General features: G+C 45.0%; 1 protein-coding gene across 1 annotated transcript; it reads right to left on the bottom strand.

The window, feature by feature from the left end:
- Nucleotides 1–109,596: 109,596 nt before the first annotated feature.
- Nucleotides 109,597–287,490, bottom strand: CD28 (CD28 molecule). Its single transcript, XM_086958562.1, has 4 exons — nt 287,095–287,490; nt 177,628–177,990; nt 113,054–113,163; nt 109,597–110,904 (listed from the first exon to the last, which is right to left on the bottom strand). The coding sequence occupies exons 1-4, from the start codon at nt 287,180–287,182 to the stop codon at nt 110,788–110,790; spliced, it is 678 nt and encodes a 225-aa protein (XP_086814688.1). The 5' UTR covers nt 287,183–287,490; the 3' UTR covers nt 109,597–110,787.
- Between the last annotated feature and the right edge of the window lie 868 nt (nt 287,491–288,358).

The following is a 288,358-nucleotide window of genomic DNA, read 5'->3' as shown; positions in this document are numbered from 1 at the left end:
CCAACGACCCCGCCACCGCCAGAGCCAGCCTCCAGGAAGGAATGAAAGACGTCGCGGAATGGATCGAGCTCAGCCGTCTGAAACTGAACTCAGACAAGACGGAAGTCCTCATCCTGGGACCTTCCCCCTCTGCCTGGGACGACTCCTGGTGGCCCCCTGCCCTGGGCACCGCCCCCAAGCCAACGGACCATGCACGCAACCTGGGCTTCATCCTGGACTCCTCCCTCACAATGACCAAGCAAGTCAACGCCGTCTCATCATCCTGTTTCAACACCCTGCGCATGCCCCGAAAGATCTTCCGGTGGATCCCCACTGAAACCAGGAAGACGGTCACCCAGGCCCTCGTCACCAGCCGACTGGACTACGGGAACACCCTCTACGCTGGAACCACAGCCAAACTCCAGAAAAGACTCCAGCGCACACAGAACGCTTCTGCACGACTCATCCTGGACATCCCCCGTCACAGCCACATCTCTGTCCATCTGAAAGACCTGCACTGGCTCCCCGTCAGCATGAGGATCACGTTCAGACTCCTCACCCACGCACACAGAGCTCTCCACGACATGGGTCCCAAATACCTCAACAGTCGCCTCACATTCTACACACCCACCCGCCAGCTCCGATCCGCCAGCTTCGATCCGCCAGCCTCGCCCTCGTCCCACGAATTCGCAAAGCCATCGCCGGAGGAAGATCCTTCTCCTACCTGGCGGCCAAGACATGGAACTCCCTCCCCACCCACCTACGGCTGACCCAGGACCATCTCTCCTTCAGGAAACAACTCAAGACCTGGCTGTTCGAGCAGTAGCGACTCCCCCTCCTCCTAGCGGGTGAGTAGTGTGCTATACAAATCTGTGTGATTGATTGAACCAGGTTGAGATCCAAGGGTTAAAAAATGGGGAGGAGGGTATGCTCGACAAAATAGTGTTGTTGGAAAATAATACTAGACGCAACAACATTAGAGTACCTATTGATCCAGAGGGCTTTGAAGGGGATAACATTAAAGGCTTTACTATAAGCTTACTTAAGGAATTTATCCCCTCTATTGATATTAAGGAGGTTGAGAGTGACAGTCAGAGGACTCATTGAGATCCATAAAAAAAATCCAAATAGGAAGAACCCATGGAAAATCCTGATTAACTTTAAGTCTTACACTTTAAAAGAACGAATCCTGTCTGAAGACCTAAAATTAGGTAGCTTTACGGAAGGTAAGTGGTTGTTTCCGGTCTGCTCCAATATCTCCAAGATTACCCAGGACAGTCAATGGCAACTGGGGAAAGTTATTCCAGAGTTGAAATCATTAGGAGCTACCACCCATGTACGAATCTCAGCCTTACTGAAAGTTATGTGAGATAACAAGATGTATAATTTTAAGGACCCTTTTAAGGCAGACGTTTTTGTTGAACAGATTAGGGCGCAGCTGAAGAGTTAAGGACAAAACACTGGTGGAAGCTGAGGATTTGATTGGGTAAAGGTGCAACATACCTAGCGTAGTTTTAGAAAGGGTTCCACAGGGGAGGGTGGTTTCACTTTCACTTTTTGAGATAGTAAGTTTAGAATTTCACTGGGTGGGGAGCAGTTGGGAGAGAATGAAAAAAAAGAAAAAAAATCCTCATTTATAGGAATTAAGATTCAGGGGGTGGAGGTTTTAATTGTGGGGAAGGATGCTTTAATAAAAAACGTTATGTCTAGGACACAGGGCCTATTAGATGGTGTCTCTTTTAACATTTTAACCTGGAATGTAAATGAGCTCAGAGAAGCCAGCAGAAGGAGGAACATCTTGCGATACTTGAAACAGGCCAATTATGACATTATAATGTCACAAGAGACATATATGCATATATAATGCAGAATAAATGGAAGGCTAACCTGGCTAAACAGAATTGGATTGCAGAGTAAATCCATACTAACCAGTCGTGTTGTACAAAGGGAGTGGTCCTTCTTATTAAAAAATCTATCAAAACTACTTTGGGGAAGTACTAGGTAGATGTTGATGGTCACTGGATCATTGCTAATATTACAATACAGAATATGTGGTGTGCTCTTCCAAGGAATTATGGGCCAAATACAGATAATATTGCTCCTTTGAGCTCCCTATACATTGAGCTTTTGGAGATGAAAGTCCCAATAATTTTGGGAGGTGAATTTAACATTGTATTAAGTCCAAGTCTTGATAAATCCACTAAAAGGAAATTCACTAGCTCATCAAAAATAAAAAATTTTATTAAGACTATGATGGAAGATAGAGGGCTAATATTTTTCGAGGGCCCAGTCTCAGAGAGTAACTTGTTTTCAAAATTTCACTTTCTGCATTAGAAGGCTTGGACATGCCTCCAGGATCGATTTCTTTTTGGTTGATTCTAGATGGGTTGATAGAGTTAGGAAGGTGGAACATACCCCTGAGTATCTGTCAGACCATTCCGCAGTCCACATAGAGTTACAATTGGGGAAGCACTTAACCCCTAGCAGGTGGTCATTTCACATTACTCTACTGCTTGATCGAGCAGTAATTGTCCAGCTAAAAAGTGACACGCAGGTATATTTTGAAGTAAATATTCCTTCAGCCCGAGTCATTTATTATGCTTACAAGTCCTTTATTAGGGGGTGGTTAATTAGTCTTGCAGCAAAGAACCATAAAGAGAAGAGAAATAAGGTAAAAGAATTGGAAGATGACATTTTGAGGTCCCTGAGTGAGAGTGATCGGTAGCAAGAGGAACAGGGCGGGTCGAAAGTGAGATTAAAATTAATTGTACAAGACAGGCTTTAGCAGATTATCTAGATGGCAAGGTAGCTCACCATGAATATGGGGAGGGAGATGGGAAGCATCTTGTTTGGATGTCACAAACTAAAAGCGTGAGGAACACAATTAAAGAAATACTATCCAAAAAACTGGGATTTGCAGCTCAAAGAGCACCGAAATCGAACGAACATTTACACGCTTTTTTGAAGAGCTGTACACAGACGACCTCTCAGTCTTGGAGACACCGCTAAAAGAATATTAACGGGATAGCTCTCCCTCTGTTTGATAATGATCTTGCACAGTCGCTTAATCGGGACACATCTACCAATTGAATTGTATAAATTCCTCTCTGAAGAACTCTCACCCGTCTTGGTGAAGTTGTTAGGTGATTTACTCTCCAAGAACCTGCCCAGCCTAGCATCGTCGGACAAAGATGAGGTTACTCTAATTTTGAAACTAAACAAGGAACCTAAAAACTGTGACTCCTACAGGCCAATCTCTTTGCTGAATTGCTACTATAAAATTAATGGCTCTCTTACTAAGTCAATCAAGATCGAGCGGGGGACAAAACTGGGGTATCCATTGTCCCCCCTTACTTTTCGATCTATATATTGAACATTTAGCATGCAAAACTTGGGCAAACAAAAACATCCTGCCATTTGAGGCAAAAGGGTGGGTAAAAAAAGTGGCACTACATGCTGATGACCTGATGGGTTTTACACAAGATCTCCCCTGTTCCCTTCCAGTTCTAGAGCAAATTTTACCAGATTTCATGGAAGTTTCAGGATATCAAATTACCCAACAAAAAACTGAGATCATGTCTTGGAATACCCAACTTAATAATCCCCCCCACCTAAAACAAGAGATAAGATATCTTGGAATACAGGTTACACAGGATCTTGCTAAGATGGCCCAGATCAGCTTGGATAATAAAATAAGAGAGACAAGGGCCCTATTAAGGTCTTGGGGGTCTATTCCAATCTCACCAGGTTGGGCGATCCAACCTGGTGAAAATGACAATCTTACCAAAATTCACCTAAATCTATAACAAGATTCCACCATCTTTTGATTTGAAAGCTACAAAAGTTTTACAAAGAGAAATGACAAGCTTTATTTGGTCCAGCAAGGGAGTGAGGATAGCCTGGAACAAAACTTCGAAGCTCAAAACTTGAGGATGGTATTGCAGGTCCAGACTTTTGTTTATACTTCTGGGTTTCCAGTTAAAACATATGAGACCACCTTTGTTTAATTTGCCTTGCTCCCCTCCTTATTTACAAGCTCTTACAAAAAACATTCCTTATGTCCGGGGGAAAGTTGGCCATAAAGGGGTGGAGCTCAAGGGCAGACTCCTTACCTACCTGTTCACAATAGGAGACAGTCCCTTTATAGTGGGGTCTATATATGCACCAAATGAGGATAAAGAAGCCTTTCTCCATGCAGCACTAGGGGACGCCCTCGCAGTAGAGGAGAGAGGGGTATTGATTGGGGGCGACCTAAACATGGTCCTGAACACTGACATGGATGTATCAGCACAAAGTCATGGTCAAACTGGGGCGCTGTCTGAGAGTGGGATAGAATGGATGAGAAACTTAGGTTTGCACGACTTGTGGAGAGAGTCCTATCCGAAAACATGTGACTATATCTTCTACTCACATTCACACAAGACGTATGACAGACATATAGCTCCTTCTTAACAAATTTGAGATCCTCCCAATGTCTCTCTCAGACCACTCACCTGTCACCCTCACACCATCGACCCCGGTAGAGGTCCAAGGATGACGCCACTGGTGACTATGTGACATGCTGCTACACCGCCTGCAGTAATTTCTCAAATTCAAAAGGCTATAACCACTTACTGCGCCCTGAACGTTATGCATTAAGTTTATATTGCAACACTATGGGTAGTTCTAAAAGCAGTTATCATAGGGAAATAAACAGCTACATCCATGGCTGACAACAAGCTGCAGAAGCAAAAGAGAGATGATCTCTCCATGCAGATTACGGAGCTGGAGCACGTCCACCAACGAATCGGCGCTCCAAATATCTGGCACCAACTGACAGCTTTTCGATCACAACTCACCAGTCAAGACTTAGATCGGGCGGAATACCCGGTGCTCCATCTTCTCCTCTCCTACTATGCCGGGGGAGACAAAAGCAGATTTTTAATGCACACCTGCGACAAGGAGCTCGTCACTAAAGACCCAGATATAGTTGATGCCTTTAGGGGTTTTTACTAGCACTTATACAAAGACCAAGCTCTTGTCTCAGTAGCCAGCGATTCCTGACTCCAGTCAGCACAAACACCACGACCTACACTCGACCAAACAGAGGTCTTAGACGAAGATATCTGTCTGGAAGAGGGGATCTCAGACATCTCCCGACTTAAGACGGTAAAAGCACCTGGGTCAGAAGGATACTCCTCAATCTTCTGCAAAACTTTCTGCCATGCTCTCGCCCCCATCCTCCCTAGATTATTCAATTTTTTTGCTTCCCCCGGCGGCATACCATCCACAATGCTCTCTGAAGCCATCATTTTAATACCTAAACCCGGCAAAGATCATCAACAGTGTGGATCATATCGGCCGATCTCACTGCTGAACGTTGACCTAAAACTATACATGGGTATACTAGCAAGTCGACTAAATGCCCACATGCCCTCGTTAATCAACCCAGACCAGGCAGGAGTCATCCCTCAGAGACAGGCTGGCAACAACACCAAGCATATTATGCATATCATAGAGAATGCATACCGAGCCCAAAGTGAGGTTATGCTGTACACAATGCATGCAGAAAAGGACTTTGACAGAATGCACTGGCCATTCTTGGACCGGGTCCTCATTCTCTTTGGCTTAGGTGAGATATTCAGAACGGGTATCCTAAATTGTTATTACACGTCTGCGGAGGCTGTTAAGAGTCAACGGGCACACATCTGCCCCCTTTACAATCAACAAGGGAACACGCCAGGAGTGCCCTTTGTCACCATTGTTGTTTGCTCTATGCATAGAGCCATTGGCTCAGATCATTCGTGACAATCCCCAGATCACCAGGGCAATATTTGGGGGTAAAAGGCACACCATCAGCCTCTTCACAGATAATGTGCTGCTGGCATTAGACCACCCGTCCAGAGCATCCTACCGGCATTCCTGAATGGAATAAATGACTTTGGACAGGCTTTGGCAATCAGGTTCAATGTGGACAAGTCGCAGGCCCTGAATCTTTCTTTATCACTAGAGTTCGAGGGCAACCTCAAATCACAATTCCCCCTCCAGTGGTCGGACACTGCCCTTCCATCCCTGGGTATTAAGCTGGCACCCATGCTCCAGCTGACTTCCTTGACAAACTATGAATCCCTACTACTCCAAGCTAAGAACAAAATGAGCCAATGGAGACACCTGCAAATATCCTGGCTCGGCTGTATCGCAGCATTAAAAATGACTATCCTGATGGTGCTCCCACTCCTGGTATATATGCTGCAGAACTTACCATTTGAGGTACCCCGAGGCTTTTTCAAGAGAGTAGAGTTAGAAATCAGGGCACTAATGTGGAGTGGAGTCTCTCCTCGTAGTGCATTGTGTAAACTTCAGAGAGGGGTCTTTGATGGAGTTCTGGGGGTGCCGAATATTCAAGGCTATTACTGGGCCACGCAGTTGGTAAACGTCAATGGTTGGATGTTTGAGGAACGGTCGGAACCTGCTTATAGGGTAGATAGATTGGCCATGGGACCACACACTCAGCCAATATTGCTCTACAGTAAGCAAGTGTATAGAATCCTGCCAACACACACATGGGCGGTGGTGAAAGTGTGGAAGGCGGCCACAAAATACCTGGGGTGGGATAAGAAACTCTCTGGGATGACTGCTCTATGGGCAGGAATTTTCTTAAGGAGGTGGGCAGCTTAACTAGATTCACCAAATGGCAACTCCTGGGAACAGAGACATGAGGAGATGTCTAAAGAAGAGGAGCGTATGTCACATTCAAAGAGCTGCAGCGAGACTAAACGATGGGGCAGGGGGAATGGCTCCCATACATGAGATTAGGTCATGCACTTAGGAAACATATCAGGGAAGGAGAAACTATAGTAGATGCCAGCCCACGTGAGGATCGAGTAGTTACAGAGCAGATACAAGACAAGTTAATTTCATATTTATAAAAAAAAAAATCAACAATGCTCCAGATCCCATGACCACACTCAGGCAGACATGGGAACAAGATGTTGGCACATTAGATGACAAGCAATGGTTGGAAGTCCTCCAGGGCCCAAGGAAAGTGGCAATCCAGGCTAGATTCAGACTCATCCAACTTAAGATATTACATAGAGTACTCTCTAGAATGGGGAGATGTGAAGATACGAGCTGCCATAGAGGATGTGGGATTGAGGGAACCTTTTATCACCTACTCTGGGAGTGCCAGAGCATCCGTGCATTCTGGATAAAGGTCGCAGGAGAAATGTCAGAGGTGATGGGGGTGGAGGTTCCACTGGACACCAAACTCCTTCTGATAATGGAGGCTAATGACGACTGACCTCAAATTGTGAAGATATGGTTGGGATTGGCAGCAATAGTGGCTAAACAAAACATTGCAAGGAAGTGAGGGGCGACATCCACCCCATGCTGGAGGAATGGGAAAATTACCTTGACTGGTACTGGCAAGCCATATCAATGATTTATAAAAGTAGGGGGTGCACCATGAAAGGAGAGAAAATTTGGGAAGCATGGCAGGTACACCCGGGAATTTAAGAGGGAGGCAGGGAACACTGGTATTCTCTATTGTTGTGGACCTTCATTTGTCAATAATGATAGAAAATTCAAATGTAAAATAAGATTGACGCTACAATATAAATGCTCTTTGTATGTACAATTATGTCATGGTTTAATAAAAAGAATGATATAAAAAACAATGACTATCCTCCCCCCCGGATACTCTACTTGTTGTCCACACCCTCTTGCTGACTCCGCCAAAGGGAATGGTCTCCAAACTACAATATGAGATAATGCATTATATCTGGATGGGGTAGACACCCCACAAGAGAAAGGAGCTCAGTGATCTCCCTTCCAGTCGGGGGTCTGGGCATACCAGACATTTTGTTTCCTACTACTGGGCCGCCCAAATGAGAAAACATTGGCTTTTTCAGGACAGGACAGGACGGTGGCAGGTACATCCCTGTGGAAAGTCCCCTTTCTACCTCAGGCACAGAGACCTCCAAATCTGTACCACTCTCCAATCACACAAGCAACAATGGCAGTTTGGGACCAGACTAACACTAGGTGTGGCCTTACGACTTGCCCCTCTCCTATTACGCTGCTGTTCCATAACCCAGATTTCACCCCTGGGCTCAACCCAAATGTCTTTGCATCAAGGAGACGAATGGAGTGCCGCTCAATGGATCACATGTTTGACGAGAAGGGGATTCTCCTGTTCCACCAACTTTGCCCAGACTTTAACATCCCTGAGTCCGAAAGACTCCCTTACTTGCAACGAGGCCATTGATTGCTACATCACGATAACAAGCCCAACATGCACAGATGCTTCACTTTATGAGAAGTGGCTGTTTGCTAAAACATCTGTGACTAGATTCACGTCAGACCTATCCTCCCTTTTGATACAACATAAGAAGCACATGTATAGGGCAAGGCAACAAAGGTGGGAAATACGACTTGGGAAGACAATTGAGTGATCAAGAATGGACAAATATCCACTATAGGACTAGACACACAGCATGCAACATATCACTTACTGAAACCCTAACCAAAGGTAGCTATATACTGGTATTGCACTCCCTATCGAATCCAAAAAATGAACCACAGCCAACGTGCCAATTGTTGGAGAGTCTGTGGGGTACAAGGCTCCCTGGTGCATATTCTTTGGGATGGCCCCTGCTCCAGGAATACTGGGCACAGATACTTGATGAAATAGATGCACACCTCCACACGGATATCCTGAGATTCCCTGCATGCATCATACCGGTCCTCCACAATCCTCAAAGCTATCTCCTCCAATCTAGACGTGGCAGACAAATAAGCCTAGCCTTAGGAGCTACAACCCAGAACATACTTTTGCACTGGGGCACAAAACAAATGCCCACCCTACAGGATGGTTACATAGCCTATGGCATATAATGGGTATGGAGAGAATCTACCTCACATTCACAGGCCAGGGAGTCTCCTTTGGGAAACGATGGGGTCCTCTCTTGTCGATCCTCACTCAAGAAATTCGGAAATTGGCAAGCCAAAAATATTAACGCATCCTGCGCTTGATGGAGATGGAGGCAGGATCCAGCTCTGACATAATCTTGTAATGTGGATCAATAGCTTTCAACAATACATATCGGAAGCGAAAGGTGGGGGTCTAATGTTGTAAATGTATTATTGTCTTAGATTCTTTTTGTTTTACTTCATTAGGAAATGCGATACTTGCCTACCTTGTTCTACCAATTATCCAGCTGGGCCCGCGGTCAAGGTAAAGACAGTGAAGGAAATGAAGAATGGTAAAATAATCTACAGGTGTCCTTATATCAACTTAAGGACATTTACAGGTGGTACTGGATGCAAGAGAAGGGTGAGGATGCTGCTCTAGCACCACCAGAGGAGACCTGGAGGATAGACTTGCCGATGATCGACTCAACACACCTATGGCAAGTATCAATGCTCATGCTGTGATCGGTTGTCAAAGCTGCTCAACTGAAAAGAAATTGTGGGGCAGATTTACAAGCCCCTTGCGCCTCTTTTACGATGCCGTTGCATCACTTTTGTGATGCAGCGGCGGCACAAAAAAAGCGCCATGGTGGGGGGTATTTACAACGTGACGCATCTCCCAGACTGGATCGAATACTGTGCCGCATCTCGGCCTTCCACAAGGGCTTGGCCGAGTTTGGCCCGTACCTCCAACGGGAACTCTGACAGCAGTTCCGCGACCGTGTCCCACAGAGAGTGGGTGTAGCGGACCAGGAGGCATGCGATGTTGGAAGACCGCAGTCCTAGACTCAGGGAGGAGAATACCTTCCTGCCGTACTGCTCATACCTCTTGGATTCCCTGTCAGGCGGAGCCGATGGGAATGCGTTCTGGGAATTGGAGGCCTGGATGACCAGGCTCTCAGGGGTGGGGTGAGTGTACAGGAAAAATGGGTCGGCCGGGGCCGGGCGGTGGCGTCTGGCCACGTTCCTATCTACAGCCAAACCTGTAGCGGGCCTGGACCTAGTGCCCAAAATAACGTCAGTCAATGCCTCATTAAACGGCAGCAGAGGCTAAGCCGAGCTTGACTGCGGTTTAAGGACCTCAGTGAGGAGGTTGGTCCTCACTGCTGCGACGGAGAGCTCAAGGGCCAAGGCTTTGGCTGCACGCGTCAACACCACACTGTAGGTTGCACCAATCCTCCGAAGCCACGGTAGGAGTTGAGACAAAACCAGTGTTTGGCGAGGTGTCCAGACCACTCGCATCCCCCAGTCCACCTGTCCAGTCCTCTTGGGACTGACACTCACGTGTCAGAGGGTCTTTAGACCCCTCCCAATACTCCTCATCACCCATTCCCTGATAAACAGGGTTGTCAAAAGATGGGCTCGGTTCGTTGAAGTTAAACTCCCCAAGCGGCGTCAGAAGTGGCGCCCAGTGGTGCCGTTCCAACGCTGGAGCCGAATCGAGTGAGATATCGGGGACGGCGCCGCCCAAGGACGGCACCGAGGGTGATATCTGGGGGACCAGTGCCGGTGAGGTCATGAGGTCAACCACCGATGACCAGGATCCAGAAGTGGATACAGTGGGGCCCTGCGGCGCCGGGCCCAAAGGCGCCGGTGGCGTCAGAGCCATAGCACCCTATGGCGTCGGGGCCAAAGCAACTGACCCGCTAGGGCCCCTAGACGGGTCCGCTGGGGCCGAAGGTGCCGCGGAGCCCGTTGGAGGAGCAAGGGACCTCATGACCATGAGGAAGCGCTCTAACTCCTCCGGTGTCGGGTGCTGCACAGGGACCGGAGGGTGTGGGGCAGGCTGCGACGCCCACGACTCCGACGGAGCCGCGTGGGCGGTGTCATCCGAACCCCCGGCCGGGGGGAGTTGGAAGAGCGATGACGTCTCATTGACTTCTTGTGCTTACCTGACGACTTGGACCCGGAGGAGTGATGTCGACTCCCGGAGCTCTGATGGTTCCGACCTCCGTCCGGACCGGGACCTCTTGCGGCGCCAGGCCGTCTGCTGTAGTTCGAGCCGCTTGCGGGACCGTTTCGTCGTGGTCGACGTTGAGACAGTGGAGACACCGACGGTGAGGGTCGGTGACCGACATCAGTCCGTCGCAATCCTCACAAGGCTTGAAACCTGGCATCCCTATTGGCACCGTCCCGAATAGATGACTCAAGAAAAATGATCAAAAGTGATCGCACAAAGTTTAGTTACAAAATGACTAAGGTACCACTTATTCCGGATCAGCGCTGCTGGCGTGGAAAATGAAGAACTGACGTCAGCACGCGGAGGCGGCGTCTAAGTACTCCGACGATGGACGCGGATCCACAGACGGCCCCTACGGACACGCAAGGGTACTGCTAAGCACAAATTTCCGGATCCAGTCTGATGCATGGAGATATTCTAGGGTGAGGAATCTAATGCTAACCTGTTTCTTTCAGATACAAACAGCATGCATAATCTCGCACATGGCACACACATGACGTGGTCACACAGGGTCATGCTGGGCGTCAATTTGACATCTGTGACAGTGGGCATATTGCTGTCATCATGTGACAGTTGCCTGTACTGAATGGTGTGCCATTCCGGTGTTGATGTGCATCATAATATGTTCAAGACGTTACTCAGGTGAGAAGTGTTGAATGTATGTCAAACACATGTGCACCATGATTAATGACATGTCTCAACAGCTCTTCACACATCAACTGTGCCACAAGATCACATTTCCTGTGCTATTTCACTGTCTGCCACACCTAGGGCCTGCTGATGGAAGGATGCCATGCAGATGTATACATCCACATCGTCAACATGAGTTTACACCTTCATCCCTGCCATGTGATTTCCTGGGGTCACTCTCCCAATGGTGCCATGAATGAGCTTATGAACGCAGCCTACACATGCATTCACTTGAGCATGTCTAACGCACTGTACCCCAAGTGAACGTGCGTGTGTACGGCTCGTTTCCCTATTGCATTGTAGCCATACGCGAGCAATGCGTACCCCAAGTGAACGTGCATGTGTACGCCTCGTTTCCCTATTGCATTGTAGCCATACGTGAGCAGAGCGTACCCCAAGTGAACATGCGTGTGTATGCCTCGTTTCCCTATTGCATTTTAGCCATATGTGAGCAATGCGTACCCCAAGTGAATGTGCGTGTGTATGCCTCGTTTCCCTATTGCATTGTAGACAAACGCGAGCATAGCGTACCCCAAGTGAACGTGCGTGTGGCCTCGTTTCCCTATTGCATTATAGCCATACGCGAGCAATGCGTACCCCAAGTGAACGTGCGTGTGTACGCCTCGTTTCCCTATTGCATTGTAGCCATACGCGAGCAGAGCGTACCCCAAGTGAACGTGCGTGTGTACGCCTCGTTTCCCTATTGCTTTGTAGCCATACGCGAGCAATGCATACCCCAAGTGAACGTGCGTGTGTACGCCTTGTTTCCCAATTGCATTGTAGCCATACTGCAGCCCAGCTGTGGAACAACTTGCCTGGAGGGCTACGTGAGGAAGGAAACCTCTTAAAATTTCGAAAGAGCCTGAAAACGCTACTGTTCAGGAGAAGCCTGAGCATGGCTTAATCCAATGCGATCTTTTGTTCTGACCTGTTGTGTTATTGTCCTATTCCATCTTTCCGGGCGCTTAGAGGCCTGCAGGTGATTAGGCGCGGTATAAAATTAAAATAACAATAACAATAACAATAACAATACGCGAGCAATGCGTACCCCAAGTGAACGTGCGTGTGTACGCCTTGTTTCCCTATTGCATTGTAGCCATACGCGAGCAATGCATACCCCAAGTGAACGTGCATGTGTACGCCTCGTTTCACCATTGAATGAGTTGCATTTGCGACGACAACCGCACCGTGCTTGTGTGGGGATTCAAGAAAATACATAGGGAACATCTAGGGGTACAGTGGAATGGTTAGAATGCAGCCAGGTTGTCAAGGAAACAGAGATTTTAGAGTGTTCTACAGGTGTTCTGGAAAATTCAGTTGGGCAAAACTATACAATGTTGCAAAAGTTGCTGTTGAGTTCAGGCTCAGTTTTCAAACCATGCAAATGTGTTTCATGGCCTTATGTGTCATGGGATTGGATGACACATAGGATGCAAACTATTCTAGCCTATCAAACAGTACTCCTTGGACTCACAGACCCTCTGCAGCACAGATATAAGGCAGCATGTGGCTGTGAGAGGGCACTTGCCTGCACAACATTGGAGTGGACAACACAGTTGCTGTCTCTGTATCCTCCGGACCCTGATTAGCTGAGCATGGAGAGGGCACCTGCATTCAGTGAGGGGGAGAACAAGGCCCTGCTGGATGCCCTCCTGCCTAACTACAGCAAGCTGTATGGGAGACCAGAGGAGCAGGTGAGTGATGTGTGCACCACCTGTTGTGTGTGTGACACTACAGCCATTGTGTATGTATTGTTAAGAGATGCTATGTTGTTTGGAGTGAGTGCCGGTGTGTGCAGTGTGGTCTCTCACATGCAGTTAATGATGTGGTGTAATAGTGTTTACTGCTCCTCAGCAATGTGCTAACTGTGACATTATCTGCAATGTGAATCACACTTTCTGCTGTGCCACACCTTGCATGTTCTTTTTGGATGTTTTCCTGAGCCGTTGCAGTGTTCCCCCACGAATGACAAATGAATGTACTCACTGTAGATGGATTTGTTCATGACCTGTGTGCTTGTTGGACAAAAGCATGCTTAGAAGTGATGTACATTGAAGAGTGTGATTGATCTTTGTCACCGGGCAAATTGTGTTGGTGATGTTTTGCAATACTGGTGAATGACGTATGCCGCAGCTATACCCATGTGATGATACAAGTATGCTGCGCCGTGTGCATGACTTGGACAGTTATCTTGAGCCTGTGTCACATCTTTCAAAGGTGGGACATGTGCTAAGTGATGTTGTATACACTGTTGACAATGACAAGAAGATGAGCTGTGCCAGGGTGTGCATGTGTGGTCTGAAGAGGGTTTTGTGGTGTAGTGGGGTGTGTGACAGCATGTCACGTGCTGCACTGCACCCTGATGTAGCATATATTGCTGAGTGTGTGCCATGCTCAAAAAGTGGTTTGCACCCCTTATGGCATCTGTAGCCTTTCAATTGCATGTAGTGCATTTTTGTTTGCTCACAGGCCACATACACATGGACAATGATGCAAGTGTAGTCAGCATCCTATGCCCTGTTGTCATCGACTATTTGTTGCAAGTGTGTGTCTTTGGGACATGGACCAGGTGTACTGATGTTGTCTCACTTTATATTCGTGACAGGTATCTGCCTATGAGAAGGGTGACATCTGGCTGGACATCGCCAGGGCTGTCAGGAGTGAGGGGGGCCTCGCAGGAGGCTCAGTAACATCAGTAAGAGGTGGCAGCACATCCGGTTCTGGACCCGCAGCATCACCAGGGTACAGCTCAAGCTAGAAGCTCCACGCCGGCATGGCGGCACCCGCCACCTCACCCCCCACATGCTCCGGGTCCTGGAAGTGGTGTTCCCAGACCTTCATAGGCAGTTTCAGGAGGGACAGCAGCAAGAAGGGGGTAGGTACATGTCTGTTTCTTGTCATGTGTGTCACATGCTACCTCAGTGCTCCGAGGCATGGTAACACTCCCACAGTTGGAGTGGTGTGGTCAGACAGGCACTTTATGCATTGACATAAGAATGGCTCAGTTTCAGCAGATGCTTGTTTACATGCCTTGCCCTACTCCACATTTGACCAGCGCTTTGGCTATTAATTGTTTTTCACATGTACTCCTAAGGTGCAATGTCTTAGTATGCACATTCATTTGCACATCATCATGTTGGAGGGAGGTCAGTGACACCTGTTGGTACCTTAAATGTAGCACCACATGTGCACTGTGTCTGCCCTTCTTCAAATTTTAAATGCAAAAACCACAGTTGATGGACAGAATGCAGAACAATGTCATACATTTACTCCAGTACAGAGATCTGGGCCTAAATCCATTGTTTTGTTGCACTCCACAGCACCCCCTTTTGTACCGCTTTTGGCAGACATAAGTGCGGCAGGGTATGCTCAGACGTGAGTCCCTTGCACACTCTGCCACTGGATTCAAGCCAGCCGGGCTGAAGATGGCTGGAATGCCAGAAACCAGTCCTCGGAAGCTTGTTTCCGGTCCAGGGAAGACATGGCTGGGCAGTTCGGGTTGGACTGTTCCCATGAGGCACAGGGTCAGACTGATTTGCATATAGCCATATCTGCACTGGGGTGGCAGAGTGGGCTAAAGAATGGTGATGGATTAAACCCAGATCTTTTGGCTGGGTGTGAGTGTTTGATTGATTTAGATGCTCCGTCCATCACCACCCCCTTTTGTACCGCTTTTGGCCGCCATAAGTGTGGCAGGGTATGCTCAGACGTGAGTCCTTTGCTCACTTTGCCACTGGATTCAAGCAAGCCGGGCTGAAGACGGCTGGAATGCCAGAAACCGGTCCTCGAAGTGTGTTTCCGGTCCAGGGAAGACATGGCTTGGCAGTTCGGGCTGGACTGTTCCCATGAGGCACAGGGTCAGACTGATTTGCATATAGCCATGTCTGAACTGGCGTGGCAGAGTGGGCTAAAGAACAGTGATGGATTAAACCCAGATCTTTTGACTGGGTGTGAGTGTTTGATTGATTCAGATGCTCCGTCCATCACAACCCCCTTTTGTACCGCTTTAAGCCGCCATAAGTGTAACAGGGTATGCTCAGACGTGAGTCCCTTGCTCACTTTGCCACTGGAGTCACGCAAGCCGGGCTGAAGACGGCTGGAATGCCAGAAACCGGTCCTCGGAAGCTTGTTTCCGGTCCATGGAAGACATGGCTTAGCAGTTCGGGCTGGACTGTTCCCATGAGACACATGGTCAGACTGTTTTGCATATAGCCATGTCTGAACTGGGGTGGCAAAGTGGGCTAAAGAACGGTGATGGATTAAACCCAGATCTCTTGACTGGGTGTGAGTGTTTGATTGATTCAGATGCTCCGTCCATCACCACCCCCTTTTGTACCGCTTCTTCAAATTTTGGCACTGAACAGGAGTCTCAACATGTGTTTTGAATAGCCACTTCACATCACAAAAATCATTTAGCAATTTTTATAAACTATAAAAGTTCTAGTACTACAATGTGAAGTTTCATGCTTGTACTTCATTTCTACACATTTGTGCACCGAGTTTTCTAAATGGTGCATGTTAGAAGAAAGCATCAAAAGCACCAGACCACTTCACTTAACATCAGTTTCAACAGTACACATTAATAAGCAACATGTGCATAAGACCTTTATTAGTGCAACTACGTTCTAAAGCACACTTTTACAGTGCCCTGGCAATATGTAGATCTATAAGCTGTCTATCAATACTCGGTATCACTTGTAATACCAGATCACATAGAAACACATTCTGCACTATGCTTATGGGTCATACGTTTTACATAGTGAGGTATTTCCTAAAGGTTACCTACATATTAGGGTAGCAACAATCTGTCAACCAATGAATTCAGGAATAGAAGCGTGTTTTCACATGGCCAGAGTCGCCTTATTGGCGACATTTTGGGTATAGAGGTATTTAAGCGAACGTAGGAAGTCTGTCTCTTATTGATATGACAGTAGCCCAGTCAGGTGGTGAATATCCGGAAATCCCTTCAGCATGTCAATGGAATTGTCTGTAGGGCAGGAGCCCACCCTGTCCGCTGCTTGCAGATCAGGAAAGATTCATCTTACTTGCTCTTTCTTTGTTTCTGTCATTTTCTTTTTTTCCATTCCCTGCCCTTCTGTCCCTTCTCTCACTCTCTTTCATTAGCTCTTCTTCTCTCTTGTTCTTTTCATTTTTGTCTTGCTCTTAGTGTAATTTCTCCCATTTGTTCTTCTGTACACACCCACACACATCCTGCCATACTCACATACAACATTTTTACTACTGAGGACTGTTTACCTCCTCCTTTTTAATCTATGTGTGCCATCGCATAAAACCACAAGTAGGGCAAAAACAAAGTTTGTCACCTGTCTTGATGAAGCCTGTTTGATTACGTATAAGCACCCTAGTAAGGCGCACCTTTTGTGGATGAAATATTGCAGACTAGTGCACCTGAAGTAGAAGGGCGGCACACGCAAGAGGCTGGTGTGCAGGCAGAGTGCAGCACATGAGTGTGTATGAGGAGAAGGTGTGGCTGGGGAATCTGGTCCTACAGCACAGTGCAATAGTAATATAACGTCCTAAGTTTATAAAATAGTGTCTCCACTTGGGTATTTAAAGTCCACGAAATTCATGTGAAATGTGGAATTTGGGGGCATATGTAGGTAATTTCCGTTTTGCGATTTTGAAATAGCGATTTTTAAGGAATCGCTATTTGAGAATAGCAAAATGGAATGTAGGTAATAATTCGCATTTTTTTTGCGAATCTCTAACATTCCTTATTTGCGATGAGCAAATTGCGAATCGCAATTAAGGAATGAGTGTCCCATTCATTCCTATTGGCCAAAAGGCCCATAGGAATGAATGGGGATACATTCTCAAATTGCGATTTTCTGTGAGAAAATCGCTATTTGAGATTCGCAATTCCAAGGGTGCCAAGGTGTCCAAAGGACACCTGTTGCACCCCTGGAATGTGCCTGTAAGTACATGTGGCACACATACATGCCCTAAGAGCATGTCTGTGCGCCACATGGCACTTTGAATTTTTTAAAAAAATGCATTTTTAAAGGAAATCGCAAAATAACATCTACTTTAAGTAGGTGGTATTTCGCAATTCCTTATGCCAAAATCGCAATTTTTAAGGCACCCCTACATAGCATTTAAGGAATCGCAAACTTGCGATTGCTTGAATGCTATAAGCAAAATAAAGACTCGCAATTTTTGCGATTCCTTATTTTGCTAAGCGCCACCTACATACCAAAGGGGCGTTTGCGAATTCGCAAACGCCAAAATTCGGTGAATTTCGGCGTTTGCGAATCGCAAACGCCTACCTACATATGCCCTAAAGTCTCTTCTACACAGTTGGCTACCTTCTATATTAAGGTAATTTGTAAAACACTAAACCACTGATGCAGAGCTTGGCAATGTAGGCCTCCTTCAGGGAAAAACAATATTTTTATTAGGGGCCCCAACCAGGCCGTCAGGATAGCTGGGTCAACCAAAGGTTCAACACTTATTTAAGGGTCAAGTACACCTTCAGCCACGGCCCGTGGAGGGAGTTTCGGTGGGGCGGAGAGGCGGGGGAGGGGCAGGGTGGTGGTTGCTAAAAACTGGAGTATGGATATTTGAAGGTAAATAAACAATTTAATTAATAAATCGAATTTTGTAGCGCACCCTGCATCGCATTTTGCGATGCAGGGTGCGCTACGAAATTCGTTTTATTTAATAAATTGTTTACTTATCTTCAATTATCCATACTCCAGTTTTTAGCAACCACCACCCTGCCCCTCCCCCGCCTCTCAGCCCCACCGAAACTCCCTCCACGGGCCGTGGCTGTACACCTTCCTCATTTAAACCTCAGGATAATGATGCTTTCTCTATCAATACTTAAGTTTAAGATCTTTTCACACTTTGTGAAAATGGAGACTGTAACACTCCAGGATGAACCAAGGGTGTTTTATCACATTTCATAAACAGAGACAAAGAGGTCCAGCAAAGATGAGCTCTGTGAGTGACTAATATCAGGTTGGAAGTCCCTGTGTTTATATATATGTAGGTGTGTGCAAATGTCCCACCACTTGTAACATGGAACAGGGTCCATATCCACCATCAGAAGTCTGTGGGTTTTGGTTCTGAATGGATCCACCTCCTCTTTAACTCAGTTTAGAAATGCAAACAGTGTATGGTGATCTGAAAAACCTAGGGAAATCTGCTCGCCATTGATCATTCGCCTTAATCGTAATCCTTTCAGGCTTCGGATCCTAAAGGGGCAAGGAACGTTTCGTGGGAATACTTATTCAAGTATGGGGTCTCCCATAGGAATCATACTGTTGGCCTCCCGTCCCGTGGGGGGCGCAAGGTTGAAATGTGTGTCATCTTAACACCCTTGCATGTCAGCTTTGGTTGGTATGGCTCCTGGCGTGCACTAAGGAGGCAAATAAGTGACTGGATTACTCAGTGCATTTGCACTCGAGATCTTGAAGGCTTCAGGGATACCTAGAATCTTGCTGCTGGTATCACTTTCAATCATACCTGACTGTGCCCATGCCACATTCACAGTCACACAGTGAGGCAATGATGTTCTGTCCTCCTAATGCACACTAGCTGTGGTGCCCCGTGGAGTGGGTGCAGAAGCATCACACTCTCAAAGGCATACTCAAACATGGCCATGGAGTCCGGATTTGCTCTCATACTTTATTTAAGGTAAGAGGATCCTGCAACACTATGAGGTGACCTGGTGAGTACTGCTGATTACTTGCATAAAAATAGATTCCAAAATATCTTTGTTGGAGAGTGTTGTTCTGTGAAGGCAGTGGACATCTTCTGAATTAAACTCAACACAAATAGGAGCATGGCTTAGCACGATAACTCTTCATAATCCGCTAACATGTACTTTCAAGACAGTGAGTTTTAAGATAGTGGTTTTAAACGTTGAATGGTAGATGACCTTAAAAAGGTTAAAACCTCTCTTTGCACACAACAAAAATGTTCACCAGGCTAAACTGGATTTATTGATACCATTTGGGATGTTAATAGGTCCTCGGCATCCAGCTCCCTCTCTGTGATGTCAGGGTCAGAATGTCTTCCCTTTGAGTAGTGGGACAGAAACCTGCATAGGGGAGAGAGATAACCAGGATGGTATCTGGAACACCACCACTACCATGCATGTGGAGAGATGCAAAGCCACTTTGCTGGTTTATCAATGAATATGGTTCAAAAGTAAGGCAACAGCCTTGTTTGAATTCAAAACTACAGGTTCCCTTTGCACCTGGTACGTGCAGTACCTGTCATCTGGAGTTCTCATAGCCAGTCTTTAGCTTCCCTTTATTTAGCAATACACTCTTTTTTGTACCTAATTCTAGTCTATTATAAGGAAACTCCATAGGATTGGCTCTTGTGCTTGGCTAGTTTCTCTTTACGTGTTTTCTAGCTCTGGCCCTATGTCTACTCAGGCAATGGCCTCAGAGCATGGCTAATTTAAACGACAAACTTTCCCAGTTAGTTACCAGAATTATGTCACCCATATCCGCCATTGCTTATTTCAGTATACAGCCTTATTTTAGACACATTGCTGCTGGGAGTTCTTTCTAAGTGACAATAGATAAAGGAAAATAGAAGGATGTGATGTCACAAAATAAATTATGATAGTTTTTTCAGTATTTGCCAGTTGTGTTGTTTCCATATATATTCAACTTTTCTAGGTTGATTTGAATATAGGTAATAATGTTTGCCTATTTCCTCCCTCAATAATGTATCTTGCAAAATGAGGAGAATATTGCCCTCCTACACAATATCTTTATCACTTGCACATGAATTAGCAGATGAGCACCTGACCTCTTATGGGATTTTGTCTATCATCATTACCTGATCCCCTGATCTTACCCTCATGATTAATGTCAAAAGTTTGTGAGAGAAAGGAGTAAGGTTATGAGAGATGAGATACATCTTATTCACTTCCCTGATCGAGTACTTATATAACCGATAAACACATAATTAAACACACAGATGACCACTGGCCAGACAGCATGAACCTAGAACACTGTGAGTCTGCTCAATTAGAAATACCAGATCCATGCCGGCGTATCATTGGAACTTACTTTAGGTGACTCTGCATCAGCACCTAAACAATGGCATATCAATGATGATCTCGTTAAGGATAAAACTACCAAACACACAATATCTGAAGCGATTACCCAGTTTTTAAATAAAAACGCAGCCCTGGGCAGAGGTAAGTAGACATAATATTGAATTTTTTATATCGACAAAATATCTATGGCAATATATATCGAATTATCTAATATTGACTACAAATATATAGTTTTTTGTTTGTGTACTTTTATATCAAAGTTAAAAATATTGAATGTGAAAATATCGCTGTGTAAAAATATCAATAAAGTGTAGTTTTTAGTAATATTTGTTTATTTATGTGATTTTCTTGTTAGTATTGTAATTTTGTAATTTTATTGTGTTTATTTTTGTTTTTATGTTTGTTTAAAATTTATATATAAGTTTAGGAACGGGATGTTGGGTTTATAGGGGATAAGGGTGAGGAGTGTTTTAAAAATGTATAAATTAAAAGAAATGTTAAAATTTTATTTTATTTTTGAATTTTTAAAAAATATTTAATATATTTATAGAAAATATTTTAGGAGCAGGATGTTGGGTTTATAGGGGATAAGGGAGGGGAGTGTTTTAAAAAAGTAGATGTTATAGGTTAATTTTTTTAATTTTTCAATTTAAAAACAAAATTAATTTAAAAAATAATAAAATTGTGAAAAAATAAAAAAAATACGATTGAGTTGTAGTGTTTATAGTGGATAAGGGTGGGGATTGTTTTTAAAAAGTAGATATTATAGGTAATTTTTTAATATTTTAAAATTAAAAAAACATATATTCAAAAAAATTTCAAATTTGGAAATTGATTTTAAAATAATTTGAACTGATTTGTATTGTTTATAGGGGATAAGGTTGGGTATGGTTTTAAAAATTTACATTATTTTTCCAATTTTTAAAAAATTTAATATAATTTTACAAAATTTTAATATTTTAATACATTTATATAAATATTTTAATTTAAAAAAATACACATAATAATTTAGGAGTGAGCTGTAGGTATAGGGGATAATGCTGGGAAGTGTTTTGGAAAAAATATTATTTATTTAAATTTAAAAAAATTAAAAAATGTATAGGTGTTTTTTTAAAATTGTTTATAAAATGTTATTTAACAAATGTTGAATGTATAAAATGTTTGATATATTTTTTAGTATTTTATTACATTTTATTGTACAGATTGGATTGGGAATTATTTTTTATTTTTAATTAGTGTCCAGCACCTACCCCAAATTAATGTAGACTGGAGTGGGAAAAGTAAATTAATTTCAATTAGTGTCCAGCACCTACCTCAAATTAATTTAGACTAGAGTGGGAATAGTAAAATAATTTTAATTAGTGTCCAGCACCTACCCCAAATTAATGTAGACTGGAGTGGGAATAGTAAATTCATTTTAATTAGTGTCCAGCACCTACCCCAAATTAATGTAGACTGGAGTGGGAATAGTAAATTCATTTTAATTAGTGTCCAGCAACTACCCCAAATTAATGTAGACTGGAGTGGGAATAGTAAATTAATTTTAATTAGTGTCCAGCACCTACCCCAAATTAATGTAGACTGGAGTGGGAATAGTAAATTAATTTTAATTAGTGCCCAGCACCTACCCCAAATTAATGTACACTGGAGTGGGATTAGTAAATTATATTTAATTAGTGTCCAGCACCTAATCCAAATTAATGTAGACTGGAGTGGGAATAGTAAATTATATGTAATTAGTGTCCAGCACCTACTCCAAATTAATGTAGACTGGAGTGGGAATAGTAAATTAATTTTAAATAGTGTCCAGCACCTACCTCAAATTAATGTAGACTGGATGGGGAATCGTACATTTTATTTAATTAGTGTCCAGCACCTAACCCAAATTAATGTGGACTGGAGTGGAAATAGTAAATTAATTTCAATTAGTGTCCAGCACCTACCTCAAATTAATGTAGACTGGAGTTGGAATAGTAAATTATATTTAATTAGTGTCCAGCACCTACCCCAAATTAATGTAAACTGGAGAGCAAATAGTAAATTATATTTAATTGGTGTCCAGCAGTTACCCCAAATTAATGTAGACTGGAGTGGGAATAGTAAACTAATTTTAATTAGTGTCCAGCACCTACCCCAAATTAATGTAGACTGGAGTGGGAATAGTAAATTATATTTAATTAGTGTCCAGCACCTACCCTAAATTAATGTACACTGGAGTGGGAGTAGTAATTTAATTTCAATTTGTTTCCAACACCTACCTCAAATTAATGTAGACTGGAGTGGGAATAGTAAATTGTATTTAATTAATGTCCAGCACCTACCCCAAATTAATGTAGAATGGATTGGGAACAGTAAATTATATTTAATTAGTGTCCAGCACCTACCCCAAATTAATGTAGACTGGAGTGAGAATAGTAAATTAATTTCAATTAGTGTCCAGCACCTACCTCAAATTAATGTAGACTGGAGTGGGAATAGTAAATTAATTTTAATTAGTGTACAGCACCTACCCCAAATTAATGTAGATTGGAGTGGGAATAGCAAATTATATTTAATTAGTGTCCAACCTACCCAAAATTAATGTAGACTACAGTGGGAATAGAACATTAATTTCAATTAGTGTCCAGCACCTACCTCAAATTAATGTAGACTGGAGTGGGAATAATACATTAATTTTAATTAGTTTCCAGCACCTACCCCAAATTAATGTAGACTGGAGTGGGAATAGTAAATTATATTTAATTAGTGTCCAGCACCTACCCCAAATTAATGTAGACTGGAGTGGGAATAGTACATTATATTTAATTAGTGTCCAGCACCTACCCCCAAATTAATGTAGACTGGAGTGGGAATAGTAAATTAATTTTAATTAGTGTCCAGCACCTACCCCAAATTAATGTAGATTGGAGTGGGAATAGTAAATTAATTTTAATTAGTATACAGCACCTACCTCAAATTAATGTAGACTGGAGTGGGAATAATACATTAATTTTAATTAGTTTCCAGCACCTACCCCAAATTAATGTAGACTGGAGTGGGAATAGTAAATTATATTTAATTAGTGTCCAGCACCTACCCCAAATTAATGTAGACTGGAGTGGGAATAGTACATTATATTTAATTAGTGTCCAGCACCTACCCCCAAATTAATGTAGACTGGAGTGGGAATAGTAAATTAATTTTAATTAGTGTCCAGCACCTACCCCAAATTAATGTAGATTGGAGTGGGAATAGTAAATTAATTTTAATTAGTATACAGCACCTACCCCAAATTAATGTAGACTGGAGTGGGATAAGTAAATTAATTTCAATTAGTGTCCAGCACCTACCTCAAATTAATGTAGACTGGAGTGGGAATAGTAAATTATATTTAATTAGTGCCCAGCACCTACCCCAAATTAATGTAGACTGGAGTGGGAATAGTAAATTATATTTAATTAGTGTCCAGCACCTACCCCACATTAATGTAGACTGGAGTGGGAATATTAGTTTAATTTGAATTTGTGTCTAACACCTACCTCAAATAATGTAGACTGGAGTGGGAATAGTAAAATGTATTTAATTAATGTCCAGCACCTACCCCAAATTAATGTAGACTGGAGTGGGAATAGTAAATTATATTTCATTAGTGTCCAGGACCTTCCCCAAATTAATGTAGACTGGAGTGGGAATAGTAAATTACCTTCAATTAGTGTCCAGCACCTACCTCAAATAAATGTAAACTGGAGTGGGAAGAGAAAAATATTTTTAATTAGTGTCCAGCACCTACCTCAAATTAATGTAGACTTGAGTGGGAATAGTACATTTTATTTAATTAGTGTCCAGCACCTACCCCAAATTAATGTAGACTGGAGTGGAAATAGTAAATTATATTTAATTAGTGTCCAGCACCTACCCCAAATTAAAGTAAACTGGAGTGTGAATAGTAAATTATATTTAATTAGTGTCCAGCACTTACCGCAAATAATTGTAGACTGGAGTGGGAATAGTAAATTAATTTTAATTAGTGCCCAGCACCTACCCCAAATTAATGTAGACTGGAGTGGGAATAGTAAATTATATTTCAATTAGTGTCCATCACCTACCTCTAATTAATGTAGACTGGAGTGGGAATAGTACATTAATTTTAATTAGTGTCCAGCACCTACCCCAAATTAATGTAGACTGGAGTGGGAATAGTAAATTATATTTAATTAGTGTCCAGCACCTACCCCAAATTATTGTAGACTGGAGTGGGAATAGTAAATTAATTTCAATTAGTGTCCAGCACCTACCTCAAATTAATGTAGTCTAGAGTGGGAATAGTAAATTAATTTCAATTAGTGTCCAGCACCTACCTCAAATAAATGTAGACTGGAGTGGGAATAGAAAAATAATTTTAATTAGTGTACAGCACCTACCCCAAATTAATGTAGTCTGGAGTGGGAATAGTAAATTAATGTCAATTCGTGTCCAGCACCTACCTCAAATAAATGTAGACTGGAGTGGGAATAGAAAAATAATTTTAATTAGTGTACAGCACCTACCCCAAATTAATGTTGACTGGAGTGGGAATAGTAAATTATATTTAAATATTGTCCAGCACCTACCCCAAATTAATGTAGGCTGGAGTGGGAATAGTACATTACTTTCAATTAGTGTCCAGCACCTACCTTAAATTATTGTAGACGGGAGTGGGAATAGTAAATTAATTTTAAATAGTGTCCAGCACCTACCTCAAATTAATGTAGACTGGAGTGGGAATAGTACATTTTATTTAATTGGTGTCCAGCACCTACCCCAAATTAATGTACACTGGAGTGGGAATAGTAAATTAATTTTAATTATAATAATTAATTTTAATTAGTGTCCAGCACTTATGTCAAATTAATGTAGACTGAATTGGGAATAGTAAATTAATTATAATTAGTGTCCAGCACCTACCCCAAATTAATGTAGACTGGAGTGGGAATAGTAATTTAATTTCAATTTGTGTCCAACACCTACCTCAAATTAATGTAGAAGGAAGTGGGATTAGTAAATTAAATACAATTAGTGTCAATCACCTACCCCAAATTAATGTAAACTGGATTGGGAATAGTAAATTAATTTCAATTAGTGTCCAGCACCTACCTCAAATTAATGTAGACCGGAGTGGAAATAATTAATTATATTTAATTAGTGTCCAGCACCTACCCCAAATTAATGTAAACTGGAGTGCGAATAGTAAATTATATTTAATTAGTGTCCAGCACTTACCCCAAATTATTGTAGACTGGAGTGGGAATAGTAAATTAATTTTAATTAGTGTCCAGCACCTACCTCAAATTAATGTAGACTGGAGTGGGCATAGTAAATTATATTTCAATTAGTGTCCATCACCTACCTCAAATTAATGTAGACTGGAGTGGGAATAGTAAATTAATTTTAATTAGTGTCCAGCACCTACCTCATAATAATGTAGACTGGAGGGGGAATCGTAAATTATATTTAATTAGTGTCCAGCACCTACCCCAAATTAATGTAGACTGGAGTGGGAATAGTAAATGAATTTCAATTAGTGTCCAGCACCTACCTCAAATTAATGTAGACTGGAGTGGGAATAGTAAATTATATTTAATGAGTGTACAGCACCTACCCCAAATTAATGTAGATTGGAGTGGGAATAGCAAATTATATTTAATTAGTGTCCAACCTAACCAAAATTAATGTAGACTAAAGTGGGAATAGAAAATTAATTTCAATTAGTGTCCAGCACCTACCTCAAATTAATGTAGACTGGAGTGGGAATAATACATTAATTTTAATTAGTTTCCAGCACCTACCCCAAATTAATGTAGACTGGAGTGGGAATAGTAAATGAATTTCAATTAGTGTCCGGCACCTACCTTAAATTAATGTATACTGAAGTGGGAATAGTAAATTATATTTAATTAGTGTCCAGCACCTACCCCAAATTAATGTATACTGGAGTGGGAATAGTAAATTATATTTAATTAGTGACCAGCACCTACCCCAAATTAATGTAGAGTGGAGTGGGAATAGTAAGTTAATTTTAATTAGTGTCCAACACCTACCCCAAATTAATGTAAATTGGAGTGGGAATAGTAATTTATATTTAATTAGTGTCCAGCCCCTACCTCAAATTAATGTAGACTGGAGTGGGAATAGTAAATTATATTTAATTAGTGCCCAGCACCTACCCCAAATTAATGTAGACTGGAGTGGGAATAGTAAATTATATTTAATTTGTGTCCAGCACCTACCCCAAATTAATGTAGACTGGAGTGGGAATAGAAAATTAATTTCAATTAGTGTCCAGCACCAACCTCAAAGTAATGTAGACTGGAGTGGGAATAGTAAATTATATTTAATGAGTGTACAGCACCTACCCCAAATTAATGTAGATTGGAGTGGGAATAGCAAATTATATTTAATTAGTGTCCAACCTAACCAAAATTAATGTAGACTAAAGTGGGAATAGAAAATTAATTTCAATTAGTGTCCAGCACCTACCTCAAATTAATGTAGACTGGAGTGGGAATAATACATTAATTTTAATTAGTTTCCAGCACCTACCCCAAATTAATGTAGACTGGAGTGGGAATAGTAAATTATATTTAATTAGTGTCCAGCACCTACCCCAAATTAATGTAGACTGGAGTCGGAATAGTACATTATATTTAATTAGTGTCCAGCACCTACCCCCAAATTAATGTAGACTGGAGTGGGAATAGTAAATTAATTTTAATTAGTGTCCAGCACCTACCACAAATTAATGTAGATTGGAGTGGGAATAGTAATTTATATTTAATTAGTGTCCAGCACCTACCCCAAATTAATGTAGACAGGAGTGGGAATAGTAAATTAATTTCAATTAGTGTCCAGCACCTACCTCAAATTAATGTAGACTGGAGTGAGAATAGTAAATTATATTTAATTAGTGCCCAGCACCTACCCCAAATTAATGTAGACTGGAGTGGGAATGGTAAATTATATTTAACTAGTGTCCAGCACCTACCCCAAATTAATGTAGACTGGAGTTGGAATAGTAAATTATTTTTAATTAGTGTCCAGCACCTACCCCAAATTAATGTAGACTGGAGTGAGAATAGGAAATTAATTTCAATTAGTGTCCAGCACCTACCTCAAATTAATGTAGACCGGAGTGGTAATAAATAATTATATTTAATTAGTGTCCAGCACCTACCCCAAATTAATGTAAACTGGAGTGCGAATAGTAAATTATATTTAATTAGTGTCCAGCACTTACCCCAAATTATTGTAGACTGGAGTGGGAATAGTAAATTAATTTTAATTAGTGTCCAGCACCTACCTCAAATTAATGTAGACCGGAGTGCGAATAGTAAATTATATTTCAATTAGTGTCCATCACCTACCTCAAATTAATGTAGACTGGAGTGGGAATAGTAAATAATTTTAATTAGTGTCCAGCACCTACCCCATAATAATGTAGACCGGAGTGGTAATAAATAATTATATTTAAATACTGTCCAGCACCTTCCCCAAATTAATGTAAACTGGAGTGGGAATAGTAAATTATATTTAATTAGTGTCCAGCACCTACCCCAAATTAATGTAGACTGGAGTGGGAATAGTAAATGAATTTCAATTAGTGTCCGGCACCTACCTCAAATTAATGTATACTGAAGTGGGAATAGTAAATTATATTTAATTAGTGTCCAGCACCTACCCCAAATTAATGTATACTGGAGTGGGAATAGTAAATTATATTTAATTAGTGTCCAGCACCTACCCCACATTAATGTAGACTGGAGTGGGAATATTAGTTTAATTTCAATTTGTGTCTAACACCTACCTCAAATAATGTAGACTGGAGTGGGAATAGTAAAATGTATTTAATTAATGTCCAGCACCTACCCCAAATTAATGTAGACTGGAGTGGGAATAGTAAATTATATTTCATTAGTTTCCAGGACCTTCCCCAAATTAATGTAGACTGGAGTGGGAATAGTAAATTAACTTCAATTAGTGTCCAGCACCTACCTCAAATAAATGTAAACTGGAGTGGGAAGAGAAAAATAATTTTAATTAGTGTCCAGCACCTACCTCAAATTAATGTAGACTTGAGTGGGAATAGTACATTTTATTTAATTAGTGTCCAGCACCTACCCCAAATTAATGTAGACTGGAGTGGAAATAGTAAATTATATTTAATTAGTGTCCAGCACCTACCCCAAATTAAAGTAAACTGGAGTGCGAATAGTAAATTATATTTAATTAGTGTCCAGCACTTACCACAAATAATTGTAGACTGGAGTGGGAATAGTAAATTAATTTTAATTAGTGCCCAGCACCTACCCCAAATTAATGTAGACTGGAGTGGGAATAGTAAATTATATTTCAATTAGTGTCCATCACCTACCTCAAATTAATGTAGACTGGAGTGGGAATAGTACATTAATTTTAATTAGTGTCCAGCACCTACCCCAAATTAATGTAGACTGGAGTGGGAATAGTAAATTATATTTAATTAGTGTCCAGCACCTACCCCAAATTAATGTAGACTGGAGTGGGAATAGTAAATTAATTTCAATTAGTTTCCAGCACCTACCTCAAATTAATGTAGTCTAGAGTGGGAATAGTAAATTAATTTCAATTAGTGTCCAGCACCTACCTCAAATAAATGTAGACTGGAGTGGGAATAGAAAAATAATTTTAATTAGTGTACAGCACCTACCCCAAATTAATGTAGTCTGGAGTGGGAATAGTAAATTAATGTCAATTCGTGTCAAGCACCTACCTCAAATAAATGTAGACTGGAGTGGGAATAGAAAAATAATTTTAATTAGTGTACAGCACCTACCCCAAATTATTGTTGACTGGAGTGGGAATAGTAAATTATATTTAAATATTGTCCAGCACCTACCCCAAATTAATGTAGACTGGAGTGGGAATAGTACATTACTTTCAATTAGTGTCCAGCACCTACCTCAAATATTGTAGACGGGAGTGGGAATAGTAAATTAATTTTAAATAGTGTCCAGCACCTACCTCAAATTAATGTAGACTGGAGTGGGAATAGTACATTTTATTTAATTGGTGTCCAGCACCTACCCCAAATTAATGTACACTGGAGTGGGAATAGTAAATTAATTTTAATTATAATAATTAATTTTAATTAGTGTCCAGCACTTATCTCAAATTAATGTAGACTGAATTGGGAATAGTAAATTAATTACAATTAGTGTCCAGCACCTACCCCAAATTAATGTAGACTGGAGTGGGAATAGTAATTTAATTTCAATTTGTGTCCAACACCTACCTCAAATTAATGTAGAAGGGAGTGGGATTAGTAAATTAAATACAATTAGTGTCAATCACCTACCCCAAATTAATGTAAACTGGATTGGGAATAGTAAATTAATTTCAATTAGTGTCCAGCACCTACCTCAAATTAATGTAGACCGGAGTGGTAATAAATAATTATATTTAATTACTGTCCAGCACCTTCCCCAAATTAATGTAAACTGGAGTGCGAATAGTAAATTATATTTAATTAGTGTCCAGCACTTACCCCAAATTATTGTAGACTGGAGTGGGAATAGTAAATTAATTTTAATTAGTGTCCAGCACCTACCTCAAATTAATGTAGACTGGAGAGCGAATAGTAAATTATATTTCAATTAATGTCCATCACCTACCTCAAATTAATGTAGACTGGAGTGGGAATAGTAAATAATTGTAATTAGTGTCCAGCACCTACCCCATAATAATGTAGACTGGAGTGGGAATAGTAAATTATATTTAATTAGTGTCCAGCACCTACCCCAAATTAATGTAGACTGGAGTGGGAATAGTAATAAATTTCAATTAGTGTCCGGCACCTACCTCAAATTAATGTATACTGAAGTGGGAATAGTAAATTATATTTAATTAGTGTCCAGCACCTACCCCAAATTAATGTATACTGGAGTGGGAATAGTAAATTATATTTAATTAGTGTCCAGCACCTACCCCAAATTAATGTAGAGTGGAGTGGGAATAGTAAATTAATTTCAATTTGTGTCCAGCACCTACCTCAAATAAATGTAGACAAGAGTGGGAATCGAAAAATAATTTTAATTTGTGTCCAGCACCTACCCCAAATTAATGTAGACTGGAGTGGGAATAGTAAGGTAATTTTAATTAGTGTCCAACACCTACCCCAAATTAATGTAAATTGGAGTGGGAATAGTAAATTATATTTAATTTGTGTCCAGCACCTACCCCAAATTAATGTAGACTGGAGTGGGAATAGAAAATTAATTTCAATTAGTGTCCAGCACCAACCTCAAAGTAATGTAGACTGGAGTGGGAATAGTAAATTATATTTAAATAGTGTACAGCACCTACCCCAAATTAATGTAGATTGGAGTGGGAATAGCAAATTATATTTAATTAGTGTCCAACCTACCCAAAATTAATGTAGACTACAGTGGGAATAGAAAATTAATTTCAATTAGTGTCCAGCACCTACCCCAAATTAATGTAGACTGGAGTGGGAATAGTAAATTATATTTCATTAGTGTCCAGGACCTTCCCCAAATTAATGTAGACTGGAGTGGGAATAGTAAATTACCTTCAATTAGTGTCCAGCACCTACCTCAAATAAATGTAAACTGGAGTGGGAAGAGAAAAATATTTTTAATTAGTGTCCAGCACCTACCTCAAATTAATGTAGACTTGAGTGGGAATAGTACATTTTATTTAATTAGTGTCCAGCACCTACCCCAAATTAATGTAGACTGGAGTGGAAATAGTAAATTATATTTAATTAGTGTCCAGCACCTACCCCAAATTAAAGTAAACTGGAGTGTGAATAGTAAATTATATTTAATTAGTGTCCAGCACTTACCGCAAATAATTGTAGACTGGAGTGGGAATAGTAAATTAATTTTAATTAGTGCCCAGCACCTACCCCAAATTAATGTAGACTGGAGTGGGAATATTAAATTATATTTCAATTAGTGTCCATCACCTACCTCAAATTAATGTAGACTGGAGTGGGAATAGTACATTAATTTTAATTAGTGTCCAGCACCTACCCCAAATTAATGTAGACTGGAGTGGGAATAGTAAATTATATTTAATTAGTGTCCAGCACCTACCCCAAATTAATGTAGACTGGAGTGGGAATAGTAAATTAATTTCAATTAGTGTCCAGCACCTACCTCAAATTAATGTAGTCTAGAGTGGGAATAGTAAATTAATTTCAATTAGTGTCCAGCACCTACCTCAAATAAATGTAGACTGGAGTGGGAATAGAAAAATAATTTTAATTAGTGTACAGCACCTACCCCAAATTAATGTAGTCTGGAGTGGGAATAGTAAATTAATGTCAATTCGTGTCCAGCACCTACCTCAAATAAATGTAGACTGGAGTGGGAATAGAAAAATAATTTTAATTAGTGTACAGCACCTACCCCAAATTAATGTTGACTGGAGTGGGAATAGTAAATTATATTTAAATATTGTCCAGCACCTACCCCAAATTAATGTAGACTGGAGTGGGAATAGTACATTACTTTCAATTAGTGTCCAGCACCTACCTTAAATTATTGTAGACGGGAGTGGGAATAGTAAATTAATTTTAAATAGTGTCCAGCACCTACCTCAAATTAATGTAGACTGGAGTGGGAATAGTACATTTTATTTAATTGGTGTCCAGCACCTACCCCAAATTAATGTACACTGGAGTGGGAATAGTAAATTAATTTTAATTATAATAATTAATTTTAATTAGTGTCCAGCACTTATGTCAAATTAATGTAGACTGAATCGGGAATAGTAAATTAATTATAATTAGTGTCCAGCACCTACCCCAAATTAATGTAGACTGGAGTGGGAATAGTAATTTAATTTCAATTTGTGTCCAACACCTACCTCAAATTAATGTAGAAGGAAGTGGGATTAGTAAATTAAATACAATTAGTGTCAATCACCTACCCCAAATTAATGTAAACTGGATTGGGAATAGTAAATTAATTTCAATTAGTGTCCAGCACCTACCTCAAATTAATGTAGACCGGAGTGGAAATAATTAATTATATTTAATTAGTGTCCAGCACCTACCCCAAATTAATGTAAACTGGAGTGCGAATAGTAAATTATATTTAATTAGTGTCCAGCACTTACCCCAAATTATTGTAGACTGGAGTGGGAATAGTAAATTAATTTTAATTAGTGTCCAGCACCTACCTCAAATTAATGTAGACTGGAGTGGGCATAGTAAATTATATTTCAATTAGTGTCCATCACCTACCTCAAATTAATGTAGACTGGAGTGGGAATAGTAAATTAATTTTAATTAGTGTCCAGCACCTACCTCATAATAATGTAGACTGGAGGGGGAATCGTAAATTATATTTAATTAGTGTCCAGCACCTACCCCAAATTAATGTAGACTGGAGTGGGAATAGTAAATGAATTTCAATTAGTGTCCAGCACCTACCTCAAATTAATGTAGACTGGAGTGGGAATAGTAAATTATATTTAATGAGTGTACAGCACCTACCCCAAATTAATGTAGATTGGAGTGGGAATAGCAAATTATATTTAATTAGTGTCCAACCTAACCAAAATTAATGTAGACTAAAGTGGGAATAGAAAATTAATTTCAATTAGTGTCCAGCACCTACCTCAAATTAATGTAGACTGGAATGGGAATAATACATTAATTTTAATTCGTTTCCAGCACCTACCCCAAATTAATGTAGACTGGAGTGGGAATAGTAAATGAATTTCAATTAGTGTCCGGCACCTACCTCAAATTAATGTATACTGAAGTGGGAATAGTAAATTATATTTAATTAGTGTCCAGCACCTACCCCAAATTAATGTATACTGGAGTGGGAATAGTAAATTATATTTAATTAGTGACCAGCACCTACCCCAAATTAATGTAGAGTGGAGTGGGAATAGTAAGTTAATTTTAATTAGTGTCCAACACCTACCCCAAATTAATGTAAATTGGAGTGGGAATAGTAATTTATATTTAATTAGTGTCCAGCACCTACCCCAAATTAATGTAGACTGGAGTGGGAATAGTAAATTAATTTCAATTAGTGTCCAGCCCCTACCTCAAATTAATGTAGACTGGAGTGGGAATAGTAAATTATATTTAATTAGTGCCCAGCACCTACCCCAAATTAATGTAGACTGGAGTGGGAATAGTAAATTATATTTAATTTGTGTCCAGCACCTACCCCAAATTAATGTAGACTGGAGTGGGAATAGAAAATTAATTTCAATTAGTGTCCAGCACCAACCTCAAAGTAATGTAGACTGGAGTGGGAATAGTAAATTATATTTAATGAGTGTACAGCACCTACCCCAAATTAATGTAGATTGGAGTGGGAATAGCAAATTATATTTAATTAGTGTCCAACCTAACCAAAATTAATGTAGACTAAAGTGGGAATAGAAAATTAATTTCAATTAGTGTCCAGCACCTACCTCAAATTAATGTAGACTGGAGTGGGAATAATACATTAATTTTAATTAGTTTCCAGCACCTACCCCAAATTAATGTAGACTGGAGTGGGAATAGTAAATTATATTTAATTAGTGTCCAGCACCTACCCCAAATTAATGTAGACTGGAGTCGGAATAGTACATTATATTTAATTAGTGTCCAGCACCTACCCCCAAATTAATGTAGACTGGAGTGGGAATAGTAAATTAATTTTAATTAGTGTCCAGCACCTACCACAAATTAATGTAGATTGGAGTGGGAATAGTAATTTATATTTAATTAGTGTCCAGCACCTACCCCAAATTAATGTAGACAGGAGTGGGAATAGTAAATTAATTTCAATTAGTGTCCAGCACCTACCTCAAATTAATGTAGACTGGAGTGAGAATAGTAAATTATATTTAATTAGTGCCCAGCACCTACCCCAAATTAATGTAGACTGGAGTGGGAATGGTAAATTATATTTAACTAGTGTCCAGCACCTACCCCAAAATAATGTAGACTGGAGTTGGAATAGTAAATTATTTTTAATTAGTGTCCAGCACCTACCCCAAATTAATGTAGACTGGAGTGAGAATAGGAAATTAATTTCAATTAGTGTCCAGCACCTACCTCAAATTAATGTAGACCGGAGTGGTAATAAATAATTATATTTAATTAGTGTCCAGCACCTACCCCAAATTAATGTAAACTGGAGTGCGAATAGTAAATTATATTTAATTAGTGTCCAGCACTTACCCCAAATTATTGTAGACTGGAGTGGGAATAGTAAATTAATTTTAATTAGTGTCCAGCACCTACCTCAAATTAATGTAGACCGGAGTGCGAATAGTAAATTATATTTCAATTAGTGTCCATCACCTACCTCAAATTAATGTAGACTGGAGTGGGAATAGTAAATAATTTTAATTAGTGTCCAGCACCTACCCCATAATAATGTAGACCGGAGAGGTAATAAATAATTATATTTAAATACTGTCCAGCACCTTCCCCAAATTAATGTAAACTGGTTGTGGGAATAGTAAATTATATTTAATTAGTGTCCAGCACCTACCCCAAATTAATGTAGACTGGAGTGGGAATAGTAAATGAATTTCAATTAGTGTCCGGCACCTACCTCAAATTAATGTATACTGAAGTGGGAATAGTAAATTATATTTAATTAGTGTCCAGCACCTACCCCAAATTAATGTATACTGGAGTGGGAATAGTAAATTATATTTAATTAGTGTCCAGCACCTACCCCACATTAATGTAGACTGGAGTGGGAATATTAGTTTAATTTCAATTTGTGTCTAACACCTACCTCAAATAATGTAGACTGGAGTGGGAATAGTAAAATGTATTTAATTAATGTCCAGCACCTACCCCAAATTAATGTAGACTGGAGTGGGAATAGTAAATTATATTTCATTAGTTTCCAGGACCTTCCCCAAATTAATGTAGACTGGAGTGGGAATAGTAAATTAACTTCAATTAGTGTCCAGCACCTACCTCAAATAAATGTAAACTGGAGTGGGAAGAGAAAAATAACTTTAATTAGTGTCCAGCACCTACCTCAAATTAATGTAGACTTGAGTGGGAATAGTACATTTTATTTAATTAGTGTCCAGCACCTACCCCAAATTAATGTAGACTGGAGTGGAAATAGTAAATTATATTTAATTAGTGTCCAGCACCTACCCCAAATTAAAGTAAACTGGAGTGCGAATAGTAAATTATATTTAATTAGTGTCCAGCACTTACCACAAATAATTGTAGACTGGAGTGGGAATAGTAAATTAATTTTAATTAGTGCCCAGCACCTACCCCAAATTAATGTAGACTGGAGTGGGAATAGTAAATTATATTTCAATTAGTGTCCATCACCTACCTCAAATTAATGTAGACTGGAGTGGGAATAGTACATTAATTTTAATTAGTGTCCAGCACCTACCCCAAATTAATGTAGACTGGAGTGGGAATAGTAAATTATATTTAATTAGTGTCCAGCACCTACCCCAAATTAATGTAGACTGGAGTGGGAATAGTAAATTAATTTCAATTAGTTTCCAGCACCTCCCTCAAATTAATGTAGTCTAGAGTGGGAATAGTAAATTAATTTCAATTAGTGTCCAGCACCTACCTCAAATAAATGTAGACTGGAGTGGGAATAGAAAAATAATTTTAATTAGTGTACAGCACCTACCCCAAATTAATGTAGTCTGGAGTGGGAATAGTAAATTAATGTCAATTCGTGTCCAGCACCTACCTCAAATAAATGTAGACTGGAGTGGGAATAGAAAAATAATTTTAATTAGTGTACAGCACCTACCCCAAATTATTGTTGACTGGAGTGGGAATAGTAAATTATGTTTAAATATTGTCCAGCACCTACCCCAAATTAATGTAGACTGGAGTGGGAATAGTACATTACTTTCAATTAGTGTCCAGCACCTACCTCAAATATTGTAGACGGGAGTGGGAATAGTAAATTAATTTTAAATAGTGTCCAGCACCTACCTCAAATTAATGTAGACTGGAGTGGGAATAGTACATTTTATTTAATTGGTGTCCAGCACCTACCCCAAATTAATGTACACTGGAGTGGGAATAGTAAATTAATTTTAATTATAATAATTAATTTTAATTAGTGTCCAGCACTTATCTCAAATTAATGTAGACTGAATTGGGAATAGTAAATTAATTACAATTAGTGTCCAGCACCTACCCCAAATTAATGTAGACTGGAGTGGGAATAGTAATTTAATTTCAATTTGTGTCCAACACCTACCTCAAATTAATGTAGAAGGAAGTGGGATTAGTAAATTAAATACAATTAGTGTCAATCACCTACCCCAAATTAATGTAAACTGGATTGGGAATAGTAAATTAATTTCAATTAGTGTCCAGCACCTACCTCAAATTAATGTAGACCGGAGTGGTAATAAATAATTATATTTAATTACTGTCCAGCACCTTCCCCAAATTAATGTAAACTGGAGTGCGAATAGTAAATTATATTTAATTAGTGTCCAGCACTTACCCCAAATTATTGTAGACTGGAGTGGGAATAGTAAATTAATTTTAATTAGTGTCCAGCACCTACCTCAAATTAATGTAGACTGGAGTGCGAATAGTAAATTATATTTCAATTAATGTCCATCACCTACCTCAAATTAATGTAGACTGGAGTGGGAATAGTAAATAATTGTAATTAGTGTCCAGCACCTACCCCATAATAATGTAGACTGGAGTGGGAATAGTAAATTATATTTAATTAGTGTCCAGCACCTACCCCAAATTAATGTAGACTGGAGTGGGAATAGTAATAAATTTCAATTAGTGTCCGGCACCTACCTCAAATTAATGTATACTGAAGTGGGAATAGTAAATTATATTTAATTAGTGTCCAGCACCTACCCCAAATTAATGTATACTGGAGTGGGAATAGTAAATTATATTTAATTAGTGTCCAGCACCTACCCCAAATTAATGTAGAGTGGAGTGGGAATAGTAAATTAATTTCAATTCGTGTCCAGCACCTACCTCAAATAAATGTAGACAAGAGTGGGAATCGAAAAATAATTTTAATTTGTGTCCAGCACCTACCCCAAATTAATGTAGACTGGAGTGGGAATAGTAAGGTAATTTTAATTAGTGTCCAACACCTACCCCAAATTAATGTAAATTGGAGTGGGAATAGTAAATTATATTTAATTTGTGTCCAGCACCTACCCCAAATTAATGTAGACTGGAGTGGGAATAGAAAATTAATTTCAATTAGTGTCCAGCACCAACCTCAAAGTAATGTAGACTGGAGTGGTAATAGTAAATTATATTTAATTAGTTTCCAGCACCTACCCCAAATTAAGTAGACTGGAGTGGGAATAGTAAATTATATTTAATTAGTGTCCAGCACCTACCCCAAATGAATGTAGACTGGAGTCGGAATAGTACATTATATTTAATTAGTGTCCAGCACCTACCCCCAAATTAATGTAGACTGGAGTGGGGATAGTAAATTAATTTTAATTAGTGTCCAGCACCTACCCCAAATTAATGTAGATTGGAGTGGGAATAGTAAATTATATTTAATTAGTGTCCAGCACCTACCCCAAATTAATGTAGACTGGAGTGGGAATAGTAAATTAATTTCAGTTAGTGTCCAGCACCTACCTCAAATTAATGTAGACTGGAGTGGGAATAGTAAATTATATTTAATTAGTGCCCAGCACCTACCCCAAATTAATGTAGACTGGAGTGGGAATAGTAAATTATATTTAATTAGTGTCCAGCACCTACCCCAAATTAATGTAGACTGGAGTTGGAATAATAAATTATTTTTAATTAGTGTCCAGCACCTACCCCAAATTAATGTAGACTGGAGTGGGAATAGTAAATTAATTTCAATTAGTGTCCAGCACCTACCTCAAATTAATGTAGACTGGAGTGCGAATAGTAAATTATATTTCAATTAGTGTCCATCACCTACCTCAAATTAATGTAGACTGGAGTGGGAATAGTAAATTAATTTTAATTAGTGTCCAGCACCTACCCCATAATAATGTAGACTGGAGTGGGAATAGTAAATTATATTTAATTAGTGTCCAGCACCTACCCCAAATTAATGTAGACTGGAGTGAGAATAGTAAATGAATTTCAATTAGTGTCCGGCACCTACCTCAAATTAATGTATACTGAAGTGGGAATAGTAAATTATATTTAATTAGTGTCCAGCACCTACCCCAAACTTAATGTATACTGGAGTGGGAATAGTAAATTATATTTAATTAGTGTCCAGCACCTACCCCAAATTAATGTAGAGTGGAGTGGGAATAGTAAATTAATTTCAATTTGTGTCCAGCACCTACCTCAAATAAATGTAGACAAGAGTGGGAATAGAAAAATAAGTTTAATTTGTGTCCAGCACCTACCCCATATTAATGTAGACTGGAGTGGGAATAGTAAGTTAATTTTAATTAGTGTCCAACACCTACCCCAAATTAATGTAAATTGGAGTGGGAATAGTAAATTATATTCAATTTGTGTCCAGCACCTACCCCAAATTAATGTAGACTGGAGTGGGAATAGAAAATTAATTTCAATTAGTGTCCAGCACCAACCTCAAATTAATGTAGACTGGAGTGGGAATAGTAAATTATATTTAATTAGTGTACAGCACCTACCCCAAATTAATGTAGATTGGAGTGGGAATAGCAAATTATATTTAATTAGTGTCCAACCTACCCAAAATTAATGTAGACTACAGTGGGAATAGAAAATTAATTTCAATTAGTGTGCAGCACCTACCTCAAATTAATGTAGACTGGAGTGGGAATAATAAATTAATTTTAATTAGTTTCCAGCACCTACCCCAAATTAATGTAGACTAGAGTGGGAATAGTAAATTATATTTAATTAGTGTCCAGCACCTACCCCAAATCAATGTAGACTGGAGTGGGAATAGTACATTATATTTAATTAGTGTCCAGCACCTACCCCAAATTAATGTAGACTGGAGTGGGAATAGTAGATTAATTTTAATTAGTGTCCAGCACCTACCCCAAATTAATGTAGATTGGAGTGGGAATAGTAAATTCTATTTAATTAGTGTCCAGCACCTACCCCAAATTAATGTAGACTGGAGTGGGAATAGTAAATTATTTCAATTAGTGTCCACCACCTACCTCAAATTAATGTAGACTGGAGTGGGAATAGTAAATTATATTTAATTAGTGCCCAGCACCTGCCTCAAATTAATGTAGACTGGAGTGGGAATAGTAAATTATATTTAATTAGTGTCCAGCACCTACCCCAAATTAATGAAGACTGGAGTGGGAATAGTAAATTAATTTCAATTAGTGTCCAGCACCTACTTCAAATTAATTTAGACTAGAGTGGGAATAGTAAAATAATTTTAATTAGTGTACAGCACCTACCCCAAATAATGTAGACTGGAGTGGGAATAGTAAATTATATTTAATTAGTGTCCAGCACCTACCCCAAATTAATGTAGTTTGGAGTTGAAATAGTAAATTATATTTAATTAGTGTCCAGCACCTACCCCAAATTAATGTAGACTGCAGTGGGAATAGTAAATGAATTTCAATTAGTGTCCAGCACCTACCTCAAATTAATGTAGACTGGAGTGGGAATAGTAAATTAATTTTAATTAGTGTCCAGCACATACCCCAAATTAATGTAGATTGGAGTGGGAATAGTACATTATATTTAATTAGTGTCCAGCACCTACCCTAAATTACTGTAGACTGGAGTGGGAATAGTAAATTAATTCTAATTAGTGTCCAGCACCTACCCCAAATTAATGTAGATTGGAGTGGGAATAGTAAATTAATTCTAATTAGTGTCCAGCACCTACCCCAAATTAATGTAGATTGGATTGGGAATAGTAAATTATATTTAATTAGTGTCCAGCACCTACCCCAAATTAATGTAGACTGCAGTGGGAATAGTAAATTAGTTTCAATTAGTGTCCAGCACCTACCTCAAAATAATGGACACTGGAGTGGGAATAGTAAATTCTATTTAATTAGTGTCCAGCACCTACCCCAAATTATTGTAGACTGGAGTGGGAATAGTAAATTATATTTAATTAGTGTCCAGCACCTACCCCAAATTAATGTAGACTGGAGTGGGAATAGTAAATTAATTTCTATTATATTTATTTTTATAATTTTACTAAATATATAGATTTTGTTAAGTATTTTTATACACGTACAAAATAACACATTTGTTTTGACATAGTATTGATTTTTTATTCTGTAAAGGAATACTGTAATAGATTAAATAATATGTTTGTAATGTTAATCTTTTTGTTTAGTTTTGGGTCATTTATTTTGTGGGAATAGTAAATTATATTTAATTAGTGTCCAGCGCCTACCCCAAATTAATGTAGACTGGAGTGGGAATGGTAAATTAATTTTAATTAGTGTCCAGCACATACCCCAAATTATTGTAGACTGGAGTGGGAATAGTAAATTATTTATATTAATAAATACATTTCATACATTTTGTGTAGAGTTGTAATATTTTTTTTTTTTTTTTAACATGACAAAAATGAAACAAAAAACATTAGTACTGCATTTTTATTTCATACAAATATATTGAGTCATATATTTGGCAATATATTTTATGGTCATTTAATTTTTTTTTATTTTCATTGAAATTGTACATTTCATTAAAAAACATATTTAATACAGTTGTAAGTATTGTTTGAAATTGTAAGAAACAAGTACAATTTTTTCACATAATATATACAATTGTTATATTGTTATACATGTTGGTTGTACATAGTATTTTAAAATTAATATTAATATTAAAACTATTAATATTAATTTCTTTAAAAATATATTTAAATGAAGAAAACATTTCAACACAGATTTATTTATATTTCATTTATTTCGTAACCGCTTTAGGTTGTTTTGTGTCATTTGGATGAAGACCAGCTTGCGGTTCGGAGACACTTCACGTCACTGAAGGTAAGGTTTATTTTATATATTTTAAGTGTGTTTTATATTAAATTTGATAGTAGTTTGGTACTATTTAGTGTTGTTAGAAGTAAGTTAGTTGTATTAGGCGTTTTGATATGTTGTATTTACGTGTTGTGGATGTACGTATTTTGAGCGTTGTTTAGGCTTGTTTGTAGAGTTAGAGGGTCATTAGGATGGCGGGTGGACTTTGTCCGCCCGCCATCCTCGTGGTAATAGGGACCGCCCGCCATAAGGGTGGGGTGGTCCCATGGGGGGTATTAGGTTGTGCCCGCCACTGTGGCGGGCACATCCTGTATTTTTTGCATTGTGGCGGGCGGTGCTCTCTGCACCGCCCGCCACAATGCTACTAATGCATTTCATCATTTGCATTTACAAAGCGGTAGGCACCATGCGGTGCCTGCCGCTTAGTAAATGCAAATGAAGGGGGGTACCACAGGTATCCCCCGTGTTCAACCCCCTATTCTCCTTCACTCTGGGGGCCCGCACGGGGCCCCTAGAGTGAAGTCCGCCCGCCTTTCCGTTAGTAGGTGTTTATGTGTTGTTTTATTTGGGTGGGAATGTATGTTTTCTGTACTTTTATTTCAGGAGTTTGTGATATCGGAAGGAGTTGTGTGTTTTTTTAAAGAAGGATTTGTTAGTTTTATTAACTAATGGATTTTTAACACTTCTTTAAATTTTTCGGTTTTCCTGGAGCGTTTGTTCTATATTTTATAATTTTGGGGGTTTTTTATGGCTTATCGAAGGACCTTCTTTGAATGGATTATTCAGTTTTGGGACAGTTGTATTTTTTCATTTTTTTGGGGCAAACTTCTTAAAATGGATTCTACAGCCTTTGGGATATGCTTGGTAAGTTTTTTAAATTGTATTTATTGTCGGTGGGTAATGTTATTATTATTGTTATGTTTTATTTATTTCAAATATTAATGTGTGTGTATATATATTTTATAAAATATTACACATTAATTATTTTTTTTGTCACCTGCAGCTTGGGGGCAAACTCTGTCCAATATCTTTTTGCACCAGCCACCGCCGAACTTTCTTCTGTCTTCCTCCCTCCCGCCACCGCCCACAGCCACCAGCGTCCGCAGTGCGGAGGGGAGGGCAATCACGGACCACAACTCCCAGACGCCCTAGCGGCACCGGAAGCCGCAGCACGTAATTTCCGCGCCAGGAGGCGCACAAAAAGGGTCACAACCTCCGTGGAGTGGGGGACTCACCTGCAGCTTGGGGGCAAACTCTGTCCAATATCTTTTTGAACCAGCCACCGCCGAACTTGCTCCTGTCTTCCTCCCTCCCGTCGCCGCCCACAGCCACCAGCGGCCGCAGTGCGGAGGGGGGGCAATCACAGACCACAACTCCCAGACGCCCTAGCGGCACCGGAAGCCGCAGCACGTAATTTCCGCGCCAGGAGGCGCACAAAAAGGTTCACAACCCCCGCGTCGCGGTACCGTGCGCGGGCTAAACTAGGGAAAGGGCGGGCCCTCTGTGGCCCTCGGAAGCCATAGGAGGACGGGATGGGCCACCCCCCTTGGCCTTCAAAGAGGAGTTAAAGCCACTGATTGACTATTCCATTGACTATCACATCCGCCTAGAAACTGTTACCTAGACCCCTAAGGTAGTGGTAACAAATATACCCTTTCGGCTGGACCCATGCCTTAGGACATAAGACGGGCACGCAATTGACATTTTGTTACTAATGAACGTATAGTACAGTTGATATAATTACTACAGCTCAGCTCATAGACACCCCAACTAGCATGGAACCCCCTCCAAAAACAATCATCACAGCGTCTAATCTCCCTTGGCTAGACGAATTAAATAGTATGTGTAATATCAGGTATGCCATTGTGACATCTCCCCACCAGGCAACAAACACAAGTCCGCTAGCCCGCAGCGCAAGTATACAGGGGCCTCTACCTACACTCATAAAAGCCAATGCCCAAAGTACAATTCCCGTTCAGGTCACATCTGCTAAAAGGAAACACGACGGGGCTGGAGAAAGTGGGTCCCAAACCAAAACATCAAAATTACAGAATGCGTCTCCAAATATAAACTTGCCCGTTATTACTGCTCTGTCAACTCCAGAGGTGGGTTAAAAACTAGACGATCCAGCATCCTCTTCCCAATTGGCTTTACTGGCCATGATCGAACAACTGATCAAAACTATTATGCATCCCCTGATCGATAAAATTAACACCTTGGGGGATAGACTGACGGGGATTGAGGAAACTGTTAAATCCAACCTGGCACAATCTTCCCATACTGTAACATCTAACTGTTCGCTCCATGCTGCTCTTCCCAATACGCCCAAACAAACCATGCAAAACAAAGCTCCCCCAACTCAAGTATCAGTCCCTACTACTGTGCCTCCATATGTCCCTAACGATTCAGAAAAGGGGGTGGTGATGAACAGAGTGTCTGAATTAAGCAGACCACTCTTACCCAGTCCAAAGATCAGGGCTTGATCCATCACCGTTATTTATCTCACTGCACCACCCCAGTTCAGAACCTGGCTATATGCAAATCAATCTGTCCCTGGCCCAGTGCATCATGGGAACAGGGCAGACTAAACTACCAAGCCGATTCTTCAGCATATGTCCCTAAGGCACCACCTATACCTGTCATAGATCGCAATGTTGATCCTAGATTACAATGTATTAAGATTCCTCGTATTAATCTTCCCCCAGAGGCCGCTCCATTTGTGTCCATCCTCTCGGGGGTCCCTCCACTGAAACATGGAAAATCTGAGAGAACCAACGACCTGCTAAACAAAGTCAAGTTTTGGCTATCGAAAAATAGGCCCTTACCTCATGACCTTGATGGCAGGATAATCAGCGCGAGGAGAGTGGGCTGGCTGGGTTCCCTTCGAAAAGATATTAGTGGCGACTTGGTTCTAATTAGATTTAGGAGCAGACAAGTTGTTCCCTATCTCCAGTCTTGACAGCCCCACGAAGGTGATGGCCCCATAACAACCTGGGATCTACACGATTTTCATCCAAGCAACTCATATATCCCCCTCCGGAAACAAATCGTTGAATATAACACTGAGTTGGGTCATAGAATTTGCTTACCAAATGAGCGTAGCATCCCTGCTTTTAATCGATTTGTTTTACCCCAAAGCAGTTTTAAGTATAGCAACCTTTATCAATTTAACCCTTTGACGTAACATATGAACTGTTAATATTAGGCTTGTGAATTCCATGTAATCTATTTAGATAATCATAATCGCAGGGTTAGCAAATCCTATTAACTTGTAGATAATATGTTGCTTTTTAAATGTATGTTGCTTGTTAAATTATGATTGTATTTTTAAATTGTATGCTTTTATGGTTTTAAACAAAACATCGAATAAAGCAATTTGAACTTTGAACTTTAGATAAAATATATTATAGTTATTTACATTGTATTGTTTGTATTTTTTAGTACTGCTTTGTTGTTTAGAGTAATTTAGAGTAGAGTCAAATGCACTTTATTTGATTATTTTAAAATCATAAAAGTATGCTATACATTCACTTTTGATCATAACAAACACAAGTTTTTAAAAAATTGATTTTAAAAGGTTATTAAAAACAGGGATTCAATATATACACATCTTCGGTGGTGATCAAGGTAACTATACAACAAAATTATTTACAATTTACATGATTTTTGGGACCACTGCGAAGTGTGCAAATCTTACAAAATTTTACAAAATGTATACATTGAAATTACTACAGTTCTATTTACAGTTCTATTTACAATCGTTTTACATCTATTTTACAACCAGGGGAAGTGTGCAAACTTTGCGAAATTCATAAAATTGTTTTTGCTAAAGGTCAGGTGTTACAAGACTATTAGCCTAGAAATATTTCGGTCAATCGTCAATTCCCATAATATAAGGCAAAAGATGGCCGAAGTCTATTTTGCCTGCACCGAATTGACATTGTCAGGAAATTGGCTACCCCATACACTACTAGTGGTGATTCCATAAGCTGCAGGAACAATAAAGCCGGTTTAACTTGCATAAACTCTTGATCTTTCAGTATTGGCTTGATAAACTTCTCCCTGCCACTCTTAAAGAAGGGACAAAAGAACACAAAATGCAATAAGTCCTGGTCAGAAAAATCATCACATTTGCAGGAAGCATTCTCGTGAGGCTTACACCACTTATCATATTCACCCAGCAGAAAGTGAACTTGGTTAAAGCGAAATTTAGTAAGGAGCCACCGATTCTATGGTTTATTAACTATCATCAGGTATGGTTGAATAGATAACGATGTAATCATCATATAGTGAGACCTTACAGTTGGCTTCATTATTTTGATTGACTCTCTTTCTGCTTCCCTTTTCTTTATAAAGTGGGTCTTAACCCATCTAATGTCTTCTCTTATCAGACCCTCAGGTTTTCTATATAGATCAGGGCGGCCCAGAAATCCTGCTGTTGTTTTAATATGTGTTAGCCACCTGATCGCAGCCACATTGTCCCGCCCCATACAATCCCTAATGATCTTATGATTTAAAGTTAAATCGGGATTAAGCCATGTTTTAATCCATGACAAAAGTGGGGCCAAGGACAGCGTGTCTTCAATATACCCCATCCCCAATTCCATATGGATTGCGAAAGCTGGAGTAGATTGGGGAAGGTGAAGAATCCAGTCAGGAAAGAAATGAGGTAGGCTGGAACGAGTTGGTTTATGAAGGTTTATTGTGAAAGGTAAGATAGCATCTTTAGGAGCCCACGCCAACCGCCGCACTGGAGTACTCGGAATCTCCTACGCAGAGGGTTCCGAGTTCCAGGAATAAGTAGCAAACACGAGCCCCCCGCGAGGATACCACACATCTGTCTGCCTACTCTAACTACAACCATGGGATCAGAAAAGTGCGACTCACCAGATCTAATGAAACCAGACTTCCTCACGCGTACCCAATCACCAACCTTACATGGGCTACTGACAGCAGCATTGACCAAAGAAGAACCGGGTTTCTTGCATTTGCCACTAACAAGATCCCTCATCCACAGTTGGCTCATGTTACAAACACCCTTTCTCCCCCGCATTTTTTCGAAAGGAGACAAATCCCCATCAAAACTAGGAGTATTTCTGTAACTCCATAAGAGTTTCTTAACGGCATCATAACAATTTTCACCATTACACACAGCCAGTTGTAAACCTTCCTTAAGTACTCTGATCCACCTCTCTACCATGCCATTGCCTTGAGGATAATACACGGAAGAACGTTTGTGAATTATCCCGTGGTTGCAACAAAATGACTTCATCTCAACTGAAGTAAACTACGTACCATTATCAGATAAGATAGAAACCGGGAAACCTTCTTTTTCAAAGATAGAATTTAAAAACTCAATGACGACTCTAGCTGACACATGCGGAACAAATTTCACCTCAGGCCAATGAGAAAATTGATCAACTAAAACAATAGCATAGACAGGACTTTGACCAAAGCTCATTGGACCAGCAATATCAAGTGACACACACTCCCAGGGTCTGGAAGGCCTAGTAACAGAGTCACGTTGATATTTCACAACTTTCTGAGACTTGTCACTTACACAACACTCTACACAAGATCTAACCTTTCTTTCAACAAATCTGTCAACACCAGGCCACCAAAATTCACTTCTTATTCTCCTCTTCATGCTGGACATGCCAGGGTGGCCTTCACGAGCCATGTTCAAAACCGTTTCTCTAAGAGTTTGAGGAACAACCAAAAGTAGACCCCTCAACAAAATATCACACTGAATTGACAACTCTTGTGCAACATGAAAATAAGGCAAAACCCCTTGCGACAAACTCGTTTTGACAGGCCAACCATTCTTAACAAAAGACAGCACATTCATATAATCAAGATCATCATCACAAGCAACCCTCCGTTCGTCCTCTTTAATACATCCATTGGGCAGCTCACAAATTGATACAACCTTATCAGGATCGTCATCAGGAGCAACTTGATTATCATCTTCCACGGGCAATCTCGAGAGAAAGTCAGCTAGAACATTTTTCGCACCAGGAATGTATTCAACTACAAAATGAAAATCTTGCAATTTATATTGCCATCTCGCAATTCTGGAAGTAGCTTTGCTACAACCTTTAGTTGTGAAAAGATCCACAAGAGGACGATGATCAGACCGTACAACAAAATCGGTACCGTACACATATCTGCGAAAATATTCAATACCCCACCAACAGGCCAAGGTTTCTTTTTCTAACGTAGAATATTTTACCTCAGCACCACGTAATGGTCTTGATGCGAAAGCAATAGTAACCAAACCAATTTTCTGCTTTTGCATCAATACCGCACCAATGCCCACATTGCTAGCGTCGGTGACAATGAATGATTTACAGTTGGTGTCAAAGGGAGATAAAGCAGGAGCAGAAATAATACACTTCTTAACAAAATTAAATTGATCTTTACAATTGGCATCCCAAATAAATTATTGTTGATTTCTTAAATGAGAAGTTTTGTCAGCAAAAGAAGGGATGAATTTGGCATAATATTCGGCTAGTCCTAAAAAAGACCTGAGCTGATCTTTGTTACTAGGTTCAGGTGCATTTTCGATAGCTTTGGCCAAACTTGGGAGAAATGCCCTTCTTACTGATGGAATACCCCAAGTAATCTACAGAATCCCTGCCAAACTTACATTTTTCCTTGGTGAGAGTAAAACCATTGTCTTGTAAAATTGATAAAACTTTAAATAGAACTTCAGAATGCTCACAATCATCCTTACCAAAAACCAAAATGTCGTCCTGGAAGTAAAGGACATTGGACACATTTTTGAACAGGTTATGCATGACACGCTGGAATACTGATGAAGCAGACACTAAACCAAAGGGCATTCTTTTATACCTGTATGCTCCTTCAGTAGTTATAAAAGATGTAAGATGCTTGCTATCGTCATGGAGGGCAATCTGATGATATGCGTTAGATAAATCTAACGTAGTAAAAACAGAGGCATTTTTGAGTTTTGAGAACATCTCCCCAATGTTTGGGAGTGGATGCCTATCAACCCAAACATTAGAATTTAGGTCACGCATATCAACACATAACAAATTTTTCCGTTTGGTTTGTGAGCTACTATAACAGGCGAAAGCCATTCAGAAGATTCAATTTCTTCGATTACATCGAGGTCACACAATCTTTGAAGTTCTATTTTAACAGACTCTCTTAAAGACAAGGGAATGTTGCGCACTTTATGTACCTTAGGTATTGCATTATGCTTTAAAATGATCTTGTGTTTAAATCTTTTCAGCAAACCTAAATTAGAAGAAAAAACTTGAGGAAAAAGCGTTTCCCACTTGTTAACAGAAGATACATCAACAGCATTGATAAAATCAGAATAGCCTAAAACTTGTTCTGATGGTTCGGATCAAGCTTAATCATCAAATCTCTTTGTTGCGGCCAACCCAATAAACATGAACCATCTTTAGCCACATAAACTTTAGATAAAATGGATTTGCCTTTAAAAGATAAGGTAGAACAAAAATACCCAAGTACCTCAATCGGTTTTTTACAGTAACCAAGTAACCTTATGTCAGAAGGAAACAAAAATACATCTGGAACTTCTTTCATAACTTTGTCACCTATTAAGGTATGTTTTGCACCAGAATCAGCCATAACTTTTATAAATTTAGAACCAATCTGTAACATACAGAAAGGTGAAATTTTATTTTCCTCTCCAATTTCATACACGGCTAAAAGGTTGTCATAGTCATCATTATCACTGTCCACGACTTGAACATCCGAATATTTAGTGCGTCTGGGATCAGAGGAAAAACTTTTAGGTCTGTTGCGACTTTTGCACATTCTAGCCTCTAGATTTGCAATAATTGCAGAATTGTCCGATTGCAGGAAAGGTTTTCTACCTGTTTCCTTCTGACCACTTGAACCTCAGAAATAGTAGGTCTTTCCACAGAAGATTCTTTTGACTTATCGGATAATTCTTTTATGCCTAATTTCATATCCTCAAAATGATGTGCGATGTCAAGAGCCTTAGATAGAGACAAATCTTTTGCATCAAGCCCAGCAACTCTCTATGAGGTTGCACTTTGTGATGTCGTAGAAGGACGATTGCTAAGTGACGCTTTGTTGTGCTTTGTTCAAGGATCCAGACGATCTGGTATGCGCATGCGTTGATAAATGGATATTCAAGTGTGCGCGCTGTAAAGAATTCTAAGCGCGGGCTTGTGCGCATGTGTCGACTCGCGCTGCTGGAAGCTGAATGCGCTTGTGCGCTTGCGTCGACTCGCGCTGATAAAAGCTGAATGCGCTTTGGCTAAAAAGGCACAAAATAGATAAAAGTCTCACCGCTGGGTTGATCAAAACGGGATTTTCAGGGTTACACACATCAGACGACAGCGGAGCGTCGGAATGATTCGTGGAGAGAATGCAGCAGCCGACCTTCGCAACGGTAATCTTGGTCCGGATGTACCGGGGCTGCAGGCTCCCAAATCGCGTGGATATGCTTCTCCCTCGCCGCCAGTGAAGAATCCAGTCAGGAAAGATATGAGGTAGGCTGGAACGAGTTGGTTTATGAAGGTTTATTGTGAAAGGTAAGATAGCATCTTTAGGAGCCCACGCCAACCGCCGCACTGGAGTACTCGGAATCTCCTACACAGAGGGTTCCGAGTTCCAGGAATAAGCAGCAGACACGAGCCCCCCCCCCCGTGAGGATACCACAGAAGGCCCATAAGGGATCGCTAGAATATATTCTCCTCTCTTTGTAATTTAGAGTAGTGTTTTGGCTATTATGTTGAGGTATTCAATGCCTTTTGTGCTAGGGTACAACTTTACTTGTTGTTCTAGGTATTTGTACATTTGTTTGGTTTGTTTAGATGTTTTAGGAGTTAGTTCAGTAATGGGTTGTTCCATTCGGAACTCTTGATAGCTTTGTTCCTTTTGTAGGCATTTGATAAATGTATTGCGATTTTTCTAAACTTGGTTTAGTTCTGCATGTTGATTGGAGGAAGGCATTGTGCCAGCCTTCGACAGCGTTGTTTGTTTTTGATTTTCCATTGAAGGTGCTTCGGTAAACGTTCCACCAGGGTATTAAGAATTTAGGATTTCTCCTGTGGCTAGATCTATGGAGTCTACCTACCCATGTGTCCTCAAAGTAGTCTAAGAGTGGACTTAATGTAGCTTCATTTTGGTTGTGAAAGATGCTATCAATTAAAATGCTGTAGTGTTCTGCCACATCCTTTTCTGGGAAGTAAGCTAGTGCTGTTAGTTTTTTTATTTGATATGCAAAAGATGAATTTGTCGCATATTCTATGCTTAGGGTTTTCTTTTGTAAATGTCTCCATAGGCACTGGTTAAAGTGATAATAGCAGCCGTGGATACAGATATGGGGATGTATTTTTAAAGTACTTGAAAGCATTGCTTGTTCAAAATCAAGTATTATTTTTTAAGGGGAATAGTCATTAGTTTTTTGTTTGATTGTGTTTAATAATTCCATATATGTGGAATTAGTTTTATTTGGTAGCAGTGCATAATGTAGAGGTATGTTGCAGTTTTGATATAGTCCATGTATTGTGTATAATTGGAAAAAAGGTTTGGGACAGATGTTAAAAGTCCCATCCATCATCGAATATTGGCTTTGCTGGAGTCTTATGAGGTTAATAGCTATGCAAAAAATTATCAGTCTTTTGTAATTGTTTTCGTTGACGTAAATGACAAAAGGTCGTTTGTTTAAAGTTATAATTTGGTCAGGATTTAAAATGATTTCGCTATATGTTCTAGGAGGTGGAGTGGTAGTGGTAGTTGTTCTTTTGGTACGTGATATTGTTCTTTTTAGGGAAACTATGGGGGTCATTAGGATGGCGGATGGAAACGTGCTCCGTCCGCCATGGTTGCAGCCGAAATATGCCAGACCACTCCACGGATAATCCGCAGTAGCGATTAGGAAATTACTGACAGCAAACACCGACCGCGGCGGACGGATCACATGAAAGACCGCCGCAAGCTGACGGTACCACAGAAAGACCCTCTGCCGCGGACGCATTCACCGCGGAAACAGGCCCAACCGCCGCAGGACCTGCGGAGGGTCTGGCCGCTCGATTAGGATAACCCCGCCATCCAACGGAACTCACCACCTCCCACGACCTCCGCGGAATCATCGACAAATGGAGCATGACTGCGGGAGGACCAAACGAACATCACCCCTGCCGTCAAACAGATTAAAAAATGGCGGACGGAAGTAAATAGAAAACACATACACACCCACCTGAAACACCCACCCCCAACAACTACACGCCCCAATGACACCCCCCAGCACAAACATGAGCACCCAAGTCACCACACCCACAGAACACCTGACTGCCAACAAACATTGGGACACAACAACCACACAGAGTATAAAATGAATCCATCCCATTACCACAATCCTTTGCATCACAGCACAGCTGGAAGAAAGAGGCAGAATAGCACAAACAGCAGACACACGCAAACACACATACAACCTGCACACCAACACACCCACCACACAAACCCCCACAACACCATCCCTACATAACACACACCTGCACACCCCACCCCACCCAACCAACACCTTGCACATCACACACCATGGCACCCAAGAAAAACCCCAAGTTCACAGAGACTGAGTTGAAGGTCATGGTGGATGAAATCATCCGTGTCGAAACACATCTGTTCGGTAACCTAGTCCAGCGGACCACCTTGGCAACCAAAACCAACATGTGGAACAGGATAGTGACCAGAGTGAATGCTTCAGGGACTGTGCCACAAACCAAACACGAGATCCAGAGGCGGTGGCACGTTCTCAAGGCAAGGATGAAAGACATCAGGGCCAAGAACCACCAGCGGGCACACCACACTGGCGGCGGCACTCCCCCAGAGCCTATACCATTTGCCGAATGGGAGGAGAAGGTGCTGGGCATACTGCACCCTGGGAGCCTGGAAGGAATAGAAGAGGGACTTGAGGCTGGTAAGTACAAACCAATGACCACTGTCACACTGTCATGGTCTGCCTTGCACAACTGCCAAGACCAATCTCCCAGGCTCCAATCCATGCATGTGGACCACACAGTCACCCAAATGTGAAGGCCTGGGCACAAATGAACCAACCATGACCAAGCACAAATGTTGCCTCCTACGTTCCCAGGCATGCATGTTGTCAAAGCAGCCAACACCACAACTCCCAACAGGCCCCCATGTCTACAGGGAGCGTGGGGGGGGGGGTGGCTGAGAGACCAGCACTACAACTCCCAACAGACCCCTATGTCTACAGGGAGGGGGGTGGGTGAGAGACCAGCACTACAACTCCCAACAGGCCCCCATGTCTATTTATTGGAGGGGTGGGTCCAGCACTCCAACTCCCAACAGGCCCGCATGTCTACAGGGAGGGTGGGGTATCCAGCACTACAACTCCCAACAGGCCCCCATGTCTACAGGGAGGGTGGATGGGTGAGAGACCAGCACTACAACTCCCAACAGGCCCCCATGTCTACAGGGAGGGTGGGGTGGGTGGGGGAGGTGGGTCCAGCACTACAACTCCCAACATGCCCCCATGTCTACAGGGAGGGTGGGGGGGTGAGAGACCAGCACTTCAACTCCCAACAGGCCCCCATGTCTACAGGGAGGGTGGGGGTGGGATGGGTCCAACAGTACAACTCCCAACAGGCCCCCATGTCCACAGAGAGGGAGGAGTGGGGGGTGAGAGACCAGCACTATAACTCCCAACAGGCCCCCATGTCTACAGGGAGGGTGGGGGGTGAGAGACCAGCCCTTCAACTCCCAACAGACCCCCATGTCTACAGGGAGGGTGGGGGTGGGATTGGTCCAACACTACAACTCCCAACAGGCCCCCATGTCCACAGGGAGGGGGGGCGTGGGGGGTGGGAGACCAGCACTACAACTCCCAACATGCCCCCATGTCCTATCCCAGAGCAAGATGGAGTCCGCCCACCATTTGCTGACCAGTGCATCTCCTCCTTCAAACCTACAGGTAGGTAGCCATTTCCACAGGGGCACCATCCAATAGCAGGACCGGACCACACGTTTCCAAGTATTGTCTCCCCACCTCCACACCACCATTATGCCCAGTACTGTCTACCACACCAACATGATGACACCAAAAACCATGTCCTGATTCCATAGTAATGTGTAATGTAACAACAACAAACCTGTCATGTCCACAGCATTGATTGTTAAATTCTTGTCCCTCAGGTGATCACAACTTGACAGGCGAAACCAGTAACCGCCAGCACCAGTCGCCCCCCTCACAGCCAGGACTCTCCGGAGAAGAATCCATGGACACCTCAGGTGCAGGGGACGATGCTGGCCCAAGCACACTCCCAGGGCCCTCAGACTCCCAGGACACCCCTGCCTCCACCACCTCGGCCAGTGTCACAACACCAACACCTGCCATTGTGAGCTGTGCAGCTACCACCACCACTCCTACTGCCTGTGCCACCCTGCCTGACCCATCGTCCCATGATGGGCCATCGGCATCTCAGACTAGCAGGGAGAGTGGACGGGGGAGGACACAGGTGACGCCACAGGTCACAAACAGGAGTGCAGGTGCAAGGCGAGGTCGGGAACAGCACCCAGCCCATCCTGGGACCGAGACCCTGGATGCCATTGCCAGAGTGGAAGCCTCCTACGAGCGGTCGCAGGCACAGGAGGATCGGGCACACCAAGACTCGCTGCAGACCTGCCAGCTTTTGCGGTCCGGGAACACCCGAATGGGACAAATTGTTGACCTCATGGGGCAGCAAACAGGTCTTTAGAGGGTGTCGTTATCCCGTGCCACACCACCTCCCCCTCCCCCAAGTGGCCAGCGGGACAGGGCACCAACACCACCTCCCCCTCCCCCAAGTGGCCAGTGAGACAGGGCACCAACACCACCGCCACCATCACCTGAGGCCACTGACAGGGATGTTGTCACTGAACAACCTGCCCCCACAGCTGGTCCCGCTCCGGCTCCAAGACAGAGGGGCCGTCCAAGGCTGGATCCAGCTGAGAGCAATGGCAATGCACCATCCACCCGCTCAAAGAGGGGCCGCCACTGACTTCACCCTTCCTTGAGCCTGGCATTCACACTGCAAACTATTTTGCCCCACTATGCCAAGCATTGGCACACGTCTGTTGGACTAGGTGTACATCACACAATGTGGTGTCCCCATGGTGTTTTCATCTGACATGACCTTCAACTCTCACTTCCCCCCAACACCTATTTGTAAATATGCACAAACAGTAATCCACACCCTGTAAATAAACACCACGTAAACACTCAATGCTGTGTGACCTCCATGTTTCAATCACAGGTTTGTCTTAGTACTTGTCATTACCAGGTGCAGGGATCAATGTTCTTGAGAATCATGCCTCTGTGGGAGTGACCTAGGGATAATGAGAGAACAACAAGCACAGGTCAGGAAACTGAATCACACCCATCACACCACACCGTACAGCAACATCCCACAAACCACACTCATCACTAATTAAGCGGATCACAGGACACACATCAGGGAGCATTGCATGTACACCATCTTCCACACCCATTTGCGAACAGAACATACCAGAACAGGCAGCATCCACACACCACATCCACACATCACCAGCAAACATACATCACGCTTTGAACACCAGCACAAGAGGTAGTTACTCACATTCAAGGAAAGTAGTGAACAATGAGCTGATGCCTCTGGTCCACACCTTCTTCCTCCCCACTCTCCTCATCACTGGACATGGGTGGTATGGGACGCGGAGCAACCTGTTGGTCTGCAGGGTCCATGATCAGTGCAATATTATTGCGTAAGGCCAGGTTGTTGAGCATGCAGCAGGCAATCACGATTTTGCATACTTTTCCTGGTGAGTATTGTAGGGCCCCTCCGGTTCTATCCAGGCATTGAAACCTAGACTTCAGCAGTCCAAATGTACGTTCCACCACCGGAGGTGTCCTCCCATGATCCTCATTATAGAGCACCAGGGGTAGTCGGATTCCATAGGGGGCTCAGCAGCCACGGTCGGTTTGGGTATGCAGAGTTGCCTAGGTCGGGGGATGACAGACACATACATCATTACCAGGATTTGTGGGAACAGCATGGCACACATACAACACAGTAGTCATCACAGCACACTCACCTACAAACCACGCATGTTCTTAACGCAGATTAGCCATCAGTTGGGGGACAATGCTGCTCTGCAGGATGTGGGAGTCATGTGTGGACACAGGAAATCCTACACACACATGGGAGATGATGTTGTCAGCCAGGCACACCACTTGCACATTGATAGAATGGCAGTGCTTCCGATTGCGATAGACGGCTTCACGTGCCTGGGGTGGTATCAGACCAATATGTGTCCAATCAATGGCACCCACTACGTGTGGGAACTGGCCCAGGGCATAGAAGTCACCTTTCACTGAAGCCAGCTCTGCCGGACGTGAGAAATGGATGTAATCATCCTTGTAACGCATCATGGCATCCAGCACATCCCACAGTACCATGCTGAACATGGATTGGGACATCCCCCCGGCATGACCAACTGTGTACTGGAAAGTGCCTGTTGCGAAGAAGTGATGTGCCGCCATCACCTTTGCTGTGTTTGTAATTGCTCCTGGATATGGCCTGCGTGGCTGCAGATGAGGTGACAATTGGGCTAAAAGGTCTTGCAATCTCCGTTTGTCCAGCTGGAATTTGCGGATTACCTCCTCTTCAACCATGTCCTCCAGCACAGTGTATGGTCGATGCACATTTGGAGCCCTCCTGTGTGGGAGTAGATGGGAGCAGATGTCAATTGACCAACAACGCACAGCTGTGCCACACTATCACATCTTGACCAACACATTACAAATAATACATGTTGCAGCACTGATTCTATGTGTGAAGTGACCGAAATATAAGGCACTACAGCTGACTACACACACAATGTATACCCACAAACAACATCCTGTGTGCAAACATGTCCAATGTTACGTGCACACATGTTGAAAGAACAGCCAACATCACATGACTGAGTGCCCAAGTGTGGACAAGCGTCCCCACAACCACACATGGACGTGCACACACAACACAAACATGGACCATATCCTTCTTGTCATCATGCACCCATGACCCCACCTACAATTCTCTGCATCCTCACATGACAGGCATGGGCATACAACAGGCGACACACATACGCATACACAGTATGCATGTATACCCCCATCAATGTTACTTGCACAAACAAACCACACACTCACGACAGCCTTAGAATGTGGGTACACAGCCTTGATGTACTGTGTAGATGTGTACCAATAGAAACGTGTGACCTCAAAACCAAGACATCAACACATAGCCATGCACATCTGACGCAACTTGGGCTCACATTACTGGCCTTTGTTCACCACTGGCAAGGTCAATAGTATGGCCACACATGTAAGCAATGGACATAAAGGAGACATGTGTACACGGGCCATTGACATTACATAATGATCCTTGATGCATTCTGGACATGTCCTGACACACATGTACAACTATGAACATTACATGTGTGCGGATACATGCAGTGTGTGTACACACGCCATCCGGGTACGCCTTCCCCCAACACATAAGATGATCCTGCAATAGTGCATAACATTTGCTGCCTGGTCAAGGACCATCACGGTCACACCCTGCAAACCGCATGTGCGTACTACAGCGACGGTGCATCTTTTGAAAATCATCACTCACTGGCATTGCAATGGCGGAGCACGCATTCCGCGTGGGCGGGGAAGGCTAACACATGCATTTGAATGTACAAGTTGAAATGCCAGTTGGTATCCCCCCTTTCAGTCACATAGCAGCACCCACCGCAGGCCGCCGGGGGCGGGCGCCCACCCACCGCCGGGTGTGGTGGTGGGTGACTGTCGGGTGCGGGCGGTCGGTGACCGCCCTGTGTATTGATGTTAGCCTGGCATGATTGTCCCTGGCCAGTAACCCATCGCAGGCTGCGGGCAGTGGGTGACCGATGGGTGTGGGTGGTGGGTGACTGCTGGTTGTGGGCAGTGGGTGACCGCTGTGTGCAGGGGGTGGGTGACCGCCCTGTGTATTGATGTTAGCCTGGCATGGTTTGCCCTGGCCGGTCACCCACCGCCAGTTGCATACAGTGGGTGACCGCCGGGTGCGGGCGGTGGGTGACCGCCGGGTGTGGGCGGTGGGTGACCGCTGTGTGCAGGGGGTGGGTGACCGCCTTGTGTATTGATGTTAGCCTGGCATGGTTGGCCCTGGCCAGTCACCCACCGCCAGGCTTGGCCAGTCACCCACCGCCCGCACCCGGTGGTCACCCACCGCCCGCACCCGGTGGTCACCCACCACACGTACCCGGCAGTGGATGACCGGCCAGGCCCGGCGGTGGGTGACCAGCCAGGCCCGGCAGTCTGCGGTGGGTGCTGCAATGTGACTGAAAGGGGGGATACCAACTGCCATTCCCACTTGCACATTCAAATGTATGTGTTAGCCTGCCCTGCCCCGCAGAATGCGTGCTCCGCCATTGCGACGCCAGTGAGTGTTAAATTTCAAATGATGCACCATTGTGGTAGCGCGCACATTCGGTTGCCGGTGTGTGACCGTGACGGTCCTTGCATATGTAGCCAATAGAAACAGGTAACGCGGGGCGCGTAAGCAAATTCTAAAATAGCGGAAGCCGTGCACTGCCACAGCAGGGCCAGTCCTTGGCTCATTTTGAATGAGAAAGCCCGGGAAAACCAATTGCTGCAGACGTGTGCCACTGATATCAGCTCAGGGCCCTACAAATGTGTGAAATTCTGCAGCACACATCCACTGCTTCCAGCCACTGCTGCCTGCACCCATCACCTCTTCCTGCTGCTGCTGAGCAATCTCCCAACTGCTGCCTGCACCCATCACCTCTACCTGCTGCTGCTGAGCAATCCACCAAGTGCTGCCTGCACCCATCACCTCTACCTGCTGCTGCTGAGCAATCCGCCAAGTGCTGCCTGCACCCATCCATCACCTCTACCTGCTGCTGCTGAGCAATCTACCAAGTGCTGCCTGCACCCATCACCTCTACCTGCTGCTGCTGAGCAATCCACCAACTGCAGCTGTTGTGCCACAGTCCTGGACCTTGCCATGCCAAGAGTGCGAGAGATCCGGTCTCGTCCCTTCACCGCTGCGGAGCTGGATGTCCTTGTGGACGGTGTGCTCCGCCACTATGAACGGCTCTACGGTGCCCCCGGACAGGTGCTAAGTGCAGTGGGGGACATGTTGGTGTGTATGAGGTGGTCACTGACTCCTGGCTTCTGCAATCTTGGCGGTGTGCTGTGGGACCTTCACATGTGCTGTACTGTGTATGGCTGCTGAAGGATACGTGTTGCCCCTACCTGTGTGAATGGCCAAATGTCCACTGACTTTCCCCTTTTGTCTCCCATCATGGTAGGTCAAGCTACACCTTCGCAAGGCCGTGTGGAGGACCATAGCACGTGATGTACGGGCAGTGGGGGTGTGCAATAGACGACACACACACTGCCTCAAGCGCTGGGACGACATGTCCAGGCTCAGCAAGAATGTGGCGGAGATGATACTGGGGCAGATTCCACGATCATCCCGGCTTGCACGACGCGCCATGACCCTTCTAATGCTCCGTATCATTGCTGTGACGTATCCTGACCTGTCCGCCCGGTTGAGAGGGGAGCAGCAGCAAATTAGTGGTAAGCCCACTGAATGTGTTTGTGACTTGTGAGTGCATGCATGTATTGCTGCTCAGAAACAATAGTGACATCCGTGGTGTGTATGTTGTGCTGCAATTGCATGTTGGTGCCATTAGTGGAGTGAGCGTTGGCATCCAAGTCAGCCAGGTGGACATACCAGTTGCATTGTAGTGCAGGGTCCCAGGACATGCCGTTGAGGTCTATGTTCCCATTGCACCACATGTGTGGTGGTCTGCATGCACTTGCCCTGTTTGTTTGATGTACATGTTTCACAGGCACCCCCGGTTCTTTGACATGAGGATGTCTGGTAGGGGTGGTTCGTGTGCAGGATGGATGCTACATGTTGGTCAGCAGTCAAGGATGTTTTGATTCTGTAATTTGCAGTACGGGAGTGTGGCACTTAGGTATAGCTGTTTTCTCTCTCTTTCAGCTTTGGCCGAGGGCACTGACCCACAAACGACAGAGCTCAGTGGTGGCAATGCATCCGGAACAGAGATCACACTCACGCAGACTGAGACTGAAGAGAGCAGCCCCGGAGAGGGGGACAGAACTGTCCCTGAGGACTCACATGTGGAGACACCATCGTCCTCATCTTCAGACAGTGTTGGCGAGTCAGCACTGTTGGTAGACACAGGGAGTGGGCAATCTACACCAACAGTCGGTACACAGCACACAGGGCCCACACTGCCACCAACTGCAACAAGTACTGCTTGTGCTCGCCAGAGTAGGGGGAGCAGAGTGGCCTTTGGTGCAGGCAAAGCTGCCCCTGCCCCTGTGACACAAAGTGCCCTTTGTGCTGAGGCGGTTGATCTGCTGCAACAGCTGTGTGTAGGGCAGACCAACATGATCAATGCATTCCTAGACCACAATAGGAAGTTGGGGCAGGTGGTAGCATTCATGGAGGGGATGCATTGCGATGTTTCTGGTCTTCACAGAACAGTTCAGTCATTATCCAACACAGTGTCTGCAGCCATTCAAAAGTCGCATGGACAAGGTTCTACTTCAGTTCCCCCATCCACACCACTTGATGTCTCAGCGGAGAGTGACATTTCTGACCAGACCTCATTTTCGGGGTATTGCACTAGAAGCAGCCACAGGCAGCAAGGCAGGGCACGGAGGGCGCAGACATCATCCCCTAGGACAGGGAATATTTCACAGAACACAACATCAGCTACCCTGGAGTTGACACACAGGATCCTCAAGGGGTGTTGGGGGACAGGTCTTCACATGTAACACAGGCATCCCCCTCAAAAGGTACTCCCAAGGCAAGGGCACCTCCCAAGGCCAGGGACACTCCCAAGGACATGGACACTGCAAAGGAAAGGGCACCTGCCAAGGCCAGGGACACTCCCAAGGACACTACAAAGGAAAGGGCACCTCCCAAGGCCAGGGACACTCCCAAGGACACTACAAAGGAAAGGGTACCTCCCAAGGCCAGGGACACTCCCAAGGACAGGGACACTGCAAATTAAAGGGCACCTCCCAAGGCCAGGGACACTCCCAAGGACAAGGACACTGCAAAGGAAAGGGCACCTCCCAAGGCCAGGGACACTCCCAAGGACAAGGACACTACAAAGGAAAGGCACACTACAATGGACAGGGACACCACAAAGGACAAGCCAACTCCCAGGGACAGGGCACCGCCCACGGATTAGGCACATTCCAGAGACAGGACACTTCCTATGGCCAAGACACCTCCCAGGGCCAAGGGTTCTCCCATGGACACAAGCTCCATCAAGGACAGGGATATATCACCCCGGCATGCCCTGAGGCTGATGTTGGTGAAGGAGCATAAAACACATGTGTCAGCGGTGGAGTCCCCCATACCTCTACTCCCATCCACACCCCGCTGAAGCAGAGGAAGGAGTACACTGTCGTTGCATCCCCCATTGCACATGATGCAGAGGGCAGAAGGCAGGGCCACAGCAAATGTCAAGAAGGGTCCAGCACGTCCCCAGAGAGCAGACCCACACCAGCACACGATCCACCTTTGACTGGTGATGTTTCTGATGAGGCCACACCACTTACCAGTCCAGTCATGTCCAGGGTGCCCTTCCATATCCCAAAGAAACAGAGACACACACCAGGGACACCTGCCCACCCCAATGTCGCTCCAGTACAGCTGTCCCCAGCTCCCAGAGCCACCCTGCTTCCTGTGGCTCATCATTTCAGTGGTCCTAGTGGGTCAGCTGCAGTTCACTCTCATGTGTCAGATAGTGGCACTGTGTCTGTTGTTCGCTGTCATGCCTCATGTAGTAGCACTGTGTCAGTTGTCCCCTCTCCTGTTTCAGGTACTGCCAATGTGTGTGTACGCCACTCTCATGTCTCAGATGCTGGCATGGTATTTGTTGGTCACTGTACACGGACATGTCCTGGCAGTGTGTCTGGGTCTATGGCTCATGTGTCAGTCACTAGAGCTGTGGCTGTGTCTCACACTCCTGTATCTGGTGCTGGCAGTGTGTCTGGGTCTATGGCTCATGTGTCAGTCACTATATCTGTGGCTGTGTCTCACACTCCTGTTTCTGGTGCTGGCAGTGTGTCTGGGTCTGTGGCTCATGTGTCAGTCACTACATCTGTGGCTGTGTCTCACACTCCTGTTTCTGGTGCTGGCAGTGTGTCTGGGTCTATGGCTCATGTGTCAGTCACTAGAGCTGTGGCTGTGTCTCACACTCCTGTTTCAGGTGCTGGCAGTTTGTCTAGGTCTATCGCTCATGTGTCAGTCACTAGAGCTATGGCTGTGTCTCCCAATCCGGTATCAGTTCCTGCCACTGTGTCCGAGGCTACTAGGACAAGCAGTCCACCAGATTCTGTGCTGTGAGGTGTAGTTCCCATCACTCACATGTCATTGTACTTGGTGTGTAGATAGTCCATTGTAACCACCTTTGCATTATTAATGTCCATGGGAAGGGGCGCTTGACAGACGTCCTGTGCTGCCTCAGATGTACCTGTTCTGTTATGAACACTGCCCTGTTGCTGTTAGGATGCTGCATTAAGCCCTCTCATGTGCTGCCTCTGATGTACCTGTTCTGTTATGAACACGGCCCTGTTGCTGTTAGGATGCTGCATTGTGCCCTGTCATGTGCTGCATCTGATGTACCTGTTCTGTTATGAAGACTGCCCTGTTGCTGGTAGGATGCTGCATTGTGCCCTCTCATGTGCTGCCTCAGATGTACCTGCTCTGTTATGAACACTGCCCTGTTGCTGTTAGGATGCTGCATTGTGCCCTCTCATGTGCTGCCTCCGATGTACCTGCTCTGTTATGAACACTGCCCTGTTGCTGTTAGGATGCTGCATTGTGCCCTCTCATGTGCTGCCTCAGATGTACCTGCTCTTTGCCTTGCCATGGACTGTTGATGCACTTAGCCCCTCTCATGTGCTGCCTCAGATTTACCTGCTCTGTGCCTAGCCCTAGACTGTTGATGCACATAGCCCCACTCATGTGCTGCCTCAGATGTACCTGCTCCATTATAAACACTGCCCTGTTGCTGTTAGGATGCTGCATTGTGCCCTCTCATGTGCTGCCTCTGATGTACCTGCTCTGTTATGAACACTGCCCTGTTGCTGTTAGGATGCAGCATTGTGCCCTCTCATGTGCTGCCTCTGATGTACCTGTTCTGTTATGAACACTACACTGTTGCTGTTAGGATGCTGCATTGTGCCCTCTCATCTGCTGCCCATGATGTACCTGCTCTGTGCCTTGCCATGGACTGTTGATGCACTTAGCCCCTCTCATGTGCTGCCTCTGATGTACCTGCTCTGTGCCTTGCCATGGACTGTTGATGCACTTAGCCCCTCTCATGTGCTGCCTCAGATGTACCTGCTCTGTGCCTTGCCATGGACTGTTGATGCTCTGTGCCCCTCTAATGTGCTGCCTCAGATGTACCTGCTCTGTTTTAAACACAGCCCTGTTGCTGTTAGGATGCTGCATTGCGCACTCTCATGTGCTGCCTCTGATGTACCTGCTCTGTGCCTTGCCATGGACTGTTGATGCATGTAGCCCCTCTCATGTGCTGCCTCAGATGTACCTGCTCTGTGCCTTGCCATGGACTGTTGATGCACTAGCCCCTCTCATGTACTGCCTCAGATGTACCTGCTCTGTTATGAACACTGCCCTGTTGCTGTTAGGATGCTGCATTGTGCCCTCTCATGTACTGTCTCTGATGTACCTGCTCTGTTATGAACACTGCCCTGTTGCTGTTAGGATGCTGCATTGTGCCTTCTCATGTGCTGCCTCTGATGTACCTGCTCTGTGCCTTGCCATGGACTGTTGATGCACTTAGCCCCTCTCATGTGCTGCCTCAGATGTACCTGCTCTGTTATGAACACTGCCCTGTTGCTGTTAGGATGCTGCATTGTGCCCTCTCATATGCCCTTTTATGTGCTAACTCAGATGTACCTTTTCTGTTGTATCTAGTGCCCATGCTCCTTCCTACTCCTGGAGTCATTTACTAATATGTGCAATAAAACAAGTTCTTTGTGTGTGGTGGTTTCTCAATGTCATTCCTGGTTGTCTCCTTGCATTGTGGATATGTTGGTGCTATCGTAAATGCTGTTTCCCCAACATGCATCTCCCCCTCCCCACGTCACAGCCCCGGTAGGTACTCCCCTTCCGACAGCGATTGGTGTGTTTGCGTACCTGCGTCGTCGTCTGTGACGGTCCATTACTTGCTGGTGGTGGAGCACGAAGAGGATCGGAAATGCGTTCAGAGCTGGGTCCATGACGGCGATCTGCCTGTGGTGTTTATCTCTCTGCAATGTTTTGCCTCCCTGCTGTGGTGAATCTGCCGTGTTCAGGCTGGTGGTTTTTCCGCTGCGATTTGCTGTGTTTTATCCGCTATCGTGATTACGTGGACGGTCGGAGACGTCATTCCGTACATCGGTGTCTCTGGTTGGTTACGTCCGCCGCTGGGTCGGGTGTATTTACGCGGCGGGGCTTGTTCTTCTGCGGCGTACGGTAATTTGACAGTGCTTCCCATCCTAATATGGCGGACGGACTGGCCGCGGCTGGCGGACTGAAAAAAGGCATTTTCCGCCTACTTCATGCCGGCGGTCGTCCTTCCATCCGCCATCCTAATCGACCCCTATATTTGGCATTTGGGTGGTGGCTGTGTTAGGTATTTGGGGAATCTGTTCTTTTAAAATGACGCTTGTTGGTTTTTGGGAACCTGTACTCGCTTTTTTTGTTTTCTAATGCTGTTCTAACTTCGATTTCTGTTCTGTTTGGTGGGTGGTTGTGTTCCCTAGTATAAAGTACTGTTGCTTCCCTAGTTGTTGCCCTTTCGTAACATTTGTTGGAGTAATATTTACAACATTTCCAATTAACTTTCCTCCCAAATTGTTTTTCTTGGGTATACGTGTAACCCATGTAGCAGAGTAATAGTTTTCCTGTCTGGCTGGTAACAAATTCAGCTCCTTCTGTCATTTTGCTGTTTGTTATTCTATAAGAAATATATTTTATAGTTATTTAAAATATAGCTGTATGTATTTTAAGTTACATTTAAAAACATTTCTATAGTATATACTTACATTGTTGAAAATTCTGTATTTGATTTTGATGTCCTTTACTGTTCAGTTGTGGCCTGTATTTTCTGTGTTTTCTTTATCTGAAAAAAATGCATTTATTTGTGTTAATTGTTCTGATATATTTTTGAGGTTGCAGTTACAGTTTTTGCTATAAGTTTTAGCTTAGACTTATTAAATGTTTTTATAAAATTCTTTGGAGGTACTTTGTTAGTTGTATATTGGTTTTCTGAGTTCTGTTCTGTTGGATCATGTTTGTTATTTTTTACATTTTAGCAGTTAGGTTTATTTAGTTTAGTTTAGTTACTTACTTTTTATCCACACAATTTTAGGTTGCATCTTGATGTTCTTGTAGGTGTAGTTGAAGTTATCCACAGTTTTTCTCCTGTTGTTTTTTTTTCTTGTGGTTTGTGTTTAGTGTTTAATTGTTTATATAGTGGTTTAGAGTTAGTAATTAGTTTGGTAATGGTCAATTTTTATTTGCAGTGTTTTTATTGGTTAGTTTGTATTTTTGAAAATATGTTTGGGTACTTACTTTCCATATAAGGCAAACGCTAATTAATATTTTGGTTAGTTAATTTTATATTATTTATTTAAATAGTTTTAGTTAAAATTCTATTGTTTTTATTGTTTTGCAATTGTGAAATGTAATTCTATTTATTGTATGTTATGAGAGATGTGTTTTTGTGTGGTAATTAGATTTTGAAATGTTTAAAAGTATTATTATACATTTCTGATATTTTTTGATATTCATAAATTAACGATGTTATTGTTGTCGATAATTTTACTCTCAATATTTTTTACTTAGTGTGTATATTTTTGAGTAGTTGATATTTAAACATTTCGATATGTATGTTGTCGATTTTAGTGAGATCGATGTTTATGTAGATCGATATGGTGTATCCGATATTTTTGTATGTTTTTAGATATGTATAGGATGTCCATATTATTGTTGTCAATATTTTTGTAGGACCAGGACCATATTGTGTCCTTCGATATTAGGTCAGTGATTCCTGGGCACATCCACCATGATTAGATGGGATACTCTGAAACCCACAATCAGAGAGTCGTTGAAAAACTTAGGGGGTCATTAGGATGGCGGGCGGACTTTGCCCGACCGCCATCCTGGTGGTAATAGGGACCGCCCTCCATAAGGACAAGGATTGTGGGGGGGTATTAGGATGTGCCCGCCACAGTGGCGGGCACATCCTGTATTTTTAGCATTGTGGCAGGCGGTGCTCTCTGCACCGCCCGCCACAATGCTAAAAATGCATTTCTGCATTTGCATTTACAAAGCGGCAGGCACTGCGTGGTGCCTGCCACTTTGTAAATGCAAATGAAGGGGGGTACCACAGGTGCCCCCCGTGTGCACCCCCCTTCTCTCCTTCACTCTGGGGGCCCGCACGGGGCCCCCAGAGTGAAGTCCGCCTGCCTTTCTGTGGCGGCATTGCCACCACGGAAAGGCATTGCCAAAAGCCCATCATAATATGGCTGGCTGTGTCTGATAGACATCGCCACCATTATTATTATTATTATATTTGAGTTTGTAAAGCGCACAGATACCCAGGGGTTTCCCGGCGCTGACAGAGGAACAAGAAGCAGGGAGACACAAGATGGAAGGAGATCAAGCCGAGAAAAGCCAGGTTTTCAGGCCTTTCCTGAATTTCAGGTAGCAAGTTTCAAAACGCAAAGAAATGGGGAGTGTGTTCCAGAGTGATGGCGCCAGATAGGAGAAAGAGCGACCGCCAACTCTGGTACGTTTGAAACGGGGCACGGAGAAGGTGCCAAGAGAGGAGGATCTAAGCGTGCGCACTGGACAGTACGGTTGAACCAGAATAGAGAGATAGGAGGGGGAGTTGCCTGTTTTAATCCGGTGCATATAACAGAGGGCTTTGAATTTTGCTCTTGATTCAATGCGCAGCCAATGAAGGCTGCGCAGGGAAGCGCTGACAGAGGCAGTTCTAGGCAGATTACAGAGCAGACGAGCTGCCATATTTTGCACCACCTGTAATTTACGTGTTACCTCCTTGCTAGCCCCAAGGAGGAGCACGTTACCGTAGTCCAACCTGGAGGTTATTAAAGCCTGGACCACAGTTTTTTGGGTGTCTGGCGGAAGCATCCATGCTATTTTTCTCAGCCACCGCATGATATTAGTGCAGGTGGCTGAGACTTTCACAACATGTTGTTTCATGGACAGTTGGTTATCAAATGTAACTCCCAGGTTGCGAGCCTTGGTGGATGGAACCGGCAGGGGACCCATTTGCTGAGGCCAGTGCTTAGGGCCCCAGAGAGAGGTGTCAGGACCGAATAGGAGAAGTTCGGTTTTATCGCCGTTTAGTTTTAATTTATTGGTCTGCATCAAACTGGCAATATTAGTGAGCCCAGATTGGAGAGAAGAATTGGGGACGTGTTTATTAGAGGAGAGAGAAAAAATAATTTGGGTGTCGTCCGCGTATGAAAATATAGAAAGACCAGATTGTTCTGCCAGAGAGGCGAGAGGACTGACATAGATATTGAAGAAAAGGGGGCTTAAGATAGAACCTTGGGGTACACCGTGTGGGGACGGGAGGGCAGTGGAAGCAGAAGTGGAGGAAAAGACCTGAAAAGTGCGTGCAGACAGAAAACTAGCGATCCAGGCTAGAGCAGTGCCATGGATACCAGCGGCCTTTAGGGTGGAGAGGAGGATGTCATGGGAGACGGTATCGAATGCAGCGCTTAAGTCCAACAGGATAAGCGCCACAGTCTCCCCTCTGTCCACCTGCTGTCTGATAGCCTCTGTGACACCTAAAAGGGTAGATTCTGTCGAGAATCCAGCCCTGAAGCTAGATTGGGATGAGTGTAGGAATTTCGTGTCCTCAATATGTGAGGAGAGGCAGAGGTTGATGTGTTTTTCTAATACCTTGGACAGGCAAGGGAGAAGAGATATGGGTCGGAAATTGGAAGGGTTGTTGGGATCGGCGTTAGTTTTTTTTAGAAGAGGAACCACCATGGCGTGTTTCCAAGCTGCAGGAACGGTGGCTTCCGACAGAGATGCATTCAGGAGGGCTAGGATAGGTAAAAGAACGGAAGTGTCAAGGGTGCTTAGAATTTGAGGGGGCATGGCATCAAGTGGGGAGCCAGATTTGATTTTAGCCATGAGTTTAAAAAAGAGTTCTAAAGAGATCGGATCCCATTTGTCAATGGAAGTGTGAGGGACAAGGGTGGTAGTAGTATCCTGAGGGAAAGTAGTGTCAGGACCTGTACTGTGGAGGTTGTCCAGTGCTCGAGGGGAGGCATCAAAACCGGCATAAATGCGGTCTATTTTCTCCGTGAAAAATTCAGCAAGTGTATTACATTGGGCAGTGTCCAAACAAGGGGCTTTTGGCGAGTTTGATTGTCCGGAAAGTTCTTGGACTGCTTTAAAAAGAGCTTTTGGGCGGTTTTGGGCTGATAGAATATAGGTGTTTACATAGTTTGCCCTGGCAGATTTGCACAGGGAGTGGTAGTGTCGAAGTTCCGTTTTATAAATTTCTTTATCATTAGGGGAGTACTCAGATCTCCATATGCGTTCAAGTTTCTTGCACTTGGATTTGGCGCATTTGAGTTGGTCATTAAACCAGGGGGCAGGGGGGTGGGTAAAGTTTTGTTTTCCATTTCGGACCGGGAGACAGATGTCAATGGCTGAAGAAAGCCATGTGTTAATTAAACTTTCATCTTTGGTGGTGATATTGTTGGGTAAAGAGGGTAGGGTTGAGACAAGATGACAATTCAGTTGTGGCAGATTGAGTTTTTTCCAATTTCTATTAGGTCTGAGGGTCTGGATGTGAACTGGTGGACCAACAGTAGCACTAGTCGAGATGTTAAATTCGACAATGTAGTGGTCAGACCAAATGATAGGTTTGGAAGGGGGGCAGGTGATGACATCAAGGTTCGAAAAGATGGGGTCGAGTAGATTACCTGCCTTGTGCGTCGGGTCAGAGTTGTGAATATGTAGATAAAGAGCGGCTAAATCTTGAAGAAGGTGTGTACAGATAGGGCAGAGTGTGTTGTTAAAATGGATATTGAAATCACCAAGGAGAAGAAAGTTTGAGGTTTGTATCAATAAAGGCGCTATGTTTTCCGATAAAGAAGAGGCCCATGTGCCGGCAGCGCCCGGGGGACGATAGAGTAGGACGCCCGACAAGGTATAGTTAGGATTCAATAATAGTTTGAAGTAACCAGCTTTGCAGTTAGGTATGGCTAGATCCTCCCACTTACATGAGTAAGTCCGTTTGTATATGATGGCAATGCCACCACCCTCCTTACCCAATCTGTTACGGCTCACATAGGTGTAGTTGTTAGGGAGGGCAGTGGCAATATCAGGTCCTGTGCAGTCGTTCAGCCAGGTTTCTGTCAAGAACAGGGCCGCCGGACTGTCGGAAACCAAAAGATCAAAAACGTCCCTCTTATGCTTAGGCAGGGACCTGCAATTCAGACTCAGAAAAGAAAATACGGTGGGACGATGTGCTGGGAAGGGGAGAACTTGACATGGGGGGGGCTTCCAAAACGTAGAACTGGGAATATGAATCATTGATGGTACAGAGATTAATGTCAGGGAACAAACCTGGCAAGATGTAGGGGCGTCCATAGCCCGTAGACAGGGGCAAATGTTGTTTATAGGGGGACGTAGACATCCAAAGGCATGGCTAGAGTAGTAGAGCCTGGGGTTTGTGGGGTGCGGAGCAGGGGGGGTGGCCCCTGGTCCCATCTGGTCGCGGACGGGCGCAGACGGGCTTAACTTAGGCGCAACTTCGGCGCGAAGTCGCCGCTACCGCTGCGCCCGTCCACTGCGCCTCTGCCACTCCCCCATACTAAATAGTCCACTATCGAGGGTGGCTAGTCCAATCACCTTCCCCGTAGCGCTGAGGGCGGAGATGCCGCTTCCAGGGACTCGGCGCTCATGAACAACACAGGCAAATGTCTTAGTCAGATTTTACACACAGAATGCAGTTTTTAAAATTACAGCTTTAAAATGTCAGTATTCCTTGGAGCGAAGTAGCGTGGCAGCCTGCGCTGCTTCTCAGTCTCTAACTGTGCCCGGTCACGATCACGTGACTTAAGTAACCTATGGAGAAGCCACGGGGCGAGGGCGGCTAGTCCAATCACCTTCCCCGTAGCGCTGAGGGCGGAGGTGCCGCTTCCAGGGACTCGGCGCTCATGAACAACACAGGCAAATGTCTTACTCAGATTTTACACACAGAATGCAGTTTTTAAAATTACAGCTTTAAAATGTCAGTATTCCTTGGAGCGAAGTAGCGTGGCAGCCTGCGCTGCTTCTCAGTCTCTAACTGTGCCCGGTCACGATCACGTGACTTAAGTAACCTATGGAGAAGCCACGGGGCGAGGGCGGCTAGTCCAATCACCTTCCCCGTAGCGCTGAGGGCGGAGGTGCCGCTTCCAGGGACTCGGCGCTCATGAACAACACAGGCAAATGTCTTAGTCAGATTTTACACACAGAATGCAGTTTTTAAAATTACAGCTTTAAAATGTCAGTATTCCTTGGAGCGAAGTAGCGTGGCAGCCTGCGCTGCTTCTCAGTCTCTAACTGTGCCCGGTCACGATCACGTGACTTAAGTAACCTATGGAGAAGCCACGGGGCGAGGGCGGCTAGTCCAATCACCTTCCCCGTAGCGCTGAGGGCGGAGGTGCCGCTTCCAGGGACTCGGCGCTCATGAACAACACAGGCAAATGTCTTACTCAGATATTACACACAGAATGCAGTTTTTAAAATTACAGCTTTAAAATGTCAGTATTCCTTGGAGCGAAGTAGCGTGGCAGCCTGCGCTGCTTCTCAGTCTCTAACTGTGCCCGGTCACGATCACGTGACTTAAGTAACCTATGGAGAAGCCACGGGGCGAGGGCGGCTAGTCCAATCACCTTCCCCGTAGCGCTGAGGGCGGAGGTGCCGCTTCCAGGGACTCGGCGCTCATGAACAACACAGGCAAATGTCTTAGTCAGATTTTACACACAGAATGCAGTTTTTAAAATTACAGCTTTAAAATGTCAGTATTCTTTGGAGCGAAGTAGCGTGGCAGCCTGCGCTGCTTCTCAGTCTCTAACTGTGCCCGGTCACGATCACGTGACTTAAGTAACCTATGGAGAAGCCACGGGGCGAGGGCAGTTTTTAAGACTGAGACTGAGAAGCAGCCGAGCCGAGTCCCTGGAAGCGGCACCTCCGCCCTCAGCGCTACGGGGAAGGTGATTGGACTAGCCGCCCTCGCCCCGTGGCTTCTCCATAGGTTACTTAAGTCACGTGATCGTGACCGGGCACAGTTAGAGACTGAGAAGCAGCGCAGGCTGCCACGCTACTTCGCTCCAAGGAATACTGACATTTTTAAAGCCACCATATTATTCCTTTTCCGCCCTGGCTGCAAGGCGACCGGGCGGAAAAGCAGCGGACGGTCTTTCCGTCCGCCGAGGTCCCCCCACCATACTAATATGGTGGGGGGAAAACGAGAGTGGATGGCGGGCGGATTGCCCCCGCCAGCCTGGCGGTGGCCACTGCCAGCCTGGCGGGGGCAATCCACCCGCCATCATAATGGGCCCCTATTTAAAATAAAACTGTTTCCAAACAACTTGCATTATTGTATACAGAAATGAAAAACTTAGGGGCATATTATCAAGAAACGGCGTTAAAATTATCGCCTCTTTATCGACAGGAAACTGCCGCTAAAGCGGCGATAATGGGCTTGATAATATGCCCTTGTGAATTCCCATAGAAGCCCTTGTTATGGTGTGAACATGGGCTTCTATGGAAATTCTCAACTGCATATTATCAAGCCCATTATCGCCGCTTTAGCGGCAGTTTCCTGCCGCTAAAGCGGAGATAATTTTAACGCCCTTCTTGATAATATACCCCTTAGACATGAAACTTAGACAGACAAAGGGCTCTGCAGAACCAACACAATTACTCAACCTACAATGCGAATTCAAGAAAATACTTAGTAAAACAGCCAAAAAATGGGTGGTTGCAAAGCAGAAAAAATGTGACCCAGAAACAGAGCTGGGTGATACTTAGCGAATTACTTAAGTCTCTTATACCTGCCATCAGGAATGCCTCAGAGCATGTCAGACCTTTGATGCAGGCTATTCTCTAATCCTATCGAGTCTTTTATTCCAACCTCTATAACTCTAATACGCTAGTTCCCCAAAAGAGAGTGCTTAGACTCCATAGCTCTTCCACACAAGATCATGAGGATCAGCTGCACCTTGATGCTTCAAATAAAAATGAGGAAATTCTGAGAGCCATCCACAGTCTTAAGATTGGGATACACCTGGTCCTGAAGGCTACTCTGGTAAATTTTCTAAACTATTTACATACCTCATTGTGAACCCATTGAAAGCAGTTTGCAAAATCCAGGGCTATCTCAGGAACAGACACCAAAGCCACAATAGATACAATTCTGAAAGAAGGGAAAGATCAGCCAGATATTAAGAATTTTAGACCCATATCACCTTTAAACCTTGACTGTAAACTATAAATGAAAATAATGGAATTGAGACTTAAGGCAGTTATACTCAAAAGTACCCTCTCTTCCCAGAGGTTTTTTCTCAAAGGTAGAATGGCCACAGATAACATAGACTATTTTTCCATGTCATTGATCAGGCCAAATATATCCACTCTCCAACAGCAGTATTGGCACTCGATGCGGAACAAGCCTTTGATAAAGTTCTTGGACTTTTCTACATTCCACTTTACATCAAAATTGTTTGGGTGGTTGCTTTATACGTATGGTTAGGGATTTCTATTTGAACCCAGTGGTGAAGGGGAGGGACAATTGGCATTTATCCCTGTCATTACTGTTATCTCAGGTCACACCTCAGGGCTGTGCACTGTTCCCTCTCCTCTATATTAGTCATTGAACCATGGCTCGGTGCATTTAGAAATGCCAGGATATAAAAGGAATCATTTTCCAATCTGGTAGACAATTAGTTGCAGCTTACGCTGATGATATTTTACTGTTCACAGACAAGGCTAAACAAGTCTTCCCGATCAACATGCAAGAAACAGAAAGATATGTCACATTTGCTGTGTGTTCAAAGTCAGGGGTCAAATGTCAGGCTCTGTTTTCCGAGGGAGCTTGGTATTTACCTTTCTTGCTCTTACTTCAAAGTGAGAGGATTTATGTGACAATCTTTTCGGGGACTGGGGAAGAAAAGTTTTTTTGCTAGCACATTACAAAATGTAAATGTCTGTAAATTAACTGTCCAAATATTGTATAGTATATAAGAATTATGAAAGCACAAATGAAGCACATTTTTTGAAATTAGAAGTGTGGTGGAATCAAATATTTAAATACAATAAATAAAATCAGTACACTAGATGCTGCCATTTCCACACATTATTATTTGTGCACTGTATAGATTTATCGGTAAAACTTGTTGTGCAAATGAAATTGTCATTTCAATTGAAAAGGTGTTGTCTGTAATGGCAGTGCGGCACCACACTATGGCACTCCACTCTATAAAACTCCATGCTTCTTCAGCCTATTCTCCACTTATACCCCTCTACTGTACAGCACTGTGCTCCACAGCATGACACTCCACTCCACTCCACTCTGCGGCACTCTGTGCCACTTCACACAAGACCACTGTACTCCACACTATGACACTCTACACCACTATACTCTATGACCCTCTACTTCCTGACACTCAACTCTACCACACTTTGTACAACTTAACTCCACTCTACTCCACTCTACTGCAGTCCACTCCACTCTTCTCCACTCCAATAAACAGAACCCCACTCTCTGCTACTCTACTCTCCCCAACTTTACTCCATTCAATGCCCTTCAACCCTACACTATGCTCCTCCAATCATTGACACTCTACTCAACTCTACTCCACTCTACTACACCCTACGCTACTCCACTTTATGATGCTCTACAATAGTCCACTCTAGGACATTTTTTGCCACTTCACTCTAGGCCACGCCACTCCAAGCCACGCTACGCCACTCCCCTCTACACCACTTCACTCTACACCACTCCACTCTATGGCTCTACTCCACTGTACGCCACTCTACTACACTGTACTGTATGCCACTCTGAGACACTCCAATCTATGACACTCCACTCTACAACACTTTTTTCCACTCTACACCCCTCCCCTCCACTCCAGTAACTCTACTACATGACACTCTACTCCACTCTTTACCACTTCACTCTACGCCACTCCACTCTATGAAATTCTCAACCACACCACTAAGGTTTAGCCAAGCTAAACAGCAACTACGCTGGTGTAGAACATGGCTAAAACTCATAAGCAAAGCTCTGTCGAGACATATAGGTTTTGCCAATGCTTTTTTTAAATTGTAGCACTCAGTCTGCATGCGTTTAAAGGTCATTAACTCTCTCCCACTGCCCCCACCCACATTATAGCATGCACCCATCCATCTAGGATGAACACCCCTCCATAGTTTACGCGTACAGCCGTAATTTAGGTTGAATGGCCATTATCCACAATGTACCTTCTTACAGACAGCTTTCGTCTCCAACTTGAAGGATGGGAAGTGACAGGAAATTATGTGGTCGCATTAGTAATCCAAGCAAATGGCCACCCTGCATTGTGGTCACTGTGTGTCAGCTGACCTGGGGTTTTATATGTAAATAAGCAAATCCTAGCAGTAGTGGCTGCTACTGAACGGGCATAGGGGAGAGGAGAGGGGGTAGGGAATTAAAAATACATTTAAAAAAGACTTACCTGGATGTGGCCCCCACCCCGGCGCCTCTCCTCCATCCTCTTCATGGCTTCTGTGGAAGTAGGAAGCACCCAGGCTCCCCTCACCCAATGACAACTTTGCAATACGGAGTTGTGATTGGTCTGAGTGCCATGTTTTGGCGCTCAGACATGGAGGGGGGGCGTGGCATGTTCTCCACCCAGGCTGTAATGCCGCCTGGGTGGAGAACATGCAAAGTGCGCATGACATTTTGGTCGGTCCGAGACGGCTGGCAAAAATGTAATGTGCACTTCTGAAGTGCCTACCACTCCCCCAACCTCTAAACAGCTCCGCCCCAAACCAACTGAGCCAGTAGTTTAAATAAAATTATAAAAACGTTAAGTTATTATCATTTTATTTTACAGTTTTTAGTTGCTCACTCAGTGAGCAATCAGGCACTGCTCCTCCGCCTTCGGGAAGGAGCCACCACAGGCTACATTTCACAGCCCTGCTTACCCTGCCCTAACCTAAAAAACAAGGTGACTACTAGACCCAGAGAATGCACATCGAATATTCTGCCTGGCCATTGAAACAGCTAGGCAATGACTCAACAAGAGTCTTGATAAAATACCCGTCTCTGCCCCAGTCCCTCCCGCCCTATACAAATACCATTGTCCACAGAAAAGTTAGGTGTAGACCTCTGAGACAGGACTGGACGACCATTCTCCCATGAGAGGTTTTTCCACATTTATAATTGTATTACTTGCAGCTGAAGTTCCTGTATTTAACAATGGTGGTCTCTCTGTCTCTCTGCCTCAGTTCTATTTAGTATCTGTGGGGGATATTCTCAAGAACGTGTGATAATTGCCACAAAATAAGCTTAACGCAACACTTCACATTGTAGTCTATTGTTGGAAAATAACGCTGTGTTAACGTCTTATTCACAATACGGCGGTACTATGCGATAGGCTCACGATAATGTGTCATATGTCCATGATAAACTCAACGCGATGCCACAAAAATATGAAACACAAACACAAAAAAAGTTGCAATGAGCCAATAGCGATACAGAAACCAGCGAAAACCAGTGACAGGCCTGCAATTCGCACTCATCAAGCGGGAAAAGGCACCATAAAAGCAGAACAAAAATGAAGGGAAACAAAATATAAACTGCATAGCACCCTGGATGCACCCGGACTGAGTGCAAAGACCAACAAAACCCCACAAGCCCCACAGACCACCAGCAAGGAACCTCAGGGTCGGGGAAGGCCAATGAGAAGAGGGAGAGGAAAACGGGGTGCAGTCCGCAGGAAAATCAATCAGTGTCACGGGGGTGACAGAATACTACCATCAACTGAACGTCAATTTGACAAACGTGAATGAGTGTCGAATAGGTCAATGGAGGAGGCCAAGAGGCGCTGCCATGATGTTAAAAGCCAAACCAAGCACAAACCGCTGCCAACAGGAAGGCAGCAACCTCGACAGGAGTTGGGAGTCCTTGTGCCACAGGAGTAGCTGGAGGAAATGGAGGCCACAGTCAGTGGGGAGACGGTGTGAGGAGTTGGGAGTATGGACACAGCTCGATAGGACCTGACACAACATCAACAGGGTGAGTAATGACCAGGGACTGGGGGGACAGGGGAGATGGGCACAATGGCACACATGCACAACAGTTTTTAGCACACTGCATACCCACAATGACCCAGGATCATGTCCCTGATCCCTGTGGCACACAGCAGCACACACACATAGCAATAACAGCACATCCGATGAAAATGTGGTACAAAGTGCAACACCGAAATTGCAGAACAGTGGACACAACTGGGTCCACTGATGCGCAGAAACAGGCAAATCGCATCTAGCAGGAAACTGTGAGATGGAAATGTATGTGTACCACCTCACATCCATCATGTAGTCCTAATGTCCAGTGTCCTGCATCATAAATGCAGCACCTCCCAAACAGTCATAATGTACATTGTCATACAGCCTGCATGTAAACAAGAACAATGCACCAACATACATGTCAACACAATGTCAACATGCATCTCCCCTTCTCATTGCAGAGGGACAAACAACACCTCCAGGAGAGCAGACCAGGCAACTCATCAGTGATGCTGGATAGGACCACCACACCTTCGACACCGGCACCCTACAACAGCTCATGGACATCTTAGGCAACCCACCGCTAGGAGCATGGCTGCCCAGCTACATAGAGGAGACCCCAGCCCCTGCACAGACCACACAGCAGGCACGGCTGGCTCCCTACACTTCACCGAGGCACAAATCGCATTCCAATGGCAGGTGTCAGAATGCCAAAAGGAGGTGGCCGAACAGGTGCGGGTGGGGTCAGACCTCATGGACGGCGAACTAGATCACATACGTGGGTGTCTAAGTCCCATCAGGGACCACCTACACCCCGCAAAGGAGACCCACACTGCAACAGAGACACATGCATTTGCACAATTCCTGTACGGTACCACAGCCAGAGCCCCGGAATTATCATCCCCACGCTGGACCTGCATACGATTGCCCAGTCCACTTCTCTTACGTATTGAGTGGGTCATGACAAAGCTACATGTCCAAGGTCTTACCCGCTGCCTGCGGTGACGTGGTTGTGTCAGCTGTACACAGCACAATGTAATGTTGTAGGGCCCAGAGCCCTCATGCATACATTATAACCACACGGACACACACAGATAGTTTGTGGACCTGGCTACGGGCACGTGTGTCCGGCCCCTTTATTGGCAGTGCCACATGTACAGTGATGCCTGTGCTGGATGTCTGTAGGGTGAGTGTAAGCCAGCCCTCACAGAGTGGTTGGTGCTGGCAACAACTTGAACAGTGATCACTATTAAAATGGAAGCAGAAACCACCAGCATTACAGAAACAGCTGCGAAGCATCATGGTGGTAGCCGGAGCAAGTACAGAGGTCACCCAAACAGAAGTGTCCTTGAGTTGCAGTGCACTGAGGTTGGAGCACTAGAGCTGAGCATGCTCATGTGAAGAAATTGTCTAGGATTGTGTCCCTTCTGGATATTCCTGATGCAGCTGCAGTGGGGTGTGCTACACCTGCATCCTTTTCCTCATCATCGTCCCAGGTCTCCCACACTGCCTGATGTAACATTGCTGTGTGAGCTCTCCATAGCACACAACTCAATCAGAAATGGTCCATGAGTTGTGGGCCACTGAGTTAGTGGCACCTGGAGTGCTGAGCAGGGTAGCAGGCAGATGATAGCATTCACGACAGGTGTGAGCAACTCTGTCGGTCGGCCAGTACGACTGTTTCGACTCTGGCAGTTGGCGTTCGGTGGTGATCTTGGCGGTGGAGGCATTTGCCTCCTGCAATGATGCAACATCTGGGCAACGCCCTGGTGGTCCGCAGTTGAGGCTGGAGTCAGCGGACAGCACATGTCCAAAGACACATGGCGTTGATGACCCCAAGGCCATCGGCCAAGAGGCCATCCAATATCCTATCAGACAGGGTCCCTGACTTGAGCTTCATAGAGTTAGTGGCCCAGAATGCACTGCGGCCAGCACAGGCACACTGCCACGGGATGGTGACTTGTGGTTTACTGAGGTAGGGCCACTCAGACTGAGCGGGTCCTTTTTGATGTCGAAGGTTAATGTGGCGGAGAGTTGCGGGTGGAAGTTGTCCCCCAGGGCATGATGCAGAGGGCAGAAGCCATCCAGAAGCGGCAAATGGAGGAGTGGGATGCTACAGCCTTGTTATTACCACCAGACTCAGTTCCAAATGTGTGACTTACATGTCCGCTGTGTATGCCAGTGGAGTACGTCAACAAGAACAGAGAACTGCAGGCCTTGCTCGTGGAGGCCGTGATGGTCTCAGCAGGCTGCCAAGGTTGTGGGCCTCGTATCAGCTTCATGAGGATGAAGACAATCCCCAGTCCATAGACTCAGATTCCACCAAAGTTCAACCAGAGAGTGTCCATGAATGTCGGGAAACATACTTAGTGGCACCGGGGCTGAGAGGGGATGCAGTTTGTGATGAGACCGGTACAATAATATGAACTCTGCCATGAATGAATCAAGACTCAGTCCCAAATCTGTGACCTACTCGATCGCAATGCAGGCCGGAGGCAGCGGTCACCAGTGGCCCACAGCCACGTGCCGTTGGCTCGCGATGCACAGAACTAGTAACACCATGGCAGTTGGTGGTAGTGTTCGATCACCTCCGTAACGATGATCCTTTTTTCCTGCTGACTGAAACACTTCTTCCTCTTACACCTCTCCTTGAGTGCAATGATATGACCTCTGCCATGAAGAAATTAAGAATCAGTTCCAAATGTGAACCTACAGAAGTGCAGTGTGAGCCGAAGGCAGTCGTCCGCGAAAACCCACACTCATGTGTGGTTCGAATGCTATACACAGACTTGGTGGCACCACATCGAAGGGAGAATAGTGATATAAACTCTGGCATTAAAAAATGTACTCTGCCATAGTGTAATCAAGACTCAGTTCCAAATGTGTGACCTACTTGTCCGCTGTGTATGCTAGTGGAGTACGTCAACAAGAACAGAGAACTGCGGGCCTTGCTCGTGGAGGCCGTGATGGTCTCAGCAGGTTGCCAAGGTTGCGGGCCTTGGAGCTTGCACCAGCATGTTGGGCATTCTGGAAGAGAACCACGCCCAGAGATATGTGCTTTTTATTCACAAGCCCCTATGCTGGCCATACGCCAGGTCAGCCCACTCCGCTAACGCTTACAGGTGGGACATAACAAGCTACATCTCTGTGATCTTCCCACTAGCTGGGGTGACATGGTTGCGTCCACTGTCCACTATGCTCCATACACCAGCGGTGTATGTGGACATGGATATGTGTGTGGTCTGCATTCTGACCATCACATCCACACCACATGTGGCATTGTGTACATTCTCATTCATGGGTCACTTGCCTCCTTTGCACATGCCTGCTATTGTGTGGCTATGGTGGCATTCCGTTGATGGCTTATGTACATGGCTGGCCCAGGTTCCCACAGTAAGTTGTGCTGTTGGGTCTGGTGGGTGGGCATGTTGTTTGGCATGTTGTATGTGAGTTTGTAATGTGTGCATTCCTAGTGTTGTGAGTTGCATGATTGTGGACTTTGTGTGTGTGGTGTGTTCATTTGGTACTTGCCAACAAGCAGTGCATTTCCATGGGTGCCATCCCGATAGTGCTGGTTGATGAGGGACTGTCAGTAGATGTAGGAATCATGCACGCTGCCTGGGTATTTGGCGATGATGTTGGTGGAGATTCCCTGATGGTCCACTGTTGCCGCAACATTGATGGAATGCATGTGCAGTCAAATGCCCTGTAACACGTGGGGGTTGCCAGCTATGGCATAGATGCCTTGCTTGGTCTCCCACTGTTCCTGTGCAGTGTGGGGGAAGTATAGGTACTGGGGTACCAAGCTGATGATGGCATCCAAAACAGTTGTGAGGAACCTGGATTGGGCTGGCTGTGAGACTCCTCCAACTCTGGTGGTTGTTGGTTGGAAGGTACCAGAGGCCAACAAGTGCAGCACGGCCAGCAGCTTTGTCTGAGGTGGAATGTTGTTTGTCTGCTGTGTTGGTACCGTCAGCCTGTGGGCAATGATGGTCAGGATGCGGAGGATGGTTGTCCTTACAGCCTGCAGTGGGCAATGACATTCTCTGGAGTTGGGTCTCTGAGATTGGTGCGTTTTCTGGAGGTCTGTCTTTGTCTGCGCTGCCTCTGTGGTGGTCCCAGGGTGAGTGATGGGTGTTGTGGCCCTGTTGGGGCTCCAAGCTGCATTATCATGGGCTACATTGCATCTGTTGTTCTTCAGGTGTGGCTCTGGCCTGGGCTCCCTTTTATGGTGCAGGTTGTCAGTCCAACTATACGCCAGGTCAGAGCAGGTATTAATTTCCTGCTGCTAACTCGCCTTATAGCCTGTTTTGGGTTCTTATCGCCAACCTGGTTAGTCGTTGTGAATGTTGCGAGTGGTGTTTTTGTGGCCTTTTGCACGGGAACGCCTACTCTGCATCTCATTAGCAATAGTTGCCGGTGCCATCTGTAGCAATGTTTTTTGCGGCTGCTTTTGCAGGTAAACTGGTGATATGGGCTGTTAGCACCAGCTTGTGAGTGGGGCGGTAAATTTATCACGACTTTGGCTGCGATGAAATGCCGATAACTCGGCGATAAATCCTTGAGAATATGCCCTACTGTCTTTAATGTGCCTCACTCTCTCTTTGTTATGCCTTTCTCTCTTTATTGCGCTTTTCTCTCTGTAATTGTAGCTTACTATCACCTTAATATGCCTTTCTCTTCTTGCTTTGCGCTTCTCCCTCTTTTTATTGTGCTAATCTCTCTGCAATGTCCCTCTCTGTAGGAACTTTCACGTTTCTTCATTAGGGTTGGAAAATATTGACCTGCTTCTCAGACTTTGAATTGGTCCATATGAAGACACCCACACATGAACAGAAGTGCAGATCAAACAAATGCATCTCATGGATGCAAGGTGCGCCCTGCTTGCTATGGTGAAGCTTCATTAGCTGCAGCCAGGTATACATATGTTTCGCCAGGGGCCCAGTGGTCGCAGTCCTTATTATTATGCCAAATGAGTGTACAAAAAGAAAGGGGTGTTACAAGGAGATACTGCGGAAAAAACTTAAAAGAGGGAGGAAGGGAAGGGTATGTGCTAAAAGCATATTTCTACTTAAATTAACTATTTCATGTTTGGTGTAGCGCACCTTAGGCATTCAGAGCGCTGTACACTGTCAAAACGAACGGAACATAACTCACAAAAAAGAATGCCTTACAGGAAGGAAATAACGTTGTGGGTTAGTAAGCAGCAATCGTTTTCTATATCTGCTTCCTGTCTCTCGCTTGTTTTTATCGTGTTTCTGATTTTTTGGCGTCTGTCCCTCATATCGTGCGCCTCCCTCTTTGTGTTGTGCATGTCTCTTCTGCAGAATCACTTATGAGATGTGACTTCTGTTTGCTTCCTTTAGCTTTTTTTGCTGCTGCTACGATGAAATGTTGTTTAATCAGAAGTGAACTGGCCAAAGTGATTATTGTGGGTTCAAATCATTTAGTGCACAAAAAGAAGGGTGTTATTTGGGGATTATGAAATGCGAAAAAGCTAAGGATGCCCTAAATCATGTGTCTAGATGCAGATTTTCACTAAAACGAACTACTTCCCAGCTGCGCACAGTTAGACCCTTGGCATCAGAGCTGGGCCACCCTGGGAACAAAAGCAGCCCTGCCACATTTTATCAATAGATTGAATATGTAATGCTGTTTACAACATGTTTTTCATGATAGCACCTTCTCCAATCGTTGAGTGGATGTATGAAGGTTAGAGACATGGCTGCCTGACTCAATGAGTGACTAAATAGTTGGATGAGTGAGGAGTGGGTGGATGAATTAATTCAAGAATAGATGATACTAAAGGCTTTTAGCTACTTGGATCAACAGTTCTCAATGCACAGACCAAGGATGAGTGCTCTGCTTTTCATGTAAACTTCTGCATTAAAATATCACCTCCACAAACACTACCTCCACCAGTCCTTATGAAATGTGTTTGGGAAAATGGAAGAGATAAAGAGATAATCATGTAGTGGCTAAATTGCACAACTCAAAACCAGGCAGCCTTGCATCAATCGCTGCTTTCACTTCACCACATTGTGTGATATTGAGCAATATTTATTTCCACCATGCCTCCTTTCCCTTCATGGCACGAGAGCACCTTTAAATAAATCAGTTCAAGGTGTGCAGCGCACAAAAACAAAATAATAATGTTACTCCATCTACTGTAACGCTCTTGGTCAGATATTGGGGGCAAAAGACAACTGACTTCTCTGTTGGTTCACAAACAGTATTGTTGTCAGTGCACTGGTGAAAGGGCATGGATGTTTCTAAATTCATGTCTAGAATCGGTTCCAACAATCGTCATTCAATGCAATGACATCATTTAATATACTAAATGTAAACAAATTGCAATGGTCGCATTATAAGGAAATACACTCCTTTGAATTTGTCTTAATCCTATGGGGGTCATTACGATGTCGGGCTTAATCACATCCGCCCAACACTGCATCGGTCATGGAACTGACTGACACCCAGTCGTCGGTCCCAACACCCCCATTAGGATGCGACCGAACACTATTCGGTTGTATTCCTATATTATACTATGGGAACATGCATTCCGGGTGTAATCCGGCCGTAATGCATGCTCCCATGGTAAAATGGGAGGTGCGGTTCATCCCTGCACCCCATGGCAGGCACCGTAGGCCATGCACCACAGGGGGCCCCCTAACATGCTTTCCGACATGGTTTCCATGTCGGACAGACCGGCATGGAAACCATGTTGGAAAGCGTGCATTGCAATCTCAAGCAGGGCTCTTTCCGCCCTTGAGATTACAGGCCACATTCGAAGCACTTCGGAAGCCAGCTGGAAATACCATCCGGTTTCCTTGAGGCGGTCAGAAATTAAACTGAATGGACCATTATGATGCAGCTGTAAAGTCTCCAGCCATATGTTGGAGCCTTTACGCGCCACATCGTAATTGGCCCCTAAATGTACTGGACTCTCTGAGTCAAGCAACAGTAGACCCACCCCATTCCTTACTCCTGAATGTTAGCACTGCTCTCTGCCGTTCTGCAGAAGACAAGAACCACACAAACGCAGAAATAAATTGCATTGAAACAAGCGTGGTCTGACCTGCAAACTTTAAAAACATTTGTTTTACAGTGTTTGCTTTGTGAAGCGCTAAAGCACTTCAGGCAGGAAAAATGACCAACCGTGCCAGCAGCAACCAAACTGCCCCCTCCCCCCCACTGGCAGAAAAACTGCCCCTACCCTGCCAGCCCACCGCGAAAATGCCTGGTGATTGAGACATTTTAAAGCGTGGGCAAAGTGGGCTCTGGGCAATGCCCCCCTGATAGACCCAACGCTGTTCTGCAGAGAGCCTTGCCCTGGTGACCTTGAATAATTCTTAAAGAGATTGTTTTAAATAGCATTTTCCTTTAATTTATTTTTAATGTGAGTGACCTCATATATGAGAAATGGGAGAGTGTCACAGAGATTATTTGCAGTAAAATTAGTGAGCTGCTGCTGTGTTACAATATTGAAAATATACGTCACTACCCCTGAATATTAAATGTAAACACATTTAGAATTTAAACTAGAGTGTCTCTGCACTGTCAGTGACCTGGCCAAAGGGGGCTTGCAAGAGATGGAATTGGATTATACATTTAAAGCTGTTCCAAAGAGGGCCCCCCAAAATAAGTTTAACCCTTACGATGCTCCTGCCACCTGGCCTGAGTCATAGCTTTGTACTCTATATAAAGGGCAAACCATATCATTTACTTGTACATTGAAATAGGAAGGCATTTCTGGAAGGAAATAATATTGTGGATTTGGCACATTAGTAAACAAAATAAACTTTCCAATGTTCTCTTCTTATGTCTTTCCCCCTTCAGATAAATATCGAACATTCATAGGCAGGCTGTGAAAATCTGCTTGCCCACTACCTATGGAGAGTCAAATTTTATCAGGGCAAGCTATTGTTAGGGTCTACGGAGAGAGCTCAAACTGGCAAAGAACAGGTGTTCTGTTCTTTCAGAAAGTGAATTAGCAATAAAGATGCCTTTAAAATCTTGTTTTACTCTTGTGACATTTGCTGTGTTCAAAGACAGAGGTCAAATGTCAGATTATATCTTCTTACAAATTGCTGCTTATTTTATCGTGGAGACTGGTGTTTACATTGCTTTCTATTACTGCAAAGTTAGAGGATTTTGTAAAGTGAACTGTCTGGCAATCTGCTGGGGTACAGGGAGTGTAAATTAAATGGCTGCAGGATGTCATTTTTTTTCTGACATACAGCATTTACATAGCTTGTAAACACATTTTATACTTATTGAAAAATATATTTCAGTAGTTGGGAAAGCACATGTTTTGTAATTCTGAAGTGTGATGGAAACAAAGATTTTAAAAGGAGCAAAGCAAATTAAAACTCTTCACTTGGGGATGTGGAAATAATAATATTTGCTGAAACCCTGATTTCCACACATTATCATGTGTACACTATATAGTTTTATCGATAGAAACTGCATGGTATTTGTAACGTTTGTGGCTATTTGTTGTAATGTATCTTACCTTTATTGCTATTCTAAGAAATGTTTCAGATAAGACAGTTGTGTTGAGATCGCTATTGAAGAAAGGGGTGAAGTTTGTATGGAATGACTCTCATACCAAATGCTTTAATGATATCAAATAAGAGTTGTGTGATGCAAAAATGTTGGCGCCTTTCGATGTTAAGCGTCTGTCCACTCTTATGGTTGATGCCAGTTCCACAGGATTAGGGGCTGTCCTCTTGCAGAAATTTGATGAGGGTGAGAGAGCTGTTGCATTTGCCTCATGTACTTTGTCTCTTTCTGAGAAAAACTACTCGGTTATCGAGAAAGAGGGATTAGCGGCTGTTTGGGCAGTACAGTATTTCAGGACGTATTTGTGGGGTACTCAATTCAAGCTTGTCACAGACCACAAACCTCTTATCAGTGTTCATTCTCCTGATGGTTCTGGTAAAGGTTCTCCTAGACTTGCTAGGCTGCCCTCTAGACTCCAGGAGTACCAGGATGATATTTCTTTTATTCAGGGTTGGCGTAACATTCAAGCGGATTGTCTATCTAGTCGTCAATGAGTTAATACTGCAAGATGATGTTGCGATAGCATTTGTACAAGATGTTTTGGCTTTGGGTGTTGGTGCTTTTACTCACGTTGATTGGTCTTCTGCAATGTCTCAAGACACTGTTTTGAAGACTGTTGTGGATATGGTGAGGTTAGGCGTATGACGTGAAAGTTGTGTCCCTGCGTCCGTTCGTCCTTACATTAAAATCTTGGATGAGTTGTCTCTTTCTGACGATGTTATTTTGATGCGAGGAGATAAGTTTATCCCTTTGGTTTCGTTAAGATCTATAGGTATTGCTTTAGCTCACGAGGATCATCATGGGCAAACTTTCACTCAGCGTAGAGTTAAAACTGATTTTTGGTGGCCAGCTATGGATGCTCAGGTCTCTTCTTGGGTTCAAAATTGCTCCTGGTGTAAGAATTGCGAAAAGAGACTTAAATTAGCGGGTAGTCACACCTGTGGTGAGATTTTTGTTCCACAGCAACCTTGGCACAGTATATGTCTTGATTTTATTGGTCCTATGTCTGAGTTGCCTGTTGATCAGCGTTTTGCTATTGTTGTTATTGACCTTTTTTCCAAGTGGCTTACTGTAAAGTTTGTTCGTGACATAACTACTGATTCCACAATAAAGATTTTGTCTGTCTTGTTTTGTGAGGAGGGGTGTCCTCATACCTTGATTACAGACTATGTACTCAACTCCTTTCACATGACATGCGTAATTTTTGGGTTAATTGTGGTATTACACATCACAGAACTTTTTATATAATCCCCGAGCCAATGGAGTTTGTGAGAGGGCTGACAGACTTATCAAGGGGATTATCCAGATGTCTTTGGCTTCAGGTGGGTTTTCTCACGATGCAGTGCGTGACATTGTTTGGACTTATCGCTCTACTCCACATGAGCCCAATGGTAAATCTCCTTTTGAATTGATGAGTGGTAGGCGTCCAGGTACTAAATTGAATCCTTCTTGGTTGAAGAATAAAACCCTTGGATTTTATGGCGTGATCCAACCAAGTAATACTGTGAGGAAAATTTCTTGTGGTGATCTAGTTAAGGTTAAGTCAGGGAGGGTAAGTAAAGGCTTAAACAAGTTAGAGGCCCTTACAAAGTGAAGCTTTCTTTTCCTGATTATGTGGTACTGGAAAATGGTGAGAAATGGAACCTTCGGAATGTAGCTTTGTTTCAGAAGTCTGATCTGTTTTCTGACTCCATCCAATTGGAACATGACTCTGTGGTACCTGATTTCAGTGATTCTGAGTCACCTTCAACTTCTGGTTATATGTTATCTACTTTTGAAGAAACGTCTTCTTTCCCTTCTGTTTATTCACCTGTTGAAGTTTCTCCACCTGTTGAAGCTTCTCCTGTTCTTAGGATTGCTAGAACTCGTCGACCTCCTTTTTATTTGAATGATTATTTGTGTTGAGTCGACCTCCTTTTTATTTCAATGAGTATTTGTGTTGATATTTAATGTTATTGTTATTTATTTATTTGTTGTAATATTTAAAGGGATAAGATGTGTTGTAATGTATCTTACCTTTATTGCTATTAGCCCTTCCTTTGTGTCCTTTCCCCATTTAGTGTTCCAGAGTGTTAAGTTCTTCTAAGCTCTTGCCTTATTCCCAATGATTCTATCTTGTGACAGTTGCGTGTTGGGTCAGCTGAGAGGAGGATTACTTCTGTCATCTGCTGTAATACCTATACATTTGCTGGTATTCTGCCTATTTGATATCAAACACAATTTAATGGAAAATGTGCTGTTTGTAAATGACAATGCACTACAACATCATGCTATAGTGATGTATTTATTAAAAGTGAGAGTTTTTAAACAGAGAGACATTCCTTTCCCCACTCTGAAGACAATGCTATTAGTGAACTAAGAAGCAAGTTAGGGGTCATGTGACCCTATATGTGGGCAATATTCTTAAAGCAAAATGTTTAGACTATTAAATCGAACACATGATTTTTTTTAATGCGAACATGGTGAACTCACATATATGAAGGTGTGCTCAAATGTGATGATGAAGAAAAAGACAACTTGGTGAAATACAGGAACACCATTCTCAACAACCACTAACCTGTAGCCATCAACAGCCTCCCAAAACCATCAAGAATTTCAACAAATGGATCACCTTCTGCGCCAACTCACTGGCCCCCCTCAAATGCAACAAAATCTAGACCCGTGGCAGCTGGTGGAAACTTAAAGTGGTGGGGCGTAAGACCTGTTAACGAATTGTGGAGCAAGAGCACGCAAGAATTTTAACAGGGGGTTCTATTCTGAGAAAAGTTTATAACATTCATGACATATTTCATATACATAAATATCTATATTTGACCCTAGGGTATTGGAATGCTATACAGGAGCACTTGTTACATTACCCAAGGTCACATTTCATTTTTTATGCACAGGGAGACTAAATGATAAAAACGTGCCCATACAGCATACAGCATACTGAGCTGGCCAAGAGACTTGAATCTGGTTCCCTCAAGTTCCAAAATCGTAAGCTGTGGCCTTAAGGCCAGTTAGACAAGTACATTGTTATGGAATTTATGAAAGATACATATTTAGATCTAACTTATTTTAGCAGTGGAGCACTTTACTTACAACTGCATAGCAAGAACGGCTGAGAAATCATGCGCTCCTGCCGGACAACCTGTAACAATATGCGGTTGCCCAGCATGCATTATGCCATCATCGGCACTATGCATGATGGGAAAGCATTGCTTCACCCTTACAGAAACATAACCAATTTCTGTGTGTCTTGATTATAATGTTACACTGATAGTGGTTATGTTCTTTAATTATCCAGCCCCCACACTCACTCCAAGCACAGTACCGCGGAAACAGGGTAACCTCACCATAACCAATCCTGAGTTTGCTCTCATGCAGAATCAAGTAGAAAAAGTATGAGAGCATTGGCAGGAATTATGTAACCAGGTGAGCCCAGCACTGCAAGGGAGACTGGGGGCCTGTGCTGTCTTTCTCAGACTCTGTAAAAGAGAGTGGGTTTAAGAGGTCCAAGGTGCACACATTTGATTGAACACAGTCAGAATTCTGTCCAATCCCGCAGGCACAATGAACCTCAGCTTCCATCACCAATCATCAGGATAGGCTCCACCCCTGCCAAACAAACACAACAAACAGGCGGAGCCCAGTCCTTTAAAGGGTCCAGACTGAATCAGTAATTTAAAATTTTTATGCTCGTGGCTGGCTGGCTGTACTCAGTGGGGGCAATGCCCCTAAGCCCCTGATAAGGAACCTCTGCTGTCCAGACTTCAGGCCAGTTATTACATGGAGGAACCCAGACTGATGCAATAACACTGCAAACAACTGGAGCACAAATGGACAATGGCCCAGGACAATGCAGACAAGAGCACATTCAAATCCGCCCTAAGATGCTCCCACAAAATCATCCAGACCACCACTTTGGTGGACGACATTGATCCCAGCACCAACAGAACAAAAATAAATCTTTGCCATTGTGAAAGATTTCACCTCGCCATCGACCGCCTCCAACTCGATCGCCCCCTTACAGGACCTCTGTAACAATCTCTTTCAATTCTTCAGCAACAAAATCACTGGCATTTACAGCAACTTCAGCCTGCAACGAACCTTACAGACCTTGCCAAATGTCTCCCAATCTTTTCTACTGATCCAATGCTAACCACTAGGTCATTATCAACCCAGAAGAAAGTGCAGCAACCATGAAGTCCATCCACTAAGGGTTTCCATAAGACCCCTGACCCCCAACACGTCAACTCCAGAGGACTGCAATCCATCAGTGTCACACTCACACCTATTCTGAATGCATCCACCTCTTACAGAACCTTCTCAGATGCTTGGAAATATGCAATTGTCCTTCCAGTGCTTAAGAATCCTTCTGTGAACCCTTAAACGCACTGCAACTACTGACGGCTCTCCCTTCTACCATTCCCGGCAAAGATCTTAAAGAAAATCATTAACAGACACCTTACTGAATTATTCAATGACTACCAACTACTTGGATTTGCTCAGTTTGGTTTCAGACTCAACCACAGCATGGAAACTAACCTCATCGCTGCCACAATTCATATCCGCATGACTCTGGACAGAGGAGATACAATGGCCCTCTTCCTCCTGGGCCTACCTTCAGCATTTGACATAGTATCCCTTCCCATTCTACTCCAACGTCTACACGACATTGGAATTCAAGGACAAGCACTCCGATGGAACTGCTCCTTTCTAACTGAAAAGGCTCAGTCAGTCAACCTGGCACCATAAACTTCGGATTTCCACAACATCATCTGTGAAGTGACACAAGGATCCTCCCTGAGCCCAACACTCCTCAACGCCTACATGATACCTTGAGCCAGCATCATCCACTCTCACAATATCAATGTCCTCTCGGATCAAGTTAAAAGCCTGAAAGACTTAAATCAACAACTGCATGAAGACCAACTGTCTAAAGCTGTACACCAACAATAATGAAATTGGGGGAGCTCACCATGGAATTCCACCTGGAGGCCAACACAGCTAAGTCCGACCACCTACTCCAAGAACCTCTGGATCATCACCAAAGCAAACTCAACGTGACCGCTCAAGTCAATACCATCATCACCTCATGCTTTCATACCCTGAAGATGCCAAAAAAGATTTTTAAATGGCTCACAATCAACACCCAATAAACTGTCATGCCTGCCTTGACTATGGAAACACCCTCTATCCCGGGATCAACAAAAACCCCACCAGAAGGCTACAGACCATACACAACTTGGTAGCCAGAATCACTCTCAACCATGGTGTGGTATCAGAAGGAGCTCCCACAAATTCAAAGAATTTAAAAAAAAGAACCTGGACTAGAGCAGGTCATCACACATGGAACTGTAAAACTAGACAGTTATGCATATTTTTATGGTGACTAGGGCCTAGTTTTTCACACAAGGTGAGGAGGTTCAAAGTTACTCTTTATGTTCTTCCAATATACCACCGGCTTGTTCTAATTCTGATGCAAGGAGCCTAGCTCGCAGCAGCAACAGAAGGAACCTTGCAAAGGGGCCCAGCGGGCCCTGGACATTGCACCCCGCTCTGTTGGCAATCCTCTTGAGGGGTGAGGCTAAGTCAGGGGGCCTTTGACGGTTGCTGAAGCTTCTGTCCTGTGCTGAGCTGCATCATCTGTTGCAGAAATCAAGCAACCCCAGTGAACCACATACCTTGAACTTACAAAATATTTCCCTGTGTGAGGAGGGGTGGGACCTTTTAGGAGGCAGGGCTGGTGCCGAGAGCTAACTAAGAGGCACTCTGCCCCTCACCAAGCCCCCCAACCCCTCCCAAAATAAAAAAACAACGGGTCATCAGGGCTGCCTCTGGTGTACTGGAGTGTTTTCACACCTTTTATGGACATCTGCTGATTAAAGCTTCTGAAGAGAAGCCGGAAACCCACTGCTTAAAGTGGTTTTCAGGTAATTTTCCCTGCCACAGTATGATTTGAGAATTTGGGGGATGCCCCATGTTGCAAAGATGTCATCAAATTGTTCTATGTCTTTGTCATGAAATGTTGAAGATAGGTTTCCCACCAAAGGAAAATGCAAATATTTGTTGATGACTATCATGATATGGTTTCCATTTCAGAAAGGCCCAAAGAAGTCAACAGAGACCCTTTCCCAAACATGGGCAGGAAGGTCAAACATTGTCACCGGGTGCTGTGTCACCTTTAGGAGATAAACATTTGCAAATGTGACACACCTTCAGCTCTTTCTTTTCTCGCTCATCTAGCTGGGGGAACCACAATAGCACAGAGCCCTTCATGTGCGAGCTGGAGGACCCACTGTTTTAGGCTTTCAGGTATGACTATTCTTGAGCCTCTTAGGATCACGCCTTCTTGGGTGACTAATAGCTAATCCTATACATTTTAGAATTTTTGAAATTCAACATCATCAGCAAGAGGCCGGGTATTTCTTCTCCATGATTGCAAAGCAATCATTTCTTTGATGATGATTTTGTCTTTATCTGTGTTGGTGGCAGCACTGACTTGTTTCACTGACAGCTGCTGGTGTACTGGATCCAAGGATGAAGTTGAGATATGCTTCAGCTTTCTTGGAAGTTGAACTGTGACAATGTAGCAGCACTTGTGAAAAGTAATCTGCTGAGTTTTCATCTTTCCCCAGTTTATGTACAATCTTCTTGGAGTCTTAACCCACACCTCTCAATGCGACAATGCGAGCGAGCATCTTGACCTTTGGGTTTACGAAAATTGTGAGAAACACCTAGTGCTCTGAGGCAACAGTAAACAGTCTTCCTTAGAGGAATGTATGGAAATGTTTGCAGGACCACAGCCAGACTGTCCTTCTCTGGTTGAGAGTAGGTACATTCTATCTCAGACAAACTCTAACTGGCATAGGCCACAATGTGTCTCTGAGCATGTGGATGTCCATTGTGTTGAGCAAGGATTGCCCCTAACCCTACCGGGCTCACATCAACTATTATTTTTGCATGTAACTCGGGGTCAAAGTAAGCCATTTTAGTTGCGTTCTTAATTGCATGCTTAATGTCTCTGAAAATCGTGTCACATTCCGGAGACCATTGGAATGGTACATTCCACTTTTTCAAGTCTCTTAATGGGGCACTCACAGTAGCAAAGTTGGGAATGTATCTTGAGCAATAACTGGCCATGCCTAGAAAGGATTGCAGCATGGTAACATCTTGGGGGCGGGGCAAGTGGATGACAGTGCTATCACCTTGTCCGGGCCTGGAGTCATCCCCCCATCAGAGAATATGTGCCCAAAAAAAATGAGTTTGGTTTTGTGAAACTCACACTTTGCAGCATTTAGAGTGAGACATGCATCAGTAAGTAACTGGCACACTTGGATGAGAATTTGGTCTGTTCTTGTGTTTTCCTGAAAACCAGTACCTCATCACTGTAATTAAAAGCATGGGTAACAGGTTGAATTACTCAGCGAGTAACATTCTTGAGATGTGTCAGCAGCTGAAGATACTCCAAAACTCAGGGGCATTTTTACAAGGAAAGTGGTGAAGCGTGTCATTAAGGCAAGAAGGCTAACAACACACTCCATCACTTTAGAAACGCAGGGCTACATCATATTTACAAGAATATGGTGCAGCCCTGTGTTTGCCCCTGGGCTGGTGCTAAATTTAGCTGCCTAGCGTCAATGCAGGCACCCTTGTACTCTAGTGCAAGGGTGCCTGCGTTGATGTGAGTGATTGATTATGTGCAGGAAGGTGTCCCTTCTTGCACGTAAGCAATCTGAAATGGTGAGTTGAAATTTCTATGTGTACTGCTTAATGCAGCACACAAAGAAGTTACAAAACGTCATTTTTGTGATGATTGCTTATGTGCAGTAAAGGACACCTTCCTGCACATAAACAAACAAAGGCGTTTTGCAGTTTTTGTGTGTGCTGCACAAGGCAGCACACATTGAAACAGCAAAAATTTAGAGAAATTCAACATTTCTCCTGGTTTCGCCAGGATAGGACCAGGTTTTCCATGGTCCTAATTTTGGCGTAGTCACATATTTATGCCACACATGTAAATATGGGGTAGCGTCAAAATCAATGGGTCTTACAGTAGAACGCCCACAGCAACACCCATTGCTCCCCCCTTTCACACTAAGTATAGCGAGAAAGGGTGCCTTATTTACAAGGTGGCGTTAAGCCATGTTAAGTGGCTTAACATTACCTTGTAAATAAGGGGGAGTCCGAATCCCCACCACAGCATCTTTAAAAGTGACGTTGTGGTGGTGATAGGGGCTTGTAAATATGTCCCTCAGTCTCATATATCTGAATAAACCAGCATGAGTTGAAAAGGTAGCAATGTACCTGCAGTTCTCCTTCAGTACAAGTTGATGGCCTCCTTTATTCAGGACAAGACAGGAAAATATCTTAGCTCAGTTCAATTGCATGATCATATCCACTATGTGAGGACCAAGTTGACTTTCCCTCCCAATGGCTTTGCTTGCTTGGCACATATCAACACAGATGCGCACCTACACGCTACTGTCCTTTCTTGGCACTACTACTCTGGACGAAATGTATGTCGTGGGACCTGTAGAGCGTTCAATTATGTCATAATTTAAAAGAGCTTCCAGTTCTTTCTTTACAGCTTCTTGCTGATGAAAAGCTCAGAACCACAAGGGTCCTATGCATATAGCCTCAATATACCATACTCTACTTCTGCTTGCTCCTTGTGTGATGGACTCTTACTCTTTTGCTGACTAGTTTGCAGCAGAAGTGTGTATCGCTGATCACTTCAGTACAAAACCTCATCTTCAATCTAGAACAAGATTGAAAATTAGTTGCTTATTCTTTGTGGTTTGATCCTCCTTATTGGGACCATTGTAAAAAGCCACATAAGACCCTTCACCTATACTGTTCAGTAAAGGGTGGTACCGTGGTGGCTGGGAGGAGTTGCTTTCTCCTTGTGCGGTAATGAAGGGAACCCAATGTGGAAATGTGCCTTTTAATTAGCACACTGGTGCAGGGGACACCCTTCTCTGTCCATAGGTCCGTAGACCAACATAATAGAGATTGGCACTGAAGCTGGAATTCAAATAACAAGTGTATTAAACACTCATGAGTGGAACCACATCCATACAACACCCTCAAGTGTTGCAGGGGGTAGTACATAGAGATTATGGGGCTTTTATACACACTTTGTTGCAGATTAAGCATGTAGATACAAATAGAAGGTACAGGCCTACACAGAAATAGTTACCTACAAACATGGGCAGATGAGTGATCACTTAGTAATCAAAGTGGGAGTGGGAACAGAACTGTTTAGAACAGCAGAAAATAGTTCACAGTTACATCTTTAACCAGGTGCATTTTAGCAGATACAGGCCTTTTGTCAGCACTTACATTGCTTTGGCTCAGTACAGAAGGAGTTAACTAAAGCTGATGACACAAACAGAATAGAAGAGCAAGCAACAGTGAAGACAGAAGAATTACATAGCTAACAAAATGGATTCCACAACCAAAGTGGCTTCAGCTTATGCCAACGGAAATTATTTCAGATTTCCACAGACGACCCTTTTAGCATATGCTGAAGACATTTTCTTCTGCTTTCGAAGGAAGACGAAGAATATCATGGACATTGATCTGCATCATTTCATTAATTTCTTGATCACTTGCTAGTCGGGCATTTACATTCTTAACATCCTGTTTAGTCAGTATACACGAGGAACAAGTAGAAACATAATGGGAACAAAGCATTGGCCGCACTGAATACATAGGCAACAAGTGAAAAGAATAGCAAGAATTATACATAGGGCTGAAAATAATTTCCAGCCCCATACAGTAACATTTTCCATAGCCATCCAGTCAAAGTCCATGTTCCTGAATCCTGATGGATTTCAGTGGCTAGAACTTGGTGTTCTGATTCCTCCAGTGGGGAGAACCCCGCAGACTCGATTATTTTTGCAAGGAGAGTGGGGTGGGTTGGTAAAAGACCTAAAATCACTAAGGGGGACTGTGTGGTCATAAATTTCAACAGGCCCAATCTGGCAGATAAACCTTTTTGGGACGATTCTGTTATAACTCTTGTCGACCATATGAGACCCGTACCACTGGGGTTCTTTTATCCCCCCTTGAGGAGAACCTACGTTGGATACCGTCACGACACCATGAGCTCAAACATGAACTCACGCCCAAGTGTAGGTTCTGTGGCAGCCGCTACCATGGGTTCCCCTCAACACCTTGTCCAAAGTTTAGAACCTATATCACTGCCACTACCAGTTCAAGGGGCGTGTGATGCACCATCAGTTAGCGGGATACCTACCAATAACCGTTTTGCCCCATTGTCAGGTATGGAGGGCCCAGAGAGTATGGAGGGTTTGGAGGAGGTCGATTGACCATTAGCTCAAGGGCGACCCCCCCAAACAGGTCCTGGTGAGTGGGGGAAGAACATGGTGTGTAAACTTGCTAGCTGGAATGTGGCAGGTATCAAAAGCAAGGTAATTAATGAGGACTGGGTGGGAGTAGTTCACGCATACGAAGTTATTGCCATGCAGGAGACTTGGGACACAGCAGATAGTTTTTGCCTGGACAGCTTTACTAGTTTCGTTAAGGCCGCATCCCCAAGTAGTTCAGGTAGAGCCAGGGGTGGGCTCATAACCCTTTTTTCCCTGAAACTTAAAGGTTCGTTGAAACTGGTTAACAATCCCTGCCCAAACCTGCTAATAGTCGAAAGGGTAGTTCCCCCCTCCATGAGCACCTTTTATATAAATTGTTATAATTCAATGCATAAGGATACTGGTAATAATAGTATCGCCAGCCTAGATGCTTTTTTAGTTTCTGTCAGCCAAAATACATGTCTTACTTACGAAATTATTCTTTTAGGAGATTTTAATATTCATCCATGCAACGGCCCATGCGGTTCAACGAACAGGGCAGACCCCGCAGGGCCAGTAGGACCACATTTTGAGCATTCTACTGAGGGGGCAGAGCTAGAAGACTTAGTGGCTTATCACAACCTGTATGAACCTAACCCACCTGAAGGCACCATTAGATCCCATACCTACAAAGGCACTATCCCTGGGTCCACCATTGACTACATATTTATGACCCTGGGGATCCTGAATAGGGTAATGTCATATAACATGCTGGTGTCTGTACATAGTGAAAGTCAAAGAGAATCCCTGGAATGGAGAATTCAATCACTCACTCTGGACATTCTCCTCCTCATTCATATTCACTGGTCAGAAACTAAAAAACAACGTTTACAGACTTATTTATAAAAATAAAATTACATTTATTATAAAACACAATTCATTACATAATCAATTGAGAAACTCATTGTAGAAACAGTAAAATAAAAGAACAATAAAACCATTCAATATTGACAGAATGTGGGCTTATGTTTATCTCAACAAAGCACTGATGCAATATACCCTATATCATTTAAAATTTCAAATCAAACATAAAACATATAGACTTAGGATTCCACCCCAACACCAAAGCACATATACTATTATTGCTGATTTCTACGATTCAAGAGCCCTTGTTGTATATTTTATCACATCTCTCCTCCACTCTTTGGCCTAAAGTCAGAGATTTTTCTGGGCTTGAATTCTAGAACATGAAAAAAGCGTCGACGCGTTTCGGTGTCTCTGCCTTTCGATAATGGCACACCTTCCTCAGGACGGTTTGGAGTAGTTGGAGTTAATCTCATGTGTCCTTTCCTGCATGTTTAAAAAGGAATATTTCAGTATGTTGGAGGAAGACATTTTCTATTGTTTCAGTTTGCAGCCTGTCAGTTACATCTTCTCCCCCCATTCATATTTATCAACCCTCTGGTGTTCTTGTTCAAATCAATTTGTTACAGGCTCTTATTTCTCTATACATACTGTTTCTAATATTCGTATTCCAATGCTGTTAGCCCTCAGTTATCTTTAATTTCCCTCCGTTATTTGCTTAGTTGGTGACCAGTCTGCGTTCCATTCTCGCCAAGCATACATGTCATTCATTCTGTCAAACTGAACTAACCTTCCACAATGAGGTTTTCTTATGTGGACGCTGGCGAGGAGACCTTATGGGTTCCACGGATATTTGACCTTGACCGGTGTGTTGTCTGCGGTCTAAAAAGAAGGCATACTATTATAACTATAGGTCTCCTCGCCAGCGTCCACATAAGAAAACCTCATTGTGGAAGGTTAGGCTATTTGCTTAGTCACCAACTAAGCAAATAACGGAGGGAAATTAAAGATAACTGAGGGCTAACAGCATTGGAATACGAATATTAGAAACAGTATGTATAGAGAAATAAGAGCCTGTAACAAATTGATTTGAACAAGAACACCAGAGGGTTGATAAATATGAATGGGGGGAGAAGATGTAACTGACAGGCTGCAAACTGAAACAATAGAAAATGTCTTCCTCCAACATACTGAAATATTCCTTTTTAAACATGCAGGAAAGGACACATGAGATTAACTCCAACTACTCCAAACCGTCCTGAGGAAGGTGTGCCATTATCGAAAGGCAGAGACACCGAAACGCGTCGACGCTTTTTTCATGTTCTAGAATTCAAGCCCAGAAAAATCTCTGACTTTAGGCCAAAGAGTGGAGGAGAGATGTGATAAAATATACAACAAGGGCTCTTGAATCGTAGAAATCAGCAATAATAGTATATGTGCTTTGGTGTTGGGGTGGAATCCTAAGTCTATATGTTTTATGTTTGATTTGAAATTTTAAATGATATAGGGTATATTGCATCAGTGCTTTGTTGAGATAAACATAAGCCCACATTCTGTCAATATTGAATGGTTTTATTGTTCTTTTATTTTACTGTTTCTACAATGAGTTTCTCAATTGATTATGTAATGAATTGTGTTTTATAATAAATGTAATTTTATTTTTATAAATAAGTCTGTAAACGTTGTTTTTTAGTTTCTGACCAGTGAATATGAATGAGGAGGAGAATGTCCAGAGTGAGTGATTGAATTCTCTATTCCAGGGATTCTCTTTGACTTTCAGTCTCTCGTACCCTGTTCCCTGGAACTTGTGGGGTCGTCTCTCTCTTTTTTAAGTCTGTACATAGTGACCACAACCCGGTAGTAGTGGAGGTAGCCTGGGGGCTGCATATGGGCCCTATGCCCCATCCACAAGAGGCACATATCTCAGTACGCCCAACCGACCAGGGGAGAAGGCTCAAGTGGGCCAATGTAGTGCCAAATACTTTTCACGCTGAGCTCCTACCAAAAATTAACTGCTATCTAGAGGTCTGCCAAAATACCTCATCTCAGGCCATTGAAATTAAAGGGGCCTTTGAAGCAATTTGCAACCAAATTGTGACAGATCTGACGGTCAGCACGAGACGGGGAACCAGCAAACCCCATCGCTGGTTCGATGCAAACTGCTCCAATGCCCATAGACTGCTGATGCTTGCCCTAAAGCAACCTATAAGGGACACGAGGAACATAGCACACCTTAGGAAACAGTACAAGTCGGCCATCAAATCAAGGAAAGAAATGATCAAGTCAATGGCCTGGGATAACCTTTTGAATGTTGACATTCTAAGGGACAGCAAAGAATTCTGGAATGTAATTAACCAGCCCTTTTTCATGGACACACCCAATTCAATCATGGATTGTGTCATTCCAGATGAAAAATGGATCAGTCATTTTAGCGCGGTATAGGGTGGCGAGAGCATGGACAGTACCCCCAATCCATTAACCGCCCCGGAGTCTTACGCCCTGAGCTTTAACATAGGTGAAGTGGAAAAAGCCATCCACGAAACGTCAAAGAACAAAGCACCAGACGGAGTACCGGGCGATTTGTATAAATCTTCTCCTGGCACCTGGGCAGGCGTTCTGACCAACGTATTTAACGCGGCCACTAGTAGCTTTTATCCATCTTCCTGGGCAACATCCATCATCGTCCCGATATTTAAGAAAGGTAATCGGGACAACCCAGCTTGTTATAGGCCCATATCTCTCCTGGACTCCGCCGTCAAAATCTTAGGCAGAGTCCTGTTAACCAAGCTGAGGGAGAGTATAGAGAAACATGCTGGGCTAGTTGAAATACAATATGGCTTCAGGGAAAAAAGGGGCACAGTAGAACAGTGTTCCAATTTACATCTTCTGATCGCCAAGTACACGGTCGCCAAGGAGGGGTCCTTATTTCTAGCATTTATGGACCTCTCCTCGGCTTTCGACTTGGTGAACAGAACAAAGCTCTGTGCCATGTTATTGAAGATTGGGAAAGACGAGGCCCTGGTTAGATTCATGGTCTCACTATATCAGGATCTGTCCGCTAAGGTCAGGGTCACCAGGGAGGGAAGATGCAGTGCCAAATTCGACTCTAGGCATGGGGTAAGGCAGGGATGCATACTAGCTCCCCTCCTGTTTACCATATACATCAATGGATTGGGGAAGTGCCTAGAGAAGACTGGGGGTGACGTTCCGCGTGTAGGAGTATCTAAGATTCCAGCACTCCTATACGCGGACGATGCGGTCCTTATTGCTCATACTGGTAACGCTCTGCAGAGCCTGCTTGATGTATTCGGTACCTTCATGGACGATCTGGACATGAAGGTTAACGTGGGCAAATCGCACACAATGGTAGTAGGAGTACACAGGCGCAAAAGTACGATTAAAGATGTAAGGGTCTGGAGGTCTCCAGAATGGCAGTTTTTCCCTATTTAGGGGTGCTTTTTGACGAGAGGGGGATGTGGGGCCCACAGGTTAGAGCAAAAAGCCTATCGGTGTCCAGGTCATCGGCTGCCCTCATGGCCTTTTCCAAAAGACTGGGCGCTAGGCCAATGGAAGCCCTACTGAAGGTTTACACCTCGAAATGCTTGTCAATAGCCATGTATGGCGCGCCAATCTGGGGTTATGCACAGCTTGATTCTAGCCAGAGAGTAGAGAACAGGTTTTTACGCTCATTACTATCAGTCCCCCCATCTACCCCAACCTATTCAATTCATTCGGAGGTGGGCTTGGATTATATAACTGATAGGATAAACCTGGCCCCATTGATTTACTGGCTAAAGACGTGACTTAACAAAGAGGTCACCTTGAACCACTCTATTATGGAGGATGTCATGTCACTGGAACACCACAAAAAGTTTCCTTGACTGGACTACCTGAGGAGGTCATTTCATCGGTTAGGAAGACTGGAACTTTTTGAATCACCTAAAAGAATAACAAACAAGGACGTAGTTTCGATCAAAAGGCAATTTTTGTCCTTGGCAAGATCTAACCGAGAGGAAATAGAACTGCAGAAGCCCTCGGTAAGGACTCATTATCTAACAAAATGTACCCCCTCTATGGAACTTTATCTTACAATAGTCACAAGACCATTCCATAGGTTCCTCCTGACTAAATTTAGAATAAATCTGATCCCTTACCTACTGGGAAATTATCCATCTTGGGCCAAGCCAGAGTCAGCTCCCCTGTGCTCTTGCGACAACCATTCATTACAGGATACCATGCACTTTGTTCTGTTTTGCACACTGTTCTCAGTGCCCCGAAAGAAATATCTGCTCCCAATTTTAAGGGAGGCGGGCTTCAGACAAGTTAAAATGGCACTCCTATACTTATAATCGACGAGTACTATTCGTATAATCTTTTGTATGGGAAGTTTTCTGGCCGGACCAGCGCGCATTAAAGCTAAACATGTACCTACCGTGAGCATGTAATGACTCCCTTTCACTGTAGACCAAATTGCTTATTTGCACTGCACCTGCCGTTGCGGATATTTTTTAGCTTTTTAAATATGTAAACTGTTTTTTATAAGGTTGCATTGTAAAGCCTTGGTCATGTATTTTAATCTCTTTTTAACATGATGTACTTGATGTATTTGTAAATGTATCCATGAATTTTTGTATGAAATGTCTTTTTATGATTTTTATCAAAATCGAATAAAAGTACTTTGACTGACTGATTGACAGTGGCTATTCTATGCATCTTGGAAATTGCATCAAAAGCAGAAGGGGAGTGGTCAGGAATGTATAAGCAGTTGCTCCCAATGATCAACGTGCTCCACCACGGTCAGCCAAGATGACGTCAAGGACCATTCTATTTTGGAGTGCCACAATTCTCACAATTTGTAGTTCTTCTGTGATATTTCCAAGCGCCATTGCTGTCCGATTGATTACAGCCTCTACAACACGTGTTAAGCGTCTGATCTTTCTACTGTTTAAGGCCGCACCAACTAAAGAAGAATAGTCCCAAACTAAAGTCAATATCCTGCTGTAGTGCAGTATCAGTTTGATCCACCTCATCATTATTTATTGTTCTTTTGATTCTTCTTTTAGAAATGTCATTATTCAATTTATAGTCTTTATGGTAGGATGCAGGTGCCAAAAACACTGGTGAAAGCAAAAAGGACACCTTGCAACTTCCAGTCCACCCAATAGGTAGGTGGTAATAACCTTTAATTCCGCAAATGAAATAGGTGTTGAGTGAGGATAAAAAACTGCTATTGTTCATTCCAGTAATATTCAACACTGTAGTACAGTCACTTTTTCCCACAGGAATATTGCCAATACTGCTCACTCAGAGATCCGCTCGAGCTCTAGTGACAGCGATAATAGGATGCCCATTCCTCTTGGTTGTTCGAGTGTTAGGGAAAACATAGTGAGCAGAGGAATTTCCTTGACGCTACTCCTCCATTTCCCATACAGTTCCTTTAGCTTGTGGATCTCCTTCCTCATCAGGGTAACAAACTTTATTCAACTGAACGTTAAGTGTTCCTACATCAGCATAAGTGATATTAGCAACTTCAGAAGCCCAAAACAGTGTGAATCAGGCTCTGCAGGAGCCATTATGTGAAAACGGCAACAGAATAAAAGGTGTTCCTCCCTTTTTCTGATGAGCTGGAACCATTTCACATACCCAGCAGTTGGTAATGTTCATAGCATTGTGTGTATGATGCAACATCTGAATGAAAGCGTTATTGAGGTAGGAAATTCTGAGCTTCTGTTCATGATAAGGAAGAGTAAAGTAATGGTGTTGAGTGGGGAAAGGAGTAGTAGCAGTCAGTATGTTTCGGGCAGGAGCTACTTCCTCTACAACCCATGTTATTATAGCAACAATAGCAACAGTCAAGGTGAGTCCAGTAACAATCATTGTTCTTTTGCTACAAACTCTTGCAACAGTCGGTTTATTTTCCTTAGGCATATTCATTTCATCAACAAACAACAAAACAGATCGTGTCCTAAGGTCCTGGGCAGACGTTGATTTCTTCACTAAAATTGAGACGAATAGTCACTAAAATCCTACCCCCCTTTGAAGTTAGTCTTAAACCACCCAGGACAGTGGCTCAAACAGTCTTTTTCAGCAGCGAAGTGTCTTTCTTCCTGGGTCGCTGCTGATATCGAGATGTACCAGGAATTGTGTGGTCCAGGAAGACTTCCTCAGATTCTTCAGGTGACACAGCTTGTCCTTTCTTTGTGACCAGGATATCGCGGTGATCTGCCAGTGCAGCTGGGCTCACTAGGTCTTGCAACACTTTTCTGCAGTGTGTCAGGTGGACCCATTTTTTACAGTTTGTCACTCAAACTGCAGTCCTGGTATCCAGCAGCACTTTGCTCAGGGCCTCGCCATATCAGTGCTAGGGAGCTGGTCCTCTGAAAGGAGTTAATCACCACTGAGTCACCAGGGTGCAAGCAATGGCCCTCCCTTGCGACCTGTCTGGAAAAGACAAATAGTCATTCATCAATACATAAGGTACATCATGTATAGGGCGTGGCTTAGGAATCCCCCAAATATTCATTGGCCTTCCAAAAAGCACCTCATACAGTGTGAGGCCAGATCGTGTATGTGGTATTGATCTAATAGATAGCAATGCTAGAGGCAGTGCATCAGGCCATTTCAAAGATGTGGAAACCTGTATTTTAGCCAATTTCAATTTCAGGGTAGAGTTGTAACAGTCCACTAGTCCTGCTGATTGTGGGTGAAAAGCAGCATGAAACTTCTGCTTAATTCCCAACCCTTTCATGAGATACTCAACAACTTGCCCAATAAAATGGGGTCCGTTGTCACTCCACAAAACTCAACAAATGCCGAATCGGGGAAAAAACTCATTCAGGAGCATTTTTGCTGTAGTAAGAGCTATTTTATCTTTCGTAGCATGTGCCTCCACCCATTTATTAAAGGCACAAACCACTACCAAGACATACTTTAGGTTGTTACAATGCTCAAACTCTATTTAATCCATTTGCAGGACCTCAAAAGGTGTGGTGGGTATTACAAACCCTCCTTTTGGAATTAGTGTTCCCTTTCCAGGATTATACTGAAGACAGATCAGACAAGACTACACTATTTTCCTAGCCGTACCGCCAATATCTGGATGATCCTAAACTTGCATAAGTTGCTTTGCTGTTGAGGATGCTCCAACATGTGCCGGCAAATGTGCAATGTGAATCATAGGATGTAAATAGGCTGTAGGTAACTTCCATTTTGTAATTTCTTTATTCCTCCAACAGCCCTCATCATCCAATGCTCCCTCCTTGGACCATTGGTCTAATTCATCAACAGAGGCAGATTCTTGCATGTCCAGCATCTCTTGCCTGGCATCATGCCGATATTCTGCCTGTGATTTAACTACATACATAGATGTGGTACCTCGCTGCATTGCAGTCTCCCAAGCTGTGTAATCTGCAAAGGCATTTCCTGCTCCTATTTTATCGGTCACTTTGTTGTGTGTGCTACATTTAACAATTGCCACTTTCTTAGGATAGGTCAAGGCAGTAAGGAGATTATGTACTAATTCCCCATGCACTATTTGGGTCCCATGTGAAGTGAGAAAGTCTCTTTCTTTCCAAAGTTGCCCAAAGTTCTGTGCCACGCCGAAGGCGTATTGGCTATCAGTGTAAATGTTAACAAGCAAATCTGTACTAAGCTCACATGCTCTTGTCAATGCTATCATCTCAGCTGCTTGAGCTGACTTCTGTGGGATGCATGCTGTTTCAACTACTGTCTGAAGTGTTGTAATTGCATTTCCAGCAGATGTTATGTCATCAGGCAACTTCAAGCAGGACCCATCGACCCACAATTCTTCATCAACACTAGAAAGGGGTGTATCTTGTAGGTCAACACGACCCTTTGTGTGTTCTTCAGTAAGAGCGATACAGTCATGTAACTCTTGTGACTGAGACTGAGTAGCTGGAAGTGGTAATAATGTAGCAGGATTCAAAGTCAAACATTTTTCAACGTGATATGAGGAGCCAAAAGTGTCAGTTCATATCCTGTCAAACGGGCTCAAGTCAGATGCCGTGTCTTTGTTTGATTTAACAAGGCATCGACTGAATGAGGTACTAACATAAACAATATACGTGGCAAGACTATTCCCTCACTCTGACGTATGGACACAGCCGCTGCCGCCACCTCTCCGAAACAACCAGGCAGCATGCGGGCAACTGATCAAGGACAGCCGAAAAATATGCACAAGGAGGTTGATTATCACCGTGTGTCTGCATTAAAACTGAGACGGCACAACCTTCCCTCTCGTAAACATAGAGTGTAAAAGTCTTAGTATAGTCTGGAGTCCCGAATACTGGTGCAGAACAAAGAGCTTGACGTAGCTGTTGGAAGGCATTCTGGCATTCAGTAGTCCATGGGAGAGGCATCGGAGTGTCTTTAGTCAAAAGGGCCAACAAGGGTTTAATGTACGAAAAGCTAGGGATCCACTGCCTACAGAAGGAAATAAGGCCAATCAATGCACAGACTTCCTTCTGAGTACGGGGCACAGGAGTATCTAAAGGTTTCTGAATACAATCTGGTGTGAGTGCACGTCCCTCCTTAGACAGGAATAGGTAACCTGCTGTCTACAAAATTGCAATTTTTTCCGAGAGACTTTGTGATGATGAGAGGCAAGAAATGATAACAATGACAGTGTTCCTTCTTTATACTGTTTAGGGGTATCGGCAGCCAACAAGAAGTCATCAATATACTGAATAGGAGCCACCCCTTTGGGTACAGGAAAAAAATCAAGCTGCCTATTCAATGCCTGCTTATAAATGCTAGGACTCTCTGTATACTCTTGAGGAGCTCTACAGAACCTGATTGATCTATTATTCAAAGTGAAGCCAAACAAATAATGGCTGTCAGAGTGAATAGGTATTGAAGAGAATGCATTCTTCAAATCTATTACACTAAGGGGCCGATTCCGATCCTGGAAAAAAAATCGTCCGTACGATTTTCATCCGGAGCCATCGCCGTACGATTCGTACCCGTCAGTCCGAGTCGCGTAGTACAATCCGTATTCCATCAATCCATCTGAATCGTCGCGATCCATACGTATTGCGAGGCTGAAACAATGAACCGTATGACTCGTACACATGCCGTACGACCCGACGAGTACGATCCGGAACGGGGTATGAGGAAGCGATTCGTACGGTCCACGTGAGGTAAGGGCGATTCTTACGGAAATGCACATAATCACTTACACACAGTACGGTGCGTACACCCCATGATAGCAGGGGTACGGTGCGTACCCCTGCGATCTTGGGGTGTACTCACCGTACCCCGCGATCGCAGGGTGTAGGCACCGTACACCCAGCGAACATGGGTTACGGTGCATACACCCCAAAATGACGGGGTACGGTGTGTATACCCCAAGATCGCAGGGGTATGCACCGTACCCCTGCGATCATGGAGTGTACGCACCGTACACGGGGGGCGTTCCGTACCTGTTTCAGGGCAAACTCTGCTTTTACGGCTGTTTTCAGCTCCCGTAGAAAAAGGGTTGTACGGTGCGTACCCGACACAAATCGTACTTACCGGGTCAGAAAAAACAGCCGCGAACCATACAGATGTTCATACAGCGGGTTCTGAGGGAGATACCTATGGGGATTTGATTCGTACGGTCTCTGTACGATTTGTACGGAGTCCAGCTCCTGGTACGAATTGTACTTCGTCGTACTTACGGGGGACGTTGCAGGGTACGATTCATATGGGAAAAACGCTCCGAAGGGCTATTCGGAGCGGTTTTTCCCGAATCGGAATTGGCCCCTTAATGTAGTTGCAGTAGGAGGAACCATAGTTAGAAGTGTCATAATGTCAGAGACTACCGGGTATTGGGCACCACAATTTTGTTAACGTCTCGTAAATAAATAGTGAATCTGTAACTTTTAGTATCAGTGTCTCTTTTCAAAATAGGAAGGATAGAGCTATTAAAAATGTTATAAGGAACTTCTTCCACAACCCCCACCCGGACGGTCAAATCGGAAAAGTCACTTCGGCTGCAAAGACAAGTCTCCTCATGCAGGACGTCTCCTCAGTAAAACTCCACTCTTCCATCAAGACCACTCCTTCAAACTGCTGCGTCCTCAATGAGGCCCTGCATTGGGCGCCAACTGTGGAAATGTGCCTTTTAATGAGTGCACCGGTGCAAGGATCACCCTTCTCTGTCCACTGGTCCGTAGACCAACAAAATAGAGATTGGCACTGAAGTTGGAATTCAAATAACAAGTTTATTAATGACTTATGAGTGGGACCACATCCATACAACACCCTCAAGTGTTGCAGGAGGTGGTACATTGAGGACACAGACCATGGGGCTTTTATACACACTTTGTTGCAGAGTAAGCATCTAGATACAAACAGAAGGTACAGGCCTACACACACCAAACAGACCTCAACGTCCAGTAGCATAACAGAAGCTTAATGGGTCGACTGAACATGGTCAGGGCAAATTAGTAACAAGGTTTTCACTTAGTGTTGACCTGGTCCTGTCTCAAACGTGACTGTGACTCTGAAGCATCCTCGTGGATATTAGCCTGAGTCTATGTTAAGCTCAATTACTGTGCTGCCGAAAGCTTGCATTTGTGGCATTTCTGTAATCTGACTGATAGTTTCTTTTTCCAGAGCTTGTGAAATCTGTGTCGACTCCAACAAGCTCTATCTGAAAAAGGATTAGAGTAACCAGTACATTTATGAAATATATACACCTCACTTAAAGTGTTCTTGAAGCATTGGAACACAATCCACATTTTGTTGCAGTGAATTAAATAGAACTTAGAAATATCCACCATGCTACTCTTTTATTTATATTGAGGGACATTCTTGAGTGTACTCTTTGTCGGTTAACCTGTGTGTGTCACCTTTTTAATTCAGCGGCCTTGAAACACCAAATAAGGCCCGGGCCTTCCTGTCCAAGCAAGATGTTCACTTGATCCAGGGAGACTTTATGTTCAGTGGGACATGGCATATTTTTAATTCAGACCACAAATGCATGTTCCAGCACTCCTGGGAGATTTCCTTACTGCCCAATCTTCTTGTTTTTGCAACACTTCAAAAATCAAATGCACCTTTCACACTGTAATCTCAAGTACTGGCTAGGCCCTTACCTATCCTGTATATTGTGCATATTGGGCTTTGTGAAGCATTGCACAACATAAGGGGATGGTCACTGCTCTTCGATGTAGGTACTCACAGGAGGAACATTTTAGGGGTCACAAAGGTATTGTGGTCCAGTATTCAGAGACAGTTCTCCATTGACTAGCTGAGAGGAATATACATATACCCAGGTAAGGTTGGGTCAAGTGTCCTTTTGGTTATCCGTGATGGCACAGGATATTGGATGGAAATTGTTGTTGCTGGTTCTAGACAGTGGAGGGAGCGAGCTTTAGTTGGGGAGGTAATGCTGGTTTGGGAGCACAGGAACAGGTTGGTCTAACGACCCAGCAGAAGACCTTGATGACAGCTGCTGCTTTGCTTATTTTTCAGGGGCAGGTAGGTTGTGGAGAAGAGAAGAGGTCAATTGTTTTTTTAGCTTTGTAAATAGGTTGTTCTGATATTGGGTACTGGGGTTTCCTCAGGACAGGTCTAGCTACTCAATATACAAATGGCACAATTTGTCGGCTTGGTTATGTCAGAATCAAGGCTGTGTTGGTCTTGGAATAGAAAAGTGTATTCAAGCATCATCCTTTTAATGACAAATGGTGCAAGTCAAATAATCAGATGATAAGCCTCATCAACTGTACATATAAGCAAAGACAGCCATGTCTGCCATCTGTAATAGCACATTGTCCGCCATTTCACGCTCAAAACTCTGTTTCAACATGCTTAATTGGAACTGGGAAGGAAGGAGTCACAAGTGATAGAACACAGTGATGGGTTCCATTCAGTGCCAATCAAAAAACACAGGAAAGAGAAAGGGTTTAAAGGGAATACTACTTGTCCCCTTGGCTAGAGCAATCAAACAGTAGGCGGAGCGCTTCCAGGAGACAACTCAATGTCTCTGAGGTACAGGGAGAGGGTGCACAGAAAGGGACATTTTTTTTCCTAAGAAGACCCCTCACTCACCAATCTAGTTGGTGCCATGATTCATCATTGGAGTCCCACCCGAATAGTCGAATGCTATCCGGGTATGCTTCGATACCTGATTACAGTGGACCGTGTTGATTTTTGAGGTGCAAGTGAGTGTCAATAGTGATTTAAAAATTGACCACGTACAACTCCTTAATTTATTCTGGAGCAACTAGAAACTATTAAAAATTGTTGGTAAGATAATAGGTGAGAAAAAGAGACAAAAAAATGGTCTACATGTTTCAACCTGATGGCGCTAATACCAGGTTTTCGTCAGGACCAGTGAACGTGACCCGGGCGGTATACACTCGCTAAGGCGTACCCTACCCTTCGTCACTGCAACCCAACAGCCGCGGTTGATAATGGGAGTATCTGCAAGGCGGTGATGTGGGGAGGGGGAGTGCAGGACGGGGGGTAGCAATGTATGGATTACGGAGCATTACAGATAAGTAAACATTTAAATAAATAAATAAAACACATTTTGTTGTGTGCACTGCATCACCAAATGGGATGCAGTGCAGGCAACACAATTTGTTTTATTTATTTAAATGTTTACTTACCTATAAAGCTCCGTAATCCATACATTACTACCCCCCACCCTGCCCCTCCCCCTCCCTTCGTCACCGCCCTGCAGGTACTCCCATTACCGACCGCGACTGCAACCCAACCATGTACTCACAGTCAGGCATCCTTTCGTCCAATTGTTGAAAGGAAAAAATGTGAAAAGAAAAACAAATAATCACACGCACAACACAATACTTTGCTGTAATGTGGACTAAGAAAATGTGATACTCCCAAACATGTGTATTCAGAAATGAAAATACACAAGACACATTTGACTGTGTGTTTGGCATATTTGCACTCTATCGGGTTCACACAGTAACCTGAGTGCATAGACACCCACCTAAATTAATGCTGTCAGTGGTGTGTACTTCATCATGAAGCGGCTTACCTTGCCAATTGAGTGATTGTGAGAATGGCGAATATCACCATTGGATACCTCACACTCTATGAGGCACATGACATCCCTCAGGTATTTTCATTTCCGAATACACATGTTTGGGAGTATAAGGAGCCCGTATCACGTTTTCTTAGTCCACATTACTGCAACGTATTGTTTTGCGTGTGATTGTTTTTCTTTTGAGATTTTTTCCTTTCAACAATTGGACAAAAGGACGCCTGACTGTGACTACATGGTTATGTTGCAGTGACCAAGGGTAGGGTACGCCTTAGCGAGTTCATACTGCCCGGGTCACGTTCACTGGTCCTGACGAAAACCTGGTATTATCGCCATCAGGTTGAATCATGTAGACCATTTTGTATTCACTTTTTCTCACCTATTAAGGTACTGAAGGTCAATCTAACCAAGAACGGCATCTTACCAACAATTTTTAATAATGTCCAGTTGCTCCAGAATAAAACTTTTAAGGAGTTATATCTGGCCAATTTTTAAACCACTATTGACACTCACTTGCACCACAAAAAACAACCAGCTCAGCTGTAATCAGGTGTCAAAGCACACCCAGATAGCATTCGGCTATTCCGGTGGGACCCCAATAATGAAGCATGTCACCAACTAGGTTGGTGAGTGAGGGGTCTTCTTAAGAAAGGAAAATTTCCCTTTCTGTGCACCCTTTCCATTCAGTACCTCCACCTCCTTGACCTAAAGGCTTAAACTCCACCAGTAAGAGTTTCCTTCGACTCATGGCAAAGTATATAATGAGTAAATATATTGTTAACGGGTCACTGTTTTATTGGATCTGATAAGTTATTTACACACTATCATTGTTACAAGTATGAGTTTATTGACTCTTTAAAAAGCCCTGTGCAACTGACTACAACATAACTTCTCAGAACAAACATCATGAAGAAAAATCAGTTCATATAATATTTTGCTACAACTATTGTATTCTAGGCATGGGTACAGATGCTGAGTTTCATTAAATACATAGGTGTGCATTGGAACATATACAACAAAGAAACAATGGAAATAAAGGGTACAGGAAAAGCAGAGTGGAGGGGGAGGAGCAGGGGTAACAGCATTCACAGTCTCAGGAAAGAGTCAGCACTATCTCAACAGAAACCCTCAGCACAGGGTGTGATCTATTACAAGACACAGGAATGTACTCCAAAAACAGCAAGTCCTGTCTTAACATAGAGAAAGTCTGGCCTTGGCTGCGAAGCCACATGTCCAAGAAGACATAGTATGAACACTCAGAGGATTCATACCAGTCGTTGGTTCTTGCAGTAGGTTATATGTGGTTCTTTGCTATTTTTTGGTAGGTCTCTTTGCCTCATCAGGGGAAAAGACGACAAAAATTGGGCAGGTGGGGGATTATTGATGTTGACGGGCCTACACTTTCTATTTATAAATCAAAAACGTAGGCTTAGCTACCTCTAGATATCTCCATAAAATCAGAGACAGCTCCTGCATCATGTTTGTGACCAGAATCCCAGAAATGTTGTTGACTCTATATATCCCGCATCAGTTGCAGAGCGATCAGCTGTGTTGAAGCAAGGGGTGAGGATTGCTCTCTCACCTAATGCATTTATGCCTTTTCTTTGTTGAGTACCAGCTCTAACCAGTGTGAGGACAGTTTGGATTTGGTGACCATAGATTTCTGAGTTTTGTCATTGAATGATAGCAATGCTTATGCACCTGAGATTTAATCGATTATTGGAATGGAGGAGACATTCGCTCAACTAAACAAAAAATCAATTTCTTGTTGTCCACAAAACAGCTGGGTGACGGCATCTACTTTTAGATAACACTTGATTCTTGGTGTAAAAAAGCACGCCAACGATCCAAATCATAGAGAACACCAATGATAACTGCAGCACAATCACTCAATTATTAAGTAATCCCCATGTCCGATTGCCATTGGTCACCTCTGTGTCAGTCAGGCATATTGACATCTTTGTATTCTGATAAATGTCTGGCTTGGGGTAGCGCAGGTGTCTAATGTTAGCAGGCAGAAGTCAACGTAACCTGTCGGCTCGAGTTGGCACATAAGGCTGGTATGCCTTATTGTTGACTCGTCGAGGGTTCATGTTCATGTAATCGCTCTGAAGGGTTTTGCAAATCTTGCTCTTCCGCTAAAGATAAAAACACGTAGACAAATGGTTATGAAGTGTTACAAGCAAGAAAATTAAATAAGTGCAACATTAATGAATGAGAAAACATGGCTCTATTTACATGGTGCACATTCTCTATGTGGAATCCACTGCGTCTGCAACTCGTTGCTGAGACACCACTAAATTGATAGCTATTACCATATCTAATCCATTAAATCTTCATGAAAATACATTGTCAGGGAAGGGCTGGAGTAAGTGGATGAGGAAATGGGTTAGGGTGGATTTCCAGCAAGGGGGTGTGTATGGATGGGGTAGACCCAAGTTTAGGGTCAGGAATTGGGTTTGGATAAGGGGTAGGGTATGTCCTAATTTTATGGTAGAGGAAATCCTCAGGGCTAGGCCAATGGCTAGCCTTAGGATTAGGGTTAGGCATACGGTCAGATTTAGGATTAGGTTGAGGACAAGAGCAGGATGCATAGGTAGGCTCAAAGTTTGGCTTTGTTTAAAGCTTAAGGTTGGTGGTAGGGGTAAGGCTCCATAAAGGTGTTACTGTTGGCAAAATGTTTTGCTAGAGTCAGGTTTAGCTAGGAAAAAGGTTTATTTCAGGTTTAGTATGTACTGATTATTTATGTATTTATACCAACTTGATGTACTGATTGTTCAACTAGTAATGTTCTATATAGTCTTTTGCAACCAATACCTTATGGTTTTTGCATGTGAGGAACTTCTTGATCAATCTCTTTTTTACAAATTGTTTTTGTGGTGTGTTTAGAGTGAGAAATGCTTGTTCTTTGGAAGATTAGCATATTAGCCTTGTTTTGCTTCTTCAGGGTGTGATTGATGGCTATCCCTTCCCTGTGGTTCTAAAGCAATCTGCACTACCAGGACATGACCCATGGGAGGGACGATGAGGCAAATATATGTGTGTGTGTGGGGGTCCCTTAGCATGTGGAACATGAGATATAATGTACAGGAGGATAGTGTGCTAAATCATGTTGCTCATATGGGAAGTGATGCCTGTCTCTTCTGCTCAAAACATGCATGATGGTATGGCATGTTACCTTGTGAATCGATTACAGATAGCTGGAGTTCACTTTATGTGGCACAATATTACATGGCATGAAACTGCCCAGCTCAAAGCTGTTGATTGATTTTTTTGTAGTCTTTCGTGAAGATGGTAAGAAAGAGAGGAAGGATTAAAATAAAAAGTATGTAAAAAACTTTTCTGGGTAAAACTCTAGGCATTGGTTCTGAGACAAAGGTCTGTTGAACAAGAGAATGAAGCAGCCCAAGCAACAAGTCCAATCCAATTAGTATGAAGAAGAAGAAACTATGTTGTAAGAGCCAGACATGGCCCTGTCCTCATCATTGGTCACAGAAGTATTTGACTACTGCCAAACCTAAGGGCTAGGCCGTGGTAAGAAGAAAGGATGCAGGGTGTCCAGGTAATTGGCGAACTAGAAAGCAGGGCCGGACTGGCCATTGCGGGCACCGGGCAATCCCCGGTGCGCCACGTGTGTGGGGGCCGGTTTTGGGGCCCTAGGGGTCGTTTTTGTTACAGGGCCGTTTTTGCAGCATTACTGCAAAATCAGCCCTGTACCAAAATCGGCCGAAAACTGGCCCCGGCAAACAGCTCGACTGCACCTCCAACCCCCCCGAGTGGGGAGGGGGTGCCGGCCGAGCACTTTGCCAGGGCCGGTTGTGGTTCCCAGTCCGGCCCTTCTAGGAAGGGAGGATGAAGGTGGGCATCAGCACATTTTTTAACTGCTCAATGCTTCAAAGCCGTCATTTTGTTCAATGCTGGCCCAGCCTGAAAGTTCAATTGATATGCAATGGATAGAAAATATGATTAGCAGGCACTGAAAGGGGCGAAGGGATGGTGAAAGGGGGTTGGGCCCTTAAAATGAGGATCTCAGAGCCCGTCAGCTAGGAGCAAAAATACAACCAGGCTGGAGTAAGGAGGCACGCTGTTAATCATGACAGCTTCTAAAGAATCAATGTGTTGTTCTGAGGAGCCAAAAACCAGGATTAAGATCAGGAACAATGTACAAGAAATGACACAAAGGGGCATTCAACTATTATAATTTAATGGAAGGACAGGTTGTTTCAGGTCCACCCAGGTATTCTACGGATACTTGAGAGCATATAAAAGAAAAGGGAGGCCTCTTACCCAGCAGTAAAATAAAGCTACTGTCACTACTATGATGTAAGCAGCTAAAACCCCAACAAGTGTGTGCATGATCCAAGCGGAGGGTGCCGGCGTCGGGTAAAGTAGGTCTTCTGAAAGAGAAAAAGGCGCAAAATTACTGTCAAGTACAAAACTAAAGATAAATCATTATTTTTCATCCCATACCTTTTCTATGGAGTTCTAAACTGTTGGAATAAGAAATTTCAAACCAATATAAATTTATGGTAGTCTCCAGTATATATATATATATATATATATATATATATATATATATATATATATATATATATATATTCATTGATTTCGGGCACAGCCCATAAAACACATAGGGGCAGATCTAGAAGAAACTAACCCAGCGCAGTGCCGCAATTCATTTTGCTGCGCCGAGCTACATTAGTTTCGAAGCACAGGGATGTGACATATTTACAACAATATGTTGCATCTCTGTGCTTCTCCCTGCGCTGGCGCACAAACTGCTGCGGTGCGTGGGCACAGGCACCCTTGCACCAAGGTGCAAGGGTGCCTGCGTTGTGGGGAGATTGTTTTTGTGCAGGAAGGGGCAACTTACTGCACAAAAACAATCAATTGAGGTGATTTCCTCTCCAATCTGTGCTGTAGAATAGCACGTATTGAAAAAAGAAAAAACGAGGAGAAATGAAAACATTTCTCCTAGTTGCATCTCGCTATGCCACCCCTAGAGTGGCGTAGAATTCTGACGCAATTCCAGATTTATGATTTCTCGTAAATCTGGAAATGCATTAGTGGACATGGGTGTTGCGTGGGTGCTCCCACAGCAACACCCATGTCACGCCCCTAACATGTAAAGTATCACTCAGCAGGCAGTGCCACTGGTGCATCACGCAACGTGATGCACCGGCGGTGCAAGGGGCTTGTAAATCGGCCCCATCATGTTTCTTGTATATATGCAAGTGATCCACAGACAGAAAGGGTAAGAATTTTTGGGCCACAAACAGTTCAATAAGATGTCGAAGCAAAAGTAACTGCTTTTTGATGTACTTCCAACCACCTAATGTTAATATTTAAAAGAAAATGCTAGGTATATATAGTATAGGTATATATGTTTCAAAGAGCTTTTAAACCCTGTATATTTTTTGTTTATATTGTTCTAACGGTAAGAATTTGTATGCATTTGTTTGTGTTCTGGCTTCAATAGCATTTTCGCACAGTAGTGTCTTTTCGCATTATGGGCTAGTACCTCACTTATTTGTTTTACAGGACTTTTTGGAGTAGCCTGCTGAAGGAGGTGGCCAGTGTTTAATTGTAACTCTGTGCTGGAGTATTATAGTTTTTGTCTGCTGCTCTATTATCTTGAGACTGTAATTTTTCCTCCTTCCTGGCATCCCACATCAGATCGTCCGTTTTCGTTCTGCATGCTCTAGTGTTTCTCTTTTCTCCTGACACCATGTGGAGGCCGGGCTACCAATGCAAGCCCATCTGTGCTTGTCTGTGCCTGCTCCAGGTACAGGGGCCAGCATGCTGCCCAATTTGCTTCAGTGGTGCATCAACAACATTTCATTGTGAGTTCTTACTATGTGTAAGGTTTTCTCCACCTAGTGCTGTTTGTCCTGCAGTTCTTTGAATTTTTGGCCCCGCCTTACAATGCTTTTAGCCCTTCATGTTAGGTGAAGGTGTAAGTAAATCTAAATTAGCGTCAGTCACTGAAACAGGGAAACAGCCTACAAAGTATAAGGAGGTCTCCTCCCATGACTCCTTGGAACAAATCAAGACCAGAATGATCAACCCACGCATACCCTTGGGCACTTGCTCGATCCCATCTTCTACAACATTCATGACCTCAAAGTGAGAGCACCCATTCCATTGCCTTGGTCTGACCACCTGCTTATCCCCTTTAGCTGGAGGATCTCGACCACTCCACCTCTCAACCAAGCTACGGGTAGACTCTCTCGCCCCTGGGCCAAACTAGATATTGGCAAATGGAAGCAGGTCCTGGAGTGTTCTAGGCCTAAGTATGAAACCGACCCCGCAACAGCAGATGCCGAGTTTTCTTCCTGGAATGTAAACTCCCTTGATACTGTCCTCCCCAAAAAACTGTATTTGAAACCCCGGAAAAAACCTACCTCTCCATGGTTTTTACACGAGGTCCGCCTCCTGAAAAAACTCTGTAGGAGGTCTGAAAGAGTGTGGAGGAAAGATTTTGACCCTAACAGTAAGAGGGACTATAACCTGGTTATCCTCAACTATAAAAAAGCTCTAAAAATTGCGCAAGCAGCCTTCTTCAATGAAAGAATTAGTACTGCATCCTGCTCGTCCAGAGAAACCTATCTAATTGTAAAAAAACTCCTAAAAACCCGGAACATACATGCACGAATGATCTCTCTGACAATCATTGTAACGAGTTAGCCACCTACTTTGATCAAAAAATTCAAAACATCCTCCACCAACTCCCCCCTCTCACCCCTGCGGACCCGCAAACCCCCTGTCTGATGCAGGCCCAGAACCTGAATACAGGACTAGACACGTTCACCCCCATCAGCGAGGACATCCTATCTCCCATCCTCCAATCACTTAAGAGTGGCTCTCTGCGTGACCCAGCCCCAGTCAAGAACTTAAAACAGGTAGCACCCACCATTCTTGCTTCAATGGCGAACTTGATCAATGCCTCACTAGCAGACGGAACGGTACCCCCCAGCTGGACGAAGGCGGTGGTCAGGGCCTTACTCAAAAAACCCAACCTTGACCCCCAAAGCCTGGCTAACTTCAGGCCGATCTCCCTCCTTCCATGCATCAGCAAGATGGCTGAAAAATATATTAACGGCCAGCTGTCCAATTACCTGGAATCCAATGAACTGCTCAAACCTTCACAAACAGGTTTTCGCCCGGGCCAGGGTACTGAAACAGCGATGGTGGCGGTTGTGGAAGAAGCTAGGAAGATCATTGATGCAGGAGGATCAGTGGCAGTGATCCTCCTGGATCTTAGTGCGGCCTTCGACACCGTCAACCACCAGATCCTGGCTCAGCGACTCAGAGACCTTGGTATTTCAGGGTCTGCCTTGTCGTGGTTAAAATCTTTTCTTCACTGCCGCTCTTTCCAGGTGGCCGAGGGTGAATACATTCCCAAGGAGACCCCTATACGCTGCGGAGTGCGCAGGGCTCTTCGTTGAGCCTGACGCTCTTCAACGTATACATGTCTCCTCTCGAAAAAATTGTCACCCCCCACGGAATTAAACTTCTGACACCGAGCTGGTTGTCTCTCTCAGTCAGCAGGAAAATCCTACCATCAATTTGTACTCCTGTCTGGGGGATATAGTCAGCTGGATGGATAGGTCCCATTTGAAACTCAACAGCGATAATACAGAGATACTGGTGATGGGTAATCAGTCTCACTTCCGTCCGGAATACTTGTGGCCCCCGTGTATGGGCCTGCCTCCAACCCCCAAATCATACATCAAAAGCCTTGGGATTTGGCTTGATCAAAATCTCACCTTGAACACCCAAGCAAGGAAAACGGCAGGAGTCTGCTTTGGTCTCTTGCGCACCGCCCGCAAGATTCTCCCGCTGCTCCCCTTTCAGTCAAGAAACCTCCTTATACAGGGCCTCATTCTGTCCAGACTGGACTACGGAAATGCCCTGTATCTTGGCACACCGAAGAAAGTGACAACAAAGCTCCAGGTAGTGCAAAATGCTGCTGCCCGGATTCTTACTGACACCAAGAATCGTTGCACGGCCAAACCGGCCATTAGAGCACTGCACTGGCTGCCCGTCTTGCAAAGAGTGCAGTTCAAGGCCCTCTGCCTAACCCATGAAATTCTCCATGGCAAAGCCCCCCCCCATCCTTAAAGACCTCATCGTTCCCTATACAACCTCCAGAACCCGGGATGCCTGGCTTTCACCTTGGGGATGCCCTGTAGGGGCTATCTCACAGGGAAAAGCCAGGACGGGTTCCCAAGGCAAGCGCGGAGATACCCCTTCGGGGGTCGATTCAGGCGCTATATAAGAAACATAATAATAATAATAATAATAATACCCACCTAACCTTGCCATCCAGGATCAAGAGGTCGCGCTTCAGAGGCAGGCGTTTCTCTTATAACGCTTCCAATCTGTGGAACACACTCCCTCCTGACCACCGTGCCCAACCCAATCTCCTGCCTTTCCGGAAACTTCTAAAGACTTGGCTGTTCTAGTAACTTCCCCCTCCTGTTCTCGCCTGATTTTCTGTCAGCGCTGGGACGCTTTCGGGCAGCCATGCGCTTTAGAAATCTTTTAACATTTAACATTTAACCAAGGGGTATATTCACCAGAATGTGTGCTAAATATCACCAAAAATGCTAACGCACCTTTACAGATTGCAGCCAATCGCGGGAAAATAACCCTGTATTAACGTAGAATTCACAACACCGCGGTACCATGCAAAGGTCTGGTAAAAACGTGGTCAATGTCCACGATACAACCACTGCGACGGTAATAAAAACACAAACCCCAACGCGGAAAAAACGTGATGGGCCAAAGCGCAGTGAGGAAATGAGCAATAATCTGTGCCAGGCCTGCAACACACACATGGCAAGTGGGAAAAATTACTATAACAGTCACAGTGTGCTACCTTGCCTTTTTGAACCATGTGCCATGGACACTGCAACAGGGACACACACATTAGTCACTTTCTGGTCCGGACATGAACTGAACCATGCCCAGAGCTCCTGAGTCATTGTTGCAGGCCCTGCGCTGGCATGTTGTACTCCATGCCAGACCACTCCGCTCACCCTCTGGGGGTGGGGGGGCCCACATAGCTACCTTTCACATGCGTTCACGCTGGTGTTGTGCAGGTCACTGGCCTAGTTGTCAGCATGTCACAGCCATTCCTTGAGGGCAGGTTTGCACATACACCACACCCATCCGGCACAGGCGTCACAGCCAAGTGACCACGTAAATATAAGGGGCCGATGATGTCATATTCCCCTCTGCCAGTGGCGACTGGATGACGGACGCTCCAGGTTGCTCAATCATAAAGGGCCCATAAGATGTTGCGCACAGGGTTAGTGGCACCCGAGGCCTTGCGGCCGTCATGTGCCTGCCACCATGTGGTGCTGACTTAGGTTGCACAGGGTTAGTGGCACCCTAGGACTTGCGGCCGTCACAGGCTTGCCGTGGTGCTGACTTGTGTTGCACAGGGTTAGTGGCACTGGACTAGCTGAGCAGGTGTGCAGCCTGCGATGATGACATGTGCACTGATGTGGTCTCCGCCATTGAGGACTCAAGACTCAGCATCATGTGTGTGCCCTGCTGGACTGCAATGTTGGCCAGAGCCAACGGGCAGCGTGGGCCTACAGCGTGGGCCTACTGCCACATGGCGTCGCATCTGGGAACATAGAGTCATTGGTACCTATTGGTCTGAGCGAGTGTGCAGCCTGCGCTGATGCCCTGTGCACTGGCATGTCCTCTGCCATGGCGTAATCAAGACCCAGTACAAAATGTGGGACCTGGTGGCCTGCGGAGTGGGGCTGCGTGATTTGGAGGTTGCCATATCCGCGGGCCCCGGGCTTGAGGCTTGCAGTGGCCGTGGTGGGACATCTTTACAGACGCCGGTGGCAGAAGGTGAGCAGTGAGGCCTTGGTGCACAGGGGCGGGCATGTTCTGATGGGCGGCGGGAGGGGCTAGGGTGTCTCTGCCTGGGTTCGCAGGGCGGGCATGTTCCGATGGGTGGTGAGAGGGGCTGGGGTTCCTCTGCCTGGGTGCACTGGGGTGGGCAGGTGATGATGTCTTGTGCAATTGGTTGTACTGTGCCATTCATGTATCTGGACTCTGTTCCAGATGACGGGCTTTTCTCAGATGTGGGACCTGGTGAACTGCACTACATACCGGCACGTGGTTGGAGACCCACCGGTGGCAGCAGGTGAGCAGTGTGGCCTGGGTGCACGGGGCGGCGCTCTCTCTCTCTCCCCCCCCTCTTCTTGTCTCTCTTTCTCTCTCTCTCTTCTACTCTCTCTCTCTCTCCCCTCTTCTCTCTCTCTCTCCCCCTCTCTTCTTGTCTCTCTCTCTCTTCTGCTCTCTCTCTCCCCCTCTTCTCTCTCTCTCTCCCCCTCTCTTCTTGTCTCTCTCTCTCTCTCTCTCTTCTACTCTCTCTCTCTCCCCTCTTCTTCTTCTCTCTATCTCCCTCTCTCTCCCTCTCTTCCTCTCCCTCTCCTACGCTCTCTCTCTCTGTCCCTTGATGTGCGCAGGGCACCCACTCTCATCTTTATTTTTGTCTTGCAGTCTGTGGCATACAGATTGTCCTGAGGGGAGCCGCCATGTATCTTCATTTCTGTTCAGTGTTTATTTTAATAAATGCTCAATTGTTGCTTCGTAAGTGAATGTGTGCTGCTAATTTTTGTGACGACACATGCATGTCACCAGATGTGATTGTGTCACATCATGCAGATTATTTGGTACATGTTTGAGTGTAGTTGATGTGGCATATCTGTGTTAGGGGGGGGTCGCCGGTGAGAGGGGTTTTTGGAGGGTGGTGGCGGTGGATGTTGTGGTCCTCTTGGGGCTCTGAACTACACGATCATTGGCTCCATGGCATCTGTTGTCCTTCATGTGTGGCTCTGGGCTTGGCTACCTTTTGTGGTTCAGGCTGTGGTCCGACTTTACACCAAGTCCGGGCAGGTGTTAAATCCCTGCTGCTACCGCAGCTTATCGCCTGTTTTTGGTTTGCATCGCGGATCTGGCATCTTGTTGTGAAAGTGGTGTTGTGGTTTTTTTGTGTGTTTTGGCACGGGAACGCCTACTCTGCATCTCATTAGGGTTAGTTGGTGGTGTCCACCGTGGAGGTAAATTTTGGGGCAGTTATCGCGGGAATACTGGCGATGTCCGCAGTTTGCACCAGCTTGTGAAAGGTGTGTTATATCTATCTCCGCTTTTGCTGCAGTAAGGTTGGGATAAATCGGAGTTATGTCCTTGTGAATATACCCCCAACTCTCTGCATGACATTGAGTGTGCTCTAATTAATGTAAGGTAAATGTTACTGCATATATGCATGCTTCTAGAAGATAACAAGTTATATTGACTGTTATAGAAACCCGGATCAGGTAGGATTCTGGCCCTAAAGGAGCTTTTAAAGTACTGTCTGGTTATGTTATGCACAATGTGAACTGGCCAGACAGGTAGGGGGAGGAGTAGCCTTTATCTGCAAAGAGAAATGTGCGTGCTCCCCTTGGCTTGTACCATATGTGCAAGATGCGGAATCAATTGCTATATAATTGTTTTTAACACCTTTATTTATAGATTTTCCAGGGCTACAAGACAGGAAGATAAGGTGAAACAAGCGAAATAAAACTAACGCAAACAAGTAACCCATGGCATGATATAACACAGGATCATGTAAATACAAATACAGGAGGAAGCATGAATTCAGTACTCGGAGAAGTCCTCTAAGAGTCCTGCACAAGCGACCCATGATGGGCACCAACTGAACAATCTGAATCCTTCCCAGGCTCAACAGTCACGTTTGCTTCATTCCCCCTCATCTGCACCATTGTCCACATCTGAATCAGAGCCATCATATCCATTATACATTTGATACTGTTCCAGCACCAATACCTAAGTTGCAATGTCATCCTGAGTTTTTCATCATCTCTAGTCAGCCTAATGTGTTGTTGTTCACCTATCGACCATTCCAGGACATCCCTAACCCTGAGACCAACTTGAGGTGCCCAAACTCTCATCCAGCCTTTGGCCACCCTTCTTTTTGCCAAAAGGAGAGCAAGCTGTAAGAACTTATTGGGCATTTTACTGTCCTTTGGCTGTGCCACCATGCCATGAAACAGTTGGATTCAATTGAATTTTTGAGTGTCGGGTAACTCTTTATGTATAAGCTTGTTATTTTCGGCTTATGTACTTATTCCTCCAACTATATAGATTGATTCTACAGCTGAGCAAAAAATAATTGAATTAGAATTCATGAATTTTGTTATATGTTGAATCTATGTCAAGGACCACTTGTTCACTATAATACTTGCTACCCAGGTCCTTTGACTTAATTGGGTCACCCCCTGTTTTATAACAATGAAACAGGTACCGGCAGCTGATGCACTGTAGCTACCTCAAGCCGCGTTACCATCACTCTCCAATATGCCATGACTTCCCCACAGAACCAGGCTAAATGCAAAAAAGTGGCCCATTCCTCCCCACATCTGGGACATTTAGCTACTCTAGCTGGGTACATTTTACTGAGCGCATATAGAGTAATGTATGTACAGTAAAAGTAATTGAAATGTATTAGTTTGAATCTACTGTTGCATGATACCTTACAAACTAACGCCCAGTCCACATCCGAGTAAGTGTCCGCTAGTTCTGTCTCCCTTCACTGACGAGCACATACTGATGACTTAGAGAACTCTCCTCTGATGGCCCCATATAAAAGCATTATCGAGTGTCTACCATCACCACACCTAAGGAGCTCACCCAACACCTGTCACAGTGCTGGAGCCGCTGGGAATGTACACCACACTCCCTCGCAGTATTGTTTAGTTTTGCATATTGTAGGAACTGGCCAGCCCCTACCTGAAATGTGTGGGCTTCTTGGATGTTGATAGAGACCTCCTCAAAGTACAGATCGCCAGCTAGTAAGCAATCCCCACCCCTCCACTGCTCTATGGGCATGTCTGTGTCTTTAAACAAAAAAAGAGCCAATTCTCAGGTCTCAGTTCTCGGTAAAAAGGGGGTTTACGGATCACTTTATTGACCACCCTCTCCCAAAATGCCACCATCTGTCTTACCAGATAGGGAACTGGTTAGTCTGCATGCCCTCCACTCATAAGGAGCTGCGCCAGTGTCATGTTGCTGGTAATGCCCTTCATTAAAAGTTTTTTCTAATTCTCTGGGGGGCAGATTGACAAGCCCCTTGCGACACTTTTGTGCCGCTGTTATGTCACTTCTGTGATGCAGCGTAGAAAATGTGCCATGTTTACAACATGGCACATCTAGGGAGATGCGTCACGTTGTAAAGCCCTGCGTTACATTATACCTGCGACAGGTATAATGTATGCAGGGTGGGCGTTCCCATGCAAAAAGTCAAGTAGAACTGTTGCAATTAAATCTACAAGATGTCACTGCGTCACTCTATGCCTTCACTGCGCGAACATTTTTACGCCTGTCAGACCAGGCGTAAGGAATGACACAGGGTTTTTGAATGGGCCTCACCCATCTGTTGTGGTGCATTGCTGGAGTTCCGTCACTTTCACGATCAACTCCAGCAATGCGTCACTTTTGTGCCAACAGATGCGTCAGAATTTCTGACGCATCTGTTAATCCTTGAGCCATGGAGCACTGTATTGTAAATACAGCGCATCTATAGTGACACAAGTGTAATGATGTATAAATGACATCATAATGTGAGATGTAAAAGGGACAGATATGGAAGCTGATTTACAAGCTCCATTAAAGATATATTAATTAATTATATTTATTGTGTCTAATGGATTTCTTTACAACAAGGAGATTCAGCGCTGATGCAAGGAAACTGACCCATCTATGCAGATGCGTTAGTTCCTAGTTAATCTACCCCTGGGTCTGGAAGCCATTTCGCCACATATTGTAAAATAGCTGCAAAGTAATAATGTTGCATGATTGGTAATGCTAATCCCTCATCTTTCAGAACTCTCTTTAGGACTGTTAGGTTCACTCTGATATGATGACCTACCCACACCAAGGAAGTCAACAAGCTGTCTAATTGTTTATAAAAAACCTTATTGATGGGGCACAAATAGTTTTGTACTGAATAGAGGCATCGAGGGATGAAAACTATCGTGGCTATTGGCACCATACCCAGAGAGAGGGGAAGCATGTTCCAGAACTGCACTGACCCATGGAGACCCTTCAGTGCTCTCTCTATTTTATTTAATATGCTGTGCCGCAGCATGAGCCACCATAACTCCCAAGTACCTGCAGCTGTCTGTCTCCCATCAGAAACCAAGCTATGGCAGGCGCACTCTTGGGACATCCACTAATCCCCCTTAGGGAAACAAAAGTATCATGTGATGTTTGACCTGAAGGCCTAAGACCTCTCCAAATTTTGCCATATGACGCATCAAAATAGGTACCACTTCCCTGGGTAAGTGAACATGTACAGGGGCATCATCCGCATATATCGATAGGACTTGTACAGTGTTTTCCACCGGAATCCTTAGTCTCTCATCACCTGACACCACAAAACTACCTTAGGCTCCAAGGCAAAAGGCAATGGCGAGAGTGGGCAGCTCTGCCCAGCTATCTCAAATCGTGTTTCCCACCCTAACCAGGCCAGTGGTTCTGTGTACAACAATCTCTCCCATTCAAGGAAGCAGAGTCCAAAGCCTAGTGCATTCAGCACAGCCAGTAAGTAAGCACAGTCCGCAATATCAAAGGCGTTTTCCTGGTCGATGGCCACCAGTGCCACTTCCGGTTCTTCATCAACAACTTCATACAGCACAAGGGACAGCTGACATATATTGGAAGCCGTACTCTGACCCAGAATTAAGCTGCATTAGTTGTAATGTACTAGATCTTATGTAAGGCACCGGATCCTGGCTGCTAAGAGCTTGCAAAGTACCTTAATATCAGAATTGGTCATGGTGAGATGTTTGCATGAAGAGGGGTCCACTGTGTCACCCCCAGGCTTGAGTAAGAGACATATAACACCCTCCTGAATTGTGTGGTGGGGAATCATCCTAGCGTGCGCTACCTGAAATATCTCTAATATGGGCTCCAACAGCGTAGCAAAGTAAGTTTGGTAACATTCAACTGGAAAAACCCACACAACCTGGCTCTTTTGATCTATTAAGTTCTTGCAAGGCGCCCCTCAATTCTTCCAATGTTAAGTCAGCGTCCAACTCCTGTGCACTCACCACCCCAAACCTGGGGAGCACCACTCGGCCCGACAGGTCATGAGCAGCCGTCCCACTCGATCCCAAATGTGCAAAATAAGTGGCATTTTCTGCTCGCATCAAAGTATCCATGCCAAGAGTTTCCCTAATGTGTCCCCCTCCCTATGTAAGTGCAGTCGCTATTCTGTAAACGTATATTTCTCCAACGCGCCCCAAAGCTCATGCTGTATCTGCTGCATCTCTGCAAACCAATGTCTGGGTCCTACCATGTCAGGTTCCTCCTCCTGGTATTCTGCTAGTTGCTTTTCACAATGCAACATTCCTCGCTCTAACTGTTCACGCCTACAATGGCCTCCAACTTGTTCACTCTGCTGGGTGTCATATCCCAATCATGTTCCATATAATCTGTCAGTGTACCTGCCAGTGAGGACCGACATGCAGCATCTGTAAGAACCTCCAGGGACAAAGGCCAATCCCTCCTACCATGTGTACCTCCGCCATATAAAATGTAGTAGCATTGGAGCATGGTCAGATAAGAGGTGCATGGGAGACCTGTCACTAGAATGTGATCCAAGCAGTTATATGTATTGTTAGTTTAGGAATGGCAAGTGTAAGCTATGTTTACAGATGGAGTGCCCTCCAGCTGTCCAAGAGGTCCAAATAATGCATGACATCTAAGAGTGCTCCCAGTCATGCTCGCCCATTAATATGAAGCTGCAAGGACCGGCAGCGTAACCCCTACATGTAAAGGAATAAATAAAGACTACCACCAAATGTGGCAGTGAGCTCCCATCTTCGGAAAACATTTTCAGGAGTGTATATATTACATACAATAAGATCGACCTATCTGATCCCTGGGCATCCATCTGTTATCAGTAGTCTAAAGAACAGAAGGCTCCTCCTCCCTCTGGAAAAAAGAGATCAGTATTACAGCAAGGGTAAGGTGCCCATCCCACAGATTCCCACCACTGGCAGCTGAGTGCTGAATCATCAGTTGAATCCCAGTCGCAGTAGGCACAACAATTGGACGAGAAGTCTAAAGGCAGTCCTGGTTCATTTTCTCACTCTCCAGACCCGCCCAGCGCTGACATCCATTATGTCTCTAGCCCCGTTGCCTCCTCCGTCTCAACTGGAGGAGAGTCTATTGCCACGGTGCCATTACTTTGTATAACCACTCTTGATGTGCCAAGTCCTACTGTGGAGCACAAGTTGTTCCATCTGTTGGGATCCTGGGTATCCCACCAGTGTTGCGACATCCCCTGAACTCTCGGCTGACTTCTCCAGGAGCCTTTCACATCACCCGGAACTTTATCTCCCATTTTGATCCATCTTCAAATGTCCTCAGGACTATAGAGATCACTCTCAGTCTGGCCAGGTGCAATAGCATGTATTTCAGGCCCCTAGCTTTCAGCTGTCTCTGAACCTCCAGGAAGGATTTCATGTTCCCTCACCCCATCACCTTCCATAAGCCCAGCAGGAGTCGAGGAATTGGTTGCCTCCTCGCATCTCCTCCACCAACCCCAAGAGCAGCCGGGTTGGCTCCCCAGGACCAGGGCACCAGCAAGGCCCTCCTCTTAGGAATGTTGGGTGCTAGGGGTTAGCAATCCAAGCCTGCAATGTGCTCCGTCCAGGTAGGCCCAGTCTGCACTCCAGGAAATGAGTCCCCAGTTCTGATCTCTTACAGGGGCTGAATGGGCCACGTCAGGAAACTATAAGCTGCAAGGTGGACTATGGCAGGATGATGCAGGATATTGACAGGGATGTGAGGGGCTCGTCAAGGACGCATCCTGTCAGCCAGCTTGCTTGGCCATACCTAATTGCTATATTATTAACAATAACTCCTAATAATTTACAGACCACCAGATCCTGCAAAGAGCTTCATTAGCTAATTTCAAGAGATAGTCACCACCTTTCTGAAGACTTGAGTCTCTAGTAATATTGTGGGATTTTAAACATTCCTTACGATAATATTCTGGATACTAACACTTTCTAGAACGCCAATATCTGCTCAGTGTTGGGGCTGCAACAGTTTGCCCCACAGCCAACCCACCAGGCAGGGCATATATTTGATCACATCTAGGCCACTGCAGGTTTAATCACTGTGGATGTTGTTGATGAGGTGTTATGGTCTAACCATAAGGTGTTCTCTTCCCACCTGCATAATGCAGGGGCACGTATCCTTCACAACCAGCCATGAAAACGTTCTATCGAGCCTGGGCCAAATTGGACAGCACAAGACTAAGGGATTGTTTAAAAAGCTCCAAACCGCATGTTCAAATACTGATGTTGACAATGCTATTAACTGATTTAATTCCTGGATTGTGATAACCCTAGATGAGGTGTTGCCTTTTAAAATTGGGATTACACAGTAAAACGCCATCAGCTCTCTGGTATTCTCAAGAATTGACTGTAAAAGGCTAGAGGTGATTTGGAGACAAGATTATTCTGAGGCAGCGAAAGAAGCCCATGAAGAAAGAACTTAGAATATATAAACGGCTTGTGAAAGCATCTAGGCGCAGCTATTATCATAACAAAAATATTTCCGCAAACAAACCCATCAGAGACATTTTTGAGGTCTACAACTCTCTAGTAAAAAGTACAGAGCCTCTGTCGAAGGTTCTCGCAACACAAATGCTTCGCTCAGAATGGGCAGATTTCTTTCAGAATAAAATGTCTTTAATTTTATCATCATTCACACAGACAGTGTAATTTGAAGACAGACTGTACCAAGGTGTTCACCATTTTAATTGTTGGTCAAACTTTAGATCTATCATGGAGGAGGAGGTGATATGTAAAATGTCTGTAATCAAGTCAGGGTCTCCTCCCAACCTTTGTCCTAGTAAGATTTATAAGGAGCTGGACCCCTTTTTAGGTTTCGGCTAGGCAGCACATGCTCTGTCTCATGGAGAGAGGCTGTATACAGATTAGCGGGGGAAGCTCCACTCACTTTCTGCCTATCTTTTTCATTGAACGAAATTCTAAATGCTACAGTCTGATTGGTTTTGGGTAACTTAATCCCGGCTCCTGACGGCCATGTCGTCATTGTTGTCCTTTCACTGCTATCAGCCCCTTTACTTTTAAAACCGTTTTCATCCTCTGCTTCCCTCCATTCCCTCCCTCAGTCTGTGACTTTTTCCGAGCACAACCACCACCACCCCTCCACTCCCTCCCGTTAGTGCCTTTTTTAATGCACGTATTGCATTTTAAATGCTTGTTTGTCCTCTGATTGGTGGGTAAACTCGCACTTGTTTATTGTTTCGCATGCACGCAATACCTCTGGAGCTGCACCTGCGCTGAACCCACAGTTTGCCATTATTTGTAAGGGGACCCGGGAGGAAAGCGTTATCAGCGCATTAGCGCAACTTAGCGTAACAAGAGGTGGTGGCGAAAAACTGAGAGCGGCCAACTTGTTTACTTTCAGTGTCTCCCGTTCATGCCTCATCACCGCACGCGTGGTGACCTCTTGCTGACCCCGCCCCAAACCTGAGCCACTGGAGCGGCTCATGAGCCAGCCTCTACCACCCGGGAGAGATGGAAGTGGTGAGGGCAGGAGAGCAAGACAACAGAATACAAACCCATCCTCCTGCAGGAATCAAAACCAAACGTGACTGGGCGAGTTAACCCACTGCTCCCTTCGTAGCTCTATGATCATCCTCCGAGCCAGAGCTGCCGGCCCGCAGCCAGCCTCAATGTGGTACGGACCCAGGATGATACCGGTAAGTGCTGGCCTACTGTTAAAGCTTGCTAACTCTCAGCAGCACGGAAAAGTCAACAGAGATGTGTGCGGGTGTCCAAACCAGCAACAAAACGGATTCCAGCAGGGCAGCCCAATATGTATCTGTAAATATTCACTTGCAGTAGAGCTTGAAGTAGGATGAAAAAACTGGGGGGTATCTCCCATAGGGGTGTGACCAATGTGATTGAGGGCATGGCTTAAAACACTTATGCTAAAAATCCGTAGTATGCGCCCAACTAGTATTTTGCTGTTTCTGTCAATTCATCTGGGTATAGAACAGAACAAGTAACATTACATGTACCAATGGCCACCAGTGATTTCGTGATATATGATATTAAACATGCTTCAGTTCTTGTAGATGAGGATGTGGCGTAGGTCCAGAGCTGCCGACCATCGAGCTGAGCTCGCAGGTTTGAGCCTCACACCCGCTCAACACATGACCACGTCCTTGTGTGATGTTACGGCTGCCCATGTCTGCCATATAGAAAACTGACAATCGAGTCACTGCAAATCCTCCACCCCAGTTCAGCGGGACCTCCTCCCTCAGAAGTATGAGGTCTGGCAAGATACAGGGCAGCCTAAAATCCACCAAAAAATTTGGGAGCAAGGAAAATGCAAACCAGACAGAGAGTGAGCCATTGACAACCCTCAGTAGCACATGAGTTACATCAGTTACAGCAATAGCTCAACAGCCCCCCATTACAAGGGGCCCCAGCGTAACAAAGATTACAGACTTCGTAAAATCACCCATTGAATCGGGCCCCCATGTTAGAGCTAAAAATACATTCGGCCTCCCTCACCGCTGGTATCTCCGAGCAAGATTTTGCCTGAGTGCAGCCAGGTCCTGGTCGAAGATAGTGAGAAGCAGGCTCACAGCCTCTGCCAACCTCACCTACCCTCAGGCGCCTCAGATACATCCATTAGAAATCTACTACTCATCAAAGCACAGGTGCATACAACTTACTAAGATTTCACAGGGCGGATACATCAACACTTCCACAGCCATGATGTTGCCAACCTCAGGACAAAAAGGCCTCAAACAGTCATCAGACGCAAGCCATAAAGACTCCCTCATGGTCCTCCATTCACAGTTTAGATAATGTACTATTACATGAGGCACCCAACGACTCTGTTGTGTGAGAAGAGCTTCTACTTAGTCCCTTCGAACAGTCCTTGCAGTTACTTCCACCCGATAGTAGATTCACACTGCTTACTTGATACATTTAAGCATGTTTGCTCTCTCCTCAGTCCTGTCACCAATCTGTTTCTTCTGCAGTTCGTGAATTGCTGCATAATCTTGCCTCATGCTTGGGTTGAAATCTGGAGTCTAAAAGATATTTTGACAATATTTAAGCTCAAAATGCCTTCACCCCCAAGTGATTCAAGCTACACCTGGTATTGCTCATTGTATTTTTTTTTTTAATATATTTTTATTGCAGAGTTATAAACCACAGGATACAATTAGTCAGCCAGTTCATTCGTGATATCCCCCCGTTCAGTAGTAAAACACAGATCGTACACAGCCATTCAGCCCGCATCCCGGAGGCCGGGCGGCATAATACTCCACTCAAGAGGAAAACATCACGGTGCACGTCCCATAGGAACCATGGTTGATATGTCGTTTTACGTATCTGCTTTTACCCCCCCACCCTCAACATTGCTCCCGTCAGCCATCCCAGTGGTAATCAGTGGTACCGCCCCTGTCGGGACCTGCCCCAGGTGCTGTATATCTATCCTGCCTGGCCGCTCCCCCCAGCCATTCCTCACTCCACGCAGTACCCCACCATCCTATTAATTCCAAGGTGCCCTGGCGGGCCACCATCCATGTGGCTTCCGACCCACCCCAAACTCCCATTAACCAACCCCCCCAAAACGCCCCCCCCCCTGGCAACTGCTAAGGTGTATGCCTCGTCCCGACAAGTTGGATGGATCCACTACAGTGCGGGTTATGATACTGTTTGTGTTCGCCCCGCGGTGTCCACCGGCCTAAGTCTCACCGTCCTCATCTTCCACCATAGAGTCACGCAAGGCCTGCACCACTAACTCCCATGCACGTGCCGCATCCAATGCCTTCTCATTCCCCATCTTGACGGCCTGCTTCATCCGGAGCACGCTCTCGCAGTCAGACCACCGCAGCAATTCATTCTTCCATCTACGCAGTGAGGGTCCCCCCCTGGACTTCCAATGCCACGATATTTCCCTTTGCGCCAATATCAGGCCCAGATCAATGAATTTGCTCGTCACCTTGGTGTGTTTAGTGTGCGGGAACCAGAGCAGCAGGCATGCCGCCATATCGAATTCCACCTCCCTATCAGTCACTTCGTTCAGGAGGTCCCCTACCTCCGCCCAGTAGGCCTCCAAGTGCGAGCACCCCCAGAACAAATGGTCCATGTCCGCTCCCAGAGACGAACACCGTGGGCATCGGGCATCCGGTACCTGAAAGTACCGCTGTAATTTCTCAGGGGTTAAGTAGGCCCTATGAAGCACATAGAAGTGTACTTGCTGAAAGCGCGCATTCCTCGTGCCCTTCCACGTGCGCCGCAGGATATGGCCCCACGCCGTGTCCGGTATGGGCCGGCCCACACTCTCCTCCCATTTAGACTTGAGCCCCTGGAGCGGTTCCAGTCCCTCATTCAGCATCCTATTATTGAGGCACGTCACAGCTTTGAACGTACCTGCAGCCATTACCACATACTGGCACGCCATAGTCGTTGTTGGTTCCATGAGTCCCCCTTTCCAGTGCTTCTGTATGGCAGCCACCACCGCCGCGTGCAGGAGGAACCCCCCGTCGGGCAGCCCAAACTGGTCCCGGAGCGCTTTGAACGGTGCCAAAGCCCCGTCTATGTATAGGTCGCCTATTACCTGCAGTCCCGCCTCTTCCCAATCCAGCAATGGAGACCAATCTCCCCCGTGCGGCAAGGCCGTCAGCATGCCGATTGGGATCTCTGGAGCATAAGGCCGCGAGGCCTTCGCTCTCCGAAGGCTCCTCTGCCAGCACAGCCGGAGTGTCCGTTCCTCCATAGTGAGGCCCCGCAGCTCAAGCCTCTGTTGCATGATAATATAGGACAGTACGTGGCGTTGTATCCCCCGATCCCGGTCCTCCACTGGACCCCGAAACACCCTAGCCACGTTCTGCGTAAGGACCTGCAACTGCGCCGCTAGATAGTACAGCTCGAAATCGGGCACAGCCATGCCCCCTTCTATCTTGGGGCGAAGCAGCGTGCTCAGGGCCACTCTTCGGCGGCCTTGCCCCCATAGGAAGCCAATAATCATTGACCTCAGGTCTCTAAAGACCCCCTGAGGAATCCAGACAGGCAGCGTCCGGAAGTAGTAGAGGAAGCGGGGGAGCGCCACCATTTTGAGAAGTGCGATCCTACCCAGCACCGTCAGCGGGAGGGTCGACCAGAAGGACAAGCTGCCCCTCAGTGCCCGGACACATCGACCAATGTTGCCCTCCAATAGGTCCGCAGTCGCGTGGTAGATGCGGACTCCCAGATAGGTGAAACAAGATGGCTCCCAGACCACGCCTAAATCGCCGCCGGGGTCGGGCGATCCTGCTCTCAGTGGAAACACACAAGTCTTCGCCCAATTGACCTTAAGGCCCGATAGCCGGCCAAACTCCGACAACAGGTCCATCGCTCCGTCCAGTGCCCACGCCGTGTCAGCGAGGTACAGGAGCAGGTCATCCGCATATAGCGATATATAGTGCCACTGCCCGCCGCTGGCTATCCCCGCGTACCTGTCACCCGACCTCGAATGGACCGCCAAAGGTTCCATCGCCAGAGCAAACAATAGGGGGGATAGGGAACACCCCTGTCGCGTGCCCCTGCCCACCGGGTACGCCGCAGACACCAGACCGCCCAAACGCACCCTCGCCGTCGCCGAGGTATATAAGACCCTCGTCCACCTGCGGAACCCCTCGCCCATGCCAAACCTCTCCAACACTCCATCCAGGAAAGACCACTCTAAACTATCAAAGGCCTTCTCGATGTCCACGGACAGGGCCGCCGGAGCTCCCTCCCCGTCCAAGACTGCGTCCATTATTCCCACTAGGCGGCGAATATTCAACGCCGTGCTCCTCGTGGGTATAAACCCGGCCTGGTCCCTGTGTACCAAGCCCGTCATGTGTGGGGCCAGCCTGGTGGCTAGAATTCGGCTCAGAATCTTGTAATCCACCGTCAACATGGATAGCGGGCGATAGGACCTTACATCCGTTGCATCCCGGCCAGGCTTTAGGAGCGGTACAATCAAGGCCTCTCGCATGGACCCAGGCAATTCCCCAGCCTCAAAAGCTTCCGTATACACCACCAGAAGCCTGGGAGCCAAGCTGTCCACATACTGTTGGTAAAATTCAATCGGCAGTCCGTCCACCCCAGGCGTTTTGTTACGGGCCATATGTTTGATGGCCACCCGTATTTCTGCAAGCGTGATCGGGCCGCCCAGCTCCCTCGCATCTTCCTCGTCCAGGACCGGAAGCTGCCTCTCCCCTAGGTATTCCGCAATGTCCTGAACCCCCACCCCCAGCTGACTCTGGTACAATTCCTCATAGTACCCCCTAAAACATTCCAATACCGCTGCCTGGGAGTACACCATCTCCCCCCGCGCATTACTAATGCTGAGGACCGGGCAGCCCCTAAGTTCCGGGTTAGCTAGTCTGGCCAAGAGGGTGCCCACCTTGTCCCTTTCCGCATGTGCTCTGATGATATACTGCCTGTAGTCGTAGCACCTTAAACGTTCTGTCTCGGTGGCAACCACTTCCTTTGCTTCCAATAACTGGGTCTGCAAATCCGGCCTAGCCGGCCTGCGGCGCTCCAGGTCCCTCAAAGTCTCTTCCGCTTTCATGAGTGCATTCAACACAGTCGTTCGAGCATTCGAAAACCTACCCAAACACACCCCTCTCACCACCACTTTCATTGCATCCCATTCAGTGGACCTACTCGTGGCCGTGCCCTCATTCACTCCGAAATAGCTATCAATGCCTTGCTGGACCGCATCGCTGAACACAGAATCCTCAAGCGTCTCCGGCCGAAGCCGCCATGTTGGTATCGCTGAGCGCTCCCGCTGCCACTGAATGTGTACCAATAGGGGGTTATGGTCTGAGATGGTCCTAGCCAGGTACTCCGTATGAGAGATCAATGGGGCTAGGGACCCACCGCAGAGCACCGAATCGATCCTGACATGCAGATCATGGAGAGCAGAATAAAAGGAGTAATCCCTGGCGTCCCTGTGCCGCTCCCGCCAGACATCCAGCAACCCCCATCTATCCTGCCAGTCCTTCCTGTGCGCGGCCAACCTGCGCACCGGGGAGTCCACCAGGGGGGGATGGGACCTATCCAGAGCCACATCCGTGATCGAGTTGAAGTCCCCCCCTAACACTATCGGGCCCACCAGGAAAGAGGCCAAGGACCCCGAGAGGCCATCAAAATATCGAGCTTGATCAGTGTTCGGTGCATACACACAGCAGAGAACCACATCCCTTCCATATAACCTCCCCTCCACCGCCACAAACCGGCCATCTGGATCCACCACTTGATTCAACACTTGAAAGGGTATCCCCGCCCTCACCCAGATCAACACCCCCCTGGCATACGCCGAGTAAGTGGTGCCAAACACCTGGCCCCGCCATCTTTTCTGCAAAGCAGTGCACTCTTTTTTGGTGAGATGAGTCTCTTGTAGCATAGCTATCTGAACCCCCCTACGCACTAGGTATGCATGAACTTTGTGGCGTTTTATCATAGTCCGCAGCCCCCGGACATTCCACGTCAGGCATTTCAAATTAGGTAATGTCCCCATTCCAACTTCGAGCAGTCCGATTCAAATAACGAAGGTTCATAGCCCCCCCAATGCAGTTGCCCCCCCCCCGAACACACCCAGAAAAGAAAAACTCCCCAAACCCCACTCCCCAGGACAGAGCACACAAACCCAATGTCAGCCCCCATCCAAACCTTGATCCAACTTCCCACACTCCTACCCTGTGGTCTCCACCACAGTCGGCCTTAAGGGCCCAAGGGGGGTGAGTCACCGCCGACCCCAGCTAGCGGAGCCCGCGCCCCGCGTCTTCATCCCCTACTAAGCACTCAGCCCCCCCACCCGGCAATCCGCCCTCCACCAACAGGATACCACCCTACCATGAAGTCTCGATCAAGTCCCAAGGCAGTCTCAGCCGCAAAATATGCCATCCGATGTCTGTGGGGTCACTATCGGCCCCTTCGAGCTTTCCGCCTCTGAGAGTTCTTCCCCCGTCCTGCTGCCTTCCCCGCCTGAGTCCGATTCTGCCAGTTCACTGGTCTGTTGCGACCCCGTAATGGCCGCCGTCGCTGCGAGTGCATCCCTCTTCTCCGCCGCCATTTGAGCCTCCTGTTTCTCCCGCTGGCGCCTGTTGCAGGACCTGATGCGCTGCGATTGCCTCACCCGGGGCGGCTTAGGTTGATCTCGCCTACTTTTATGCGATCTGTCTGTCCCCGCTCTATACAACTCCAACCATTGCCAAACTTCACCCGGAGTCTGAAAAAAGTGCGTAGTGCCATCCATTATGATCCGCAGCTTGGCCGGGTAGAGCAAGGAGTACTGGATGCCTTCCTCCCTGAGCTCCTTCTTCACCGCTAGGAACGATGCCCTATTTTTCTGGACCGCTTGGGTGTAGTCCGGGAATATCGTGACCTTACTGTTCTCCACCTCATATGGGCCCGACATCCTGGCCCGCTGGATGAGGAGATCCCGGTCCTTGTAGTGGAGGAGCCGCACCACCATCGGTCGGGGGGGGCGGCCAAGCCCCGGCGGGCGAGCAGGTACCCGGTGAGCTCGCTCCAGAGTGAAAAAAGGAGTAAGCCCCTCCGGCGCTACCACAGTGCGGAACCAGTTCTCCATATAGGCCACCGCATCCTCCCCCTCAATCCTTTCCGGCAGGCCTACGACCCGCACGTTGTTCCGTCTATTGCGGCCTTCGGCCTCCTCCGCCCGTCGCTCCAGCGAGTCCAACCGGGCCAATATATCCGTGATCCTGTGTTCCGCGGTCACCACCGATGGCTTCAGGTCCAGCAACAGTTGGTCATGGTCCTTGACCCTGTCCGCTAGATTCACGTGGTCCGCCCGTAGCAGCCCCAGGCCCGTGGCCACTTGGGCGATGTCTTGGTGCAGCGCCTCCTTAGTCGAGGTGATCGCATCGAGTATGGCATCCAAACGCCGGTTCAGCCGCTGTTCCTGGCCCAGCTCCGGGGAGGGAGTCTCGCCCAGCCGGGTTGATGTCGCCGGGTCCCCCTCAGCACGCTCCTCGGCCATCGACCCTCCGATCGCCGCCATTCCAGGGTGCTGCGTCACAGGCCCAGGAGCCCGTTTGGCGTCCGCTCTCTTAGTTCAGTGCCAGCCCCCTGGCCCGGGCAGTGTTCAATGTCGCCACCGATGCCCCCGGGAGCAATGACCAGCTTGACGAACTCCGTTCAGCTGCCCCCCTCGGTAGCCTGAGGGGGGAAGGATGGGTCCCGGGACGGCGGCCAGCGAGGGTCCCCAAGGTCCGGGCAAGGCAGGTCAGCGTCCCCTGGTCTCTGGACACCGCACCGCTGATCCCAGTGCTCCGAACAGCCGATTGCAGGATCTCTTGCCAGTCGGCGACAACTCGGCTCAAAGCGAAAGTACGGGGCCGCCCGGCCTCCTCGCCGCCATTTTCTTTGCACCCTCGGCAACACCTCGGTCGTCTCTTCGGCTCGATCTCCTCGGGGCCAGCAGTCCCCCAGCGACTCTCCGATCGTGCCCGGCTGTCCCCTTACACTTCAGAGGGCAGGAGCGTCGTCTCCGGGTCGCCCAGGGTACCGAAAACAGGAGAATTAGCGGGATTCCGCGCGGAGCTGCGAGCTCACGCCGCCATCCCAATCGGCGTCCAAGCCACGCCCCCTGGTATTGCTCATTGTATGTGTATTTTATTTAAAATATTGACTAATTGAAGGGTCTTTGAAAGGTGGAAACCTTTGTGATAGACCTTTAATCAAAACATCTTGCAAAACATTGGCATTAATAGCAAAAAAATTCAGATCAGTTACAGACGCTCAGCTTCCGTCAATGATGCACTTTGACCTGGCCATGCCTTCCTAGACTGAAGTTGGATCTCATCCCATAGGGGGCTGCAAATGAAGCCTTGAAATCACTGTAACTGCTGCCATTGTGGACAATCGTCACAAATTCCCATCAATAAGTGTTTTCCATTTTATAAGAATGAGTTACTCTCAAGTTTTTCATGTCGCCCACCAACAGCAGGAGATCAGGGCTCTGATAAAATGTTTTGATAGCTGAACTTTTGTCCTCTTGTCAATTTGTATTTTTACTTGATGTCCTCATCCTGAAGCCGTTTAATGTTGTTCTATTTTGGCGCCCCTGTGCACAAATAGCATTCTGCTGCATGATTATCAGCTTTTCGTGGACAGATTAAACTGCTCGGAGGGGGTCTTGCTGAACTCTGCCTTTAGAACTACCTGATTTTTTATTCTCCTTTCTCGCACTTTACTGCATCGAGTATGGTTGTCTCCCGAGCTTTCAGCCTCTCTGTGCTGTGCAGCCAGCACTGTTTTTAACTAGTATGCACTGTTTCTTTTTCAGCTATCTGTTCCTCCTCTTACTTCATAGTACCGGAGACAACAGTCTTCCATTTCAGCCTAAGGCAACTCAAGGTCGCACAAACTGGTCAAGAATGGCTGTTACTTAACAAAACTCATAGGAACTGGTTTGCGGAAATTTAAAAACACAATTTCAGTAAGATTGTGTCTTGTGCATAAATATGTTTTGCAAGTGCATTGTTAAAGGGGTAATGCTTCTTATTTCGAATTGCAAATAGAAAGGGGTGTTTAAAAGTGTCACCCTCCTACTTCACAAAAGTGCGGTGGTGCAGACGCTCGGAGAAAAGACTGCACTTCAATCCAGGAGCATGTACATTTCTCTCTAGGTAGATGGACCCTCAGCTCCGTGGTCAGCTGCTTCTGGCTAATCTTAGATGTTTACATATCCTGCAGGGGTGGTGCACTCCTTCCCTCTCAGCAGGCAAGTTAGCCTCTAGATTAAAGAACAGTAGATGTTTCAGCACCCAGGCTAATATGCTGCATTGCTAAATACATATAAGGTCCCAAAGGCGAGACCGATTGCATTGCAAATGCTTGTTCTCTCTTATGATAACTAGTATGTGTAGTAACTCCTTAAAAATGGGTGTGGTCCCTGATTTTTGTAAATCAGCATTAGTTCTCCATTCTGGAGAGCAGGATAAATACAAAGCTAGCTTCTTACAGTGAGGAAAATGGTGTATTTAATAAGCACCAGTCTGAATCAGATTCTGCCTTATCACTGAAATGGTACTTATGGCGGTCGACAATGACATCCGTATAATCTTGGATGTAGGAAGTTCAGTGGCATTCATTCTCCTTTTTTCGTCAGTTGCATTCGATATCGTTTCCCATGCTATTTTACTGAAAACGTTATTTGCTATTGGCCTGAGAGACAAGCCACTCAGATGGTTTGAATCCTTTCTAGAAAAGAGACCTCCAGAGTGCAACGTTGTGCTCAAATTTTATATATATTGCTTGCAGTCATCCTCAGTGGTCGGCTCTCAGCCCCCCGGCCCCCTTTTTGAAATATATGTTGCTCCCCTGGCAGATTTGATTGCCTTTTTTGGTTTTCAATCGCATGGCTATGTGGTTGATACCCAAACAATCATCCAAAGGGAGGGGGACATTTCTCAACTTCAGCTCAACTTCAGGAGAAGTTCAAAGGCTGTTTGATGAAGGCAGCTGGCTGGATGAATGATAGTTCACTCCAGCTAAATTCAGATAAAAATGAGGTTTTGATATTTGATAATCCCTCAATCTGAGCCTCTATGTGGTAGCCCCGATTGTTAGAACGTCTGGAACCAGCTTCCACTGCCCGTACCGTAATCTGGGTGTGCTCTTTGATAGTAAGCACTCATTTGAGTATCAGATTAGTAAATTAATGTCTATGTGCTTTGTGCTAATGAAACAACTAAAGAAGATCCTCCCTTTTGCCCTGGTTTAAGCATACGGGACTATAACAGTGCTCTCTTAGTTTAAATTATTGATTACCTTATAATGTGGTTACAATTTATATAGAAACTGACATCTAGGTTGTTTTTTGGGTTTAGTAAGTTTGACAGCATGTTGTCTTTACTTGGCCCGTTACACTGGCTCCCTTTCATATGAGATACCCGTTCAAGGCCCCATGTATGGTTCATAAGGCCCATAACCCAGTAGCACATTCTTTGTATGTATCTGATATGTTTAAAAATACAGTCCTTCCAGACTGCTTCACTCGACCTCCACGGTGCCAAAATACCGGGGAGCAAAATTGGGAGAACAGGTTCTTCTACGGTTACAGTTTAGGCATGGAACAGACTGCTGCCCGAGTTACACCTAAAGCCACATAGCCTAAAATTTCACAGGGCTCTAAAAACTCATTTGTTTACATAGGATTGCCTGGAACCATTGAGTATGAGAATTGCTGTAAATAGTGTATTAGATAGACAGCAGCCGGATGCCCTTGCAGTGGCATAGCAAGGGGCTGCAGGAGGGGGAGTTTGTCAATGGTCTAGCTACACCACTGCGCCCTTGGGTAATTGTGCGCTGTATAAAACTGATAAAAAATAAAAACCATAATCATGCAAAAAGGCCTCTCAACACATTATGTTCCAAGGACCTTGATGAATGATCAAATGGCCATCATAGAGAGAACATATGCTGTACTGGGGGAAATGCAAAATATTTCTGAGTAAAAACTCCATTGTGATTCAAGACCCCCCAAGCCCCCCCCCTCTCCCCTCACCCAAAGCCCATGCTTGGAAGGGAATGTGCCTCTATGCTCAGTACTGGCCGTAACCAGCACAAAGCATGAGGTAGTCAATGAATAAAGGGGAATTTGTTATGGAGCAGCTAGAGACCATCAATTTATGAGTCCAGATTTTAGCCAAACCTTCCATTCCATTAGATCACTCCCTTCGCCTTCCAGTGATCAGCCAAACTCACAATAACTGCATTTCTTTGTAAGCATGGGGGCAATATGATTTTTGAATTCTTCTGCTGTTGCAATTGCTCTAGCACCTCTTATGTGTGTCTTGTAGCAGCAAACAAATATGCCAATATTCGAATTCAACAATTACCCATTTAGTCAAGTCAATATTCCAATTAAGGATACGTTTATTAAATGTCTGTGTTCTTTTAAATTTGATTTAATGTACCTGTCCAGCTCAAAACATTTCAGATCGTTCTAAACCATTTGCAAAATATGGCTAGGGGACATGTTTCTAGCAGCGTGCCTGCTCCATTGTGTTGATATTCTTTAACATTATGTGTTTTAGTACATTAATTCATTAAATCAGCTGTTTAAAATGGGGTGCATTTGTTTTCATTTCCAGTTGCTCCATGTGCAGGATTTTCTCAGGCCAGTTTTATGGGGGTCCTTAGTGGCATCCTCCTTATGAAGGAAGGGTGAGCAGTCATGTTTTAGCACTGTAACTATTGGAATAGCTAGGGGGCATATTATCAAGGGGGTTTATCTCCGCTTTTTTGGCTTTAAAAGCCAAGAAAGCGGAGATAAAATTATCTCCCTATTACCTAGCTGCCGCTAACACCAGTTAGCGACAGCTAGTAGGAGATAGCGACCATCTTGGGCCCCACTTTGCATGTCAGTGATATTTATCACTAATGAGATGCAAAGTGGGCGTGCCAAGATGTTAGCGACTGAAAACAGTCGCTAACATCGCTATCTCCTATTACCAACTTTTGGAGATATTCGCGCTAAGCGGGAATATCTCCAAAAGCTAACACCTGCCCTGAGCAGTTCTTAGCCATGTTATCCAATGGGAGGTGGATAACATGGCTAAGAGCATTAGCTCGCTAATGCATGAATATCGCTGACTTTTCAGCGATATTCATGCTTTGCGGCGATTTTTACCGCATTTGCGTTAAACCTTGGTAATAGCAAGGTTTATTTGCGGTAAAAATCGCCGCAGCGCTGCGGTAAATTTTTGTCTCTAACCAAGCAATAGCGATAATGCTTGGTAATATGCCCCTAGATTCCATCTGTGTAGCCCAGAGTTATGTACTAATCTAGTGGGGACTCTCTCTCACCAGTGTGATTGTTACTGTTCATGGTGCAAGTGTGGTGTGGATGCTGCACAATCACCGCTAGAGTGGTTTGCACACCCACAGTTCTGGGCAGCAGGGTTGGAAAGAGACATGAAAGTGGATGTGCTGATCCAAGTCTTTTAATTCAGTTTGATGCATGTTAACATGAATAACTGAATCCTAAATCCAGTATTCTACTGCTTTGATTTAGCAACAGTGGGTAACTATATCATAAAGAAATTCCAGGCTTCCCTGGCTGAGCTCTAAGTACACCTGGGTGAAATAAATAATTCCGCTAGTGGAATCGGAGGAATTTGGCAATGTCACTCTTGTAATGCGGAATTACTTTAAGATTCCGCCAGTGAGAATGATTACTCTGCAGCAATTTGTTTCTTTTCTAAGAGGGCTGCAGATTAAAGTTTAACCTGCAAACGTTCTTAACCTCATCGCTGCGGCGGTAATTTTTCCGCTACGCGGCTTTTTTCAAAAAGCCGCGTTAGATACGAGCTCAGCTCGTCATCCGCACACGCCCCCCGTGGCTGATGACGAGCTGAGCTCGTCATCAGCATCGAAGGGGTTAAACATAGAGGGACTGCTCCCTCTTCTGACCCTGTTTAGAAACAAACAAGCACTGGATTGCACTCCCCTCAGATCCCTCACATACTCTGCAGAGTATGCAAGGGCGCCATTGGTATTCCCTGCAGTCACTTTTAAACTTGGATTTTGTATCCGCTGCATTGGTTTTTAAACATAGATGGACTGCTCTCTCTTCCCGCACTGTTTAACAAGCATTGGCATAGCCAACCGGTCTTGCTTTTGGGACTGTGGAAGAGATTATTAAAGAGATGTCCTTGCCTGTACTTAGAGATGTTGTTTAAGCATTAACACATTAATATTGTTTATAGCCCACTGCATAAGCATTAATATTGCAGCACAACAAATACAAAGAGCAGCAGGGCACATGCAGACAGAAACTTAACAAATACAGATAGAAGCAGGCCACACACAGAGAGCAACACAACAAATACAGATTTTCACTTAATGAAAAAGTGAACGTTTCACCTTCCTTACACTCTTTACTATAGCCGGTATGGCCCGCCGTTCGACTTGGGCCTTTAACGTTTCAGCAGGACTTTAATTGCCGGTATAGCCCTGCTAGGAAGGGCTATAAGGCTATTAGAACATTCTGCCACTAGAGGGCAGAATGTTCTAACAAATTAAACAAAGGGTTCTCGAAGCTCAAGGAGATATAAATCCCCTTGAGCTTCGAGAAGCCTTTGTAGAACATTGGAATGTTGCTCTGCGGGCCTTTACCGGACCGTAGAAGCAGGGGGCACTCCATTGTCTACAATGGAGCTCCCAACATTCCAATGTTCTAATTTAGGATAGAAACTCACCCACGCAATATAACGTGCGGGTCGCTTCATTTAAATATTCAAAGATTACAGTGCTTAAAGCATAGACATCCATCCCTCAGCGTTGCAGATTTGTGAAGAAGCCCACAGAAGAATCACACAGAGGTCAGAATTACGGGGGTGTGGTTTATGGCACAGGAAGTCGGTGGGCCCACAGCTCGCACCAGAACCCTGCTGGTCTACTCCCAATCTCAACAGAACTAAACCAGATGGGAGTGCGATACTGGTAGAAGTCAAGCACAGGGCAAGCGGCGTGGGGGGTGGGTTCTCTCACTTTGTAGTCAGAGAAAGAAGAAAACGAAACAGGTGCCCTCGGGGAAACAGAGTCTGACATTTGATCTCAATTTTTGAAAGAGCAGCAAATGTTGCGAGATAAGATCAAGGGGGAAGAGAGCGAGAATCGTCAACCGGGCCGAGGCTACAGGAGGTGTACTCTCAGCCTCTGGACACTTAGGCTTCCTTTGATTAAAAGGGAGAGAGTCAGCACATCTCTGTAGGGACACTGGCTCTAAGTAACTGCAGGTAGTCTAGAGTTTTCACATTACTAATCTATGGTCTATCCAAAGTACCATCAACACATAGTGTACATTATAGGAGGATATAAAACCATAACCTGCATTGTTTTTCTGAGACTGCATGATTTCCTATGAAGCAGGGTTGTTTTTGACGATGTTCCATGTGTCCACTAGGTACGTAGTTAAATTACTCTACGCCCATCACTAAGTAAACTCACTCCTTTCATAATGTAATCTCAGGACAATAGGCTAAAGTGGGGATACTGTGACAATGGTGCAAACAGAAGTGGCAGAATCAAAACATGATGCCACTGCCAATGATGCATTATCATTTAAATGAATCACAATCCATGTGAGAAGAAAGTCTGGGTGCTACAATCATGCAAAGAATTAGTGTTATACCGACACTGCGTAGTTTTCACATCTGTAACGCTACAAATACGATGTCATTGTTTCCGCTACACACAGGCTTGGATAACTTTCAGTGAACAAGAAACAAAACATGTCATACCTATGTCTCCAATATACAATGTTTACATAGCAGCGGCACTCAGAAGTAAATTACAGCACACTTTCAATCTAACATCTTTGCAAACATTTTATAGAGAGGCCAGCATTAGCAATCATATCAAAGTATCTCATACGAGTGTAGCAAAGCCTGCCCCTTTCATCTAAGCTGAGCTGCGGTTACTAAAGAAGCAGTTACATTCCCGCTTCCATCACCCCACTCAAAAACATGTATGTTCCACTCCAGTCACCCCAGATTACAGACAGTACTACAGATAAGAGAGAAGCCATACTCACAGCCCTGCAGCTGTTCAGACGTGGGGCTCTGAGCTGAGGAGACCCGTGGTAACGGTGGGGCTGGTTCAGGTTCAAAGGAGGTCCGGCACACAAAGGTGAGGCGCGTGCTCAGGGCCCTTTGAAGTTGCTCCCCTGAGTTCGGGAAACCCGACACCACCCGATGTCACAACACCGGGCACACCATTACTCATGCACCACCACAAGGCACTTGAACAACAATCCCAGGCAAACGTTTGGAACTTCAAACTTAGGTAATACGAGAAGGACCATTGTGACAGAGGTGCCAACTTCATAATCACCAAATGAATGTGCGAATGCATGCCTGAGTTTACAGTAATTCATATAGTAACCAAATTAAAACTGCTATTGTCGAGTGTTCACCACTGCAATGGAAAAAGCAATAAAAACAAAAATGTCCTGGTGCTCACGCTGCGAGAGCAAGCAGGGATGAGCGCACTCACATTTTCCTCACCTGAGTCTTCCAATAAACCAGCAGGTGTTAAAGGGCTAAAGTATTAGGAGGACTGCCTGTGCTGGCCAAACGGGTCTTTAAAAACATCGGAAAGAAGAAGTGCGGTGGCGGTTGTCCTTTCTTTTATCAACACAACGGCCGCTGCACTTCATGAAACATGAAGTGTGGTGGCCGTGAAGCGGGCAAAAACAATGCATCAATAGAGAACAAACAGAGCTAGAGGCTCGATGAAGCAAACAAGGATGATGGGTAGGAGCAGGAAATAAAGAAAATAGCTCCAATAAACAAACACTTAAACACAATGGGAGAAACTTACCAGTAGTTAGGCACTGCTCTCTTTGCTGTAACAACCAACGAAAAGAAGAGACTAAGAAGAAAGATTACCCACTAGAAAGTAAGTCTTTTTGAACAGCATTCCTATGTACCAATTAAAAGCCAATGGGAGGGATATAAGCCCACAGAGTGAATACAGCATGTCTCAAAGACAGTGCATGTGCTGCCTAGGCTGAACTTAAAAATCAATGCAGTGCACACCGCTCTGCACCCTTACATAGTTTGCAGTAAATGCTGCAGAGTATGTAAGGACACTGAGGGGTGTACACTGCAGCAGTTACTGCAGAGTATGTAAGGGCGCTGAGGGATATGCACTGCAGAGTGATATGCAGTAATTTTTAGAGTTTATAGACCACTACATACAACTCAACAGTGGCACCATAACATACTCTGCAGTAAACACTGCAGAGTATGTAATGGCGTAGAATGGTGCTTGGCTGCGCTATTTTCTTAATGTAAAATGCTTCCTCCCATCCCTTTTTGTACGTGAGAGTGCATTTTGGCCTAAGAAAATTACCCCAAATGCCCACTCTGCCTCACCATGGAATGTCATAAAATTAATAGGAAAATCCGTAGAATCAAATTCCATCCAGCCCTAGCTCTGAGACAAAAACACGTTTAGTTATCAGTGCCAGAGGGTGCAACCAAACAGGACACAAAGCAACTGCACTTCTGTCCCGAGGGGGAGCAGCCGGCTGTTATCTCCAGTCCCTGCTCTTGGAAGGGCCCTTCTCTGCCACTGCTAAATGCATTTATTTGACTTAGTTGAGCGGGCCAACCTCTCCAATGGGGTTGAGAAGGTGCACTGAAACAACACACATCTGCCCACAAGTGATTAGTAATACAAACATGAGTTTGAATTCCACAATCAAGCTCTTGGTTACGTAGATGGAGGACCATGGCTGTATGCAGTGGATTGGTGAGGTAGGTGGCAGCTTTGCCGCAATTTGCAAGGATCTGAGGGGATGGCTGTCCAAAAACCACCCAAAAGATTTACGTCAACTCATCAAAAGAATAAAAGTCATCTTTCAGAAGTTGGCAAATGATCGGTGTCCTCCTATTAGCAGGATGGGAATACATCTTTTTTAGTATCGCCAACTAGGTGGTGCTATGGAAGAAGGACTAGCTCTCAGAAGTTGGACCCCAATGTCGGTCATTAAGATGGAGGATCATCGGCCACTTCCTATTAAGTTTACCAACGGGTGGCAACATCCAAACCCCTGGATAGCTGTAGAACAACTGTGTCCATGTGTTTGGTAGATGAGAGGAGGCCTAAAAGCAGTAGTGTACAGCAATATAATGCCACTGCTTCAAAAAGTGAAGATTCTGCTACAAATGTGAATGCATCTTTGCTTTTATACACCAACAGCAATCGAGCAACAAAATTAATCATGAACTTCTCAATCCCGGATTCGTCTCCTTGGGGTCCTGAACTACCTCCCACTCCCTAAAGTAATCAAATTGTTACTGGACAGACAGGTATACTTCCACTATCCCTGGTCTGGTGCCTATTTCGCACAAAAACATAACGCTGCTCAGAAGGTGTTAGTGGGGACAGCATTTGTCAGCAGTTTAAGCATAACATTTCACCTCTCTGATAAATACTAAAATCAAGGTAGCTCAGTTCAATATACAATGTCCAACGCGTTATGAACTATGACAGATACACATATAACCCAATACAATAGTGAAGTGTTTTAAGAGGCAGTTGTGGGTCTGCGGTTTACTCTCTTCAGTAATACTGATTTTTGCAGAACTCGACCACCATGGCTATGAGGCCTAAAAGAGGAACAAAGGAGAATGGAGCACAATCTATAGCATAAAAAAGCTAGAGGATTAAACAACATCATACCCGATTAAAAAGGGCCAGATTAGTGTCAGCGCACCATGTAGTCTTTAAATAAAACCAAAGAAAACAAATGTATATAATACGTGTTGCGGAATGTTTACAGGGCGCCATACTCTGCAAATACTAACGCACCTTCAGAATAGTACATAAATGTCTTCTTTTACTACCAATAGGAGATAGACGAGTGCACAACTCTGCAGTGAAGCCCTTACCTCCTGCACAGCCAGCCAAGAAATCCATCTCTATGCTTGCCAGGTGAGCAGCTTAGCACTTGAGTCGATCACGGAATGGAGCTCAGGTTTAGATGCACTAGAAGGCGTAACCCAGACACACAGCAGCAGAAACAAGCATTGGCCGCGAGACGCGATATGTGGTGGGGGAGGGGGAGAAGTGGGAGTTGTGTGCGCACGCGGCCAATTTTGGGAAAAAAAAGAACGTGAGTGGTGCGCGCGCGATGCCGAGTGGTGCTCGTGCGTGATGTCGCCTCCGCTCGTGCATGGGCACGTAACCGCACGCCTCATGCCAGCAAAAATCATGTGGTAGGACTTTTCAAAGCCCACTACTAAATGTCTCGCAGAGCAACGCATGCGCTGGCTCAACCAAGACCAAAAAAGGGTCCTTGAGCACCAGAGAGGCCATGGTTTTCAAGGAATGTAATTTAGGCTCAAAAGAGGAGTCTTGTCTGTACACGTTTGCCACTGCTACAACACTTCACGCAAACTCACAATTTATTATGCTCATCCATGTCTGTTTATCATTATACATTGTACATCTTCTGTTTGGTATGGTAGCCTCCAAATGTTCATCATGATTTGCCTTAAAAATCCTCTTTTCATCCACAGCAGACACTGACAGTCCTCATCGTCATCCACATCTTGCACACTATTGTCATCCTTGAATGGCAATTTGGACAAAAAACCCTTCAACTCATACCTTCCACAAACAATGTATTGTACACAAAAGTAAAATTTTGATAATTTAAAATATACACAGATATTCATACCTCTATGCGTTGTCCACTCACTAAAGGATGATGATCTGTTCTCAAGTAAAGTGCCATACCTACAGTCTGATCTTATCCACCATTAAAACACACACTACCAACACTTTTCAACAACAGAATACAGGTATTTGAAGCAAACCCAAATGTGTATTCTTTGCTGCCATCAAAGTGGAGCAAAACTGCTCCCAAACCACAGCTGCTGGCATGCTGTGTAATAGATTCCACGTTTTCATGCTACACTTGCACCACTGTGGACTCACTATCTCCTACTCCAAGCGTCAAAACATTCTTAGTTTAAATACGCCCACTGAAAGCTCTGACGCTTGTCCAGCTAGCGCCATTTTGACCCTGTTAACAAGGCCTTTGGATCATTGCATTGGCTCCCTGTGAAACAATGATAGGTCAAAATGTGTCTTCCTCAGAGGTGTTCGGGGTGCAGCACCCCTCACACTTTCTTGAACGCCAAGCACATTCATTATGTCCCAAGCCAGGATTATAATCAGCTTCGAATCATTTTAGGAGGGATCTCTGGTGGCCAGAACAGGGTCAATGGATGTGTTTTCTTCTTCCAAGCAACAAAGCTTTGTAACTCATCGTCAGATCCTATGAGAAGGAATCAGTATTTGCTGAAGACCAGCTGTTTTCTACTATGAGTCTCATTTGCACTGCCATTTTCATCCCGATCTTAATGCAGCGCATAGCTCAGCACTCAAGCACAATAAGTTCACTAACATTTATAAAACATATTTTGAAGGAAGACGTTTTAGGAACTGGGTCAAGAGTGTCCCAGGTGGTCTGGGAAAATGAAAAGGGTTTACTGAGAAACTCACAAGTTGTTCCTGAAAAAACAACAAGGCAAGAAGAAGATTGAATACTAAACCGACACTGAGCAATAGAAGGAGGTTTGAACACCTGATCTAAAGATGAAGTGTAGTAAAACAAACAAGCTTTACCATAGATTTAGAATTACAAATTGAGAGAAGCAGTATACAAAACAGTTGGGTAGGTGAATACTTGCAGAAACTGTAACATAATTAGTTTGTATTTTTGTGTAATGGAATGTATTTATTGCATGTAATGTGTTTATGATTCTTTAGCAGAAAGGACTGTATGACTGGAAGATTTGAAATCTTGAGAAAAAGGTTTCTTGATTTTGGGACTACTTGTTAGAGAAAATATCACCAATTATGTTTGTGTGTATGTATGTATGTATGTATGTATGTACATATGTATGTATATGGTGTTTCTATCTGTGCAAACCTAGCCAAAAGGAAGCAGAGCGCTTCCTTTTAACTATTTCTACCTAATTCTTACTGCTCCAAAGCCAACCCTTCCCTACCTACTATACCTTGGATAGGCCTACTGAGTTTTCTTTGCCTCGTTCCAGGGTCTTAGCCATCATCAATGCCACGAGCAACCCTTTAGCATTGTAATTTAGAAACTCTTTAGCAAAAACATCCAACTACAGAAATATCATGTCTTAAATATAATTGCAGATCTATAGGGTGTACATTTTTTTATCTATAATCCCACTGGGGTGAAATTTTTGTAAATGATATTCAGGATTCAATATGTCTGTCAGACAATGCTTTAGTTATGGTGACCCTGTACTCTGGAATCATCTTTTTTCCTATGTTCTTAGATCCTGCCTCTTGCAGGAACAGTGCTTAATTTGAGCCAGTGATTTCCAGTACTCAGCACCGGCATTTAATTATCAACATAAGCATTTTTCATGAGCACTAGTTAAGGACCCCTTCATTTATGGTAGGTACAGGGAGATTAAGTGATTTGTTCTCAATCACAGGATGTTAAGCTGACACTGGGACACGAACTTGGATCCACAGCTCTGCAGCCGGCAGCTCAGGCCATTACATTAGTCACATTCGCTCCCCACTTTCATGGTTCTGCTTTAGGAGGCACTAACAGGAGAAATGGGCTGGTGCAAACTGCCCCCTGATGAGAGCCCAGCCATTTATGTTTTTTACAAATTAACCACTGTGCAGCAGGGACCATAGGCCATTCAGTGGTCCAGTCTGAATTATAATTTTCCAATGTAGTCCATCACTTCTTACACCTCCTTATTTGTTCTTTACCAGTCATGAGGCTATCATGTTAAGTCTTTTGAACACTGACTTTTCAACCTATTATCGCCTCAGGATTGAGGACTATCAAGTCCTCAAACGCCATCCATTTTAATGGCTGCCAGATCAAGTACTGATCAAGAACTGATCAGGTTGTGAGCCCTACCTTGCCCTGTGCCAACAGCATGTCTCCTAATATCACTCCTCAAAATCAACACAGTTTAAAAAAAGTGCAAGCTGCTAGCCAACCACAGCCATCATCTAGATGAAGCAAATGCCAATATCAGTACCTTATTTGCCACAAATTTCTGCAAAGATCAGTGCCTCAGACATTCCATGCCATATTGTACAAAGGCTCCCGATCTAATCCGACGTCATGTGGAAAAATCCTGAATAGAGAGCAGAACCATGCCAAATTGCCACCATTTAGAGGAAAATTATACACTTTGTGAAGAAATTCTTAATCTGCAGCAACACTATGGACCTGATTACAAGACTGGGTGCTATTTATCGCTCCTGGTAAATACGATACCACAGGGTTCATTATTTATCGGGTGCAATATGTAACACCTATTACGGGTTTCTGGGGAATAACATGCATATTTTGGAACTTTACACACCAAAATCTGCATGATACTGTAATTTCTGTATAGTTTTTCCGTGTTAGATTTCAACAGGTTTGCCTAAATTTAACGAAGGTTGAGGTATTGAACACTCAACTTGTAATTTCTGACGGTGCGTACACAGGGGTTTATGCACAGGTTGGAAAAAAATGACTGACTTGTAATCTGGCCCTTTGTGGTAAACCCCTACTCTAGTGTACTTCATTTGCCAATGCTGGTTATCAGTTTTGGTAACATTCTAGAAGAAGCACAAACTTGCACTCCTCTTTTTACCTGAACTCAAACCCATGTACACAACATGCTCCAGAACTGCCAATGACAATCAACATCAAATCAACAACAGTCAATCACTACTGTGCAACTCAATAATACAACGTTTGATCTTGTGAACAAAATATATTTTATTGGTATTTTATGGTTCACCCTTACAAATGTTTAGTTTTGAAGTGAGGTCTTATAGTGCTACACTCGACATCAGGAAAAAGCATCATTAGGGATTCATACTTTAGTAAAAATCAATACATAACATTGCTAGATGTCTGACATAGGAGGTAAACAGAAGACCAAGAGGTTGTTTTCCCAGTGCTATGTTGGAGAACCCCATGATGAAGTATTTCACACTATGTTATGGCATGTCAGGTGTAGTTTGTAAAGTGCACTGTCACCTGCGAGGGTATCCTGGTGCTGAGTAGATGTGTGCCTAGCACTGCCTAGGGTAGGTTGGTTAATTGAAAAGCCAGCCACAGAAGATATTCAACATGGAAAGAGGTTTAAAGTAGAACTTAATTCTAAATTATTAGATTTCCTTTTAGTGATTTTTGTTTTAGAAATCTTATTATAGTGCATATTTTACAAACACGAAAACATAGTGAAGAAAACATTCTCAACCACACACCCCAAGTGCCGGCATACATCCATACAAACAAAATTCAGTCACATTTGTAGACATAGAGGACAGGAAATTTGCCCACATCAGTCCCCAACCATCTCTCTTTATCAGGTACCCGCTCACCTACTTTATCCCTGCGAATTCGGGTGCACCCTCAAAGTCCAGATAGAGGGTGTGACCATTCCCCGACCCCTGTTTATTCGTCTCCATCTTCTGTCCAACGGGCCCACACTTTGAGAATTTCTGAGGCCATCATCTCCTGTCCTGGTATAGCAGCTCTTACCCCTGTCTGCACCACTCTACGTTGGACAACCAGCTGTTTACTGACTGGACCATCCGGTTGCCACAGACTCTTATAATATGCCATCGCCCATCGCCCATCGCCCACCACTATGGCTGTATTGCACAGAAGGAGCAGTTGCTCCAAATCTGACCCTGAAGGCCCAGTGGGGGATACCAGGATGCTACGATCAGATTTTCCAAGTTCTATTTACCCTCCACCACAGCCCAGCAGCTTAATCAAGTTACTTATTTGGATTATCAGCCCTGAGGGTTTGTTCCCTCGAAACATATGTTAAATTGCTGTCGTCTTTCTCAGTGAATAAAGATTATTTTGTACAAAATATAAAAAATGTGATGTGAATTAATTTCATTTCATTTTTAGATGAAATATCACTAAAAGGAACTCTAATAGTTAAGGGTTGAAGTGTACTTTACGCCTCTTTGGTTTTGGATTGAATTTAAATGTGACCATATGACCAGTGAGGCTGGTCTTGGAGGTGACGGAACCTGGCCATAAATCCCTAACCCCACCATTTCTTATGGTTTTCTCACTCCACAGATGGGTTTGTGGGCTTCCGAATAAATGAGCTACTGCCTTTGATACTGAGAACACATATGTTGTTGCATATAGTCTAAACATAGGGTTTCACATTGCAAGTGTAGTTATTAAAATGTGAGTTTATAACACATTGCTCTATTGGGAGGCTAGGGCAGAGCCTGCAATAGGTTTGTAGCAAAGTGTTAACACAAGGATTCTTCTGTTATGTATCCTAGGAGTATACCCTAAGTCCCCAGGTTTAGATCCCCTAACCCAATAACACAAAGACTTAGTTCAGTGTGATATATATGAACAAGCATTTACAATGCAACGGTTTTGCCTTTTGAAAAGTTAGAGCTATTGGCATTGTGAATGACAAAATTTTTATTTATGTATTAGTTTTGAAAACAGCTAAATAAATGGCATTGTCATTTACATTGCCAATAGCTTAATCTCTCGCAAATGGGAGACCTATTGTACCCTACGGACGAGCTCAGCAGACAGCAATTAATACCACACACACACACACCAAGAGCCAGCCGCTGGGTCAAGCTGCAGTTCTGGGACACGGCTGGACAGGAGATGTTCAGGTGTGAACGCTGGTAACGTCACGGGTGTGTAATGCCCAGCTGTCATTGTACGTGTTATTTTATGTAATGCTAAGTGCAAACTGCTGTATGTCAGTGCTTGCATATAAGTCTTGCTACTACGGAAGCAACCAGAGGGGAGGGGGGGAGGATCGCACGTAATGCGAACCTTAATACAGAGTACCAAATCCTTATGTAATTGCAGTTGTAAATTACATGTATACCATGTACTTACAGTAATATAGGGGGCCTACAGAGGGCAGATTTGGACAGGCGAAACCTAAAAAATAGTGTAAGAGGTTCTCCTCTGGCTGTTCCACGACACACCATTGCGGGGCGGCACAGCAGACGTATCATGATTGCTTTCAAAAGCACGAGCCACAAGACGAGGGCGCGTGAGCGGCCCTGTGCACGGCTATAAAAAGAATATATTTACAGTGCGTGCGACGTGATCCACAGCAGGGAGGCCAGCGCCTAGAGGCCGAACGACAAGCAAACTTTGTCATCTGCGAAGCACTTGGTAAGATAGTCCAAGTTCCAAAGCGCCAAGGTTACAAGCTGCTGTCCTCGGGCCGCCTCCGTTCCATTTTCGGGGGAACCCGTTGGAGGGAGACCCATTGCTGAACTCTTAAATTAACACTTTTTTGATGTTCGCTGCCGTTTGCTGAGGTGTGCGATTAGGGCCGCGACATGCAGGCACACTGTTTCTAGTGCTCTAGCCTCTAGTCTAGGCACTACTTTGCTATTTGTACACGGGCAAGGAACGTGCTCAGTTGTTGAAACCATGGCTTCTAGGTGCCGAGTTCATGTTTTTGGCTTGCTTGTCGCCAATTAGTGAGAAGCTGCTTGTATCATTCCTTTAACAACAACCACAAGTGTCTCTTGTAATTCTAGGCACTAAGTCATGGACATTTGGTTAACATGTGTTGCTAGCACCTCCTCATCCACGCGTGACTCCGCCTTGTGTATGCTGAGCTACTGATGGCCATGTTGCAAGGTGCTGTTGCAGATGTCCCGGAGTCTTTTGTAGCTGGTGCCCGTGCTTCTAGGCGCTGTGTTGCAGGAGTAGAAATGAATCTTTGCTTTGAAGAAGTTTCGATGTGTTTTTTTCTGGGTATCTCGAAATTGTCCACAGCAGTCGCTCACCTACAATAGGAGCAGAGTCCCGTGGGTTGTAGATAGTCTCAACGGAGAATCACGCATATTGCGAGCACCTGAGGGCTCCAACAGCGAGAGTAGTGGTGTGTCGGGGACGCCGGGAGTCCAGACGGGCTGCAGTCCTCCTCGGTGAGCCCGAAGGTGCCCGTGAGCTCAGGTGTCCAAGAGGCAGCTCGGCTCACTGGCCGACAGCAGGCAGGGGCTCACCGGTCGACAGCAGGCAGGGGCTCACCGGCCGACAGCAGGCAGGGGCTCACCGGCCGACAGCAGGCAGGGACTCGCCACCCCTCCCCGCCCAGTCACCCAAAGTCCTGCAGCTCTCAACTTCTTCTAAAAGTTTTCCAAAACAGCGCTTCTGTCACAGGCGAATCCTGGGAGGTTGGAAGGGCTCACAACCCCCGAACAGCTGTTAAGATCCTCGGCCGACGAGCCTCACCTGTGCTGGTTAGCAATCCGAACGTTGCATTCTGGGAATTGTAGTTTCACATTCTGGGAATTGTAGTTTCACTTTCAGCATTTGCTAAAACAGTGAAAACACCCCCTTAAGTATTGGCGAAAATGCCCACGGCGGTGTGGCGACTTGAGCAGCCCTTTAGCAGCCGAAGGACAGCGGCGCTCCTCCCTTCACACTTCAGCCGGTTTCCTGGTGTGGGTTCTGCCCTCCACCCCTCCTCCAGTGGCACAGAGCGGGATGTCGCTGCCTTCACTCCTCACCTTCGGCAGCTGGTGGAACCACATTCCTGCATTTCACGACACGGACAGCGGGGGGTGGGGGGGAGTGGGAACGGACAGCGGGAGGGGGGGCGGGAAAGGGTAATCCAAAGGTAGACAGAAATAAAATGAGGAAAGGGCCCGGTGGGCTGCGAGAGGGGCACACCTGTGTGTTTGAAAGATTACTTTACAGGGCCGGGGGCAGCTGGTTGTCCATGTAAAGCGCTGCAATACATTAGGATCTAATTTGCGCTATATAAAACTGCATACAAATATAGTTTGCTATCAGATATATGTACAAGTGCACGATATTTGTATGCATGAGCAATAAGAGTACTTATTTCATGCCAGTGAAATAAATATGGCACGATATATCACATTCTGGAAACAAATAAATGAATACAATTTAATTTATATTTTTATTACAGTGCGAAGGCCAAAGTTAATGTTGCTTATTACCCCTCCAACTCAAATGTGGTAATACATTATATATCACAATGAATGCATACGCAGTCTGTAGAATTGCATATGCAATAAAATAAGCATATAAAGTTGTACATCCCTAGAATTAATATCATGTCACACATATATTTATGTATCGGTTGCTGTCGAGGTGTTGAGGCAATTAATTTTACCCAGTCATTGGTGCTTAAAAAACAGCACGGGAAATGCTACATAAACATATTTTTTTCAGAACATAGGTTCAGAGTAAGGGCAGGCCCTGCTTCTGGGCCTGCGATGCTTTGTCCACCCTGACAGTCACTACAGACCGCGCTCCAGTCGTCTTCACTATTGCGGCTCTCACTAAAAAGTGCACGGAAACGGCGGTCCCAACTCTGCACTGTAAAAATAAAATCCTTCCTATTGACAACGCATTCACCCTATTTGCCATTACATGTCATAGTCCAGAATATAACATGAAGTACGTTTGATTTACTTAAGTGAGAAATCCTTGCATTTGACTGTTCACATCGACCCGACCAGCACACTGCGTCCAGTGGTGCAGCAAGAGTGGGTGCTACGGGCAACAATGCAAGCAAGAAAGTGGGGCCTTACGCCACAGTAGGAGCATTCATAGCACTGTGTCCAGGTGCTACTGTACCTGCGGCACTATTGCGAGCTACGCCCCTAAATACCCCCTCTAGAAAGGTTAAGTGTGTGCGCTTCCCCAGGGAGATAATAGTACAACCGGTACCATCACATGGAGACGGGAGGAGTGTGCACATCCAAAACAACAAAGGAACAGCAATGAAAGCGACTTTACGTCATGTTTACGCATTCTTTTTAATGAGATCATTTTGCATTACAGTTACATCCATTTTCATTTAAAAATGAAAAAAAAATACTTCATTTACCTCATCACTATAAAGCATAATTATTTCACCGTTGTGATACCAATACGAGGATGAGACCTCAGTATAGACATGACAAATAGTTTGTTGACAATTTATCGAGTATCATTTCTAAACACCTTACAATTTGTTACATTATGGGCATGTGATGACACGGACCTGAGATGACACGAGACAGCAAGTTATGGTCTCGTGCCTGTCTCGTGTCATGCAATGGTTGTGCATTGTTCCAGATTGTGCATTATTTGAAGTAAGGAGGTTGGGTTGTTTGGAATGGTATGCCGGCATTATGATGATGACCGGGAACTGAAGAGGACGTGTAAACGTAATAAACCTTTCAAAATACTTTTCCCTGCTTCTTAGTATCTTCCCAACACAATTCATGCACAGTCGTCGTCACTCCTATGGCGTAGCTGTTCCATAAGGAGTTAATAGTTTGATATTTTAAACCAGTGAGAAGCACTCACAGGCCCTGGTGGGTCTCCTCGCAGGCGGAGCCGAGTGCGTGTAACTGCGAAGGCAAAGTCAGAAACACCGGCCATGGAGGAAAAGACAAAGATAGGCACGGCAGGCAGGCCTGACCTACTTACCCGTGAACCAGTGAGAGACGCACTCCCATTTCCGGGGCCAAGACTGAGGCAAGCCACAGTGGCCAGCTGGATTTTAATTCAGGAAGGGAGTTGCCGGCAATGCCAGACCAGATTCAGGGGCGTTCCCGATAATTGGCTTTCGGCTGACGTAGCGTGACGTAGCCAAAAGCCAAAAATTTTAGGGAACGCCCCCGAATCTGGTCCTGCATTGACGGACAAACGTGTCTTCCAATGGCTAGCCTCCATTTATGGAGCTAGCCAATGGAAGACGGGGGCAGATTCCAAGCCCCATACTATACTCATTAGGTTTTCGCCTGTGTGAAAAAGCTGCGCAGAGCGCAGCTTTCGCCAGGCAAAACCTAAAGATGTGGTGAACTGTAGGTCAACACTCTGCCCCGAATAACGGGGAAGAGGTACTTTCTGATAAACACTTGCTTTTTTTCTTGGATGATAAAAGGAAAGCCACCTCTTGTATTTAGAATATCACAGTCAAACATCTGTACTAATAATGACACACTTTATTGCCGTAACCTGCTACATATTGCTATTATCTGGGTTACTTGAAACGTGAAAACAACAAACATTTCTACCATGTTACTCGGGGATTTGTTTCCTAAGTCCTACACCCTACTTTTATCACTGCTCTGAGAGCATGAAGTAATATTTAACTGAGCGTAATGGGAGAATTTTTTGGATTGTTGCCCTGCATACCTGAACATAGCGTGTATCCGTGTTTATCAGACTCTCAGCAGAAGCAGCTGGAGAAGGGAATAGTTCTTCTCAGTGAAACATGAACTCTGGCAGTGGATGTCGGCTGTACTCAGCTTCGGTTCTACCCATATGTCCAACCTCAGTCAAATATGGACAGCATCCAGCGGTCTGGAATCTGACCAGTTGTGGGTACTCCTGAAGGGAAGGCCTCTTTAACTCAAATGGTCAAGTCTCTGTGTTTATATAACTAAAATACCACTGATGAATTTAGATGATTATGATTGAAAAACAATGCAGGCATGCAGTGGAAAAATCCAGCTGTAACCAGTGTTCATTATATGCATCACCTCTGTGCACCGATCATCTTTCTATCTTGGTGTCTCTACCAGGTGACTCTGAAAAGTAGATTTTCAGGGCACCTTTGTCAGAATCATGTCTCCTACCCTGCAGATAATAAAGCAAGAAGGTGTTATTATAACCAAACTGAATGTGTGCGCATGTTGTGAAATGTGCAGAAGCTGACAATTGTCAATTACTCTGTCAGGCTGATGTGTGTTTAACAAGCATTTGCTATGCAGTCGGTCTCGCCTTTGGGACCGTTTGTGTATTTAGCTATGCAGCACATTAGCCTGGATTCTGATACATCTACTGTTCTTTGTCATGGAGGGGAAAGTAAGCACCAAACTGCGTGACACGCCAGGTATGGGAACACAGGGAGAGAAATATTGCCATCCTGCGGAAAATGGTATAGTTCAAAGCTCTGTTTTTAATAAAATAATATGGCCTTCCGTGGTCATATCACTGAGAATACAAGATTTGAAAAAAATATTATTGTCTGCAAATGCTTGTGGAATACAATTTTTATGGACTGGACTCAAATCTAGAGAATGCTAAAGTGGTTCTGGTATTTTACGGACCTCTGCTGGTCGTTTTCTATCAAGAAAGTTAAATAGAGAGGGGGCTGGCCAACTGCCGAGGGAAATGGCCGCACGGTAGCCAAGCTCCGTTGCGCCACTCCCAATTGTTATATTGTGTTCTTATTATGTTTATGTTTAACTATGTTATTATATTACCTTGTACCTTTAAGTCCTCAAGATGGTGGTTGTGTGGAATGCAGGCTCGTGTGTCATTCTAGATCCTGTGTTCAGTTATCACTGTGCCTGAAGACTGTAAGCTGCTTTCCCTGACACTCACCTGTTTTATGTATTTTACTTATTTTATATATACCAATGAGGATATCAACTATTTCCTGAAGCCTTTACTACAAATTGGTGACGAGGAAAACTTAACCTTAACTCGTGGAAATATTTTTGTTCATTTTTTTTTCTTCGCTTTAACTTAAAAGAAAAGGGGAATTCATCTGGACATCGTGTGGAAATTTATCATGTGGGAATTCATCTGTCTACCCTACACTGACATGGATAAATTGAAGAAAACGTTCACAGCAAGATGTAGTAAGAAAAACCTTTACCTTGTGTGAAACGTAGCCGTTAGTTGACCGCCTTCGGCTGCATTTTTCGAGCAGCGGCGGCATTCGGGAGCTTGTGGAGCGTGAAGTTGCTGACGCATTGTGGTTCGTTCTCCTACACATAACCAAGTATGCGCTACAACTAGCGGAGTGACGTCATCACGCAAGGTCATGCAAAGTGACCTTGCGCAGCGGACATTTTGAGGAAAATTGTTTCTTCTTAACATAAGGTGCTCACCGGAGTTCGAGCACAAGATCGTATGTTGGTATTTAAGAGCGACTCTGTAGAAAGATTCCGGCCTTCGCTCTGAAAATTTCCTCAACAGTTATTAACAGGTGAGGCAGTTGGGGCAAAGTTATTTTTGTGCAAAGACTTTATTTAACTTGAGACATTTAGCTACAGGCACTATACTGTAGGTGGTGATATTTTATGGAAGAAGGTGATAGTAGCATATGTGATAAAAGTGTCATGCCACAACAGAATTTCTCAATCAGCGTTCCGGAACCATTCTGGGCTACTGGTGCACAACCAAATATTAAATGGATAGAATGGAAGGAGTATTTTATTAACCATATAGAGGCAATTGATGAGGCTGAAAAGATGAAAGCGGATCAGAAAAAAAGAATTTTGCTTCACTCATTAGGACCCATCGGTTTAAAAACACATTCATGTATGAGCAAATGTGCAGATCCAGAGTTAGATGTGTTTGAAAGCACTCTTAAAGATATGGTATTTTGCACCTAAGGTGTGCATTGGAGTTAAAAGACATAGATTCTTTCAAAGAAAGCAAACCAAAGAGGAAACAGTTGACGAATGGATTGATGATTTAAAGAAATTAGCTATTGAATGAAAATTCGGCGGGCTACATGATGATCTAATACGGGATCAATTAGTCATGCACAATAATAATTCGACACTACAGGACCGTCTATGGGTAAATGGAGACGCACCACTGGATGACGTATTAGCAATAATGAGAAAATCGGTAATGTCTGGCAGATGTGAAACAATAGTTATCAAAATTGACTTACAGAATGTGAATGCATTAGCTAGCTTCGACCCAAATTTGGAATGATTACTAACTACAGAGGCGAGTGATAAGGGTCTGGAAGCTGTCTTGTCACAAAAGGGTTATGGTGATAAAGAGAGAATAATTTTGTTTGCTTCTAGAGCACTCTCTCCTGCTGAGGGAAGGTATCCTATTATAGAAAGAGAAGCTTTGGCGTGTGCATGGGCCTTTGAGCATTTTCGGGCTTTTGTATGGGGCAAGCTCGTTGTAATTCGTACTGATCATCGACCTTCAGTTCGTATTTTATCTAGTGAAGGTATTTCAGGGGCTTCCGCAAGATAGGCCAGGTTATCCATGCGAATGAAAGAGTACATTTATAAAATGGTTTACCTACCTGGAAGAGATAATCTGGTTGCAGATTGTTTATCCAGACTATCATCTCCTCTTGAAGGGTGTGTTGATGATCCCTGGGGTAACTTTAGTGTAGCGTTGGTACATGATTCTGGTGTACCTGCCATTAGTAAAGATCAATGGATGGAGGAGCAGAGTAAGGATATTGTTTTGAGAGATGTGGCTGAATACATTTGGAAAGGGTGGCCTAGGAAGAACAACATCAAGGGGAATTTGAATGCTTTTTGGGCGGTACACATGGAATTATCTCTTGATAGAGACATATTGTTAAGTGGAGATAGGATTATTCCCCCAGGTTCTTTAAGAAAAAAGATACTGCAATTTTGCCCTGAAGGGAATTTTGGGATTGTGAGAACTAAATTTATAGTAAACTGTATGTTTTGGTGGCCAGGAATATATAAAGATATTGAGAACTTTGTAAGAGGCTGTTCAGTTTGCAATTCTGCTGATAAAACGCTCAGGACTTTGAAACCTGCAATGAGTGAAGGATTAATCCAGCGTCTTCCGTGGGACACCATTGTTGTTGATATTGTTGGACCTATTGATGAATCAAAAGAATTTAGGTTGGTAGCTATTGATCTTTTTACTAAATGGCCCATTGTCAAATTTGTTGACAAAATTGATACACACACACTGTTCTCAAGTTTTTAAACAAAATCTTTATAATGGAAGGTTTACCTGTTTGTATTTTAACAGACAATGGAGTACAATTTATGTCTAGAATGGCTCAAGAGTATTTTGATAGGTGTGGGGTAAAGCACAAAACCACAGCATTATATAATCCTAGTGGTAACAGCACCGTGGAAAGGTTTAACAGAGTGATCAACGGCATCATACAGGTGTCTGTTAAAAACTTAGAATGGAAAGTACAGGTACAAAAGGCAGTTTGGTCTTATAGAATTACATCTCAGACAAGTACAGGATTGTCTCCATTTATTATGATAAGAGGTAGGTCACCTAGGTGTAAATTCAACCTGGGTTGGCTTTTGAATGACAATGGTCTCCAGTGGAGATTAAGAGGGAGTTATATTCTGTTCATGCTAAAAAGAAGGAGTTCTACGACAAACACCATGGTGTCAAAGATGTTCAAATTACTGTGGGCGACTGGTTTCGTGTAAAAAAACCTTTAAGGTACCTAAAGGAGAAAGCCAATTCGAACCTCCTAGGCAAGTATAGAAATATTGAGAAATTATGTTAGACTCAAAGATGGGAGAGTAAGGAATCTTAAAAATATTGCTATCAATCCAAAACAAAACCGTATTACGGATACTGAGGAATATAATAGTCAAAGTGATTTTGGGTGGATTGCAGTTCACTTTCCAAATAGCTACTTACAATCTCAACTAGCTAATGAGACAGGGTGACAATATTGCATCAGGATCCTTTTCCTCTTCCTGTGAGGGGGGACAGGGTTGAGAATTGTAACACCAAAGTAGTTGATACCTTTCCTGATAAAAGAATAAGAGTTTTGCCGGGTTGGCTTAAAGAGTATGTTATGTGAATTACTGATTCCTATATTACTTTACTGTTATTATTATTGTTATTTTTCTTCTTTGTTTCTTTGTTATAACGGGGGGAAGTGTTACATTGTGTTCTTCTTTTGTTTATGTTTAAGTATGTTATTATTACCTTGTATCTTTAAGTGCTTGAGATGGTGGTTATTACCCAGTCCCGGTGGGATTATTGGGTGGCTCTATTCTATATATTGTATGGAATGAAGGCTCGTGTGTCATTCTAGAGGCTGTGTTCAGTTATCGCTGTGCCTGAAGACTGTAAGCTGTTTTCCCTGGCACTCACCTGTTATATATATTTTACTTATTTTATATATATCAATAAAGGTATCAACTATTGCCTGAATCCTTTACTACACCAATCAATCCGGAATTAAAACATTGTGCGTGGCCAGTAATACCTATGGAAGAGCCTAGCTGGCCCTGATATCGTGCCCTGCAGTTGGAGAAAGACCGGCCTCAATCGGAGGCGCCAACACTGCGATATTGAATCCGGAGCAGCGGGTGGCTTCTGCAGCTTCGTGAGTGCCCCGTAGCTCCACCGGACGTGATCACTGATTTGTGCCATGGCTGCGGCCTGGTGGATGAGCCAATTCCTGAGAGGAGGGGACTGCTCTGTACTACCCACATAAGAGGTGCCGACAGTGAGTGTTCCGCCCCCGCATCTGGCGTTCTGTGGGAAGGCCAGACTGATCATGTGCTACCTGCATTGCTTTATCTTGCTGGCTGTCGGCAGCCTACGCAGCTTTTGTTGCGGGCCGGAGCTGGTGTGGGGCCAGCCCTGCAATCACTTGAAGAGGCACCCGCTCTGCTCTATTGATGGGATGGGAGAAGTGAGCTGCCTTTCTTCTGAGACTCCGGCAGCACTGGAGAGCCCCGTTGATTCCCTCGAACCCGCGCACTGCATGGAGCTGTGGCTAATGGGGGGTTTGCGCCTGGACGGGAGAGACGGAGTTGGGCTTCCGCCATCTGCGACACCAATGGTGAGTGCGCCACCCCTCCTGCTGATTTCCTGCAACACCAGTTGGATTGCCTAAGGGACGCGAGTGTGGCTGTGAACTGTAGGACATTGGCGGGCTCCACGCCTCACCTTTGCTTGACTCTGGGCTGGCGTTGAGCCGGCCATTCACGAACCTGTGGAGGCGCCTCTTCCTGAGGGTGCCGGTGGGACGTGGTCTCAGTGTGGCCTACCAGTGGTGCACCACATCTGGCCCCTGTTCCCCTTGGTGTGTCTGTTTATCGTGCCTGTGGACTATCTGGCTGCAGCCCTGTGACTGACTCAGCCATACAGTGATCTGGCGGATTACCAGCGTGTGGCACAGGGGCCCCCCTTACAGTAGCCTGAAACCCCTGGGCCTGCAGGCCCAGTGATTGATCGGAACTTGCACTCCCTTCACTGACCTAGTTCTGGAGTGTGATTTGGAGGCCTGGTGCGTACCTGGTCTCTGGTGGTGGGGAGAGAAGTTCATACTGACACTGGTGGGACTCCTTTCCCTTCCCCCAGTCCTTGACAGCCACATTACTGCAATGCAATACCAATGAGGTGCTTTTTGGTAATCCTGTGATCCTGTGTTCGGGGCCCTGCTGGTTAAAGCTGACAGGCCATTGTGGGCTTCGTTCATGGCAGGCTGGCACTTCTCTGCCCTCTCTTAGACGTATCACGCAGACCAGTGATATCATGGCCAGGGGCCGCAGTGGTCACAGCATGATGCAATCGAAGCTGGACAAGTTAGCATGGCAAAAGGGCCAGGATGGGAGCACACTAACTCCAAGTCACAGGGGGAGCAAGCAGTTCCCAGGCTGCGGGACATTTTATCTGCTATGACATCAGTGCACACCTCACTGGAAACCCGTATTGATATGGTCACCACAGAGGTTTCTCTGATGCGAGAGGACATGAGGAATATGTTTGACCACATTGGCAGCGTCAAAAGCACGACCAAAGAGCTGATGAATGATACGGACTTTCTCAAACATCATGTAACTGAACTCCAAACTACACAGGAGGCAATAGCCCCACAACTGGACAACTACCAAGGCCACATTAGACGCAATAACATACACATTTTGGGGGTGCTTTAACGGGCAGAGGGTCAGGCTGCTGACCTCTTTGTCAAGGAATTAATCCTCAAACAACTCCAGCCATGGGATCCTTCCAAATGCTTTTCAATCGAACAAGCACATCGTGTGCCCGGGAGCAGACCTAAACCTGGAGCGCCTCCTCAACCTCTTGTTGCCAGAGTGTGTAATTTTCACAGTAGAGATGCCATACTCCTGATGGTGTAGGCGGCCCCTCCGCTGGTGATTGACAATAGCAAAGTCACTTTTTTCCCTGATTTCACTCTGAGGGTCCAGAAGCAGCGTCATAGCTAAGGGACCCAGACATTAAATACATCATGCTGTTTCCTGTAAAGCTGCATGTCGAGTCAGAGGGTAAACTATGGTACTTCACCAGGCTGGAGGACGTCCGTGAGTGGCTCAATGGCTGGGGAAGTGTTGGCAAGCATCCCCATAAACCCGTAGGAGATGCTGAGACTGCTGGTGACCAATCCCGGTGGCAGGGGTCCCCGCCCGACAGTGACTTAGTGACTCAAAGCCCGAAAGAAAGAAGGTTGAAGACCGACAAGTATATGTGACTGTCTCTTGAGTCGGATGACTCCCTGAGCATATAGTTGGTAGCGGCTGTCAGGATTGGAGACTACTGCTACTGCTATTGATTATTATTTTTTCTATAGTTCACTAACATGCAGATCTTTTTCAACATGTCACTGATCGTGCATTTAAGGTTTTTTGTTTGTTTTATATAGCGCAAACTAGACCCGAAGGTATCAGAGTGCTTTACATGAGCACCAGTTGCATTACAGACAGACACATTCATTTTTGTTAGGCATGGGGAGATTAAGTGATTTGCCCAGAATCACAGGATGTTGAGCGTCCCTGTGAGACATCAACCCAGTTCCCCAGCTCCGAGGTGACCGCTCTCCCTCTGTTATTTCTGAAATGTAAAATACAAGTTAAGTTTATAATTTCCACAGTGAAATAATGTCAATCAGTAAATGACAAGATTTATGCTTTATATTCAACACAATAATTGGCTATGCATTTGCTATTCACAACGGAACAAGGCAACAAAAACATCACATTCAGTGACAATAGAGTGTGCAAGTACAAAATTATTAGTTTCACGTGGTATATGAAATTGAGGTTTTAGACACTGGACACATACCTTCTATTCTCAATTCCCAACTAATTCACACAATTGTTTAAGCAAAGTCTTTGTTTTGGGGAGGAAAGTCCCTCTTTTTTAGGAAAGATCCCCTTCCTCGGTGCCGCATGGTGTCCCTAGAAGTGATATTGGGCTTCAGTTTCTTCGTGACAAGGCACCTTAGAACTCCTTAGGTAATGCTAACCTTTCAATCTCTATGTGGACATGTGTTTTTGAATGGTATTTTCATAGTGGTCCTTCCTTATATTACCATGACTAGTCGGATACTCCTAGGGAGGATTAATACGTAATGATTAATCAAGGCTTGGATTTCAAAAGCTTTTCTGTTTTTCCAAACTGGTGCACCTGGCAGTTCCCAAGACTTTGAGGCTTGATATTCTGTTTGTGTGAGCAGAAGGACTTATTTGTCCACTCAAACACTGTGGAGAGAGCAATGAAATGACATAGTGGGATATAAGTTATTATTAAAAAGTATGAGGGGTTCCTTGGGTTCATTAGTGTCAGTATCATTTTAATCTGTCCTACTAGTTTTCAAGAGTTGTGCCCATTCTGAGACTATTTTTTGTAGCTTCTGTTTCAGCTGTCCTTCCTTCCTTCAACTCCTCCAGTCGTCTGTGCTGGTACTTCAGGCAATTCTGCTGTCGTCTGGCTGCCTTATTTCCTTTTGTTGTTCCTTCCTTTTGTACCTTCACTTCTAGGGCCTGGTGCTAACAAGTTATCAGCTATCTTCTAGTCACAATTTATCCTGTGCATGCGGCAACTTTCAGAAAAGCCCTCCATGGGGTTCTTTGGCATTTTGGGATCTGTATTTTTTTAACTCTCCTTGACGAGAGGACACCGCTTCCTTACTATTGTCTGGCAGTCATACATGCAGTATCTACCAGAATACTATTACATGATGGCCTGTAGTTGCTTTTTCTTTTTGAATATATTCTTTATAGAAAAGCTATATCTCTGTTTAAAGTAATACCCCTGAGTGAAAATATTGGTAATCCCCCTTTATATACCTTATCACTCTTGCTTTTATGAGTCTTTTTCAAAATTTTAAAGTAACTATTTTACAATAAGTGTATAATGTATCACTGGGGATTCTGTGTAATGTGGCTCCAGTTGTTTTTAGGGCTTGCCTGCTGTGCGCATGCGCACAGCCGGAAGCTCTATAGGGGCTTATCCAGTGTTTAACCACCACTGGCGATTCCACTGGCGATTCCTTTGAGTGCACGTGCTTTTTAGGTCATTGCGCAAGCGCAAGCCCTAAAAAGCGCGTGCATAATGCCACCAGCCATCTGCCTGCCTGCCTCGCATTACCACATCAAAGGCAGCCGTCCTAGGTCATTTGTCACCTCCTAATTATTCACTGCCTGCCGGCCGTATTTTCAGTTTCGTCTCCTAATCTTCCCGACTCTTGCTGCAACAACTGTTTATGCTCTGCTTGAAAAGAAACATGGAATGCATGCTGTATCCAGGACCACAAATTCCATGCTTCTTAAGAGGGCTTTTCGGAGTTTTGGTTTAAGTACTGAGTGCACTGTGTAGTAGCTAGCTAAGGCGCAGTTATGTTGCCATGTGCTGTTGCCGTGCCCAGACAACATTCATATATATTTTCTTTCCTTTCTGCACACATTGTTGCGATTTATTTTGCCCTGCTACTTATCATTTTCTAAGCAGACCTTTAAAATTCGTCATTCCTTAAAATATAGTGTAGCTTCGGTATTAATTAAACACCGACAGGTTTAACAAAACCTTCTCCCAATGCAGATGTTAACAAACAAACCTCTCTCATTTACGGTTCGTACTCTTTTCTTTTCTGTGATTTAGTTTTCCTTCCAGAATAACGTCCTACATATTTTTCTGCATGTATCTGTTGGAACAGTAGCAAGCACTTGTCATAATTTATCCAGCATCGTTAAAGGATAGATTTTTTTTGTTTTGAGAGTTGTAATTTCCGTTAAGGCTCCCACCACACAGCTTCACCTACACAGCTCCACCAAGGCACCCACCATACAGCTACACCGAGGAACCCACCACACAGCTCCACTGATGCACCCACCACACAGCTCCACCGACACAGCTCCACCGATGCACCCACACCCAACTCCACCTACACAGCACCACTGATGCACCCACCACACAGCTCCACCGATGCACCCACCGCACAGCTCCACCGATGCACCCACTACACAGCTCCACCGAGGCACCCACCACACAGCTCCACCAAGGCACCCACCACACAGCTCCACCGAGGCACCCACCACACAGCTCCACAGATGCACCCACCACACAGCTCCACCGATGCACCCACCACACAGCTCCCCCGATGCACCCACCTCACAGCTCCACCCATGCACCCACCACACAGCTCCACCGATGCACCCCCCACACACCTCCACCGATGCACCCACCACACACCTCCACCGATGCACCCACCACACACCTCCACCGATGCACCCACCACACATGCCCCCACTACACATGCCCCAACCACACAGCTCCACAGATGCCCCCACCACACAGCTCCACCGATGCACCCACCAGACAGCTCCACCGATGCACACAGCTCCACCAATGCACCCACCACACAGCTCCACCGATGCACCCACCACACAGCTCCACCGATGCACCCACCACACAGCTCCACCTATACAGCTCCACCGATGCACCCACCACACAGCTCCACTGATGCACCCACCACACAGCTCCACCGACACAGCTCCACCGATGCACCCACCACACAGCTCCACCGACACAGCTCCACCGATGCACCCACACACAGCTCCACCGATGCACCCACCACACAGCTCCACCGATGCACCCACCACACAGCTCCACCTACACAGCTGCAGCGATGCACCCATCACACAGCTCCAGCGATGCAGCCACCACACAGCTCCTCCACCGATGCACCCACCATACAGCTCCACCGTTGACCCACCATACAGCTCCACCGTTGCACCCACCGTACAGCTCCACCGATGCACCCACCACACAGCTCCGCCGAGGCAACCACCACACAGCTCCGCCGAGGCACCCACCACACAGCTTCGCCGAGGCACCCACCACACAGCTCCGCCGATGCACCCACCACACAGCTCCGCCGATGCACCCACCACACAGGTCCACCGATGCACCCACCACACAGCTCCACCGATGCACCCACCACACAGCTCCACCGATGCACCCACCTCCACAGATGCACCCACCACCCAGCTCCACAGATGCACCCACCACCCAGCTCCACAGATGCACCCACCACCCAGCTCCAGCGATGCTCCAACTAAGCTCCACCAATGCACCCACCACACTGCTCCACCAATGCATCCACTAAGCTTCACCGATGCACCCACCACACAGCTCCACCGATGCACCCACCACACAGCTCCACCGATGCACCCACCACACAGCTCCACCGATGCACCCACCACACAGCTCCACCGATGCATCCACCACACAGCTCCACCGATGCATCCACCACACAGCTCCATTGATGCACCCACCACCCAACTCCACCGATGTACCCACCACACAGCTCCACCGATGCACCCACCACACAGCTCCACCGATGCATCCACCACACAGCTCCACCGATGCATCCACCACACAGCTCCACCGATGCACCCACCACCCAACTCCACCGATGCACCCACCACACAGCTCCACCGACACAGCTCCACCGACGCACCCACCACCCAGCTCCACAGATGCACCCACCACCCAGCTCCAGCGATGCTCCAACTAAGCTCCACCAATGCACCCACCACACTGCTCCACCAATGCATCCACTAAGCTTCACCGATGCACCCACCACACAGCTCCACCGATGCACCCACCACACAGCTCCACCGATGCACCCACCACACAGCTCCACCGATGCACCCACCACACAGCTCCACCGATGCATCCACCACACAGCTCCACCGATGCATCCACCACCCAACTCCACCGATGCACCCACCACACAGCTCCACCGATGCACCCACCACACAGCTCCACCGATGCATCCACCACACAGCTCCACCGATGCATCCACCACACAGCTCCACCGATGCACCCACCACCCAACTCCACCGATGCACCCACCACACAGCTCCACCGACACAGCTCCACCAACGCACCCACCACACAGCTCCACCTACACAGCTCCACCGATGCACCCATCACACAGCTCCACTGATGCACCCACCACACAGCTCCACTGATGCACCCACCACACAGCTCCACCGATGCACCCACCACACAGCTGCAGCGATGCACCCATCACACAGCTCCAGCGATGCAGCCACCACACAGCTCCACCGACACAGCTCCACCGATGCACCCACCACACAGCTCCACCGATGCAGCCACCACACAGCTCCACCGATTCAGCCACCACACAGCTCCACCGATTCAGCCACCACACAGCTCCACCGATTCAGCCACCACACAGCTCTACCGATTCAGCCACCACACAGCTCCACCGATGCAGCCACCACACAGCTCCTCCGACACAGCTCCACTGATGCACCCACCACTCAACTCCACCAATGCACCCACCACACAGCTCCACCGACACAGCTCCACCAATGCACCCACCACACAGCATCACCTACACAGCTCCACCGCGGCACCCACCACACAGCTCCACTGATGCACCCACCACACAGCTCCACCGACACAGCTCCACCGATGCACCCACCACACAGCTCCACCTACACAGCTCCACCGATGCACCCACCACCCAACTCCACCGATGCACCCACCACACAGCTCCACCGACACAGCTCCACCGATGCACCCACCACACAGATCTACCTACACAGCTCCACTGATGCAACCACCACACAGCTCCACCGATGCAACCACCACACAGCTCCACCGATGCAACCACCACACAGCTCCACCGATGCAACCACCACACAGCTCCACTGATGCAACCACCACACAGCTCCACCGAGGCACCCACCACACAGCTCCACCGAGGCACCCACCACACAGCTCTACCGAGGCACCCACTACACAGCTCCACAGATGCACCCACCACACAGCTCCACAGCTGCACCCACCACACAGCTCCACCAATGCACCCACCACACAGCTCCACAGATGCACCCACCACACAGCTCCATCGATGCACACACCACACAGCTCCACCAATGCACCCACCACACACCTCCACCGATGCACCCACCACACACCTCCACCGATGCACCCACAACACACCTCCACCGATGCACCCTCCACACACCTCCACCGATGCACCCACCACACATGCCCCATCACACATGCCCCAACCACACAGCTCCACAGATGCCCCACCACACAGCTCCACTGATGCACCCACCACACAGCTCCACCGATGCACCCACCACACAGCTCCACCGATGCACCCAACACACAGCTCCACCGATGCACCCACCACACAGCTCCACCGATGCACCCACCACACAGCTCCACCGATGCACCCTCCACACAGCTCCACCTACACAGCTCCACCGATGCACCCACCACACAGCTCCACCGATGCACCCACCATACAGCTCCAACTACACAGCTCCACCAATGCACCCACCACACAGCTCCACCGATGCACCCACCACACAGCTCCACCTACACAGCTCCAGCAATGCACCCACCACGCAGCTCCACCTACACAGCTCCACCGATGCACCCTCCACCCAACTCCACCGATGCACCCACCACACAGCTCCACCGACACAGCTCCACCGATGCACCCACCACACAGCTCAACCTACACAGCTCCACCGATGCACCCACCACACAGCTCCACTGATGCACTCACCACACAGCTCCACCGACACAGCTCCACCGATACACCCACCACACAGCTCCACCTACACAGCTCCAGCGATGCACCCATCACACAGCTCCAGCGATGTAGCCACCATACAGCTCCACCGACACAGCTCCACCGATGCACCCACCACACAGCTCCGCCGATGCACCCACCACACAGCTCCGCCGAGGCACCCACCACACAGCTCCGCCGATGCACCCACCACACAGCTCCGCCGAGGCACCCACCACACAGCTCCGCCGAGGCACCCACCACACAGCTCTGCCGATGCTCCAACTAAGCTCCACCAATGCACCCACCACACAGCTCCACCAATGCACCCACCACACAGCTCAGCCGTGGCACCCACCACACAGCTCCGCCATGGCACCCACCACACAACTCCGCCGTGCCACCCACAGCTCCACCGATGCTCCAACTAAGCTCCACCAATGCACCCACCAAACAGCTACACCGATGCACACACCACTGAGCGCAACCACAGTATCACTGGTTCAAATATGTTCTTTCAATTTTTCAAGCTTTCACGCTTTATTACAAATCACAAAAAGATGTTAATATTTCACTTCTGTTCTTGGATTTTCGTCACAATAAAAAACACTGAACATAATCTTCACAAATGTTATTTACAAAAGTTTAAGCTATTGCCATTACAAATTAAATAAATAATTAAGTATTAATTATTTAAAAAAATTAAAAGCCATTGTTATTTGTAATATCAATACATCTAAGTCACGTAAATACAAAACATGTTGCATTGCAAATGCTATAGGTGTCACATTTGCGAAAGTTATAACTATTGGCATTGTAAATGATAAAGCTATTAATTTAGCTATTTTAAAAAAACACATAAATAAAAATAATTAATTTATAACACCAATAGCTCAAACTTTCCTAATGCGAGCCCTATTGCATTTCCAATGCTTGTTTAAACAACTCTTTCCCCACCTGAATAACACATTCATCTGTGTATGATGTGCCAGAGTAAACGGTGTCACAGCTGCTTAGGGCAGCCTTTTTTTGTTGGGGTGGGGTAATTGTATCTGATGGTTGATTGTGAGTTGAACTGGTCGTATGTGTTTGGAGTTATGATTGTGTTTAATCTCTCTAATGCCCATATAAATGTTGTTTATCTATGACATTTCTGTTATATCCTGATTATTTAAGTATATGTTTCCCAGTTTAGCTCTCTCCCTGCTGCTCAGCCAGTGTGAGTGTTGACAGTGGAATGCTGGTGTGACTGTGATGATGGAATGCTTGGGTGCCTGTTTGGAAGAGTGATGACAGTTGGAAGATGGAAGATGGGCTGAGCAGCAGGCAGGCTGCTCCTGGTGGGGCTGGAGTATAAATACTTAAAATACAACTCGGCTACGTCTGGTAAGATACAACAATTTCATTAAGACCTGTCTTAGCTATACTTACTTTCAGGATCATTCTTACTTCCACTCTCAGAAGTTCCTCTTCTATGTCATTGTTTCTTAGAGTGTCAATGTTTAAGGACACTCCGTGCTATTTCTTTTTCTGTTTGGTTTTGGTTCATGTAATTTTGCGCTAACAGAGCAGTCAATACTTTTTTGAGTATCTGAGATTTTTTAATACAGGTTTTAGGGCCACATATAGGCTCATAGGAATGAATGAGAATTGCATGCGCACACACATGGCCTAAGGGCATGTATATGTGCAACATGGAACTTTGAAAAATGCACAACAGTTCTCTCAAATTACTATCACCTATGAATTGATGGTAATTTTCGTTTCTTAATTGCAAAATTGCAACATTTTTGGGGTTAATGAATTGCATTTAGGGAATCGCAATATGTGATTCCCTAAATGCAATCACAATTTAAGTAATCACAAATTTAGCGATTACTTAAATTGCGTTTTTTTGCATTTGATATGATGCATCCCAAATGCAAAAATACTGGTCTTAATGGGTTTGCGGTCGGTATTTTGAATGATGCATGTGGCCCTTAATCTCTTCTGTTGTCTTTCCAATATATGCCTCATTACATGGGCATTTAATGATATAACCATGGCCCGATTCACAAAGGTAAACTGCGACAAAAGTCCAACTTTATGACTTTCGGTATACACAAAGGGCATTTAAAGAAAGTAGTAAAGTTAGACTCGTTTTTTGTGTTGTCGTTTTTTAATTCAAGGTGTGAAATTATACATTGATTACACACCATTTTCGGCCTCTCTGGTCAGTTGGCACACTAACTACACAATCAATCAATCAGGGTTAATAAAGCCCGCTACTCACCCATGAGGGTCTGAAGGTGCTGTGGGGGCGGGAGGGGGAGCAGCTCTGGATCAGTTGAAGAGCCAGGTCTTGAGGTCCTTCCTGAACGTGTAGAGGGTTGGAGGAAATCTGATGTTCACAAGGAGTTCGTTCCAGGTCTTGGCTGCGATGTAGGAGAAGGCTCTCCTACTTGCTTTGCTTCTGTGGATGCTGGGGCCTCTGCCAGGGCAAGGTCGGCGGAGCGGAGGTTCCTTTTGGGTACATGGAAGGATAATCTCTCGTTGAGGTATTTGGGTGCGGAGTTGTTGAGGGATCTGTAGGCGTGGGTGAGGTGTTTAAAGGTGATCTTCTTCTCGACGGGGAACCAGTGGAGGTCTCGTAGGTGTTGGCTCATATGTTTGTGGCGCGGTGTCCTGAGAATGTGTCTGGCTGTGGCATTCTGGATGGTTTGGAGTTTGGGTAGAAGGGTTCTGTTGATTCCGGTGTAGAGGGCGTTGCCGCAATCCAGTCTGCCGAGAGCAAGGGTGACAGTCTTTCTGCAGTCTGGGGATCCATTTGAAGGTTTTACGGTGGATGCTCAGGCAGTTGAAGCTGGTGGAGGCGATGTCGTTGATCTGGCGGCTCATGGAGAAGGAGGAGTCGAGAATGATACCGAGGCTTTATGCATGGTCTGTAGGTGTGGGTGGATTTCTGAGGGTGGTGGGCCACCAGGTGTTGTCCCAGGCAGAGGTGCAGGGTCCGAGGATGACGATCTCGGTCTTCTCTGAGTTGAGCTTCAAGCAGCTCTCTTTCATCCAGGCTGCCACGTTCTTCATTCTTTCCTGGAAGCTGAGTCTGGTGTCTTCGTGATTTTTCGTGAGTGAGAGGATGAGCTGGGGTCGGCGTAGGATACGATGCTGAGTACATGCTATCTGACTGTCAGGATTTTTAGAATTCCTGGGTCGTTGACCGGCATCGGTAAGGACACAATTCGCAATACAACTATGGTTCCCGGCATGCCCGGGAAGAACGTTACGTGCGGGACGTAAAGCATGCAAACCCGGATGTAAAACAAGACCGCGGAGATGAGGCAGCGCCGATAATTCTGCGGACAACCGGAGACTGTGGTTTGTACTTGCCTGTACTCTTGGTAAGCGTTGTATTCTTGTTTGCTGGACATTTTTCCCGGTACTTCCCGTGCCGGTTTTGGGCTCACGTTCTTTGTGGGAGACGAGGTGGAGACGGTCTCTTCCTCTCTCCTTGATCTGAGGGAAGCCTGCTCGGCAGAGAAACTATTCTGTCACTTTGTTGCGGGGAACAGTCAGACCAAAGGCACCACTCTGTGTAATTGAAAGACTAGTGCAAAACCATTCCGGTGGTCTCCGGTGAGTGGAAAAAAGACTGGTTGGGGCACCAGCCATATTTCAATGGTCTACCTGTTTCCTACCTTGGGATTTTGGATGAAAGAACTTTAGTTCCGTGGTGCATCAAACATTTCAGGACTGAGATCTTTAATTAGCCTAGGGTAAGAATCAATTACCCCAGGCCAGGTGCTTTTTCTTTCATTGTTTTCATTAGTTGTTTATCTTTGTGTTCTAACTACAGGGGAGACGAATTGAGAGAGATTCAGAGGGATTTGTTTATCTACAAAGTGTGGACATAATTGTATATAGGTATGTGGTGAGAATGTTAACATGAATTGTTTTACGGTGAAGTTAAGAATAGCTTTACATCTATCTTGTACCTCTCCCTTTGCAGTTGATGAATCTCTGATCTCGCCTCATTCCTCATCCCTGATTTCTGCCTTCAATCTTTTCTTTACAGGTAGGGAAAAGGACAATACCCAGGGAAAGAAAGTAGAGTGTACTTGTTGATGTAACAAACGAGTGTAGGCTGTAGATATATAATTAGTGTATGCTTTTCTCGTTTCAGGTCTCCTTCCCTGCCGTCCCCTTATTTTCCTTCCCTCACCTGACTATCCTAGCAGTCTGTGTCTATTTCCAGGCTCTTGGGGACGTCGTGAGGGGGAAGCGATAGGCAAATCAGCACAATCCTGAAGAAGCAAGAGGTGGAGCCTGACACTGACAATGGCGGCGAGGGGGGCCATGTAGATGTTGAAAAGTGTGGGGCTGAGCGATGATCCTGGGTTCTACATTTGGGATGTCTGTTACAGGGGATAGGACAAGGATTGTACATGGCATAATGTAGTTGGTTCCTTCTTTTTTCCTGTATTGTAGTGAACTACCATGTCCCTGATATTTGTGTTATGTTTCAGTGCAAAAAGATGGTTTGCTATTGTGGGACATTGATTCTTTATCAAATGGCAGTTTTTTTTAATGATTTTCTTGATTTCGATTTTATGGAAGTTGTACATTGTTACACACACCAATCTGTCATTTTTTGGTTTATTTTTCTCCTACGTTAGAATCTTGATCTTGGTCTGTACAGGTTTTGGGGTGGTTTCTAACCTGCAGTTTTCTCAGGGGTTCATTTGCATTCATGAAATTATCTTTTTTATAGCATTTTCTTAAAATCCTGAAAAATTAGTTGTATGGCAAATAATATTTAAGCTTGCATTGATGGAAGCTTGAGTAGTGGAGGAATGAATTCCTTTCAGTTGCTTTGTTAAATACCATGGTAAAGATTCTTCCATCCTGTTGCTTTATAGATTGGTTCCTTGAAGTTTATTTCATGTTTGCTCGGGATGATTGAGAATTTGATGTCAGGAGTATGTGAACTAGTCCAGTCATGAAAATTCTTTAGTCCCTCTGTGGTGCTCTTGTAAATTAGTAAGACGTCATCTATATATCTTTTCTAAAGCGAAATATTTTCTGTGTATGAGTTGTCAGTATAAACTAATTTCTCCTCATATTGTGCCATAAACAGCACTGCAGCTCCGGTGCAGAGGGCATCCCATTGCTGTCCCCTTTACTTGGATGTACTGTTCTTGACTCACTCTAAAAAAAAGGATATTATAGATTTATGAGGGTGAGGAACATCCTACTTTCCAGGAACCACTCCAATGTCCTGAGTGCAGTGTTGTATTATGAATTTTATAAAGGTTGCTTTAAGGCTGAGGAACACAAGAGGGTTGTGCTGATTGAATTTCTTGTAAACTATTTTAAATTCAACTCTGTAGGAGGTACGTGATGTTTATGAATTGTATGTGTTTTGCCCTTCTTAACTTTATAAACATGTACTTGTATGGTGTTTTTTAAATACTGAATAAAGGATTATTTGAATTTGAATTTGAGTGCAGTGTCAAGTGGTATGTTCGTATTTAAGCTTCCCACATCGATAGTTATGAGGATATCCGATTCTTCATTATATTCCACCTATTCAATCTTAACAATGATCTCTGTTGTGTCCTTCAGCATGATGTCAATATACTTAGCAACGGGTTTCAAGGTCGAATCTTCACCTGCTATGATTGATCTTCAAGGGGGGCTTGTTAGGGTTTTTGTTATTTCTGGTACTGTATGTAGTACTGGTGGCCTTGGGTTGCTATTTACCAGATATTTAGCTTAATTCATTGAGATCCATCCTTCTTTAGAGGCATTATCAATAATGTTTTTACTCTCGGCTTCTATTTCCTTTGTCGGATCATGATCCATTTCCTGGTAATGGTCTGTATTGCTTATCTCTGCTTTATACTCCCTTCGATCCTGTACTCAATGTCTCCTTTGTCTGTTGGTTTTATTATAATCTTTTTCAACCGCTTTCAGTTGTGTAGGGCCTCTGACTTTGTTAGATTGCATTTAGTGTACTTTGTGGACTCTTTGAGAACAGTTCATTCAAAGACAACAATCTCTGCTTGCATCTTATTACGTGGTGGTCAGAATTTCAAGGGTTTCCTTAGGTCCATGTAGCTTATTTCCTGAGGTGAGACCACAATTAAAAAAAATTCACGAAGTCAGGTCCTTTGAAAGAATTGTATTAACTCCATTCTAACCTGTGTGAAGTCAGTGAATTGGACCGGGACGAATGATAATCCCTTTTCATGTACCTGCTTTTCCTGTTCCTCCAAGAATCTCCTGGAGATATTATACATGATGGTTAATTTTGATTCCCCATTGGTAAGTTCTTCTGAACGTATTGATTTCACCATTTTCTTGGGGTTGCCATGTTTTTCCTCACCCTCTCCTTCTGCTTCGTTCTGAAAATCCCTTCTTGAGAGGATTAGTGTAACTTGGTGTATTATAGTCTAAATATAATGAGCTCTCAGGGAAGTTGATGTAATGTCTTGACGTTTGACCTTGGTATTAATGTAAAGTCCTTTTGGAGGTACTGATAAACTTTCTCCAAGCTGGAGCTTGCAATGTTTTTATCAAGTTTTTTCAAATTGTAGCCCTCAGTGCTGACCTTCGCCAGTAGGGCTTTAGAGTCATTGATTGCGGTATTAGTTCAACTCTGTTCTTCGAGTTCCTTTATGGCTTCCAGCTCGTTTTTGGCCAGAAGTTCAGCCTTTTTGTTGAAAGGAACATCCAATCACAGGAGCGTTTTGTGACAATTCCACTGATGTCTCCTATGTATTCCAGGTAATCAGTGAAAAATACTGTGATACATCGAACTTGTAGACTCTGAAGGATGGTATTAGCTCTCAAGTGTTCCAGATGAACCTCTCCATGTAGTACTGTTCAAATATGCCACGTCTTTAACCTCAATAATTTTTCGGCTTCTGTTTGTTATTGTATGTTGATGGTCACTGCATTGGTTTTCAGTACTGAGGGGCACCTAACTAGTTCTTCAATGTCATTGTTTTAATAACTTATAGTTTTAAATTCTGTCATTTCCTCTAGGAGTTACACTTTTTTGGGGGGTGGTTCCTGGCTCAAGTCTGTTATATTTTGTTTATTTTCTTTTTATACACAAATAACCGCCTGTGTTTGCTACTTCTATTTTTGTATGTAAAAGCCTTTGTGTGTTGCTGCATGCTATAGACCTACTGGTAATAAAATGAAAAAAAAATTCAGTTGAATGATGCAAATATGTCATATTTTAACCTGTTGGTCAGTGTAAATGTCATTTGTACACTGGTCAATCATTCCAAATGTTGGTGAAACTTTCAGAGTAGCCTCCTACACCTAAGACTGACCCTGAGATAAAAGATCCAGTGCAAGCATTTTTACTTCACTAGTCGAAATTACATATTTTGCTTTACTACCATGGCAATAGGGCAACATTTGCTAATTTTAGGTGCTATCGCATATCACCCTCATTGATGACACAATTGGTGCCTGCCTATTAAGGGAAATAACCTTTACAACGCGATCATCACATCCCGTTACCTGTACAACACAGTTGTTACAACGACCTCATTGTTACAAAGCAGTACCATTAAAACACAAGTTGTTACTACGACTTGCTCTAGATGGCGCTTTACACTAAGGAATAGTATAATTTACTATTCCAACACCTTCCCTACTAATGCACACACTGGAGTTAGAATAGTAAATTATACTTTTCCTAAGTCCAGTACGCATCTAGAGTCAGTCGTTGTAACAACTTGCGTTGTAACGGTACTGCATTGTGACAACGAAGCCGTTTTAACAATCGCTGTGTAAAAGCATGCGATGTGATGGATCACGTTGTAATGAGGCATATTCTCCTAGTAGTGCTTTTCTAAAGAGCTAGCCTTATAGCTGACATAGCCTGGCCTGGAGCCAGGAGGTGTTGACTGTACCTTGATTTGAATATTGGCAGAGTTGGACTGATCTAGAAAACATGCCCTGGACCAAAATAAGAGTGGCCCCAATATTGAATTAGATAGCTAAAAATTGTGCAAATTGGAGCAGTTTTGACAGTGTCACCTTAAGGCTTTTGGACGCTCAGGGCAAGATATACTTTCGAGCACATGTGCAAAACAGCTTTGGATTTTAGTTCCCATTTTCTATTCTTTCAAGCCCCATGATGACAATCGATATTGACTAATACGTAAAAGTTTGAGATGAAGAAATAGAAAGATGAGACATAGAGAGAACGTTCGCTCTATGTCCTCGGCATTTGCCTGCTTTGCTCATGCCTTAAAATATCCCGAGTTTGGACGTGTACAGACATGCTGTGTAGGTGCTTTGCAAGAAATAGAATACTGCATGGATGTGAGTTTACTGGGGGCAATGTTTGGATTAATATCAGGGACTTCAACAGTAAAAAGTGGTCCAGGAGACTATAAAATAGACCACAAACAGCCCACACACTGACACCTCAGACTAATCCATCGGGCACTCACTGATTGCCCAATAGAGCAGTCCAACTTTTGATATTGGTGGAAGTCATACAGCTCACAATAGAACGTACATTGTACCTGTAAAAAGACTTGTGATTTTTTAGATTTACCTTTCACGTGAACGATTGTTCCATTATCAATGCTGCTGGAGTATGGAGGTGGTGACATGACCTCAGTGAAACAAAAATAAATATCGGTGTGGTCCACCTTGAGATCCGAAAGTTGAAAGGTCACATTGGTTTCACTCGGAATACTCAAGCACTTGAGGCCCAATGGTGGTGGCTGGTTAAATGGTGCATAGGACCGGTTCGAAAAATATCCAGAGCACACAATCTCCCAGGTCCTCTTGCGTAGTGACACCCGGATGTCCGTCACCTTCCGGCTTTCCCTCGTGATCCATTTGTACTGACATGTGAGTGTTGCGTTCTTCTTAGCAACCAGGAGAGAAGGTTGCTTAGCTGAGCTACATGGTTCTGGAAAAGAGAAAAGACATTATTATTTCATTGTAGTGCAGGAAATATCATTAATACATCATTATTAGATACACTGCTCAAAAGATGTTTTTTTAAAGTTCACCAATAATTCTTAGTTCTGGTATTAAACAGATGTGAAAGACGAGGATAACCTTTGACTTTTGGGGGCTTATTTATGAGCCCTTGCGTCACTTTTACGCCACGGGTGCGTCACTTTTTGTGACGCACCAGCAGAGTAAAAAATGTGCCTTGTTGCACCATATTAACAAAATGACGCATTTAGTTAGATGCGTCACTTTGTAAACACCTGCGCCACATTATACCTGCACCAGGTATATTGTATGCAAGGGGGGCGCTCTGATTCAAGAAAGAGTCACAAAAGTGACGCAGTAAAATCTATGAGATTTCACTGCGCCATTTCTTGGACGCTAATGGGTCAAAATCTTACACCTGCCTCATGGCAGTCGTAAGACTGACGCAGGCAGTCTGGGACTTGCCCATGTGAAAGTACACATTGCTGGAGTTGCGTCACTATTGTGACACACTCCAGCAATGTGTCACTTTTGCGCCTACAGATACGTCAGAAAGACTGACGTATCTGTAACCCCTTGCGACATGATGCGTCATACTGTAAATATGATGCATCGTTAGTGTCGCAGGGAGAGCGCAGTGAAAAGTGACGCATCGCTGTTTTCACACAGCGGTGCATCACCTATCATAAATGATGCCCTTGGTGTATACTGCACTGAAATCTGACCATTACGGTACTTACAAATGCGCCAAGAAATGGCACAATGCACCAGGCCTAATTTAGAAAGTTTTGCTCCACAAGAAGGTGCAGCATGTCAGATGATTTTGCAGGGCCTAGGTCAATAACTTCTGTTGTGCCTCGCATAAGAATAAGCCCTATTTCTAAGTTTCAGGCAAAGACAAGACCCGGCAGCTACATCATCTGCCACCATCTAGTGGGATTAACTCCCTCATTACAAAACAGGTAGATTTACTGTATAAAATGTACAAACAATTGTGTAGATTGAGTATGAGGTCTTGACAATGTATCAGCCTAGTGAAAAAGAATCCCTCTACCCCTCACTGCTAATGACCTAGAGAAGGTATGTCTTACTCCTGCAAAAGCAGGAGTAAGTCAGGAGTATGTGACACCTCTTACAAAAATATTCTTTGCAAATCTAACCTATGAAGCATTTTCTAGTTGTGTTTTATTCCTGTTTCGGGTGTGGATTACTCCTAAATTTTCTGGTGTAATATACACCTAATTATAAAAAAGTAATTCAAACTCATTTTCAGTTATTATGTATATTATTTAAAAGAGTCAAATATTGAACAATCAAAAATCTGAGATGTCCGGTCAAATTATAGAAACACATGTGCATAAATTTTCACCTTTTTCTTCTGATATTTGAAGTAGCAAGAGATTGGATAAGGTCTTTCCCCTAACAAGTGTATGAGTCATCTTTGAGATAGTGATATTGAACCCTTGGACCACTTATTAAGGTTTTTATAATTCTATTAATTGTCTAAGAATTAAAATATTCACCCTTTTTGTGATGGACATTGTTTTTGTTGTTCGGATGTATTAAATCCACATTTTTAGTGAAAGCATCTCATACATTTCTTCTTGAATATCTGTTGGGTATTTTTGAGATCTGTACATTGTTTGGTGGGCGGAATGTAGAATGCTGCACTGAATTTCTGTCAATGCGCGGGGAATGTATTTGCTTGAACGGAAAAGGGCAGTTGCTGTGAGCTTTCTTCCCTGCTAGTCTACTTTCTAAGATGCTTGAAAATAAAGAGGCGAATTAACCACCTATGCGTACTGGCATCTGTACATTGGTGACGAGTGTGATGTTTTCCATACTTCCCCTTTAAGCTTCATAATTCCTTACTTGTATTCTATGTTCTGAGAATGGACTCTGTCAGAGATTCTGACTGAGTCAGTTGCTGTTGGCTGTTCTTGGGATGAGGTTTTAATAAACCCACCTATCTAAAACGATTACTTGATTCCTTGTTTAATTCGATATTTAACTATTTTACACTGGCGACGATTGGAAAACACCTCAACCAGATCAACATAGCAAAGAAATTTACCTCGTTTCTCCTCCAGCGTCTGTCCTTCAATACACGAAGTGAAGCGTCGACTTCCCAGCGGCTGAATTGTCATCTATTTCACGGTGAGGAGAGCGGGAGGAATATTAAAAAATTGAAATAATTTTGGGACTTAAAGAAAATTTAAAAAAAAAGACTTGTAAGGGATTTTGGCTTTCGCGCGAGCTCAACGTCTTCATTTCCTCGCGCAACATTCTAAGCCAGGCTGCGCGCGCATACATCTGACGCTGCTCATTTGTGAGCCGTGTGCTGCGTTCAGTGAATGATGGTCTTTTAACTCATGGTACTAAACGTGTTCCTCCCACCTCATTAAGGAATAAATTGTTGTCTCATGCCCATCGTGGACATTTGGGCATTGTTAAGACCAAAGAGTTTCTTCGCATGCAGTTCTGGTGGCTTGGCATGGACCTAGAAATTGAGAGAATGGTCCGAGAATGCCCTGAGTGCTGTTCTAGTGACAAAATTTTAAAAACGAGACAAATGCCTATGGTGAAGAGGGTTTTACCTGGCCATCCGTGGGATGAGGTCGCAATTGACATTCTTGGTCCTCTCTCTGGTGTTTCTGATACCCCTTATCTCATTGTTTTGATTGATCTATACTCAAGATGGATTGAAGTTTCTGCTGTCAGGGAGATTACGTCTAATTCTGTCATTAAGTTTCTAGAGTCTTTATTTAATAAGGAAAGTTTTCCTAACAGTCTTCTATCTGACAATGGCCCTGAATTTTGTTCTACATTGTTTGTTGACTTTCTAAAACAAGCATTGGAAATGCAATAGGTCTCGCAGCATTAGAGTTAGTGCTTTTAGAATTGTTTATGGGTTTTTTTGTAAATCTTTAGCATTTTTGTTTCCTGTAGCCAATGCTAAAGAATTACAAATAAAAAAAGCCATAAACAATTCCAAAAGCTCTAACTCAAATGCTCCGAGACCTATTGCACTGTGTGAGGGTGAGGGGTTGAGGGTGAGTGAGGGTGAGTGTGGGTGAGGGTGAGTGAGGGTGAGTGAGGGTGAGTGAGGGGTTGAGGGTGAGTGAGGGGTTGAGGGTGAGTGAGGGGTTGAGGGTGAGTGAGGGGTTGAGGGTGAGTGAGAGTGAGGGTGAGTGAGGGTGAGGGTGAGTGAGGGTGAGTGTGAGTTAGGGTGAGGGGTTGAGGGTGGGTGAGGGTGAGGGTGAGGGGTTGAGGGTGAGTGAGGATGAGTGAGGGTGAGTGAGGGGTTGAGGGTGAGTGAGGGTGAGTGAGGGTGAGTGAGGGTGAGTGAGGGTGAGTGAGGGTGAGTGAGAGTGAGTGAGAGTGAGGGTGAGTGAGGGGTTGAGGGTGAGTGAGGGTGAGGGGTTGAGGGTGAGGGGTTGAGGGTGAGGGGTTGAGGGTGAGGGGTTGAGGGTGAGTGAGGGTGAGTGAGTGAGGGTGAGGGGTTGAGGGTGAGTGAGTGAGGGTGAGGGGTTGAGGGTGAGTGAGGGTGAGGGGTTGAGGGTGAGGTGTTGAGGGTGAGGGGGTGAGGGGTTGAGGGTGAGGGGTTGAGGGTGAGTGAGGGTGAGGGTGTGTGAGGGTGAGGGGGTGTGTGAGGGTGAGGGGGTGTGAGGGTGAGTGTGAGTGAGGGTGTGTTAGGGTGAGGGTGAGTGAGGGGGTGTGAGGGTGAGAGGGTTGTGAGGGGTGTGCGGGTGAGAGGGGGCTGTGATGGTGTGTGAGGGTGAGTGAGGGTGAGTGGGATAGGCAAGACCTAAAAATCTATCCAACAGCTGTACTGAATGAGTAAAGTGAAGTGCAAAAACCAACCAAATGTCAGAAGTGATCCTTCTGGTGTTAATAATCTTTAGGAATTCATAGTTCTTGAACATGCTGTAGAGCACCTTCAAAGCGCAAACAACGTTTTTAACAGCTTAATCGTTGTGATCAACAATGGAAAATGCTGCGTAACCAATGAGTCACCTCTAGATGCACAAAGGCATTAAAGGGCTTTACCTGCAGAGCGTTGCGAACTGCAGTGGTAGATCAGCTGCTGCAGGGGAGGAGGAGAGGTGGGCTGATCACCGTGGCCTCTGCGGCTATAGAGGGGATCTGGGAGAGGCTGACCCCGGGCGGCCGATGACGAAGGGCACTCTACTTAACACGGAAGTGGGGGTGGGAGGAGTGTAGATTTTGGTGTTAAGAGGGAGGGCACCAAACGGGGAGAAATGTTAAAGGTCAATGTGATTAAACAAGTTAAACAAGTTTTAAAAAAAAGGTACACTGGGGGGAGGAGAATCACCAAAACGTGCACTAACCCTCTATGAATTTCACGAGCCTGCATTCTGGCGTCATGGTGTACCACGGCATCCCTGCCAAAAGACTCCCCATTCCGCTCCCCCCAAATGATTAAGCATTTGCAAATGTTTTGTGACATAAAACCGGGAGATTATTATTTTTTTCCCTGCCTTAATTGAAGGAAGCATTTAGTGGAGATGTACCCATTATTGGCTCTCGGCGCGCGTGCAGCGCGCTCGCGCACTCTGGAGCAGGTTTGGACGAGCTTGCAAGATTTATGCGAATGGGCCTGAGGGGAGAGGCAATTTGTAGCCGAGACGGACAATTACGTGGCCCATGAGTGCAAGAATGACTGCGCCAGGCGGCTAATGGGTAGTAAGGCTGCGCCGGCAGCCATGAGCCGCACAGCGGTGTAACAGTCAGCAGAGCACCTCTGCACACTTTGTACTATCAATAACAAAATAGGTGCTCGATTACTCTTCCACCTCCCCGGGGACTCTCAAAATGGCTGCAGGTGACTGGGAGCAGGTAGGAGACGGTTTGAAAACTGGTGTGGGGTGGAACTGTAGTGCCGCCTGTGTAGCACACTGGGAAGGACGGCCAGAGGGGCGCGATGAGAGTGCCGCGAGCCCGTGACGACAGGAGCGGTTCTGTACGAAGCCGGTCACATGTTCCCTGGAGCCACTAAGTAGAGCAGGGAGCAACTCGCTGGTGGGTGGGTTGTATCCTTTAACTTCCGGGGGCGGGGGGATGCGGTTGTGCCAAGCAGTAAATAAGACTGCGGGTCGCGCTATTCCTCTTTGCTAATATGGCTGTGTATTCCCTGTCTCTCTAGGCACTTGTGACTTTCCAATACTTGTGGAAAGAAGGGAACGTGGGTGCCAAAATAAATATTTCCAAAACGTGTGGCTTATGTAATAAAGAGCTTACCTTGAAACTTGTAAACTTAAACAAGACGGAGGGAAGAGAGGGGAGGGGGGAGGAGAAATGCGACACGGCGGGAAGGGGAGGGGGCGGAGCGGGTACAATAAACAAGACGGAGGGAAGAGAGGGGAGGGGGGAGGAGAAATGCGACAGGGGAAATGCGAGACGGCGGGAAGGGGAGGGGGCGGAGCGGGTAAACAAAGACGGACGTGCACGCGCTTTTAAGCTCAATGCGCATGCGCATTGAGCTTAAAAGTCACGGGCACTGCAAGGAATCGCCACGATTCCTTGCAGTGTGGATAAAGAGTGGATAAGTCCCAATACTCTCGCCTTGCTCGATGCGCATGCGCATCGACAGGCGAGACCTAAAAATGTGGAATAGTTCATAAAAGGTGTTCACTTTACCATCCTGAAACAAATGGTGCAGTAGAGAGAGTTAATAGGACTCTGAAAGAATCTATACAGCTTGCTCGCTCTTCTGGTTTAGATTGGAAGTCCACTCTCCAAGACAGGATTAACATTTATCGTTTTGCCCCCCATTCTACTATTGGAAGGTCCCCATTTGAGCTGTTCAAAGGGAGGGTTCCCAACACTTTGATGTGTCCGGGGTGGATGTGCCTAAACAAAGGACTTGTCAATAATGATATTGGTGATTGGAGAACTAAGGAGTTACTCAAACAAGATGCTCGTAAGGCAAACTTTGATCTTAGGAAAAGTGTGTTTTTTCGTGAGGTCAAAGTGGGTGACTTTGTTAGAATTAAGACCCCTGTGGGATGCAAACCATGGTCAAAGTACACCGACATCAGGTCTGTTGTCAAGATTTTTAAAAATGCTGTCAAGACTGATGATGGAAGAATTTGGAATAAGAGTCGTGTAGTTATTGTTAATCCTGATTTGTTTTTTTCAAATGCTCCTGCTCATAATGATAATTTATGCAATAATTTTCACTTGGGTACTAACTTTTCCATTGACAGGTCTTCGCTTCCTTCTAAGAGAAGTCAAAGAACTCGTAAAGCTCCCTCTTATTTGAAGGACTATGTTTGAGCTTGTGTTCCATTTGCTCTTACTCAGTGATGTTTTTCTTTTGTTTTTTTTATTGCTTTTCTTTTGTATAGGAGGGAGATGTGTGATGTTTTCCATACTTCCCCTTTAAGCTTCATAATTCCTTACTTGTATTCTATGTTCTGAGAATGGACTCTGTCAGAGATTCTGACTGAGTCAGTTGCTGTTGGCTGTTCTTGGGATGAGGTTTTAATAAACCCACCTATCTCACCAACTTTATTCCATCTTTATTTCGGCCATATAGCCATAAAAGATATGCAACAACAGTGAAACATGTGCAGTCATAATAAAATCCACAATAATAACAGAAAAACACGTGCTATGCACTATAAAAGAATAACAAAACAGCACATGCTATACACTATAAAATCATTCCTATATATTAAAACTACCAGAATTACTTTATAAAAAAGACTTGGAATTAACTCGGGGCCTGAGATTTCAGAATGCAAGTGCGGGTATACCAAACATTAGTGAGGAATTTTGCCAGTGCAAACACAGTTAAACTCGAAACATCAGTTTTCAAGATTCTATACATTGGCAGGTACTCCCTACAACCAAAGCTCTTGATAAGTGGTAGGAGCTAGCACTTCCTGGCTTTCATATAGGATGGACAAAACAGGGCCACATGTAGATCACTCTCTTCCACGTAGGAACATGCCGGACACTGCTTATATGAGGGCGGAGTTGTCCAGGAGCTGGTGAAAGATCGGAAGGGCAATGTTCCATATCTCCATTGGAGAAACAGCTTCCTGGCCAACGCGGGGGACATAGCGTCCAAAACCCTTTCCAGCCTATAAGAGTCCTTGCTCAACATGAATACAGATGTTAATGATCCCTCCCGCTGGCCATCCATGGCAGATGACAGTTTCTGGTCGTGATATACCTTGACCAAGGTTCTGCGTGGGATGTTTAATGAGGCGTTTGCAGGGTCAGACCAGAGATCAGGGAACCCCAATATTGTGCATGATTTTTGAATGTATTTCACCCAGGGGATTTGTAAAACTTTAGGATGGATTAGAAGCTCACTTAATTCCGCCCTATAGGCAGATAGTTCTTCACTACTCCACAGTCTTCGCCAGAAGACTATGGGCCTGAGACCTATTTCATCAACTATTGGTTTCAGTCCCAGATCCAGCCTCAAAGGGAGGAGCGGGGTGCTGGCCGGAAGCGCAACTATCTGTCTGATGAAATTATTCTCAGTTGCCGACAGACTGCGAATTGGTGTGTGTCCCCACAGTTCTGCCCCATACATAGTGGCGCCCCTAGCCTGTGCTTTGTAAATTTGTATGAGCGGTCCTAAGGGCCGATATGTCGAACTCTTCATCAGCTGCGCAATGCCCCCAGTGGTCTGCACTAATTTGAGGTTTGCTCTGGTCTGGTGTGGCCCCCATGACATGGTCTCATTCAAGGTTACACCTACATATTCAAAGGTGGAGACTCTCTCTAACCTTGACGCTCCCAGTAGTGGGTTCGGGCGCAATTTCTGACTGGGATTCAGGACCATAAATGTAGTTTTTGTGGCGTTGATTTCTAGGCCCCTATCTGTACAAAAGGCCACAAAAGAGTCAAGAATCCTCTGAATCCCCATTGGGGTTTTGGAGAGGAGCAGGGTGTAGTCTGCAAACATAATTGCAGGCACCCTGCTGCCGTTCAATTTTGGGGCATTGGTATTTTCAGTACCATTCAGGTGGGCGATTACCCCGTTGACAAAGAGGCAGAACAGGGTCGGTGGGAGCACACAACCCTGCCTAACCCCTCTGTCAACGGGGAATCTGTCCGTCAGTGCCCCCGACTTCCCACACCTCACTCGGGCATAGTTATTGTGGTGTAGTCTCTGTAGGGTTATCAAAATATCCGCGGGTACACCCATCTCTGAGAGGACACTCCAAAGTTTGCCTCTGGGCACCAAGTCGAAGGCGGCCCTCAGATCCACAAATATTGTGTATAAGCTGCCGCCATCGAATATCGCTGCCCTCCAATAGATCATATTTAATCTAAAAACCTGGTCCACTGTTGAAACCCCCTTTCTGAATCCTGCCTGATAGGGGCTAAGGACACCTGTTTCTTCCTCCCACTCCTGCAATCGATTCAGCAATACCCTGCCAAGCAATTTCTGAGGTACATCAATTAGGCTAATTGGCCTGTAATTGGCTGGGAGCAGGGGCGAGCCCTTTTTGTATATGGGGACCACCTCTGCCCCCAACCAAGTGCTTGGAACCTCCATGCCGCTCAAAACTCCGTTGAACAGAATAGCAAGGTAGGGGGCCCATATGTCGGGTTCCTGCTTAAACAAGTCCCCAGGTAGGCCGTCCAATCCTGGCGCCTTACTCGATGCCAGACCCGCTATTGCTGCCCTAACCTCTCCCACTGTTATTGGTTCCCCCTCATATACTGCCTGGTCACCCCCAGCGTCATTCAGGGTTTCTCCCAGCACAGAGCTATAAAGGGATTGGAAGTGAGTCTGCCATACCCCTGGTGCGATGTTGGGCTCAATAGCTGAGTGGAGATTCCCTGACCCCCCATTCACTACTCTCCAGAACATCCTGTGGTCTCCTTTCACAAGGGACTTATTTATCTCCTCCCATTGGTTCTCCTCCCATTCTGTTTTAGCATGGGCCAGGAGTTTTTTGTATATCATTCTACTTTCTCTTGCCTTTTCTCCTCCCTGACCCTCCTTGATATTTCTAAGGAGTTCCTCCTTTGCCTTTTTGCAGGCTTTATTATACCAAGAGGATTTTTGTACCTTCCCCCTCTTCGAGTTTTGTACATTGCTAAATAAGATGGGGGCAGCACCCTTTATGAGGTCCTCGTGTGCCTGATGTAATTTACCCAGTGCCTCTTTAATGTCCACCCCGCTGGCTATATCTCCTACTCTCTCTAAGATAGGGATTAATCCTGCATACAGCTTAGGAAGCTTCTCCTGACTCGAGGCTATGTTTTCCCACCTGATTCTTCTGTTGTTAGCCAGTAGAAGATCAGGTTTGTTTCCCTCACTTGTAGTTGCAGAGGTTGGAAGGCCAGGGTGGATAAGATCAAGTTCTAAAGCATTGTGATCACTATCTGACCTTTCAATCACCCTAAAATCCATGATGGTGGGCCAATTCACTATCTGGGCCAAGACGTAATCCAGTCGGGATTCTCTTCCTACTCTATTGTAGGTGATTCTACTGGGTACGTCTGAGTTGGTACGCCCATTACAGGCTCTAATTCCGAATTTTAGGGTAAGGGCTGTGATCTGCAAAGCTACAGGGGTCCATGCCTTTGGGGGAGGGGCTTCTGCGGGAGGTACCAACCACCTAGTCTCCTCTTCTGACGGGAATCCATCTAGAAGGCCTGGCAGCGGCTCAAAATGGGAATTTAGGTCCCCGCCCACTATGTAAGGTAAATCTCCTGAAATTTCAGCTAAATAAGCTGATAGTTCATCAATGGTGGGTGACTCCCTAGCAACTCCCACAGGCCTAGAGTAGATGTTAATCAGAACAAGTTTTGCTTGATTCGGCCAGGACAATAGGACCACAAGAATATCGTCGGATGGCACCAGTAAGCGTTGGGCCTCACACCCTAGGTGGGATGCCACCCACGTAGTTAGTCCTCCAGAAGGGCGACCCTTGCCCTCCCACCTAGCCGGGATGAAGAATGACTGATATCCCTGGTGTGTGTGTTCCTCCCTTGCCCAGGTCTCCTGGAACATACAAACGTCCCCAGTCTCAATGTATGTTATCCAGTCTGGGGTGATTAACTTGTTGGCAAGCCCTGCCACATTCCACCAGATAAGTCTCAGGTGCTCAGTGGTAGAGGTTGCGGAAAGAGAAGAGTCAGGGGGGACAGCCCGAGATGCCCCCACAGCTGCTCCGCCGGAGACGTTGTCAGCTGAAGAACCTACTACCTCAGTGACAGCCCGATGGTCAGAATCCGGGGTCACATAGCTAAGGGCTGTGTTTGGAATCAGTCAGTCGACCCCGTCCAGCCCACCCAAACAGTTAAAACGATTGTAATGAAAAAAGGGAGTGTCCGGGGGTTGGTAAATTGGGCGTGCCACGTGTTCCTTGTATCTATGTCTCCTTTCTACCCTTGTCCAATTGCCTTGTGCTGGCTCATAATACATACGGGGGGGAAGAGGAAGGAAACTGGCAGTGACTGTATGGTAGAGTCCAGCGATCTGTTTGACCCTGAGCAAATATGCAGAACAGTGCCCGGATCTCGGAAGGACACCATAATGCAATCCCCTGCAATTGATTTCTTTGTCTTCCCCAGCCAGGGTACCCTTCTGACCATGGTGATCTTGTTATTAAACTGGGTCAGTAAGGGTCTGTTCCAGTTAAGCCACTTGATGACTTTTTTCTTGAGTGACAGGAAATTTTCATTTTCACCTCTTTCAAGGGGGGGAGCACCCGCCAGTACCACCATAAAGGTGTTTGCTTCCGGGGGCAAGTCCGGTCTCCGGGGTCTAGGATCAGGCTTTGCCGGCGGAGGGAGTGGGGTACTTAGGTTAGATAAGACCCTGTGATTTGTGCCTAGGGCTGAACTATAAGAAACTGGGGCTACTATTTGGGGAGGTATAGTATTGGGCATGTTCAATGGGGCTGGGACTTGGATGGACATAAGTGGTTGCAAAGGGGCCGCAACAGCAGCACCCTGAATGGGTCCTGCGTTGGAGGGGGAATTTTGTGGATGGGTGGGAATCCCTACAGGAAGATTGGGCCCTACAGCTTTTGTCTGCTTGCTGACCGTGGTACTCAGACTGGTTAGAGTGGCTTCTAGGATTGTAAGCCTAATCTCTACTTTTTTTAAGCTCTCACTGATAGGCAGTAAGAGTGATTTGTGTAGAAATTCAATGTTCCCCAGGGATGTGGCGGGGGCACTATGTTAGATAAATTGGCCCCTATATCGCTATTGGCACCCGCAGGGGTCATGTTAGTACCATTGGAAGAAGCAACTACAGGCACCTTTGGTATAAGCCTATTTAAAGTGTGCGCCGGTTTGTAGTTCTTCCCAAAGTCTGAGTGGGGCATTTTGGTTTTTCCCTGTCCCCCCCTAGTCTTTCTTCTACGCTTGTTGGGAGGGGGGCCATGTACCTCCGCCACAACAATTTGCTTAGGCTTACTTTTCTTAGTAATGGCTACAGGGGGTGTTTGGGTGACCAAATCGACAGTCATGTTACTAGCAGTTAAGGATTGGATGGCCTCCAAAGTCTGTTCAGGGAGTATAGCGGGGTTAGGGGTGATGTCCCGTAATAGTAGGGGGATCCCCTCTTGGGTAGATAAATTCTGGCTTCCAAGGGAGGGACTTTCACCTTGGGAGATAGGGTAGGGAATTATATCGCAGAGAGGTGTGTATTTCATATTTTCGATGGAACGACTGCGTTCTGCCCTACGCTTCTCAAGGGAGGTTTCCTTTCCCCCTTCCCCCTTTGCTGATTTGAAATAGTTATCTAGTGTCCCAGTGTTACTACCCCCAGCCCTAGAAGGAGTTTCACATGGTGCCAAGGATGACATGGCCAGGTCCCAAGCACAATCCAGCTAAGGTACAATAGATACAGGCGAAAGAGTATGGGCCCAGCCCGGCCTCGTCGGCCCCGGACGGCCACAGACGGTCCCGCCCTTGTCCCGGGCTTCTCCCGGCTCGCTCCCGCTGAGCGGGGAGAATAGTCAGTTTTATACTCGGTTGGTACTTGCTACTTGGTTGGTGGACAGGGGTGTGTGGCCAGCGGGGAGAGCAGCCCAGGTGTTTTAATTGGGCGCGCAGGGGCTCCTGGTCACTGGAGTCCCTGCCTGCGTGCTCGCAGCCCCGCCGGCTTGCTCACCTGCCCGCGCCTCCTGTCCCCTAGCTCCCACGATGTCCACAGCCTCCTGTGCGCGAGGCGCTGCGGGACCCGTGAAGCGGGTCCGGCGAGGCAGGAAGCGATGGTAGAGTTCAGCAGCCACGAACTCCTCTGGGGACACAGGACTCCCTTCCAGTAGACGACGATGATCCAAGCGGGCAAGCAAAAAGAAAGGAAAGGGTTCTGTGGAACTCAGCAGTCAGTCGGTTTTTCAGAAGGCAGGAGGGGGGCGTGGCCCGCGGGGAGAGCAGCCCAGGTGTGTTAATTGGGCGCGCAGGGGCTCCAGGTCACTGGAGTCCCTGCCTGCGTGCTCGCAGCCCCGCCGGCTTGCTCACCTGCCCGCGCCTCCTGTCTCCTAGCTCCCACGATGTCCACAGCCTCCTGTGCGCGAGGCGCTGCGGGACCCGCGAAGCGGGTCCGGCGAGGCAGGAAGCGATGGTAGAGTTCACCAGCCATGAACTCCTCTGGGGACACAGGACTCCCTTCCAGTAGACGACGATGATCCAAGCGGGCAAGCAAAAAGAAAGGAAAGGGTTCCCACCTATCTAAAACGATTACTTGTTTTATTCGATATTTAACTATTTTACAACGAGCTGGCTGACAGGGCCCCCACACAGTTCCTCAGCATTTCTTCAACATCATCCACCTCTGTTGAAGCGATTCCTGTGGAGGACGTTGGGTGCTGTGACAGATTGCCTCCACGCATACTTCATCTCCATCCTCACAGGTTCCTTCTGTCTGCTACCTTTGCAGGGTTGTCCTTAGCTACGTGTTTTGTTTACAATCGCCAGGCGTGTTACAGATCAGTGACATGCACACCTGTGTTTTCATTTTGCCTGGTTATCCTGATCTACTCGTTTTGGTAACAGCCCCGTAGCATGTTGCAGACTGGTGACACGCACACCTGTGCTTTCATTGTGCTTTGACAAAAGCTTCTTTCATGAGTCTCAGTACTTTGTGTGTCCTTGTCGGTGACACACACAGCACATCACATTGTGTGAATAAATTAATTTCCCCGGGTCTTACACCCACACCAGAGTTGTCAGTGCTCTATTACAGAAACTTCATTATGTATCGCTAAGGTTTTATTAAGCGCTAACTTGATCTTTCTGTGTATCATAGCGCTTTACAAGTCAATGAATCTTTAAGCATAGTAAAAGTATATAAGTAATAGGCAGAGCAATAAAACTCAAAAGGCAATTTTCTTATAATACAGATGTTTATGCTGTTATAGAAGGCACCCTACTGCTTAACTTAGTGTTTTTCATATATTAAAAAAAGGGGGACGGCAGATGTTTCAAAATATTGTACCACCACCATCATTTTCGCCTAGTACAACCAATGCTAGTGTTGATCGGGAGTTATTGAAATCATGTTTTGAAGCTTATATGGCTGCTATCGATGGTGAACACTTTACTTATACATCCTTCCGGGGAGTACAGCAGACCCATACTTCTCCCCACGGTTGTTCCCCCCACCTTGACCCCTCCCACTGCCCCGGCCACCAGAGTCGATGAATCACCCTACCTGTCTGTGAAATGGCAGCAGATCTCTCTTCGTGGGAGAAAAAATACATAGGAAAGGAGAGAAGAAAAGAAAGGCAAAAGAAAGGCCGAAAGAGAAAAAGAGAAAAGTATAAGGAAAATTCAACAACTTCTTCCAACAGGAAAAGTAAGCTCTGACGTGCAGGGGTCCATGGATCCGACGTTCCGCCATCACCACTCATGGGATGGCGGAACGTCCCCCAACCAAGACCAATGTCGTATCCTATTGGGATCAGATCAGACATTCTGCAAACAGTTTGCAGGCTTCTGACCCCCAGAGACCCTCAATGGTTGCCGTCTTTCAAGCCCTCCCAGCTCTGTAGCTGTTGCAGGACGGCCTCCCTTTCTTGTTGGAGTTCCTCCTCCGACGGTTTGGTCTGGGCACCCCTCCTAGGGCCACGTCTTGTACCTGCTCTCCAGGGCCTCCCGGCAGCAGGACCTCCTTCTGTCACATCTGATTCCTCCGCTACCATCAGGGCGTCACCAAGTACGGCCTTCGCTTCCTGTATATTCTGCACCCCATGCGTTTCATTCTTCCAGACAAAGGATGGGTGGAATGTGTGTCGCCATCTGCATCGAAAAACTGGCTCATGAAGGAAGGATGTAACAGGCCGTAGATCTTTGTGCCGCTGTAGGGTGAGGGGCAAGAGATCTCGGAAAATCCCCACCTGGAGACCCTCAAATTCCACCGTTGTTCGATCACGTGTAGCGGCCATAAGCTCCTTCTGCCAGTGAGAGTGCAGGCAGGTCAGGATATCCTGTAGTTGGCAGGGCGGGAGGCAGGGCGTCCGGCTCGGGCGTACGGTCAAACAGGACCTCCTTGTCCCGCAGTTCAGGAACCAGGTGTTTAAAGAAACAGAGGACCCAGCCTTCCAGCTTGCCGCCATCTGACCAAAGTGGCACGCCCTTAAGGCGAATATTAGAGCACCTCAAGTGATTTTCCAGGTCTTCAGCTTGAGGTATAGTTCCTCATTCCATTCACGAAGGTCAATGAGTTCCCCGGTGTGGATAGTGAGTTCCTCCTCTCGAAGGTCCCCGTTGCATTCCAGAGTGTCCACTCTGACCCCCACCTCTCTGAGCTCCATCCATAGCTGCTTGATATTGGAGGCCATCTCCTGTCTCAGGCTTGCAAAGTCCTCTCGGAGCGAGCCGAAGAGCTGCTCCATAAATTCTTTTGTAATTGGTTCAGCGGCGTGCCCTACCTCCGGATCTGTCCCCACTTCGCCAACCTTCTTTCCGCTCATTTTCAGGAGCAGTTCTTTGATGGAGGGGTCTTTATTCGTGGTTTACTTCTGGGACCGTTGTGTAGCCATGGCAGCGGCTCCCTGGACACAAGATTGCGATGCTCTCCCCACACGGGAATCCAAGTAAGGGGATAGGGGCTTCTCCCAGAGGACACCAAGGCAATAAGCTGTAGAAGAACCACGCCGGGTCTCTCTCTCGATCTTCTCCACACCACCAATGGCGCGCCGGGACAGGGCCCAGCCGCAGCAGGCAGATGATCACACCACCGTGCAGGAGCAGAACCCCAAGAGTCGCCACCTCAAGGTCTCCAGCTTCAGCCTCAGGGTGCTGCTGCACAGTTCTGTCAATGCATTGGCCACTGCTAGGTCCCAGTTCTCAGTGCGGGCGGCCTGTCTGTCTGGGGAGGCGGAAGCCCGACTCGAGCGCCCCAAACTGGCAAACGTGAGGCCAACTCCCAAGGCCTAGATCATCTGCAAGTGTGCTCGTGGGCCGGCCCACTCCCTATTTCAAGGCCGGTATTGGTGCTGGGCTAGTGCCCCCCTCCAGATCCCAGAATCATCCGCCAGTTCAGGGTCTGCCCCCAGGCTATGTCCCCACAATACTGTATGCCCAGGCCACCCTCCACTGTTCCTCGTGTCCTCTGGCTCCTTTCCACTCCTTGTGGCCTAACGCCAGGCAGTCAGGCGGAATTTGCAAAAACAACAGGTGATGGACCGAATGTGGATCAATGTCACACACTCAACCCAGTCCAGTGTGGGTCCCAGGCACTCCACACCACTGGAGTCAAGCTAGCCGGGCTGATGAGAGGTGTTACCTCGAAACCGGTCCGGTCCTCGGATGCTTGATTCCGTTCTGGGAAGGACATGGCTTTTGTAGTTCGGACTGGACTGTTCCCATGGGGCACAGGGTCAGAGCTGATTTGCATATCGCCATTGTCTAACCCAGGGTGGTGTGGAGTGCAAAAAAACGATGGATTTGGGCCCAGATCTTTGGACTGGGGTGAGTGTGTGACATTGATCCACATTCGGTCCATCACCTGTTGTTTTTGCATATTCCGCCCTAAGTGCGCTGGGGATGCCCAGACGTGGGTCCCAGGCACTCCACACCACTGGAGTCAAGCCAGCCGGGCTGATGAGAGGTGTTACCTCGAAACCGGTCCGGTCCTCGGATGCTTGATTCCGTTCTGGGAAGGACATGGCTTTTGTAGTTCGGACTGGACTGTTCCCATGGGGCACAGGGTCAGAGCTGATTTGCATATCGCCATTGTCTAACCCAGGGTGGTGTGGAGTGCAAAAAAACGATGGATTTGGGCCCAGATCCTTGGACTGGGGTGAGTGTGTGACATTGATCCACATTCGGTCCATCACCTGTTGTTTTTGCACATTCCGCCCTAAGTGCGCTGGGGATGCCCAGACGTGGGTCCCAGGCACTCCACACCACTGGAGTCAAGCTAGCCGGGCTGATGAGAGGTGTTACCTCGAAACCGGTCCGGTCCTCGGATGCTTGATTCCGTTCTGGGAAGGACATGGCTTTTGTAGTTCGGACTGGACTGTTCCCATGGGGCACAGGGTCAGAGCTGATTTGCATATCGCCATTGTCTAACCCAGGGTGGTGTGGAGTGCAAAAAAACGATGGATTTGGGCCCAGATCCTTGGACTGGGGTGAGTGTGTGGCATTGATCCACATTCGGTCCATCACCTGTTGTTTTTGCATATTCCGCCCTAAGTGCGCTGGGGATGCCCAGACGTGGGTCCCAGGCACTCCACACCACTGGAGTCAAGCTAGCCGGGCTGATGAGAGGTGTTACCTCGAAACCGGTCCGGTCCTCGGATGCTTGATTCCGTTCTGGGAAGGACATGGCTTTTGTAGTTGGGACTGGACTGTTCCCATGGGGCACAGGGTCAGAGCTGATTTGCATATCGCCATTGTCTAACCCAGGGTGGTGTGGAGTGCAAAAAAACGATGGATTTGGGCCCAGATCCTTGGACTGGGGTGAGTGTGTGACATTGATCCACATTCGATCATCACCTGTTGTTTTTGCATATTCCGCCCTAAGTGCGCTGGGGATGCCCAGACGTGGGTCCCAGGCACTCCACACCACTGGAGTCAAGCTAGCCGGGCTGATGAGAGGTGTTACCTCGAAACCGGTCCGGTCCTCGGATGCTTGATTCCGTTCTGGGAAGGACATGGCTTTTGTAGTTCGGACTGGACTGTTCCCATGGGGCACAGGGTCAGAGCTGATTTGCATATCGCCATTGTCTAACCCAGGGTGGTGTGGAGTGCAAAAAAACAATGGATTTGGGCCCAGATCTTTGGACTGGGGTGAGTGTGTGACATTGATCCACATTCGGTCCATAACCTGTTGTTTTTGCATATTCCGCCCTAAGTGCGCTGGGGATGCCCAGACGTGGGTCCCAGGCACTCCACACCACTGGAGTCAAGCTAGCCGGGCTGATGAGAGGTGTTACCTCGAAACCGGTCCGGTCCTCGGATGCTTGATTCCGTTCTGGGAAGGACATGGCTTTTGTAGTTCGGACTGGACTGTTCCCATGGGGCACAGGGTCAGAGCTGATTTGCATATCGCCATTGTCTAACCCAGGGTGGTGTGGAGTGCAAAAAAACGATGGATTTGGGCCCAGATCTTTGGACTGGGGTGAGTGTGTGACATTGATCCACATTCGGTCCATCACCTGTTGTTTTTGCATATTCCGCCCTAAGTGCGCTGGGGATGCCCAGACGTGGGTCCCAGGCACTCCACACCACTGGAGTCAAGCTAGCCGGGCTGATGAGAGGTGTTACCTCGAAACCGGTCCGGTCCTCGGAAGCTTGATTCCGTTCTGGGAAGGACATGGCTTTTGTAGTTCGGACTGGACTGTTCCCATGGGGCACAGGGTCAGAGCTGATTTGCATATCGCCATTGTCTAACCCAGGGTGGTGTGGAGTGCAAAAAAACGATGGATTTGGGCCCAGATCTTTGGACTGGGGTGAGTGTTTGACATTGATCCACATTCGGTCCATCACCTGTTGTTTTTGCACAGGCAGTCAGGGGGCCCACGGGTTCCCTTGGTAGGACCTCATGACAGCCGCTCCTCAGCGCTAGGCGTGGCAGCCGACAGCTATCGCAGGGCGTAGGTGCCTACCGTTCAGACCAGCCCTCTGGGTCCGGGTAGGCGCCCCTGCTCACCATCCAGCCAGGGGGAATAGACAACAGGAGTTTAACCCGTAGACCAGATTGAGATCTGGGTGTACATGTGTAATAAACAACAATATCTCAATAGGATTCACTTTAGTAACAGAAATGTTTGTACGTGTACGACATTACAACAGTAGAACCAGGCATTCTGTATATATTGTATTTTTCATATTTGTAATTTTGCTTTTTTCTGCATAATTATGGATTTGCTTAATTTGCCACATAATCTTTCACCTACTTCATAATATGCAGATATTAATAAAAAATACATTTTGTTTCCAGCGCAAACGGACCAAAAGATACTAAGAGCATGGCCACACATGTTCCTGCGCACTCAATGCCTTTTTGCAAATGTTGATGAGCCATCTTTCAGTTGCATATTTCCACGCTAGGGTGTTAATTCGGTATAAATAAGGTTAAATCATTTCCAGGACAGTGTTACCAAGTCTAAAATTGACAAAATAACAAGTATTACTTTCACGAAATCTTGCTGCACTATGCAGCCTAATTTGCCTTTTTTTGCCACATAATTTAGTTACCCTGCTGCATAGTTTGGTTTCCCTTCTCCATATGATTCAAGTGGCCCAGATTTAGGTAAGTTTAGCTGACTTTATCAGATTTCTCAGATTCTAAGTTTGGAAACCAACTAAAATATTTTTATTATAAATTAAATGTCAAAACTCCAGTAGACCTGGAAAAGTAGACACATCAAATTAGGTGGTATATATTTCCTCTAAAGTAATATGTACTTTTTAGGGCTTGCGAAGCGAAGAGCCCTTTTGTAGAGGTTTAAAAATGGACCTTGAAATTCCACACAGTTGTGCATGTGCATTTCCTAGGTCCATTTTTATTGGGCTTTGTGTGCGTGCTGTTTTTTAGCTGACCACGCAACAGGCCATAGGCGGTCGCATAGCTCCGCCTATGGCCTATTGGTGTCTGTTAAGTGCACCAAAGCCCATACGTGTTCAATTATCCCGCCCAGACACGAGCGCCATAATTGAAGACATATGCTCACAGTGGAACACGCGCGCGCACCACTGGCTGGCTTCTTTTTTTTTTTTTTGATCCATTTACACGGCGAAGCAACTAAATAAAATAACAGCTGATGTCTTGTTCTATCTTGCGTGAACCCTTCTGGACTTGATATTGTTTAAAGCACTTTATTTTAATGGCTTTAGGCGAGTGTGCACTGGGTGGAACACGCATCAGGCCGGCACTGGGTGGAGTGCGCATTAGGCTGGCACTCGGTGGAGGGCGCATCAAGCTGGCATGCCTCAAACACAGCGGAGCGTCTCAAAAGCTTGGAGTATATTGAAGTGCATTCTTCCATTTACAGTGTGCAGCAGAGAATTCATGTTTCCATCCATCGGATAGATTGCACCAACTCTTCAAACGTTGACCTGTCTAACATCGCGAGGATAAAAGTAGGATAAAACTGATAGTTGAATGAAATTGCAGTAGCACTGGAGAGTTGTTTCCGGTCAGGAGTTGAATTTCTTACAGAACACTATCATGGAAGTATAAACGGATTAGCAATTTTTAGAATGTTAACTACTATTTTGCATGCAATCATACATGCTTAGTGAACTGATATGATAATGGAAGAGTTGTTATGCACTTGCGTTCTTATTCACCATCATTAATTTTCTTGCATTATGAGCACAGTTAGTTTGGGAACGGAGGAGCAACGAACACCCTGTGGGCCGTCAGTGCAGGCATTATGGGAGATGTAGTGTGAATGTGGGGGGGGGTGGTCATTTGGGCGGCATCAATCAATCAATCAAGCAGATTTGTATAGCGCGCTACTCACCCGTTGGGGTCTCAAGGTGCTGGGAGTTTGTTTTTATTGCACATGAGGGTGGAGCGCATTGAAGTTAATTAGTCCGAGGGAAGCTAAAAAACTATCATTTTCAAAGGTGCGATTGAAATTTCGCCAGGAACGGGCTGCTTTTCTTGAAGTTGAATGAAGGAGGCCAGGCTAGATGGGAATTCTAACATGGCGATTCTTCTAAAAAGATTATATTGGTCACTTTTAGTCACGAACGTAGTCAAACATAAGGTGTGGTAAGCAAGGGAATGGACATTGTGATAAAGGGTGTTCTCTCCGAGGGAAGGGGTGTGACTGGCAAACATCTGTATAAAGAAAAAGAAGGTACCCTGCCTGATATTTATAGAGGTCCCAGCTAGAGGATCCAATCGTGATAGAAGAAGGGGGGGTGGTAAGCCCAGAGGCTGAGGCTGCACAGGACAAAAAACCAGGTCAATCCAAACAGACTCAAAATTATGTTGAAAAAAAAATATATTTTTTATTTTTCTCTTTTTAAATATATTATTCGGAGCTTTCAAAAGACAAACATGTATACATTAGATAGTCAGTGATAATTTTGCAAAGCACATAGCTGAGATTCTTTTCGGGATTAAGATCCGCCCAGTACTGACCACACTTCAAACACACTACCACACTCATTCATACCAGGGTTTTCTAGCTATGGTAGAAACATTCAACTTTCATTCATCCATTCATATAGTCCTGGCGTAGACAACAATGGATCTTTAATCGGTTGCCTAAATCGGGGGATTCATCCAGGAAGATGGTATTAATACGGGTCCTGGTGTAGTTAGGACAGATTGCCGTATTCCTGGGAAATTCTAACATGGCGATTCTTCTAAAAAGATTATATTGGTCACTTTTAGTCACGAACGTAGTCAAACATAAGGTGTGGTAAGCAAGCGAATGGACATTGTGATAAAGGGTGTTCTCTCCGAGGGAAGGGGTGTGACTGGCAAACATGCATTTGTAGCTGGTTTGTAAGCACGGATTAAATGGGGATTTCTGAGGTTTCCTTTTAGGACATAAATATGGGGTTCAAGATCACTGTTGCATTTGTTTTTAAGGAGGATTCTTTTTTCATTGGGGGGTTAGTAGGTCACAGATTTTTTCTGGTTCCTATTTGTTGGGCTAAAGTATGACACAGTTTGCATGTAGTATATATTAATTACAACGCATTAAGCAGAATGTTCACAGAGTGTTATGTATACTAGGTTTGCTAATATAGTCGAGGTTATATTCATTGTGCTGATGTGTTCTTGTCTGAAATTTTGTATCTTAGATACCCCTGTTGAAGTGAATTATCCCGAAATGCACTGGTACTTGACTGTCTCATGCTACTGTTAAATGGCCAGAAGGACGATTTTTTAAATTGTAAAAAGTGCATATACATTGCAATAGGTCTGGCATTTATTTATTGATTTATTTATTTGAAGAGTTTTATATTGTGAGAGTTTGAGCAATTGGCATTGAAAATGACAATGCCTTTTATGTATGTGTTTTAAAAACTTGCAAGCAGTCGTAAACACGCACTTTACTATTTATATTCGTTGCTTATGAGAACCAAGGCTGGCAATAAATGTGCCTCATTTACTGCCAGACTTGCTTGTCATAAGCAAGGACTACAAGTACAAAGTGCTTATTTATGCACCGATTTCAGGTTTTCAAAACACATAAATAAAAGGTATTGTCATTTACAATGCCTATAGCTCAAATTCTCGCAAATGCAAGACCTATTGCATTTCAAATGCTTGTTTAATTTGGTGTTATACAAGGTGAATGCTGTGGTGTGGCTAGTTCATGAAGTTTAGGAAGGAGCTAAGAGATCATATTATTCCTGCTTCCTGGAAGGAAGGGTGCATATCTCAAATTATAAAAAAAGAATTAGGACGACCGGAAGAAGACACCAATTACAGATTAATTCGCTTTTTCCCTGTTTTACCCTTTTTTCCTGAAAAAATTAAGACTGGTTAGATGAATCCCGGCTCTTCTGTCGATTGGTTAACCATGGATTGATGGCTTACGGCTTGCTTATTACTAAACAAATATCTCCTTACAGAGACAGAGCAACTATATTGTGCAACTAGCAGTTTCTCTGTGGTATTTGATACAATTATTTTCTAATGGAAAAACTGTGTAAGAGGGGCATAGATTTGATGTAGGACTGGCAGCACACAACTGTGACACCAGAGTAGTGAGGTGAAAAATGGGGTTTAACCCTGAGTGTTAAAACATCCAATTAACCTAGATATTTTGGGAGTAATGCAATAGTACCCTTAGTGTGGAGCTAGGAGGCAAATTGAATCCTCTAGCTGCCATACTAGCCAACGTGTGTAAATATTCAGAAGAAGCGCCTAAACAGATATCGTGGTGGAAGAGAAAATATGGCGCTGTGCATTAGACCTGCATCACAAGACCCACTCAGCAGTTATGCTGGCAGAATTTGGGATGATCTAGAGATCCAAGCTTGCTCTGACCTTATGAAATTCAGAAGATCCCTTAAAACCTGGCTTTTAGCGCAAGCCTACAACTGATGTTCTCTTGAATAATGATCGCTGCCTTCTCTTCCTGTAGCGCCATGAAACCACCCGGTGTACGTGCGCTTTACAAGCCATTTTTAACATTAACGTTACTGTTGCATTTTTAGGTCGGGCTTGACAGTGCAGCTGTTGCCTGACCTTATAAAATGAACTGGAAACAAGCTTTGAGAAGGATTAATGAAAGAGGGGCTTTGAGTACACTCACATGTGAATTGGCTTGAGGACAGCATTTGGTTGGGTAGAAATTGTGTGCTTCAGCTGAAAAAGATTGCTTGTGGTGTACTTTTTGCATTGTGTTAAAGCTTAGGCTCATACAGCAAGGTTGAGCTGGTTATGGTGCCAGTTCAATGATAAAGGCTATAGGCTTGATTCCTTTGTTCTTGAACATTTTTCGAAGGCAGGAGGCTTGGTATACGTATTGTGAATTGTGTATGTTACATCCAATTGGCCTTTAAGCTTGTAAACAAGGTGTTTTTTTATGGAATCTCACTGGTTACCTCACTTGACAAATAGTCTGATGTTGAGGTTGTCTGAGTTGGTGACTCAGACAACCCCTGGATAGAAGATTTGTACAGAGATAAGTCTTATGGTGCTCTTTTAGGAGGGTTGTATTTAGCTCTGTGGAATGTAATTTTGTATATAGGTATAATGCTTTGACTGCATATTTGTTGGTGGCCATGTGGGACAACGTATGCTCGGTACAGTAGGCCTGAGTTGGTTATGGTGACAAACCAATTATAAAGGATATAGTTCTCATTGGTTCAATGGAAAATGTCAGTTCTAATGCCATAGGTTTGACCTGGTTCATTAATTATGAAAATTATTTGTCAAAGACAATAGGGCTTTGAGGATCAATGATTAGTACAGTGTGTTAAAGGCTTTCGGAAGGCATTTTGGTGCATGGAATTTCACAGATTAGTGTAATAGCAAGGGTTTTTGGTGTTGACAAACCTTACAATCCCTGGAGGTAGCTTTTCGATGTTATAATCCTTGTTAGCCCCCTTCTATTTTATTTTTCTAGATGTACATTTGCATATTATTTTAATTTAATGAGTTTATGTTATGGTTGACTCGTAGGGAAGCTTATGCACGGTACAGTGTGCTTGAGCTGGTTATGGTGGCAGCCCATGATAAAGGCTTTACGCCTTAGTTGGTTCACTGGGAAAAATGTATGTTAGATACCATTTGTCTGATCTGTTTATGATGAAAACGTATGCCAAAGGCAATAGAACTGGCATTTTACTGTGAAAAGCATATGTTACAGCAATCACCCAGAGATATCTTGTTACATGCAGTCTCACAGATTACTGTACTAGGCAAGGGTTTTGGTGTTAGTCACTCTCACTGGCAAACCCTTGGGAATGAAGATCTCAATGTGATAATCTGTGTTGGGCCCTGCTGAGAGAGGCTGCATTTTGTTTTGCCAGTAATAATTTTGTACATTCTTGTAATTTTAGAACTGCTTGCTTGATGGTTGCCAGCTAATGGAAATACGTCAAGCAGAGAAACCAATGGTGACAAGCGAATGATATAGTGTTAGTTATCGTCTCAGTGTAGAAGATTTGCCCTGTTAGAATCTTTGCTTGTCCCTTTTAAGGTGGGGTTATGTATTGGGTCACTGACTGTAATGTTGTACTTATTCATAATTTTTTGGCTACATGTCTGACAGATGGCTTTGGGAGAGCTAATTGCTTAGTATAGCAGGCTGGAGATGGCTATGATGCCACACCTGCTTTAAAGGATTTAGGCATGATTGGGGCACTGGGAAAAGTTATGTCAGATGTCATAGGTCTGATCTGTTATGCAAAGCTAAGAAACAAGCAGTAGGCATGACCTAGATATGATGAAAAGGATACATTAAAGCTAATATGCCTAAACTGTATATTGTATTGCAACTTGTTAAACGCTTTTTATAGAAAGTTATTTTGTTACATTGAATCTCACTAATTAACTTAGTCAGTAAAAGTTTTGGTTGCGATTACTCCCTTTGGCAAAACCAGGAAGTAGAACATTTGCTGTGTAATAATCCTTGCTAGACCCTCTTAGGAGGACCTGAAGAGTTTAGTCATCTACCAAAAAACTCTATTGAAGAGGTAACACCACAAGTATTATTCAACAATCTTTCAAAATTCAGTTTAGTTCATAGTAAAATCCCATAAGTTTTCTTCTTTTGATCCACATAAGAGGAGGGAGGCAAACGATTACTCGAGAAACCTTTATTCGGCAATACGCTCTCACTCGCCTGACTCCTTTACTCAACAGATCCCACTTGGGAGAAACCACCCTTCAATTACACTTTTATACTGGCTAAACCCAGCTCCAGAGAACTCTTTCATTATAACACCACATTTTCAGTGGGAGACACTGCCCATTCAATTCCTGTTCAAAACAGATTCTACTTACTTTAGAGAATTTATACATGATCAGGCAAAGTGAGTAACCTTGGACTTTATTCCCTTGGGAGTTATATACAATAAAAAATACATACATACATTTATTTATGGTCGGTACGAGTGTTATTCTCACTTTGCTGCCATCCATGACAACATACAGCATGGGACAATGGGTCAACTCAACTGTAGCAATTGGCTTCACTGCCTTATGAGTGCCAGTATTTTTCCTGATTATATGTGCCCCTCTGCCTTGCAATGTGTGCACTTCGGTGCCAGGGCTGGTGAGCCATTACTTTAGTTTTTAATGTTCTCTTTGATAGGTTTCCATTAATTTCGAAATTCTTTACTTTATTAATGTTTTTGGAATGTACTGCAGCGCTCCAGATAGTGCTACAGGGCCCTCACTTGCTGCTCATTTGATGTGCAATGCGCCCCACATTGAGTGTGGCCACTGCTTTTAAACCAGGCATCTTTCTTGAAATGGATTTGCCCCTAGTGTTATTTTGTTTGTCAAGCTAACTTGACCAGCACATTGCTTCTAAACATAATGGATATGTTGGTACTTTAAAATAATGATATACTGTGTATAATATAATTGCAAGACGGCAACCTGCTGCTATGTTTAATTTTATTTTTTTATTGCTAGCACCATTTAGGCAGAGACATATCATTTTCTACTTTTATTCTTCTAATTTATCCTGCATATGCTTGTTGAGTGTTTGTGTGTGTTTTATTGTGGATGGATAAGTGAGTGAATGCAAGAATGTGTGAGTGGGTGGATAAATGAATGCATGAGTGGAAGGGTGAGTGTATGCATGCATCTATGATGATGTGTTGAGTGCATACACTCAACAGTGACTGAAGAGGTATTTTCAGTTACACGCCTGACCTATTCGCTTTGCCAATGCTTGTTGTCTTTTTTCAGGCATTAGTCAGCAGATTAAGTGGCATACTGTAACAAAATCTATATGGCAAAACATTATTATATTATTTAAAATTGTATCATTTGAAGACCAGTTTTTAAAACACATCAAATGATCTTCGAGTGTGTGAAATATGATGTATAATATTTACTTATTTATTTATGTATTCATTTATTTATTATGCTTATTACCCATGTTGTTACCCATACGTGTCTTGATTCTGAATTCATGTCTAATACACTGGAAGAATGATTAAAGCTTAACTGGTGAAAATAAACATTTTCAGGCTTTTTTACTGAATGCAAGGTGGTCAGTGATGACTTGAAATTTAAGACAAAGCCTATTTCAGTGGGTAGTGGCCAATATAGAAAAGAAGCGGTCACCAGTGCCTTTGTGCCGGAGTCTATGAATATGATGAAGAGAGAAAGTTGCTGACGCTAAGTCGCATGTTGGTCTTTAAGGATGAGAACAAGATTGGAGATACTGAGGACCAGTTTTGAAGAAAAGCTATGCTCATTAGACATTTTATCTTGAAGACAATGTTCTTGATTCACAAAGATATTTCTGAGAATTATTCTTGGTGTACTCCTGGCATTCTTGTACATTCCAGGATTAAGTAGATTTTGCTCTTAGCCCACTCCTGGAACTCAAAACCTAGGGATTAATTACGATGTCAGCCGTACACCGTTGCACTCTGGAACCGACCGACAATAGGTCAGCAGTTCCGACCACCGGATTTGGATGCAACATCCATTCCCGAATGGCAGTTTGTGCAGCAGGCAGAAAAGGTCCGCAGCACAAGCTCTCATTGGGAAATGGATGGTTTAAAACATGCGGTGCTTGCCACACGGTGCAGGGATATTTAGAGGGGCACCATATGTGCCCCCAGGCCGCATACAGAGCGCCAGGGGGAAGTGGGCCCTGCACTTTCTGACTTTCTGACAGCCTTTCCATGTCAGAAAGGCAGACATAAAAAGTATCATCGTAATCCCAATGGCGGAGCCGACTCTGGCTCCACCGTCATTGAGAGGTGATGGTAGCTTCCGATGGTCTGACGGGCTCCTTGAGCCCACCTGAAGCACATCGGAATCCCTCTGCAGGTTCCACCCAAACCACCAGCATCCTAATACGGCATTCGGACTGAAATCTACGATGTCTGGCAGAAAACCTCAGACAGATGGTCGGAGGCTTTCCGCCCAACATCGTAATTAGGCCCTAAGTCACGAGTACAAGAGTAAGGCACATATACTCACAGTACAATCTTTGTGAACCAGGCCCAAGGTGATTAATAACAGGGATCCAGTGTAGACTGGCCAAGTGGATGTAGATCAAGATGGGGGGTGATAACACAATAGTCAGTCTGTGCATATTAGTTGATCTGAGGTATGATGAGCAGAAAGTCCAAAAGGCCCAATAACATGGTGTTTCTGTGGTCCAACAAGATATGATTCCTTAGGCAGCCTTTCTTTCGCTGTCTTAAGGAAAAATCTAGGTATTTCTCAGGATTTTTAGCAAGGCAAAGCAAGTTGTTTGTGTTTGTCATGCCTTCTAAATGACCCCTGTATATCCTCGATACAACACATGTTGGTTGCAGTGGTGTAGTTCAAATATGTTGACTACATAGGCATCTTTTTTTTACTTGGGAGACCATCTTACTAGATTTTGGCTCTCATTTGCCTGATCTCATAGGCACTGACAAAAACCCAAAGTAATCCATTCTCGGGTACTTGAATGAACTGGCACTTTACTAGTAATTTTCCTGAGTTGAAAAGTAACCTAATCTTCATCCATTGATGAAGTTGTGGGCTTTCATTTATTCTTTATCTATCCTTAACAATTGAAAATCAATTAGGATTGTATGTCTCTTTAGTAGATGCACTTGATTCTATGTGTTTCTCTCTGTGTCTCAAGGTGACACTCACTGGACCTCTGCTTTGTAATGATATTAGTGCCTGCGGATTTTAGGATATTTAAATGTAGATTTTTTCTTGTCACGTTGGCCTTAACTAGAGCATCAAATTAATATAATGTTCCATGCTCTGTCACTTTGATGCCCACACTTCATATGTGCAGCCATGGGTATGGTTTACCTCTTCCTGTGAACTCTCACCTGGATATGCCCTACTCTGTTTTCCAACCTGGGTAATTTATCCACTTAATGTGAAAACCTGGGTAATTTATCCACTTAATGTGAAAAAGCGTCTGAATATTTTCATAATGTTTGTCAATGCTATACACAGCTAGCTACCTCCATCACTAATTTTTTCAAACTTCACTGGCCTGCCAAGTTACTCGTGATACCCACTGCTTCACACCAATCTACCTCAATCACTTCAACGTTCTACACCCTACTTTGTAGCTCACTGGTGACACAGCAACTCTGTGTTACTCCAACTAATCTACTCTCCTTGGCTGAATATCCCATAGAATTTAGTTTTTTTGGTTCAAAATGTTATTGAGTTTATAAGTTGAAAGTTGAGGAGGCTGTCATCCGACCCTGTGCTCTCGGGTCCAACTCTGCTGGGCTGCCCCTTGCTGCCGCTGCCTCTCGCCGCACCCGCTCCGCGGGTGCCGCTTCGCGGCTCGAAGGAGGGAGAGGCGAAAACCAAGCGCTGCCACTGGGAGGCGCCTGGACTGACCATCTTGTCGGCGCTAAGCAGGGACTCGGAAGACCAGGAGTCCCTGCTTCCCCAGCTGCACAGGCGGACGCGCCCACAATCAGACACGCCCCCGCCTGACCAGGGAAAAGGCGCGGGCTGCTCTGTTACCAGCGGGACTCACCTGAAAGTTGAGGAGGCTGTCATCCGACCCTGTGCTCTCGGGTCCAACTCTGCTGGGCTGCCCCTTGCTGCCGCTGCCTCTCGCCGCACCCGCTCCGCGGGTGCCGCTTCGCGGCTCGAAGGAGGGAGAGGCGAAAACCAAGCGCTGCCACTGGGAGGCGCCTGGACTGACCATCTTGTCGGCGCTAAGCAGGGACTCGGAAGACCAGGAGTCCCTGCTTCCCCAGCTGCACAGGCGGACGCACCCACAATCAGACACGCCCCCCGCCTGCAACGCCCCCTATTTTAAGAACTGCTCGACGCTCAGCGGGACGTCGAGCGGGACGCCGAGCGAAGCCCGAGCAAAGGGCGGGCAGTCTGTGGCAGTCAGGGGCTGTCAGAGGCTGGGCTGGGCCACCCCCCCTTTTTCCATCGACCTCCACGTCTTCTACCCCCCCCCCCGAGTCTATCTGCAGGCTTCGGATCTACTATGTCCACCAGATCTGGTAAAGCCTTGAGGGGTGGTGGAGCAAGTGCTTTAGGGGGTACCACGATGATTGGGACAATGGACAAATTCATCACCCGGGTGGCTAACGTCATTGAAAAGGAGATCGCAATGACGGAACGCCGCCTCTCACTTGACCTCCTTCCATCCAAGCGCTCCTCCTTGGGAACTGTGGCTCATGCTCTATCGCCGCCTATCCCCTCTGCCATCTTGCCCCATCCTGACGAACACCAGATTGCAGTACTAGAGGCTGGAATAGACAGGATAGAAAGCCTCATATCACTTCCCTCTCCTGGTAGTCGCTGCATCGAGGCTATTGCTTCTGGCCCATCCTCATACACAGCCAGCCCTCCCGATATCAGGCCTACTGCGGATCCCACTGTTCCCTCACCTCACTCATCACCTCTTCCCCAGACTCCATCTTTGCGGGTCCATAGGAAAAGGAAAAGGGGAATTAATACTCGGAGGGGGAACTATTCTATGCTCCACAAGCGTTCTAGGACAAAGCTGAATAGGGGCACTACACACCAAGGCACTGGGGAGCTGGAACCCCTTAGGACTGCAGGCCCCTCCCAGCATGTAGCAGAGCCCCCAACACCTTCCCCTCTGCCACCAGGTACACCGGCTCTAGTAAAGGAGGTTACTTCCCTCGAGTCTCTCGAGAATTTGCTGAAATCCTTGTTTAACCCGCTACTCGACCAAGTCAGGAGCATGGGGGTTAGACTCGACAACTTTGAACAGGCCACTAGGGATAACTTTTTCTCTTTGAAAACCCTGTTAAAAGTCCAATCTAGACCTTCAGAATTTTTCCCAGACAGGGATGTGGTTAAGGAGGTCCCAGCAGGTCAATCAACTAGAGTCCAGTCGTCTCTGCCGGCCAAAACACCGGCCTCAGGGAAAGCCCCTACCCCTGTCCCGGTGGCTGGTGCGAAGCGGACGACGACTAGTGAACTCACCCACGTAGCCCAGGTACATGGCACTCCGTCCCCAGCAGTAACGGCACTTGTGCCGAACCCTGCCCAAAAGATCCCACAGAAGAAAGGGACTGACCCAAGTGCCCATTTGGTAACGGCTGCGCCCGTTAAAACCAACGGAGCTGCAACTACCGCTAGGGCTACTAAACCAACCTCTCCTCCCAAACATCGGCCTCAGTCTAAAACACCCTCCTTGCCGAAAAATCCTCCCCTGGTGGTCCCCGAGCATATCCCGCCACGCAAATGCCCTCCGGTAAATCTCCCACCAGAATGTCACCCTTATGTTGTTGTCCTCACCAAAGTCCCCCTCCTAAAAGAATCACAACAGGAAACACACCAGGCGCTGAAAAACAAAGTCATCCACTGGATGAAAACTAATAGACCTCTTCCAGTGGGTGTAGACGGCCTGATCCTTGGGGTGCGTAGGGTGAGTTGGATTGGCCACGGGAAAAAACTTTTTGAGGGCGATTGCGTGGTGGTTAATTTTCAAGATATAAGAGCTGCCCACGCGATATGCTCCCAAGGTCGCACGGCTGGAATGGGGGTCGATGCTGTCGACCTATCCTTCTTTTATCCAAGAACGATCCCGACCACTCCACTATGCCCTGTCGGGCCCCCTCCTTTACACATCGCCAACGGCCTCCCCTCCCCGGGAGTCTTCGCTCAGCAGCTCTATTCAGCGCCAGCGATGCAGAACTGGGGCTTTTGGGGCTGCTGACTCCCTGAAGTTCCTGGGGATGTTCTTGAGACCCCAAGTCCTGCTGTTGAGCCCATCCCCTCCCCTAAAACCTGTTGCCTCTCGACTGCACCCCAAAGCCAGGTTACCGCCAAGTATGTTTCTGACCAAGGGGAAATCAGGGAACCTCCCGGGTTACCAGCCGGTCTTCCTGTTTTGGGGGCTGTGGCGACGTTGCCCCCCGTCGAGAACCGTAGCATTGCAGCTGTGACGGACCCCTTGTTTAGGGTTTTCAGCTGGAATGTGGCGGGCCTCGAGAGGAAGCTAGCACTCCCAGACTGGAACTCGCTGGTGGAGCAATACTCCATATGCCTGTTCCAGGAAACCTGGAGCGGGGTGCCCTTGCATAAGGCAGGCTACTCCACCCACTTTCTGCCAGCAGCCCCTAGTGCAACCGGCAGGGGCCGCCCTTCGGGTGGCCTCCTAATTTGGGTGGCCTCAGAACTCAACTGCAGGGTGGTGGAGCGGGACACTAAATGCCCGGATCTCCTGAACATAGTGTTGAAAAACTCCCAAGGCCGAGTTATTTTAAATATTTTTAACATTTACGCCCGAGGCACAAAGGGGGGCAGAGAATCCCCAGTATTATCTTGTTTAGAAGCCCAGCGACGCTTAACACCCCATAGGTCCTGCACCCTGGTGGGGGGCGATCTTAACTGCACTTTCGAGCCCTTGGACCTTGAAATTTTATCTGATCAAGAGGTACTCGATGCCAGGTGGGGGATCCCGTCCCTCGAACTGAATCCCATTAAGAAGTGGACAGAAGTGGTCCTCCAGATTAACTCGATAGCCATGGAGTTTGGCCTGAGGGCTGCCAACGGCAGAACCAGGTCGGACAAAGTTGGGGCCCACACTTACAATCGGCTAGGGCACACGTCACGGATTGACTATTTCCTCCTTGACATACACCTGTGGAGCATGGTGGAGGACATGGTGATTATACCATCTGTCGAGAGTGATCACAATCTCCTCTCTCTCACCATGTCCCACAGGTGGTTATTCAGTCCTGTGACTAGAACTTCCTGTATCCCCCCCCCGGACCTGTCAGTAGTCGCCAACTGTGGCCGGCGGCTCAAGTGGGCAAAGCTAGCACTCTCAGAGGAGAAAACCTCTGCCATTAGGCAGCTTCTTGCTACAGCCCTAAACAACCCTGACCACCAGGTGGAAGGGCTGGCGGAGGTGGCCTCGAGGTTCTGTATTTTAACCCAGGCTATTAGCGATCTCTTCGTAGTCCCAGCCAACTCGAATAGAAGGAAACCCCGCCCACGTGGCAGACTGGGCTGGTTTAATCAGAAGTGTAGGGAGGCGAAGTCACTTCTCATTGAAGCAGTAAAGTCCAAAGTACCATCTAGGACTAGGGTGGCCAGGAGGCACTACGCATTCTGCCAAAAAAACGCCAAGATGGAGTGGGAGGATAACTACTGGCAGGACCTGCTGACTGCTAGTTGAGGGAAAGACGCAAAACGTTTTTGGGATTTGGTGGGTATCAGGAACCGTCCTGACGATACCTCGAGGCCCTGTACCATCAACGCCCAAACTTGGTTCTCCCACTTCCAAAAACTCTACTCTGCCATCGAAGGTTCACTTAATGACCCCTTTGACCTCCCGCCCTCTAGTCTGGCCCCAGACCTGGAATCCTTTTCTGTTTTGGAAGTTACAAACCAGATCAAAACCCTGGTCCCTCTTAAAGCAGCCGGCCCGGATGGCCTCCCAGGCGATATCCTCCGAGCATACCCGGAAGAGTGGGGGGCAATAATTTCTGCACTCCTCAATGCAATTGCCGCGGGTGGCACAGTGCCAGACTCCTGGAGAGGTGCTGAGGTGGTCCCCATTTACAAGAAGGGCAGTAGGGACCTACCTGGGAACTATAGGCCTATAAGCCTAATAGATTCGTCCCAGAAATTGGCGGGGAAAGTGATATTGGGGAGGATCTCGCAATGGGTGGACGAAAACCACATCCTGTCCGACATGCAAGCCGGGTTCCGTTCAGGCACCGGTACCATTGAACAGGTATTTAGGCTCCTGCTAATACATTGGAAGGTGGTGGAGCTAGGCAAAGGCAGTCTCTACTTGGCCTTTATTGACCTAAAGACTGCCTTTGACCTGGTTCCCAGGGAGGAACTCTGGAGGGTGCTACATGATCTAGGGATGCCCCCGTATTTATTAAACCTACTCATCAAACTGCACAAAAACACCTATGCACAGGTTAGATGGGGGTTGAACGGGGAAAAGACCGACAAGATCAGGGTCGAGAGGGGAGTAAGGCAGGGCTGTGTTCTGGCCCCCACCTTATTTTCCCTCTATATCAATGGGGTGGTAGACCATCTACTCGGCGAAGCAGCAGACGCTCCCACCTTGGGAGGCGTAAAAATTCCAACCTTGCTGTTCGCCGACGACACCCTCCTCATCTCTAAAACCCCCCAAGGTCTCCAGACATTACTAAATCGCTTCCAGGACTTCTGCACTTCCAGGGGCCTTGTTATCAATGTGGAAAAGACCAAGTACCTAGTTCTGCACCCGCCCCGCAAACTTGGCCGCCCCCCTATTTTGAATTCTATACCCCTAGAAAGAGTGGCAGAATTCGATTACCTGGGAATCCGTCTCAACGACGCGATGAACTGGACCGCCCACATCAACAAAATGGTACTGACCCATAAAAGGGTGGGGGGGGGGCTATCCTCAAAGAGTTGAACAACTCAACTAAACACTGTGTTGCCCCCCTTCTTGATATATATAAAGCTCGTGCGGTCCCTGGGTCACTATATGGAGCAGAATTGTGGGGTTTGGACAAAGTGGATCTACTGTGCAAGGCGGAAAATAAATTCATCAAAGATCTCCTTGCCATACCATCGAGTAGTCCGACTATCCCAGTGCTCATGGATGCTGGCTGCAAAGCAATAGGGGAACAGGCTCGCCTGCGACCCCTCTTGCTTTGGGCCCGTCTGTGGAGGGTACCGGAGCTAAAACCCTATGCTGACGGCCTTGCTGAGGTGATGCACGCCGACGGTTGGCACAGAATCAAATGGCTGAAGAACATCAAACACCTTTTAGGGGACCTAGGCCTGGACTCTTGTTGGCATAGTCACTCCGCCCCCCCGAAGGAGACCCTAAAAAAACTGTTCTGGGAGTGGGTCCGCGTGAAGCGCATCAGTAATCAGCAGCACTGCAAAACCACCGCAGCTTTTCTGCTGATAAAAGATGTCGTTGCCTACGAGCCATACATGGATCTAATAACAATTGCCATGGACCGGTCCCTGTACATCAAATTCCGGCTGGGGCTGTTACCCTTGGCCGACCTTTGTTCCAGGTGGAATAAATCCCAGCCCTCTTCACGATACTGTGCTCTCTGTCCCGATAAACCAGAGACTGTGCCACACTTTCTTTTTGAATGCCCAGACTACGGCCGACCAAGATCACGTTGGCTTGGTCCTATCTGCAGAGAACTGGGTACTCGTCAGCACTCTGTCGCCCTTCGGATTCTATTAACTAATACAGCCCCCTCGATTGTTTGTGCCGTTGCCAAGTTTTTAAAATGGGCTTGGTTGATTAGACTCAGAAGACTGTCCACATCAATTTAATCTTCTTTTAACTAATTTATGATGTTTTAATGTGTTTTAATGTTTTCTACTTATTGTACAGTCATACTTTTTTCGACATGCTGTTTTAATCTTGTGTACCGCTTTTATGATATATGCATATCGAAATAAAGCAATCAACCAACCAATAAGGCAATAGACCAAACAAGAAAGAGCACCGATGAATCACATTAAATTTGCAATATCACATTAAAACATTTTTAAAAATCCTATACAATGAGAAACGTGGTATAATAGGAATTAAAAATTAAAAACAAAAGAAGGGTCGGGATATCAATAACTATCAATAACTATTGTTAACAAGTATAACATAACGGAGCCACATATTAAAATCTAACAAACTGTACTTAATATATAATGTAAAACAATTAAAAGTATGATGCCATATAATTATCAATTGGTTTCCAAAACTATTGGTAAGTAGATGTATTATGAACAACACCCAACATAGTCAAATCAGCTCCCTTTCGGGTAAAAATTAAAAATGACCACCATGTATATACTGATATTAATGAAGCCTCTTTCCAATTGTCTTTAATTGGTTTTAGACCACATATTAATCAATGGGGATACCCAGTATTGCACAGAACTTGTGGACAATTGCATTAAACGAACAGTGGTTCTGCCACTAATCACTTTTTAAAGCACAAATCTCTCCAACTTTTCATCCCCTTCTATAGTGGGATACCAGTACATTTTGTATCTGTTTGTCGAAACACATTTGAAATGAATAGCACATACTAACCGTTTTATTCAGTAATTTATTCAAAGTTTTAAATATAGTAGTACAAAGATAAATTCATATGTCAACACAAAAACAGGTCATATACACAAAATTATCTTGTGCTGAAGTGAGACAAAGTGAAATACAGTGTGTTTTCATACATAGAACACTTTCATTACATTGGATACAGAAAACTAAGGGGCAGATTTACAAGCCCCATGTGCCACTTTTGATTCACTTTTAACATGGGAGAAGTGACGCAAAAGTGGCGCAAGGGGCTTGTAAATCTGCCCCTAAGAACATACACAACATTAACATTCAATACATAGAGTGAAAGTGTTGCTTATTCACAAGATGACCTAGATTCGATCATGTATAGTTTGCAATGGTTAACTTGGAATCTCATACTTCAAATTATCTGTCGACGTTATGACCCCTGTAAATTGTGCTACCTATAAGCATCAAACGTGGGTCTTCCTCAGGACACAAGATAAGCCAGTGTGTAACCTCCTATCGGATCTGAGAAGTAAAGCCTTACTTCCTCATGGAGCTCATAAGATGCATGTGGTGGATAATCAATCCAGAATGGGCACACTGTACTGCCATATCATCTTATGGCAATAATCACTCACTGACCATCAGTAATGTGGGAAAGCATAGGGGCAATCAGCTACGTATCAACGAGTCCTTCAATGTAAGGATAACCTTGGATATAATCTCCAGGAAGCTGCTTTCATAGTTGTCAGTGTATAGGTGGCCTCCGTGCTCATCACATACAAAACAGACTGTAGTAGTCCAGGAACACTATTGTTACCGTGGACTCTTTACTCGGCTCGCTGTCAGGGTCACTGTGGTATCTGTATGAATGGTGGCCTCTGCATTCACCACATTAAAATATATAGACCACAGTAGTCTCGGAAAAATTAATTGGCCATGGACTCTTAGGACGGCTCACAATGTGTGTCGCCGTAGAAGCATCTCTTCTCGCCACCATTCATACATATACCATGGCGGCGCTGACATGAACATGGAGCCAAATTACAGTGCCAGCAATTAGGAGACATTATTAAATAATAATAAACAATTTGTTTGATATGAGAACACTGGTAACCATCCAGAGACACTATTCATCCATAATTTCATCCATATGTCTTGAGAAAAAGATAGATTGAGTTCATTATTCCAAAAAGAAGATATCAAATGAATGTTATGCTTGTCAAAACTATTCATTTTGTTACAATACATTGATACAGCATGAGATGAAGAAGCTATTGATTGAATATACGTTTCCAAATCAGATAAGTTTTTCATTGGAAAAGTGCTAGGAAATGAATCAAGTATAGAATTACATAAAAAATCCTATGTAGGAATATCCAAAGGGAGCAGGAGAAACATGTGTTGCAGCTCTTCAAATGATAAAAAAAGATTTAATATGATATATATCTTTTGAGTAAAAGATATTCACACTTATTCAAGATTGCCAAAGTTGTATACTTCGATTAAGCTTTATAATAGAACTGAACCATAAGGATATTTTAAGGTGTGAGAAATAGGTATATGAAATAGAGAATCTGAATCTTGTAATATTAATTTTGTAGATTTCAATATTGCAGATCTTCATAATAAAGAATTAGAAGTAGACATAGTAAGTAAAGTAAGTAACCAAAACAGTGATATCAAACTTTTTTTCAAGGAGTAGCCATGAGGGTGTATTGTTAAAATCTGTATTGGTGAACTAAAAGGCGTTTTGTTTTAAAATTACCGCTTTATGATAATTAAAAAAATCTGCAAAAACAACAATTGATGGACGGAATGTTGCACAATGGCAGAACATTCACCCCCAGTCACAGATCTGGGTTTAATCCATCATTATTTTGCTCACCACACCACCCCAGTTCAGACATGGCCATATGCAAATCAGTCTTGACCCTGTGCCTCATGGGAACAGTCCAGCCTGAACTGCCAATCCTTGTCTTCCCTGGACCGAAATCAAGCATCCTAGGATCGGTTTCTGGCTATCAGCCGTCATCAGCCAGCATAGCTTGATTCCAGTGGCATGGTGAGCATGGGACTCACGTCTGAGCATACCCGTTCCATTTGGGGTGACAAATGCAAAAACAACAATTGATGGACGGAATGTTGCACAATGGCAGAACATTCACCCCCAGTCACAGATCTGGGTTTAATCCATCGTTATTTTGCTCACCACACCACCCCAGTTTAGACATGGCCATATGCAAATCAGTCTTGACCCTGTGCCTCATGGGAACAGTCCAGCCCGAACTGCCAAGCCATGTCTTCCCTGGACCGTAATCAAGCATCATAGGACCGGTTTCTGGCTATCAGCCGCCATCACCCAGGATAGCTTGATTTCAGTGGCATGGAGAGCACGGGACTCACGTCTGAGCATACCCTCCCACTCGGGGTACAAATGCAAAAACAACAATTGATGGACAGAATGTTGCACAATGGCAGACCATTCACACCCAGTCACAGATCTGGTTTTAATTCATCATTATTTTGCTCACCACACCACCCCAGTTCAGACATGGCCGTATGCAAATCAGTCTTGACCCAGTGCCTAATGGGAACAGTCCAGCCCTAACTGCCAAGCCATGCCTTCCCTGGACCGGAATCAAGCATCCTAGGACGGGTTTCTGGCTATCAGCGGTCATCAACCAGGATAGCTTGATTCCAGTGGCATGGAGAGCACGAGACTTACGTCTGAGCATAGCCGTCCCACTCGGGGTGACGAATGCAAAAACAACAATTGATGGGCAGAATGTTGTACAATGGTAGAACATTCACCCTCAGTCACAGATCTGGGTTTAATCCATCATTATTTTGCTCACCACACCACCCCAGTTCAGACATGGCCATATGCAAATCAGTCTTGACCCTGTGCCTCATGGGAACAGTCCAGCCGAACTGCCAAGCCATGTCTTCCCTGGACCGGAATCAAGCATCCTAGGACCGGTTTCTGGCTATCAGCGGTCATCAACCAGGATAGCTTGATTCCAGTGGCATGGAGAGCACGAGACTCACGTCTGAGCATAACCGTCCCACTCGGGGTGACGAATGGAAAAACAACAATTTATGGGCGGAATGTTGCACAATGGTAGAACATTCACCCCCAGTCACGGATCTGTGTTTAATCCATCGTTATTTTGCTCACCACACCACCCAAGTTCAGACATGGCCATATGCAAATCAGTCTTGACCCTGTGCCTCATGGGAACAGTCCAGCCCGAACTGCCAAGCCATGTCTTCCCTGGACCGTAATCAAGCATCATAGGACCGGTTTCTGGCTATCAGCCGCCATCACCCAGGATAGCTTGATTTCAGTGGCATGGAGAGCACGGGACTCACGTCTGAGCATACCCTCCCACTCGGGGTACAAATGCAAAAACAACAATTGATGGACAGAATGTTGCACAATGGCAGACCATTCACACCCAGTCACAGATCTGGTTTTAATTCATCATTATTTTGCTCACCACACCACCCCAGTTCAGACATGGCCGTATGCAAATCAGTCTTGACCCAGTGCCTAATGGGAACAGTCCAGCCCTAACTGCCAAGCCATGCCTTCCCTGGACCGGAATCAAGCATCCTAGGACGGGTTTCTGGCTATCAGCGGTCATCAACCAGGATAGCTTGATTCCAGTGGCATGGAGAGCACGAGACTTACGTCTGAGCATAGCCGTCCCACTCGGGGTGACGAATGCAAAAACAACAATTGATGGGCAGAATGTTGTACAATGGTAGAACATTCACCCTCAGTCACAGATCTGGGTTTAATCCATCATTATTTTGCTCACCACACCACCCCAGTTCAGACATGGCCATATGCAAATCAGTCTTGACCCTGTGCCTCATGGGAACAGTCCAGCCGAACTGCCAAGCCATGTCTTCCCTGGACCGGAATCAAGCATCCTAGGACCGGTTTCTGGCTATCAGCGGTCATCAACCAGGATAGCTTGATTCCAGTGGCATGGAGAGCACGAGACTCACGTCTGAGCATAACCGTCCCACTCGGGGTGACGAATGGAAAAACAACAATTTATGGGCGGAATGTTGCACAATGGTAGAACATTCACCCCCAGTCACGGATCTGTGTTTAATCCATCGTTATTTTGCTCACCACACCACCCAAGTTCAGACATGGCCATATGCAAATCAGTCTTGACCCTGTGCCTCATGAGAACAGTCCAGCCGGAACTGCCAAGCCATGTCTTCCCTAGACCGGAATCAAGCATTCTAGGACCGTTTTCTGGCTATCAGCCGTCGTCAGCAAGGATAGCTTGATTCCAGTGGCATAGAGAGCACGAGACTCACGTCTGAGCATACCCTTCCCACTCAGGGTGACGAATGCAAAAACAACAACTGATGTGCGGAATGTTGCACAATGGTAGAACATTCACCCCCAGTCACCGATCTGGGTTTAATCCATCGTTATTTTGCACACCACACCACCCCAGTTCTGACATGACCATATGCAAATCAGTCTTGACCCTGTGCCTCATGGGAACAGTCCAGCCCGAACTGCCAAGTCATGTCGTCCCTGGACCGGAATCAAGCATCCTAGGACCGGTTTCTGGCTATCAGCCGTCACCAGCCAGGATAGCTAGATTCCAGTGGCATTGAGAGCAGGGGACTCGTGTCTGAGCATACCCGTCCCACTCGGGGTGACAAATGCAAAAACAACAATTGATGGACGGAATGTTACACAATGGCAGAACAATCAACCCCAGTCACAGATCGGGGTTTAATCCATTGTTATTTTGCTCATCACACCACCCCAGTTTAGACATGGCCATATGCAAATCAGTCTTGACCCTGGGCCTCATGGGAACAGTCCAGCCCGAACTGCCAAGCCATGTCTTCCCTGGGCTAGGACCGATTTTCTGGCTATCAGCCGACATCAGCCAGGATAGCTTGATTCCAGTGGCATGGAGAGCACAGGACTCACGTCTGAGCATACCCGTCCTACTCGGGTGAAGAAATCTGGTATAAAACAAAACCGGCATTGCATTTTGCAATTTACAATTTTTTGTAGCTTAAATGAGGCATTTTTTTATTCCAAATAAATGTATATATTAGCGTGTATAAAGATTCATAGAATTAAGTGGAAGTTGGGTAGGTATCATAGATAACAGATATCATATTTTTGGAGCAATAACCTGTTTAACAGAATCAACTTTCCTCCACTAAGATAATTCTAAAACAGACCACTTATGAAGTTTGTCTTTGATATTATTGCGAATAGATGCACTGAATATACTGCCTATTATGGTTTTCTAATTCAAGTGATAAAGCATTCATTGGTTCAATATTTGTAGTGAGAGGCAACATACTGTCAATTTTTACCTTATTATCCTGGATTTTTATTGCATTGTCAGAGAATTTCATTGAATGGCCAGCCATGTCCTTGCGCATATTTTTTATTTCCAAAACAATTTTGTCTGTATTAGAGCGTACTGCTTGTAACTCTTCCAAAAAGTTATTAACAAAGGCTCTTTAGCAGGGCACAAGTCCTAAAAAAATAAGTGGGGGGACGCTCCAAGTTAGGTGGTGTCACCGGAAGTGACGTCACGGCAGGAGCTGGCAGGATAAATTGTTTTTCTGCCGGCTGCCCTGCAAGGTGTCCGAGTCTACCGCAGCGCATGGCAAAGGGCAAAAGAGCTACTGTCCCTGCCATACTTTACAAAGGAAAAGGGAGCAGAGTGGACTAGCAAGGAGCGCAAAGATTGCCCAGGCTACCACCAGTGCAAGATGGTAAATACATGTACAGTATAACGAGGAAAGGAATTGTACAACGATGTATGTTTCACTGTCTATGAATTGCAATGGTACTTTCCGTTAATGTGCTCATATCTCAAAATGCACGTTGTAAACATTTCTGGTAAGTGATACTTAAGTAGTTATACGCTAAATAAATGAGTTTGGACAGAAGCTTCGAAATCTGTCCTAGAAGCAGAGGGGAGATAATTCAGAGGGTTGCAGAATGGGACGTATGCCGCAAAAAGCAGGGTGTCTCCTCTCATCAAACCCATTGTTCCTTCATCTCAGTTAGTGACTGTGTAACCATGTCCTCTGCTCGCTCGCCATTGTAAAGCTGTAGTTTGTTGCCAGTCCACACCAGGAACAAGTTCCAAAGAGCATCGGAAGGCTTGACATAAACAGTGCCGCCACCAGTTCTGAGAGCTCATCTAACGGGTCAGCTTTCGTCCTGATAAGAGACAGACTGACTTGGGAGATCGACGGGGTGGCCGGCCGTGCGGGCGAGTAACGCCATAATCGAAAGTCCAGCTTTTGCGCAGGGGGGACGGCGTCCACCCGGTAAAACCCCTTAAAATGAGTGGGGGGATGCCGTCCACCCGCGTGGTACCCCGACTCGAGCCCTGCTCTTTAGGATCCAATTTTTTTTACTTTACTGATGGAGGAGAAATTGTTTGTTTACGTTGGCTAGTTTTTATGTGCAAATTCTTTCCTTCCATATTAGCATTTGCATAGCAAGCTATATATAAATAGCGTCAAAAACACTTCGAAACAGAGAAAATAAAATTACACAAAATAGCACCAGAGCAGGCAACTGTGCAGCAGCTACAACCAGCTGTGAGTGTGGTTTAGGCCTAAGCCACGTCTTTTCCTCAATAAGTCTACGCCCTCGTGACAGGAACTCCAGCAGCACTTCAAGGGTCAGCTCGATGTAAAAGCACAGTACGACAGAAAGCCCTTAAAAATGGAGACAGAGACTCAAACAGAACCTTTCCAAAAGCGCTGGTCACAAAGAGTAAAATGTGACACTTCAAAACTGGTAAGCAAAGCTGATAAGCGGCAAAAAAATTGACGATAATACGGGCGTTGCAGGAGAATTATCGTGAGGCAGCCATCTTGAAAAGCACACAACTCCCATAAATATGTTGTTTAATGAATCTTCCATGGCACCTTCTACCATTTGTATTTGCTTATGGAATGCATGCTCAATTTGTAACAAAAACACTTATATTAAAGAACATTTTGCTGCTCAAATTCACCTTACACTATCTACCACTATGAGTTAAAAGGGGATGTGATTGTGCAGTTTTCCAACAAAAAAAGTGTAAGTGCGTGTACATATTCAAACTTTATCAATATTTTTCTCGCCAGTCAAAATATATATGTTTTTTAGTTCAGTAAAATATATATGTTTTTATCGGAAAGCCCTGTTCCCTACTGAGCTCTGGCACATAAGTAAATCTCTGACTACATCCAGGGTGGAAATAAATGTTACAAACATTTGGGAATACTCCCAAATTTGCAGTGTTGTGTGTGTTCACCTACTCTTCAAGGGTTTCCAGCCCTCCAGCACTAATTTCCCACAAATGTGAGGTGATTTTGACACAATACATAAACGTACACCATGAGGGTGTACTTTTATGCTTAAGTGCATTGATTCACCAGGGTGAATTCATGTTTTGGGAATAGCAATCTTGAATGTTACATTTAAAAAGAGCAAATCAATGTTCATGCACAAATAACATTTAAAAAAATAACATATATCGAAATGAAGCAGAAAAAGTGTATCTGTTAATACAGGTCATCCATAAAACTAAGCTTCATAGGGGAGAGTGTTATAGTATGGACGTTTGAATATTGCCCAATCGACTGTAATTGGATTCACACAGGCAATCTGATGGTGAATAACTAAATAAATATGATTACACATCTAAATCTGTATCTCCATTGCATTGATCCCTGATATTGAGAATCTCTATATAATGAAGGCCTTCATAACTGACTGGTTGCCTAGGAAAGAAAAGGTTTTATGTGCCTGAAACTAGGAGATAATCTAAATCTTGGCTAGAACAGAAAAAAGTTCCTATTAGTAAGTTCACTGAAAGACTGTTAAAGCACCTGAAAATCACAGTAAGCAGTCACACATCAGTATTTTCTTCTACTGTAAACTAGTGTCAAATTGACTTCTTGGTTGGCACACCATGGGAATTAAAGAGTCAGTGATAGAACTTTACAATTACAGTTGAGACCATTGGGAAAAGTGATTTTATTTACTTATTTGTCCAAATTTGATGAAACGTTTTAAAAAAATATGCATGCAAGAGAGACTGATCTTGAAAGGTTTTGTGCAGATTGGTCAATGAAAGGAAGTCTCAAATGAGTATTTCCCTTTCACATTACCTATGAGATTTTTGTCAAATGGTAACCCAAGAATTGCTTGAAAGTCTCTTACCAAATGTACTACTGTAGAGGCTACTACTTTCTGTGCAGGTGTTTTGTTTTGTGATTCAATGTAAATTAAAACCTCGGGGTGGGAGGCTGAATTATTCCCAAAAATCATAACAGTAAAATATTGAGATTATTGACCGGTTCATAAAGTAAAATTTGAATCTCAGCTTGCAATCTGATTGACTGAGAAGAACTGACCATTTTAGCTTCAGATGCCATTATATGGATGCAAGCAAGCCTTTTTGTGAAACAACTGTTGTCAGCAGACTTTAGGCTGTCTTAAGGTCCTGTTGTATGACCAATACTAATTGGATGACCAATACCAATTGGAACTGGTGCTGCATGCATCTATTAAAAATATCTTATTGGATTGCTAAGTACTTTGGCCTATACAACAAATAAATGTAGAACTAAACAACAACAAAGTGTTTCCACCTATATATGACCATGGGTTGGTTGGGGGAAGGTAATCGCATTTCCAAACAGTTCCTTTTCCAACTGTTGCAAAATGAGGACTGCCGGGAGGAGAATTGAGCAAATTCCCCTTTTTGTGCCCAAAGGGAAATTATGTTATGTTAATTGATATTTGAAGAGCGCAATATTAACCCCTACAGGGTATTTTGGTGCTAAATATGCAATTAAAAATACCGTAAATCCACACCATGGAAAGGGATTATGCCTGTGAGAAAAGCTAGGTCTTAAGTTGCTTTCTGAAGACGGTGTCAATTTCAGCTTGTCTCAAAAAGAGAAGAAACTGATTCCAGGACTTTGCATCAAGCATTGAAAAAGATCTATCTCCTCCAGTCTTCAGTCTGAACCTAGGAATAGGTAGAAACTTACCATTAACCGATTGCAAAGCTCTGAAGGGGCATATAATGTAAACCAATCTGAGACTCAGGCTGGTGACAGTCTCTATAAATTATTGTTAATGATTTCAACAGAATCCACAGCCAAAGGAGTTCCCTTTGCCATATACTAATGGAAGTCCTGTGAGGGAGTTTTAAGTACTAGTCAGACTGTGGAGTTTTGCACTACATGGAGTTTCTTAATCAGATACTTAGCTGCTTAAAGGTAAAGATTTTTACAGTAGGTGATCCTAGACTTAAGGCACAAGCTATTGTTTGTTTTGCTTCTAAAGGGAGAAATTCAAAAAAATCTTCCAAGTGCCTTGATCAAGAAACAGTATGCTCCCACAACAGTGAGGACTTGGTGGTGAAAAGAGATCTGTATCGAATTTAACCCTCAGATTTCCGACAACCTCAGTGGGTGGAGGAGGCTAGGTGAGACTTTTGGGCACCGGTCAGAAGCAGACAATTGATTATTCTTTCCAAAACGGAGGATTCCAATCTTTTCCGTATTGCATTTCAAGTGATTCCAATTCATCCGTTTGTGGACCTTACAAAGGCAGGTTTTGAAATTCAGTTCAGAACTCAAAGAGTTTTTGTCCAGAGACAAGATCAATTGAGTGTTATTATTATAAGACATAGTGGAGATGCCAAATGAGTTGAACAGATTAATTAAAGGGAAGATGTAATCATTGATCAAAGTAGGACTCAGATGTGAGCCCTAGAGGACAACACATTTTAGCGTTTTTTTTTCTCTTGTTCTAAGAGAACTCGTTGTTACCACTTGTTTCCTGCTTGAAAGAAAGGATTGGAGCCAAACTAAGCCATTTCATGTATTCCAATATCAGCTACCTGTATTAATAAGATGTCATAAATGTAGTGTTGAATGTCTTCGACAAGTGAAGGAGAAATAAGACAGCATTATTACCATAATAGAGTTTAACTCTGTGAAAATAACACTAGGGAAAGCTCTGGCAGAGATCCTTTGCATCTCCTCTTCCACTTGCTTAATTGTATTCAAATATACTTGAATGGCCAAGTTGGCCAGGTTGTTGCATAACTCTTGTGAAGGTTCTATGTCCAAAGAACAAGCTTTGAGATGAAGAAAGTCATTGGCTATTTAATAGATTACTCTCTGGTCATTGTTAGCCAAATGTATCTTAGTGGTGAAATACCATTGTTTAGTTTCCTAAATTAAATTTGGATATTTCTGAATAGCAGCTCTGTAAATAGTCTTTCACCCCTATATCTATCTCCATATCTGCTCTAATCATTTGCAGGCTAATCATTGATTGACCAGGGAGGGTGAAAACCATGGGGCAGAAGGTTTCCTGTGCTTTTGTTTCCACAAGTTATGCTGCACTAAATCATCAAGGGCTTCGAGCATTCAGTTCAGCTGTTAAAATTGTCCAAATCCATATTTATTTCCCTTACCATGGAGGAGCCGCAATTAGAATGTGGGGTATTTTCCTATTTACCACTTTTCTCCCCTTCACCTTCAAGTGGGTTGGCTAGGATTTTCCACACAGAACTAGAAATATTATGCCTAATATACATGCAGCCACATGCATCAAGCGATTTTGGAGTCGCAAACGGTGCGAATCGCAAAATTCGGCCGTTTGCGATTCCAAAATCACTTTTTTGGATGCATTAAACAATTTTTTAGAAATCGCAATTTTTTGTGATTTCTAAAAATGCGATTGAATTTAAGGAATCGCATTTTTGCGATTCCTTAATTGCAATGCATGAATGTTTAAAAAAATGCGAATTCGCAAATAGGGGGAGCAAATTAACACGAGGTTGAACCTCGTGTTAATTTGCGAAATCTTTCAAAAATGCTCAAAAATGCATTTTTGAAAGTGTCATGTTACACACACACATGTCCTTTGGACATGTGTGTGTGAAACTTGCACTTAAAAAAACATTTCAAGGGTCCTTTGGACCCCCCTCAGCACCCTTGAAATGCATTAACAAATTGTGATTCGCAAAATTAAAATCGCAAAATGTTAATGCCTTCCCATTGATTCCTATGGGCCTTTTGGCCCATAGAAATCAATGGGAAGGTTTTCCTTAATTGCGATTCGCAAAATGTGAATCGCAATTAAGGAAAATTAGGAAATCGCCACAATATTCGCAAATTATTCATGCATTGCCGTTTGCGATTTCTAAATTGCAATTCCTTAATTTTCTCAATTTAGGAATCGCAAACGTGTGCAATGATGCATGTGGCCGATTAAGTATAGGTATGTAGCATTCACAGGAATTGCCTTTTTTGCTATGCTATCCCATTCCAGTTTCTGTGGCATACAGTATATGAAAGCATGCCCACTGCATAGAGAAGCTTTGGGTATACCAATAAACAGCATGCACATAGCATGGTCTAGGTCATGCCTTGTTCCAAATACATACAGGTATAGACAAACATGATCTGACATGCAGCGAATCCAGTACATTGCCTTCAAAGGGCATGATTCAAAGATAATTTGTTGTCAGCGGGTGGGACTTACTCCTGTAGTACTCCTGCCATAGTCCTGAACTTCAGGACTATTCCTGGCTTATGACTGGCTTATTTTTGAATTTCAGTAGTAAGCCAAGAGAACTGCAATGGTAAGTCAAAGCAAATTTTTGTCAAGCACAACAAGTATGACCAGAAACACCTTGTGCTCATTTCATACAGATGAATAGGGCACCAGCAGAAAGGTTATAGACCAGACACAGCAAGGTCTATGATGCCAATCATGATGCATTTGTCATGTTATCTGCAATGTGTGAGGTCATTACTAGTGGTATGTTGTGGAAGATTTGTAGTCACACAGCTAGCAATAACTGCTGAATTTCAGTTTTTTTACACTTGGATTGTACAATAACATTTGTTTAACAAAGGCTGGTCAAGGGCTTTGAAGGATTTGTTGAGGTATAAGTTAATACGAATTTGAACTTAGTTGAGAACCATCACATCTCTCAACTATAAATGTTTTCAGGGAACAGCTTCATTTTGTACTGATGTACTTAAATGAGTGCCGTAAGTGTAGTGTCTTGACTTTCGGCAGGACTGGTCATCGCATCCTGAGTGCATCACAGATCCTGTCTTGCACTCCGGTGGGACACACAGGCATCAGTTTGGGGGAGCAAGGCAGAAACGCATGAGCAGTGGGCTAAACAGATGCTCACTGCTTAGCTAGGGTGCAGAGTGCATGCATACTGACCTTGTGATCTCATGCTGGACTCTCTCATGCTGTTGGTAGGGGCAGGCGGTAAATTCTGTTCCGCCAGCATAGTGCGTTGAGTTTTGCCACTCCGTGCTCCAGTTGGAGCGCGGAGTTCGGCAAAAACTCTGCCTACCGAAACATGGTGGAGTTTACAAGCGCCAATCCCTAGATTTAACAGTGCGAGTGTCTGGGGCATCTAGCACCGTGGGAGGGTGCTATAGGGAAACACATGGCTGCATTCTTGTACATGTGTTCTCTGTTTTGGGCTCAATTTTGTTGTCAGCTGCCGCCCAGTCCCTCACCATATGGGACACATACGTCTCTATTGTAGCAGTGCTGATCCTGTACAGGAACTCTGCTCTCAGCGAGTTTCTCACCTCTGCACTCACCTCCAGCACGGGTTCCACTTGGTGATTATCATAACATGTAAGAGCTGAGCTGTAGGTTCTCGTCACCCAGCTCCCCCTTCTCTCCTACATGATCTCTCCCCTGAGGAACTGGCTGTCCGATGAAGGGGACGCTGCTTTAATCCTTGAAGCAGAAACACCATCATTTCCTCCTTCCTGGGTTGCAGCAGCATCGGACAGGGGTGCCAGCAGGGAGGGGCGCCTACTGCAAGGGAGCCAGGAGCCCTTGGGCCATCCAGATCCTCTCCAGCTCATGAGGGAGGTCCCTGGAATTTAGTACATTGAAGTGCACTTCTTTGCACCATTGTTACAAGTATTGTGTGCTCTGCAATCTACTCACTATCACACATTGTAAATCTGGTCCCTGGAGCTAGTAGGGAGAGATGCAGACACTGTGCAAATGCAAAACATACTGCCTTTATCAGTGGTGGCCTTTCAAAGGCATTTGTTGGGTCTCTGCACTATATTGACTGCCCTTACAGAGGCACCAGCAGTGTCTCTGCGCTAGATCGACTGGCCTTGCAGAAACAGAGACACTTGACTGTGACTGGTTCTACCAGCCTATAGGGCTCTTCTAGACACTAACTATGGCCCAGCCCTACAATCCCCGATAGACCATAATACATGGGTGGATACCGCCTCACACATAACTCCATCACACAGCCAGTAAGGATTCGGCAGCGACACAATGGATCTAAGTGACACCTCCCGAGGAGGGGGCAGTATGTGTGTGGGCGGAGGGTTTGAGAGGGGCTAACATTAGTACTGACAGGCAAGATCTGCGGATGATGGATGGTTTCCATGGGCACAATTAGGCAACTCAGCTCCATTATTCAAGGCATTCGCAGATTTTTTTAAATATGGATTGTGCTGTGCACGAGGTGAGAGGCTGGCTTCAGGGGGTGGGAGGGGTAGTGGTGGGGAGAAGTTTTGCTGACCAATCAGCAGTAGAGCACTCCACAACAAATTAATGGTCCTGCAGCATGGGCTTGGGAGCTGTGGGGTGCTCTGTAAAAGAAGTGAACAGCCTACTATTGCTGAGCGCAGATCTTCTCTAAAATTGTGTCTCTTAGCAATGTGGTGAGAAACCTCACTATCTCTCAATGCCACCTTCAGACGGAAGTTGCAACAAAAGAGACACCGGGGAATGATCAGATAATGTGCTGAGAAGGTGCCTGGCTGTTTTAACCCATGGGATCACTGAAAGGGATATCAAGCAATAATCTAATCTCATACATGTATTGTATTGCTGTGTATAGTGCGTGTATTCGGTGCTAAGGGGGTTGAGGAGCCGGGATGCATCCTCCTGGTCCCAGGTCAGGCAAATTTCTGCTAGCATCTGACTAGACCGGTGTTTGTTACCAGAGATCTGTGAAGTGGTATCTAATTCAGGTTCCAAAAGGATTTTCAAATCTCCTCCAAGTAAGATGTGGTCAGCTGCCAAGGTGTCTAACTGCGCCCGTAGCTGTTCATAGAAGTCTGGCTCATCTGGGTTTGGGGAGTAAACATTTACTAGTAAAATGTTATGTCCTGCAAGCATCCCCATCACTAAGAGAAAACAGTCTCACAGATTTGCAATCATGTTAGAGTACATGAATGGCAGCTGCCGATTAATCAATATTGCCACGCCACGGGCATATGAGTTGTAATTCGAGAAGTATCTGTGGGAGCCCCAGCTTGATGCAAATTTGGGTGGGAAGGAGGCTGCCAGATGTGTTTCCTTTAGGTAGACCACATCGGCATTGTGTTGATGAATGTATTGGAGTGCTGATCTACATTTCTTTTGGTTGTTGAGGCCGCGGACATTCCATGTCAGTAGGGTGAGGTTTAGACCATTGTGTACATCTACCTTATTTTTTTAATTTTTTTTTTAATGTATTTATTAAGCGCTCGTACGCCCCAGGGCTTCATGGCGCTATAGGAGAGAACACATCACAACAGTTAAAAATAGAGAAAGTACAGCTCAGCAGTAAGCCTGGGAGAAGAGCCAGGTTTTGAGGGAGTGTCTGAAGCTCAGAATATTACCACTCAGTTTCAATTGTAGAGGAAGGGAATTCCAGAAGGTGACTGCAAGATGGTCAAAGCAGCACCCGCCTAGACGCTTCCTTTTGTAGGACGGGACACTCAAAGGGATTTGTGAGCGGACCGAAGATTGCGGGAAGGGTCGTATCTAAGGAACAGATCTCTTATGAACTTTGGGCCAGAGTCAAGCAAGGACTTAAATAAAATACACCCTGTTTTGAAAGCAACTCGCTGCGCAACGGGCAGCCAATGTAAATGTTTTAACCCTGGTCTGATGGGCTGCCTTTTAGGAAGGTTCAGAATAAGTCTGGCAGCCTGGTTTTGGACTAGCTGAAGGCGTTTTAACTCTCCAGTTTGGAGCCCCAAATAGAGACTGTTGGAAAAGTCTAGTCGCGATAGGACCAAGGCAATTACAATCTGGGTAAGGGCAGTCTGTGAAAAGAAACAGGCAATTTTCCTGACTTTCTTCAATTGAAAGAAGCTGGATGACACCACCGCGCCTACTTGTCTTTTCAAGGACAGATCCTCACTGATAAGTACTCCCAAACTTTTAACTGAGGATGACCTGGAAGGTGGGGTCCCCATGCTAGATGGCCAGAAGCACGGACTCCAACTTGATACGCTCTGCCCAGGCAAGACCAATTCAGTCTTGCCTGGGTTGAGTTTCAGATGATTGCAACTCATCCAACCCTGGATGTGTGACATGGTGTTTTGGAATTCCTCCACTGAGTCCTTGGTGTTCAAAGGGAAGATGAGTTGCAAATCATCTGCGTAATTGAAGATGGTAACATTCGCTTTCCTTAGGGAGTACAGTAGGGGGCGTAGGTACAAATTAAAAAGTAAAGGTGACAATAATGAGCCCTGAGGTACTCCACATGTGGTGGAGATAGTGGGAGCTGTAAAAGGGCCCAATCTTACAGATTGAGTGCGGCCGGAGATGAATGAACGGATCCAGCTCAACGCAGGTCCCCTAAGACCAGCTTGTTCGACACGATTGACCAGGATGGTATAGTCAACCGTGTCGAACGCCGCCGAGAGGTCCAGTAACACCAGGGCCTGGTGGATCCCGTTGTCCGCGTTCCGCCTCAGGGTATTTTGTACCGCCAGGATGACTGCCTCAGTCGAATGACATGGGCGAAAACCAGCTTGATTAGGTTCTAGGTATTCTGTTTCTTCTGTAAATTTAGACAAGTTGTCGCAGACGTGAGCCTCCAAGAGTTTAGCACAGTACGGCAACAGTGATATAGGCCTGTAGTTAAGCGGGTCAAGCGGGTTTGCTCCGACCTTCTTTATCAGGGGGATGAGTAGGGCCTTTTTGAGGTTGTTGGGAACTTTACCCTGTAGAAGAGATCCGTTCAACAGAGAAAGCATGCCCTCGGGAATAGATGTTCCCACCTCTCTCAAGATGTACGGAGGGCAGATATTATCGGGTGAGCCTGATTTGACCCTGGCGAACAACTTAGATAGGGTATCACCATCAATGAGAGGAAATGATTCCAACGTCGAAGAGTTATGATCCGCATCATCCAGGGGGGGGAAGACAAAGTAGTGGAGATGCTTTGTTTTATGGTACGGATTTTATCGAAGAAAAAAGAGTTAAGTGAATTGCAGAGGTCCTGAGTAGGAGCGACAGATTGAGTAGTTCTATCACTGCCACTAAGACCTTCTACAATATTAAACAGTTCTTTTGATTTGTTGCAGGAATTCAGAATTTTCTCCGAAAAATAATCAGTTTTATGTTTTTGGACAAGTTTCTGATAGTCCTTTCGAGCCCTGCAGTAGTTGGCTTTATCTTGTGCCGAGTAATCAGTACGCCACTTCCGCTCTTTTTGACGAGCTTCAAGTTTAAGAGCCTTTAGATGAGGTGTAAACCACTTATGGGCGTCATTAGGGCGGGAGCGGGGAATATTAGAGCAGGGGGCATGTGCGTCAGCTGCTTGACGTAGCCAGTTGGTATAGGCTTCTTCAATGCCATCAATGTCCTGATCCAGAGGGGGGAGGGACGATGTCAAAGTGTCCATAAAAGCTGGGATGTCAATGTTCTTCCAAATTCTAACTTTCCCACCTTTCTGGAAAGGCTGCTTTCTACTCTTCGTGATAGCGAGAGTGAAATGTATCAGGAAGTGGTCCGTCCAAATACAAGGAGTAATGGAACAGATAGCCAGGGGGATATTCTGAGACCATATTTGATCAAGGCTGTGCCCTTTTACATGGGTGGGTGAGTGGATCTGTTGGACTAGGTTCAAATCTAAGAGAGCCTCTTTCAACGCGGCTGCCTGGGTGTCCAACGTAGTAGCGTCCAACCAAAGGTTAAAGTCGCCCAGCAGCACGATTTTTTATAGTTGATAGTTAGGGGGGCTAGATGTTCTGCCAAAGATGCAGCAAATGTAGGCATGGTTTGAGGGGGACGGTAGAGAAGGATCATTAATAGTGATCCACTGTCAGTGTCCATTTTAAAAATAATGTTATCTGATCCTGTAAGGTCAAGAGATGGTAATAATGAAAATTTATAGATGTTGCGAATAATAGCTGCTACTCCTCCGCCCCTTTTATCAGAAGGTCTATTAACATTTAAAATGTAATAGTTAGAGGGGACGGCCGCTAAAATGTAAGGTAAAGAATCTGCGTTAAGCCAGGTTTCTGTGAGGAGTAAGATATCAGGTTGCTCAGCTTGTAGCAGAAAAAATATATCCATATGGTGTTTGGCCATTGACCTGGTGTTCAAGTAATAGCATTTAAGCGTGGTCTCTAGGTCCAGTAAGGGTTGAGGGGGGGTGCGCGGATTAAGATGCGTGGCTTTACCAGCTCTATACTTGGGCTTAAGAATGCCATAAGTGGCAGCGCGCTTTAGTACATACGCTGGTAATGCTGGACATGCATTATCTGTAGGTCTAAGTTGTATCAGGTCCTGGGAAGAATAAGTGTATATTTGGCCAGGGGTTCCAGCCCCTAGCCCCGGTCGGCCGCAGACGGGCGCAGACGGGCTTGAATTATGCGCGACTTCGGCGCGCATTCGTCGCGCCCGCTGCGCTCCCGTATACACATTTAGTTTTATGCCCTGCCTCCTGGGAGAACTAGACCGCTAGATCCGGTCCAGCCCCACCCAAGATGGCGCCTCGCCTCGCCCTCCACACAAACGGCACCGGCCGCGGTGGAACGGGGCAGGGTACAGATGAAATATACAACACAGTAGGTAGGTTTAAATGAGTGCAATCGTTTTTCTATTTAAAATATCGAACATAAAATATTAAGCAGCGCTGACATCTCGCTCATGCCAGTACTGCAGCAATCGCTACCAATAACTGCGCGTGAAAATTGCAAAGCAAAAGGTTCCCAGAGAGCTGAGTTGCTGCCACCAACCTTACGTTCTCGAGGAGCCCTGGGCGTTTGGTCGTTTTATGCCCTACCTCCCGGGAGAACTACACCGCTAGATCCGGTCCAGCCCCACCCAAGATGGCGCCTCGCCTCGCCCTCCACACAAACGGCACCGGACGCGGTGGAACGGGGCGGGGTACAGATGAAATATACAACACAGTAGGTAGGTTTAAATGAGTGCAATCGTTTTTCTATTTAAAATATCGAACATAACATATTAAGCAGTGCTGACATCTCGCTCATGCCAGTACTGCAGCAATCGCTACCAATAACTGCGCGTGAAAATTGCAAAGCAAAAGGTTCCCAGAGAGCTGAGTTGCTGCCACCAACCTTACGTTCTCCTTATGTACCATTGTAATGCAGTTGTGTAATACGCTGTTTCTGTTTCATGTGAATATTTAGATTTAACTATCACCTGAGATTGAAAACCTGTATCTAGTATCTCTGCAAACAATTCTATTCCCCTGACCCCTCCCCTGCCGCCACCTGACGGCTGCCCGCCAGGTAGTATCCCCATTTCCCCCAATTTTATTTGTTGACGCTTGGAACGCCAACTGGGCGATCAACCCAAATTCTGTAACATTGTGTTCCCACTGGGGTGGTGGCAACGCAACTTGGTTCCCTGCGCAATGGCGCCATCTTGATATAGTATTGGGGAAACTTTTTCAAGCATCAAAAATTGCCGCCAGTGAACCCTTGAATGCTATGCTCCAAGCCTGACTGACCTCCTGAGCCAGCGCGGACCCGCCCACCCGTCTCCCGCTGCCCGGCTGCTCGATAACACCTAGAGCGGGGCCGCCGAGTGGAGACCGGCGAGGGGCGGACTTCATTGTCCAGAGGCCCTTGCGGTGTACCGCGTCATCGACGAGCGCCAGGAGGCGCTTAAAATCAACATCGGCCCCATTGAGAGGGGGGAACTTTTTTACGCATCAAAAATTGCCGCCAGTGAACCCTTGCATGCTGTGCTCCAAGCCTGACCGACCTCCTGAGCCAGCGCGGACCCGCCCGCCCGTCTCCCGCTGCCCGATAACACCTAGAGCGGGGCCGCCGAGCGGAGACCGGCGAGGGGCGGACTTCATTGTCCAGAGGCCCTTGCGGTGTACCGCGTCATCGACGAGCGACAGGAGGCGCTTAAAATCAACATCGGCCCCATTGAGAGGGGGGAACTTTTTCACGCATCAAAAATTGCCGCCAGTGAACTCTTGCATGCTGTGCACCAAGCCTGACCGACCTCCTGAGCCAGCGCGGACCCGCCCGCCCATCTCCCGCTGCCCGGCTGCTCGATAACACCTAGAGCGGGCCGCCGAGCGGAGACCGGCGAGGGGCGGACTTCATTGTCCAGAGGACCTTGCGGTGTACCGCGCCATCGACGAGCGCCAGCAGGCGCTTAAAATCAACATCGGCCCCGTCTCGCGGGACGCCGGGCGAAGCCCGGGCAAAGGGCGGGCCGTCCGTGGCCATCAGGGGCCGAAGGAGGCTGGGCTGGGCTGGGCCCATACCCTAACATCGGCCTTCGGCTCCTACCTTGCCTCCCGGCCATAGCAACCGGATCAGGAAGCTGCAACTAGTCAGTCCACACATCCACCTAAGGTGAATCTTAGATATAGGGGCTTTGCACAAAATTGTGTCGTCTATCGCTACTGCCTTTCCTTTTTATTCCACATTACAAAATACTGAATTGAGGCACTAGTATGTCTTTAGACGGGTTGAATCCTCTACCCCCCACTGTAGGGGTTACTATACTTGGGCCACTAGACAAGTACTTTGCAAGGGCAAGGAGAGAAATAGATAAAGAGATAGCGCTGGCTGAGAAACGAGCCGAGCGCCACTTCTCCATCGAACTCCTGAAACACAAGCCCTCAGCCCTGGCTCAAAAAGAGGCAAAAAATCCTCCAACATCTAATAACGTTCTACTTGTGGGGGATCCAGAAGTTGACTTATTTAACACCAATGACATCCCGTTGATCTTCCAGGACGGGTTACCTCTTTTAACTAGTAATGACTCGAACAATGTCACCAACAACAACGAGTCTTCATCCATATCGCACTCTTTAATTGACCTGAATTCCCCCATAGTGTTGGATCAAGCCTCACAGTCCAACACAACCGCCTCACCCCCTGCATTGAATCCATCGCAGGAGGAGGCAGTCCAAATAGTGACACAATCACCACAAATAGTTAGTGCATCTGATGACACCACTAAAAAGAAGAGAGGCCAGGAAGTGTGTCACTCGCCACCAAGGAAAAAAAGGAGGAATATTAGGGCCAGAAAAGGGTCCAAAAGTACGGATCCACCTTTACCATCAAAGATTTTACTAAACAAGCCTACTAAGGATTCAGAGAAAGACACTACAAGTGGGCAAAAAACAAACACGAGTTTGTTCCCAGAAGCACTAATGACTATAGGGCTACTTGAGGACATTGAACGCCTCTTTAAATCTCTAATGTTGCCTCTTCTAGAGAGAGTTAAAAGGTTAGGGGAAAACATGGACCGCATCTTAGCTGCTCATATCCCAAGGGAAGCCCCAAAAGAAAACATCTCAAGGGAAACACACCCCGAACTAAAACTACGAGCACAGAATAACATGACCCCACGACAGGACAACCCAACATTTAAAAAAAACCTCCTTACAACAAAACAATACCACCAGGCCAGCGTCTACACAAGCTTCACATAAAGTAAGGCCTAAGCCAGGCCCCTCGAAAACCCCTGTCCACATAGACTCCGTCCCAATTAACACACCATCTTTGAACTCTGTAAAGTCAAAACTTAGGAAAAATGTTGATCTACCACCAGAATCATCCAACTATGTTATTATTCTGACCGGAGTTCCAGAGGTACCAGAGGGTAGCACTGAACTCAACACCAGCCTTAAAAATAAGGTCATACACTGGTTGCGGAACAATAGACCCCTCCCACCACATCTAAACGGGGATATAGTGTCCGTTAGATGGTGTGGTTGGGTAGGGGTGAGACCTAAAGATATATTAGGGGGACGTGATAATAATAAACTTCAGGGACCACAGAGTTGTCACCCACATTAGCGAGTGGTTTTCGGGCAGACAGGAGGGTAGTGTATCTTCCCGAAACTTGAGCTACTTCTACCCTGAACCACTGACGAGGTACCGCACCTACCCCCTTAAGCGGGGCCGTCCCGACCCCCAACAATCTTTCAATCGTAAACAGTATCCGACAATCACAAGACACCACACAAATAATCCTCCGTTTTTCTTTCCACCCCAACGTCCATATAGACCTGTCCAACCCTATGAATAAGATCATTACACCACAAATCCGAATGAATACTGGCATATTCCGATACACAATCTCTTTGAACCCCTTTCAGGCTTGGACCTGAACGATTGACTCGGCACTCCAGTTCTCAAACCGGGCAGTAAAAATGGGGGGGCAAAGGTGGCAGTATCCGAGAATCCCAGTACCGGCCATGGCCAGTCGCTTCTTATAACCAAGGCAATTATACCTAGAGATAGGGAAATTAGGGCCATGCATAATAGTAAGTCAGGAAAGGATGTTTCTGCCAAGGGTAATGTAACTGACGGGGCTATGTTGAGGGGTAACGCAGAAAATAAGATCCCATGCAAAATAACTAAAGGTAAAAATATACCTAAAATCCAAGGCATAAACATATATGAACGCCAAGTAAGCGTAGTGCCCTGGAATGTGTGTGGGCTAGCAAATAAAGTCCAGAAAATAGCGTGGGGGGAGTTTGTTAACAACATTGATATACTATGTGCCCAGGAAACCTGAGTGCTAACTGAATTACACCTAGATGGATTTAGGACCTTCCATGTTCCTGCTGTACCCTCTATTCATGGCAGGCATAAGGGGGGGTTATGTGTATATGTGTCCAACCACCTAAATTCTAGTATTACCTTTGGAAGATCAAGCTCACCTTATTTCCAACTGGTCACGGTTCCCTTAAATTCCATCGACGTGCTGATAGTGGTCAACTTTTACAATAATATTAAGAACTCCGACTTTATGGAAGAGCTATCAAATCTGACAAGAGAAATAAGGAAGATAAAAACCGTGAAAGGGAAAGACCTAATATGGGTCTGGGTAGGTGATTTTAATGTCAACCTATGTGCTAGTGAAACTTGTGGGTTTCAGGAATACGGGGAGGGGGTCTATGCGGACAGTAGTCACTTTAAACATAATGATAAAGGGGAAATATTGAATGGCATTATGGTCAAGTTCGATCTAGGCTTTGCAAATAGGCTTTGCTCCCCCAAGGAAGAGTTTAACCCCACCTTTTTATCTAGGGGACTTCACTCAACCATTGATTTTATCATCATGCCGAACAGGTTTGGCGGACGGGTGGCCAAATATGAGACCCCCTTTATTGGACTGAGCGACCATTTGCCGCTAAAAATATTTCTTAGTGCCCCAGGTACTATAACCCCCACGATAACTGAGACCTTGGCATGGTCGCAAGACCTCGCTGTAGCACGGCAAAATGGTATAGCCCTGAAATGGAGTATGATTGACCCTGCAAAAACTCTCCAGGAAATAGTGGAAGGTGCCCTTTCCCCAATTTTGGTTTGCCTAGAGAAAAAGTCCACAAACGCCGAAATTTTGGAGGCATTCAGCAGTAATTCTAGCATCACACAGGGTGTGTTAACTAGGATCTGCCCCAAAAAATGCAATACCTCTAAGGGCTGGTTTGATTCTCTTTTTTTTTTTTTTTACAATGTTTATGTTTGTTTATTACATGGATATGGAAGCCCTCCATATTTCTAATTATTAATGAAAGCATTAAGGAATAGTACTATGCTGACGTTCATCAATGGAACACGTTCTTAATAACTACAAAATGCTTATTGGAAGGGTTTAATCACTTTCCCAATACCGTGAGAGAGAAGAAAATTGTACATTCTAACTACAAAAGGTCGATTTGTAAGGTATTTGAAAAAAGATAGACAGTAAACCAGAACTGGGGTCTAGAGTGGGTGTGAGTTTTTTAAGGACATTTGTTCATGTTTCATTGGGATTTAATGCACACAAACCTCTGAGTAGTACTCAAAAACAAGAAAAGACTACTGTGGTGTGAGTGTCACACATCCTCTCCTTTAAAGCCTAGTGATCACAATAAATTTGATGTTAACACACTATTGTGACATCTGTTGCCAAGATGTGTTTTGGCAAGATCCTGGATAAATCCTTTGACCCTGGCCCAAACTTTATGAAAGTTGATAGTGTAGCAGTCGGTGCACAAGTGAGCAAATCAATTTGTAACACTGACACCCTATTTGATGTGATCAACAATTTTCAATTCTTATACAACCCTTCAACAAAAAGTCCAGAATTCTTGTAACTTGGTATGTGTTTTTTTTAGCTTCTTCTTGATACAGTCACACAGTCAATAAAGATGCTCCAGTAATGACATACAACTGATGATGTAGCCCAGTAATGACAGATAATTGATTATTCACCCTACACATGTTTAGAGAGAGTATTGAGATCCAAGAAGTCTATGGATAGGAAGTAAACAGCCAGGATTTTTCCAGACAGTCGGCCAAGTTGCAATTGGAGCAGATAAACCTGTACTCACCATGATCCTTCAGAACTGTGAAAGGTAGAACAGCAAAACATAATAAAATCCTCATTATGTACGGTCCGCACAGGCTGAATTTTCAAACTCGTTTATCTTTCCTAAATGCAAACTATCCCAAGAATCTGTCCCACAATACTAAGGGAAATCACATCCAAAGTTGCAAGTGTCCAATAAGTCCACAACAACAGTCAAATACCTATGGACCTTGATAAGTTCCCATGAACACCGTGAACAGCGTGGAATACTGCAGTAGGTGGTGTCTACCCGTCGAAGAAAAAACTAAACACATACAAGGAAAAACATATTTCCTGACTAATTGTGATGAATTTACAATTGGACCTATAGCCACAATCTGAAAGGGCACCTGCATAGTGCTCAATGTAATTGCAATATAGCAGGGTCACATGAGGTACATCCTCTCAAAAATGTGCAGATCTTTTGATGGAATCGTGAGAAAGTGCATACACAGGTAAACATTCCTTTGTTAAGAACTCACACATGCAAATGGAAACATTGAGGATGATATTATAAACGTATATTGCTATAGGTCTCACAAGGTGTATTTGGATAGAAGAATGTTGCTGTCCTTCCTGGCCCATAACCTCGAGTCACCAATATGCACTGGCAGCATTTGTTGGTGGGATGTACACTATAGGCTCAAGTCATGCTTCTGTCCTAGAGAAAAGAATATTGGAAAACTGTGTGGCCCATTTGGGGCTATGGCTGGGTCACAAAAAAAGCAGAACAGGAAAAGCAAACTGAGCAAAGAGGACCTGGACTAGATACATTCTATCATAAGGGGGCACCACGGTGATGGAAATCTCCCCCTACTTGTGCGAAATACTTTTAGTAAATGATGAATAGCAAAAAGGTGTAGGTGTTAAACCCAGGTGTGGTAGTAAATATTCTCATGAGTAAATATGAATGTGTATATTTACCTTTTTGACTAGCCACTAGTTAGGGCATGTACCTATTATAATGCACTGTCATGAAATGAAGTATATAGTGTAATAAAAATATAAAGATTTATTAGCGTATAATCTTGTTTTCCTTTTTTTTAATTTTTTTTTATTTCTTTTTCCTTAATTCTTTTTATTAACAGCTTTTTACAAATTATTTTTCCCCCCCTGCACCGGGGGTGAGGAACAGTTTACTATATCAATTCAATCATATTTCCACACAGAGAAAGTAAAAACAATATATATATAAAAAAAAAAGAAGAACACCTTATACTATAATGCACATAGAAGGACATATACATCATGGGGAGCTTAGGTTTAGAAGTTGTTCAATCCAACCGTGTGAGGCACTTGAGAATTACCAAAAAATCATATAACACATCATATAACACATTATTTCTTGTAAGACACCTGAGACTCCTCCCTCCTGCCCTAATACACTTTTACAAGCCTATACATCATATATGCAATATATACATTATACTTCTTCTATTTACATAACAATAAATCATACATCACATTATTTCTTGTTAAGCACTTGTGTCCCTCCCTCATAACCCAATAATCTTTACAGCCTTATATACATTATATACATTATATTTCTTCCTTCCATTTTATTATTGGCTCCCATATTTTCAATCCTAGCTTCCTCCCATTCTTTCCTTTTCTAGAGTATATTGCCTTTTCCAAACTGTATATACTTAGAACCTTAGCTAACCATTGCTGAAATACTGGTGCTGACTGCTCAAGCCAAGCTGAGGCAATACATAATCTAAAAACTGCCATAGCAACAAAGATAAAGTAGCTACCCTCTCCATACTCATTGCCCGAATCTACTCCCAATAACACAATCGTAGGGGTTAAGTTGACAGTTAATTTCAATGCCCTTTGAAGAAACTTTTCTATTTCATTCAGTATTGTTGATAGACATGGACATGATGCAAAAATATGAATTATATCTGCCTCTAGACTTCTACATCTAGGGCAATTTATGCCAGTAGTCGCCCCCCATTGTGCAAGTTTTGCTGGAGTATAATATAATCGGTATATAGTTTTATAGTGCTGAGCCTGCAATGATGCAGAGCACAGAATATTGTTTCCTAGTTCTACTGACATATTAAAACATTCCAGTTCTATATCCAACTTAGCCGACCAGCTTTCCCCCCACTTAACCATATCATCCGGTTTTGATTCGATTAACTCTGCATAAAACCTTTAAATAGTGCAGTCTACTCCATTATGTATCGCCTCAAGTATATGATTTTTCTCAAATCCTCTCAGGCCCCCCCTTTTGTTTTGCAAAAAACTTCTTACTTGTAAATATTTAAAAAAATGCCTTGTTGCCAAATCATATTTCTCCTGTAATTGCACAAATTGTTTCATCCCCTGTGCACCCATCAAGTCCCCCACTTTTATTATCCCCTTCCGGTACCATTCTATATACACTAAATCAGAAAATATATCTTCAGGGAATACTGTATTATCTTTTACTCTCGTATATCTATTAATTTTCCCCAGACCATATTTCTTAGTGAAAGCCTTCCAAATATTATACGCTCCCAAAATGGTCTTGAATCGTGTTCTTTTAAAGTAAGCTGTGTCAAAGTGTTTCAAATATATATTTTTAACCTCTTCCCCCATCAATAAACCATATATTGCTAATGAACCTAAATCATCTTCTCCTTCTACTTCTGCTCCACCTATCAATCCAACCATATATTGTAAAGCTGCAGCCCAGTAATAAGATTTCAGATCCGGTAAAGCCCACCCTCCTCTCTCTCTTGGGAGTACCATATATCTTGCTGCTCTCCTAGTTTTACCTTTAGACCAGATAAATCTATTGATCATTCCTTCGATCTTTTTGAACCAGAGGTTATCAAACCATAACGGGATTGTCCTGAAAATATATTAAAATTTCGGTAATAGGCTGGTTTGATTCTCAATGCACAAAGACACATAAGGCCCTCAAACTAGCTCTGACTAACGACAAGGGACCATGAGGCAATAAGGTCACTTAGAAAGGCTTATAAATTAGCTAGGCACCAACAAAAGAAAGCAATCAGAGAAAAAGCATGGCAAGATCTAGCTAAGGCTGCGGAGAGCAGAGATGCTAAATTATTTTGGCAGGTAGTTAACTTACCGTTCCTCAACAATAAAGAGTCAGCCAGGATGGAAATAGCCATTGATGAAAAATCGTGGGTTGAATTTTTCTCAAATGTCTATTGCAATAGTCAAGAGGAGCGACAATTAGTGAGCAATCACCGCCCCATCTCAATTGAGTTCACCCTAGATGAGGTTCTAATGGCCATAAACTCCACCAAGAATAATAAGGCCCCGGGACCAGATGGGATCCCCAGTGATCTCTATAAGACGAATACTGACCTATGGGCACCACTTTGTCTGCGGGTTCTAGCTGCCTGCTGTGCAAATGGTTTTATTAAAACATGGGCAGAATCAGTTATAATCCCAATATATAAAAAGGGTGATAGGGAAAGTCCATCAAACTATAGACCCATATCCCTCCTGGACTCATTAATGAAAATCGCAGGGAGAGTCGTCCTGACCAAACTACAGCTATGGGTAGAGGAAAATGACATTTTAACACCTGTACAATATGGGTTCCGGGCGGGGATGGGTACGGTTGAACAGATTTTAAATTTTGTATTGCTACAAGCGAAGTACACCAAAGCCAAAGAGGGCCATCTCTATCCAATATTTGTAGATCTCTCCTCCGCGTTCGATTGCGTAATACATACTAAACTCTGGGAAACACTAGAGGAGATGAATGTGGACCCAGAAATTGTTCTCTTTTTGAGACAATTATATTCAAACGCAACCGCCAAAGTAAGGTATGGTTTGGGGGGGGGAATGTACAGGGTCTTTCCGCATACAGAAGGGGGTGAGACAAGGCTGCGTACTGGCCCCGTTCCTTTTCTCATTATACACCAACAGTCTAGAGAAGGAATTGGGAGCCAGTTACATTGATTCACCGAAGATTGGAATTAGGCAGATCCGCTCCCTTTTGTATGCGGACGATGCTGTGTTAATGGCTAGAACGAAGGTGGGCGCCCAGAGGGCCTTAGCCAAATATGTAGAATACATGGAGGCAAGGGGCCTTAAACTAAATGCCAAAAAGTCCTTTGTGATGTGTTGTGGTAAAGGCGCCGCCAGATGTAACCAACTCAATGTAGCAGGCCTTCAAGTTCAATCAACAAGAACATTTCCATATTTGGGGGTCACAATTGATGCATCCGGGGCTTGGGACCTAGAGGTGAAAAATAGGACCTTAGCTTTTAAACGATCGATTGTAGCCATAATAAATTTTGCTAGTAAATTGGGTAAAAAACAACCTGGAATCATGCTTAACATATACTTGGCAAAATGCAGGAGTATAGCTCTGTACGGAGCAGGGATTTGGGGGTATCAGGATGTAACATCGCTCCAAATTGTTGAAAACAACTTTTTTAGATACCTCCTGGCCCTCCCGAAGAGTACATCCGTCTATAACTGCCACGCGGAGTTAGGCATGGACCATTTAACAGACTTGATCAGAACCCAACCAATCTTGCTCTGGCGTAGAGTTTGGGCGACACCAGAATTAGGCCTAAACCAAGGAATAATCAGCGACGTCATGGCCTTAGATAACGCAAAACGCATTAAATGGCTTGAGTACGTTAAGAGAGTCCTAATGGACAACGACAGGCCAGAATGGTACAACAACCCCAAACTAATTGGGGAAATCCCAAAGAAAGTACTGAAAAACCTTTGCATGGAGCACTTTAATATACTAAGGCTTGGAGGTGAAGTCTCTAAAAAATCTGTGCCTGAACATCAGCTGCTGTTGTCTACCCACAAAATGCAACCATACCTGAACTTTGTGACTCTGGGGTTTGGTCGTTTGTGTTGACCAGATTTAGATTTAACACTTTCCATCACTTAGTTTCATTCCCAGTCAAAAATGACTGGAGTAGAACTCTGGCTGTATGCCAATGTGATAATGTATCTCCCCAAACTACCTTCCATCTGGTTCTGTTCTGCAAACTATATGATAAAGAATGCTCCAGATGGATTAAACAATATCTGAGAGGTGGGGCCTGGCGCCAGTGCAGGCCAGCATACTTGAACTTGCAGCAATTGGGAACCCCATTATGTATAATGACTATGACAATGTTTTTAAAAAGTGTTTTTAAACGACGGAATTCACTATGAATGACTAATTATTCGATTTACCCACTGCAAGTGATTTAATGGGTAAATCGAATAATTGGTCAGAACAGAACCAGATGGAAGGTAGTTTGGGGAGATACATTATCACATTGGCATATAGAGATGTTCCAGCTTCTTTGCCAAGACTTTGTACTGTGTCTCTATCCTTGAAGTTCAAGAGCCTTGCCATAATGGGTCGTGGCGGGCAGCCAGGGTTAGGTCTGGCTCCCAATATTCTATGCGCACAACAAATGTATTCATAAAATGGTCTGTGCCGAGCAGGTCTGTTAGTAAACGCTCAACGAATTGTCCCAGCCTCCCTGTATTGGTAGATTCGGGGACGCCCATTATACGCACATTGTTGCACCGGCTACGCACTTCCAAATCTCGTTCTTGGCAGGGATTGTTTTCATAATATGTTTGCGCCGCTCTACAAGTTTAGTAGTTTGAGCTGATTCATCCTCCAAATCGGATATGCACCCCTCCGCCGTATCTAGACGGGAATCATGACGGTTTATGTGTTCCCCCAGTCCATCCAGCTGCCAATCTAGTGCATCAAACCTAGTATCCAGCACCTTGAATCCCGTGCGCAGTTCCAGCATTAGTGCGGAGTTGTCTGGGAGAGCTGTTCCTCCTGTCGCACCAGTCATTGTTTCAGCTGCCAGCGGGTGGTAAAGGCAGGGGGCATGTTGCAGAATGCCCTGTAGCAGCAGAAACGTTGAAGGGCCCCAGAGGCACTGGTTTGCGTGAGGCGCAGGGCACTGTCTTCGGACCAAGTGTGCCTGCTGCAATTCCTGCTTCATGGTGTAAATCTGCGCCCCCAATAAATAGACTGGTCAATATTTCACTGGTCTTCCATTCATGAGCTGGGGTCTTCACTTCACCCCCACACACGAAAATATGATGTGCCTGCCAGTCCCCCAGCAGCCAGATGGTGTGGGTGCAGGCCCTCCAGGACACGTCAGTGGTCTTGCTATTAGCGAGAGACTTTGCTGCTGTTCAGCCCTGCACCCGACCACGAGAGCGCTACAATGTGGGATGTGTAAGACTCCAACTGCTGGCCATTATGCATTTTACATGGCGCTCCACAAGCCTCTAAAAGGTATTCAGGAGAATGACCGTTGGCTAGCTGTAGCTCCGCAGGGCATACAACTCAGGTTCCGGATCAGCAGAGTCCCTCGTCCAAACCCCGGTCTCCCAGGAATTCTCAGCACTATTCGCTCTATTAAGAGTGGATGGTCTGATGGGTTTTTTCAGTCAGTCACCTTTTGGAAAAACCTGGCGATGACAGGGTGTGGGGGATAGGAGGGATATTGGCTGTTTGGTTTTCAGTAACAAACTCCAGCTTTGTGACTGCCATTCACCACTCATGTTGTATATTGATAGGAACTGTCATGAAGCGTGTTCCTTTCTCGGTACAAAGATCACTGCAGGACCACCGGTGATCTCTAACTTTGGTGGGTCTTATATTCTCTGCCAACCTACAGACATAGTGCTATACACTATATTTGATGGATTTGAGCAATCATCCTTCCTATGAAATGGATGAAAGATTGAACCCTTTCATGAATCCAGGATATGCCAGAAGTCCATAAAGGATTGAAACAGTGGGATGGCACATGACTCTCATTATGGTGGTTTCTGATTTACATTTCTGTGCACCTCTTGATTTCCAATATTTTAATGACACCTTAGTAAACGTAAGCATAACAATCACTGTATTTGGCATTACAGTGTTCTTAGGCTGTTTATCTAGATCTATGGAAAAGCGTTTATATGTAGCATCACCACTTGAGCAGGTGCATAGCTGACTAACTTAATATCAGTTAGCTGGCTCCCTACTACTTCAGACAAAATGAACCTTAGTGCCATGCAAAGCTTTGATAATCTCCCCAATTATTTTTTTTAATTTTACAAATTTCAGCAATGTGCATCATTTGTGCTTCGATGTGTTTGTTTTTCTTTTCCCAAATCATTTTCTTTTAGGATTTCCTAAGTGTAGTCACTTTGAAAAGAATGTCCTCACTATACATTTGGTGAGTAGGTGACCTCCAAGGGACCTAGATTGGGTTGTATAATATTGTGAATTCACAAATGAAGGAGTGCGATCTGCTTGTATCAAAGGATCTCTAAGAGAGTAAAGTATTCTCTTTCAGGTTGAAACAGTATTACGTTTGTCAAACCATTTATCTGTATTGAAGTTCAGCTCCACTTTAGAAGTCAACCATTCCCTTATTTTTCCTTCAACTTCTAGTTTCCATTTAACTTTCTTAAAAATTTTAGGATCCAATTTTTCATACCACAGGCAATCTGTTCTTCATTCTGCGGGCAAATAACCTTGGACGAGGCAACCAGAGGATGATAAAGTGACATGGAGTGTCAGATGTCACGCCCCTTCATAGAGACCTTAAGATTAATGCACATATTGTTAACTTATTAGTTGGCTTTCCATCTCGTTTCTTTGTTTTGCAGCAGCCATCTTGTTAGTTCCCCAAATAGCGTCAAACAATTTTAGATCCTTATCCTCCTTTTAATTGTGCATCACATTTTGATTTATGTCTCCAATTAATATACCTTTAGTATTACAAAATGATACCATAATAATTTGGATATTTCTGCTGGGTATGTTTAAATGCATCCCTCGAAGAAGAATAGAATATCCGACAAAACCTCCAAACAAATGTTTAATTAGCAAGTCTTAAAAATGGGAACTTATTACATTATTTGATGGATCAGGATGACCCTTACATATAAAAATGTGAAGATTTGATTTGCCAGATGGTTTGCCACAAGATTTCCTTTTTGGTGTTTTTGTGGAAAAACTTTGAAATATGTTATTGTAACAGATGTCAGATGTTTTCTGACAGCAGAGAATTTCTCACTTTTCAAGCAGGCCAGGTACTCCTTCAGCTTTTAAATTTTTTTCCAGGCCATCCACATTCCAAGAATGCATTGATTATTGCCCATCTTTCTCCATATATGTGATTGTGGGTTAGCTACCAGGAATCTGCTGCTAAAACTCCAGCAGGCAGTTCCAATCTTGAAAATGTGTTTGCTCATTATGGGTTTTGTAGAACACATTACATGCAGTTATGTTTACATTTTATGAATATGTTTTTAAGATAATTCACATCCTCCGATGTGGCTCTATGGGCAGATTTTCAGACTGACTCTCTATCTGCTATTTAAGATTTTCTATCTTGTGAATTAGTTAAAATTGTACCTTAGCTCTCTTCCTCCACTATGTTTACTATAACACCCTGTTTTTTAAGTCAAAGTTGCTTATTCTGGTGAAGACTACAAGCCAGCTACTGAACTCTGCAGCCCCACTACATTAACTATAACGTGTGCCTTCTCCATGCACTGCTTATGCCTTATCATATTACATCACTTATAGGATCTGAAATCATAGCATTCATAACAACACTTATGACATCACAAATCACATAATTTCTCAGAACACAATGCTTAGTAGAGGGGTGAGTTATAGTTAATATACTACGGCTACCGAGTTGACAACACTGTGTGTGGTGATGGGCGAGTTATAGTAATTTGAAGGTAGTGTGTAAATTATAAATTTTAGGTAGAACTATAACTTTAGAATTTATTATGTTTGGGTTGTTTAAATTTTGTTTGTATATAAATAACTAAACTTTAACTTTTGTTTTTTCATTGAATTTCAATGGTTTTTATTTTTTAATAAAACAGTCTTTTGATTTATAAAGTGGAGTGTCATCTAGTGAAGTGTCATTAAATGGAGAGTTATAGAGTACACTGGAGGATATTGTTGTAGATTGTAGTTTCATACAGTGGAGTGTTGTAAAGTGGCATAGAGTGGAGTGGCATAGAGTGCCATTGAATCAAGTGCCATAGGGTGGAATGCGTAGACTGGAGTGGCATAGAGTGGAGTGACGTATAGTGGACAAGTGTTGAGAGGATTGGTGTTGATTGGAGTGGAGTGGCACAGAGTGGAATAGCGTAGAGTGGGGTGGCACATTATGGAGTGCTGTATAGGGGTGTGGCGTGGAGTGGACTGGTGTAGAGTTGAATACTGTACAGTGGAGTGCATAGAGTGGGTTTGCATAGAGTGGCATAGAATAGAGTGGAGTGGCGTAGAGTGGAATACCATAGTGGAGTGCATAAACTGGAGCGGTGTAGAGTGGAATACCATACAGTGGAGTGGCAAATAGTGGAATAGTGTAGAATGGAGTGGTGTACATTGCAGTTGAATACAGTGGAGTGGTGTACAGTGAAGTGGCAGAGACTGAAGTGGTGTAGAGTTGAGTAGCATGCTTTACAGTAGAATGGAGTGAGGTGCAGTAGAATTCCATACAGTGGAATACCATGGAGTGGAGTGGTGTAGAGTGGAATAGCTTTGAGAGGTGGAGTGTTGTAGAGTGGAGCGGCATAAAGTGGAATAACCTACAGTGGAGTTGCGTCTAGTAGAATAGCGTATAGTGGAGTGAAGTTGCGTACAGTGGAGTGTTGTACAGTGGAATACCCTAGACTGGAGTGGCATAGAGCGAAATGGCATAGAGTGCAGTGGGGTAGAGTACACTGGTGTACAGTGGAGTTTTTAGAGTGGAGTTGCCTAAAGTGGAATAGCATACAGTGGAGTGACGTAAAGTGTAGTGGCATACAGTAGAGTGGAGTGGAGTAGAGTTGAGTGGCATAGAGTGGAGGCATTTTCAGTGGAGTAGCATTCAATGGAATATCATAGGAGTGGAATAGTGAACAGTGGAGTGGCAAAGAGTGGAGTGTCATACAGGAGAATAGCTTAGAGTGGAGTGGCATAAAGGGGAATAGCATACAATAGAGTGGCATACAGTAGAATACCATAGCAGTGGAACAGAGTACAGTGTAGCGGTGTACAATGTACTGGCATAGTGTGTGGTGGCATAGAGTGGAGTGGCGTAGAGTTTAGTACAATGAAACAGCGTGGAGTGGAATGGCATGGCACAGAGTGGTATAATGCACAATGTAGTGGTATGGAGTGTTGTGGTGCACAGTGGAGTGGCGTACTGTGGAATACCATATGGTAGAGTTGTATACAGTAGAGTGGCTTACAGTTGAATAGCGTATAATGGAATTGCATAGACTGGAGTAGTATAGAGTTGAGTAGTGTATTGAAGAGTAGAGTGGAGTGCCAGAGTGTGGAGTGGAGTGTCTGGGTTTTCAAAACTTAAAGACCGCCAAGTTGTTTTTACCACACTTTTTCTTTGTTCTGGGATAAGGCCTGACATATAGGTAAGTGAGAGGTTTTATTGTTCCCTACCTACTACCACTTTACTAAGGTGGTAATAGGTATGGAAAATATGGTATGGAATTGTTTCTATATATTTTTAAAAACACTTATGGAGTAATGCACTAAATACCTAGGAAGTACCATAGTAGGTACAGAAACAACATTTTTTCCAAACAAAAAAAATGCACTATAGTACACTGCATAAGTAAAATATAGTGTGATACTGTGCATTTTCAATTTTTCAACAAAAAAAGCAGCACATTCATGTGTAGGTGTTATCACGGTACTCTGTAGACTTTGTTGTAAAGAATTAACTATGTTAGAAATTGATAATAAAATGTAGTACATAATGTTTCAGAAATATAATGTAGTGTAGTGTAATTTTTAAAAAACAATTTAAGTGCTGCAGTTCTTCCTAGGTAGCACTGCGGTACTCCGTAACTTTGTTTTGAAAGCATATACAAAAATGCAATACATTTTTGCTACCTATTACTACATTAAGAAAGTAGTGATCGGTGGGGAAAAAAAAATATAAAACGTACTATTAACCTATATCTAAGGTTCTAACCTAGAACACAGGCAAGGTGTGGGTAGAACAAAATGGCTACCTTTTACTTTTGTAAACACAACTATTACCCAATAGTGGGCGCCCTACCGTTGAGAGTTCCCTTCCAAATGGGTCAACAGGGGAGTTGCTGTTTATTTGGTCTTTAACTCCTCTGAGGATAGTGTGTTGTATATTTTTTTTGCGTGTCCAGATTGTGTTTGACCGGCAGAAGTTGGTCAGCACCTATTGCTAGGTTGCTAGGTGTGCACAGTCACTCTGTAGGTCTTTGTATTCTGAGAGCAAACAAGAGAGAACAGTCCCCCAGTAGTCAGTCAGTCAGTATATACCATCTCTGTTGCCAAGTTATTGGGAGCCATCTGACTTAGGAGGAAGGTTCTTCCTCCTCATTAGCATTATGATGGTGTGTGTTCTGTTCATCTGGTACTCCATTGCTGTACTATTTGTGTGCACCTCTTGTATTTTCTCCTGTAACATATTTGCACTTTTGCATATACTGCTTTGTTTTACAAAGCTGCCCTAATCAGCTTCTAGAGTATGTTATTTCTTTTATGAGATGTGATTTTGCCCTATATTCGAATGTAATGTTTTATCTATTTATTATGCCCTTTTATCTGCATGTACTTTTATGGCTCTGGTGGGCGAAATAAAGTTACTTGAACTGAACTATTACCTAGTGATATACTGCCTTGTCATCTGCATGTACAGCGAAATACAGTGGTAATTGCGCTGTGTTTTGCCAAATGTTGCAATATTTTGAGGTATCAGATATCACTAAGTTTTAGTGCCTTATAAGTCCAAAACGAGTGAATACATTTTCAGAAAATCCTAAAAAGGATCCTTTTCACACCATAAACTATATTCCTGCTAAACGTCTTGAAAATATGTTCTAGCTGTTTAGTTCAAACAGTCTGATTCCACCTTCCGTAGCCAAATCCTGCCCACTGAAGTCAATGAAAACTCCTTCAAATCTAGTAAAGAAATCAGACACACTTTCATCCTTTTTCTGCCAACAAGCGGTTAGCTTGTCCCAGTCAACCTTACGCGGGGGTATTAAAGAATGCATAAAAGCAATAATCTTTGCAGGCAGCGATGTTATTTCATTCCTAGGCTTGTCCCCTGGTTTACGATCTCGATCCCACTCGCGCAACTCGTCCCACGTTCCGCCCAGTTCAGCATGATCAAAGTCATGCACCTGCCGCCATATATCAACGCAGCAAGGATCACATTACCTGCATTGTTAAGAGGGTCGAAACGTCGACTGTTGTTTCTTTTGTGGCAACCTCACGCCAATATTGTGTAGATATATTGTACATGGTGTCGTATGCCTCTTTCAAATCACGGTCGCCATGGTTGATGGCAACGCTGCTATTTAAATTATAGCTAAAAAGGTTTTTTCAAAATGTCTGATTTTATTGTCACTTAAACCCTACCACTCCCTCATCCTCATCACTATCACTTCCCTTTTCCCTCTCGGGGCACTGTATGACCATTAATGCTGTTGATTGTTCGTAATATGTATTCATTACATTTTATCCCCTAGTGAATAAAACTCTGTGGATATAACAATTATTTTTTGATTCACTCATTAAAGGTTCAAACTACTCTGTTTCACACTGGGACCCTTTCCTCCTAGTAACTATTCAACCCAGGTCCCAGTGACTATAGTTGGGTAACCCACTTGTCTATAAGCCATATATCAACGGGCACAAGTAATCCGAAGAATAGCTCGACATCTGCTAAGGTCATTATGGCAGAGGCCGCTGCTTCGGTCAGTTCCTTGTAATAGGCGGTAGGGTTCTTTCGGGGGTCGGGCAGTTGGGATTTTAGGGAAAGGACCTCACTCCTTTTCCATGGAGTGTACACCCATTGTTCCTGGAATCGGGCATCTACCCGTTGCCGAGTAACGACTTGGTTATCATCACGTAGTTCAGGAACCTCGGGATGATAAATAGGATGGACCTCTCGCATAGGGTGCTGCGAGGTCCACTGAGTTAGTGGGTGTTCTGAAGTCCACTGAGGGCTTTTTATGAACAATCTCCCTCTATACTGGACCAGGGTGACTACATTTTTGTACACTTCTTGTGGGGCCAAATTGAATCTGTAAGCCCAGTCTCGAATCTCATATAGTATTTGAGGAGCGCTCTCATTATTGTAGCTAACCTCCCAAGCGCGTTTCCTTGTCGCACTATGCCGAATAGTGCCTTATATAATAAGACCAAAGTGTGATTTGGAAATCACTGTAAGGCGCGCTATTTTAACATGAAACTGATTGGTTTCTTCAAAGATAATTGTGCTTATTCAAAAGAATGCAATCTACACTTTCTTGAGTTCTTGATTTCGAATTTATTTCATTCCAACAGGAAATTCCTTAATCAAATCATAGTTGAAATATATCCAACAAAAGTATTTCATAACATTACTTGATGCTTGCCCAATGCATTTCGGGTTAGTAGGTATAACCCTTCGTCAGGGGCCTGAAATGAAAACATACAAGACCTTAACTTTCAGAAAACGAGCCATGGGGTCATTCTAAACAAACAATAAGTAAATGCTTTCACTATAAATTATCACTTGCGAACATTTCCAAACACAAATATAAGATTATGGGTTGCAACAGCTTGCTATGTTATCCTGTCTGTATATACAATGAAAATTGCTGTTTGGTCCGTAGAGCATGTAATATATACTATACGTGTGGTTTAAGGAGATAGCGTGAGAGGATTATGTGAGTGCGGGACTAGTTCCGAATAGAGCATGCAAGTACGGCGAACGGAAACCATTGTGACAGGACTTACCGCAGCAGTAACGTGTCAAGTTCTCTGGGTCCCGAACGCGGAACCGGTCAGATACGTAAAAGACCAATGGGGAAGCTAGTTATAGGAAAGTGTGTAAGTCACGTGATGAAAAAATCGGGAAAGGCTGTAATGAAATTACGTTACGGACAAAATATCGGTATCTCAGTGTTAGGGGAAACGAGATAGTGTATCAAGTATCTCGATTGATATAGTGAAGTGATAAAAAATTTGATATTTAAACGCACGGAGAAACGCCGTCGTGTGGATGTTACGTGTGTTGTGATAGGCTCAATCGAGGTCATGTGGTACGGCGCACTGTACAACAATACAGTGTTCGAGGCATGTGGGCTGCTGAATTCATATCTGTGCATAGATCGCCACCTAGTGTTGGGTCCGGATGATTGCACATTGTTGTCCTGGAAGAGTCTTCGAAGTATCACGAGATAGGTGGCTCCTCCCCTGGACTACAGTGCGCATGGGCATCGCCTCCATCCCCAGATTGTTTTTTTCCGCCATTGGGTTCGGATGTGTTTCGGTTCCCTCTGTCGGAACCGACAGTTGTTCAACTTCTACTCGAGACCAAAAGGTCTTTAGGCTGGGCGTCGGTATAGTTGCGTACGGGTTTTCTTTCTGACTCTCAGCTCCGATCTCTTGCTGCCCTTCCACGTGCCTTCGGCGCGGACGGGCCTACACTACACCTCTTGCTATGGAGCGGACTCCATTTAAAAAGTGTCCGCTGTGTCACTCCAAATATTCACACCTCGACGTGCACCCTGTGTGCAATACCTGCTTGTCACCGGATCACCGCGAGGACACCTGCATGGCGTGTTCGAAATTCCGGAGCAAGAAGACTTTAAAGATTCGCCGGGCCAATCGGCTCCAAGCTCAATTATCGGCTTCGGCGCCCCCACCAGATGACATTTTCCAGGAATCTGTCGAGGGAGAAGACGACGCGCAAGACTCGGACTCTGGTCCCGCGTGCGAGGAGGAGACCTACGACGCGGGTGAGGAGGACTTTGACGAAGTCTCCGACGAGGTAGGGGACGACGATCAGGCTTGTGCCACGATGGGAGATAGCTCGGAGGAGGAGCATCCCCAACCAGACTCAGGGGTTATTCCCCTTCATACGGCCCAGGTCGAGGGATCGCCTTCGGGCCTTACCCAAGATCTAACCATGAGTCCTACGTCCCCGCCTCCGGGCCCGGTCACGGACATTTCTGAACCATCACTTAAGTTTAAGAAAACGAAAGTGAAGCCAACTGGTCACGCACCATCGGATGCGAAACCGAAACCGAAAGTGGCGCTGGTAAAGAAGGTTCTGGAGGCGTCAACTACAAAGAAGACCAAAATGGCCGACCAGAAGAGTCGCGCCAAAATGGCCGACCCGATGGCCTCTGGGTCGGCGCCAAAGGCAAAGTCCTCCGATGCGGCTGCGTCGGCGCCGAAAGGGGTCGTGGACCCGAAGACGGCTCCGAAGAAGCGTCAGGGCGACGACGCAAATAGGCATGGGGCGCCGGCACCGAAGAAAGTGCCCGCAGTCGATGAGGATCTCGACGATGAGGAATCGCTCGAGCCGGTCCAGCCCTCTCCAGCCTTCACGAAGAAGGTGGCGGAATCCTTGCAGCGGATTCGAAAAGCCAGTGTGATTCCCGCTCAGGACACTGTAGCGCCTAAGCTCACGCCTAAGCCTACTACGGGCCACACGCCTATCCGTTTCACCCTACCACCCAAGTCGGCGCCGAAGGCCTTCGCGCCGAAGCTGGGCGGAACCTCTAAGGAGCAAATGACGCCGAAAGCTGCCTTGGCGGTGCCAAAGCCTCGACTCCAGCCGCTTGCGGTCGAGGAACGTCGTGAGGTATTCATCGACGCCAACACCGGAAAACTGTCGCTCCTCAAGAGGAAGATCACAACGGAGCCGGCGTTGGAACCCTTTAAGATCCCTCTTAAAAACAAGAAGGACTCTGCAGGATCTTCGGCTATGGTGGAACCTGTGTCCCCCCAGGCCCTGGGGCACTCGCCGACGCATTCAGTCGCAGTCGATGCGGACGAGGAGGATGCCGAGTACAACTATCCGGCCTACTCGGATCCGGAGGAGGAGCATGTACCTTGGGCCACCGGAGCTGACACCGAGGACCCACAGTCGGGTCAGGACACTCAACTTTTCGCCGCCAAAACGTCCCCGACAGAAGACTCGGCGGCCTTCAATGCTCTGATAGAGAGAGCTGCGGCCAACCACGACGTCGAACTACACTCAGACCCCGTGGATGTGGACTTCTTGTTCGACACCTTCTCGGTGGCTGAGAAGTCGGTCAAGACGCTGCCGATGCTTAAGGGGGTGCTTAAACATGCCGCAGAGGTTTTCAAGGAACCCACACGGGCGCGTGTGGTCAACCCTCGAATCGACAGGAAATATAAGGCAGCTCCCACAGATCCTACATATATCAAGGGACACTTGCCATTAGACTCCTTGGTGGTTTCCAACGCTCGGAAGAGGGCGAACTCTCAAACGACTGGTGACGCTCCTCCCCCAGATAAAGAGTCAAAAATCTTTGAAGCCTCAGGCAAACGGATTGCTGCACAGGCAGCTAACATCTGGAGAATATCTAACACCCAAGCCCTGCTTGCACGTTATGATAGGGCCCATTATGACACACTAGAGGCCATCCTACAACACTTGCCTGACCAATACAAGGAGGCAGGGGAGATGCTTATTCAGGAGGGTAAACTCATTACTAACGCATCCATCAAATGTGCACTGGATGTGGCAGACACAGCCTCCAGAGCTATCAATACAAGTGTGTTACTTAGACGCCATGCCTGGCTTAGAATTTCGGGGTTCAAACCCGACATCCAGACTACTATACTAAATCAAACAGTAAATCCTGACCATCTGTTTGGCCCTGAGGTGGATGCCTCCCTGGAAAAAATGAAAAAAGACACGGAAAGTCAATGGGGGCTTTGCAAAGTCAGCAGTTTCGGAGTGGCTCCTTTCGCCGCTCAAATTCGAAAGGCACCTCAAGGGGACAGGCATCCCAGTCCACACAATATTACAAGGGTAACACCCAAGCCTCGTATAACAACAAAGGTAGAGGTGGTTACAGAGGCAATAATATCAAAGGCAGGGGACGTGGAAACAATGGCTCCAGGTCCACCACCACCAACAAGCAGTGACGTCTTGTCACTGCCCCCCGACCACACAACACCGGTCGGGGGGAGACTCCAGCAGTTCCTGCCAGCGTGGGAGTCCATCACCACGGACAGGTGGGTGAGGTCTCTTATCCAGTACGGGTACTGTCTAGAGCTTACGTCCATTCCACCGGACATACCGCCAAGAAGCCGTCCTATGTCCGGCGAGCACTTGACCTTGTTGCAGCAAGAAGTTCTAGTCATGCTGCAAAAAGGGGCGATAGAGCTCGTTCCATTGCAAGAACGGGGAACAGGGGTTTACTCCCTGTATTTTCAGATCCCCAAAAAGGACGGGTCCCTCAGACCGATCCTGGACCTCAGGCCCCTGAACTGGTACATCCTCTCGGAGCACTTCCATATGCTCACGTTGCAGCAGGTGCTTCCCCTGCTTCAACAGGGGGACTTCCTGGCTACGCTGGATCTGAAGGATGCCTATTTTCATATCCCCCTGCATCCTTCCCACAGGAAGTATCTCAGATTCACGATCTTAGACCAGCATTACCAGTTCAAGGTCCTGCCGTTCGGGGTCACCACGGCACCAAGGGTATTTACAAAATGCCTGGCGACCGTGGCGGCGCATCTCCGTCGCCAGCACGTCCACGTCTTTCCCTACCTGGACGACTGGCTCATTCAAGCAAGGACAGAACAGCAGTGCGTCGACCACGTGTCACGCACCATTCATCTCCTGCACGATCTGGGATTCTCTCTGAACTACCCAAAGTCCCATCTCCAGCCCGCCCACGTGCGACAGTATCTGGGCGCGACAATCGACACTCTGGCAGCCACTGCGCAGCCAAATTCAGTCAGAATCGCCAGTATCCAGGCGCTGATCCAACGATTCAGACCCCAACACTCGCTTCCAGCGAGGGTGTTCATGCAGTTGATAGGCATGATGGCCTCCTGCATCTCCATTGTCCCGCACGCGAGACTACATATGCGTCCGCTTCAGGAGTGCCTGGCACGTCAGTGGACTCAGGCTCATGGGCAACTGACAGACCTAGTGTTGGTGAGCGGTCGGGCTTACAACTCTCTGCATTGGTGGAATCCACAAAACCTTTGCAAGGGCCGACCATTCCAAGAGCCTGTTCCACAGATTATCCTGACAACGGACGCCTCTCTCCAGGGATGGGGAGCGCATGTACTCCATTACACTGTACAGGGACTATGGACACTACAGCAACGGAAGATGCACATCAATGTGTTGGAACTGATGGCAATCTTCATGGCCTTGAAGGCGTTCAAAGTACATCTGTGCAACAAAGTCGTGTTGATCCGGACGGACAACATGACAGCCATGTACTACATTCTGAAACAGGGAGGCACACACTCTCCGCAGCTGTCTCATCTGGCTCAGAGCATGTGGAAGTGGGCCATTCAGAGGAACATCTTCCTCATGGCAGAGCATCTCCCGGGCAAGGACAATCGAATGGCGGACCTGCTCAGCAGGCACAGCCATCAGATGCACGAGTGGGAGATACATCCATCAGTACTCCAACCGTACTTCCAAAGGTGGGGTCATCCAGAGATAGACCTATTCGCCACAAAGGAGAACGCAAAATGCCAAAGCTTCGCCGCCAGGTTCCCACACCCGCAATCACAGGGCAATGCGATGTGGATGAACTGGTCAGGCAGATTTGCGTACGCTTTTCCCCCAGCACCTCTGATACCGCTGGTGGCACGCAAGCTCAGGCAGCACTCAATGACGCTCATCCTGGTTGCTCCAACGTGGGCTCGCCAACCATGGTACACCACGTTTCTGGAACTCTCCGTGGTACCGCATCAAAGGCTTCATCTCACTCCCAGCCTTCTGACGCAGAGCCATGGCGACATTCAGCACCCAGATCCGCAACAGCTCAACCTGGCGATCTGGCTCCTGAAGTCCTAGAGTTTGGCTACCTCAATCTTCCTCCCGATTGCATGGACATCATTCGGGAGGCAAGGAAGCCCACTACTAGAGCTTGCTATGCGGCTAAATGGAAGAGGTTTGTCATCTACTGTGGTACCCACGACATTGACCCGCTAGATGCTTCCATTCAAAACATCATCTGTTACCTTTTTCACCTGTATCGATGCAATCTAGCGTACTCTTCCATCCGCATTCACCTATCTGCTATAGCAGCATACCTCCAGAATAGGCAGCACCTGTCACTCTTTAAGGTCCCTGCTATCAAGGCCTTTCTGGAAGGACTCAAAAGGGTCATTCCACCAAGGACCCCACCAGCTCCAGAATGGAACCTCAATGTGGTTCTTACAAGGCTGATGGGTCCTCCCTTTGAGCCACTGCACTCTTGTGAGCTTCAGTTTCTAACTTGGAAGGTTGCGTTCTTAGTAGCAATTACATCGCTACGGAGGGTTAGCGAACTGCAGGCGCTCACCATCCAAGAACCTTTCTTCCAAGTACATGCTAACAGGGTGGTGCTCCGCACTAACCCTAAATTCCTACCCAAAGTGGTATCACAATTCCACATTAATCAAACAATTGAATTGCCGGTGTTTTTCCAAAACCCAGAGACGCTGGCGGAGCGCATGCTCCACACCCTTGATGTGAAAAGGGCTTTAATGTACTATGTAGACAGGACGAAAGATTTCCGCAAAACCAAACAACTTTTTGTTGCTTTTGCCACACACCACAAGGGAAACGCTATCTCCAAAGCAGGGATTGCTAGATGGATAGTAAAGTGCATTCAGATCTGTTACGCTAAAGCTAAGCGCACTCTCACTATCCCACCGAGGGCCCACTCCACCAGGAAGTTAGGGGCCTCTATGGCTTTCCTAGGTAACATTCCCTTAGAAGATATCTGTAGAGCAGCCACATGGTCTACCACACATACTTTCACTAAGCACTACTGTGTAGACGTGCATTCCAAACAGCAGGCAGCTGTTGGTCAGGCTGTTCTAAAAACGCTTTTTCAGACTGCTGCAGCTGGCACGGGCGGCCGCCAATAATGGAGGGACTGCTATGTATTCTATGCACAGATATGAATTCAGCAGCCCACATGCCTCGAACTGCAAATGCTACTTACCAGTATGCATCTGTTCTTGGCATGTAGGGCTGCTGACATTCATATCGCCCACCCTCCTCCCCGGCGCCTGTAGCAGCTGCAGTATTCATTCATATATACACATATGCTCATAGCATGGTCATCACTCACATTCTTCACTCCATCTCTGCCAATGGCTAAAAACAATCTGGGGATGGAGGCGATGCCCATGCGCACTGTAGTCCAGGGGAGGAGCCACCTATCTCGTGATACTTCGAAGACTCTTCCAGGACAACAATGTGCAATCATCCGGACCCAACACTAGGTGGCGATCTATGCACAGATATGAATGAATTGGCTTGGTAGTTTAGTCTGCCCTGTTCCCATGATGCACTGGGCCAGGGACAGACTGATTTGCATATAGCCAGGTTCTGAGCTGGGATGGGGCAGTGAGATAAATAACGGTGATGGATCAAGCCCTGATCTTTGGACTGGGTAAGAGTGGTCTGCTCAATTCAGACACTCTGTTCATCACCACCACCTTTTGTAAATCGATTTTGGCCACTATAGGTGTGGCAGGGTATACTCAGACATGAGTCCCTTTCTCACTGCTCCATCAGGATTCAAGCAAGCCGGGCCGAAGAGGCTGAAATGCCAGAAACCGGTCCCCGGTAGCTTGTCTCCTTTCTGGTAAAGAATTGGCTTGGTAGTTTAGTCTGCCCTGTTCCCATGATGCACTGGGCCAGGGACAGACTGATTTGCATATAGCCAGGTTCTGTGCTGGGATGGGGCAGTGAGATAAATAACGGTGATGGATCAAGCCCTGATCTTTGGACTGGGTAAGAGTGGTCTGCTCAATTCAGACACTCTGTTCATCACCACCCCCTTTTGTAAATCGATTTTGGCCACTATAGGTGTGGCAGGGTATACTCAGACATGAGTCCCTTTCTCACTGCTCCATCAGGATTCAAGCAAGCCGGGCCGAAGAGGCTGAAATGCCAGAAACCGGTCCCCGGTAGCTTGTCTCCTTTCTGGTAAAGAATTGGCTTGGTAGTTTAGTCTGCCCTGTTCCCATGATGCACTGGGCCAGGGACAGACTGATTTGCATATAGCCAGGTTCTGAGCTGGGATGGGGCAGTGAGATAAATAACGGTGATGGATCAAGCCCTGATCTTTGGACTGGGTAAGAGTGGTCTGCTCAATTCAGACACTCTGTTCATCACCACCCCCTTTTGTAAATCGATTTTGGCCACAATAGGTGTGGCAGGGTATACTCAGACATGAGTCCCTTTCTCACTGCTCCATCAGGATTCAAGCAAGCCGGGCCGAAGAGGCTGAAATGCCAGAAACCGGTCCCCGGTAGCTTGTCTCCTTTCTGGTAAAGAATTGGCTTGGTAGTTTAGTCTGCCCTGTTCCCATGATGCACTGGGCCAGGGACAGACTGATTTGCATATAGCCAGGTTCTGAGCTGGGATGGGGCAGTGAGATAAATAACGGTGATGGATCAAGCCCTGATCTTTGGACTGGGTAAGAGTGGTCTGCTCAATTCAGACACTCTGTTCATCACCACCCCCTTTTGTAAATCGATTTTGGCCACTATAGGTGTGGCAGGGTATACTCAGACATGAGTCCCTTTCTCACTGCTCCATCAGGATTCAAGCAAGCCGGGCCGAAGAGGCTGAAATGCCAGAAACCGGTCCCCGGTAGCTTGTCTCCTTTCTGGTAAAGAATTGGCTTGGTAGTTTAGTCTGCCCTGTTCCCATGAAGCACTGGGCCAGGGACAGACTGATTTGCATATAGCCAGGTTCTGAGCTGGGATGGGGCAGTGAGATAAATAACGGTGATGGATCAAGCCCTGATCTTTGGACTGGGTAAGAGTGGTCTGCTCAATTCAGACACTCTGTTCATCACCACCCCCTTTTGTAAATCGATTTTGGCCACTATAGGTGTGGCAGGGTATACTCAGACATGAGTCCCTTTCTCACTGCTCCATCAGGATTCAAGCAAGCCGGGCCGAAGAGGCTGAAATGCCAGAAACCGGTCCCCGGTAGCTTGTCTCCTTTCTGGTAAAGAATTGGCTTGGTAGTTTAGTCTGCCCTGTTCCCATGATGCACTGGGCCAGGGACAGACTGATTTGCATATAGCCAGGTTCTGAGCTGGGATGGGGCAGTGAGATAAATAACGGTGATGGATCAAACCCTGATCTTTGGACTGGGTAAGAGTGGTCTGCTCAATTCAGACACTCTGTTCATCACCACCCCCTTTTGTAAATCGATTTTGGCCACTATAGGTGTGGCAGGGTATACTCAGACATGAGTCCCTTTCTCACTGCTCCATCAGGATTCAAGCAAGCCGGGCCGAAGAGGCTGAAATGCCAGAAACCGGTCCCCGGTAGCTTGTCTCCTTTCTGGTAAAGAATTGGCTTGGTAGTTTAGTCTGCCCTGTTCCCATGATGCACTGGGCCAGGGACAGACTGATTTGCATATAGCCAGGTTCTGAGCTGGGATGGGGCAGTGAGATAAATAACGGTGATGGATCAAGCCCTGATCTTTGGACTGGGTAAGAGTGGTCTGCTCAATTCAGACACTCTGTTCATCACCACCCCCTTTTGTAAATCGATTTTGGCCACTATAGGTGTGGCAGGGTATACTCAGACATGAGTCCCTTTCTCACTGCTCCATCAGGATTCAAGCAAGCCGGGCCGAAGAGGCTGAAATGCCAGAAACCGGTCCCCGGTAGCTTGTCTCCTTTCTGGTAAAGAATTGGCTTGGTAGTTTAGTCTGCCCTGTTCCCATGATGCACTGGGCCAGGGACAGACTGATTTGCATATAGCCAGGTTCTGAGCTGGGATGGGGCAGTGAGATAAATAACGGTGATGGATCAAGCCCTGATCTTTGGACTGGGTAAGAGTGGTCTGCTCAATTCAGACACTCTGTTCATCACCACCCCCTTTTGTAAATCGATTTTGGCCACTATAGGTGTGGCAGGGTATACTCAGACATGAGTCCCTTTCTCACTGCTCCATCAGGATTCAAGCAAGCCGGGCCAAAGAGGCTGAAATGCCAGAAACCGGTCCCCGGTAGCTTGTCTCCTTTCTGGTAAAGAATTGGCTTGGTAGTTTAGTCTGCCCTGTTCCCATGATGCACTGGGCCAGGGACAGACTGATTTGCATATAGCCAGGTTCTGAGCTGGGATGGGGCAGTGAGATAAATAACGGTGATGGATCAAGCCCTGATCTTTGGACTGGGTAAGAGTGGTCTGCTCAATTCAGACACTCTGTTCATCACCACCCCCTTTTGTAAATCGATTTTGGCCACTATAGGTGTGGCAGGGTATACTCAGACATGAGTCCCTTTCTCACTGCTCCATCAGGATTCAAGCAAGCCGGGCCGAAGAGGCTGAAATGCCAGAAACCGGTCCCCGGTAGCTTGTCTCCTTTCTGGTAAAGAATTGGCTTGGTAGTTTAGTCTGCCCTGTTCCCATGATGCACTGGGCCAGGGACAGACTGATTTGCATATAGCCAGGTTCTGAGCTGGGATGGGGCAGTGAGATAAATAACGGTGATGGATCAAGCCCTGATCTTTGGACTGGGTAAGAGTGGTCTGCTCAATTCAGACACTCTGTTCATCACCACCCCCTTTTGTAAATCGATTTTGGCCACTATAGGTGTGGCAGGGTATACTCAGACATGAGTCCCTTTCTCACTGCTCCATCAGGATTCAAGCAAGCCGGGCCGAAGAGGCTGAAATGCCAGAAACCGGTCCCCGGTAGCTTGTCTCCTTTCTGGTAAAGAATTGGCTTGGTAGTTTAGTCTGCCCTGTTCCCATGATGCACTGGGCCAGGGACAGACTGATTTGCATATAGCCAGGTTCTGAGCTGGGATGGGGCAGTGAGATAAATAACGGTGATGGATCAAGCCCTGATCTTTGGACTGGGTAAGAGTGGTCTGCTCAATTCAGACACTCTGTTCATCACCACCCCCTTTTGTAAATCGATTTTGGCCACTATAGGTGTGGCAGGGTATACTCAGACATGAGTCCCTTTCTCACTGCTCCATCAGGATTCAAGCAAGCCGGGCCGAAGAGGCTGAAATGCCAGAAACCGGTCCCCGGTAGCTTGTCTCCTTTCTGGTAAAGAATTGGCTTGGTAGTTTAGTCTGCCCTGTTCCCATGATGCACTGGGCCAGGGACAGACTGATTTGCATATAGCCAGGTTCTGAGCTGGGATGGGGCAGTGAGATAAATAACGGTGATGGATCAAGCCCTGATCTTTGGACTGGGTAAGAGTGGTCTGCTCAATTCAGACACTCTGTTCATCACCACCCCCTTTTGTAAATCGATTTTGGCCACTATAGGTGTGGCAGGGTATACTCAGACATGAGTCCCTTTCTCACTGCTCCATCAGGATTCAAGCAAGCCGGGCCGAAGAGGCTGAAATGCCAGAAACCGGTCCCCGGTAGCTTGTCTCCTTTCTGGTAAAGAATTGGCTTGGTAGTTTAGTCTGCCCTGTTCCCATGATGCACTGGGCCAGGGACAGACTGATTTGCATATAGCCAGGTTCTGAGCTGGGATGGGGCAGTGAGATAAATAACGGTGATGGATCAAGCCCTGATCTTTGGACTGGGTAAGAGTGGTCTGCTCAATTCAGACACTCTGTTCATCACCACCCCCTTTTGTAAATCGATTTTGGCCACTATAGGTGTGGCAGGGTATACTCAGACATGAGTCCCTTTCTCACTGCTCCATCAGGATTCAAGCAAGCCGGGCCGAAGAGGCTGAAATGCCAGAAACCGGTCCCCGGTAGCTTGTCTCCTTTCTGGTAAAGAATTGGCTTGGTAGTTTAGTCTGCCCTGTTCCCATGATGCACTGGGCCAGGGACAGACTGATTTGCATATAGCCAGGTTCTGAGCTGGGATGGGGCAGTGAGATAAATAACGGTGATGGATCAAGCCCTGATCTTTGGACTGGGTAAGAGTGGTCTGCTCAATTCAGACACTCTGTTCATCACCACCCCCTTTTGTAAATCGATTTTGGCCACTATAGGTGTGGCAGGGTATACTCAGACATGAGTCCCTTTCTCACTGCTCCATCAGGATTCAAGCAAGCCGGGCCGAAGAGGCTGAAATGCCAGAAACCGGTCCCCGGTAGCTTGTCTCCTTTCTGGTAAAGAATTGGCTTGGTAGTTTAGTCTGCCCTGTTCCCATGATGCACTGGGCCAGGGACAGACTGATTTGCATATAGCCAGGTTCTGAGCTGGGATGGGGCAGTGAGATAAATAACGGTGATGGATCAAGCCCTGATCTTTGGACTGGGTAAGAGTGGTCTGCTCAATTCAGACACTCTGTTCATCACCACCCCCTTTTGTAAATCGATTTTGGCCACTATAGGTGTGGCAGGGTATACTCAGACATGAGTCCCTTTCTCACTGCTCCATCAGGATTCAAGCAAGCCGGGCCGAAGAGGCTGAAATGCCAGAAACCGGTCCCCGGTAGCTTGTCTCCTTTCTGGTAAAGAATTGGCTTGGTAGTTTAGTCTGCCCTGTTCCCATGATGCACTGGGCCAGGGACAGACTGATTTGCATATAGCCAGGTTCTGAGCTGGGATGGGGCAGTGAGATAAATAACGGTGATGGATCAAACCCTGATCTTTGGACTGGGTAAGAGTGGTCTGCTCAATTCAGACACTCTGTTCATCACCACCCCCTTTTGTAAATCGATTTTGGCCACTATAGGTGTGGCAGGGTATACTCAGACATGAGTCCCTTTCTCACTGCTCCATCAGGATTCAAGCAAGCCGGGCCGAAGAGGCTGAAATGCCAGAAACCGGTCCCCGGTAGCTTGTCTCCTTTCTGGTAAAGAATTGGCTTGGTAGTTTAGTCTGCCCTGTTCCCATGATGCACTGGGCCAGGGACAGACTGATTTGCATATAGCCAGGTTCTGAGCTGGGATGGGGCAGTGAGATAAATAACGGTGATGGATCAAGCCCTGATCTTTGGACTGGGTAAGAGTGGTCTGCTCAATTCAGACACTCTGTTCATCACCACCCCCTTTTGTAAATCGATTTTGGCCACTATAGGTGTGGCAGGGTATACTCAGACATGAGTCCCTTTCTCACTGCTCCATCAGGATTCAAGCAAGCCGGGCCGAAGAGGCTGAAATGCCAGAAACCGGTCCCCGGTAGCTTGTCTCCTTTCTGGTAAAGAATTGGCTTGGTAGTTTAGTCTGCCCTGTTCCCATGATGCACTGGGCCAGGGACAGACTGATTTGCATATAGCCAGGTTCTGAGCTGGGATGGGGCAGTGAGATAAATAACGGTGATGGATCAAGCCCTGATCTTTGGACTGGGTAAGAGTGGTCTGCTCAATTCAGACACTCTGTTCATCACCACCCCCTTTTGTAAATCGATTTTGGCCACTATAGGTGTGGCAGGGTATACTCAGACATGAGTCCCTTTCTCACTGCTCCATCAGGATTCAAGCAAGCCGGGCCGAAGAGGCTGAAATGCCAGAAACCGGTCCCCGGTAGCTTGTCTCCTTTCTGGTAAAGAATTGGCTTGGTAGTTTAGTCTGCCCTGTTCCCATGATGCACTGGGCCAGGGACAGACTGATTTGCATATAGCCAGGTTCTGAGCTGGGATGGGGCAGTGAGATAAATAACGGTGATGGATCAAGCCCTGATCTTTGGACTGGGTAAGAGTGGTCTGCTCAATTCAGACACTCTGTTCATCACCACCCCCTTTTGTAAATCGATTTTGGCCACTATAGGTGTGGCAGGGTATACTCAGACATGAGTCCCTTTCTCACTGCTCCATCAGGATTCAAGCAAGCCGGGCCGAAGAGGCTGAAATGCCAGAAACCGGTCCCCGGTAGCTTGTCTCCTTTCTGGTAAAGAATTGGCTTGGTAGTTTAGTCTGCCCTGTTCCCATGATGCACTGGGCCAGGGACAGACTGATTTGCATATAGCCAGGTTCTGAGCTGGGATGGGGCAGTGAGATAAATAACGGTGATGGATCAAGCCCTGATCTTTGGACTGGGTAAGAGTGGTCTGCTCAATTCAGACACTCTGTTCATCACCACCCCCTTTTGTAAATCGATTTTGGCCACTATAGGTGTGGCAGGGTATACTCAGACATGAGTCCCTTTCTCACTGCTCCATCAGGATTCAAGCAAGCCGGGCCGAAGAGGCTGAAATGCCAGAAACCGGTCCCCGGTAGCTTGTCTCCTTTCTGGTAAAGAATTGGCTTGGTAGTTTAGTCTGCCCTGTTCCCATGATGCACTGGGCCAGGGACAGACTGATTTGCATATAGCCAGGTTCTGAGCTGGGATGGGGCAGTGAGATAAATAACGGTGATGGATCAAGCCCTGATCTTTGGACTGGGTAAGAGTGGTCTGCTCAATTCAGACACTCTGTTCATCACCACCCCCTTTTGTAAATCGATTTTGGCCACTATAGGTGTGGCAGGGTATACTCAGACATGAGTCCCTTTCTCACTGCTCCATCAGGATTCAAGCAAGCCGGGCCGAAGAGGCTGAAATGCCAGAAACCGGTCCCCGGTAGCTTGTCTCCTTTCTGGTAAAGAATTGGCTTGGTAGTTTAGTCTGCCCTGTTCCCATGATGCACTGGGCCAGGGACAGACTGATTTGCATATAGCCAGGTTCTGAGCTGGGATGGGGCAGTGAGATAAATAACGGTGATGGATCAAGCCCTGATCTTTGGACTGGGTAAGAGTGGTCTGCTCAATTCAGACACTCTGTTCATCACCACCCCCTTTTGTAAATCGATTTTGGCCACTATAGGTGTGGCAGGGTATACTCAGACATGAGTCCCTTTCTCACTGCTCCATCAGGATTCAAGCAAGCCGGGCCGAAGAGGCTGAAATGCCAGAAACCGGTCCCCGGTAGCTTGTCTCCTTTCTGGTAAAGAATTGGCTTGGTAGTTTAGTCTGCCCTGTTCCCATGATGCACTGGGCCAGGGACAGACTGATTTGCATATAGCCAGGTTCTGAGCTGGGATGGGGCAGTGAGATAAATAACGGTGATGGATCAAGCCCTGATCTTTGGACTGGGTAAGAGTGGTCTGCTCAATTCAGACACTCTGTTCATCACCACCCCCTTTTGTAAATCGATTTTGGCCACTATAGGTGTGGCAGGGTATACTCAGACATGAGTCCCTTTCTCACTGCTCCATCAGGATTCAAGCAAGCCGGGCCGAAGAGGCTGAAATGCCAGAAACCGGTCCCCGGTAGCTTGTCTCCTTTCTGGTAGAGAATTGGCTTGGTAGTTTAGTCTGCCCTGTTCCCATGATGCACTGGGCCAGGGACAGACTGATTTGCATATAGCCAGGTTCTGAGCTGGGATGGGGCAGTGAGATAAATAACGGTGATGGATCAAGCCCTGATCTTTGGACTGGGTAAGAGTGGTCTGCTCAATTCAGACACTCTGTTCATCACCACCCCCTTTTGTAAATCGATTTTGGCCACTATAGGTGTGGCAGGGTATACTCAGACATGAGTCCCTTTCTCACTGCTCCATCAGGATTCAAGCAAGCCGGGCCGAAGAGGCTGAAATGCCAGAAACCGGTCCCCGGTAGCTTGTCTCCTTTCTGGTAAAGAATTGGCTTGGTAGTTTAGTCTGCCCTGTTCCCATGATGCACTGGGCCAGGGACAGACTGATTTGCATATAGCCAGGTTCTGAGCTGGGATGGGGCAGTGAGATAAATAACGGTGATGGATCAAGCCCTGATCTTTGGACTGGGTAAGAGTGGTCTGCTCAATTCAGACACTCTGTTCATCACCACCCCCTTTTGTAAATCGATTTTGGCCACTATAGGTGTGGCAGGGTATACTCAGACATGAGTCCCTTTCTCACTGCTCCATCAGGATTCAAGCAAGCCGGGCCGAAGAGGCTGAAATGCCAGAAACCGGTCCCCGGTAGCTTGTCTCCTTTCTGGTAAAGAATTGGCTTGGTAGTTTAGTCTGCCCTGTTCCCATGATGCACTGGGCCAGGGACAGACTGATTTGCATATAGCCAGGTTCTGAGCTGGGATGGGGCAGTGAGATAAATAACGGTGATGGATCAAGCCCTGATCTTTGGACTGGGTAAGAGTGGTCTGCTCAATTCAGACACTCTGTTCATCACCACCCCCTTTTGTAAACCAGATATGAATGTCAGCAGCCCTACATGCCAAGAACAGATGCATACTGGTAAGTAGCATTTGCAATATAAACATACTGTATTGTTGTGCAGTGCGTTTAACATCATGTCTACATTACACACATCACACATTTGTTACCGCTCAGTTCTCTCACGACCCTGTATAATAGGATTCTGAATTGTTTAGTTGCCACGTTCGTTTATTCATCCTCCGATGCTCGAACCCTTGATTGTTAGAGAGCCTACCACTATACTGTGCTTCAAATGAGTGTTTGTTTACCTACTGACGCCTTATCACATGACCTCGATTGAGCCTATCACAACACACGTAACATCCACACGACGGCGTTTCTCCGTGCGTTTAAATATCGAATTTTTTATCACTTCACTAGATCAATCGAGATACTTGATACACTATCTCGTTTCCCCTAACACTGAGATACCGATATTTTGTCCGTAACGTAATTTCATTACAGCCTTTCCCGATTTTTTCATCACGTGACTTACACACTTTCCTATAACTAGCTTCCCCATTGGTCTTTTACGTATCTGACCGGTTCCGCGTTCGGGACCCAGAGAACTTGACACGTTACTGCTGCGGTAAGTCCTGTCACAACGGTTTCCGTTCGCCGTACTTGCATGCTCTATTCGGAACTAGTCCCGCACTCACATAATCCTCTCACACTATCTCCTTAAACAACACGTATAGTATATATTACATGCTCTACGGACCAAACAGCAATTTTCATTGTATATACAGACAGGATAACATAGCAAGCTGTTGCAACCCATAATCTTATATTTGTGTTTGGAAATGTTCGCAAGTGATAATTTATAGTGAAAGCATTTACTTATTGTTTGTTTAGAATGACCCCATGGCTCGTTTTCTGAAAGTTAAGGTCTTGTATGTTTTCATTTCAGGCCCCTGACGAAGGGTTATACCTGCTAACCCGAAATGCATTGGGTAAGCATCAAGTAATGTTATGAAATACTTTTGTTGGATATATTTCAACTATTATTTGATTAAGGAATTTCCTGTTGGAATGAAATAAATTCGAAATCAAGAACTCAAGCAAGTGTAGATTGCATTCTTTTGAATAAGCACAATTATCTTTGAAGAAACCAATCAGTTTCATGTTAAAATAACGCGCCTTACAGTGATTTCCAAATCACACTTTGGCCAAATAAGGGAATTAGACATTTGGAATATCACATGCTGTTGCATTACCGGTTCTAAATCTTTGACTGTACTCCATATGTCTTCTACTGTATATGCATCATTCCTTATCCATTGGAAAGCCTGATCCGCTAACACTTCCTTCTTACCATATGCCACAGATGATCTAGTGAACAGTCGTTTACCATCTAACCCTCCGGATGCCCCTCTCGGGGTCTGATCCGCCATACCAGGTGTGGTGCTGGCCGAATGGGAGACCCCCACAGAGCTCGGGACGCTCAATTGTACGCGAGGAAATGGTAGGGTCTGTCTAGGGTCAGGGACAAGGGTGACCAGGTTCCCCGGGGAGGGGGATGGGAGGCCGGCGTCATGCTTAGGGGTGACAGAGCCTTGTTCCTCAAGCGCAGATGCTTGGGACCCGGCCGCCGCTTGAACAGGGACTGCTGGATATATGCGCTAAGGGGCATATGGTGGAGGAGGTCTCTTATCCAGTAAATCCTCAATCTCATCCTCAACTTCATTTCGCGTTACATAGCTCTTATCCACCTGCAACCTAAATCGCCTATCTTTTTTTTCAATATTTTTTTCTGTTCTATTCTTGTCGTGTGCAATGGCTTTCTGTGTTAGTGTTTGCCCTTGCTGTATCTTGAGTAATTTTTCTGACCGAATATGTCTTCTCTTTGCCTCTTTCTGCCATTTGTTAAGAGTGTCGAACATGGCCTGTCGGCTACGTTTGACAAAGAGGCGCTCTTGTAAATACTGAATATTTTTCTCATCAAAGGATCCAGTTTTTGGCCACTGTAATTCTACGTTATCCTTGGTGTACTTATGCCACAAGGAATTACAGAGAAGGGGGCCAATACCGTGTTTGCAATACATATCATGGCTGGGTGTCCCTTCCGGAGGGGCAGGTTGACTTTCGTCTAACCTCACGCTCTCCCGGTGGATACAGCCGAAGCATATTTTACTAAAGCACTGCATTTTCCTTCTCTATTCTCCGCGAGCTAAAAGGAAATCAAATGTTATTCACAGAATACAGATTCAAATACAATTAATTCAAAGTTCTCTCATTCACATGGCCATGTTTCCATTCAAAGTCACACTCGCATTGCAGAATTATAACCTGTCGACTTGACATAAGACAACAACACTGAACTTTTCGTATACCACAAAACAGATAAAACAAAGGACAACAATGCCAATGCTGCAAAAGGTGTAGCCCATCGACTCCCACCTATGGAGAACTCTTTCAAATATCCAAGGCTGCAAAGAACATTTTCCAATAACAGTCTTATCCTTAGACTGCCTGGAGATAGTCTACACAGGTTTCTAAACCACAGACCAACGTACGGGCCGTCCAACAGCATTCATGGTTCACCTCCCGGACTATGCTGGCTAAGCCCGCTTTCTCAAGCGCCGCTCCAGATCTGTCCGAGCGCTACCCAATCTCAACTGTTGGCGTTCCCGAGAGCAATCCGGCCGAGTGAGAACCGCAGTCCTCACGAAAGGCGTATAGTCACTATCTCCAGTTTCCCACACAAATCAAGCCAGAGGCATCTGCACGTGCAATTTCAATGTTGCCCCGTCAGACCCTCTATTCAGAGTATCTCCGTGACCACGGGTCACCAAATGCCAAGTACCAAGTCCAGAATCCAACATCAAACAGGACAAAACACTCACCTGGTGCACACAGGTCTGATTGCACGTTCTCCACTGCCAACTCTTGCTAAGGCCAACGTGGCTGGTTCTCGGGTCACACCCGAAGGACTCCGGCGTGGGGTCACTAGCAGCTGAGGTCCTCGCGGTCGGGAGGGCGAAGCAAGAAAACCCAAATTCTTGTTGGTCTTATTCTGCAACACCCCCGATCTAGAGCACCCCTTTCAGGGTCCCGATTGTCGTCTGAAATACAGAGGGACGACCCCAACGCGGCGTCCCGGTGGAGTCGCCAACAGAAGTACCGAAAATTATTTATCACCTCCCAATTATAGTTATATTCACAACCAATCCCATGACCAATTACCAATAATTAGTCAGTTGGTAGTGTAGAAGGTCCAAGCATTTATTAGACAAACAATACTCTGCCAGAGGAGCTCCTTGCGACCTAACCCCACGAGGTCCGCCAAGAAGACTGCTGGCACACTGTCAGGACATCACATATATACAGTTGCATTTGCGAAATCATGTCCCAACATGGAAAAATACAAGCTGGTACAGGTTGGCACAAAAGGAAAGGCCATATATGGCACACAAAGCACTCTTGGTTTAGCTCATCCCAGATTAGCAAGGTTGAACGGGTGACTCCCTTTTGCCGGCTCCAAGACTGTACACCCCGCTCCCCTCCCGGAATGTGCTTATTGGGCCTCCTTCTGCTACCTACAACCTTGACAGGTCTAACGAGCTGAAACAGCAATTCTGCAACAGTTGGGGTATTTCTCAGGAGAACGCTTTCAGCAGACTATAATGAATGGGGTCTGTTAATGCAGGACATCGAGTGAGGCCACAAAATGGCGCTGGTTAGGCTAAGGAAGTGTGAATTGCGAGGAATGGTGCAAGCTAGAGTTCTGAAATATACCAGGTGAGTTTATGCTAATGTTTGCGTCTATATGCTAAAGCATTTAGATACATCATGCTAATTATAAAGAATCGATTATAGACACTGTATAGTCGAAAATCGATGCCTGTTCCTCATAGTGTCAGTGTATATCCCTCCAGTACTTTACTCAGTAGCCTTCCTAGCCCTTAGTGCCTTTTTTCTCTCCCTGCCAGAGGGTGAGCTCTTGACTGGGGGGATTTTAATGCCATAGTCTGCGGAACTCTACATCGCCAACTGGCCAAAACCCAGGGTGGTGGGGCATCCTGATTTGTGAGGTTCTAGATGCGCTCGGACTCATGGATGCCTGGCGTTTCCTCCACCCCATGGCTCGGCAGTTCACCTTTCATTCTGGGGTCCACAATAGCCTCTCACAGATAGATGATATCTTAACTTTGGCGGATAGTCTGAGAAAACACAGTGCACATCCCTACCCTAACCAGGGGCATCTTGGATCATGCCCCAGTAATGATGACATAAGCATGCAGGCATGCGGCTCGACATTGTATTCACCCCATATATCCGGGATATCTACAGAACCCCAAAATCCTTAAAGATATCACCACCACAAAGCAACACTATTTTCATGACAATGTACATTCCGTTTCCTCCCCAGTAACCCTATGGGAGGCCTATAAAACAGTTATCCGTGGCCAGGCCATTGCATCTATTGTGGGCCACAAACTTGAAAAGAAGAAGGAGATATAGACCCTAGAACTGGAGCTGGCACACACGGAGCAGCTCCAAGCCCAAAATCCAACGGAGGTATTGGCCCTTGCATATCGTCTTAAACAACAGGAGTATGGGGGAAACCTAGTGGAAACTATTTGCAAAGTTTTGGTTTGCTATACCTTCGGGAATCCTACAAGAGGAGTTGCTATCCTTAAGGATAAGCGATTTAGGGTAGAAGTACTCCAAACTGCCCATGACAAGGATGGCAGATGGGCCATAGCGCAAATTAACTATGTAAATACCAAATATGTTTTATGCGTAGTCTATGGCCCAAATATAGATGAACTAAAGCACTTTGATCAATTAAATGTGAAACTTTTGGACTGGGAGGGGGAAATCATTATAATGGGGGATTTTAACTGCATTATGGACTACAAAATTGACACAACTAAGCCGTATGCTCATCAAAGGATGCACAGGACCAGGATATCCATATTAGATATATGTCGGACACATAACATTAAAGATGCTTGGAGACATCTGCACCCAACTGTACCTGGTTTTACATATTACTCTGCACCCCACAAGATGTGCACCAGATTAGATATGGCCCTAGTCAGCGACAAATTATTACAGTCTGGCTCTATGATCCTTTGTCCCCGGATAACATCCGATCATAACGCACTAATAATGATATTCGATACACGAAACACGTGGACACCACCTAGGCCATTTTCATTTCCAAGACATTTACTCTCAGATCTAAATTATGTGATGCAACTTAAAACTCATCTCAACGAATTTATAACTATTAATAGAAACTCAACTGGGTGTTGTATGGTATGGGACTCCTGCAAGGCAAGCATTAGGGGGTTTACTCAAGCCTATGTTTTCAGGCAAAATGCAGAACAGAAGCAACACAAGGTCACATTACTAGATAGTATAACTAAACAAGAAGACTTATTAGTTAAAGCTCTACAGCTTAACTCCCCAGCAGTTATGGAAATTAATTTAAAACTTAGCGTATTGAAAACTGATATAAAATCTAACTTTATTAGGAAAAACAGTGCAAGGATCCATAAATTTAAAATAGCTCAATACGAGGGTGGAGACAAAATTGGTAGAATCCTAGCCTATAAAGTAGCAGAAGATAGAGCAGATACTTTAATTTCTAATATCCGAGGACAAGGGAACAAATTATATAGCCAGCCACAAGATATACTCGATCAATTTGCTGAATATTACAGAAACTTATATACTCCAGATAGCCCTGCCGATATAGGATTAATTGAGGAATATGTAGAAGAATACCCAGTGAATACAGGGAACTTATTAGGCTTGGGCGCACTTTCTAACGTCATATCACTGATCGAATTACAACAGGCTATCAATTCTCTACCAACAGGGAAAGCGGCAGGAGAGGACACGATACCCCTGGAACTCTATAAAATTTGTAGCCAGAATTAGAACAGCTACTATTAGAAGTTATACAATCGATTGGACTAAATGGAATGGCTCCAAAATCCTGGAACAGGACAAAAATAATCTTCTTTTTAAAAAAAGGCAAACCTGATTGTCCCATTCAGCTCCAGCTCACAGGAGCTGAAAATGACAGCTTATGCTGACGACATTGCTGTATATACCACGGGCATTGCCAAAGCACTGAAAAGGAATCTATATCGAGGCTGGGAAATTTGGGAAGGTGTCAGGCTATAAGCTTAACCGTCAGAAGACGCAAGTCTTAGCGAATTACTCCCCCACTGTCCCTATTCCCGAGATCTGCAAAGAGGCCACGTATTTAGGGGTTAAATTAACAGCTAGTCTACAAGATATTAATAATATAAACTATAATGATTTGACCAAAAAAACTACTCTTATTTTGAAAAACTGGAACAAATTACCTTTAAATATGATCAGTAGAATAAACCTTATTAAAATGAAAGTCCTACCAAAATTTGTATACCTATTCCGATCTATTCCACTGGCAATAAATAATAAATTCTTTCAACATCTAGACGGGCTCTTGAGTAGCTTTATATGGGGCTACAAAAGGGCCAGAAGGTCATTAAAAATATTGAAAAATAACTTAAATAAAGGAGGGCTGAATGTCCCAGATTTTAAACTATATTTTTGGTCCTCGTTTTTTTACTCGCATACGTTCTCTATTGCATGGAGATAGAACTCTTTTCTTTCACTCTTTTATGTTGAAACAAGACTCATTATTTTTCTTGCTCAGAATCAATGACCCGAATTACTACAAAAGGGTAAGATTTAAGTCTGCTAGAGATATCGTTAGGATTTGGGATAATATATTAAAATTCTGCAAAACAACCTTCTATCACCCAAAACTTCCGTTGTGGGGTAACCCAGGTCTCCCGGCTATCTTTACAGATCCTATCACTAACAGCTGGGCCTCTTTTGGGATTAAGACTTTGGAGGATCTATACGGTTCGCAGGGGTTTTTAGATTTTAATACACTCAAGCAGTTGTATGATTTACCGGAAGCTTCAAGGTCCAAATACATGCAAATCCATGATTATTTGATCAACAAAAAAAAGATACAAAATATTTCTGAATGTGATATCTGGACATGTCTTTACTCAAACAAGAATAAATCAGTTATTAGCGAATCTTATAAAATACTCAGCATGTTTAGAACTAACGATAGTGATAAACTGGCCGTGAAATGGAGTACTCAACTAAATTTAAATATCACTCCTAATCATATAGAGCACTCCCTTGTCAATATAAACAATCTTGTACGCTCATCTAGCCTCCGGCTACAACAATACAGAACAACCTGTATGCTATACTACACACCTGAAAGAATTGCCAAATGGTCCTCGAACCCCTCTTTTAGTAGTCGTACTAAATGCCCCAAATGCTCGATAGAAGCAGCTAATTTAGCTCATATCTTGTACTCCTGCCCCAAACTCAAGATCTTTTGGGGCGATATACTGAGTGTACTTAGACTAAAAAACATTTCACTTCCTGCCATTACGGCTGCCTCGGTCCTACTAGATCTCAACCCTTCTTCATCTCCACAATCATCCCTAATTACTATACTTTTTTCATGCGCCAAACTAATTCTGGCCAGGGCTTGGATAGATCCAGAACCACCGACGGTTTGGAAGTGGTGGACTTTAGTAACAGAAATTCACGCTATGGAGCTAGCTTTAGCAAATCTCAGGGGAACACGTTCATTGATTAAATTTAATAGAATCTGGGGCACTTTTTTAGATTAAAAACTTTATATTGTTATAATTTTGTATGATTGCTAAACCTCCCTGGTTTAATTCTGTAAATGGAACTCCTTTTTTACCGTGTTTTTTACATCAGAATTATTTTGTCTATAGTATTTATAATTTACTGGTTTCTTAATATATACATTTGCATGAATTTATCTATGAACTTTTGCTGTTTTCGTCTTATTTTGCCATCCTGCTAACATCAATAAAAATATTTAAAAAAAGGAAACTATTTGCACCAAGCTGCAGGAGATCAGCATAAAATATATGAGGTTGGAGATATGGCAGGGAAACTTCTGGCCTGGCTCGATAAGAGGGAGCAAGCCAGTCGGTGGATCGCATAGCTATGCACAGATGATAACAAAACCGTAACCGACCCCCAGGAAATAGTGAATAGATTAGCCAAACACTACCAACAGGTGTACACACCAACATCCTCAACAACGATCAAGGAAGCACAAGCCTTCCTTAAAGATATTAAAATGCCACACTGACCCCAGGAGCGGCCTTGACATTCGAAGCTGGCCTCACCACGGATGAACAGCAATTAGCTATGGGAGCGATACAGTCAGGGAAAGCAGTGGGGCCTAACGGCATTCCAATTGAACTCTACAAAAAATCTGCTAATACTATTGCACCACACCTTCTCAATATGTATGTGGCCAGCCTGGAAGCGGGGGAACTCCCGCGAGATCAGCGTACTGCCACCATAGTGACGATCCATAAACCTGAAAGCCTGCTGAGGAATGTACCTCATATCGACCTATATCATTAATTAATGCAGAGGCCAACATTCTTGCTAAACTCCTGGCAGCTTGATTGACCCCTCATCTCACCGCCCTAATACACCCGGACCAATCCGGCTTCATGCCGAATAGGAGTACGGCCCTTAATCTGAGACGTCTACATGGCGTAATAGCACATGTACCATTTATTCAGGAAGCTGTGGATATCCTCTCCCTAGACACTAGTATGGCTTTTGATATGGTTGAGTCGCTCTTTCTCTTTGCAGTCCTGAAACATTTAGGATTCGGCCTTAAGTTTTGTGCCTGGGTACAACTACTATACACAAAGCCCCTAGCTCATGTAACGCAAACAGCCACATATCGGAGGACTTCCCGCCAGTGGGTGGGGAGCGTGTCAGGGTTGCCCCCTCTTACCACTTCTGTTTGCCCTTGTTCTGGAACCATTGGCCACGTGGATTAGGTGGAAACCGACTATCCGCTGGCTGAACTGGGCAAGGGGTTGGGAGGACCGCATCTCCTTATATGCCGATGATATGCTGTTATATATGGTATCTCCCAGACAATCCATCCTTGTGCTCCTGAATATCTGTGATTTATATGGTCAGGTTTCTGGATACACCATCAATTGGACCAAGTCAGTTCTGTATGTAATCCATGGCCCACCACTGCAACTCCCAAGGGGGTGTAATTTACAGATCGCAAAGGGGGCTTTAAATATTTAGGAATCCATATCACACCGCTGTCGGAAAACTTTATCCAAAAAAAACGTATGCCACCCCAGGAACATCTCAAACGTGATGCACTACATCTGCAGTCACTGCCGTTGACACTGCTTGGGAAAGCGGCACTGTTTGAGAAGATGTAGTTTCCCAGGTTCCTTTATGTCCTGGAGAATACCCCGTTTTTTGTTCCACCAAGCTACTTCAAGGGGATTGCGGCCGAAGTCTCTTATTTACTTTGGCGGAACAAACCTCCATGCATCGCCATGGATACATTAGTCAGTGACTGGTACCATGGGGGCATATCACTTTCAAATATACAATTATATTATTTGGTGTCGCAGTTGAAGTTACTTAATCAATTGATACATGCCCCGCAAATAGATCCCGGGTTTAGAGTGGACAGACATGTGTTGGGGAGGTGGGCATAATGAGGGCACCATACACTAAAAACAGACTACCACACTAGTTGGACCCACGCACACACAGTCCAGGTTTGGTACATGGCCCTTAGGTAACTTGTTTGGGATGGATTTATAATTCAGCTCACCCGACTCTGGGAACTGCAACGACTTGGAAGCTATCCTGCTACTGAGGACCCCAGCCTAGCGGCTTCCTCTCTAAATTGATTGCATGTACTTTAGGTACACTCCAGATTGGTTACTGGGTTGCCCTTGTGAGTCCCTAGTATATGGTACCTTAGGTACTAAGGGCATAGGTTCCCCAGAGGCATACCAGGGGCTGAAGCATGTATTATGCCACCCCTGGGAAGCCTTCCAAAATGGCACCACAGGTCTGCTACTGCAGCCTGGTTAAGGTGGTGCATGCACCACTTACTAAGATATAGGTTATCTATATCTACCTTTAATCACTGACACATATGATCCTATAAGTCACTTCTATGGCAGGCCTTATCAATCCTGAAGGCAGAGTGTTTGGTTTTGTGTGAGAGGGTGCCCATGCATGAGCAGGACCCCTCTGCTACTTTCGGAATCTATTCTCTGAAGCTGTTCTGTGATGCAGCCAGACCATATACTCTTAAGTGCATTATAACCTTGCGGTAAATGCTAACTTTGGTATGGCTGCATGGAAACATGTCGTGTTTGGTGTCAAACACTTTGGAATCCTACCCCCTACCAGTCCTGGCGGCAGGGGTAGAATTCCACCCTTATAGAGGGAGAGACATGTACACACTGGTCTAACCGGTAATAGTTTAAAAGAGCCCTGGCATCACAAAATGGATGCCACAGCCACAGTAACGAGTCTGACCTCCTACTGCTAGATGAAACTCCGGCAGGGGAAGCCTGGACAATAGGTTTCCTGTCACAGGGAGGTGTAACCATCTCCCAGACAGGCTTTAGTATATTGGGGCTGGGTGGGTGCATTCAGAGAATGCTTTTGAGACAGTGCTGGGGCACACTTGGTGTCCCTGTGCATACCCCAGTTCAAACCGGTTACAGGGGCACTCAGCTCTGCTCTGGCACGAAACTGGACAAAGGGAATGGGTGTAACCACCCCTCTTCCCAGACCCTCCCATAGGTGGGTCCCCAGGGTATGTCCAACCGCCTTTCTTAGTATAAGTATGGGACCCCAGTCCTTAGGACTTCAGATTACACCTGGATGAAAGTCTGCAACATATATCCTGGAACTTCGACATTCTACACAAATAGAAGACGGAAGAATCTCCCTTCGGGTCAAGGAGTGACTCCCCTGCTCAAATAGGCACCAAAGAAGCATCTTGCCGGTCTGCATTTCTGAGGCTCCCGCAGGACCCTAAAGTACTTGTGACTCAGGACATGGACTTCCAGACTTCCCACAGGCCGACACGAGAACCGGAACTTCTGGACACCGTGCACATTTGCAAGTGCATCAACTTCCCGAGCTTTCCGAAGTTGTGCGTTGAGCTACTTGTAGTCCAAGCACCAAGCACCATTTGCACTGAAGATTGTGGCCTACACTCCACGAGTGTTCCGTGGGCCCGCTTCTAGCATTTCCGCTCGAGGCTCCTTCACGATCCATGGTCAATCAACTGGTGGGTCACCACAAAGGTAACTCTACTGTTTCTTGGAATTTCCTAATTGCTTCATGCATGCCTTGACTTCCCACCAAGTGATGAGTCCCTCAGGCCTTGCTAGACTGCTCCAAAGCCATCTTTGCTTTCTACATGGGTTGCTGTTGCCAAGGCTTGCTGAGTCCAATCTGGATACCAACACCGCAGCACTCGACATGCCTCCTGGTCCTCGTGGCTGAAGAGTCAAGCTTCACCTTCTTCATCTGAAAGCACCCGACATCAGTGGGCATCCGCTCATCGCCTTCCTGGTCACTGGCAAGTGACCCAGACTCTGTCCCCTCTGCTTTCAGGTTCTTCAGATCTCCGATCCACCCTTGGATCCACCCGGACCCTCTCAACTTGGTCGCCATCAGCACTTTGCAGCAGATCTCCATTGAAATCGACGATGAAACCCAACACCAAAAGACACCTATGCACCAGGCTTCCCTGGGTGAGGTAACTTGAGTACTCCGGTGCTCCAGTGTGTATTGACTCTAGAACTGCCTAGTTCTAAAGGGGTTTGCTCTAAGTCCTCTTCTAAGTGTCCTTCATCTTTAAAATTCCAACCACGACTTTCCCCATAGGAGCTAATGGTGATTCGCGGCTGTGTTTAGACACTGCACACGTCCCCCGTGGGACCCCTGTGTCACTACCTTGGATGGTTCCTGGTGGCCCCAGCAGTTCTAAAGGCTCTAGGCCTTGTATCCATGTCAGTCGTGGTTCTTATACCACTTTCTTAATATATGGTTTGGTACGCCCATCGGGCTCAATGTCTATCGTGCTAGTTTACTGTGTGCTAAATAAGTTTATTGAATCTACTTTTGCCTCTAGCCTCATAACAAGACTGGAGGGATGTGTTTTTAGAATAAATACATATATTTTATATATATATACCTGGTGTGATTCTCCTTTCATTTGGTCATTCATGAGATTATAGACTGGTAAAACAAGCTGGTTTACATTCCTTCAAGACTTAGACTGAAGGCTGCTCTCCACAGCTACCACTAGGATAGCTTTCTAAATAGGTTGTCTTTAAATCTACCATAGATAAGGGTAGTTTGGACTGGTGCAAGGTGCCCAGTAGAATAGTGGACAGCATTTGCCAGGCCAACTTCTCACAGGTACCACACTTTCAGAGGCCTCTCCCCTGGAGGATAGGTTACTGACAGACTACATGGTCAAGAAGGCCACTTCCCTCACTTACTGCAAACTCATTAACAATCTGCCAGATTCCATGACACCCTTACGTGTAAAATGGTCTAACGAATTGGGGGAATTAGACAACGCAGACTGGCTAGAGGGGCTGGTATCCCCACGCGAGGTAGCGATATCCTCCAGACTAAGACTGGTTACAACTGAAGATACTACATCACAGGTACTATACCAGAGTGACACTACACAGAATACACAACAACACAGAATACACACAACTTGTCGTCACCATTGATAAAAAGTGCCCAGACGCAGATTTGCGTTTCCGGGCCTGTCTCTCCGATGTATTCCAATGGTTGAATAAAAACCACTTGAGGTGTAACAGCGCAAAGACTGAAATCATACCGCTAGGTAAAAATCTATCTTTCTGCCCGAAGGACTGGTGGCCCATAGGATCAGAGGCCCCACCCAGTGCAGTATCTTCTGCACGGAACCTGGGCGTGCAATTCGATTCTTCCCTCTCCTTTGACGATCACGTCAGGATTACTGCCGGTCGTTGCTTCGGTCTGATCAAATCCTTAAAGAAATTCTTTGACTTCCTCCCCATTGCAGCCAGAAAATCAGTCGCGGTAGCCTTAATACTCTCCCGACTTGATTACTGCAATGGATTAATGGCTGGAGTGAAAAGATCCACCCTGAGGAAGCTTCAGAGCATACAACACGCAGCCGCCAGATTGGTCCTGAAACTTCCCAGAAGGTCATCGGCCTCAGCTGCATTAAATTCCCTCCACTGGTTACCATTCATAAAAGAATTCTCTTTAAACTCTTACTTACTGTCTTCAAATCCATGAAAGGCACAGGGCCTCATTACCTTGCAAAACGCTTCACCTGTTACAACCCCACACGATGTTTGAGATCCTCTGGGACAAATCTAATAAGGATCCCCAGGTTCAAGTATAAAACTAGGGGTGGGAAAACCTTTACCATTCTGGCAGCAAGGGCATGGAATAACTTACCCGTCAATTTTAGACTAATTGAAAAAGAGAGTACTTTCAGAAAACTCCTCAAGACATGGGTGTATCAACAATCTGACTCCTCTGTACTGGCAGCCATTTAGCTACAGATCCTCATCACGTATCCTCCATCACATATCCACTTCATGCATGCTCAGCGCCAAGATGCTCCTTCCGGAGTGAAAGTTTGCGCTTTATAAAAACTCATAAATATCAAAAAAAATAGGGGGTGCCGACAATTTGCTTTTCCTGAGGAACTGTGGGGCGGATGGCAGGTTCTACCATACAATGTGGCAGTGCCCACCAATAGTGCCCTACTGGGCAGGGGTCCAGTGAGCTGTTTCTCAAGTGGGTGGAGTTTCAGTCCTGCCAGAGCCCAAAAGATGTCTGTTAAGTATTTGGGAACCCACGGATCTCAATCATGCATTTCAAGGTTGGGCGCCGCTTGGGATGCTGTTCGCTAAGCATAATATAGCCAAATTCTGGGGCTCACAGTCCATTCCGACTCTTCATGACTGGGGCAGAGATATGGATGGGGCAATGGTGGCAGAGAAGGCGACGTATGTAAGACAGGGGTGCCCCAAAAAGTGGGAAAGAATATGGAATAAGTACAGAGTGGCTATTTGTACTCCTCCTCTGACTGCATCTGACATGGTTTCTGATTGAGGGAGGTGGGTGAGAAATGGTGACTTGTAACTTTCTGCCTAACTTACTGTAATGACTGTTTTGCTGTAATGCTTATGCCAATACAAGATGAGACGTGAAAAGTTTATCCTGCTTCAGTCTGTAACCGCTTTATTTGCCCTGTCATCAATAAACAGAGTTTAAAAAAGAAAAACGTGGTGTAGTTATTAGCAAGCAAAAATAGAAGGTATTCCTGTCAATGGGAATCCTAACTATAACTGCAGAGTGGCTACTGCCGCTCTGTTATATATATGTACATATCAATATACATATACCATTGTGTAGTTATAGTTAGGACCAGGTTTCCATAAATATGGGATTTTTGGTTTCTTAATAACTTTAGCAACATTTGAAAACTCTTCAGAAAGCTTTCCCAAAAAAGGTTCATACAGCTCAGCTCCCTCCTGGAAAGTTTGGAGGTGATCTGTCTAGTGTAGTCTAAGGAAAGGGAAGGGTAGTGGTCCCCAAATGTGTTTTTTACTCATGCATTTCCCCATAGGGACTTTAGACGCAGCCACAGCCAAAACTTGCCTTTGACCCAGAGAGTTTGCTTATGTGACATGGTGTAAATGTGTGCAGTAGTTTTTAAGGTTTAAAATGTATAAAATCTAGTGACGCAGTATGGTCACATTTCTTTCACGAAGTCCCTCGGTACCACAAGCTGAAAACGTGATATGATCTGCTAGTATTCTACTCCCACTGTAATGCTGTAGTACAGTCTGAAGAGAAAGTTGTGCATGCCATTTTATGACTGGGGGACTCAGTTCCCATATTGCAGAAAACAAATAAAAATAAGGAATAAGTGGGCAGAGTAGTGGTACCCTGACCCCAGGCCCTTGTTGGGGGCCATATTCGTGTTATGATATTACTTACAAAAGTAAAAAGACCTAGGGGCAGATTTATGAAGGCCTTGCGCCGCCGGTGCGTCACTTTTTCCCATGCAAGGCCTTCATAAATCTGCCCCCTAATTTTTGTGAAACCGCGGCACCAGGGTACTACCACCGGCTCAGTACAGCCCCTGTGTAAAACCAGGACTTGCATTCTCAGTTCAGCCTCTTGATTAGCTCCACCCAACAAATAAGTCCGGGATCCACAACAAATTAAAATCTTCAAAACAGACTACAGGGTATTCCAAAGGACATGAATAACATAGCCTTTATTCTCTTGTATTTAGCAAAATAAGTAATCATTTAATCAGTGGAAACAACCAGTTTATCTCTAATTTGCACATGCTGTGGATCAGTTTGTGAAGGTATTTGACCGTCCACATGCAATAAAGAATGGTCATTTTAGATTGTTAAATTTAAAAGAAGGAAATAAAGTAATTGTTTTATATATTACACATTTTCAGCAACTCAGGGCAGAAATGTATTGTACCAAGGAGGCAGTAGGAGCAGCCTTCTGTTATGATCTCAGAGGTGATTTAAAGACACCTTTGCCCTTGTGACAAATAGCCGTACTAGATAAGACGAGTTATGAAGATCGTCTCTGCATGTAGAACATTGTGATTAGAAGAATGAGAACACTGCAAAGAATAGAAACTGTGGGGTATATTGAAGAGAATGTTGCGTCATTTGTGCACCACGCAGTGTGGTATATGTGAAGCGACCTTCTAAATCATATTTTTGAAGCCACACAAAGCCATTTTGCGTGGCTTTGAATGGCTTCAGAAATCTGAAGTAAGGCAACGCAGTGCAAATTGCTGTGTTGCCTTAGTGTGCTCAAGGGTGGCATTCTATGGACATTGTGGTCGGTGTTCCCATGCAAATCCCATGGTTTTTGACGTATTTCTAGATTTACAAGACTTGTAAACCTGGACTTCCTGATGAAGCTAACTTAGTAACTATTTTAGAATGGCGCTGGCAGCTTGCCGGCGCCATTCTAAAAAAAGACAGGAGAGGGGCAGAGGGCAGAAGGGTACAACAACGAGTGGGGCAGAGGGCAGAAGGGCACAAAAACGTGTGAGGCAGAGGGCAGAATGGCACAAAAACGAGGAGGGCAGAAGGGCACAACGACGAGTGGGGCAGAGGGCAGAAGGGCACAAAAACGAGTGGGGCAGAGGGCAGAAGGGCACAAAAACGTGTGAGGCAGAGGGCAGAATGGCACAAAAACGAGGGGGGCAGAAGGGCACAACAATGAGCGATCTCGCACAAAAAAAACCCGCGAACACGCAAAGCACCCCGCGAACATGCAAATCGCCCCGCGAACAGGCAAAAAAAAAAATTCCCACAAATTTGCGAATTTTGCGGATCGCGAATTTGCAAATTCGTGAATCGCAAATTCGCTAAATTCTCCCATACTTACAGACTATTCACATGTCGTCATAGCAGGCGCTCAACCTCCTGTGATACTTGTTGTTGGAATTGTAGTCAACAACAAGGAGCTGACATCCTCTTGAAACCCGGCTCTTGCCCCCTGTGCTTGTCACACCTACTTTCAAGCTCCACTTCGGTGGCTGTTGGAAATCATAGACTCACACCCCCACTCCCTCCCCCCCGCCAAATCTCCCTAAAATACGTGCCATGGGGCCATGGGTGCAGCCCTACTGACCACAATGGCTTTGAGCTCTGTGCTGGAGTGTCTCCTGTTACCCCTAGGGCATGGGCTCTGTCTGACACCAGCTTGAATCCAACAGTTAATTGTTGTGAATGTATCTACGCCCGGCATTTTACGCTTTACTAGATGGACCACTCTGCAAGTTGCCTGGTGAAAGGACCTCTGAGTTGAGCTGGGGTGTGAATGGTGTGTAGTGCTTCCCTTGCTTACAAACCGCATTGGTTATGGGGTCTTCCCTAGTGCCTTACCGCCGTACTTCCTCTGTTGTGACTAGAACCAGACCTCAGAGTGCATGGAACAGGCAGCTGCTAAAGCAACATAACCACAGTTACAATAAAGCGAGACGAGAAGAAACACATAAAATAGCACATTTCCTGTAGCACCAGACACTGTGCCACCACCTGTTAACCATGCAGATGGCTAATGCGTCAAAGGCAGCAACTTGGTTCGTAGTTCAAGAAAACGCTCCCAGTGACCAGAGGAACACACCAGAGCAAGGAGACAAAAGCACACTTAGGGAACGGCTAGACATGGCCATTTCCTATATATATATAAAAAAAATACTTTTTACGGCATAGAGTGTTGCATAAATTATGCAAATAAGAAGCAGAGAACTCTGTTAGTTCCAAAGTTTAGGTGGAAAGCAGCTCCTGTATAGAGCACCCTACAACACCAGCGACACTCTGAATTTGTTCTCATCAGATGTCTGCTTTTGACAGAAAAGGTTAAAGTGACTGACATTATAATTAGATGTTGATCAAAACTAACATGTAGAAACCAGATAAACACTGACCTTTATGCTACGATTTACTGATCTAACTATAACTTGCATCCCCGCTATGCACTGATTATGACCTCACAGAACACTTCGCTTTTGACATGTGAAATGACATTATTGATAAAACCACTGATGACAATGAATGCAAAAGAATTTTGGTGCAGTATTTGGAAGGGCTGTGTTTCGGGCATCCCTTCCAAATACCAAATCAGTATTAGATGTATCAAAGGTTTGCAAACGTAATTCTGGCATCAAACGTTTGAAGGTTTACTGACCACCAAGAGAGAGTGGTAACTCACGGGCAAAAGGAGAAGTGTCCCCTATGGGCCATTGCAAACTCTCACAGAAACGTTTTTAAAAAGTTTGTGTGACGCATCCCTCTTTCTGTTAATTAAAATTGACTATATTTGTTTAAAAAAAATATACTTTATTTTAAAACTGTCACAGACATGGTCATCTGCTGATCTTTGCAGACCTCCCACCATCCCTGTGATTGTGGCTAATCGGATTGAGTGACAATTTGCGTCCTACCTAATGAATATTAATTAGGTAGGTCAGCCTGCAACTCAATCGAATTCAGAATTGTGCAAACTTATTGGCTGAAAAAATACTTGTCACAAATCGAACAGTTATTGTGACCAGTATGATAGTACACCTTTCCCAATAAGCATAGACACTTGTCCTATGGTAAGTGCATATTTCTTGCCAATTCATACTGTGTCTGGGCCAGGCAGTCCCCAATAGTGTAATTGATCAGTCTACTTCACTCACCAAACTGAGCAGATCACTCTCCATGATTTATTGTAAAATTATTATGATTAGGTTATTATATAAATACTGTAGGCCTTCCGTGTCATGTACAAGTAGTTAAGGGGCATATTATAAAGAACGACGTTCAATTATCGCTAAAGCGGATATAATGAGCTTGATAATAGGCCCTTGTGAATTCCCTTAGAAGCCCAGGTTCGGGTGTGAACCTCGGCTACGATTGGAATTCACAAGGGCATATTATCAAGACCATTATCGCCGCTTTAGCTGCAGTTTTCTGCCACTAAAGCGGCGATAATTTTAACGCCATTCTTGATAATATGCCCCTACGTTCCTTTAGATAGCCCTACAAGGCCACCTGCATTGTTGCTGGTCCTAACCAGGTGTTCCAGGCCCGAACCAGTGTTGAACTTGCCAACAGTCTCATCTATACAATGAGCTTCGATCTCGACCACCGATTCGTCTTTTTGCTCAGGTTCTTCTTGTGGGTGTCCATCACTTAGTTTAATTTGAGAATGAAGTCTACAGGACATCCCATTAACTCCCATTGCTTCTACCCATACATTAAGCCCCAATCCTGGGACTCACTTCCCACTTCGCGTTGCCATGGCTTTATAAGCATGATGTACCAGTAATCGAAGTGGAGGTTCTATGAGGATATGATAGGGTCCCCAGTTTTGCATAATGCTCATGAAAGCAGCATTTCTCAGATGCGTGTTTTATTTCTTCCCTTTGTTTGGTGCATTTATATAGTGTTAACCTAGCAAAAGGAGTAGCAAAGCACAGTGGGTAGCACAAGGGGCGCGGGTTATTAGGGGTGGTTTACAGCTGGGAGAGGATGTGTAGATGTGTGAGTGGGTGGGTTATTTAGTCGCACTTGTATCAGCCAATGACAAAGCAGGAAACTAAATAAACACTTCATTTAGGATGATAAAGGTTTTACCATGTAGGCTTGAGCAATCAATGGGTGAGAGGAAATGATCTTGTACAGTGGGGTGGACGATGTGGCATGGGAGGGATTGTTAGATCCTTTGTAAAACTCAATTTTGATAGGATTGAGTCTTATGCATGTCAGATTCCAATAACATAGATATCTATGTGTCTTCAACTTATTGACAGAGAGTGGTGGCATCCTGTCTTCCTTATGCACCACATAAACCATATATAATAGATTTGCATAGGACACTCCTTCCTTGCGTTTTAAGACGTTTAGTAGATCACATGCTCATGAGAAACAGATAAACCAGTGAAGCTCCATAAAACACATTATATGTATTGGTCACCAATTTGTGGCCTATGAATAAAATTGGAAACATTTGTGTTGCATGGAGTTGTTCAGGGTATTATTGTCCCACTGACTGGTTTTGCTGTTGAAATCCTTTAGCTGGAGGCCATCCACGACAAGGAAAACTCCCTGCAGATCAAGGGCATTTGCTTTTGAGAAACAAACTTCTGATTCCAGGGTTTATTAATGAAAAAACACAAATCGTTCAGAGCGCGCCTTGATACCTCAGCCGGCCCAGCATGCATTTCAGCGACAATGCTCCCATCTTGCTAGCGGGACCGTTTCTGCAAAAATTATCCCATCAAGCCCTCAGTTTGCTACTGTATTCTGTTTAATGCTGTCGTTTACCCAGTTTCCATTTTTGACAGATAATTAAACAGAGGCTCTGGTACATCGAGTGATTTGGCCAATTTCATTATGAGGAGAACCTAGAATTATCATTTAACTTTATTATTTCACACTATTATTCCCCGCCATTTCTCAGGCGAGTTGGACGAAAGCAGCATAATAGCAATGCAATGCTTAAATATATATTGAGTGGGATGGGTGAAGGAAGGTCTTGTATTAATTTGTATCCTGCTTATCACAGGCCATTGGATCTTATCTGGATTGATGCCTCGTCCTTTATGTAAACCCGGATATATTTATTTATTTTATGTATTTAATGCGATTTTATATAGCGCGAACTTTACCCGAAGGTGTCAGAGCGCTTTTCATAAGAACCAGTTGCAAAACATAAGGACTTAAGATTACATGCGTTACATAAAAGATACAAATAGAAAAAATTGCAAATGTACAAGATGTAAAGTCACACAAGGAAGAGATACAAACAGAAAGAAAAATTGCAAATGTACAAATAGTAAAGTCACTCAAGGAAGAGATACAAATGGAAATACTCTAGGAGTCACATAGGAATGGTAGAGAGTACAAAGGTCTACTGCATATACTAGTGATTAGAGTTATCTCTATATACATATATACGCATAGTAGATTTTCTCAGGTCAAGACCCCAAAAAAACCCATAAAAGCAGAGTTGCATTAAGTGGGGAGGCAGTCACAGCACCAATAGAGGGTGGGAGGGATACAAGGGTGTGGAGAAAAGGCAAATCAGAAAAGGGAAGAAACATTTGAGATCTTCAAGGGGGAAACGAGGGAAATGGTTAAAGGACGAGGGAATGGACAAGATGGCGGGTTAGGGTCCAGAGAAAGGCGGCCAAGAGCCGCAGCAAAATGGCGGCCAGGACAAAAGAAAAAGTAAAGAAGTCCATGAGAGTCTGTGGCGTAGTTTCTTTCGTTCGAATGTGGCTGCAGGGCTGCTGCCTGCATCCAGGACCCCGCTGCTTTGTTTTGGGGAGGGGTGTGTGTGCCCCGAGGACCGCTCTGCACGGGCCCTCTCTGCTGGCCCAGAATTGCGGGGGTTATTGTAACTGTGCACGCATGTGATGCATTGGCCTTGTTTTGGTTTGCTAATGTCGTTCTTTTCTGTTTAACTGAGGGAGTTACTTTAACGTGCATAGATGCAAACTGGTGTGGCAGAAAATGTAATTCAATTTAACAGTGAAGAAAAAGTAAAAGGGTACATAGTGAGAAACAACTAAAAAATAAATAGATAGGAGTCGTGAAAAAGAGGTAAAAACAAAGATAAATAATAGAGAAAATAAAGAAGTTAAAGAGAAACAAAAAAGAAAACAGTTAAAGAAAGAGAAAGAAAGAAAAAGAGACGAGAGGAATGAACATAAAGGAAATACATTGCATGAAGAAATAGCAATATGGAATTACCTTGTAACACGGCCAGTTGAAAGAAGCCGAGAGCCATTAATATTCTCCCGAGTATCATTTTGGGCACAAACATGGAGAGCAGAGACATCCGGAAAGCAAAGATTTAGGGCCGATGCTTGAAATGACGCCACTTTGTCCATATACCTCCTTCCCACTCTGTCTCACTCTCGTTACTATTTTTATCTTGTAAATCGATAGTACTTCAATCTGTCGTCCTCCTCATTCACTCTCGGACTCTGCGCACGTGCAGGTGACAGTCTGAGGCTCTTACCCACTCACGACCCGATGCCATGGCCTTGTGTGAATACTCTTGGAAATGATGCCCTGGTACATGCCAACCTGCAAGCGTGGGCCTCGACGCCTCCTTCCTTCAAGTAACTTGAAGCTCACAGGTGTGCGGCTTGTTACAGTTCAAACAGGAAACCAGGACAGGCTGGGGGAGGGTTTTGGTTTTGGCTTGATATGAATTCACGCTTTGGTAGCTCACCTGAAAAGAGCCTAACCATGTATTACAAGTAACTTACAACGTTTTGCCTTACCACAGCTATTATGCATTTTCTCACTACTGTCAAATAATATTTCTATTTGCTGTATTATGCAGTGGCAGACTTTCCTTCCAGCTCCTCCAGCTGGTAGAGAATACATAATTAGAGGCCAGAGCCACCAACCCAGAAACGGGGAACCAGATTCCATCCCAATCTGTGCCCCAATATAATAAAGTGCTCAATTTACTAATGCCTCAAAAATGCGTCCTGTAATCGGGTACGTATACAAAAACGTTCTTATATTAAAAAGGCTTACTACTCCGTGTCCCCATAGATACTGCGGTATGTCAGCCGAGGTCCATACTAACTATATTTGAAGACACTTGGACACACACACACATTACAATGAGGAGAGCAACATCAAGTTCAGAGCTGACTTAAGAGAATACAAGAGAAAATTAAACCAGCAAACTGCTCTAATAAAATGGCAGAGGCCCATATTAAACAAAAAGATATGTATAAACTCATGAATGAGCTCTCATCAGTCAAGAGAATTACTCAGAGTACATCCTCCATGCAAGAATTATGCAACAAATTAAAATACGTTTTCTTAAACAAAATAGAACTAGTTAATTCCACAAGTAGGATAGTAGTAGAACTTGGCAGAAATGTGTCTTGTCTTTCATTCTTCCATCAGTGAAATGAATATCGGTATTAGACCGGACGATGGCATTTAAATCTGGTTCCCCACTAGACCCTTGTCCTCCAGAAATTTAAAA

Source organism: Lissotriton vulgaris, chromosome 2_1, assembly GCF_964263255.1.
Source record: "Lissotriton vulgaris chromosome 2_1, aLisVul1.2, whole genome shotgun sequence".
Taxonomy (NCBI): domain Eukaryota; kingdom Metazoa; phylum Chordata; class Amphibia; order Caudata; family Salamandridae; genus Lissotriton; species Lissotriton vulgaris.
This window is presented reverse-complemented; position numbering and strand designations above follow the sequence as displayed.

Coding starts and splice junctions, on each gene's coding strand:
- CD28 (XM_086958562.1), bottom strand. CDS start 287,182: ATGTCTCTGCTCTCCATGTTTGTGCCCAAAATGATACTCGGGAGAATA. Junction 177,991..287,094: donor TCAACTGGCCGTGTTACAAG/GTAATTCCATAT, acceptor TCTCTTTTCCAG/AACCATGTAGCTCAGCTAAG. Junction 110,905..113,053: donor TAGCTTTATTTTACTGCTGG/GTAAGAGGCCTC, acceptor TTTTATCTTTAG/CGGAAGAGCAAGATTTGCAA.